General features: G+C 51.9%; 2 protein-coding genes across 20 annotated transcripts; one reads left to right on the forward strand and one right to left on the reverse strand.

Annotated features, from left to right (window-relative positions):
- The first annotated feature begins 41,527 nt into the window (after positions 1 to 41,527).
- Positions 41,528 to 137,337, forward strand: MYO18A (myosin XVIIIA). 19 transcript variants are annotated; one of them, XM_071210457.1, is made up of 44 exons: positions 82,423 to 82,814; positions 85,195 to 85,854; positions 87,603 to 87,680; positions 89,186 to 89,221; positions 91,265 to 91,352; positions 91,563 to 91,669; positions 91,780 to 91,956; positions 92,305 to 92,518; positions 92,764 to 92,906; positions 93,545 to 93,645; positions 94,437 to 94,500; positions 94,714 to 94,858; positions 96,978 to 97,154; positions 97,356 to 97,446; positions 97,712 to 97,904; positions 98,701 to 98,787; positions 100,834 to 100,975; positions 101,132 to 101,291; positions 102,040 to 102,226; positions 102,452 to 102,695; positions 105,121 to 105,230; positions 109,577 to 109,642; positions 112,680 to 112,808; positions 113,474 to 113,617; positions 114,011 to 114,100; positions 114,236 to 114,355; positions 114,567 to 114,678; positions 115,126 to 115,253; positions 115,553 to 115,707; positions 117,459 to 117,582; positions 117,665 to 117,865; positions 118,422 to 118,532; positions 119,063 to 119,167; positions 119,493 to 119,639; positions 119,947 to 120,060; positions 121,338 to 121,454; positions 121,656 to 121,739; positions 122,186 to 122,323; positions 124,279 to 124,464; positions 124,819 to 124,958; positions 125,692 to 125,736; positions 128,775 to 128,897; positions 130,129 to 131,417; positions 136,002 to 137,337. In XM_071210457.1, the coding sequence occupies exons 2-43, from the start codon at positions 85,309 to 85,311 to the stop codon at positions 131,411 to 131,413; spliced, it is 6,954 nt and encodes a 2,317-aa protein (XP_071066558.1). In that variant the 5' UTR covers positions 82,423 to 82,814; positions 85,195 to 85,308; the 3' UTR covers positions 131,414 to 131,417; positions 136,002 to 137,337. The 19 variants fall into 19 exon arrangements, with proteins under 19 accessions (XP_071066559.1, XP_071066561.1, XP_071066560.1 ...); XM_071210458.1 differs by lacking the exons at positions 82,423 to 82,814; positions 85,195 to 85,854; positions 87,603 to 87,680; positions 130,129 to 131,417 and adding exons at positions 41,528 to 41,646; positions 50,913 to 51,992; positions 96,378 to 96,389; XM_071210460.1 differs by lacking the exons at positions 82,423 to 82,814; positions 85,195 to 85,854; positions 87,603 to 87,680; positions 125,692 to 125,736; positions 130,129 to 131,417 and adding exons at positions 41,528 to 41,646; positions 50,913 to 51,992; positions 96,378 to 96,389.
- A 13,876-nt stretch (positions 137,338 to 151,213) lies between these two features.
- Positions 151,214 to 162,814, reverse strand: PIPOX (pipecolic acid and sarcosine oxidase). The gene is made up of 8 exons (XM_004454339.4): positions 162,555 to 162,814; positions 161,203 to 161,351; positions 154,439 to 154,652; positions 153,993 to 154,175; positions 153,342 to 153,494; positions 152,817 to 152,975; positions 152,189 to 152,264; positions 151,214 to 151,890 (listed from the first exon to the last, which is right to left on the reverse strand). Exons 1-8 carry the CDS (start codon positions 162,666 to 162,668, stop codon positions 151,760 to 151,762), a joined length of 1,179 nt encoding a protein of 392 aa, XP_004454396.1. The 5' UTR covers positions 162,669 to 162,814; the 3' UTR covers positions 151,214 to 151,759.
- Positions 162,815 to 203,524: the final 40,710 nt, after the last annotated feature.

The raw sequence follows: 203,524 nt of genomic DNA on the forward strand, positions 1-203,524 counted from the left end.
GCTGATAAGTATGCAAGTGGACAAAGAACACACAGCAAATAGACACAGAGAGCAGACAACGGGGGAGGGGGGATCAGGGGGGAAAAGAGGAGAAAAATGAAAATAAATAACTTGTAAAAACATAATAAGTCTATAATAGAATACCAGCAAGTCTACTTTTTTCCCTCCCTCTCCCCCTCCCCCATCCTCCCTGCTGTTTGGTTGTCCGTGCCCATTTACTGTGTTATCCTCTATGTCTGTTTCTTTTTATATTCTCTTCTCCTTTTCTCCTCTAGGATTCACCAGGATTTGATCCCATGTGGAGAGAGGTTCCCTGTCACTTGCACCACCTCAGTTCCTGGTTTCTGTTGCGCCTCACCTTGACTCTCCCCTTTGTCTCTCTTTTGTTGTGTCATCATCTTGCTGGGCAGGACTGGCTCGTCACACAGGCCTGGCTCACTGCACAGGCATGCCTCTACCAGGAGGCCCCAGGGATCGAACCCAGGTCCTCCCATATGGTAGATGTAAGCCCAATCACTTGAGCCACATATGCTTCTCCCAGTAAGTCTACTTTAGTCCATAGTTCATTCCCCAATCTTGAGGATTCTAGAATGGTGATCCCCACTCCACCTCTAATTGAGAGGGGGCTTCAATCCCATGGGGCAGATGGACAGGACTCTTGTTTGTAGTTATAGACTCTTTCAGTACCTTGAGATGGTCATTGTCCATCATCATCTCCTTGTTAGTTGTCCTGGGTGAGTCCAATGAGCTAGAGAGTAGGTGTTGCAACTCCATTGAGATTAAGGGTCCAACTGGCACATGGATAGCCCAAAGATTTAAGTCTCTTGGACATACACCTATCAACTCTAGTACTAATTATAGGTTCAAATAGAAGGGTCAGAAGAGCCATGTTTAGGGAAACCATAACCGAGTCCCACTCTGTCATGCAGGGGAGCATAAATTCCAAAGAAGGACCCACTGGCAAGGCATCAAACCCCCAAGGTATCCACCCTGACCACAGTGTCTGGATGTTTCCAGAACCTTTACTAGCCCCACTATTTGATGCAGTATTTACTTTGATAGTCAATGAAAGTCTGCTGAGACATGCAGAAGCGTAACCTCTGGAATGACCTCCCAACTCACTTTGAAGTCTCTTAGCCATATAAACTCATTTGTCTTTACCTTTTCCCACCTTTGGTCAAGGCCCCCCTCCCCCAGTTGCATAGCTAATTGGTGCTTGGTAGTAATTCCTCAGTGCCAGGGAGGCTCATTCCTAGGAGTCATGACCCATGCTAGGGGGAAGGTAATGCATTTATATGTTGAGTTTGGCTTAGAGAGAGGTCACATTTGAGCAACAAGGAGGCAACTCTTAGGCACCTTATAATTCTAAGCTAAGTTTCAATTTCAAGGTAACAGTTCATAAGTACAGTAATCAATCTCAAGGACCCATCAATAGACCATCCTCCTTCACTAGTCATTGCTACTGTACTAAGGGGATTCTTGCTGTTCCATCAGAGAATGTGGCAGAGCTCCCTGGGATGGGAATTCAATATTCTTTCTGTTATTGTGTGAATCTCCACCCACTATGACAATGCCCAATGAAAATTGAACACATTTATATGCCTTATATGTATGCCCCGGTGACCCTCCTTCCACGTATCTCCCATCACTGACACCCTGCACAAATGATCCTCCCCTGTCATAGTTGTAACACTTCTGTGATCCAAAACTTCTTTAAAAATGAGGGCAAGAAAAGAGCCAAATACAATTATTAAGAAAATAAAATAATAATGATAGTTTTACAAATAAGAAATGAAAAATTAAAAAAAATAAAAAGTAAAAAATATTTGGGGTAGTAAAAATAATGGAAAATATTAAAATTTTTTTTACATTATGTCTTCCATAACTGTGAGATCTGTTGTCTTGTATGTATAGTGACATTTTCTTCCATTTATTCCCCCAGTGTCTGACTTTTTTTCATTTTGTCTTCGAAGATGTTTTAGGATACAGAAAAGTCATGTACAGAATATAGGGGATTCCCATATACCAAACATCTCCCCCCTCCCGTCCCCCTTTCCCCTATTAATAATATTTTACATGTGGGTGGTACATTTGTTACAGCTGATGAACAAGTATTGAAACATAGCTACCAACCATGGTCAATGGTTTACATTATGGTTTACATTTTGGACCATACACTTTAATAAATTTTGATGAAATTTAGCATAGCCTCTATCCATCATTGCAAGATCACATAGAACACTTCCATTTCCCCCCAAATGCCCCATATTCCATCTATTCCATTCTTCCCTTCCCCTCCTTCAGGACCTATGGCCACCACCAGGCTTCACTCCTTGAAGAACAAGATTCATAGTTACTTGCAACAACACTGAGAGCTTGACATACTGCTCGGTCCTCCCTTATTAGTCACTGCCTATGCTCTCAAGAGACTCCTGTCCCTCTATTTGAGACATAGCAGGACTCCCCAGGATGGGAGTCCAACACCTTCCTTCTCATTATCTAGGTCTCCACCCACTGATACAACCCATTATGACAAGATGAACACTCACATACTCCGTAGAAGCTTGCCCCAGGTGTGCCCTGTCCTGCATGCCCCCACATTCAACATCCTAAACCAGTAACCCTCCCCTGCCGTGTTGCCAAAAGAACATTCCCAACATTGGAGTTTTAACCACATACCGGCCAATCCCAGTGTTCACCTGCTCCCTCCCCCAACCCTCCCCCCAGCTCCATGGACAGTCCAACCCACCCTCCCCACGCTACCCCCCTGACAAACCAGCACTGCCCAACCCAAAAGTATCACTGCACCACTGTCTTGCCCCGCCACTGCACAACTATACACTTCTACCTTATCATAGATTTTACCCATATGGACATTGGTTCACAACCTTCTTCTCACTTTCTAACTCTTGTAAACCTATCTTCTAGACTCTAGCTCTGTGAGTATGCTCACTTTGCTTAATTCGTATCAATGAGGTCATGTAATATTTGTCCTTCAGTTCCTGGCTTGCTTTGCTCAACATAAGGTCTTTAAGATTCATCCATGTTATCCCATGTGTTAATACTGCATTCCTTCTTACAGTTAAGGAATGTTCCATTGTATGTATATACCACAATTTGTTATCCATTCATCTGTTGACGGACATTTGGGTTGATTCCAACTTTTGGCAATAGTGAATAATGCCGCTATGAACATTGGTGTGCATATGTCTGTTAGTGTCCTTGCTTTCAATTCTGGGTATATACCCAGCGGTGGAACTGCTAGATCATATGGCAGTTCTATACTTAGCTTTCTGAGGAACCGCCAAACTGTCCTCCACAATGGCTACACCATTCTACATTCCCACCAGCAGTGAGTGAGGGTTCCCATTCCTCCACATCCTCTCCAACACTTGTAGTCCTCTGTTTTTTCAATAGCCGCCAGTCTAATGGTGGCTAATGATATCTCATTGTAGTTTTGATTTGCCTTTCCCTAATAGCTAGTGATGTTGAGCATATTTTCATGTGTTTTTTAGCCATTTGTATTTCTTCTTTGGAGACATGTCTATTCATATCACTTGCCCACTTTTAAAATAGGTTGTGGAAAGCGGATTTGGCCCAATGGTTAGGGCGTCAGCCTACCACAGGAGAGGTCCAAGGTTCAAACCCTGGGCCTCCTGACCCATGTGATGAACTGGCCCACACACAGTGCTGATGCGCACAAGGAGTGCCCTGCCATGCAGGGGTGTCCCCCACGTAGGGGAGCCCCACCTGCAAGAAGTGTGTCCTGCAAGGAGAGTCGCCCAGCGCAAAAAAAGTGTAGCATGCCCAGGAATGGCACCGCATACACAGAGAGCTGACAGCAGCAAGATGATGCAACAAAAAGAGACACGGATTCTGGGTGTTGCTGACAAGAATACAAAGTGGACACAGAAGAACACACAGGGAATGGACACAGAGAACAGACAATTGGGGCGGAGAAGGGGAGAGAAATAAGTTTTAAAAAGAAATCTTAAAAAAAATAATAAATAAAATAAAATGGGTTGTTTCTCTTTTTATTTTCGTTTATATATGCTGGATGTTAGGCTCCTATCAGATATATGGTTACCAAATAATTTCTCCCATTGAGTAGGCTGTCTTTTCACTTTCTTGACAAACTCCTTTGAGGTGCAAAAGTTTTTAATTTTGAGGAGTTCCCATTTATCTATTTTTTTCTTTCATTGCTCATGCTTTGGGTGTAAAGTTCATGAAACCATTTCTTAATACAAGATCCTGTAGATACTTCCCTACATTATCTTCCAAGATCTTTATGGTCTTGGCTCATATTTAGATCTTTGATCCATCTTGAGTTAATTTTTGTATAAGGTGTGAGACAGTGTTCCTCTCTCATTCTTTTGGATATGGATATCCTGTTCTCCAAGCACCATTTGTTGAAGAGGCCATTCTCCCCCAGTTGAATGGGTCTGGTCGCCTTGTCAAATATCAGTTGACTACATATGCAAGGATCTATATCAGAACTCTCAATTCAGTCCAATTGGTAAGTATGTCTATTCTTGTGCCAATACCATGCAGTTCTGACCACTGTAGCTTTGTAGTATGTTTTAAAGTCAGGTAGTGTGATTCCTGTTATTTTCTTTCTTTTTTTTTTTAAGATTTATTTTATTATTTATTTATCTCCTTCCCCACCTGTTGTCTACTCTCTGTGTCCATTCGCTGTGTGTTCTGTGTCCACTTGCATTCTTGGCAGCACCAGGAATCTGTGTCTCTTTTTGTTGTATCATCTTGCTGTGTCAGCTTTCTATATGTGTGGTGCCACTCCTGGGTGGGCTGCGCTTTTCTTGTGTGGGGTGACTCAATGCAGGACGCACTCCTTGCGCATAGGACTCCCCTACATGGGAGACATCTTTGCGTGGCATGGCTCTCTTTGTGAGCATCAGCATTGAGCATGGGCCAGCTCATCACACGGGTCAGGAGGCCCTGGGTTTGAACCCTGGACCTCCCATATGGTAGATGGACACTCTATCAGTTGAGCCAAATCTGCTTCTCTCAAATTGTTCTTTAATCTGTAATTTTTGGGGAGCAAATTTCCTCATTCATTGCTTCTGTCCTCTCTCTATCATGACATTTGTTTCTTTGTGTATTTGGTTCTTTTAGGGGGCAGGGCTGGTCATTCTTTAAGTTTTGGGGGGATTCCTCTGGGGAGACTATATGTGTTTACATGTGCAAGAACTCTTATGAGGTCCACCACTTCTGTTTTTGCTAATTTCGTGGCCTGGGGTTCTCAAACATCAAGGCTAGCGTGTACTCAGATCCCACCTCTGAAACTGGCAGAATCTTGGGGTTTTCATTTTTCTACCCACAGACACCAAGCAAATAACTCTCTCTTGCTGTGCTGCTTGGCCCAATGGCACAGTTTTTCTAGAACTTGCCTTATTCACCAAACAGCCCTTCTGGATCTTGGCTTTCAGCAAGAAACCTGGTTCCAGGTCATGGACCCAAGGCCACATCATCCATCCCCAGAGAGGTAGAATGTTCCTGATTCAGAACTCTATGGGACTCTGGGCTTCAGCCGAGTGTGTTCCGTGACTGCTGATGAGGGACTCATTGGGAGTTTTTAGAGTGAACTTTTAATTGATACCTAATATACTTCTAGGAAAGTGCACAAAGTCATCAGTGAACAGTCTGATGGATTTTTAAAATAAAGTGCACACACTTGTATAATTGCCACACAAATCAATATATAGACCTTTTGCCCTCAGCCCTTCCAGAAGCTTCCTCATGCCCCTGCAGCCTTTTCTCCCCTCTGAAAGAGCACAGTTATTCCGACTTCTAATGGCATAGATCAGTTTTGACCATTTTGTACTTTATATAAATGGAATCCTACAGTATGCACTCTTCAATGTCTGGCTTCTTTTTCTCATCAATATGCTTGTGAGATTCACCCATATCTTCGCATGTAGTTGTAGTTCATTTGTTTTCATTGCTGCAGGGTCCTATTCTATGAAAATACCACAGTTTTAAAATCCATTCCAGTAATAATTGACACTTGGGTAGGTTCTTTTGGGGGCTATAATAAATAGTATTTCTACGAACCTTCTTTTTTACGTTTTTGGTACTTTGGTTAACACATATATGCCTTTCTGTTGGGTATATACCTAGGAGTGGAATTGTTAGGTCATATATATGCTCAGTTTTAGCAAGTACTGTCAAACCATTTTCCAGAGTTGTTGTACCAATTTACACCCCCACTAGTGGTGTGGAACAGTTTTAGTGTCAGTGGGCCACCTAGTAAAGGATTCAAAACCAGAGCAACTCTTGTCCCTCAACTACACAGGATTGAGAATTATTGTTCTTTTTCAAGGTGAAGAAATCAGACCCATGCCAGAACCTTTTGTATATGTCTTTTATACTTCATGCTATAAGTATATATTAAAATCACTACCATTTTTTAGCTCCTTACCAAGTACCAGGCACCATTCTCAGAGGCAGTCTTGTCCAAGAGGTAGAGGCAATAGTAGCCATGAGGTAGGTACTCTCATTATTCACATTTTTCAGGCGAGGCAGCTGCTGCTCAGAAAGACGAACAAACTGTCCCAGGGCCGCAGCACCTGAGGCAGCAGAGCTGGGCTTCAGGACAGGTCCAGGCTGACACCAAAGCCTGGCTTTTCACGCCACACTGCAAATATGCCCCTGTGTCGTTCCAGAGGGTGCGCTTGGCCTCTTTCAAAAGACTCTTCTGCACTGTTTTTACAAAATACAAATACAAATATACTAGATAGCAGCTATGTGCAGCAGGGGAAACATAGAGAGATTGAGAGGTGATGAGTTTTGTTTGTTTTTTGTTTATTATTATTATTATATAATTGGAATAATGAAATTGTTCTAAGAATGATTAAAGTGATAAATGCACAAATATGTGATTGTACCAAATATCACTGATTGTACACTTTGGATGGATTTATGGTTTATTAATATGTATCAATAAAAAAACTCTTTTAGAGATGTTTTAAAGACCTAAAATATCAAGCTATTTACTGTCATACATGGCTACCTGGACCAGATGAAATTTGTCCAACTTTAGCCTTGAAATTACTAATGCCTTTGTGTCAGTGGATGAAACCAAGTGAGCAGTCACTGGCACCTCAGTAACATTGGCTGAATAAATTCTAGGAACATTCACCTTTGTGCTGTTGATCAGGGACCTTGCTGGCTGCAGCTCCCAGCCTCTGACCACCAGGGGGCACAATTCATCCCCAGGGCACCCTGATTTCCGAAAATGAGTTCCCGGGGAAAAGGGGTACCAGGGAAGGGAGAGGCTCTGCCAGAAAATTCTGCGTTTAGAAAGAAGATTTGGGTTTTTCAGAGTGTGATCGAGGGCCACCAAATCCTGATCACCTAGGGTACATGGTTAAAATGCAGACTCTCAGCATTTGCCCCAGACTGAGAGAAACAGACTTTTTGGGAGTAGGCCCTGAAAACTGTATGTCATACAAGGTCTCCATATGATTATTTTTTTCCATTCACAGGGCTCTGAATTCAGATGACCTGGATTCAAATATTGACTTTTCCACATGTTAACTGTGTGACCTTGAGCAAGTCAACTAACCTGAGATTCAAATTCATCGTAATTGGGGAATGTTGAAGCATACCCAACTCAGAGCTGTTGTGAGGAATAAATGAGCCAATTCATGTAGAGAGCTTGGGATGGCGCCTGGCATGTAACAAATGCTGTGTCTTAGCATTTATAAATCTTAGATATTGTTGTTATAATAACCATCTCAGGAAGGTGTGTGGTGAGGGGACAAGAGAGTGATAGATGGGAACTGGAAGAAATTTGGGATATAAGATTCCAGTCTAGACTTTGCTACTCACCAGCAGTATGACCTTGAGCAAGTCATTTAATTAACTTCCCCAGGCCTCAGTTTCTACACTTACATAATAAGGGAGTGGGACTAAATTGACTGCGAGATCCGTAAAGTTTTATGGAAACTTTACAGAATTTGAGGATCCTCCTGAGTGTGCTCTCTCTCACACACCCATCTTCCTTCGTCTCTACTCCTAGAGCCCCTTGTGGTTCTGCCACATTGAATTAGCTTGCTAACTCTCTTCCCTGCTGTTTGTAAAGGGGGCAGGGCCCTCATCATCCCAAGACTTCAAAGTCTGCCACATGGTTCCTATGCGCTAAATATCATTTATATGGAAGAAATGAGATATGTACAGTGCGACACAAATGTGAGGAATGAGGATAATTTTTATTTCTAGTTGGTCTTCAAGAAAATGGCTATTGGGGTGGGAAAGAGGGTTAGGCCAGGAATGCCTTAAAGGGGCCTGGGGACCTAAGAAGACCACCCTGGAGTAGTCAGTGGACAGAGAGCTGGGTGCAGGGAATGGGTAAAAGGAAGAAGAGGCTGCAGTTGGAGAGCCTACAGTACAGTGTGGGTCACCCACCAGACTCCTCCGGCAATGGACCTTCTCTTTGTTGCTGATTTGTTTTTTTGAGAGAAGCAGGAATGGAGTCATCGCCTAGCCTAGGAACCTGAGCATGGATATTCAACAAATATTTATCTGAGAATCATGGCCTGGGAGAGCTGAAAGGAAACATGAGGTTTGAGTCAATCCTCTCATTTTTATGACAAAGAAGAAAACCATGAGCCAGAAAGACAAGTCCCTTACTCAGGATGACATACCTGGCAATGGAGAGAAGAGCCTGGCCCTGCCAGCTCCCAGCCAGGATCCTCCCTCCTCTGACACTTTTGGATGCACAGGGAATGCACACAGGTGGGGGATTTCCTGGATATGTGGACATGTCTTTAGGGTCTTTCAGTATGTCCAGCTCTGTGTGACTGGCTGCCTCCTGCATGACTCAACTTGGATGTCCCAGACATTTTAGATGCAGTTAGCCAAAGCTGAGCTTATCACCTTCTCCCCGAATCTTCTCCCTCCCCCATGTGTTTCCTGTCTCAGCAAATGATGCCACCATTTACTATTCCACTTCCCAGATTAGAAATCTGGGTAGCACCCTCGACTTCTGCTTCTCCCTCATCCTCCATGTTCCTTACCAGCGCTTGCCAAGCTTACCTCCTACTCTGCCTCCACTTCATCCCCATTCCCACTACTGCGGCTTCAGCTCAGGACTCATCATCTCCAGGTACTTCATCAGACTCTGCAGTGGACTCCTCGTCAGCCTCTGCAGTCTATGCTCAGTCTTCAGTCCCCACCAGACCGAAGCATCTCCTGAAGGCTGTTTGTAAAACATGAATCTCCTCAAATATTTATTGAGGTCCTGTGCTTGGTGCTGAATGAATGATGATGAACTAACAGACATGTCCAAGAGTCGATCAGAGGAAGGGAGATGTGGACAAGTAAATGGGTAATTATAATACAGCATAGTAAGTGCTATGATGGGCAAGTACAGGTGAGATATGAGCATGGGAAAAGACAGCTACCTGAACTGGGTGCATTGACTGAATAAACCTGTGTAAATGAAAACTCCTAATCCTGTGAGATTTCAATATCTTCTTATCCCTCTGTGTCTTTGTAGGCTGTGTGTGCACCGTGTATTGTGAGTATGTGTGTCTGTTAGGAATAGATTCAAAATAACTGTGGTTTAAACAAGATTGTGTTAGTCCAGCCGAAGGGGTGCTGGTGCAAAATACCAGAAATCCGCTGGCTTTTGTAAAGAGTATTTATTTGGGGTAGAAGCTTACAGTTACCAGTCCAGAAAGCGTGAGTTACATTCCTCACCAAAGTCTGTTGCCACATGTTGGAGCGAGATGCTTGCCCAACATCTGCAAGTGTTCAGGCTTCCTGGGTCCCTCTCTTCCCAGGACTTGTTTCTGTTTGGGCTCAGCTGCTCTGCTTTCTCCACAAGGCCAGCTGTAGACTTTAAGAACAGCTCGTCTGTCTTCCCGGGGCCTCTGCCGTGTCTCATTGAGCCTTCTCTGCTTCTCTGTGTGCTTACTTCCCAGGCTCCAGCATTAAAACTCCAACTCTCTTCTCTGTCGTGTCTTTTCTCTGTGAGTCCCCACCAACCAAGATGGCGGTGATGCAACGGTCTTCTGATGTGGCCTAATCAAAGCCTTAATCATTATTTAATCAAGTAAAAGTGAAACCTCTGAAGCCCATATAATCTCATATACTCAGAGGGGCAGACCAGTTTACAAACATAATCCAATAATTATTTTTGGAATTCATAAATATCAAAGGGAGAAGTTTATTTTTCTCTGATTTAAGTCTAGCCCTAAATGAAGTAGGGCTGGTGTGGTATTTTAAAAACAAAGTTGCAAATTCCTTGACTCTCTTCCCATCAAGAGGTCAGGGTCTCTCTCCTGGAATCCAGGAGGTAGGGGGTAGGGCTTGAGCAATAGAATAGGTGGAATTGGTGTCAGGTGACTTCTTTTTTTAAAAAGATTTTTCTCTCTCTCTCTCCCCTGCCCTGACCTCCCCACGCCAGCTGTCTGCTCTCTGTCCATTCGCTGTGTGTTCTGTGTCCACTTGTATTCTTGTCAGCAGCACCGGGAATCTGTGTCGTGTTTTGTTGTGTCATCTTGCTGCATCAGCTCTCCGTGTGTGTGGCGCCATTCCTGGGCAAGCTGTGCTTTTTTCACACTGGGCAGCTCTCCTGACGGGGCACACTCCTTGTGCATGGGGCTCTCCTGTGTGGCACAGCACTCCTTGCGCGCATCAGCACTGCACTGGGCCAACTCCACATGGGTCAGGAGGCCCTGGGTTTGAACCTTGGACCTCCCATGTGGTAGGCAGACACCCTATCCATTGGGCCAAGTCTGCTTCCCTCAGGTGACTTCTGAGGCTAGGTCACGAAGGGCCATGCCATGTCTGTCTTGGTCACTGGAACGCTTGTCCTTGCAGCCCTGAGCTGCCATGGGAAATCGCACAGTCCCTAGGCTGTCATGCTGGAGAAGCCACATGTGGTTGCTCCAGTTGACAGCCCCAGCTGAGCCCTTCAGCTGTCCCTGTCAGGGTGCCAGACGTGTGAGTGAAGCCGACTCAGACTCCCCCAGCCAACCCACCCACCAGCTGAGTATCATCAAATGATCTCAGTCAATATCACAAGGAACAAAACTTGGCCTGCCTGGAGGTTGCACATACCACTTCCACGTCTGTCCCACTGACCGTGTCACATGGCCGCACCTAGCTGAAAAGAAGGCTGGGAAATGAGGCCTTAATTCTGGGTGGCCATTGCCCAGCTGAAATAAAAAGGTCTCATTACTATAGAAGAAAGAGAAGTTTCTGCCACATTGTGTGCATGTGATTGCAGGTGTCTGCCCTTAGAACCTGCAGCTCCTGGGCCTGGGCCTGAGCCCCAGCCTCCCAGAACCAGACCACTGACTCCTTCTCTACCTGGCAGCTACTCCCTGGGACCCACACTCACTCCTGGGTGGGTGAGAGGACCCTGGGTTAGGGTAGCGAATTCCCAGCATCCTCCAGAGAAGAAGGGGGTCAGGCAGGAGGCAGGCCCAGTCTGGAACCCTCGGTAATACTTCCGAGCCTGGCCTGGGGGGCCCATCACCTGGGCCAACCTGGCTGAAACACCCACAGGCCGGTCTCTTGGTCCTTGGGAGGAGCCTTTCTCCTAGCCAACTTCCTGCTTCTGCGTGGCAAAACCAGTTCCTGCCAACGTTCCCATCGCATCCTCGCCTGGGGAAGTGCCTGTGTGACTTGCTCATTCAACGCTGCTGAAGGGACAGCCTGAGTGATACCAGAGGGCAGTCAATCAGTGAGTCTTTGTGGTGCATCTGTACAATGTTGCTCAGTGGTTGTGGGACAATCTTTGAGGAGTCAGAAAATTGGGTGAGGATCAGCCTCTACCACCTATGGGTTGTGAGTTCTTGGGAAAGGTGTTTTTGCTCTCTGAGAATCAGTTTCCTCATGTAGAAAATGGGGATAATAAGAACTGCCTTGTAGGATTTTTTTGAGAATTAAATGAAATAATATAGGTAAAGCACCTACCATAATGCCTGGCCCATAACAAGCATTCAATGCATATTAGCTATTATTATTTTTACTAAGTCTTGCAGAACTAAAAGCATCTCTGCCCTTAAAGAAATGAGTTAGGATGATAAACTTTTATATGGTTGTTGATGTAATTGTACTGAGATCTTGCCCATTTTTCTTCTTATTGGTATTTCTTTTTTTTTTTTTTTGGAGAATTCACATTTATTGACTAACAGATGTGATACAATCTGGAATTCCTGGATCCCCCCAAATTTCACTTTTTGGAACATCTGACCCGTTAGTTTTTAGCATCAAGAGGCTTTGTAACAGCCTGATGTTGATCTGACAATGGATTGGCAACCTTCCCCCACTGGCACTTTAATCTGCCTGTTAACGAGTCCTTTGTTTCTGCATTCTCCCAGGGAATGGCCTACTGCCCTCCTTTCTGTACAATCTGGGCAAACCGACTGGTGATGGCAAGGGCAGTGGCAATGAAGCGGTCCGCACAGCGAGGGAGACAATTTTCAGTGTGAGAGTCTAGGCGATTTCCTGGCTTCTCCACACGCTTGTCCCGACATAGCTCCATGAAGCGATGCACCTGGGCAGTGTGAACGGCGCCTCCTGCTGTTCGGCAGCCACTAGGTGCTGCAATTCTGCTTGGTCCGCCTCCCCGAGCTCCGCCACTGTCCACGTACCGCTCGGCCCCCTTATTGGTATTTCAACATCCCATTCCCACCACTGCCCCCCATTTCAAGCAGCTGGTTTGTCTTGTGCTCATTGCATCAGGGGATGGATGCACCAGAAGTCGTTTTCTGGCCCAACTCTCCAAAAAAACCTAGGTTTCAGGGGATTGGAAAGGACTCTGAGCATAGATTGAATATTCGAGGAAAATAATCATGCACAAGAGGAGTAGATTTGAGGGGAGCAGGGTTCCCCCCAGAATCTAGAGATGCTTCCTGCTGGCTTAGGGGAGGAAAAGACAGAGGAAAAGTGATGACTGTGTCCTGAATCCCAGCAAGAGGGACCCTTTGATGTACCTGGGGCCAGAGCCTAGGGGAGCAGAATGGTCATGGCTGCCTGGTGAAGCTGGCAGGTGGACACTTGACCCCAGGAGTCCTGTGCACTCAACTCTGGCAGTAAAGAAAACCACCAGGCCAGAAGCAAAGGGCATCTCAACAGTAACCCATGTGTGGCCAATAACTGGATGGACGATGGATGGCCCAGCGATACCAACCAGAGCAGATGACAGAGGACTGAGTGCTGCACTGCTGCCTTGGGACACTGTGACAAAATCCTGGTGCAGAGGGAGGGGGAACCTAAAACTGACTGGGATTAAAGGTAAGTATCGGAAGTGGACTTGGCCCAATGAATAGGGCATCCGCCTACCACATGGGAGGTCCACGGTTCAAACCCCGGGCCTCCTTGACCCGTGTGGAGCTGGCCCATGCGCAGTGCTGATGTGTGCAAGGAATGTCGTGCCACGCAGGGGTGTCCCCGCGTAGGGGAGCCCCACAAGCAAGGAGTGTGCCCCATAAGGAGAGCCTCCCAGGGCAAAAAAAGTGCAGCTTGTCCAGGAGTGGTGCCGCACACACAGAGAGCTAACAAAGCAAGATGATGCAACAAAAAGAGACACAGGTGTCCTTGCCACTGACAACAGCAGAAGTGGATAAAAAGAAGAACACGCAGCAAATGGACACAGAGAACAGACAACTGGGGTGGGGGGTGGGGGGTTGGGGTTGGGGGATGGGCGGGGGAGAAGGGGAAATAAATAAATAAAATAAATCTTTAAAAAAAAAAAAAGTATCTAGGGAAGCAGACTTGGCCCAGTGGATAGGGCGTCCATCTACCACATGGGAGGTCCATGGTTCAAACCCCGGGCCTCCTTGACCTGTGTGCAGCTGGCCCATGCACAGTGCTGATGCGCGCAAGGAATGCCATGCCACGCAGGAGTGTCCCCTGTGTAGGGGGGCCCCACGCACAAGGAGTGCACCCTTTAAGGAGAGCCGCCCAGCACGAAAGAAAGTGCAGCCTGCTCAAGAATGGTGCCACATACATGGAGAGCTGACACAACAAGATGACACAACAAAAAGAAACACAGATTCCCAGTGCTGCTGATAAGGATAGAAGCGGTCACAGAAGAACACACCGTGAATGGACACAGAGAGCAGACAACTGGGGCGGGGGGAAGGGGAGAGAAATAAATAAATAAAATAATAAAAGAAATCTTAAAGAAAGAAAGTGTCTATTTTCTATACCCCGTAGTTGAAGATGGAGTCATTCTGGCTAGGCTTGTGTCAAAGTGTTACTATTTTATAGTTTATGGTGTGAAGCTATGGAGGTGGAGTCACCCAGACCTGAATTTGAATTCCACCTGTGTGACCCAAGCTGTCACTCAGCCTCTGAGACCCTCGGTTTCCTCTGTTACAAAGTAAGGGTCCTCAAACCAACCTCACAGAACTGGTGGAAGGATTTGAATGAAGCAAGGAATGTAAAGCTCCTGCATGTCTGGCGCTGGGAAGCCCTCCACTATGTGCTGGGTCTTTCACATGAACAAGGACCTGAGAGGTAGAGTGATCTGTCCAACGTCACACAGTGAGCGACAGAGCCCTGGGCGCTGATTGCAGGCTCGGACACTGAGAGTGTTCAGGAAGCTGGAGAAGCTGGGAAAGGCTTTCTAGAGAAGCGGGCCCTCTCCTGGGGAGGGTCTCTAACCTTCATCCCAAGCTTCCCTGGGACCCTCCCTCAAGCCAGGAGAAAAGGGCTGCGCCAGAAGGAACTCCTGCTCTGGGGACAGAATGATTCATTCCTGCCAGAATAAGCCGAGCTCCCCTGGGACAGGTGTTTTCCAAGCCAGGCCTCACCTGTGCCTCCACGTGGGGGACACACAGAAACCTCGGGGAGTCCATGTTTGTGGATGAAGGCCATAACCACGACTGGATCTGGAGGCGGCAGGAGGCGCTGGAGGTGGGGGGATGCTCGGCCCGTTGCCCTGAGCGGGCAGGATTCTGAACGCGAGGGAGATGCCCTCTGTGTCTCCCAGCTTTTGCCCCCAACCTTTCTGCGTGTTCTTCCTGCAGGACCCCAAGGCCTGGAGCAAGCAGCAGATTAATTTTGTCCTCTGGCTCTCAGGGACACCGCCTTCCTCTCAGGTCAGAGAATGGTGGGCCTGGCTCTGGGGACCTCCACACTCCAGAGCCACAGTTGGAAGGGTTTCGTAAGGACTGAAGGAGCAGGCCTTGTCTACGGGACTGGTTTAATGGGCATTTATTTTCTGGGATCCAAGAGCTGTATGGGTCTTTTTCCCATGCCCTACCATCTCTGAACCACAGCCCTCTCTCCTTTGGGAGATGTCACAGTGTAAAGAGCACACAGGCTTTGGAGGCAGCAGACCTAGACTGAAGTCCTGGCTTTGCCACTAAGTTTTCCCATCTGTAAAATGGGGATAATCATGTCTACCTCCAGGAACTGTGGGGAGGACTTCAGGAAGAACAGGTGTGACAGTCCTGACATGGAGCAGTTGGTTGCTAACCCTCCCTTCCTGGAGAGGAAGGTGGGTTCAGAAAGATTTTCTCCTGGTTCAAGGGACTCCTAAGTGCCCAGCCCACCATATGCCACAAGGAATTGAGGAGAAACAGGGGAGAAAATTTACTGCCTCCTGAACTCAGAAACTTCAGAGCAGGGCTGGCGAAAGTAGATGTTCAAAAGCTGGCTCACAAAAAGAAAAGTACACATGTACACACACACATATATTCATGCATAAGTTTATTGTAAATTTTATAAAGTTATAAATAATAAAATGTACAATCTCCTTATTGTGAATTCCACATAACCCATTGATTCCCACAAAATGCTTTTGTTGGGTTTTATCAGGTCACATTGTGTTTTGTTCATTATGGAATTTTTTTGCATTAAAAAAAATACAGCATTAAAATATTGTTTATCTCGATTACTTTCGTGCCCGAGGTGAATGCCTCACTCCTGTCACCTTAGTTGCTACCTGGCCTGGGAGACAGGTGTGGACTGATTGGAGAGTCAGGGTGAGTTTTGGCTCCTTTGCTCCTGAGTTTTTTGTGTTTTTTTTGCCTTTAAGCCCACTCCCCTCCCGGGCCTCAGTTTCCCCATCTTTTGAATGGAGGTAGGGTGTGGGGCGGGAGGAGCGTCAGGACCCTTCAGTTGGTGTCACTCTTGGGCCCTGTGCGCCAGGGCTTTGGGAGGGCAGGCACACGCTAGGATCCTGAGCTGGGAGTCTTCCTCCTGGGCCTCCGCTGTCTTGCAGGCTTCTGGTATCTGTGCGGCTCCAAGGAAGTTCCAGAGAACGCCTGCCCCGCAGGCCGCCTCCCCACTTCCAGGAGATGCGAGTTTGAGTTCGGAGGTGGGACAGGACCCACCAGAGGGGAGCGGAGGCAGAGAGGCGGGGGAGGGGCTGCTGAACGCGGATGCGCGGGGTCCCTGCGGTGACCTTGGGGCGCTGGCAGGTCGTTTCCTTCGCGCGCTTCCTCCTGACCTACAGCCGCTGAGAGCAGCTTGTTCACCCCCTTTTGGTGTTTTCCTTTTCGAAGCCTAGAATCAAAAGGTCAACTCTTTTATTCTCTGCCTGTAATCAGGGAAACACATTACTAAGCCCAAACCAGTGGTTCTCAACTGGGGGCAGTTTTGTTCCTTAGGGGACTTTTAGCAGCGGGGACAATTTATTTTTTAAATATTTATTTATTTATTTCCCCTTTCCTTTCCTTACAGGGCACACTCCTTGCGTATGGGGTTTCCCTACACAGGGACACCCCTGCGTGGCAGGACACTCCTTGCACACATCAGCACTGCGCATGGGCCAGCTGCACACGGGTCAAGGAGGCCCGGGGTTGGAACCGTGGACCTCCCATGTGGTAGGCGGACGCCCTAACCACTGGGCCAAGTCCGCTTCCCGGGACTTCTTTTATTGCCTTGACTGCCGGGAGGGAGGGCAGCTACTAGCATTGAGTGGGGAGAGCCCAAAGATACCAGCAAACACCCTACAGTGCACAGGACAGCCCCCTACCACGAAAAACAATCATGTCCAAACTGTCGATGGAGTTGGGGTTGAAGCTGCACTCAAGGAACTCTGGCCTACGCAGACAGGGCTCTGCCCTAGTTTCAAAGTTCTCCTGGGAAGCTATGTTCTAGTCCATTGCCTGAAAGTCCTGGCACCCAGAAACATCTAACTTCATTCGTTCGTGTGGCTATTTTAGAATTTTCTTTCCCCTCTATTCCAAGAGGAGATGAAAAGTGAGTTCCTCAATCCCCAACTCTCTTCTTAGGCTAAGTGGCATTTCCTTCTCACTTTCCTCTGGCGTGTCGATTTCTTTCTCCTCCATTCTTTTCCTAGGAGGACTCATATCAAGAGGAGGAAGGACTCAGTTCTGGTTTCTCAGATTTGAGAAGGAGCCTGAGCCGCTGCTCTGGGGAGAGTCAAAGCCCACTGGGGGCCAAGGGTCAACAAGGATGGGGAGCCCACATAATAATATTTGAACAAATCCTCTTGCCACTGACTCCTGGCTGTCTTTGCCTGGCTAGAAAAGAAGAAAATTCTGAGGCCTCCATCTCCAAGGTGCCTCCGGCAGGCATAGAATGCCAGGTCTATCGCAGCACCTACTGCCTGGGGGAAGTGGGAATAGTCAGGCTGGGGGTGTCCAGGAGCCGAGTGAGGAGAAGGGTACTGGGGAGGGAGAGGAGCTGTCAATAGCAAGAATAATGGCTTTCATCTGCAATTTCATATTAAAATTTCTACTTTACAGTTGAGTAAACAGTCCCAGAGACTGGTAAAGTAAAGTAATTGGCCCCATAGGCACACACACATAGCAAGTGGCAGGGTCTGGATTTGAACCCAGGTCTGTCTAATCTCAAAGGGCAGAGAAAGAAAAGGCAAAGAGGGAGAATGAAGGAGTTGCCTAAAAGGAGACATAGGTGAGTGTATTAGTCAGCCAAAGGGGTGTTGATGCAAAATACTAGAAATTGGTTGGTTTTATAAAGGGTATTTATTTGGGGTGGGAACTTACAGATACCAGGCCATAAAGCACAAGTTACTTCCCTCACCGAAGTCTATTTTCACGTGTTGGAGCAAGATGGCTGCTGGCAGCTGTGAGGGTTCAGGCTTCCTGGATTCCTCCCTTCCAGGGTCTTGCTTCTCTCTGGGTTCAGGGTTCCTCTCTTCCCAGGGTTTGCTTTTTCCTTGGTTTAAGGTTCCTCTCTTCCTGGGGCTTGCTTCCTTTTCCTCTGTGAGCTTACTTCCCGGGGCTCCAGCTTAAGGCTTCAGCATCAAACTCCAACATCAAAAACCCTCAACCCTGTCCTTCACCATGTCTTGTATCATGCCATGCCTTGGTGGGTGGGGACTCAGTACCCTAATGACTGGTCCAGTCAAAGCCCCAATCTTAACTTAATCACGCCCAGGTACAGAGCAGATTACAAACATTATCCAGTATCTATTTTTGGAATTCATAACCATATCAAACTGCTCTAGTGAGGAATGAAGGGAGTTTGGGATTGCTTTCTTTCCAGCTGATGGCTCACTCAGAAACTATCAGTCGGCCAGGAATTTCTCTGTGGCCTCTCTAACACAGGTGACTTTCTTTCTTACCTGCTGCCTCTGTTTTCCTAAACTCACCTGGCGTCTCCTCTAGCTGATGGTAAAGAGGCACCAGCAGTGGTGGACATTTAAACCCTGGGCTCTAAAATAAAACCTTACAGAACTTCCTGCAGAACCTCCGGTTAAGGCTGCTCTGTCCTGGGGCCAGTTGGCCAGTGATGCATGTATCTGAACAGCTCCTCTGGCTCTGCCTAGTGTGGGCTGCTTTGCCGGACACAATAGCAAGAGAAGGCCTGACAACAAGGAATTATGCCAGCCAGAAGGTGCCAGCGAGGTGGTTCAGGCAAGCAGTGAGGATGAGGAATCCATGGATGGAGGCATTCGGGGTTGGCTGGAATAATTGAAGGCTTCCTAGGGGAAGTGGTCTAAAGCCCTGGTAGGATGGGGATCAAAGAGAGTGGAGAGAGGGCTCTTAGAAAGGGCAATAATCCAGAAGTCTTGGAGACTCTGGGAACCCCAAGGATTGAAAGGGTGATTTTAGACCTATGTGCACTGCCATGCATGCATCATTCATTCATCCAATAAGCATATACCAAGCACCTGCATCATGTTAAGCCTAGGCATAGTGACAGATATGATACAGCTCCTACCATCAAATAACTCACAAGCTAGTGATGAAGATAAATTTTATGTAAATAAATGCACAATGCACTAAACAGGCTATCACCTCAGGGGCAGTCAGTCCTTTCTGGGATGGGTCAGGAAAAGTTCTTAGAGAAGGTGCTGCTTGAGCTGAGTGTGGGAAGATAAGTAAGGTAAGTAGGAATTAGCTGCGAGGACACTGTGTTTGGGCCTGACAGGTAGAGGGAACAGTGTGAGGAACTGCTCAGAAGCTTGAAGCTACCTGGACGGGTGTGGGGCTCCCAGGAATTCTGAAGGCTGGAGGATAAGGGGACAGACGGGCTGGAGATGCAGTCAGAGGCCAGATCAGAAAAGGTCTTTCTTACGTGCAATCTTTTTTTTTTTTTTTTTGAAAGAAAACTTTAAGTATTTTATTTTTAATTTTTTAATTCATTTTGTAAAAATATTACATTCAAAAAATATGAGGTCCCATTCAACCCCACCACTCCCACCCCACCACTCCCCGCCCAGCAACACTCTCTCCCATCATCATGACATATCCATTGCATTTGGTAAGTATATCTCTGGGCATCGCTGCACCTCATGGTCAATGGTCCACATCATAGCCCATACTCTCCCACGTTCCATCCAGTGGACCCTGGGAGGATCTACAATGTCCGGTAATTGTCCCTGAAGCACCACCCAGGACAACTCCAAGTCCCGAAAACACCTCCACATCTCATCTCTTCCTCCCGTTCCCTGCACCCATCAGCCACCATGGCCACTTTTCCCACACCAATGCCACATTTTCTCTGTGGACCTTGGATAGGTTGTGTCCATTGCACCTCTTTGTCAAGAGTTGGCTTAGATTCTGACAGAGTAGTATCTTAGATACTGGATGCAATCCTCCTGCTTTCAGTTGTAGGCACTCTAGGCTCCATGGTGTGGTGGTTGACATTCTTCAACTCCATGTTAGCTGAGTGCGGTAAGTCCAATAAATCAGAGTGTAGGAGTTGAAGTCTGTTGAGGCTCAGGGCCTGGCTATCATATTGTCAGTCCAGAGATTCAAATCCCCTAGATATATCTTAAACCCCAGCACCAACTACAATTCCAGTAAAGTAGCATGAAAGCCTTGTGAAAAGAGATCCCATCTGTGTCCAGCTCCATCACGCAGAAACACCAGCTCCAAAGAAGGGCCAACTGACATGGCAGTGAACCCCATCTGCCTTGACCATGGAACCTGTGGGTCTCTTTAGCCCTCAAAAGAACCAATACCTGGGGTTGTATCTACTTTATCTGTCTCTGAGACTCTGCTCAGGTGTGCATAAGGGCAATCCTTCTGACATCCTCCAGACTCTTTTTTAGAGACTCATAGCCATATAAACTCATTTGTCCTTTCCATTTCCCCCTTAATTTAGGTCAAACAGCATTTTTAACTCCTGTTATTATATGTAGACAGGGATATTCTGCTGGTCCACGTTGAACCTTTAATTCAAGGTCATTTTCTAGTTGCATCATCAGTTGGTACTTGGTAGTGATCCCTCGATGCCAGGGAGGCTCATCCCCGGGTGTCATGTCCCATGCTGGGGGGAAGGCATTGCATTTACATGCTGAGTTTGGCTTCGAGACTGGCCACATTTAAGTAACATGAAGGCTGTCAGGAGGAAACTCCCAGGCACAGTGCTGCCCTAGGCCTTGTTCTTATTTCAGGCATATAGGCTCACAAGCATAGTCATTAGTATCAGGGGCTCACTGTTGGACCCTCATTCCTTCCTGTCCTTACCGTTGCACCTGGGGGACTGCCGCTGCTCCCCTAGGGACCACAACAGAGCACCCCCGGCCAGGAACCCAGTACCCCCCCAGCTGTTGTTTTTAATTGTTGCCACTATGAGTATATCCAAACATTACCATGCACCCTGGACATATGCCCTGTATAACTCCCTGTCAACCATTTATCACCTGTCAATAACATCCTATACCAGTATTCCTCCGCTGCCATTGTTGAACCACTCTATGATCCAAAACTTCCTGAAAAGTGAAGCCCAATATAATGTCAGGATCCCTTACTAGTAAAATGGAATATAGCGATGGGTTTAAAGGTTAGATATAGAACACGTATTGATTTGGAAAAATTCTACATCCTATCTTTTTCTTTTCTTTTTTCCTAATTATTGAGCTTCCCTTCACAAGAGCCCTAGATCACAATAATTCATATACACAATATACAGTACTCCCACACATCCACCATAAAACCTTTTCCCTTCCACAGTGATATTCTTATAACTTATTCATATCATATTTACTTAAACTGATGTACAGACTCTGAGACAATAGCTTTCTTTTTTTTTTTTTTTTTTTTTTTTTAAAGATTTATTTATTTCTTTAATCCTACCCCCTCCCCTGCTTGTCTGTTCTTGGTATCTATTTGCTGCGTCTTGTTTCTTTGTCCGCTTCTGTTGTCGTCAGCGGCACGGGAAGTGTGGGCGGCGCCATTCCTGGGCAGGCTGCTCTTTCTTTTCACGCTGGGCAGCTCTCCTCACAGGCGCACTCCTTGTGCGTGGGGCTCCCCTACGCGGGGGACACCCCTGCGTGGCAGGGCACTCCTTGCGCGCATCAGCGCTGCGCATGGCCAGCTCCACACGGGTCAAGGAGGCCCGGGGTTTGAACCGCGGACCTCCCATATGGTAGACGGACACCCTAACCACTGGGCCAAAGTCCGTTTCCCACAATAGCTTTCAAACAAGGTGACATCTGTGCTTACATTGTGGTCCAGACTTTAGGATATACAGTTTTCTAAATTTTTAGTTGTCCTAAGTTTTACATTATGGTTTACATTATTAGTCTGTCGTCCCCTATATGTTTTTGGTGTAATATTACATGTTTTATATCAATCCTTGTGTACTCTCATGAAACTCCTCTCTTACCCCCACATTTACCTTGGTTCCATCCATTCAACATCCATTTTCCCCTCCCCTTGGGGCCCACAGTGACAGCCAATCTCCATTTCCTGAGGATCCACGTCCAGAGATACTTGCAACAGTGTTCAGGGCCTGACTTGTTCAACTGCCCTAATGCCCTGGGAGCTACTCTTTCTCTCGAGAGATACAGTTCCCTCTATTTGATGGCATTAGTCCTCCCCAGGATGTGGGTCCACCCCCACTCTCACTACTTGGGTCTCTACCCAATGGTACAACGCACTCTGGCAAAATGAGCATTCAGACATTCCCCAGGAGTCCGTCCCGCATCAGACCATCCCCTTCGAGCATCCTAAACAGGTAACCCTCCTAATTATATTTTGATATGATTTTCTCAGCATTTTACTCTCAACCAACACCTGACACTCACCTATGTTCATATGCTACCCCTCCCTCCCCCCAATTTTTGGGCAATATTACCCATCCGCCCATCCCCAGCCCCCCTCAAACGCGCAAAGCCCCACCCAAAGGCAACCCCTTGCCCCCATTTTATCTCTTCTTGTGCTCATACTTACCGCCAGCTCATCATAGATTCCACCCCTACAGACGTCGGCTCACATCCTTCCTCCACCCCCCGATTTCCTGTAAGCCTATCTTCCAGTCTCTAGCTCTCTGAGGCAGCTTGCTTATTTCATATCATTGAGGTCATGTATCTTACGTGCAATCTTGAGGAATTGGGTGTTATCCTGAGGGCAATGGGAAGCCATTGGAGGGGCTGAAGCAGGGAGATGAAATGATCAGATATGCATTTTATGAATGCAGCCACTGATTGAAGATAGACCAGAATGACAAACTGGAAGCAAAGGGACTGACTAGGAGACCAGTGTAATAGCCTTGGTGAGAGAAGATAAAGGTCAGGACTACAGCTGGGCCAAGGGTCGGTAAGAAGACAAGGGATGCGAGAGATATTAAGGAGGTAACGCTGAAGGAATCAATCACCAAGTAGATGTGGGGAGGAGCAAAAGGGAGAAATTGTGGATCGTTACAGGATTTTGGTGTGGATGATGGTACCCTTCACTAAGACAAGGAGAGCAGTAGGTTTGGGGAAGAAATAAATAATACTAACACGTACTAAGTACTTACTATGTGCCAGGCACTTTTCTAAGTCCTTTACGTATATTAAATCAGATAACCCGTACAACTCTATGAAGTAAATACCATTATTATCTCTGTTATACAGATGAGGAAATGGAAACAGAGAAAGAGTAAGCAACTTGCCCAAGGCCACATGGTGCTGGGCATTGGAGCTCAGTGCATGCTCAGAATCCCTATGCTACTCCTTCCCCAGGAAATACTTTGGACATATTGAATTTGAGATACTCATGGCCATCCCAAAAGATTGCGTCCTCCAGGAGCAGCAAGAGGTCGGAGAGGATGTCTGAACTGGAAGGAGTGGTCCAGGAGCCTTTGGCACGTAGATGGGCGTGGAAGCCTGGGGAAGGACACACTCGTTCAGAGAGAGAAGGGGGCAAAGAGGAGAGGGCCAAGCATCATGCTCTTAGGAGCACTGAGTTTACAATGTGGAGAGAAGACCAGTACTTTGACTAAAACAGAGCCGCCAAGGAGATCAAAATGAAGAGAACATGGCTTCCTGGAAGTCAAGGAGGCAGGGAGAGGGGTCCCAGTGGCAACTCCAGAGTTTCTGTTTTAGAGGGGTTTAGGAAGGCAGTCAGGTTGGTGGTGAAGGCCTGAATTTACGCAGCAAGGCTGCTAATGCTTCTATATTTAGATTATATGTTTATTTGGGAGGCTGAAGGAAGGGTGCTGATAGAGATGATGGGTGTAAATGCTCCCCCACAAAACAACCACCACCACTATGCCTTGGAAATGATTCCAGTAATTCCTGGGATCAGAAGCTACAGAAATGCAAAGTAAGATGAGACTTTTACAATATGAAGTCTTAAAGTGCATCCACTGGGCAAGGCAGAGGGCTATGAGACCTGTCTCTTCCAAACCTTGGCATGGTACTAAAAGTCACATGTTACCCTAGAACCTGTCGGAAAAACTCTCTAAGTCAGGCATTCTTAACAAGGGGTCCATGAGCTTGAATTGAAATTTAAAATAATTATTCTTGTGGGGACATATTGGTGCAGGTGTGATATATTTATTAAACAATACACAGTATAGTGTGGATTTAGTAAGGGGTCCGTGCTTTTTACCTGTCTGGCAAAGGGGTCTGTGGAACAAAAAATGTTAACAACCCCTGCTCTTAGTCATGAATTGTCTGCTGTGGCATCTTGGGAAAGCTATGCCTGGTTATGTAAGCCTGAAGGGAATGCTCAGGGCATTAGAAGGCCTGAAAGCCTGTTTTGTTAGGAACTGCAGGGGAAGCCTACTTGCATGTGTGCAGGCTATCGTGATTGACTCTGAGTTGCATCGGGGCTCCTTCTGAGAGTTGCTGCTTCCATCCTTTCTCCCTCTGTATCCTTTCCACGGCCAGCTTGTTCTTCCCATCCTTGTCAGGCAGTGAGTGGCATGCCTGGGTGTCAGGCACAGATGGGACTGAAGCTCTTGCTGTGGGCCAGAAATAGCTTTGCAAATATCTGGTTGCTGGGGCTTTATGTTTTCTCCTCCCCCCTCCTCCTCAAGGCCTCAATTCCTTCCTCAAGGCTTGTTATGTGTGTGCCCACAGATGAGCCACTGGTGGTTCCTGGGCCAGCTCGTGACCCAAGTGCCAAATCCGTCCACTGTGACGGGCAAGGTATGACTCACCATGCTCCTGGCCTCCTGCATCCTGCTGGTCACCTTGCGGGGAGAAGCTGCCTATGGGGACGAGCAGTCCAAGTTCACCCGCAATCCCCTGCAGCCTGGCTGCACCAATGTCTGCTGTGGCCACTTCTCACCTGTCTCCACTTCCACTCCTGGATCTTCCCAGATTGTGTTGGTGACCCACTGCCCATCTTCTGTGTCATCTGTGTCCTGGACCAGATCAGGAGGAGAGAGTGGAAATGGAGGGGTCCTTGCTGGAGAATTTGCAAATGCTGGTGGCTCGGGGAGCTCTGCAGGGACTGCGACTGGGACTCTGGGGTCCTCTTACTTCCTAGATGGACAACTCCTGGTGGGAGAGGGGATTCTCCCCAAGTGCCTTGGGGTCACACAGCCCAGGCCTTGGGCCTGCAGTCACAGAGGGTCTTGGCCGTTTGTGCGGCCGCACGGTGCTGCGAGCCTTTATGGAGCTGGCCTTGCTGGTGGACAGTGTTGCCTGTTTGGGTTTGATGTTCCACACTTATTTCACTGCCACGCCTATTCCCTGTCCCACGAGGACTGATGCTTAGTGTCCTGGGTCATGAAGATGACCTTGAGCTTCAGGCTCGGGGAGGGGGTGGGCTGCTTCCCCTTGAGGCTAGCGGAGCTGCATCACCTGGGCTGGGTCTTCACCTGCCGGGCACGCTTTGTGGCCTGTGCCAGCTGCTTCCACTTCTGGAGATGACCTGCTGGTCCTTCCCGCTCCACTCTGAGGAGGAGAGGCCTGGGCTCCAGGGGGCCCCCTGCTTGATCCCTGAGAGTGGGGACAGTGGCGTAGGAGTGGGACTCCCTTCCTCCTGAAGGCACCACCTCACCCAGAAGGAGCACAGCGAAGTGATTAAGAGTGAGGACTCTGCAAGCAGCCTGCCTGGGTTCATGTCCCCGCTGTCACGTACCAGCTGTGCAGCCTTGACAAGCTGACTAACACCTGGGTTCCTGTGCCTGTAAGATGGGAAGATAACGGTCCTACCTCCTAGGACTGCCGCGACGATTACTGGGTCAATGCATGTAAAGTGCTTATCGATAGCAGCCGGTAACAAGCAGCTAAGCTTACCTAGTCTCGCTTGTCCCCTTCGCTGCCCGACCCATTCAGAATCCTGGGCTCAGGGCACCTTCTCTCACTGGCTCCCATGGCTGTTAGTAGTCACGTCCCCACGTGAATCTTCCTTCCCAGTCTCTCTTAGGCTCCCTCCTGCGGGGCCCCGCCTCTCCCAGGTTCGGGAAGGCGCTCTCACTTGCCTGGACTGCTGTTGCGAACCTGCCCAACGCCTCTCTGCCTGCGCCGGCCCCTCCCTCCGTTCCAATCTGCCGTTGCCTCCCTTCACCTGATGCTCCTCCACCTGGCATCTAGCACCTTCCATGAGCCAGCCGAGACCTCCCTTTCCAGCCTGAGCACCCACACTTTGCATAGAAATCTTCCATTCCAGCCACAGTGGGAGCTGTGCTCCAGACCTTCGTGGACTTCCTCAACCTCCCATTATTTTTAGAAAATTAATTTTAAAAACTTATTTATTTTTTCAGAAGGTACCAGGGATTGAATTCAGGACCTTGTACATGGGAGGCAGGCATTCAATCACTGAGCTACATCTGCTCTCCTATTTGTTTTTATTGTGATAACATATATACCTACAACATAAAATTTGCTATTTTAACCATTTTAAGTGTTTGATTCAGTGGCATTAATTACAATGTTGTGCTATCATTGACATCATCCTTTACCCAAAACATTTTCTTTCTTTTTTTTTTTTTTAAAGATTTATTTATTTATTTAATTCCCCCCCTCCCCCGGTTGTCTGTTCTCTGTGTCTATTTGCTGCGTCTTGTTTCTTTGTCCGCTTCTGTTGTTGTCAGCCACACACGGGAAGTGTGGGCGGCGCCATTCCTGGGCAGGCTGCACTTTCTTTCGCACTGGGCGGCTCTCCTCACGGGCACACTCCTTGCACGTGGGGCTCCCCTACGCGGGGGACACCCCTGTATGGCAGGGCACTCCTTGCGCGCATCAGCACTGCGCATGGGCCAGCTGCACACGGGTCAAGGAGGCCTGGGGTTTGAACCGCGGACCTCCTATGTGGTAGACGGACGCCCTAACCACTGGGCCAAATCCGTTTCCCTATCTAATTTTTCTTTTGTTGCCCTTGCTTTGGGTGTGAGGTTTAAGAGACCCGCACCTACTAGAAGGTCTTGTAAATGTTTTCCTATATTATCTTCTGGGAGTTTTACAGTTCTGGCTTTTATTTTTAGGTCTTTGATCCATTTTGAGTTGATTTTTGTATAGGGAGTGAGAGAGGAGCTCCTCTTTCATTCTTTTAATTATGGATATCCAGTTCTTCCAGCACCATTTGTTGAAGAAATTGTTCTGTCCCATAAAAGTGGACTTGGTAGGCTTATCAAAATTCAATTGGGAAGCGGACTTGGCCCAGTACTCTGGGCCTAGAAGAAGTAGAAGACCTCAGCAAACCAATCACAAGCAAAGAGATTGAAACAGTCATCAAACAACTTGCCAAAATGAGTTGAGGACTTTCACCAAAGGCTTCACAGGTGAATTCTAACAAGCATTCAAAGAAGATTTAATACCAATCTTACTCAAACTCTTCCAAAAATTTGAACAGGAAGGAATGCTACCACACTTATTACATGAAGCCAGTATCACCCTAATACCAAAGTAAAATAAAAATATTATGAAAAAGAGATTAATGAATTCTCTAAAGATATGAATATGACTGCAAAGATCCTCTTTGCATTCTCTAATGAATATGAATGCAAAGATCCTCAATAAAATACTCCCTAATTGAATCCAACAACACATTAATATAAATATTCATCATGATCAAGTGGGTTTTATCCCAGGCATGCAAAGTGGGTTTTATCCCAGGCATCATAATACACCACATTATGAAATCAAAGAAGAAAAATCACATGATCGTCTCAATTGATGCAGAAATGACATTTGACAAAATCCAGCATCATTTCTTAAAATACTCTAAAAGATAGGAATCAAAGGAAAATTTCTCAGCATGATAAAGGGCATATTTGAAAAACCCACGGCTAACATTTTACTCAATGGTCAAAGACTGAAAGCTTTCCTGTTGCGACTAGAAACAATACAAGGATGCCCACTGTCACCACTGTAATTCAATATAATGCAAATTCTAGCTAGAGCAATCAAGCAAGAAAAAGAAATAATAGGTGTCCAAGTTGGAAAAGTAGAAGTAAAACTTCTGCTGTTCCCAGATGATATGACCCTATGCCTAGAATTCCCCCCAAAAATCTACAATAAAACTACTGGAGCTAATAAATGAATTCAGCCAGAGTGGCAGGATACGAGATTATTATTATTTTTTTTTTTTTAAGATTGATTTTTATTTATTTAATTCCCCTCCCCTCTCCCGGTTGTCTGTTTTCTGTGTCTTTTTGCTGCGTCTTGTTTCTTTGTCCACTTCTGTTGTCGTCAGCGGCAGGGGAAGTGTGGGCGGCGCCATTCCTGGGCAGGCTGCACTTTCCTTCGTGCTGGGTGGCTCTCCTTATGGGGCACACTCCTTGCGTGTGGGGCTCCCCTACGCGGGGGACACCCCTGCATGGCACGGCACTCCTTGCACACATCAGCACTGCGCATGGGCCAGCTCCACACGGGTCAAGGAGGCCCGGGGTTTGAACCGCGGACCTCCCATGTGGTAGACGGACGCCCTAACCACTGGGCCAAAGTCCGTTTCCCAGGATACGAGATTAATATGCAAAAATCAGTAGTGTTTCTATACACTATTAAGTGCAATCTGAGGAGGAAATCAGGGGAAAAAATTCCATTTACAATAGCGACTGAAAGAATAAAATATTTAGAAATAAACTTAACTGAGGACATAAAGCTCTTGTATTCAGAAAACTGTAATGCATTGCTAAAAGATATCAAAGAAGATCTAAATAGATGGAAGGACATTCTCAGTGTTCATGGATGGAAAGACTAAATATCGTTACGATGTCAATTCTATCCAAACTGATATACAGATTCAATGCTATCCCTGATAAAAATTCCAACAGCCTTTTTAAAGAAATGGAAAATGCAATTATCAATTTTATTTGGAAGGGTAAAGGGCCCTGAATAGCCAGGAACATCTTAAAAAGGAAGATCAAAATTAGAGTACTCTCACTTCTGAACTTTAATAAATCTTTTCACTTAGCTACAGTGGTAAAAACAGCATGTTACTGGCATAAATATAGACATATAGACCAATGGAACCGAACTGATGGTTCAGAAACAGACCCTCCCATCTATGATCAAGTGATTTTTGACAAGGCTGTCAAACCCACCCAGCTGAGGCAGAACAGTCTATTCACCAAATGGTGCTGGGAGAACTAGATATGCATATCCAAGAAGACCCCTATCTCACACCTTACACAAAAATTAACTCAAAATGATCAAAGACCTAAATATAAAAGCAAGAACTGTAAAGCTAATAGAAGAAAATGTAGGGAAACATCTTCAAGACCTGGAGGTGAATTCTTAAACCTTATACCGAAATATTAGCAATGATAGAAAGCATGGATAAATGGGACCTCCTCAAACTAAAACACTTTCGTGATTCAAAGGACTTTGCCAAGAAGGTAAAAAGGCAGCCCACTCAACGGGAGCAAATATTTGGAAGCCACATATCTGCTGCTATTGTAAATGGAATTTTTTTTCTTGATTTCCTCTTTGGATTGCTCATTACTAGTGTGTAGAAACACTATTGATTTTTCTTCTTGATCATAGTGATGTATTGAAGTCTCCAACTATTATTGTAAAGCCATCTATTCTCCCTTCAGGTTTGCCAGTGTTTGCCTCATGTAATTTGGTTCATCCTGGTTAGGTGCATTTTTTTTTTCAAAGATATATTTTATTTATTTATTTCTCCCCACCCCCTCATCATTTGCACTTGCTGTGTCTGTTCATTGTGTGCTCGTTTTCCATTTTTTTAGGAGGCACTGTGAACCCAACCCAGGACCTCTCATGTGGGAGGGACACACCTAATCACTTGAGCCACCTCCACGCCCTGCTTTGTTGTGCCTCTTATTATGTTTTCCTCCTTGTGTCTCTTGTCTTTTTAAAAATTTATTTTATTTATTTCCCCTCCCCCACATTTGTTTGCACTTGCTGTCTGCTCTCTGTGTCCGTTCACTGTGTGTTCATCTTCTCATTAGGAGGCACTGGGAACCAAACCTGGGACCTCCCATGTGGGAGAGAGGCACTTAATTGCTTGAGTCACCTCAGCAATCTGCTTTGTTGTGTTTATCATTGTCTTTCCTCTTTGTGTCTCTTGTTGCATTATCTTGTTGCATCAGCTTATTGTGCCAGCCTGTCGCATCAGCTTGCTGTCTCGCTCATCTTTGGCTCGTCAGGAACCAAACCTGGGACCTCCCATGTGGTAGACGGAAGCTCAATTGCTTGAGGCACATATGCTTCCTAGGTGCATATACGTGTATGATTTTTTTTCCTCCTGGTGAATATGGTCAGTTGAATTTTGATAAGCCTACCAAGTCCACCTTTATGGAACAGAATAATATCTTCAAAAAACGGTGCTGGAAGAACTGGATATCTATAACTAACTACACATATTTATACATTATGATTTCAAACCATTCACTTATTACATTTTATACATATGCCTTTTAGATCTTTTTTTTTTAAGATTTATTTTATTTTTTTAATTTCCCCATTCCTCCATTGTCTGCTCTCTGTGTCCATTAGCTGTGTGTTCTGTGCCTGCTTGTATTCTCTCATTAGATGGCTCTGGGAACCAATCCCACAACCTTCTGGAGTGGGAGACAGGAAATTATTCTCTTGCCCCACCTCAGCTCCCCTGTTCTGCTACGTCTTCTTATTTTCCCTCCTCTGTGTCTCTTGTTGCGTCATCTTGCTACGCCAGTTCTCCGTGTTGGCCGGCACTCCTGCACAGGGTGGCTTTCCCATGCTGGGTGGCCTTCCTGTGCAGGACAGCACTCTTGTACGGGGCTGCATTCCTGCATGGGCCAGCACTCTGCATGGGCCAGCTTGCCACGTGGGTCAGTTTGCCTTCACCAGAAGGCACTGGGCATCAGACCCTGGACCTCCTATATGGTAGACGGGAGCCCAATTGGTTGAGCCACATCTGTTTCCCATGCCTTTTAGATCTTGTAGCAGTAATAATGGAATTACAAGCCAAAGATACAATAGTACTGGCATTTATATTTACCCCTGCTTTTAGCCTTAACTTAGACCTTTATTTCTTCGTGTGGCTTTGATCTATTGTCTAGTGTGCTTTCCTTTCAACATGCAGAACACACTTTAGCACCTCTTACATGGCCAGTCTAGAGATGACAAACTTCTCCAGCTTTTATTTATCTGGGATGATCTTAATCTCTCCCTTATTTTGAAAGGAAGTTTTGGCAGATACAGAATTCTGAGTTTTAAGATTTTTGCTTTCAGTGCTTTAAATATGTCATCCCACTGCCTTCTTGCTGCCATGGCTGCTTATGAGAAATCAGCACTTAATCTTATTGAGGCTCCTTTGTATATGACTAGTTGCTTCTCTCTTGTGGCTTTCAGATTTCTGTATTTTATAATCAACAGTTTGATTATAATATGCCATGACGTAAATCCATTTGGGTTTATCATGTTTGGATTTCATTGAGCAACTTGCATGTGAATATTCATGTCTTTCACTAAATTTTGGAAGTTATCAATTGTTATTTCTTTGAGCATTCTCTCTGTCCCACTCTCTCTTCTGGAACTCTTACGGTTTGTATATTGGTATGCTCAATGGTGTCCCTCAGGTCTCTCAGGCACTGTTCATTTTTCTTCATTCTTTCTTCCTTCTTCACCTCAGACTGGATAATTTCAATTTTCTTTCTTTTTTTTTTTTAAGATTTATTTCATTTATTTCTCTCCCCTTCCCTCCCATTGTCTTCTCTCTATGTCCATTTGCTGTGTGTTCTGCATCTGCTTGCATTATCTGGCAGCACTGGAAAACTATGTCTCTTTTTTGTTGTGCCATCTTGCTGTGTCAGCTCTCCATGCGCAGCATTGCTGTGCTTTTTTCATGCGGGGTGGCTCTTCTTGCGGGGCGTACTCCTTGCACATGGGGCATCCCTATGCGGGGGCGCCCCTGCATGGCATGGCACTCCTTGCATGCGGCAGCATTGTGCGTGGGCCAGCTTACCACACAGGTCAGGAGGCCCTGGGGATTGAACTCCAGACCCTCCATATGGTAGATGGATGCTCTATCAGTTTAGCCACATCCCCTTCCTCAATTTTCTTATCTTTGGGTTCAATGGTTCTTTCTTCTGCCAGGCCCAATCTGCTGTTGAACCCCTCTAGGAAACTGTAAATTTCTCTTACTGTGGTCTTCAGTTTTGTTTGATTCCTTTTCATAATTTCCATCTCTATTGATATTTTCTATGTGTTCGTCTATCATTTTCCTGGTTTCTTTTAGTTCTTTGTCCATGTTTTCCTTTACTTCTTTGAGTATATTAGCTTTTGGGCCATTAAAATATATATGTATTTGTCCAGTATGTCCCAGCTCTGGTCCTACTCATTGATGTTTCTAATGCTTTATTTGTACCTTTGGGTCATCACTTTCTGTCTCTCTCTCTCTTTTTTTAAACATTTATTTCTTTATTTCTCCCCACCACCACCACCGCCACCCGTTGTATTGTGCTCACTCTCTACTCTCTGAGTCCATTTGCTGTGTGTTCTTCTGTGTCTGCTTGTTTTCTCTTTAGGCAGCACCAGGAACCAATCCCAAGACCTTCTGGAATGGGAGAGAGGTATTCAATCCCTTGTGCCACCTCAGCTCCCTGGTTTGCTGCATCTCTTCTTTGTGTTTCTTTCTGTTGTGTCATCTTGCTACACTGGTTCTCTGTGCAGGCCAGCACTCCTGCACAGGCCAGCATTCCACATGGGTCAGCTTTCTGCTGAGGCCAGCTTGCCTTCACCAGGAGACCCTGGGAATTGAACCCTGGATCTCCTCTATGGTAGACAGGAGCCCAATCACTTGAGCCACATCTGCTTCCCTTCTGTCTCTTTTTATGTTTTGTAATATTTTGTTGAAATCTTGTAATTCTGATAAGTTCATGTGTTACCATTAGAATTTAGACTCTGAGGCATCTGCTCCTTAAGTTTGTATCTTGCTAGTGTTATGACAAGCTTTCCTTCAATGCTAGGAGAAAAGGAGGAGGAGGAAGAGAAGGAAAGGGAGGAAAAGGGGAGGAGGAGGAGAGGGGAGGAAGAGGAGGTTGAAGAAGAAAGAAAACACCTTCTGCAGTCTTTAGATTGACCTGTGCCAGTGCCCCCCCTTAAAGTCTTATCCATACAATGAGTTTATAGAATAGCCCCAGGCCAAAGAGTAGGGGCCTCCCTGACCCTTTCTGTGTATGCATTTTGTCGTGGGCATGTGCATGTGGCTCTGGTCATCCCTGTTTACACGGATATGAATGTCCTTCTTCCTTAGGAAGCAGTTTCCTCATGATCCCAGACACTGCACTGAATATCCTATAGTCAGTAATCCCTTTTCCCAGGCAGCACGACCTGACTGCTCTCCCATAGCATTCTGTAAGAGTGCTCAGTGAGCTACCTTTTACACACGGGGCTAGTTCTGGGTTGGCAAGTTGCTCAGGCTACCACCAGACAGATTGGACAAGACGTATATGTTTCCAGTGTATAAACAAAGTTTACTCTGCTCCCTCCAGAACTGGGAAAAGTGATCTGCGCACTGGGACTGTGGGCCTGCTCTGTGCTGAGCCAGTAAGGGGTGTGGGAGGGGCCAGACAGGGCACCAAGAGATCCTACCTCTTTTAAGTAGCCGTTTTCTTGATTCGTTGCTTGTCCAGTCATGGAAGTCCTTTAACTCTTTTCCGGTGCTTTGAGAAAGATGTTTCTGCCAGTTCTTGTTGGTTATTCAAAGCTTCTGTGGGGAGACACCCTAAAGTGTCTCACTCAACCATCTTGATTGGGGTGGGGTTCTAAGATCAACCTCAAGCCTTTTTACTCCAGAAACACTGCCCCAGATGACTCCACAGCCCTGCCGGTAGAATTATTCAGGACTTTGTAACCTGTTTGTACATAATGTCCATAGCTTGTATGATTGGCTCATGATCTGTCAGGGCTGTGGATTCCCTGTGAGTCAAACAGAGGTCGCAAAATTCTTGGAAGCATAGAAGGAGCCCCACAGCTTTGAATAGATCAGTGCAGGAGTGAAGCTACAGGTTCAGCCATATATTCCTGATGTCTTGAAGTGTCATTTCATGACGATCAGCTACTATGTACCTCCTGGTGAAAGAAAACATTATTCTTAGTATAAATATCAAATTGGAATCTGGCCAAGCCTCTAGAGCCACCTACCAATTTATAGGAAACACAGAGGACTGAGGATCATGTTATACTACATCATAGAGATGCAATCAGCAAAATCAAGACTCTGTAGAAAAATCTATAGGATCAATCACTTAGTTTCTTCAACAAATAAACTACAGGGGAAAAGGGAAAGAGATGGAAGAAAACCTGTAAGTTAAAAGACACTTAAATGGGGAAGCAGATTTGGCACTTAAATGGGGAAGTGGTTAGGGCATCTGTCTACCACATGGGAGGTCCACGGTTCAAACCCCTGGGCCTCCTTGACCCATGTGGAGCTGGCTCATGTGCAGTGCTGATGCGTGCAAGGAGTGCCCTGCCACTCAGGGGTGTCCCCTGGATAGGGGAGCCCCATGCGCAAGGAGTGCGCCCCTGTAAGGAGAGCCACCTAGTGCGGCAGAAAGTGCAGCCTGCCTAAGAATGGCGCCACCCACACGGACAGCTGACACAACAAGATGATGCAACAAAAAGAACCAGATTCCCGTGCGGCTGACAACAACAGAAGTGGACAAAGAAGACAACGCAGCAAAGAGACACAGAGAACAGACAACGGGGGGGGGGGAGGGGGAGGGAAGATAAATAAATAAATAAATCTTTTTTTAAAAAAAGACACTTAAATGGTTATGTCAACTACCTGCAACTGTGGGTCTTGATTAAAATAAGCAGTTTTTTTAAAAAGACATTTATGGAAATAGCTGGAAATTTAAGCACTGAATATTTGATATTAGAAGAATTTTGTTAAAAAATAATAGGAGTGATTAACAGTATTGTGGTCTTGTTTTTAAAATAGTGCTTATGCTTTATAACTATACACTGAAATAATTTTCAGATGAAATGATATGATGTCTGGGATTTCCTTCAAAATTATACTGGGGTCAACTGTAGAAGGGAAGATAGTTGAAAAAGACTCCATGAACTGATAATTATTGAAACTGGATGATGGGTAGGTGGGGTTTATTACGTTATCTGTCTACTTTTACGTATGTTTTGGACTTTCCCTTAATAAAAACTTTTTGTGTGTGTTTTTTCAGAAACATGCTCCTTCATTTGGGACTGATCTTCAGCAGGTACTCTCTTCTAAGAGTTTAGCTTTAAGTTTCCTAGAGGATGTACTCCATCCACGGGCCAAGCTTCTATGCAAAATAGCTAAGGATCTTGAGGTAATAAATGTATTTTGAGTAGCAATATTCAAAGGTGTGCTTTTATCATCACAACACCTATCAGGCAATTGTGCAATTTTGTGGGCTTTTTAAAAAGCAGGCTTGCTTATTTGAGATCCTTTTTGGAGGGTATAGAGTGGTAGCTTACCCTGTGCCAGATATTTTACCTATTCTGCATTTGCCATTCCTTCTAAACATCACAGTAACTTTAGGATGTGCCCGTTTTACAACTGAGGAAATGGAGGTTCAGAGAGTAAATAAGGGCTAAGGTCTATTAACCACTTAAAACGTTTCAAGCACTGGGTGAACTGCTTTAAATAAAAGTGCTTATTTTAGTCCCTCAACCTCTTATGAGGTAGGCACTATTACTAGCCCCATTTTACAGATGAGGAAACTGAGGCTCGGAGGGGTTAAGGAATTTGCTAGCAGATGCTAGAGCCAAGCACCTTCTCAGTCTGTGTGGCCTCAAAACCCATTCCCTCTCTATGCCACCAAGGACCTAGAGCAGCAGGGTGGGTCAGATCAAGCCCTCAGGGCTCTGCTGTTTCTTAGCCACATGGCCTTGGGCAAATTACTTTCCTTTCCTAAACCTGGTTTATAATATGTAAAATGGGGCGATTGTGGGTATTAAATGAGATAAGGGAAGTCAAAGGATTAGTTAGCACTGGACCTGACCCATAGTAAGGGCTCTCAGTTGATATTAATGGATTTTTAAAATAATTATTATTTTTTTAATTTTTAAAGAAGCTTTAGATTACATAAATGTTCCTCCCCCTTCCACACTTTCCCACGTTAACAGCATCCTTCATTAGTGTGGTACATTTTTTACAATTGGTGAACCCATATTAAAGCATTGTTACTAACCATGGACTGCAGTTTACATTATAGTTTACACTTTGTTCTGCATAATTTTATAAGTTATGACAAAACATATAATGGCCTGTATCCATCACTACAATGTCATACAGGACAAATCAAATGTCCTGAAAATGTCCCCATATTATACCTCATCTTCCCTCTCCCATCCCTCATTACCTCTGGTGGCCACTGCCTTTACATCAATGATAGGAGTTCTTCCATTGCTAGAATAATAATAAGTCTATAGTAGAATATGTCTACTTTAGTCCATTGTTCATTCCCCAATCTTGGGGGTTTTAGGATGGTGATGCCCACTCTGCTTCTAATTGAGAGGGGGCTTAGATCCCATGGGGCAGATGGATGGAGCTATCTTGCTTGCAGTTGTAGACACTCTCTGTTCCTTGGGGTGGGTGTTGTCCATCATAATCTCCTTGTTAGTTGTCTTGGGTGAGTCCAATGAACTGGAAAGTAGATTTTGCAACTCTGCTGAAATTCAGGGCTTAGCTGGCAAATGGACAGCCAAAGATTTAAGTCTCTGAGGCATATATTTATCAAGTATAGTGCTAATTATGGGCTCAAATAAAAATGAAAGAAGATTCATGTGTAGAGAACCTATAAATGAGTCTAACCCTGTTATACTGGAGAGCACAAATTCCAAAGTAAGGCCCACTGACAGGGTGCTGAATTCCTAAGGTGTCTGCCCTGCTTATAGTTTCTGGATATCTCTAGAGCCCTCAGGAGCCCCACTATTTGAGGCACTGTTTACTGTGGCAGTCAATGAGATACTGCTGAGACTTGAATAAGTGTAACCTCTGGAACTATCTCCCAACTCACTTTGAAATTTCTTAGCCATAAAAACCATTTGTATTTACCATTTCCCCCTTTTGCTCAAGGTCATTTTCCAGATACATTGCTAGTTGATGCTTCGTAATAATCCCTTGGTACCAGGAAGCTTATCTCCAGGAGTCATGTCCCATGCTGGGGGGATTGTAGGGCGTTTATATGCCGAGTTTGGCTTAGAGAGAGGCCACATTTGAGCAACAAGGAGGCTTTAAGGAGGTAACTCTTAGGCAGTATATAATACTAGGGTATGTTTTAATTTCACATGAAAAGGTGAAATCATCAATGTCAAGGGCCTGGCATAATGGTCTGACTTCTTTCACTAGACATTGTCCTTACACAAGAGGGATTCTTGCTGTCCTATTAGAGAATGTAGCAGAACTCCCTAGGATGGGAATTCAATATTTCAGTTAATGTGTGGATCTCCATGCACCAAGACAATGTCCATGAACACGAACATATTCATATGCCTTAGAGGCATGCCACAGGTGAACCCCTTTCCATGCATCCCCACGTCACTGACACCCTGCACCAGTGAACCTCTCCTGCCACTGCTGTGACCCTTCTGTGATCCAAAACCTCTCTAGAAATGAAGCCAACAAGATAACTGAATAGAATTAATAAGAAAATGGAATAATAAATTTTAAAATAACCAATAAAATACTAAAAGATTTAAAACAATTTGAAATATTATTTAGACATTGTGCCTTTCATCACTGTAAGATCTGCTTTCTTGTATGTACAATGACATTTTCTTCCACATATTCCCCCAGTGTCTTTTTTTTTTTTTCCATTTTATCTTCAAAGAAGCTTTAGGATACAGAAAAGTCACATAGAGAATACAGGTGATTTCCATATACCCTATGTCCTCCCCCTTTTCCCTTATTAATAACATTTAACATGCAGATGGTACATTTGTTACAATTGATGTACAAATATTGAAGCATTGCTACTAACCATGCTCAATGGTTTACATTAAGGTTTACATTTTGGATTACACACTTTTATAGGTTTTGACAAAATTTGAAGTGGCCTGTATTCATTACTGCAAGATCATGCTGAATAATACTAATGCCCTGAAAATGCCTTATGTGCTATCTATTCTGTTCTTCCTTCTCCCTCCCCTTGAAACCTATGGTAACCACTAAGTTTCAATTCTTGAAGACTAAGACCCATCGTTACTTGCAATAATATTGAGGCCTTGACACCTTGGTCTGTTTTCTTTTTTTAGGCACTGCCTATGTTCTCAAGGGATTCTTGTCCCTCTAAATTGAGAACATAACAGGACTCCCCAGGATGCGAGTTTAATATTTTCTTGTTTATTGTGTGGGTCTCGGCCCACTGATATAACACACTATGACAAGTTGAACACTTGCATACTCCATAGAGGCATGCCCCAGGTGCACCCTATCCCATATACCACACCCCCACACTCGACACCCTACACCAGTAACCCTCCCCTGCCATATTTGCCAAAAGAACACTTCCAATATTATAGGTTTAACCACAGACCTGCAAATGAACTTTTATTGTTACTTTACTTCCTTCTGAGGAAGCCTCTTCATTAAAGCCAGATTGCCTTAGGTTCTTAGGAATCTTCAGGAAAAACTGGCTTTTCTGTGGCCATCTGGACTTTTTGATGAGGAAACTTCTCTAGCATTTTTCAGTGCAAGGGTTGCTTTCTAAGGGGACTAAGTATGGGGAAGTAGTGCTTTTTCACTTTTACTTTTACTTAGGTCCAAAGCAAGGATTAATCTGGCCTTCGGGGGAGGAAAAACAAACAAACTAAAACAGAGTGTATTAGTCAGCAAAGGGGTGCTGATGCAAAATACAAGAATTCTGTTGGCTTTTATAAAGGGTATTTATTTGGGGTAGAAGCTTACAGTCACAAGGCCCTAAAGAGTCCAACTCAAGGTACCATAAGAGGTACTTTTTCAACCAAAATCATGGGTCATGTGTGAAGCAAGATGGCGGGTGATGTTTGCAAGTGTTCAAACTTCCTTCTTCCTCTTAAGGCTCCATGGTCCCAGCTTCTTCCAATCTCAGCTGTAGGCTGGTATAAGGCTTGTCTCTCTCCCTGGGGCTCATTTCTTTTGGGCTCATCTACTCAGTTCTCCTCATAAGATCAGCTGTAGACTCATCTTTCTTCCTGGGGCCTCTAATGAGCTGTCTCTCTTCCTCTGTGTTCTTCTTCTCTATGCATCTACTTCCATGTGAGAGTTTGCTTTATCAACCCAAGGGGAGGTGGGACTCAATACTGAGTCACACTCTAATGATGTGGTTGGATCAGAGCCTTAATCGTAACATAATTTAATCACTCAGCTGAATCTAGTACAATCAAAGGGTTATCATGCCCGAGGATTTCTTCTTGGAATTCATAAATAATATCAAACTGCTACACCAAGTGATCATGAACAAGAACCCTTGAGGATATTGCCTTTGTGTTTCAATCTTGCCTAGTCTTTGAAAAGGGTTCCTGACTCAAGCAAAGGGAACTTTTAGGGACATCGTGTGTTGCCCCAGAAAGGCCCTAGGTGTAGATACAAATAAGTCAAATGATTGTTAATATGCCTATTCATTTCACTGCCATGATATAGGGGAAAGAGCATGGGCTTTGGAGCCTTGGGGATCTCAGTTGGAAGCTTGACTCTGCCAATTGCAAGCTGTGTGCAAGTCACAAACCTGACTTTGCTTTAGTTTCTGCAGCCATGAATTTGAGAAGATAATGTTTACTACATGCTGAGCATTGTTCTTTTTATATAACTAATTTAATTTTCAAACCACTCTTTAAGGAGGCACTGTAATTATCCTCATTTTTCAGATAAAGAAACTGAGGCACAGAGCAGTTTTGTAAATCACCCATGCTAACACAGCTAGGATCTGACAGAGCTGGGATTTGAACTCAGGCAGCCTGGCCCCAGAGTTCGTGCATTCAACCTCTATTGGTAGTGATAATATCTCCCTCATAGGTTTGTTGTGAGGAAGAGGGACAGTGTCTAGCATGTAGTAGGTGCTCAGGAAGCGGGGTGATGGTCATTGTCGGACCTCATCTTCATGGTCTGCTCAAATTTCATGTCCTTGGAGCCACTTTCCTTCAACCCTCCAGCCAAACAAACCCTCCACCACAGTGCAGCATACCATCCACAGCCCCAGCTCACCCCTGCCTCTGTGCAAGTTCCACATTTGATTTCACTCTGTGTCCCCTGGAATAAATGTTTGTTGAATTAGGTTTGGGTTTCATGTTATCCCTTTATCCAAATGTGCATGTTCTGGGAGAGAGGATGTAGCTCAGTGGTTTGAGTACCTGCTTCCCATATATGAGGTCCCAGGTTCAATCCCTGGCACCTCTTTGAAAAATAAAAATAAAAAATGTGCATGTTCTGAAACTGCTCTACTCCTCAAGTCCTTACTCAGCGATTTGCTCCTGAGCCTCTTGGCTCCAGCCTTCCCCGGTCCGTCAGGTTGGGCCAGCCCTGCACGGAGAAGTTCCCTGCTGAGCTGTGTGTGGAGGCAGCCATACTTACCTGCTACGCCCTTTCTCCTGAAACACCCCATGTAGTTTTTTCCACGTCTGGGGATACCGTATTCCTGCACGAACACTGTCTAGAGAATAAGCACCCTCCTCTCTCTCCAAAGTCAAGACATAGTGCCTATCTCGGGAACCTGGTCCATAGATGCCCCTTGGCCTCTCCCAGGAAATCTGAAAAAAAAACTCCCTTCTTAGTGTATAGACCAGATTACTTGACATTGCAGTGACAATGACGCTTGATAATCACAAGCCACGACAAACCCAGGGGCAGATATCATTCCGGGGAACTTCTGAAGGGCATTAATCTTGGCCTTCTTGGGCTTCTTCAGGGAGTGAGTGTCACTGTGGGCATGCCGCTGTGCCCTGGTCCACCCTGTGGGCAGCTCCATCTGAGACCAAGCCACTGGGAGCTGCCTGTGCCCACGCTGGGGCGTGCATCCTGGCAGGGCCACTTTGGACATGGCAGACCGTCCCTGCTCTGGACTGCATCATCCTGCATGTCCAGCAGCACTGTGTCCGCCTCTGCTGAGACCCCCTGGGAAGACACGGTCAGGACTCAGCAGCTTCCTTGGGACTGCACTACCCTGGGCAGCATGTTCTTGGACACGGCCAGAAGAGTCCAGTGCCGCCTTGGACAGAGCCTGTTCTATGCATCCAGCACCTTTCTGACAAGGCCGGAGGGTCCCGGTGCCCACGGTGGCCAGACCCTCCAGGGCAGAGCCCTCTTGGACACTCCGGCAGCGTCCAGGGCCCAGCGCAGACAGACCCTCCATCAGGGCCTCTTGGGCACGGCCAGAGGGGCGTCCGTGCCCACTGGGGACGGAGGGGTCCGAGGGCAGCGCGCGGCGCCCGCCGGGCCTGCGCCTGGAGGCGCGCCCAGGCGCTGCCAGGAAGGCCGGGCGTTTATCCCCGGAGCCGCCAGCAGGGAGCTCCCTTTCGGCTCGGCTCGCGCGGCCGCGGGGGGCGGCGCTGGGCTGCGCCGCGCTGCGCTCCAGCCCCGACCGGGCCGGGGTTGCTGGATGCCGCGTCTCCGCTCCTGCTGCCTGCCCGGCGGGCTCCAGCGGCGGGTGAGTGCGGGGCGGCGCGGGCGGCCGCTGGGTAGCGGGCCGGGCCCGGGGGCGCTGCGGGGCGGGCTCCCACCCGGCGGGCGGCGGGCGGCGGGCGGCGGGGCCGGGCGGGCTCCTCCTCCTCCCCTCTCCCCTGGAAGCAGCGGCCCGGACTCCCGGCTCCCGTCCCCGGCGGCGCCTCGGAGCTCGGCGTCCGGGGGCAGGGGCCGGCGGGAAGGGGCGGGGAGGGGGAGCACTGGCCCCTTTTGCCAGCTCGGGGGGCGCGGAGAACAGGAAAGGGTGGCCTTCGGATTGCGGGGATTTGGGGCTTGGAGGAGCCCAGGTGGCCCTGGGCTGCGGGACCGGCTCTGCAGTGCCGGGGAGTAGGGGGCTGATTGGGGCCAGGCCCCGGCCCCCCTGACAGACCGACCGACAGAGGCACCGAGGCAAGCGGCGGGGAAGGCGAGCACCTCCACAGAGCCCTTTCTCCTTCCCAGCGGCCTTCACCCTTTCACTGCCAAGCGGGCTCCTCTCAAAGGAGCAGCTGCTAGACAGCTGGCAAAACAATGGAGACCCCGCTTCCCCCGACCCCTCCCCTTGGGGCAGAAGATACGGGGGGGGGGGCTCAGTGATCGTCAGGCTTGGGGGAATTAGGGAGTGCAGGCTGCCCCCTAGGACTGGCTGCTCACCTCACCTTTCCCCCCAGAGGGTTGGGATGAGTGTGGGAAGGTGTCGGGCCTGCCCGGGGCCTCCGGGAGAGCCGGCCCTGGGGCCCCGCCCTGCTAACCTGTCATGCCAGTTGGTTCACCAATGGGAAGGGGGCGGTGGTGGGGTTGGTTGGTTGGGGGGGGGGAGTGCTGCTTGGTACCAAGGCTGGTGAGGAGGGGGTCATGTTCCCGGCTGAGAGCAGGCCTGCTGGGACACACCACACATTGGGGCTTTGTTGTGGGGCGTGGGGGTGCTGCCCTCTTGCCAGGCGCCTGTGTCCTGCTGATTAGTTGGAAAGGCTGCCGTCAGAAGGAGCGGGCGGACCGGGGAGAGGGCAGCCAGTGTGTGTTTAAGCAGGTACTCATTTTGCCTGGTCCCTTGGCCACAGGGGCTCGTATTTGTGGGGAAGGGCTGGGAGGGTGCCTCCTGGGAAGGGCTTTCCTGGCTGAGACCTTCCTGCCCTCAGCTGGCCCCCCCTATTAGAGATTTGGGTCCCTTCTCCCTTTCACCTTGCCAGTGACTCAGGCTGTCTTGCTTCGGTTGGTTTGGCCCCTTGGAGTCCCTGGCAAGGTTGTGGTGAGCAGGCCTTGGGAACACCCCTGGGAGAGTGAAACTGCGGGCAGTGTGTGTGCAGTGGGAGGAGAGAAGGCTGGGTGATAGAGAGCAAGATCACCTAGCAGGACATTGAATCTAGAGGGTCAAGCCGCCTCTTCACGTGCCTGCCAGGCCTGGAGTCCTCTCCTTGAGGAGGTTGGGGTCCCGTTGTCATGGCAACGGGCCTGGCCTTGCCTATGCCGCCCCCCTCCCCCCACCATCCTTTTCAGTCCAGGGGCCACTTTCTATTTGGGGATATTGAAAGTTGCTCTCCTGAGGTCTCTGGCTTCCTGACAGACCTCACTGGCTCCTCGTCAAATGCCCTGCCACCTCCGCAGCTTCCCCTCTGTCCTTTTGTGATGACGGCTTTCCAGGAAATATGCTCCTGGTTACTGGGCACGACTGGTTATATATAGCCTTGGGTGGAGATGTACTTGTCCATTTGGGGCTGGGGGCTTTGGGGTTGGGGCCTCAATTCCAGGAAGACAGTGGCTTTGGGGAGAGATGTGTTGGGATCTTAGGAGAATGAGAAAGTTCATAGGCTGCAGGAAGGGACAGGGCTGGGAGGGGCCACAAGCTGGTGGTCACTTCCCTCGGGAGTTTTGAACTTTCAACAGTGGATGACCTGGTGCCTGGCAGCTGAGTGTCTGGTTTGTTTACTCTCTCCTCCTGGCTAGGTGCCGGGGTGTGTGCCCGAGGGCTCCCTCCCGCCCCGGGCTCTCCTCAGAAGCCCTCACTCACGTGGACTGGGCCCCTCCTGACTCCTGCCTGCTCCTGCAGCCTCGCTCCTGGGCAGCCTGCGCAGCCGGCCTGTTGCCTGGCGCGCCCTTCAGTGGCCCTGTGGGAAGCTGCTGACCGAGGAGCACGCGTGTCTCCAGAAGTTGGGCCTCATAACTCCGGGGTCTCCCAGAGGCAGGTGGCTGAAGGTAGACGGGGTGGGGCAGAAGTCTGGAGCTTGTATGAAAGGGAGAATCCGCCCTGCTTGGGGTGGAGCAGGGAGTTGGAACTGGGGAAGCCTGATCCGGACTTGGGGTATCGTGCATCTCCGGGGCTGCAGAGCTGTTCTTGGTCCTTTGAGCCAGAGGTCTGTCCCCAGCCAGACCCCCTGCCCTGGAGTGGATGCCAAGGATGGGCACCAGAGCGTCAGTGTGAGCTGGGTCCTGTTGGCAGCCTGGGCCCCAGGTGGAGCGGGCACCTCCCCATTGTGGTGGGTAAAGCTGAGCGGCTCTGGCTTGATACGGGTTAAAGCTGAGCAGGCCTGGCTCACTGAGTGCTGATTGCCAGGTTCCCCCGGGCTTGGAATGGGGGACTTGGAAGTCTTACATTCTGCATCGCGCCAGGTCCATTGGGTGCTTTAGGACCTGACTATCACCATTTTCTGAATTAAAGGGTGGCATGGTGCCCTGGAGGGAGCTGGCTTGGAACAGTGGGGAACAGGCTGGAAGTCTCCATTGCTCCCCCTAATTCACTTCCCTGCCCTTTGTCTTGAGGTAGGAATTATGTCGCTAGTAAATTATCCACATTCCCTTGACATTTCAAACAGTTTGGAGTCAGGTAGCGGTTTTAGTTGTTGGACTGCAGATTTTACAGGGCCCTTTCTCTCTGCCAGGTACTTTATCATCACTTGAAAGGAATTATTTTTCTTTTTCTCTGGTATTCAGAGATGTTGGGTGATGGGCTCAAGGTCACACAGCCGAGTCGGAGGCAGAGTGGGATTAGAACCTGCAGTTTGTGGTTGAACAGCAAAGGCGAAGGCTTGAGGCCAAGTCTGCGCTCCCCAAAGGTCCCGGGAGATTTTACAGTTGCAATAGCTGAGGCCTAGAGAGGGACGAGACTTGCTCAAGGTCACACAGAAGGTGGTGGAGGGCAGCGAGTGTTGGCTGAGTTTAGCGCCCAGCCGGCGGCCGCAGGAGCCGCTTGGGGCCGACACGGTGCACCGGGGGAGCAGCGGCCTGGCCTGGGAGGCTGGCACCTTTCCCGCTCGCGTTCTCCCGGGGCCAGCGGGACTACCGCGTTCCAGCGGAGACGGTGTCGCAGCGGGAGGCGCCGCGGGGCTACGGCCGCGCCGGGCCCGGCTGCCTGGAAATGGCGAGGGCCTCCCGGTTCCCGGCGCCGCGGCCGACAGGAAGGGTGCAGTCGGAGAGGGCACACCTGGAGCCGGATAAGCTCCGTGTGACCTGGCGGTGAGTCACGGGGCGCTGCGGAGCTCAGCAGAACCGGGCGGGAGGAGGCTCGGCGGCGGCCGCAGGCCCCTCGCCCCGCGCGCTCCCCGGGGCGCGCCCGCGGGCAGGTGACGTGTGAGCCCCGCTCGCGCCTCTGCCAGCCCCTCTGTGCGGCCTGAGCGGAGAGGAAGGCCCAGGGGGGTGGTGAGCGGCGCCCGGGTAGGTCCGGGGCCAAGGGAGAGGGGCCGGCTCCCTTGGGAAAGTATTTCCTTTGTATTTATTTATGAATGTGGTCTGGGGGGTGGGGTGAGGGCTAAGTGCACCCACAGCAGTCTAGTCTGGATGCTCTTGTCCTGGAATTCTAACATTATAGTTTCCATTTCCTGGGGTTTTTAAGTTGCCAGCTTCAGGAGCGTGACCCATTTAAATGCGCCCCCACTTAAAGCCACAAGACACCAGTGAAATCTATTTTAACCAACTCCCCCAAGTCACTGAAACTTTTTCAAGGCATGAGATGGCAAGCCTAAATAGATTGCTTATTTCTTTGTCAAGCCTTTCTTTTGATCACAAATGTAACATGTACTGGAAAAAAGTTTCATCTGTAGGAAGTGTATAAAGTAGAAAATTAGAGTGTAATTCCTCTTCCCTTCTACACCCCAGAGGTAGCAACTGATATGTAATTTGTTTTTACAGGCTATTTTTTAAAAGTCTGTTTTATGTACACATATGTGTATGTATGTAATGATATACTAATATTTTGTTATATATAACATATAAAATATAATTTAATATAAATATTTTAATATTTTCTTGTAGGAAATAAAGTGCAGGCAAAAGTTGATATAAGTTGCACATAATCCCATTATCCACAACCCTTAGGCTTAAATAAACACACACATGCACACCTCTGCTGGATGAATATTCTCATTGTGAACAATTAAAACAGTGGGCATAAAACACATCTGCTTTGACCCCTCTAAAATCCCAATCCCCTTCTCAGAGCAGACATTTTCTATGCACATGTGAATATTGTACATAATATGCACGTATATATATACACACACATATATAGTTAATTGCTTTAAAATTTTAGCAAAAATTACATACTATCCTGCCAGTTGCTTTTTTCACTTAATTATATAGTATAGAATCTTTCCAGGTCAGTATACACAAATCTACCCCATTCTTTTTAACAACTGCTCAGTTGTGGCATAATTTACCTATTCCCCTAGTGATGGACACTGATATTTATAGACTTTTGCTGTTACAAACAATGCTGTAAAGATTAGCCTTGTTCATTATATGAGTACATCTATAGGTGTCCTGTTAAGTAGAAATGTCCAGTCAAAAAATATGTACATTTAAATATTTTCATGGATGCCACCAACTTGCCCTCCTAAAAGATTACACCAATTTATATCCCACCAACATGTATGAGACTCTTGATAATTTTGGATGTTACCAATCTCAACAGTTGCCACTAAGCTGCTAAGTAAAAAACAGTATGCCTCTGTTTTTTTTTCACATTTCTGTGAATATTACTGAGGCTGAATACTTGTTTGTGTTTGTTGGCCATTTCCATTTCTGCATCTATGAATGGCCTGTCCATCTCCTTGGCCGTGGCTGTATGGGGCTCTGGACCCAGGCCAGTGTGATCCAGCTTGGCCTGTGCTCGCTGTGTGGCCTTCACTTCTCTCAGTTTTTAGTTTCTAGATGCAAAGACCCTTTCCTGCATTAAGATTTTATTTCTTACCTTATTTTAGTCATACTTGTGCTAAGAATCGTTTGCATCCTTTATTATCCTTTCCCCTATCCCATTTAGATGGCACAGAATGTATCTGTCTTGCTGCTATTATGTACCATTCTTGAGGGCCTACTATGGGGCACGCCTGATAGGAGGGCTTATATACCTATTTCATTCCCATACCTTAAGAGGTGAGTACTATTATTATCTTCATTTTACAAATGGGAAAACAGGCACAGAGGTGGTAAGCAACTTGCCTAAGATTGAACAGCTCTTAACTGGATTTGTTCTTGGGTTTGTTACCTGTCATTCGAAGCCTGAGCTCTTACACTAGGTTATCTCTATATCCCTCGCATTTAGTAGGTGCTCGATATAAATCCTCTCCAACATTCTATCACAAAATTTCAAACATTCAGAAAATTTTATGAATTTTACAGTGAACACTCCTCATTCCTAGATTCTACAATTAACATTTACTATCCTTGGTATCACAGATTTATCTCTTGTTACATCTATCAGTCCCTCTTAAATTTTTGAACATCACAAAGTAAATTGCAGACATCAGTATACTTTCCCCCAAATTCTTCAGCATGCATATCATTAGCTAGAATTCAATATTTGTTTACAGTTCCTTTTTTCTTTTGAGTTAATATTATATGCAATGAAATGTACAACTCTTCAGGACCTTATTGGATGACTGTTAACAAATGCTTATACCCATGCATCCCAAACCCGTATTAAGATACAGAATACAGCACCACCTCAGAAAGTTCCCTCATGCTCTTTCTCAGGCAATCCCCACTCCCACCCTCTAGAGGCAACCACTGTTCGGATTTTTATTCTACCATAGATTAGCTTTGCCTATACTAGAACTTCATATAAAAGCAATCATACAGAGAAGGAGGTCAGAGAAACTGCCAGGTTGCCTTCCCTGGAAAGAAGGGCGAGGGTAAGAGAGGAAGGGAAGGTAGAAACTGCAGCCTGGAACGGGGGTGGGGGCCATGGTATTGGAACCGCTAGAGACTTTGGACCTCAGGACAGGAGATGCTGGAAAGTCCAGTGTCTACAAGGAGGTGACAGAGCCCCGGTCTCTGGCAAATTGGGAGCTAAGGAGCATAGGACAGAAGCAGCTGCAGCTGCATTGCAAAAGCTGGCCCTGGAGAGGCAGGCAGGGAAGTGCCTCCAGACATGTGGCGCAGCAGGGAGCTGAGGCCACAGCCAGACCTGGCGACGGTGGTGATGGTAGTGAGGAAGGAGGTATATTTGAAGCTGTGCAGATAACAGCATCAGGACAGGGGTGGTGTGGGGAAGGCTGACACAGACTCAATCTCTGAGTTGAGATACGAGTGGGGTGTGGGGAGCATTTGGCAGAGGGTTAATAACTAACCTGTGTCCACAAGTGACTTAGAAATTTGGAATTTTAGAGCTGGAAGAGGCCTGGATCATTTAGTCCAACCTTGAACAAAGTGACAGGCCCAAGGTCCCCCAGTGATTTGTTGGCAGATCCGGGCTTAGATGCCAGAGTTCCTAAAATTCCTGGCCAGCACTGTCCCCTGTGAATTTCTGTTGTTCATGCCTGCTACAGTGACAACGAGGGCCAGCCTGCTGCTGAGACAGCGATTTAAATGAAATTACTTCTTAGGGTCCTTCCCAGCCCAAAGATTCTAGAATTCTGGGGGCTGTTTTCCGTTGATACTGCTCAGTAAACCAGCCTCCAGCACAGAGCCAGGCTTGGGTAAGGATTGCAGAGTGAGGACTGGAGACCAAAAAGGACGTCTTGGTGGGGCAGCAGGTGGGTTCTCTGTGGTTGGGCTGAGGCTGAGATACTCTTGTTTGTCCCCTCTAAGCCCCCAATTTCTTCCTTTCTCCCATGGGTACACCTGGGACCATCGTCTAAATCAGGACTGTGAGATGGCACAGAGAGTGTGGGTGAAGGTCAAGGTGGGCAGGCAGTGACCAGCTGAGGATCTTGGGGATAACCTGCCAAGGGAAGGGGACCTGGAAGGTTTATAGTCTGGGATAAATGTGGTACAGCTGCTTGCCCTATAATAGGGGAATGACTAAGTCCCCTGTCCTGGGATATGGTAGGCCTGTGCCATATCCCACCCACAGTGAGAAGCTACTTGGCCCAAAGGAGAGGTCTGAGAAGAGAATGAGGGCTGGCAGGTACTCCCAGCCCAAATCAGTCCAGACTCAGCTGGCTGAGGCTGACCCCGGCCTTCCACCTCTTGGGGCCTAGATTTCCTGTCCCCCAGCTCCCAGGTACTGTATGTGGAACGTTTAGAACCAAAAAGTTCAGAGGGAACCTTGTTTTACCTGGTAGAAACTGAGGTCAGAGAGGGAAAGGGGCTCAGCTAGCGACTCCGTAGGCCTCCCACCTCTTTGGATGTATGTGCACTGTCCAGTATGTGGCTATTGAGTACTTGAAATGTGGTTAGTCTGAATTGAGACGTGTTCTGAGCATAAAATACGTCCTGGATTTCAAAGACTTAATATGGAAAAGAGAATGTAAGGCATCTCAATATTTTTAATACCAATTTCATGTTGAAAAAGACATTATTTTGAATATATTGCTTTTTATAAAATATGTTATTGAAGTTAATTCCACCTTCCTTTTTACCTTTTTGTAGTGTGGCTACTAGAAAATTTAAAATGACATATGTGACTTGAATTCTATTCCTTGTGGACAGAGCAACTCTAGAAAGAAGTACCGGTGTCCCAGGAACCATGTGGGCCAGAGTGGTGGGCAGGGGGAAGCATGTAGCCAGCGCACCAGGACCCTTAGGCGTTCCTGGCCTGGATGCCTTCCTGGGCATTAGACCTGGGTTGGGGATCCCTCTTGGTGGAATGGGGAGTCTAGAGGGCCCTGCTTGGTGGCCCAGGTGGAGTGCACAGACGGGAAGGGTCCCTCTAGGGCCTGGCAAGGTCCTTGCTAGAAAGGATAAGCTTGGAGATCCTGTGTCTGGAATTCAGGGAGACCTTCACGGAGAGATAAAAAACCTGAATGTAATTTCTAATTAGGTGACATGGCCTGCTTCTGCTTCTTGTTCCCTGATGGTTAGAACAAGAAAGGCCCTCTTACCTCCACCCCCACCAGGCTGTGCACAGGGGTAGAGGTAAGCTGGCCCTCGTAGACAGGCTCACGTGCCCTGGAGCTGGGGTTCTCGCTCTGGCTGCCACAACTTTCTTCCTGAGCTATATTTAGGTGTTGGTCTGGGGAAAAGGATGTATGTTTTTCAGGATCCTGTTTTTGCAACAGATCCTATCCCCCCACCCCCACCCACAGCTGTCTGTCCTCTGTTCAGTTTGGAATTTCCCTTTCCTTCTTCCCTCTTGGCCCCACCCCTGCCTTTACTTTGGGCTTCCATGCCCTAGAAAGAATCACAATATTTGTGACTGAATCCCATCATTGATACTTATTAGCTGTGTGACAACACCTACATTTTTTCTCATTTTCTAATTTTAAAGTTGGAGATGATGCTTACAGGGATGTTGTGAGGTTCAAACAAGTTAATAGAGTACCTGGCCATTAAATAAGTGTGGATTTCTTTGACATTTTCTGTGAGGTGGTGGCTAAGGGTGCTGTTCTAGGGACGATAGGCTTAGAAATGAGCCCAGTAGCGTCTATGTCCATTGCCTTAACGGACAGTGGCTGTGGGAGGTGATGATACACAGAGTCCCTCACCTTTTCCCTTTGTGTTTGAATCTCAAGTCAGGTCCCAGGTTGGTGTAGCATATCCTCTTGCCAGGAGGTCAGGTCTCCCAGATGCCACCACCAGGCACACCTAAACCTTGGTCCATAAGTGTTTAAAGGAAAGGAGAGGCTTTGGAGTTGGTTTATCTAAGCCTCAAGTTTTCTTGTTTGTACAATGGGGGTAATAATAGTACATACCTAGAGAAATGCTAAAAGGATTCGATTAACTGAGGCTGTTGTGTAAAGAAGTAGAGCGCCTGGCACATAGCTTGCATGCACTGAGGGATAGCTGTGCTTAGTTTTTGGTCGGGTCTCAGCTGGAAACAAGAGGAAGAGGCTCTGCTTGAATAACTCTTCTCCTTCTCTGTGTGTTTCTGGTTTGCAGCAGCAAGGTGGGGTAGAAAAGTCCTGTGCTAAGCACCTATAATCTTCTGGGGGTGCCACCCCTAAAAACAGCACCCCCACCATGTTTAACCTAATGAAGAAAGATAAGGACAAAGATGGTGGGCGGAAGGAGAAGAAGGAGAAGAAGGAGAAGAAGGAGCGGATGTCCGCGGCAGAGCTGCGGAGCCTGGAGGAGATGAGCCTGCGTCGCGGCTTCTTCAACCTGAACCGTTCCTACAAGCGTGACTCCAGGACACGCCTGGAAATCTCCAACCCCATCCCCATCAAGGTGGCCAGCGGCTCTGACCTGCATCTGACTGACATTGACTCCGACAGCAACCGGGGCAGCGTCATCCTGGACTCGGGCCACCTAAGCACAGCCAGCTCCAGCGACGACCTCAAGGGTGAGGAAGGCAGCTTCCGTGGCTCTGTGCTGCAGAGGGCAGCCAAGTTTGGCTCCCTGGCCAAGCAGAACTCACAGATGATTGTCAAGCGCTTCTCCTTCTCCCAGCGTAGCCGGGATGAAAGCGCCTCAGAAACCTCCACCCCCTCAGAGCACTCGGCTGCCCCGTCCCCGCAGGTGGAGGTGAGGACTCTAGAGGGCCAGCTGATGCAGCATTCTGGCCCTGGTGTCCCTCGAGCAGGGCCCCGGTCCCGAGTCCCCGAGCTGGTGACCAAAAGGTTCCCGGCAGACCTGCGCCTGCCCCCTGTGGTGCCACCGCCTCCCCCTGCCCTCCGGGAGCTGGAGCTGCAGCGCCGGCCCACTGGAGACTTCGGCTTCTCCCTGCGGCGCACGACCATGCTGGATCGGGGCCCCGAGGGCCAGGCCTATCGGCGAGTGGTTCACTTTGCTGAGCCCGGGGCAGGCACCAAGGACCTGGCCCTGGGGTTGGTGCCAGGCGACCGGCTGGTGGAAATTAATGGGCACAATGTGGAGAGCAAGTCCCGGGATGAGATCGTGGAGATGATCCGCCAGTCTGGGGACAGCGTGCGGCTCAAGGTGCAACCCATCCCAGAGCTCAGCGAGCTGAGCCGGAGCTGGCTGCGGAGCGGCGAGGGACCCCGCAGGGAGCCAGCCGATGTGAGTGTTTACCCGGGCTGCCGGGGGGAACAGGGGTTGGGAATGCTGGCATCTCCTGCTGTTCTACTTAGGTGGGTGACTGGGGTACCCAAGAGCTGCAGTCAGAGCCTCACATGTGTGTGAGCGGGGAGCCAGGCCACTGCCCCGGCTCCAGGCAACTTACTGGCCTGGAGGGAAGAGTGACTTCAGGGGAGGGTGCCCGCATGCCCAGGGAAGGGAGTCACACCTTTGCCTCTCTACCATTCTCGGAGCTGAGGACAGGTCCCCAGAGGCTCTTTGGGGTAGAGCTCTCAGACAGAGGTGCCGTTTAGCCAGGCCTCGTGGCTTGGTGCCTCCTCTCCGGTGGTCCATGTCTCTTGGATTGACTTGATTGAATTCAGTGTGGGGCTTTTCTCCAGGGTGATGGGTGGTTGGGAATTGCTGTAAAAGTGTTGGACTTCATGATACGAGGGTAGGTTAGGGATTTGGGAACCATATTTCCTGAGCCCCAAATTGGGGCATGTGGGCTAACAATGTGCTACTTCCAGATATGAGAGATAGTCTGGACACTAGAATATAGGAGTTCCATGTTATTTAGATATTATGGGTAAAAAAGAAATCCAAAGTATTTTAGATCAGGCTGTCATGGAACACCAGGGATGGACAACTGCTCTGGCTATAGCTCCTAGGGAGACGATGTCAGGCCAGAGTCGCCTCTTGCCCTGCGTGAGCAAGGAGTTGCTTATCAAGTGAGGCTGCAGAGATGAGCAAGGAGCAGATCATGGAGGGCCTTGTAAATTGTGGGAGGAGTTTAGATTTTATCCCAGTGATTTGGAAAGCCATTGTAGGATTTGACATAGGGGAATGAATGAGTCTGATTTACACTTTATAAAGATTACTTGGGTTCCAAGAGTCTTTTTATTCCTCCTGGAAGAAGCAAAAGCATGGCCCTAGAAAAGTGACAGGGATGAAACCTACAAAGATAGTGTGTCCTAACTGTCCCTGAGACTCCTGGGACAAAAAGCAGTGGAAGAGGATGACATAGGATCAGAAGAGATTTAAACTAGATATATGAGCATATCTCTAGGGGGGATCTGAGGTCTCTAACCCTAGGGGTCTTTTGATAGGCAGCTACATTTCCTTTTGGAATGTCTTGCCTGGAGACAGCACATGAAGGACAAGGTGACCTCTGGCCGTCCTTCCCTCCCCGTCATGGGTTCTAGTACTGCCCAGATCTGGCTCCTAAAGCCTTACCAGTGCACATACAGCCTGGCCAGGATCTTTTGGCACTGACTGGTCGGAAGTGTCAAAGTCAGAGATGGGAGGAAATGCTAAGGAAGCAGGCAGAATCCTGGTGCCAACTTTCTACTGATGCTCGGGATGGCTGCCTGGGTGGGGCTGGAAGTGGCAGGGTCAGGAGCTGACAGGAGGCCCTGGAGTTGGGTTCCAGGCCTTCCTTTACACTGAGGCTACTTGCCTTCAGGCACTTTTGCTAGTCAGGGAGAGGCTAGGAGTGGGAGGGAGCCTGTTGTGAAAGCCAGGGAAGGACCTGGACTCATTCATTCCAGAAGCACACATTGAGTACCTGCTGTATATCAGTCAACAGGTTACACTGAACTCAGGCAACTATGAGGGGGAGATGTTTTTCTCAGAACCAAAGACAGCAACTTGTTGCCGTGTTTATTTTCTCTCAGGTGAGCACTGCTTTTAACAGATGGAATTTTCTGTCTCTTAAAGAATCCCCCAGGGGATTGTTGCCAGCTCCCTGCTGAACCATAGCATGGGCCTCTGTGGGGCCCAGGGCTTGGCATCCCAGATGCTGTTTAGTTTTCTATCTATAGCACAGGGATCATTCTGGTATCTCACGTTTCCCAGACACTCTCCCTTTCCTACTAGCTGCTGCTACCCTTCCCTGGGGAAGTGGATGGTTCAGTTTGGGAGCCCCTGGTGGATTCCAAGTTACAGCTGATATCCCTGATGTGCTGGCTCACTTCAGCCACCATGGGACAAGCCCCGCTGGTGCCCAGAGGACTTTGGGATCTAGCAGGGTACACAGTGGGAAATCCCACCCCTGTGATTCACATAGAGCCATTTAATATGACGATGAGCAACAGGACTAGGAGGAACCCTGTATCTTTTCCCACATGGTAGATGGTGGGGACTCGGGCCATGCACTGAGAGGAGGAGGGCAAGCCCAGCATTTCTAGCTTCCTGGGGGAGACCTTGGGCGCTGATGCAGAAGTGCTGCAGCCTCTTTTGTGGCCCTCATCCACTATCTCCTCCTCCTCTTCCTTGCACTCCTACTCCTGCTCCTTCTCTTGGCAGCAGTTCTAATCCCAGTTCCACACCAAGAAGAGTCTTCCCGCCCCTTCCATGCGCCTGGGCGGAGTACCCCGATGAGTCCAGCCCCATAGGGACAGCTCTTGGCGGCCACCCTGCCCGTCAGGCCATCATCCTCCAACTGTGTCCACACGTTGCCTGTCCCCATGGAGCTCTGAGCTGGCTGGCCATCTGTTCTCCTCCTGCACACAGATGGGGGCCAGGCCCCGTGGGTCCACTCTGTGGCCTGCTCAGAAGGCTCCAGGGACAGACAGCCCCCTTGGGTTTCCCTCTCACTTGGTGTGTGTCCAGAATGTTTGGCTCACACCTTCTTCACGGGTTCCTGTAGCTGCTAGACAGGGTTCCACTGGGAGTAGGGGCAGGCCACGGTAGTAGGATAGACCTAGGGCTTAACAGAAATCCCTCAGCCTGCTTGAGAGAAGCAGCTTGTACTTCTGTCATCTCTTCTGCCACCCACCTATCCACTCAACAAACATTTGCTGAGCACGTGCTGTGTCCTAAATCTGGGTTCCAGAGTATGTGACACATAATCCCAGCTCCAAGTACCTTGCACTCTAGTGGGGGGGGTGGCCAGACAAGACACTGACAGGGGCCAGGAGAGGAGGCTAGGGAAGCCCACAAGAGGGGCTTCAGGTACAGTCTTGGGGGTGGGTCAGTAGACGCCGAGCGAAGGGGTGGCCGGAGCAAGGAAAAGCCTGTGTTGGAAAAATGCCAAGGCTTAGAGGCTGGAGATAGAATGACACATTTGGGGAATAAGGCTGAGGACGTGTGTGTGGAGTGAGCCGTGAGAGAAGCAGCAGGAGAGATAAGCAGGGGCAGGCCCTTGTGAGCCAGGCTGGGGAATGTGAACTTTAACCTAAGGGCAATGGAGCAGTTTAATGAGGGAGTAATAGAAACAGGTTTTAGAAACTCTCCCTGGCTGCCTCTGGAGAATGCTTTGGAGTGGAGCCAGGGCAGCGCAGAGAGAGTAGTGAGGGGCTGTTGTCATCGTCCTAGTGGGAGGACGGAGGCCTGCCTTGAGTGGGAGCAGTGGGCACAGAGAGAAATATCAGACAGGAGTGCAGAGGTAGGCGTGGAGTCTTGGTGACTAACTGGGTGGCAGGTGAGGGAGAGGAGGGGTCAAGTCTGTCCAGGGTAAGGGAGCTGTTGGTAAAGAGGAGGATCTTAAAACCTCAGTTGGATCAGAATTTCTTTCTCTGGTTCCTGGAGTGTGGATGGGAAAGTCAGGGCCCACTGAGGAAGGGGTAGAGGTCGGCTGGGACTAGGCCTGGGGGAAAAGAGGGCTGGCCTCTCCCATCTGCATCCTCAGTGGGGCCATCCTGGGGGACAAGTGGATTGTTTGGGGACATAGCCCAACTGCCAGAAGGGCATGGCTCTGCTGAGTTCAGAACAGTCCCCCTGGCCAAACCCTGTCCAAGGCGGTTATCCCCTGCCTCTAAGAGCCAGAGGGGCTGGCGGGCATGGGAGCCCTACCCAGAGAGCACTGCGTCCCTCAGCTCTGGAGAACAGCTGGGATGGGAGAGGAGGGGGTTAAAGGAAGACTACTGCTCCCTCTACTTTCTGACCTCTCTGGAGCTGTCAGGCTGTACAGGTACACAGGCGGAACAGGAAGGAGGAAGTGCCAGTATTGCCTAGACGGAAGGGGTGGCGATTAGGAGGGACCTCCTGAAGAGGGTGACCTTGGTCTCCTCTAGAAAGTGGACATTCTTCTAATCTCCCAAACTTCGAAAAGGTTAAACAGAAAAGGATGCATACCCAACTAACTCCACGTATGTCTAAGAAGAATAGGCTTGAGGACTACAGGGAGACTTGCTTTTTATTCTTCTCCTATACTTTGTGGGTCTTTTTTAAGACAAGCTTGTTTATGTATTAGGTGGGATCACTTATGTGAAACTTTGGCAGGTAGTAAATGCTGAGGAAGGACAGTCCTGCTGCCACTCTCTAAAGCCTTCCAGAGAAGGTAATGTTGCCATCTCCTTAATTAATCCATCCCAGTGCTCTCCCACCCTGCTAGTGGTAAAGTTTTCTTTCCAGTGGAGACTCCTGATGCTTTTGTCCAAATTTTTTTTGTAGCTCTATCTTTAAAGACTTCCAACCAGAGGGAGAGGGGACCCTGGGTGCTCCCCAGCCTCTCCCAGCTTCTTAGAGCCCAGCTCTCAGGTCGGCAGGTGCAGTCAGCAGGGACCCTGCAGTTAGGGTTGCCGGCATCTGGGGAAGGGCAGGGGAGACCCCTTTCCTGTCATGGAAGCCCTGGAAACTGTATGAGCGGAAGTGGTGTGAGTCTCGTCAGCCTGCACCCAGGGCCTAGGTGCTGTCAGGAGCAGGGGTGGGGTGGGGGTGTGGGGGTTACAGAGTTCTTAGGGGAGACTCACTTGGACTGTTTCCAGGTCTGCCGGGCTGGTTTTGAGCACTGGGCTTTCCTCAAGGTTCTGGCGGTTGCACAGCAGCTGGCTGCTGCCCGGGCCCAGTGTTCTAGAAAGCTCTGTTCCTCATTTTACTCCAAATGATCCTTGGAGATTTTTTTTTAAAACAGGAAATTCTAACTTCATTTTGTACCAGAGCTCCAGGCACCCCTGGAATCAGCAAGTCTCACCACATGAAAGCCCCAACTTGGGGGCCCAGAGGGAAGCCAAAACTAAGTCCTTTTGGTAACGAGGGTTAAAGTAGCGGGACCAGTGGGTAGGTCCCAAGGACATGAGAACTGGTGGGTGGAAGGTCTCTGGGAGTATTTTGGGGGTTACCTATCCTGGATTAATGGGGTGCCTGGGAACAGCAGGATAGAGTGGTAGACAGGCCGTCCTTATTCTGCAAGGTCTCCCCTCTGTGCCCTCAGAGACACCTTCGTCCCTGTGAGATGCTAAACAAACCACAGCTGCAGAGTGCCTTGGCCACCGAGCCTGTGGGCGGTGGGCACAGTGCCCAGGCAACATTGAACTGGAGGTGGGTGTGTGCCATGGTCACTGGTGGTCACTAGCCTGGAGCCCTGGTGTGGGGGCAGAGCTTTGGGGTCACCTGCCTTGGCTGCTGTCTCTGGGTAGAACTCCACTGGCCTGCCCTGACATCCACACTACCCTGCCTTCTGCTCTCTTCTGATCTCCCTTACTTACATGGAAATGGTTCTGGAAAATACCAGATATGCAAACACCCTGACTGGGGGTGGGTGGGGAGTGGGGTGAAGGGGGATGTGTGGCGGGTGGGAACACAAGTATTTAAAAAATGCTGCAAATCTCTGTAGCATTTCCCAGAAACCACAAGCACGTGCTCTGCCTGCCAGCAGGGCCCCCGCTGTCCCACGGCACTAAGCTGCTGAGTCTCCTCCTGGTGGAGAGCAGCATCTGGCGGGGGACACCAGGGACCCAGCTGGGCCGGGGGCCCCCTGCTGCCTGGGCAGGCCTCCGCTGTCAGTTCTGGGCAGCGGACACGGAAGTGCCCTGGGCATCCGGCAGCACCATGGGCGCCCACTCGGCCAGGCAGGCGCCATGAAGGAGGGGAGTTTTCATGTCTCCCCACCCCTGCTGTGCAGTTTGGGGGGGCCCCAGCCATCCCTAGCGTCCTGCGTGATGTTTGGCAGCAACTTCTGTTCTGTTGACTACAGGGGATGGTGTCAGCAAGGCAAATTTTTTCAGTTGTTGGCTCTCGTTTGGTTGGGAAACTGTTTCCTTAGACTCAGGTCGCACTCTGGCTCCCTTTAGCTCCTACCACATGTGCCTCAGAACCAGGGTGTGGTGTTTGCCCTGGCTTGGCCCGGCCACACCGTGCAGGCGCTGGGCCAAGGGAGAATGTGGGGTGTTTGCCCAGTGTTCTGTGTGGTGCCCAGCACAGTGCCTGGCACCTAATGCTCCCTAAGTTGTGTTAATTGATCAATTAAGATCCAGCTGGAGGGGGGTGGGGGGTATATGGGGACCTCGTGTTTTTTTAATGTAACATTAAAAAAATAAAGACAAAAAAAAAAAAGATCCAACTGGAAAGAAATGCCTTGGGGGAAGGGTCTAAGAAATCACAGCGAGGACAAGGATGATGGCTAGCAATTGCCATATGTCAGGCGCTGCTGTAGGTGCTTGTTGACGTATACTTACTCATTTAACTTTCACCACACCCTACAAAATAGTTATTGTAATGACCTGGATTGCACAGATGAGGAAACTAGATTACAGAGAGGCTGAGGATAGTAGCTTGCCCAAGGTTTCACAGCTACAAGGGCTTGTTAGGATTTGAACTCAAGCCATCCACTCCTTGCTCTTAACTGGTATACTGAACAGGGTTTTTACAAATCCACTGCCTAACCCGGGCCTGGGCCCTCTGATATTTGCTGCCCCTGGTCATTAGGAGCCCCCTCACATCTTCTTTGTCCCTCCGGAGGGGAAGAGGGACTGTCCTCTGGGGGTGCTGCAGAAGGGAGTATCTTGCTCTCAGCCTCTCCTGGGATTAGCCCAGAGGAGGTGAGCCCAAGTGGCAGCAGGCAGGGCTGAATCCTGTGGGATCTGGGAGAGGTACCGGGAAAGGGGGGAGTGAGAAGCCGTGAGAGGAGGAAGAGAGGCTTGGCAGCGTCTGGGTTAATCCCACGGGTGGAGGAGGTGTGGACTGTTGCCCTTAAACGTGCATGTCCCCCGCTAGGCCCCCAGGGTAGGGGGCAGGGCCATTGCCCTTTTCATCTCTTTGGCCCTTACTGGTGCACTCTCACTGATCTCCACAGCACTTGGAGTAGCAGGATCTCTGGGGTGTCACCTTCGACCTGGAGCAGGCTTCCCTGCCATCTAGTTTCCTGTTTGTGTGTGAGAGATTGGGGGGCATGGCCTAGCAGGGTGTCTAGCAGGTGGTGGGAGTGCCTTCTTGTTGGTCTCCATATCCTGTCCCTGCTGTTCCTTTGTCTATAATGCTTTTCCCTGCCCTCCCTCATCCACTCATATACTTTAGCCTCAGTTTGAATATCGCTTCCCGAGGGAAGTCTTCCTTGGTTCCCCCTGGACCACTCAGGCCCCACTCTGGCAGCACCCCATCTTCCCCCTTCGTAGCTTTCATCAACATTGTAATTAAGGGAAGCAGACGTGGCTCAACGGATAGAGCGTCCACCTACCATATGGGAAGTCCAGGGTTCAAACCCAGGGCCTCCTGACCCGTGTGGTGAGCTGGCCCACACGCAGTGCTGATGCGCGCAAGGAGTGCCTGCCATGCAGGGGTGTCCCCCGCGTAGGGGAGCCCCATGCACAAGGAGTGCGCCCTGTAAGGAGAGCTGCCCCTCGCGAAAAAAAAAAGATTGTAATTAATTAGTTATCTTCTTATTTCTCCAGTGCTGGAGCACTTCATGAGAGCACTGGACTTTGGGGAATGACTGGAACTGGCTTCCCGTTCTCTCTGTCCAGTTTTCATTGTTTAGCTGTTTTGGTTCCTAGAACTCTCACTCCCGACTGGCCTTGGTGATTTGCCTATAGTGTGTTGCCCCGTCCTCCCCCCACCCACTGACTGTTTCTTGTGTCCCTGGGGGCTTGGCGCCTCTGCAGGAGTAGAGGAGTGACATGCCTGGTAGGCATCCTGAGGCAGGAGCAGGGGAAGGGGCTGGAGGAGGGGGGTCCTGGGGCAGCCCGCTCCCTGCCCTGCCCTGGAGCCCCGGTGACGGGCGCTCAGCTTTGGGGAGAAGCAGACTCAGGGTTACATGGGGGCCACACAGTGTCCCGCCCTGGGGACCCTGGAGGAATATACGAGTCTTAGTGGCTGCAGGTCTCCGAGGAGGTAGAACGTTGACCGTCAGGGCTCAGAGCTTCCTCTTCCCCTCTGCTGCTTTACCCAGGCAGCCTGCATGCCCGAATGTTGGCAGGCTGGGAATTTTCACAAGGATTTTTCCCAGTCAGAGCAACAGATTCCAGCTGGAGACTGGGGACAGCTCCTGCATGGGCAGGGGCTACTAGACAGGGCTAGGGCAGCCCCAGCCACTCTGCTCTTGGGGTCCAGGCTCAGTTTGGATCCCCCCAAAGACTTGACTGTCTCCCCCATGGGCCGGGTCGGGGAACCTGTGTGTCTGGAGCTGTAGGGCTCAGCAGAGGCGGCGGGAGGCCTCAAAGCCCAGAGACTCCACCTCTGTGAGGAGAGAGGAAGCCGGCCATGTCCCACAAGGCTGCACTTCCTCTGGCCAGTACATGAGTCAGGAAGGGGAGCGTCTTGGATTCCATCTTCAGGTGGGGCCGTGCCTGCCAGACCCAGGTTCTCTGGCCTGGCCTCGGCAGGAGGTGACACTGCAGAATTTGTCACCCATATCTGTCCACTCTGTGGGCCCCAGTGCCTCTAGGGCCTGCTTTCCTCTCTTAATGACCTTTCCGGCCTCTGTGCCTCTTGCCCCCTGATCTCACTTCTGCTGGCTCCTCCCTCCCCTTCCCATTTCTGCAAGGAGCTGACTCACTTCCTCCCTCCCCTCCTAGCGTCTTTCACTGCCATGCCCTGTGACAAGCAGGGTACAAGCAAGGGAGATTTCCCAGAAGGCACTTCCTGGGTTCTCTTCTCTGGCAGCAGGATGTGTGGCTGCCCTGGCTCTGGGGCAGAAGAGGGCTGAGTGAGGGGTAGGGAGGCGGATGGCTTTGGGGGGCCGTAGGGAAGGCCAGGCATGAGTGCCCCAGAGCCTCAGCATGGTCAGGGGGTTTGTTGGCAGGCCTTGATGAACACCTGCTCCATGACACACTCTGGGCTTGGTTCTGTGGAGGAGAAAGGCTGACAGTGCCATCCCTATGGTCAGGGGGCCTGTGCTTTCTCTAGAAGCACAGACATCTGCCAAAGGGTAGCTCTTAGCCCAGGGTGGCATGGGCTGGAGGCCAAGCAGTGACAGCACTGTCAGGCAGCATGAGACCATCATAACTTCCTGTGGCACCCGGTTTCATCCCTAGCTCCATCAGGGGGAAAGTATCCAGAGATTACTAGAATCTTCAGGGAATGGCAAAGGGAAGGGTCTGATATGATCTTGTGCTAGGGCTGCTGGGTCCCTGTATCCTTGCCCTCCCCCCACCCCCACCCCAGCTCTCTCATTTGTGGACTGGTTTGGTTGTGGGGCTGACTGTGGAAGCACTGGCTTCAGAGCAGTCAAAGGATTCTCCCATGGTGGGCTGGCATCTTCTACCTAGCCCTCCTTGGAAATGCCCAGGCTGGGAGACTGTGTGCTTGGCACCTCCAGCACTAGGGGACCCAGCCTTTGCTGGGCCTGGCGTAGCCTTGCATCCCTCCTCAGCAGGCGGCCTGGGTTACCTAAAGGACACAGGCGGAGGCCCAGTCCCCAGTCACTTGGCTGTGTGTCAAGATCAATAGAAGCAAGAGGGAAACTGGGCCTGCCGCCTGAAGAGCCTGGGGGGACTGCTGTGGTCTGTCTTCCTGGAATCAAGTGACCAGCAAACATCCCTAGTCCCCTTAGCCCTTGGCTTTGCCTGGCAGAGCCCCTATTCCACAGGCAGCCTGGGAGTCTGGCTGCAGGATTTCTGGACAATGACAGGAGGTTCTTGTTTAAGCATGGTGGGGGACGGGCAGGAATGAGGCTCGGGGAAGGTAATGGGTGCCAGCTTGACCACCCTACCCAAAATGCCCTCACCTTCCCTCATGGGAGGCGAGATACCCTGGGCAGACAGTGGTGTGCATTCCTTTCTCAGGGCTGCCTCCACCCAAAATTACCTGGCCCTGATCTTGGGAGTAGAACTGGGCTCTGGAGCAGGACACCCAGCTTGGGAATGGCCTCAATGTCACACACACACACACAGCAGAAGTTAGACTGGTAGTCCTCTTTCCTTTTCCCTAAGACCTTTCCACAGCACTTCTGCCGTCAGCTCCCAATGCTTCTAAGCAGCCTGTACATTCTCTATCCAGAGGAGAGCTGACCGCAAACCATGGGGATATGGCATCTGGGGAAGAAGGCAGAGATTTCCTTCTTCTATCAGGGCCTTGGGTCCTCTTCCCCTCCCGCTTCCCCCAACGTCTTTTTTTCTTTTTTTTTAAGATTTATTTTTTATTCATTTTTCTTCCTCCCTGTCCCACCCCCCAGTTGTCTGCTCTCTGTGTCCATTCACTGTGTGTTCTTCTGTGACCGCTTCTATCCTTATCAGCAGCACCAGGAATCTGTGTTTCTTTTTGTTGCATCATCTCCTTGCTGCGTCAGCTCTCCGTGTGTGCAGTGCCACTCCTGGGCAGGCTGTGCTTTATTCGCGCTGGGTGGGTCTCCTTATGGGGCACATTCCTTGCACGTAGGGCTCCCCTACGTGGGGACATCCCTGCGTGGCAGGGCACTCCCTGCGCGCATCAGCACTGCGCATGGGCCAGCTCCACACGGGTGAAGGAGGCCCTGGGTTTGAACCGCGGACCTCCCATGTGGTAGGCGGACGCCCTATCGGTTGGGCCAAATCTGCTTCCCTCCCCCAACCTCTTAATCTTCCTTGGACCACTGTTTTGAAGTCTCTATCTGTGCCTCTGAAAGAGGGACTATGTTATAAAGAGTCCCCTATCCTCTCACCCCCCATTCTCCTCAAACTCCAAAACCTACAGCTCTCTTATTGCCATAGAAACAGATACTTGGCCGATATGGAGTTGGATGGAAGGGCTGGCTTTGGCTGTAGGAATTGCTTTCAGCTCATTCTGTGAAGAGAAAGAGGAGCACAGGGCAGCCTAGGAAGAAAAACCTGCAAGCCAGGAGTTCTGCATGGTCCTGCAGTGTATAAACATTGTTATATATTAGTTAAGGCACGGACTCTGGAGCCAGACTGCTTGGGATCGAATTCAGGCTCTGCTACCTACTAACTCTAATCCTTCGGTAAATTATTTAATTTCTGTGTCTCATATTTCTCATCTATCAAATGAGAATAATAATAATCTGTTTGGGAGCAGATGTGACTTAAGCCGTTGAATGCCTGCTTCCCACATGGAAGGTCCCGGGTTCAGTTCCTGATGCCTCCTAAAAACAAACAAGCACAACAAATGAAAAAATCATCTCAGGGGAGCCAGTGTGGCTCAGTGGTTCAGTGCTGGCTTCCTACGTACCAGATCCTAGGTTCAATCCCCAGTGCCCAGTACCTCAAAAAAAAAAAAAAAGTCCTTTCCTTGTATGGTGGTTTTGAGAATTAATCAATACATGTGAATTGTTTGTAATAGTGCCTGGCACATATTAAGTGCTCAAAAGTGAGTGTTGTCGTCATCATCAGTATATCCTGACATGTTAGGATGTGCTCTGCCCCAGGATGTATTGGTGCCTGGTAGCTTTGTGGACCATCTGCCCCTAGGGATGCCATAGACCCTGCTTAATGACTCAGCTCTGCTCATGGATTGGGGGGGGGACTTTACTGTGCCCCCACACTGGTGCTTTTGTCCAAGGTGCGTTTCAGGTGAACATAAGGCCCAGTGAGGTCACCAAGCTGATGCAGAGCCGCATGCCCTCAGAGTTTCTAAACTGCACTAAACTGCAGCTTTTTAAATTGTGCTGCTTTTCTACAACTTTCTCCAGTCCCATTCTTGGCTGATGCCAGTACATTTGGAGTGCCAGGGCTCTTTCTACTTATTCGTTTTCCAGTTGAACCAACCCACTTTTTGGGGTCTTTCTACAACTTATTTAGTTTCTTCATGCCTGTCCTGCCCATGAGAGCACATTTGGATTAGGGCTAAAAAGGAATTGAAGGCAAAACTGAGGCACGGAGCAGAGAGACAGCCCCAACCTGCCAATTCCCTGGTCTGTCCTCTGCTCCTTCGAGTACACACATGAGCTTGTCCCGACTTTCTAACTACTACAGCAAACCCCCTCAAGTTGAGTGCTGGTGATAGGATGTGATAGTGATGAGACTCATGCTCTTGTTCTTCCGTGGACCCCAGGCTAGTGGAGCTTGCTTGAGCCTCTCCAGCATATCGCACTTCTCTCCACCACGCCCTCTTCTTCCTCATTTAGTTCATCAGCTAATGCAGTGAGTAGCCCAGTTATGGTCCTTGCTACTCCTTGGAAAAACCCCTGGCCTGTGTCTAGGCTGGGACTTCATTGACCTTATTTGCCCTTAGAAGTTCAGGATTCTTCTGGGACTTCTCTCTCTGGCAGCCCTAGGATCAGAGGAGTCCAGCAGTGGGTGATGTGGGGAAGCCCTCCAGGGCCTCAAGCCACTACATTCCAGATGTCTTACCCAAGCATGGCCCAGGGATGCAGAAACAAGGAACAATTGTGTGGCACTAAGGGGCTTTCTCCCAGGCCTGGGACGCCTTGAGCGGGGGGCGGAGCAGCATGCTTCAATTCAGCCTTGCCTTTTCAGCCCCTTGGCATCTGGCCTCTGCTTCCAAACTGGATGTTAAACGGTTCTGGCTACAGTACTACCCCCCCCCCCCCCACCTTTCTGAAGCCTAGAGGCCAAGGGCTGTGTCTCAAGCTCGAGGGGCCAGGGGTCTAAGTAGACTCTGGAGTGAGGTGTGTGTCTCTGTGTGTAACTGCAGGTAGTCAGGGTCATCACTTGAAGGAGACTTAGGCAAGGGTAACCAGGACAAGCTGAAAGGGGAATCTCTAGACCAGACCTGTATTCCAATAGAACATTCTGCAGAGATGGAAATATTTTGTAATCTGTGCTATTGAATTGGGTAGCCACTAGCCACATTTGGCTATTGAGCACTTGAAATGTGTCTAGTATGACAGAGAAACTGAATTTTAAATTTTATTTTACTTTAATTAAACCAGAAGTACCCCCATGGTTTCCACTACAATTTAATTTCAATTTAAATAGCCACATGTGGCTAGTGCCCACCATAGTGGACATTGCAGCTCTAGGCAGCTCCCAGAAAGAATTAGTGGGGTACTCTTGAGGGCTTGTCTTTGTTTTCTCTTTCTCTCAAAGATTTGTCCTCTCTGGCAATTTCTACACTTCACCAGCTCTGGAATCCTGATGCCCCAGGGTAGCAGGTTCCTGGATGTGTGCCACCACATCTGGGGAAGTGCTTCCCCACCTCACCAAGCATGTCTTCTGCCCAGCTTTGTAATGCACAGGTGCTTACATGTCCTAGTGGATTTGGCCAGGGCTATTAATGCAGAAGTGGTGGGATGGTAGGAACGGTAGAAGCTTTTGCTTCTTCCTTCCTGCCTCTATTGAGACTGGGTTTGTGCTTTATTTTTACTTCAAAAGGGTTCTAGAAGCAGGCTCAATAGGAGCCTCCAGACGTATGGGTTTGTGTTTTATGTGTTTTATTTTTATTTCAAAGAGTTCTAGAAACAGACTCAATAGGGGCTTCCAGGGGTGAACATGCAGATCCTCAGATATTTACTGAATGTTCAGTGTTTGAAAGAACCCAAGGCTTATCTAAAGGAGCCCCCCTGCCTTTGACAATAAGCACCGCCTGCCTCCAATTCTCACACCTAGGAACTTCTTTCTGGTAATTTTATTTAAGTCTGTGTGACCAAGCCTTAAACTGATTTTCCTTTTTTCTGTGGAAAGAGAGAAGAGTTGTCGTTTATATGAAAAAGAGAAGAACAATGCTTGATTATGCTTATTCTCTCACGTCTCCTGGGGGAAGGGGATATGGTGTATGTGGGGCATTAGGAGACTCAGAAGTGATCCAAGTCTTGGTGAGATTTGGAGCAGGGTTGTAAAAGATTTGGGAAAACCATCCTCAAGTTTGGCCCTTGGCTTTGAGCCATGTGGCAGCCTGGTTAAGCAGAGGCAGCGTGGAAATCCCCGGGTGCCATGAGGAAATCCCCAGCAGGTGAGATTCCTCAGGGAGCCGCCATTCTGCTGGGCCAGCTAGTCAGGTGGTCTCTGCAAGCAGCCAAGGCCACACTCTTCAGAGACAGACTTTTGGTCTTGGGAGAGAGGGCAAGCTCTTTTGTCCCTGCTTGGGCTCTGTGCCCACGAGATGGTGTGGTGGCACCACGGTCTGAGCAAATCCCGAGTATGGGAAGGCAGGGCCTGGGGGCCTGGGCCCTAAGCCTCTGGGACAGGCAGCTATGACTGGCCACCCCGGACTGGCCAGGGGCCGGCCACACACTCTTCCGGATTGCTTGTGCAGGGCCGCTCCCCACCACACAGGCTCAGGGGCCTCCCTTAAGAGCCATTTATTCATCCATTCATTTATTTTATGCAGTCAGCATTTACTGAGTGTCTGCTGTGTGTAGGGACTGTTTTAGGCTTTGGGGGATAGAGCGGGGATCAAAACAAAGTCGACATCGAGCTCATCCCGGTCTCCTTTTGCCGTTATCTTCCCGGGGTAAGCAAAGAAGCCATCTTGCCGCTGCAGCCCCCACTGGCTTCGAGCTCCCTCGGGACGCCTCCTGGGGGCGGGGCCCAGAGGCCGGCCCCGCTGAGGTGAAATCCCGCGGTCTCGGCGACGCCGGTGGCTCGGTGAGAGGGGGGCGGCCGCCCTCTGCTGGGCTCTCACGGCGTGGCAGGTCGAGTCATTCCGGGCCTCTCGGCGCATGTGCCGGGCCTGGCTCCGCCCCTGCGCCGGCCGGCGGGCGGGGCCCGGGAGCGCGGGCGCGGCGTGGGCCTGCCTCTGCCCCCACCTCTTCTGGCCCCGCCCCCGGCTCCCGCGGCGTGGGGTGTCTGGGCCCCGGCCGGAAGAACGTGCTGCTGTGGCTGCTCCAGGTTTGCTCTTAGCCTTGTCTCCCCACCCCGTTCCCCTCTCTGAGGTCATCCCTAGGCTCCTTCGAGGGGCTCTGTTCTCTTCTACTTGGGGTTACACTTGTCATGGACAGCCAGTAAAATTTCACAAATAAGTTTGTTACATCAAAGGGTGCCAATCACTTTTTTAAGTAGCCGGTCACTGCCAACTGTCCAGTTATTTCACGAAAGAGAAGATATTTTATTACACACACACCCAATAGGAGTAAAAGCGAATCAGGAAGACCCTCTCGCGCTGGCATTTTCTCTGAGGACAGATAACACTGCTGGGGTCCCAGGCCTGGTGCTGAGGAGCCTTTGAAGTGGCCGTCCTTCCGGGAGACCGCACCTGTCGCAGGTGACGGTGATCCCGCCTACCCCCAAAAGTCAAAATGTTCCAGGCCCTCTCCAGCCCCCAAGTCCCCTCAATAAAGAGTACAATGACATTTTATACATTGTAAACCAGTATTACAAGCACTGTGCAATTAATATGTATTTATGGAGACAGTGTTTATAGACTTTTTTTTTCTTTTTGGAGTTTTGATTTAAAGGGGAACTGGGGAAATAAATCGGGTCAGATGTTATGTAGAACCTTGGTCTCATTCTTTTCCAAATTATCATTTTCTCTCCAAATGACATCTCTATGTTGGATGGTGGCTTTACTTTACACTGTCCTCTCAGGCTCCCACGCTGGAAACCTTGGAGTTTCTCATTCCTTCCCCCGCAACTCCTCCTACCCTCTTTGTGCCCATTTCCCATCTTTACACAACAGTCACCAAGTCCAGCTGATTCTTACTCTTGCATCACCTTCCTCCTCCCCATCCACTGCCAGAATCCTAAGGCAGAACCTCGTTATCTTTCACCTGGGCTGTCACCTCAGCTTTCTAGTGGTCTTTAAGCTTCCAGCCTCCTTCCCTTCCCCTACATCAGGGATTCTTAACACCCAGGGGGTCTGTGCAAAGGTTTCCGGGGTCCATGAGCTTGAATTGGAAAAAATCAACTGATCTTTATTTTCTCTGATCTCTAACTGAAATCTAGCATTTCCTTCACTTATGAATGCATGCAATAAATAAATTACATTAGTATTTACTTCACCTGACTGGCAAAGGGGTCCATGGAACAAAAAAGGTTAAGAACCCCAGCCTATGTCTTTCTGCTCGATCAACATTTCTAATGCACAGGTTTCATCATGCCTCCTTCACTCTCCAGAATCCTGCAGTGACTCCCATTGTTTTCCACACAGGTGGTGGAGTAAACGAAGCCTGGCTCTGGAGTCAGAAACACCTGCGTCCAAATCAGGTCCCTACCCATCACTGTCTTTGTGATAGTGGGCAAGTTATTTAACCTCTCTAAGCCTCAGTTTCCCAGGCTTTTTTTTTACGTTTACCTCACAGGGTTTTGTGAGGAGAGCAAGGAGCACTATGTGTGACTTTGGCAAGTGCTCAATATGTGCCTTCTTCCTTCTCAGACTGCTCACCTTGCACTTGTCACAGGTACAGCTCTTGATTGAAAGTGACAGAAAGCCCAGCTCAACTGGCTTAAAATAAAAGAATGCATTGGGTAAATATCAGAAAAGGGGAGTGGATATGGCTCAAGCAATTGCGTGCCCACCTCCCACATGGGAGGTCCTGGGTTTGGTTCCCAGTGTCTCCTAGAGAAGATGAGCAGACAGACAAGGGAGCCATTGGGGGGCGGGGGAGGGGGGAAAATATCAGAAAAGTCCAGATATAGAACTGGCTATAAGCTCAGCTTTATCTGGAAGGGTAAACAGTGTGTCAAGGACACAGTCTTTTTTGGCTCTCAGCTCATCTTCCATGCTGGCTTTGTCCTCAGACAAGTAGTGGTAAAGTGGCACAGCCTCAGATTCAAGACTCGGGGGATAAGAAGTGTGCCTCCATAATCCCAGTAAAAGTTTCATTATACCTCCGTGATGTTAATTAGGTCATGTGCTTTCAAGAACCAACCGTTACAGACAGAAGACTTGAAATTCTTACTGGCCAGGCCTAAGTTGCATGCTGAGAAAATTGGAGTGCTCTAAGCTGAGAATGGAGGACAGGGTAATGGGCAGCAGAAGGAACCCAGGCCCACTGCGGCACACAGAGCCTCCTTGATCTGGGCCTTGCCTACCCTGCCAGCTTTGTCTCTCTCTGTTTTCCTATGTGTGTCCTACACTTCATCCAAGCTTACAGCCCACGCTCGTGTCTCATGCCTTCCCATCTCTTGGCCTTTCCCTATATTGCTGCTTTGCCCTGAAATTCCCTTCCTACCTCATTTCCACATTACAAAATTCCTCCTCTCCTTCGATGCCTAGCTTCACGCTGTCTTGCCTAACTCCCCAACTGGAAAAGACCCCACCTCTGAACTTCCATAGAATGTCACTGATGCCCCTCCCCATGTCGGAGCTTTGGGCACATTCTAACTTGGATTATAAATACTTGGAACATTTCTTATCTCCTCTGCTGGTCTGTAGCTTTTTTGAGGGCAGAAACTATGTCCCCTTCATCTTGTTTCCTTCAGTCACTGAAATGTGCGTTCAGCACCAGTCTCTGAGCCTGGCCCAGTGCTAGGTAGGTCCTGGGGATACAACCAAAAAGATGCAACCCCTGCCTCAAGCTCAGTCTAGTTGTCAGACACTGAGGAAAAAGCAGGCATGTGCGTCCCCGGTGTAACACCTCAGTGCTAGCTGAGTGAGCAAACCATTTCTTTCACCCCTCACAGCGTCCTGTGCCTCAGAGAACTGGATTCAGATCTGGCCTGGCCCCAGCTCTCCTTAGCCACTCTACCTGGCCGAGTGCCGGAAACAGAGCCAAGGACTGTTAGCTCACTCCTTGCCACCAGCGTGGGAGAACAGGGTAGTTGAAGTTGTTACCCTGTGTATCTCCTTCCTCCCCATTCTCTTCCATGCAGCCTGTTGTACATTCGCCTTCAGGTCAGTCAGGGAAATCCAGTGGATATTTATTGAACGCCTATGTGCGCCTGGTGCTGGGGGCTGGGCTGGATATAAAGAAAGTAGGAAATGGTCCCTGCTCTTCAGGGAGAAAAGCCTTAAATATAGGACATAAATCGATTACCATTTAAAACATTAGTTTATGCTGTGTGGTTGTGGCATATGCGCATAGAACTTAAATAAATTCAACTCTGTGGTTGTGTAAGAAACTGTATACTGCAGTGTAAAATTGTAAAAGTTGTATTTTATTTTTATTATGTGCCGTACATAACTGTATACATTACACTTTTGTATAGCTATATTGTGTATAGTAGTATACACCAGACATGTATACCGTACTTTGTGGGCAATTTAAGGGATTTTCAGGAGTAATTTTGACTATACTTTTTTTTTCACGCTGAGTCACCCATGTAGTAAGTGTCTCTACTGTATATAATAGAGGACCATATTCAGTATAATCAAAACCACCATGTGTATGTGGTGATTTATAAGGAGAGACAGTGAGTGCTGTGGAGTTTAATGATAATTTAATAACTTAATGCTAATAATTTGTTCACTACCTATGACTTTCCAGGCATAATGGTCAGTGCTTTACATGCATTATCTCTTCTAGTTCTCACAACAGCCCCACGAGGTGTGTATTATATTATTTTAAGTGGAAATTCCAAGAAGTTGAGTAACTTTCCCTTAGGTCAGCCAGCAAGAGGCAGAGCTGGGATTTAGACCCGAATGTACCTGGCTTCTGAGTCCACGCTCTTTGCAGTACTTCACCATGCGGGCCTTGGGTTTTACGGAAGACTTCATGGAGGAGGTGGGCCTTCAGGATAGGATAGGCCTTCAAAGATGGGGAGGGGCGGGCAGGAAGGGGAGGATGGTGGCGAGGCCTGTGTGAGTAAAGGCTCTGGTGGCAAGGAGTTGTGGCAGGGAGCGGTGGGGTGAGACTGGGTGGGCTGGGGAGAGGGAGCCTCGAAAAGGGAAGGGCCTGGGGTGTCTGGCTGTGGCTCCCAGAACTGTGGGTTACACTGAGTGATGACCCGAGAAACACCAGCCTTTGAGCAGCTGAGGGGTGGGTCCTGGTTGCCTGTGAAGACGATCGGGGTTGCGACCTCAGCTCTTCCCCGCTGAATGAAGGGGCCTGCCTTTTGCATGAGGGGAAGTGAAACTGCTTTGAGACGATCGCGTCAGTAGCACCGGCCATTTCAGAGACAGCCCTGACAGGAATCAGTCTTGCAAATAGAAGACAGGAGTGGGGGAGGATATGTGTTCACTAGTGAGTCAGGCAGGACCATGCAGATAAAGTGATGCCTCAGTCACCCAGAAATCACTTCCTGGAGCACTGCTGAGTGGCAGGTGAGCCAAAAAGGCCCTGGAGCTGCCAAACTGGAGGACACAAAGCCTGTGTGAAAACCCAGGCTCTTCATTCCCGGGAGAACCTGCAGGTTCTGCTGATATCCCACTTGTTCTGCCTTGGACACCCTTCTATCAGGATTGGTTATCTGGCTTTCTAGCCTTTGGCAGAAACAGCAAATTAGAAGGAAGTGAGACTGCTGGAGATAGAAACACTGACAGGCGGAATGACAGCTGATGGGGGACAAAAGAACGAAAAAGCAGATACACAGAAACAAAGAGCATCTGGCCTTCCTCATATAGCCATAGCCAGGCTTCATTTTGGCCGCAGTGCCTAGGAAGAGGCTGGTGGACTTTGAGGGAGGCTTGGACATTGGTGGGCCAGAAGGCAGGCTGTCTAGTAAATGAACCGAGGCAATGGGGAAGGCTCATTGCACAAAGGGAAGGAGAGAAGAGAGACGGGCAGTGGCTTTAGGGAACTCCTTAAAACAGCCACCCCCCAGTCCACCTATATTGTGTGTTTATTCCCCCTTGTTACAAAAATATATATTTACTGTAAAACTGTAAAAGCTTATAAGCTTATAAGAAGGGGAAATAAAAAGACCCATAATCCTTCCATCCAGCTATAACTACTGTTAACTTTTTCCCACACGTCCTTCTTATTAAGGCAGCTATTTTGAGGGTGCTTGAGCTTTGAAAGTGAAGTCAGGAGAGAGGATTCATTTGATGGGAACATCCTGGAGGAGACAGTGAGAGTAGAAATTAGAAGCAGGTGGAGGAGTGGGCACAGAAGCTCCCTCAGAGCTGGGGGCAGAGGAGGAGAGCAAAGATCTAGAGGCATTATTTTGGAAGAAGAAAAATGTTGAGGGTACTTTTGTCTGAAGACCTTCATTTTCTCAGTAGGAGCCAAGGCAGAGCCATCCACTAGCGTGGGCTGGGAAGTCAGGACCAAGGTGTCCAGTCCAGAGTCATTGCAGTGGGGCCGACATGCCCTTCAATCCAAGGATAGCACGGAAGTACATCTGGTCAAAGAGGGAACTCTCAGAGTCTGAGATCTTTGAGGGGAGTTCAGAGTGTTTTCCTTAAAGACGTAGAGGGTGTATAAATGCTTGTTATTTTATGGTTGCAAATATTAATAGAATTTATTATTTTTTAGATTTATTTTTTATTTATTTCTCTCCCCTTCCCCCCGCACCCCCAGCTGTCTGCTCTCTGTGTCCATTCGCTGTGTGTTCTTCTGTGACTGCTTCTATCCTTATCAGCAGCACCGGGAATCTGTGTTTTCTTTTTTGTTGCGTCATCTTGTTGTGTCAGCTGTCCGTGTGTGTGGTGCCACTCCTGGGCAGGCTGCACATTCTTTACGCTGGGCAGCTCTCCTTACGGGGCGCACTCCTTGCGCGTGGGGCTCCCCTACACGGGGGACACCCCTGCATGGCACGGCACTCCTTGCGCGCATCAGCACTGCACATGGGCCAGCTACACACGAGTCAAGGAGGCCCGGGGTTTGAACCGCAGACCTCCCATGTGGTAGGCGGACGCCCTATCCATTGGGCCAAGTCCGCTTCCCTTAATAGAATTTAGAAAACTAATTTTAGAAAATATTTTGCCCCTTAAAGGTGATAGGCTTCAGTTACCTGCAAATTTTACTTAGGATGCCACTTTTTCTTTAATGATCATTAGATAGATAATAGTCAAAACTCATTGAAAATGTATGTGCTGACTCCGTTCTTGGAGCTTGCATGCTCTAACTAATGTAGCCCTTACAGTGGTCCTATGTGGTAGGTACTATTATTTTCCCCATTCTACACTGAAGAGCTAAGATTGAACCAGGCAGTCTGACTCTGGAGTTCGCATTCTTAATCACTATTATTCTTCACTCCTGTGAATAATTCCTTTAAAGCAGTGGTCCTCAAACTTCAGTGTGCAACACAGTCACATGGTGGGCTTATTAAAACACAGATGCCAGATTCTCCCCCTCACCTCCATATTCAGAGTTTCTGATTTGGAAGGTCAGAGATGGGGCTGCAGAATTTGCATTTCAAGTAAGTTCCCAGACGACTCTGATACTGTTGGCCTGGGGACCAATCTTAGAGAACCAAAGCCCTTATATATATATGTTCTGTTCCAATCTCATATTAACTCTCTAAAAGATCCAGTACAGGCATATTTTGCAGAGGAGGGAAATTTAAATCACCTGCCCATGGTCACAATGAAGTCATTCATTCACTCATTCGTTTAACAAATGGGCACCTCTGTGCTAAGCCTTAGGCTGGCTTTATAATAAGCCCTGCTGTTCTCAGCCTTAGCTATACATAAGAATCACCTGGGGAACTTGAAAAAACCCCAATGTCCAGGACTTCCTCCCAGACCAATTAAATCAGAAATTATGGGGTGGGGTGGGGGTGTGTGGGGGAGGGCATTTCAAGCATCAGTATTTTTAAATCCCAGGTGCTTTCACCGTGTAGGCAAGGTTGGTACCACTGTGCTAGGAAGGCACTGGGGATGCAAAGACCGGTGACTCGACACATGCCCTGGAAGAGCCAGACAGTCTCCCAGGGAAGACACACCACTCCCTAGAAAGCGTGGGCGCAAGTGTTGTGTCCTCAGAGCCTGTGTGTGTGTGTGCCTACAAAATGTGTGGCAGGTAGGAGGCAAGGCTGTGTTGTGTCACATAGAAAGTTAATACTATTTGTAGGACCCACTGGGCTCTCAGGACTGGCCAGAGGCCGTGGGCCTGGGCTGCTCTGCTCCAGGGCTTCCTCACACCACCCTCACCCACCCTTCTCTTTCTTTTTTTTTTTTCTTTCCTAGAGAGGAAAAAGGAGGCAATGATTGTTTCCTTTCTCTGCAGAGCTGCCAGTTTCTGAGACTTACAGGCCCTGTCTTTGGGCCCCTTCCTGTCCTGCTCCTTCAGCCTCTCCCATGGTCCTTAGCCCTGGCCTGGGCATCTCTGGTGTGAACTGGAGCCAGGACAGGGTTTCTCTCCATGAGGAGCGCCGGCTTTTCACCAGCAGCCGTCGCTCACCGTCCAGACACCCACCATTTCCTGTGGCTGCAGCGCCAAGACCCACCCCCCACACCCTCCTCGCCCCACCCTCCTCAGTGCCAGCGCAGTCACCCGCCCTGTGTGGGGGGCGACATGTGGGTGGAGAGAGCAGTTGACTCCATGCATGTCTCTCAGGCGTTTATTGCAGTGAGACAGCGACAGTGAGCCTCACACTGCTGGTGGGGGTCTCCGCTCCCGCCGGCCTCTCCAGAATGTCTGGGCACAGTGTGCCGTGGGCCCTGCCTGTCGTATTGGATGTGCCATTAGTGGTTGTCTTGGCCGGTGCTGCAGTAATTAGGTAGCCGAGGGAGCCTGTGGTTTGTGTGTTCTCAAGAACACTGTGCTATGATTCGTGATCAAGGGCTCTGGGGTGTGTGTGCGTGTGCATGTGCTTGCCTTGATCCTGGCCTTGGGGGCTGGGGGCTGCAGCTCTCAAATTCCTCTGCTATTTTTAGGGACCATATCAGCTCAGCTGTCCGGCAGCCCGGTTGTGTGTCAGTTAGGGAAGTCCCACCCTCCCTGTCCTTGCCCCTAATTCTCCAGCCTCCAGCACAGCCTGCCCCCCACCGCGAGGCTCTCACTCTAGGAGCCTCCTCCTTCCCCTTGCCTTCCACGCTCAGGCTGTAGCACCCGCCCTCCGGCATACCTGGTACCCGCAGTCCTCCAGACCCGCTCTCCAGCTCTCTCCACTGCTCCACGGCTCGGGCCAGGGCCTCGGCTCCCGCCGGGAGGGGCTGGGGAGAGGGAGGGGCGCTGGGGCGGGGCTGCAGCCAGCGCTATTTTGAGCAGCTAACGGAGCAGCAGCAGAGAGGAGACTCCTTGCTCCGGGCTGCTCCAGGCCGGGCCATGCGGGTGAGTGCCCCTCTGACCCCCCACCCCGGAAACGTCCAGGGCTCCTCAAGCTGTTTCCTGATTTAGGAAAGGAGGGGCCCTTTTGTTATTTCCCCAGATGCAGCTGACAGTGGGTGGGGAGGGAGGGGAGCGCTGCCTTGGGGCTTCTCCCAGAGCCTCTTGGTGGGAAGGGAATTACCAGTGCCAGCAGCCTCAGAGCCCTCAGGGCCGGGAGCTTTGGAGGGGGCACTGTCTTCTAAGGCCCCCGGCGGTGGCACTCCTTCCCCACGGACCATCAGTGCTTTGGTGCACCCTTTTCCTCCAGAGCCAGGGAACCCCAGCCCTTCCTGGGCTTTGGAAGTCTTGTCCCCAGCTTCATGCTGTGGTGTAGCCCTCTGCCCCCTCTTCCTCCAGGGAAGGCAGGAGACAGGGGCGTCCTTGGAGTTATCAGGGACCCCCCCTCTTCTTACTCCATTTCTGTGCACAGGGCACTTGGGAGGACACAGATGGCATCTTGGGGATGCCCTGACTGTCTGTAGCTCGCTCTTTCTCCCTTTTTTTTTAAACCAGAGATTACTCCGAGGAGTAAGTGCCTTTAAAAAGCAAGTGAGGAGAGACATAGCTGCCTCCTTCACTCCCAGCCCTGTCCTCTCAACCCCTCCACCCCTCCCAGCCACCAAGGATGAGGTTTTCAGTCGTGTCAGCAGTTGGCAGAGTGTGTGGGCTGGCCTGGTGCGGAGGCATATCAAGAGCCTGAGCTGTGCCCAAGAGCGTTTGGATGTCTCTGTGCCCAGGGACTGCCCTGCCCCAGTCCCAAAACTGGCACCCGTGCTGAGGTGTGTGTGGGCAGGGGTGGTGAGTCCAGAGAGAGCTCCTCACCCCGAGAGGTGGGTGCTTCCTATGCAGCTTACCCCCACCCCACCCCATGCTGGGCCCCCAGGCCACCAGCACCAGGTGGCAGTCGTGGGGCCATGCAGATGGCAGAGTGCCCTGCAGAGGGGCAGTGAGTGACCCCGGAAAGGGGGGCCTCCAGCAGGCCGAGCCGTTGGAGGCGGAAACCCAGGCCCTTCTGCAACTGCAGTGGCAGCAGGAAGCCATTCCAGTGCACCTGCTTCCTACTGGCTGGCTGGCCGTGCCGGCGGGTGCTCGGCTGCTTTCTCTTCCGCCTGGGGTGGGGGAGAGCTCTCGCTGGAGGCTGGACCAGGGGCCAGGGTGTTCCTGCCAAGCCCCTCTTTCCGCCTCCTGTGGCTCTCAACGCAGCCTTCAGGCCACTCCCTGCAGAGCTCCTCTTCGCCTCAAGCAGCTTGCTCAGGTCACCGGTGGAGGGGCAGGTCATCTGTGGAAACTCCTGCTTTCTTCTCACTCTGTTGTCCTGGCAGCTGATGCCCCCGGGAGGACAGCAGCGCAGGTGAAAACCAGGAAGGTGGGGGCCGGCCTTGCCTCGTCCCTGAACTGAGCCTTTGAGGTTCTTATCAGAGGACAGAGGAGGGCGTGAGTCCCAGGTCTGCCACTTGCTGCTGTAAGCCCTTGGGCACGTTCCTGGGCCTTCTGAGCCTCCTTCTGCTCATGTGTAAAGTAGCAATCATAATATTTTCTATTTCAGAGGGATGTTGTGAGGTAACGCACGTGAAGGGTTTAGCTCAGGGCCTTGCACATGGTGGGTGCTCAATAAGGGTCACCATTAGGACCATTATTACCCTTATTCCTTCCTGGCTCCCTTGTCACCCCCATCCTCAGATGAGCTGGCCATAGGTTGGGACTGGCACGGAGAGGGGCTCCAGGGAGCCTCGGAATGGAAAGGAGAAAGAGAAGCAGAGGATGCCAGGCCTCCCTCTTCTCAGGGTGAGAAGCCCGAAGGCTGTGTGATGTTGGCCCAGGTGGGGAGGCAGGCAAGTTACCTGGGTCCCAGGTGACGTGGCCTTGTCTTCCTCTGGGCGTCTGGCCTCAGGGTTACCTGCCACTCTCGGGGGCCTGCAGCATGTGCTGATGTTTGGCATGGACACTTGGGCCTCTGCTAACTTGCTCAGGCCGGACGTTCATGCCTGAGGGGCTGCCTGGTGGGTGGAACTCTTCTCCTGGGGGCCTTTGTGCCCCCAAACCTCCTGTGGAGAGTTCCGAAGATGGTAAGTCAAGGGAGGATGGTCCCTCCTGGCGCTGCAGAGGTGAAACCCACCAGGCCAGGCCACCGGAGCTGGGGAGCCTTTGGGGGCTGTGGAGAGAAGGTCCTTCATTATGTTTTGTGGATTTCTCCTCTTTGAAAGCAAATACTTTCAGCTATTATCTCCTTTGCTTTTTCCTTTTTTCTTAACTATTTAGCCATCTTTGCAATAAAAATAAGCAGTAACAGAAAAGAAAATAAATATCAAGTGTTCCCCATTGTGTCTAATTCACACTGTTAATATTATTATGATCACTGTTGGCATACTATTTTGGTTCTAGTTTTGGGGATTGATGATGTTTTATATGGATTTTTCCATCTGGGTACACTGTCTACATACTCGTCAGTTTATTTTGCCTTGTTCTGGAGTACCATAGTTTTCCCTAACTCTAGGCATTTGGGTTGATTCCAGTTTGGGGTCATTATATAGAGTGCATCTAGAAAAATGTTTTGCTTTTTTTTTTTCTTTTTCTTTCTTACTGTGTCAGCTCGTTGGGATACATTCCCAAAGATGAGATACTAGGTCGGAAGATGATGTATTTTGTGGCTATTGTTACATTTAGTCCCACAAAAAACTACCAAACAAACTCAAAAGTGTACCTGGCCCCCTACTCCCACCCCATGGCATTGACCACACTATTTATTGTTGCTAACTTTAGAGATTATACTTCCTTTATTTTTTCCACATTTCTGGGAATTAGGATGGGGGACAATTATTCTCTGTAGTTTATAACAGGGAAGAGACCAGGTGGGAATAAGAGGTGTGCAGAGAACCCCAGTCCCAGCACTGTCATTCAGCAAACATTTATTAAGTGCCTACAGTATGATGGGCAAAGCAGAATCCTGCCCGTGAGGAAATCCCAGCCCAGGGAATGATTCACTCAGCTCCCCAGGTTCCATCCTGATCTGAATCCCAGCTCTGCCACTCACTCACTCTGTGTCCTTAGCTAATTATTTACCCACTCTATTTCCTCATCTAGAAAGTGGGTTTTTGTGAGGATTAAATGAGGAGACAAATATGAAGTGCTTACTGCTGTGGCTGGCTCATTTTCAGTGAGTGTGGCTTTCCTTTCCCTTCCCTGCCCTAAAGAGAAGACCTTAGAAGTGTCACAGGGAGGGGAGGGTAGAGCCCCAGAAAGAGGCAGGGTCACATTTGGTAACTACAGCTGAGGGCCTTGTCTCCCTGTGCAAGTCCAGAACCTGCTTTTTGGGCAAGTTGACAGCTAGTGAGTGCCACATTACCACTTCCTGCCTGTCTTGGCTTGACCCAGACCTCCTGAACCTTGACACTGCTGCAGTATAATAGCCAGATTTGGCTACTTAAGATGACTCAGCTTCCCTGGTGCCTGCCTAACATTCCAGAAGAGGCCTGCACCTGGGCCTCTAAGGGAGCCTGCTGGGTGAGAGTCAGACAGACTTGGGTTCACAACCCAGTTCCACTGTGTACTAGTTTTGTGGCTTAATCTCTGAGTCTTTTTCCTCCTCTGTGAAATGGGAGTAAAAAGTCTTATTTCATAAGGTTGTTGTGAGACCAACCTTAGAAAATATACATTAATACGGCACTCAGGGCCCAGCTTGTTGTAGGTGTTCCCTATGCTGGGATTACTGTTGTTGGTGGGAAATGGCTGATGTCTCTAGAGAGGGAGCGGGTCAGGGAAGAGGCAGTGACGGCCTTCTCCACAGAGCTGCTAGTTCTCAGCTCTGTGGATGGCTACAGCAGACGGCCGCCGTCTTTGGGGCCTGGGCTCCTTGCCTGTTCTATGTAAGGCAAAGGTAAGTTGCTCTTGATCCTAAGCAAATCCTACTTAATATCTAGTGATAAGAAAGAAAAGAAAAATATCCAGCAATTCTGCACCAAAGCCACTGAGAGAATTTTCTCTGGGGTGCACCCCCTGATTTTGCTCGGTGTGATGTATGTGCTGCCTCTCTGGGGTGGCTGATGCGAGGCCTGTGCTGAGGGGACAGTGGCCTGGTGTCCCCCCAGCCCGGGGCAGATGGGGCCTCCCTGGGCAAGTAGGAAAACTTGATCAGGAGATCAAAGAACAAATGCCGGGAAGCAGATGTGGCTCAACTAACAGAGCGTCCGCTTACCATATGGAGGGTCCAGCGTTCGATCCTCGGGACCTCATGACCCGTGTGGTGAGCTGGCCCATGCGCAGTGCTGCCGTGCGCAAGGAGTGCCGTGCCACGCAGGGGTGCCCCCCCGTAGGGGGGCACCATGTGCAAGGAGTACGCCCCGCAAGGAGAGCCGCCCCACGTGAAAAAAAAAAAGCACAGCCCGCCCAGGAGTGGCACTGCACAAACGGAGAACTGACACAGCAAGATGACACAACAAAAAAGAAACGCAGTTTCCCAGTGCAGCCTGATAATACAAGCCGATGCAGAAGAACACTCAGCCAGTGGACACAGAGAGCAGACAACGGGAGGGGGAAGGGGAGAGAAATAAATAAAATAAATATTTTTTTAAAAAAAGAACAAATGCCTTAATTAAACAAAGAAACTTCAAGTCGAGAGCATATTAACCGAATCACAAAACAGAAAATAAGTCAAAACAAATGTTAAAAATTTAAATGGCTATCGAAAAGTTTCTCTAATTTTTAACTGTCAGTTCATTATTAGCAGCTAAGACTTTGAACCAGTTCTTAAACTCCACTGAATTTAACTGAATCTTTGGGTGAAGCCTCTCCTGGGGCTGAGACAGGTCCTGACGGCTGATTTTTAGGAAGGCCCATGTCTGGCTCTGGTTTCTAACTCGGGGATAAGGCAGCTTTCTGGTTCTCTGGGCCTCTGGCCCCTAGAATTCTAGGTGGATGGCAAAGCTGCTGATCTACTGAATTAAGGGCTTGAGTGTCTCCCACATACTACTCCTAGGGCGCTAGACCTGGAAAGGACTATAGCCATCATCTAGACTAGTCCAGCCCCTAATTCTCCAGAGAGGCCCAGAGAGGTGAAGTGGCTTCACCAAGGGCACACAGCTTCCACGGGTAGGAAGGTCTGCATTCTGTATCCCGCCTTGCTTCACTTTCCTCTAATAGTTTCTTCCTTCCCCCTTCTCTGACCTCCTGAGCTTTATAATCCTTCCCACCCCACTGCAACCCTCCTTTGCCTCTGTCGCCCACAGTGTTTGTCCCGGCAGGTCCTGGCCTTTAGGAAGACTCCGAGCCCCTGAGAGACCCTGTCCCCCAGTTTCTCCTCTGACCCAGGGTGCAGGCGACCTTCGACGCCATGGCTTTTTCATCAAGGTTCGCCTTCTGGGAGCAAAAGGAAAGTTGGATTTCAAAATCTTTCTGCTTTCCCTCTGAGCTTGGCATGGTGTGTCTGCAGGCAGGAGCCTGGCTGTGGGAGAGGGAGCTTTGGAAGCTGGAGGTGGACTGGGCCTGCGTGTGTCTTTGGGGGAGCAGGGAGAGTGATGAGGGGGGAATGCTGGGCTGCGCTGAGTCCTGCTCCTCCCCTGGCTCCACCTCTGGTAAGCTGAGCTGCCTCCTGTCCCACTGGTGCCCCTCCACCCCCTTCCCACCCCCTGCTGCTGGGGAGGGCCTGCTGGGGAAGGCTTTGGCTCTGAGGCCTGTGGCCCTCTCTCCCGGAGTCTGGGGGCCGTGGTGGGTAGCAGGAGCTGAGAGAGGGGAGTCAGCCAGCTGGCCACGTGGGTCCAGGAGGGGATTCAGACTGCGGGCCGGGCGTGACTTTGTGCCTGTGCACGGTCCCTGGCTGGGCAATGACCTACCACAGACAAAGCCCTGGGGTGCGGGCAAGGGGGGCGGGGAGGGTGAGTCAGCCTGAAGCTAAATCCAGAGCTGAGCTCAGAGCTGGGCCCAGTGTCCCAGACACTGCACGGGGCAGCCAGTGTTTCCCCAGTACCTCACGCTTGGGTCTGTATCTTGGGGTCCGAAGCTGGAGCCACAGGAGGGAGGACAGATTTGGAGCTGTTGAAGGACACGGAGTGGACCTGGAATCTCGTAGCCATCCCTGACCCCATGCTAACAGCACTGCGTGCAGTAATGAGTGTGTCTGTGTGGTTTGAGAACACTTGCTGTCCCGCTAACCCGTGTGTCTGGGGAGTTGATGCACGTTGTGATCCCTGGGGGTGTGGGTGGGGTGGGGTGAGTGGTGGGCATTGGTGGGGGGCAGCAGATACAGACCTAGACTCGGCCACTTCCTTATCCCTCTCCAGCAGCCCCTCCCTTCCCTTCTCTGCTCCAATCCCAGTTTCTTAAGTAGTAGGGTCCACTCTGATTAGGAATTGCCATTTTCCTTCTTTCCATGGTGGCGTGAACTAACTTTGAAGCTTGAGCTCTTTGAAAATAGCTCTCTAGACAAGATGCAGCTTTAAAACTGCAGCGACTGGCATGCTGAGCAGTGCCCCAGGTGCTGCTAATTAGCTATAGACCCTGGTTAAAACGGGGTCCCCCCTAAGTGGATAATTAAAATGGTTCTGGATGAATTTCCGAGGATCTTTTCCACTAGGAATCATGGACTTCTGCCCGCACCATGCCAGGAAAAAGAGGCATGCAGAGGAAAGGGTGGGGTTGGTGATAGGCCTAGCTTTCTCCTGTACAGTCCAAGGTGGCTGGGGAAAGAAGAGACATTAAATCTGCTAGGACCACTGAGCTTTTGGAAGGAGAGACACTGGTGATGGGGGAAGGGGAGAAGCGTCTCCCAAACTTGAGGCCTGGCCCTTCTGGGCATGGTCTGAGCCAGTTTCTGGTCTGAAGGAACCTTCAGAGTTTCCACATCATCTGTCCTTTTTCTGGGTAAATTATGGCATCTCCACCCCCCTCTTTTCCCCTCCCCTGACTCTGCTCCTCCACCCAACTCCCAGCCCCAACACCAAACCCCTGGCCAGAGCAGCCAGAGCTATGGGCATCTTCTCCTCCACAGCCACCCCTAAGCTTGGGATTTCCTCCCTCAGCTGCATGGTTGGCAGCTTTGTGGGTCTGAGGTTGGGAAAGTATCTGACCTCCTGACTCCCTCCCTCTGCCCCACTTCCTGCCTCAGCTGCCTGGCTTGGGAGGCACTCGGGCTCTTTGCTGGGGGAAAGCATACAGGACCTAGAAGCCGGCTGGGGCCAGCCTGCTAGGGGCCACTCATTCACCCTACACAGTTCTGCTGGCCCAGCAGGCACCCTGCCCTGGGGTTACTCCCTCTTCCTCAGTTACCAGGTCAGAGGGCTTTTGTTCAAACCACTCCTTTTCTGATCTGGGAATGACTCTTGTGGTTTAGCATGAGTTGAATGAGCAGATTCTTTCCACCGTGTAACCACGGCCATGATGTCACTTTTGTGGGTGGACCTCTTCAGGCAGCCCAAGGGGGCAAAGGGTACTTGGCCTCTGTCCCTACAGAGACTCTCCATTCTTGAAGCTGTTACTAGAAAGTTTTGTCCCCAGGGTAGACTGTCTCTTGCCCATGTCCCCTAACCCCAATATTCCTGAGATCCCTGGCACGCTTCAGGGGAAAGAGGCTGCTTGAATGTTTTCTTTCTGTACTTTCAGAGCTGGAACTCGCAGCCCTGATCTGCCAGTGATTTCTTTGTCTGCTTCCTCAGGTTAAAGAGGAAGACAAAGCCCTGCCAAAGCCTGGTCCTCCTGGCAAGGAGGAAGGGGCTGTAAGTGTTCTCCGAGACCCTGTGCGTGCGTGTGTGTGAGTGGCTGGGTGGGTTGGACTCGCCCCGGTACCTGCCAGCCCTAGACTAGCCTGGCGGCAGCTCCACAAAGCAGGGCTACATGGCGCTCCTTCCTGTGTGGTGTGGCCATGCGGAGTGCCAGTAAAGGGGCACGAAAGGGGGAAGGAGATGGGAAAGCCATGGTGCTTTGGGGGCCTTCTCCTAACTCCCCTCAGACCCCGTTAGTGCTTACCTTCAGTTGTGGTTTTCTGAACACTCGGGACTAGGAGAGGTGGGGTGGGCACACTCTAAGGTCAGGGAGCACAGAGCGAGAGCTCAGCTGTTGAGACTCTTCAGCCTGCTCCGTTCGGCACAAGACAAGGGCATGAAGGCATTTCACTGCAGCTGCTGCCGTCTCTTCCCAAGACTTCATCAGCTGCTTGGCGCTGGTGACCTGGAGGGAGGCTCCAGCTGCCCGCTGCTGCCAGCCCTCACCCCCACATCGCTCTGCCATGGGATCGAGACCCTGGATAAAGGTGGACTCTTTTAAGGCAAGAGAGAGGAGGCAGTTCCTGAACAGCCAGACTTGGAGCTGTGCAGTTAGGAGAGGGCTGCTGTTGGCCCAGGAGAAAGGGGTGCCCAGGGCTCTGGGGCAGAGCTGGGCCACAAAGCAGACCAAGGCCATTGCCCCAGATGGTGCCTGTCCTGACTCTCCCTGCTTCCTAGGACAGAGATATGATTAGCCAGGCACTGTAGCTGCCACCTGGTCTGTAAACAATCCTGCAAGTCCAGCCAGTGATTACAAAGGATGTACTTGAGATGCGTCAATGAGAGGCCTTGGAGTATCCCAGATTTCTTTTTTGTGGAAATCACATGTAAAGTACTTAGGAGAGTGCCTGGCACATAGTAAGCATTGTATAAGCGTGAGCAATGACTATCCTCATCCCTGGTGTCTTCATTGTCATCGTCATCGTCCTCTTGAGTCAGGGAGAACAGGATGCAATGAGAAAGGAGGAAAGCCAGGAGGGAGGGGAAGGGCGTGGACTAGCAGCCAGGCCTCCGGCCAGCTCCGCAGGGCCCTGGCACACCACTGAGCACTCTTGGCTCAAGAGGACGAGGAAGAGGCACCTTCAAGCCCTCCCCCCTCCCCACCCCTGCAGCAGAGCCACCCTGCGGCTGAGGCCTAGACTAAGGCCGCTTGGCCCGGCTCTGCCCAGGAGGTGGGGCCACCTCTCCGTGTGGCAGCCAGAGGCAGCAGCTCCCAGGTCTACCCACTCTCTGAATCCCAGCAGGATTGGGCAGCCAGACCCTCCAAGAGCCCAGTGCCCAGGTCCACTCTAGAACCAAGGTCATTGTTTTGGGGGATGAGGACTTGAACCCAGCTTAGGAGCCCCCAGGTTGACGCTGCTCCCCCAGGCAATATGTCCGGTTTTGTAGAAAACTCTGCTCTGCCGTTGGCCAGCAGCTTGGGGCTTCAGATAGTACCACCAGTGTGGTGGGCAGGGTGGGCGTGCCCGGCAGAGTGTGCCAGGGTACTCCAGTAGGCTCCTGAGTGCCCAGAGGCTGGGACGAAGGGGCAGAGAGGAGCAGTGGTGTGGCCACTTGAGTGCCTAACCCTCTATGAGCCACAGAGTCTCCTCTCCCTCCCACCACACCGCACATGCTCTGGGAACTAGACGATCTCGTGAGAGGTTTGCAGTAGGAAAACTGCAGAGATCGAGGTAGAAGCTTCCTGGGCGAGCACTGGATCTCTGGGGTCTTTGAGAGTGTGTGAAGGGTAGACAGTGGCTGCAGGCCAGAGGAGCTGGGAGGGAGGAGGCTTGGCGTGTCTTAGGAGCAGGAAGAGCCCTGCCTGTTGTTTCCATCAGGATGGGCACCTCCAGGTGTGACTGCCCGGAGAACTGATGGTGGAAGGACCAGGAACCACAAAGCAGGAAGCTGCAGAGTTTGGCATAGGATTGGTTGTTGGAAGGGGTTAGGAGTCAGCCCTTTGCGCCACCTCTGCTGTGTTTGGGCTGTGAGGGAGCAGGCTCGCCTGGATTGGGGCTTGGTTGCTGCTCTGGCAGAGAGCCAGTAATGCTAGGGCACGTCACGGGTCACTGGGTACTCTGCTGGTGTCTCACAGCTCCATGCTAAGCCTGTGGGTAGACAGCAGGTGACAGCAAGACCTGCTTGTGGGGTGTGGGGTGGGAAGATGCAGTTGTCTGGAAACTGGGGAGAGGGTTTCTTGGGACGGCCTCTTGCAGCTCCGAGGTGTTTGCATGGATGAATGGAGGGTCCGTTCCAGGGCTAGCATGAGGTCGCACTCTTTTACTTCCTTTGCATGGGGTGGACAGGATGAAGGGGCTGATGCTAACATCTACCTGTATTTGTGTGACTGTAGCAAGAGGCCAGCTCAAAGGAGGGCAGTGGCTCATCCAGGAGCCCTCAGCCTCCCACCAGCCCGGTACACTCAGAGACTTCCCAGAGAGCCAAGAGCCCCGCGCCCCTCCTCGCCATGAATGGCCTGGGAGCTGCCTCTGCCGAGGCCCCAAGCGAGGAGGCCCAGGGCCTGTCCCGGAAGCGGGTGGCCAATGCCGTGCGGAAGGTGGTGAGCAAGGTGCTACCTGGAGAGGAGCCTGGCAGTGCCAGGGAGCCTCCGGGCAGAGGGGCCAAGTCCCCTGAGCACCCTCCTCGAGGCAAGAGGGGAGAAAAGGCAGCTCCCGGTCCCAAGCCACCACCTCCTCCTCCTCCACCGCCTCCTGCTCCTCCTAAGCCTGAAGCAAAGAAGGAGGCAGCCAAGGATGAGCTCTCCGTGGGCCTGCGCAGCCTCATGTCCCGGGGCAGGGGCAAGGACCACAAGCCCCGCAGCAAGAAGTCTCCCGGGAAGGGGGAGAAACCCTCTGGCCAGGAGCCAGGCTCTGAGGGGAAACTGGGATCCCCAGCCAGGCCTGAGAGCCCAGCCCCTCCAGAAGAGCCGACCCACCCAGGCTCCTCTGACCTGAAGGCGAACCTCCCTGGAGAGCAGCAGACCCGGTCACCAGACCCTGGCGCACAGCAGGAGGTACCTGAGTGTGGCACTAACCGGCCATGCACCTTGCCACCCTGGCTTGAGGGCCGCTTCCCCAAGCCTCCTCAATGACCCCGCATGACCCACAGGCTGGGCCCGCGGCCCAGGGCAGGGCAGCAGGGCCTGCATGGCTTTCCCTAACTGCAGGCCAGTGCCCGCGGGGACCTGGGGCTGCCCAGCTAACCGGCATGCTACTGGCCTTCGGCACTCTTGCTCTGGGAGTCGGGGGCTGGTCTCCAGCCACACGATGCCGGCTTGAGACCACAGATCTCAGGCTGAGGATCAGAATCTTAGCAGATGAGCGCTGGGCTGGGAAGAGCGTGTTTGCTGAAACCAGCCCCAGCTGCTCACCCCCTCCGACTCCGCAGCAGGGTCCCATCTCGGAGCCTCGGTCTGTTGAGCTGGGACAGTGCAGGTCCACAATCCCCTCTCTGAAGCTGGCGAGGCCAGAAGTATTTTAGAAATTCTTACTTTTTGGACTTTAGAATGTCAAACAGTATATGTAATGAGCAGCATCCCTTAACCAAACACATTAATATTTCCCCAGCACAGTCTATAAATATTCATGCTGCAGGGGATGGAGTATAAACAGGGTGTGCCACCGAAGCAGTTAAGAAAGACTTATTGTCAAGGGTAGCTTTGCAGATTTAAAAATTATGGATAAGGGATAATACCTGCTTTGAAAGCTGCTGTGAAGATGAAAAGTGATACAGCTTCAAGCATGAGCTTGACACGAGCAGGTAGATGGTACTGGGGAAGGGATGATGCTCCCACAGTCCTTATTTCTGCCCCCACTGCCCCCACTGCCTTCTTCAGGCCTGGCCTGCACTTCCTCCCAGGCAGCAGGACTCTCAAGGTGCCAGGGTGGCAGATGGTCTTGGTGGGCCCCCTTTGAATTGGGGGCTCCCCTGTCTGCCCACCACGTGCTCTCCAGTGAGGCAGGAGGCTGAGGCAGAGGCGTGGGCCAAGGACTCTGTCCAGCCCCTTCCCCTTGGAAGGTGACACCTGCTCTGCAAGTATGGGTTCCATTTTGTGGACCCCGTTGAGGCCTCCTGGGGGGTATGGGGCTGTCAAGTTTTGCGGGTGCTTCTCTGTGCTCTTGACATGCTCTTCTGGAAGGAGAAAGGTCAGGAGGATGCTGGGAGCGCAGCCTGAGGGCCTGTCCTACCTTCCCAGCCCTTGAGGCCCGCCCCCGACTCCCACCTCCTGTGATTCCCCGCGTCTTAGGACCTCCTTTGCGGCTGGTTCTTCCTGGGCCTAGTGACACTAGAGAGGAGCCAGTCTGAGGCTTGCCCCGCCCCTCCAGGCCCACTCTGCGAATCCAGGCAGTGGCCATTCCTGGCACACAGGGAGGAATTAGCAGGGGCATGAGGTGACCTTCAGGCCTCAGGAGAACCTGTAAGTAGCCAGGGAGCACCCTGGGCCTGCTCGTGGGCCTGCTGCCACCTCAGCCATCTGTGCCACCTGGGGCTGGGCAGGGCAAGGGTCAGAAGGGCAGTTGGGGGACAGTGCCTTCCTGGCTCTGGGCCACCTGCTCAGGACAGCTAGGATGCCAGAAGAAATAATGGGACTCCCAGGCACCTGTTCCCTATTCTTATCTGAGTTTCCAGGCTCAAATCAGTACCTGGTTTGGACCCTACTCGCCCTCCCCATTGGGTCCCAGTGGCTTCAGGGGCTGGGGGCTTGGCATGCTGTGCCCCCACCATTCCCCAGGCCAGGACTAATAGTGGTTTAACCTTCAGGCAGGAGCTGCCCCTGAGGCCTGGCTGACCCCCGCAGAGGAGGCCCACCAGCGGCTTGAGAGGATCTTCACCGCTCCCGTAATGCCCCTCTCGCGCGTGTGGCTCCCCGGCCCCTGGCCCACCTCCTTGCTGAGGCTGGAGGCCACTGCGTGGTCTGTGGGTGGGAGCGCCTGATTGGCAGGGTGGCCCCATGGGTGGCCTGTGGGCCCTTGAGCTGGCTTCCCACTGAGGAACCTAGAGGGCAGGGAAGACCCCAGCACCGTGCGGCCGTTCCTGCAGAGAGCCCGGGCCCTGCCCTGTGCCCTGCCCTCGCCCACACTCCTGTCTGGGTGCCAGAGCTTGGTGACAGGAAGGCAGGGAGCTGACATTCTCCCCAGGGTCCTGGCCCCCCCGCCCCCACCTTTTGAAATTGTGACCACATATATATAGCAAAAAAATCCCATTTTAACTTTTCTTAGGTGTGTACTTACGTGGTAGTAATTATATTCGCCATGTCATGCTACCATCGCCACCATCTGTTACCAAATTTGTCATGGTCCCAAATAGAAACTGTACCCATTCAGCAAGAACTTCCCATTCTCCCCCTTCCCCCAGCCCCTGGAAACCTCTAAACTGCTTTCTGTCTCTTCAAATTTGCTTATTCTAGATATTTCACATAAGTGGAGTCATCTTGGCCCATTTTTGATGTTCTGGTTTTCCAGATCCAGATGGAGCCTTTTAAGTCCTTGCCCATTTCTGACAGGCAAGGTCCAAGGCCTGGCTGACTCCCCTTCGTCTCCCAAAAAGCCATCAAGGGGCTTTAAATAGCCAGGCAGGGACAGAGAAGTCAAGGCTGCCCACAGGGTCTGCCCGTAGCTCCTTGGCCCTTGGGCAGGTGGCATGTGGTTCACAGCTGGGCGCCGCTGAGGCGACACTTCTGCTTGCCCCGAGGCCAGTGTGTCTGCCCGGGAGCGGGAGTGGTGCAGGGTGCTGTGAGGTTTGAAGAGGTCCTAGACCAGGGGCTGCTGGTGGTCTTGCTCTGTGAAGGTACAGGGGTGAGGGCTCCACAGAGCAGCCGTCGGTGTGGGGAGTGGCGCCCTTGAGTGTGTTTTGGAGGCGAGGGGCAGCTTCTGGGCTGGTATCTGATGGGAAAAGCCCTGGAGGTAGGGCAGGAGGCTCCCAGGGGGCCGGCGTCCTGGGTGCAGTGAAGCTGGCCTGGCAGGCACATGGAAGAAGGAGCCTAATTCAGACAGTCCTGGACAGCCAGCCTAGGAGAGACTGTGGCCAAAGGCAGGGTGGCACACTCTTGCCCAGGTTACAGGGAAGGACTTTTGGGAGCATCTCCCCTGGGAAATCAGATAGTAACCCCACAAGCTGGGCCTCTTCCTGGTCTGGCCTCTCCTTGGCTGGGCACAACTCACCTGCCCAGGCCAGCGCCCCGGTCATGGTCATGGCGCTAAGCTCCTCCCACCTCCACTGCGCACCTTGGTGGCCGGGGTGTGCCCGCCCACCTGGCCCAGGGTACTTGCTGAAGGGGGCATGCCCATGGTCTGCTTGTCTTCACCCCTCTTCTCCTCTCTCTCTTCCTTGCTTGCTGCCGGCAGCTGGACCCTGAGGCTGCCTCTCCTGCCCACGGCCAGGTAGGGAGCTCCTGTCCCCCTCAGGAGCCCTCCGCTTCCTCTGGTGACCCACTGCCCCTGGCCTGTACCTGGGCTGGCGTCTGTGCTCGGGCCTCGTGCTGGAGTGTAAGGCCTCTTTCTCCTTCAGGCTCCCACCCCGTGTTTGGGAGGGTTCCTGGGGCTGGCAGTATCAGGAGTTGGAGATGGAGCCGCTCTGTGCCAGGCCCTCGGGGCACGGCTAGAAAGTGTCCCTGCTCAGTTTGGGCCTCTGTGGTGCATGGTCCTTCCCAGCCACTGGAGCTCAAGAGCCTGAGTTTTGGGTTCCAGGTGTTTCAACACAGCTCACTGTGGGTTGGAAAACCTGAAAAAGCTATATCCATGCCCCTCCCCAAGCCCAAACCTGAGGATGATGCGTTCTCTGTCTCCACCTGCTGGCCAATGTGGGAGCCCATCAGATTAGCTCTAAAGTTGTGGCTGGAATCCCGTCACCCTTAGATGTCACTTTATCACTCCCCAGACACCTTGCCGGTGGAATGTGCCCATTCAAGACTAAGATGTCACCTGTCTCACATGAAATGGGGAAAAAATCCAACAATATTGTAATGAGTTTTTTATATAGCTACATTTTTTCAAACATAAAGAACGAGCCTTTGTAAATATCCTCGCTTAATACATTAAAATGTCGACCACCCTATAGTGATCCTCCTGTTTGTAGGGCAATTCCACTGGTCTGTGAAACCCAGAGCTCCAGAAACCACTGCCACCGCCCAGTCCTCTCACTCCATAGCTGGGAAGAGGACAGTCCAGCCAGGGAGAGGGATTTATCCAGCACTGGAGGCAACCTGGAGTAGAACTCAGATTTCAGCTCCGAGAAATGTGACAAAGGCCATGCTTCTTGTTGCATTTCCTTACCCTTTCCCTAGCGCTCACCCAGGGGAGAGCGTCACGGTGCAGGGCCGCTCGGCTCCAGGTCTTCCAAGGAGGGATACCTAGGGTGGGTGACGAGGGGACTAATTGCTCCTCACAGTTGTGGCCCTGAGGGCTTCTCCGTTGCACTGAGCGCCCCCCTCCTAGAGACCGCTGAATGGCCCTGCTGCCGTTTTGCCCTCACGTGACTGAAGGAGCCTGACTGGGCACCGGAGCTGGGCCCCATCCTGTTTCCCCACTCACCTGGGCACCACCTCTGCCCAGCTCAGGTCTCCCCCTTAGGGGGCGCCAGGTTTGGCAGCCCCCACCCTGGCAGTGCCTGCAAATGCATCTTTGTGACTGGCGGCCACCCGCTCCTGCGCCCACCCGTGTGGCCTGCCGGTCCCTCCCTGTGTGTGGCAGAGCGGTGCTGCTACCCCCCCCCCCACCTCAGGCCTCTCGGGCCTGCGTGGCTTTGGTGTGTCCACGTAAGCCTGGCATTGCCACCTTGTGAAGAGGGAACTTTGCTGCATGGAGGAGGACTGAGCAGAGGGTCTGGTGGGTGCACCTGAGCACCGTCTCCCTGCTCAGGGAGCCCACCCTCTCGGGAAGGCCAAGGCTGAGGCGCGGACTTGGGCACTGCAAGCTCGTCAGTCGTCACCACTCTCCTGGGGTCTTGAGGCAATGTCCTTTCCCAGCGTGGTAAAGGAAGCTCCATCGTTCAGATAAAGAGAGAAGCTGGGCAGGAAGGGTCACAGCTGAGGCCCTGCGTTAGGCGTTTGGGCTCAGAATAGGTTCTCGGGAGGAGGGGCAAGGGCTGCTGGGGGAGAACTTGCGCCTTGCTCTCCCGGGCCTGCTCACTCTGGGGCACAGGCTCCTTGGGTTCCTGTCCCTTCCGGGGCCGGAGGGGCCTCCAGCTGGTACAGCCCCTCCCCTCTGTGACCTTGAGCTCTGCTCTTCAGGACCAGCACCCCCTCCTGGCTTCCCCAGCCCTTTCCCTGACACCTCCGGTGTCCGCGTGTCTCGTGCTGCCTGCCCCCTGCCCCCAGGGCCCGCCTGAAGCTCCGCCCCTGGCGTGTCTCCTCTCACACGCTGTCCTCGGTGCCCCTGACCCCCAGAGCAAGGCCTGACTATGTGTTCCCTACCTCCCTCTGACAGGCCAAGACGGAAGAGCAGATCGCAGCTGAGGAGGCGTGGTACGAGACGGAGAAGGTGTGGCTGGTCCACAAGGACGGCTTCTCACTGGGTGAGTTTCCAGGCGGCCGAGGACGTGAGGCCCGGGCCTCCCTGGCTCCAGGGCCGCCTCCTACCGCGTCTCGGCCGTGCCGGGCAGCGGGCCTGCTCAGGGTCTGGTGCAGGCCGGGTGGCGAGTGAAGAGGTTGGCGCCCCAGGGGGGAGGAAGGTGGGACCGTGGAGGGCGTTCCAGGCTGCATCTGACTGTGTCCCTGCCCTGCAGCTAGTCAGCTGAAATCCAAGGAGGTCAGCTTGCCCGAGGGGAAGGTCCGTGTGAGGCTAGACCACGACGGAGCCACCCTGGATGTGGATGAGGATGACGTCGAGAAGGTGTGCAGCTGGAGGGCACCGGGCGGCGGGCTGGGCAGGGCAGGCCTGGGCGCCGCCAGTGGAGACAGGTTCTGCTTCCCGAGTGTCCACCTGCCCGTCCTGTCCCACAGGCTAATGCCCCATCCTGTGACCGCCTGGAAGATCTGGTCTCGCTGGTGTACCTCAATGAGTCCAGCGTCCTGCACACACTGCGCCAGCGCTACGGCGCCAGCCTGCTGCACACGTATGCTGGCCGCAGCCTGCTGGTCCTCAGCCCCCGTGGGGCCCCAGCTGTGTACTCCGAGAAGGTGTGGCACCCTTAGCCTACCTTGAAGCCTCAGGGACCCCACCCACCCACTCCCCACCCTCCCCTTCCCTGCCCCCCTGCCCCTCCACCATCTGCCTTGGCACCCCAGTGAGCATCTGTCTGTTCTCCCAGTTGACCTTGGGCAGAGGAGGCATTTCAAGGGGTGGGGGTCGGAAGGCGCTCCCCCAAACCTCTGATGGAGCCCAGGACTTTGCTGGTATCTCGGCCTCAGAATCACTGGGCTCACAGGGAGAGAAAAGCCCAGGAAGACATGGCCCTCAGGAGAGAGGGGTGTTTGGGCAGGAGCAGCTAAGAACCTACGCCTCCCCTCCACCCTGGCCCACCCAAGGTGATGCACATGTTCAAGGGGTGCCGGCGAGAGGACATGGCACCCCACATCTATGCCGTGGCCCAGACTGCGTACAGGGCCATGCTGATGAGCCGCCAGGACCAGTCCATCGTCCTCCTGGGCAGCAGCGGCAGTGGCAAGACCACCAGCTGCCAGCACCTGGTGCAGTACCTGGCCACCATCGCCGGCACCAGTGGGAACAAGGCGTTTTCTGGTGAGGCAGGGATGAGCGGAAAAGCAGGGTGGGTGGGAAAGAGGGCCCTGTAGGTGTCATCTCTGTTTCTCCTCGGCCTCTCATCCTCTCAAAACTCTTCTATCTCTGGAAGTTCTGGTCTGAATAACCCCAAGCTTTCATGCCCTGGGGGGACTGGCCCGTGCTGGGCCTCCCATTGTGCCTGGGCCTCTGGACAAGCAAGCTGCCCCTGGCTTTCCTGATGTCCCTTGACCTGTCTTCTGCAGTGGAGAAGTGGCAGGCTCTGTACACCCTTCTGGAAGCCTTTGGGAACAGCCCCACCATCATGAATGGCAATGCAACCCGCTTCTCCCAGATCCTCTCCCTGGACTTTGACCAAGCTGGCCAGGTGGCCTCGGCCTCCGTTCAGGTGAGGGGACTGCCCAGCCTCAGGGTCTCAGGATTTAGGCAGCCTGGTTTCCTGCTCTGGAAATCAGGTTCTCTCCTGTGCCTTACTTTCTTGAGATTCGGCCCCAACAAAATGGACCCTGGTGTGGCCTGCTCTGCCCACTCCTCTGTCCTGAGCCTTCACCATTCTGTCCTCCACACTTCCTGTCCAGCTGCCTTCACCCTCCTAATCCTGAGATTGTCCCTATCCTACTGCTGGGGTCAGCCCTATGCGCACTTCGTAAGGTCCGTGGTCAGGCCGATTTCATCCAAAGGAGGATTGGCTTGTCAGTGAAGAAAGGCACAGCCAAGGCTGATTCCCCCCACACTAGATCAAGTGGCTCACAACAAAGCATCCATCTCCCCCAGAAGGCTGGTGCCTCTGGCCTGGGCAGGGCTGTGGGGCCCCCTCCAGGGGCTGCACCTGTCTGCTCCCACCTGGCTCTGGTTTGTCCCCCGTTTGACCCTAGGGCCGTCTGGCCTCTAGCTGAGCACCTTGGGAATAAGATGCGGCCCCCTGCTCCCAGGGCCTGGAGGCTCATGGGCCTGATTCCTTCTGGGCTGGGCCGGGGGGAGCTTGACTTGGTACCTTCCTTACCCACACCTCCTGCTATGCCGCAGACGATGCTTCTGGAGAAGCTACGTGTGGCTCGCCACCCGGCCAACGAAGCCACATTCAACGTCTTCTACTACCTGCTGGCCTGTGGGGATAGCACCCTCAGGTGAGAGGGGCAGAGGGTACAGGGAGGGTGCCCTGGACTCCTGCTCACTGACGGGGCTTCTGGACCTTACCAGCGGGCTACATCCCAAACTGTTTATTTATTTTGGGTCTGCTGTGCACCAGGCTCTGAGTTGGGCCCTGGGGGTGGCGAGATGAGTGAGTCATGAGCCCTGCCCTCCAGGAGCCCCCTGGCCCCGGCACAGGAGCCTTACTCTGTGTCTGGGGGGTGGGGCACAACTGACCTGTAGTGGTCCTAGGGCCTCGCTAGGCTTTCCATTACCATGAATCCAGGGCTGGAAAGGGAAACACACCAAGACTCCAGCGGTCAGGGGCTTGTCCACAGTCAGGGAGCCAGTCTGGGGCTGAGCTGGTACTTGTGCCCATGCTGGGTGGTGCCAAAGCCCAAGCCTTTTCCAGGGTCCTCCAACTTAGCCCCGGCCCCCAGGCGGGTTGCCCCTGCTCTGCTCTTGCCTTTAGACCTGCAGAACGCCTCTCGGCAGAAGGATCGGGTGGGGCAAGGAGCCCCAGGGCTTTGTCCTCCTGCGCTTCTGCCCTAGGCAGGATCCCTGCTCCCTGGCTGGACCCCTCACCAAGACCTCTCTGGCGACCTGTGCGAGGGCAGGCTGGGGCACTGGTGAGGCGTTCAGGCCAATTAGGAAAGGCTGCTGGCCCAACAGTAGGGGCTTGACGGACAGACAGAATTCAGGGTATAGAGGCTGAGTCTGCCTGTCGCAGCCCTGGGAGGGAGACATGGGCCCAGGCATAGCGCTGATGCCATGTTCGCCCCTCTAGGACAGAGCTCCACTTGAACCACTTGGCAGAGAACAATGTGTTCGGGATTGTGCCGTTGGCCAAGGTGAGGTGCTCGTGGGGACTGGGCCTTAGAAATGTGGGGTAGAAGCCTCTGTTGGCCTCTGTGCCCCATGGGAGTGGTGGGACCCCAGCTGTAGGCGCTGGCTCTGCTCGGAGCCATCCCTCCCTGAGGGTCCGGCAGTGCTGAGCGGGACTGCGTGATTTGCGGGAGGGACGGCCCTTCCACCCCCAACGCCAGCGCCTCCCGTCTCTGCAGCCCGAGGAGAAGCAGAAAGCAGCGCAGCAGTTCAGTAAGCTGCAGGCGGCCATGAGGGTGCTGGGCATCTCCGCGGATGAGCAGAAGGTCTGCTGGTTCATCCTGGCGGCCATCTATCACCTGGGGGCTGCCGGCGCCACCAAAGGTACCCTGCAGGGGGGCCCGGCAGCCTGGCTTGCCTCCCGGGAGACCCCGGAGGGGCCCTGCCCACACCCAGGTGGTTCTTGCCCAGCCCAGATTCTTCTGTGATCAGACACCCCTCGTTTGCTTGGGCCTCTTCCCAGCCCCCCACGTCAGTGCAGGAGGCTCCGGTCACCTGGAGAGAAGCATCGCTGCCAGTGGTGGCCTGAGCCCCAGCCTCAGATGGCAGTGCCTGGGCTGAGGGGCTCTGAGGACAAGGGGAAAGAGAAGGGAGCTAACTCAGAGCAGACCCCGCTGGAATAACTCTCCTTCTTGTTCCCTTCCTGACAGAGGCCCTCGAGGAGCAAGCGGGTAACGGACCTTGGCCCCTCCCTGGGGCGTGGGGGCCACCTTGCCCTGTCTCGGTGCTTTTTCTGGGTTCTCTCTGGGAGACGGGCTTGTCCTATGGTAGTGGAGGGGAGCTGGCCTGGGAAGAAGCCCCGGGTCGGGGGTGGAGAGTAATTGTGGGGCCTCTGGGAGTCCCAGGAATCGTGGCTTCTCCTGTCTGTTTCCTGGTTCGCATCCGGATCCCAGAACCCCTCAAGATGCCCTCCACGAGGCGTAGGTGGGGTGGGGTGGCCTTGCTTCCTGGGGCTTCCCCAGCCTGGTTTCCCCAGGTGGTCTTCCCTTCGCTCCACTGGTTCGGTGGCAGATGTCTCTTCCTGTTGCATGTCAGGGTGGAGGCCACTAGGGGGCAGCAGGCACCCGTGGAATGAATAGGCTGCGGCTTCGCGCTGGCGCTTGGGGGCTGTGAATGGCTGGGGCTGGCCTGGCTTAGAAGAGTCTATTGCCTTCTTCCGAGATTACATTGGAAGGCAGGGGCTTCACTCTTCACCTCTTTCTCCAGTTTAAGAGAGGGAATGCTGCCCCGAGCAGCCACCCTGGGCTTGGGCTCCCTTCTGGGATGCGAAGGGCCCCGGGCTGCCCCGCAGGGATGAGGCGTGGGAGAACAGTCTGCGTCTTAGGCGCCGTGTGATCCCCAGAGGGGCCATCTCTGCCAAAGAGAAATCGGGCTCGGGTTAAAAACGTTGTCCCCAGCCTGCGTGGGCAGCCGGCGGGCCCGGGGCTGTCGCAGAAGAAGCTCTTTGACTCAGGAGGTGACGCGCGTAGGCTTCCTGGAACCCCACTCAGCTGACCGCGGGGGGGCGCTCTGGGTGTGTCAGCACGCGGACCTTGTTGGGCCCTACTGTTGCCTCCTCGGAGCTTCCAGTCTTTTCCAGGGGTGTGTGTCGGCTGGCGCGGCTGTCTGGTAGAAAGTCTGTGCCTGAGAGAGAGAGAGAGAGGTTACGTCCACAGGCATGAGACTGTGAGTGTGCGTTTGGTGTTTCGAGGCTGAATGTGGTTGTGTGTTCTCGCCTGCGCTCATCCTCACCAATCCCCGCCCCCCACGGTCCCTTCCCGTGGGCCTGGCGGGCTGAGTTGAAGACTATTTGCTAACACACTGTTTTCCTTTGCATGCTGCATGCTGGTCCTTTGCCTTACAGAAGCTGCTGAAGGTAAAACCTTGTTTCTTGTTAGCTTTCCCTAATTGCCGTGGGGAGACACATGCCGGCCGAGGCGTGGGCGTCTGTGTGGGCTGCTGCTTTTCCCCCGCTGCTCTTTGGCTTCCCCACTGTCGGGCTCTGAGTGGGTGTTTGTGGGCCCCCTGGCAGCCGCCAGGGGGTGAGAGGGAAGGCTCTAAGGCATCCATGGAGGGGGAGGTACTAGTGCTCGCTCGTGACGCTTCCCCACCTTCGGTGGTTTGGTCGGTCGTAGGCGGCTTGGCGCTTCTCGTTCCTTGGGCACCCCTGGGGCCAGGCCCTCCGGAAGGGATCTTTGCCACTGGCCGGGCGCCCTCTGGTGGCAGCAGTGTGGAGGTACCGCCTCTGCAGGCCCTGCTCATTCTCTCCTTTCCTAAGGGTTGCAGGAAGCGCTGGCAGCTTCCCATCCTGCCTGAAACCCACTGGTGTCACTGGGCTGGGTTTTCCCTCCAGAAGACACCTGTGCCCAGTCATCTGGGTGTGAGGGAGCCAAAGGGCACAGTGGTTATCACCCGGCCCAAGGAGGCAGACCCAAGATGCCAGCTCCTTTTTTCCACCCTACAGCTGGGCGCAAGCAGTTTGCCCGCCATGAGTGGGCCCAGAAGGCTGCGTACCTGCTGGGCTGCAGCCTGGAGGAGCTGTCCTCGGCCATCTTCAAGCACCACTACAAGGGGGGCACCCTGCAGCGCTCCAACTCCTTCCGCCAGGGCCCCGAGGAGAGCAGTCTGGGAGATGGCACAGGTAGCCCCTGCCCCTTGGGCTGGGGGCCTGGATCCGGGGCCTGACCCAGGCTTGTTGCCAGCTCTGGGGTGGGAAGACTGGTGAGGCGCATGGACGCTTCGTCAGCGGGCAGGCCCAGCCCTGAGCCCCAAGCCGACTTGGCCCTGGGAAGGCAGGAGGTCCCAGGGAGCAGGGCATAGAGCTGAATCCTCTTACCCCCAGGCCCCAAACTGAGCGCCCTGGAGTGCTTAGAGGGTATGGCTTCTGGCCTCTACGGTGAGCTCTTCACCCTTCTCATCTCTCTGGTGAACAGGTGAGTGCCAGGTGGGCGCTGGGCCCTCCTGCTTCCTGCTTTGGCAAAGGTGGAGTTAATGCCTTTGTGCCTGCGTGACGGCTGCGGCAGAGCCTTCTTCCGCCAGCAGAGGGCGCACCATCCCTGTGTGCCGCGAGCGAGGACAGGCCTATCCTCCCGCTCCGGCCCTGCGCCCTGGGCAGGGATGGGGACTTGGCGGGGTGCAGACCAGGGCAGCTGCTCGGGGGTCCTGCCCTGCCTGGCGCTGACCCATTCTCCCGCGCAGGGCTCTGCAGTCCAGCCAGCACTCCCTCTGCTCCATGATGGTGGTGGACACCCCCGGCTTCCAGAACCCGGAGCTGGGCGGGGCGGCACGGGGAGCCTCCTTCGAGGAGCTGGGCCACAACTACGTTCAGGACCGGCTGCAGGGGCTCTTCCACGAGCGCACCTTTGTGCAGGAGTTGGAGAGATACAAGGAGGTAGCACTTGACCTTGGCCCTGCCTGGGGTAACCGCCCCCGGCCTCACCTTCTGGCCTTGGCCCCCAGGGAGGGCATCTTGAATGAGGGAGGGCGCTGCCTTCGGCGCTGGCTACTCCCTTCATTTCTGTGTTTCTGTCCCCGTTTGCTCTCTGGAGTAGGACACTTTTCCTGCCCCCTTGTCCCTGACCCTTTGACCTTGGCTTCATTGGTATTTATGGTGCATTTGCTCTTGGAGGAGCAGCAGGCAGCCCTCCTTGGCCTCTAGGCCTCCGAATTGCCACAGCAGGGTCCACCCCCACGTGGCCTAGCCTTCCTGTCCCCCTCTCCCCTCATCTGTTAAGGTGGTTGATTAGTTAGGATCCCCTCATAAAAGGGGGTCTCCCGTGGGGCAAGATCTGCAAATCCTACTTCACGTGGAGGTGAGTTGAGCAAACTGGGGAGGATGTTTATCTTGAACAAGAGAAGATTCAGGAGGAAAATGACAGTTTTTTCAAGTGTTTCAAGGATGAGTAAAACTGGGAATCAGCTTATTCTGCGATGCTTAATCAACTGATGTGAACAATAGGAAAACGTGACTTTGGCTCAGTCTAAGAGGAGTTTGTGAGAATTGTAGCTATCCAAAAATACAACGAGGTGCCCTGGGAGGTGGTGAGCAAGCTGTCGGTTGGCGATGCTGGAGGGGAGGCTGGACGTGCTGACCCCAGGGTCAAGGGGCTGCACCCCCACACACACACACACACACACACACACACACACGGCTTCTGTGCTAACGACTGCTCTCCCTGTCTTCCTAGGAGAACATTGAGCTGGCATTTGATGACTTGGAGCCGGCCGCAGGTGACGCTGTGGCCGCTGTGGACCAAGCCTCCCATCAGTCGCTGGTAGGAATTCCAGCAGGGGTCCAGACTGGTCTTTTCTCATTCCCCCTCCTCTCCCTCCAGTGGAGCCCTTCATGTGTGACCTGCTGCCAGGGGCTGCTGGGAGCTGAGCGAGGGCCCAGCAGTCATGCCCAGGTTGCAAGCCCTTTACAGCCCAGAGCCCCCGCCCCTCGGCCCAGTCTGGCCAGGAAGGTGGCGCTTTCTTCTGCCCTGGTGCCATGGGAGCCACAGCCCAGCGGCGTGCGAGCAGGTGGGAGGGTATACGCTGCCCCTCTTGCCACCCGAGGTGCAGCCCCTGTTCTGTGAGTGTGTCCGCCACAGACACCAGCGTCTCCTCCTAGGTGGGGAGGGCCTGGCTGGACTCAGAGGACACAGTTGTCCCATCCCATAGACCCCCTGGAGAGGACTGAGGCAGCCAAGCTGCGCGGCCCGGGAGGTAGTGTTCCCCATGCGCTGTCCCCCAGGGAAACAGCGCCAAGCTATAAAGCTCCCGCTGAGGGCTGTCACGGGGGTGAGCCCTCGCCCCTCAACTTTGGGGGTGGGCTTTGTCACCCTTGGCACTAGCGTCTTGGGCATCTTGGTGCCTGGAAGCCTGACAGGCCTGATGAGCACTTGGCATTTGCTGACCGTCTTCAATTAGGGAAACTGCATAAAGTGCTTCATTGGCATTTTTGCTAGACTGCTGGTCTCCCCGCTCGGCTTTGATTCCTGCCTCCCTCTCACTCTTCCCTGCAGGAAGACCCTGCTTGGCTTGCACGAGGGGTGGAGCCCTGGGGAGAGCAAGGATCCCTCTGGGGACAAGTGCTTAAAGTGCCCAAGTACCGGGTCTCCCCAGGGAAGTTGGATTTTCTTTTTCCTGACACCTGGACTCCCGTGGCGGCCTCCCTCGAGAGCCCGTGCCAGTCCCAGGAGATGGGGGGAGGCAGTACATGTGGCTTTGAGCAGCAGGGTGTTGGTCAGTGTGTTTGGATGGCGCACGGCCAGTGTGTCCCTCCCTCAGTCTCCCCTATCTGATGGGCCTGGGCATCGGGGCAGCTGCAGCTCTGGGGAAGGGGTTCCCTAAATGCCCAGGGCCACTCACTGGCCGATGACTTCATTGCTTATTCCTGCCACTTAGGGCAGCTGCTGTGGTACCTTAATTGCCCATTGTGCTTCCTTCTGGTAACCACATCTCTCCCGTGGGCAGCTGTGGGGAGGAGAGGCGGGCAGCTGGGGCCAAAGAGGCGAGTTAGCTCTTTTCACTTCTCCTGCCCTCCAGTCCCTAAAGGTTAGACTCGAATGCAGTGTGGGGAAAGGGCAGTTGCGCTTGCCCCAGGAGGACTTGGGAATTCCATAAAAAAGGCACCTCTGGGCCAGCTGCACCACAACCCTGGTTTGTTTGGCCTGTATAGTGCATTTGAAATCAGAAGTCAAGCTTTCCATCTTCTTTTAAAAAACTGGAGGATTGTTCAACACTAGCCAGCATTCTCCCAGGACAGGAATGAGCTGAGCTGAGCAGCAGTTCCTGTAGATGGGGACGCTTGCGCTTTAGCGTTCCCCAGTCTCGCCTCCTCTGGCTGCCATGTCCATGAAATCATCTGCCTGACGCTTTTGATCTGAGCTCTCTCTGGGTCCCCTCACGAGGGACCAGTGCTGACCCACGGCCAGTGCTGAGAGCTTCCTCTGGGCTTCATTGCATTTAATCTGCCCAGGAGGCGATGCCTAAGGAGGAAGGGCACGATGGAGCTCACCCAAGCCCGGTGACCTCCAGCGGGACGGATGTGGAGGAGAGCCTCCGGGTGTGGGCTTGGGGTAATATGGAGCCAGCAGTCTTTGGCAGCTTTGGACCCAGTACTTGCTGTGAGCTCCTCTCTGATTTCGTTCTAGCCCCCTCTTTGTCCAGGCTGCCCACCTCCCCACCAAGGGTCAGCAGTGAGTTGCAGTGTGCAGTGTGTGCATGCATGCGTGTGTGTGTGTGTGTAGTGTGTTTAGTGTGCGGCTGGGGCCAGGGACCTGGGTCCTTTCCCAAGCTCCATGCATCAAGGCAGGATTTCTTCCCATCTCCTGTAGGTCCGCTCTCTGGCCCGCACAGATGAGGCAAGGGGCCTGCTGTGGCTATTGGAAGAGGAGGCGCTGGTGCCAGGGGCCACTGAAGACACCCTTCTGGAGCGCCTTTTCTCCTACTATGGTCCCCAGGAAGGTGACAAGAAAGGTAGGTGGCATCCCCAGAGGGGAGCTCCTCTGCTTGCTCTCCAGAGCATCCACCTGTGGGCCCAGGCAAGAGGCTGGCCCTGCTCAGGGGCTCGCCGAGTGCCTGCATGTTGTGTCTGTGCCCCAACTGTCTGCACCCTGCTTCTTGCTCCTGCAGGCCAAAGTCCCCTCCTGCGCAGCAGCAAACCACGCCATTTCCTCCTGGGCCACAGTCACGGCACCAACTGGGTGGAGTACAATGTGGCTGGCTGGCTGAGCTACACCAAGCAGAACCCAGCCACCCAGAACGCCCCCCGGCTCCTGCAGGACTCCCAGAAGTGAGAGCACCCCCCACTCTGCACGTGTCCTATGCCCAGGGCCATGTCTCTGGGCTCCCTTCCCCTGAGTGTGTCTCACAGGCCTCTGTTTTGTGAGTGGCAGCCGCCGAGGCTGCCAGCCTTGAGAGTATGGGGATGTCCTCCTGGGGTCGAGGAGGGGGTAGATACATTCGGAGGGGCCTACAGCCTTATATTTGGATGACACACCCACACTCCTCAGAGAAGGCAGGGGTAGCCCTGGGAACCCCTCTGCCCTAAGACCCCTGTCATTCCCTCCTTTATTCAGCTGATCACACCTGAGCATCTGCTCTGTGACAAGGACTCTTTTAGGTGCTTGGCAGATAGCAGTGAACAGAACAAAACTCCTTGTCCTTGTGGACTTTACATTCTAGTTGGGGCGGGGGGTGGTCAGATGACGAGCAGACATGTAATACGGAAATGTTAGAAGATGCCTAAGTCTAATCTCCCCCGCTGCATTGGGAACCCCTTTCCCCACACTGCCCTCCCTGGTGATGGAGCAGGGCAGGTCGCCATCCTCTGTCCAGTCCCTTGGACCCCTTGCCCTCTGCGCATGCCCCAGTTTGCTCTTCTTGCTGTTTGAAGAGTCCCAGCTCCCCCGTGGGGTGCCGGCCACTCCGGCCACAGCGCTGTGGGGGTGTTTGGCACCCTGGGAGCCGGGAGGAGGGGCGGCCTCTGCCACTCGGCTAATGTGACTGCCTTCCTGCCCCCGCCCTCCCACCTCTGGCAGAAAGATCATCAGCCACCTGTTCCTGGGCCGGGCGGGCGGCCCCACAGTGCTGTCGGGCTCCATTGCAGGCCTGGAGGGTGGCTCGCAGCTGGCGCTGCGCCGGGCCACCAGCATGCGGAAGACCTTCACCACGGGCATGGCGGCGGTCAAGAAGAAGTCCCTGTGCATCCAGATTAAGCTGCAGGTGGTGAGTGTGCCAGCCCAGGCCCTGACACCCTTCCTCAGCCTGGCAGGCAGGCCTGGGCATTCTGGGCACACCAGGTCATCTGGTGCCAACTCCGAACTGGCCACCCTGGCCCGGTGGGGGTCATCTAGGCTGAGCCCGTCACGGGCAGGAGTGCGGCCCCTGCCATCCTGTGCAGAGTGGGGAGCAGTGCGTCAGAGCCTGAGAGCTGCCCCTTCCCCTTGGCAGGATGCCCTCATCGACGCCATCAAGAAGTCGAAGCTGCATTTCGTGCACTGCTTCCTGCCCGTGGCTGAGGGCTGGGCCGCCGAGCCCAGGGCCGCCTCCTCCCGCCGAGTCAGCAGCAGCAGTGAGCTGGACCTGCCCGCGGGAGACCACTGCGAGGCGGGGCTCCTGCAGCTCGACGTGGCCCTGCTCCGGGCGCAGCTCCGTGGCTCCCGCCTGCTCGATGCCATGCGAATGTACCGCCAAGGTGAGGCCTCCTTCCCTCTCGATCCCTGGCTCCTTTCCGGTGCTGGCCCTATCCTTCCCCACCGGCCAGGTGGGGCCCGTGGCGCTGGAGGGGCGCCCCTGCCTCAGGACTGGCCCTCGGTCCCTCTCCTCACGCTCTCCCTGCTCTGCGGCCTCCCCTGAGGGGTCTCTTCTCACTCCCAGCCCACGGCCTGATCCGTTTCTATTTCTTTCCACCCCACTGGCTCCCATCTTCCTCTTCTCCCTTCCATGTTCAAGTTCTCTTCATCCCCCTCCCCTCTGTGCCCCACCCGTCCTGTGGCTTGTCCCCACAGCCCCTCCCTCCCCATGTCCTTCATTCAGGGAGGTTAGCTCTGCCCCCAGCAGTAGACCAAGTGCCCTCACGGAGCTGGCTGCCCAGGGGTGGCAAATGCTCCGAGGAGCAGGCAGGCGGCTGGGCCAACCCCCCAGTGAGAAATGAGGTGCTAAATCTTTCTGAAGTACTTAACATTTCCAATAAAGGTCAGACAGACCACCCTTTAATGGATCCATCTAGAGGAGGGGCAGAGAGCATGACGATAATAGTAGTTACCGTCTTTAGGGCTTTACAGTATACCAGGCACGCTTCTAACTCATTTAATCCTCACACCACCTCCTGAGGTAGGTACCGTTATCATCCCCAGATGAGGAGATGAGGCTCAGAGAGGTTAAGCAGCTTGCCCAAGGTCACACATCTCATGAGGGGCACAATGGGATCCAATCCCGGCCAGCTGCCTCCAGAGTCTGTGCCTCTCAAGTAGGGTGTTGTGTGCCTGAGAAGTTCTAAGTTTCCCAGTTTCTGCTCCTTTTTCCCTGATTAGAAGAGCAGGCAGGGTCCCCTCAAGGCATCCCGATGGGGACCGCCACTCTTCCTTAGCAGCCAAAGCCAGGAAACGGGCTCCCTGCCCTGCTCTAAATAAATCATCGATCTGTCCCCACGTCTTGATATGGAGTTGGTGTTTATTATTTCAAAACCAGATTGTTACCACGCTGAACCAAAATCAATGTGCTTTACTCAAACAAGCAGATCGATGAGGCCAGCAGCAGCGGTCCCCTCCCCTCCCCCGGCCCCCAGCCACCATCGATAGCGCTGATGATTAATTAAGATGCCAGGCGTCCGGACCTGCTATCCCAGCCCATCAATTTAATTGCAATTCAGATACAATCAATAGCTCACTTTGTCTTGGCCCCTCAGTGGCCCCCGCCTCCTGTTTCAATTATCAGGCACATGCATCAGCCTCCTCTCCCCGCTGGAGGATTTCCCAGAGCAGCTAGCCTGGTGTAGCGGAGCAAGCTCCCACTGGCGGTCAGGAGCCCGGGTCCGAGCCCAGCTCTGCCTCCAGCTGCAGTCTCGGTGACCTTGAGCAAGCCAGTTGCTCCGCCTCAGTCTTCGTGCCTGGAAGATGAGCTGGATCTGGTCCAAGGCCCCTTTTCGGTTTGCAGTTCTGTGATTCTGCAGGAAAGGAGCTCTTGGTCCTCCACCAATGGGCTCTGGTGTTCTTGGGGTGACTGCCACCGCCTGCTGGCCACCACGCTGACCTTGCTTCAAGCTGGAAGCCATCTCACCCTATCCCTGACTTCCTGACAGGCCCGTAGCACCCAGCCCAGACAGTAGGGGGTCTCTGCTAGAGGTAACGCTCTTTAGGGACAGAGAATCTATGAGACTATTTGTTCATTTGGCCTAGGGTTCAAGGTCAGGATGGGAACAGGGAAGGAATCCTCTCTGATATCCTGCTTCAGTAGACTGAGGAAAGGAAGGGAATGTTCTATTGAACGCCCAAGGGAGCCAGGCTGTGCTTCATGCATGTTTTCTTATTTAAAACCTAGGACTGCCATGAGAGGTAAGAGATAGTGCCCCCATTTTACAGGTGAAGAAACTGAGGCCTAGAAAGGTTGAATGACTTGCCCAAGGTCACATGATCCTAAGAGGCCAGGCCAGGATTCAAACCCCAGGCCCAAGAACTCTTCCTCTCAACTGCTGTCCAGTGCCCCATTTTCCCCTTAAGTCCTCAAAACATCAGTCTCTCTGGGTTATCAGTCATAGCCTTTGAGGCCTCGAAGGGATCTGAGTTCTTTTTCCCCATAAGATTCCTTCCAGGTGGTCAACCACCCTCTGCTCACATGCCTCACCAACAAGCAACTTGCTTCCTTCTAAAGAAACCCATTCCTGCCCCTCGAGGCAGCCCTGCCTGTCCTCTCAGCCCTCTCTCCTTTGTCCCCGCCTCCTTCCTCTCAGCTCCCTTTCTTGGGCCTGCCTCAGCAGCAGGCTCCCCGCCCTCACCAGTTTTTTCCCTTCAGGTGAGTCTCCCTGCCCCCTCCCCACCTGCTGCCTGTGTGCCAGCAGCTACCCGGTGCTTCCGGGGGAGACGAGGCATTGACTGACCTGGCTCTGGACCGGCTCTCTCTAGGTTACCCCGACCACATGGTGTTCTCTGAATTCCGCCGCCGCTTCGATGTCCTGGCGCCACACCTGACCAAGAAACATGGACGCAACTACATCGTGGTGGACGAGAGGCGGGTAGGGCCGGCCCCGAGTCCCACCAGACCCCGAGCCTTCTGCTCAGACCCCTCCAAGCAGCTGCCTTTCCTTCCCTAGAGAGGGCAGGTCTGCCCCTTGCTCACTTGGGGTCGGCCGACCAGAGCATGGACAGACAGCACGGCCGCCGGGCTGTGGCCGTGGCAGGGTGTGGACTGTAGGAGAGAAGAGCCACCCTCTTTGAAGGCCCAAGCTGGGGGTGTCTGCTCTCGGCAAGCCAGACAATCTTCCAAGAGCAAGCCGGGCCAGGGCCACCCAGGTGACAGATTAGAACTAGTGGCTGGGTGCCCCACTGATGGCACCTGGGGCCCTCAGCCTTGCCCTCCAAGTCAGGTACTGGTCTCGGGGCAGAGTAGGCTTCTGTCCTAGGAGGAACATTGTTCTGGCAAGACCTCCATGGTGGCAGGGTAAGCGAGAGGCTCAAGAGCTGCTTGTCCTCCCAAGTTGGTGACTTGTTGACTCTGGAAGGAGGTGCATACTCCAGGCTCTCACCTTGACCTCCAGAGGCAGCTCCTCAGGGAGAAAAAGGCTTTTTAAGCAGAGGGACCCTCCTCCACTGTGCTGTGGCCTCAGGCACCCAGCCTGACTCTGAAGGCCCCTCAGGCCTCGAAGGAAGGGGACTCTGCAGTACTGGGTGGGAAGCCCCACAGCAAGTACCCAGCCTTTCTCTGTGTGCCACACTCCCCTGCCCCCTGAGTCACAGAGCCACCTTCATGGGGTCTCGGTGACCTTCTCTCCATCCTCAGTGTCCTGGGTGACCTTGATGTACATGCAGATGGCCCACCCCACACCCCCTCCTCACTGTCACCTCTAGTCCTGCCTCCCTCTCGTGGCTATACCTGGTACCTTAGCATCCCTGGAAAAGATCTGCCTCCAAAATCTTAAATTCCAGCATGGCTTTCCCGGACCACAGCCTCCTACCCATGTGTCTCTCTTGTCTCTTCCTCTCAGTACACCGACTATCTAACCCCACTGAGCTCTTTCATTTCTGGACCCCATTCTATTCTCTCTAGTCTCTAACTACCTTCTATATATATATATACACACACACACACACACACACACATATAGATATATTTTAAATACTTAGATTACATAAACGTTACATAAAAATATAGACAATTTCCATAATCCCTGCTCCCTGCCCCTCCCACATTCTCCCACATTAACAACATCCCTCAGTAGTGTGGTACATTTGTTACAAATAATGAACACGTTTGGAGCATTGCCACTAAGTGTGGATAGTTTACATTGTAGTTTACGCTCTCTCCCCCACAATTTTGCAAGTTATGACAAGATATATAATGGCCTGTATCTGTCATTGCAGTGTCGTTCAGGACAATTCCCAAGTCCTGAAAATGCCCCCATATTACACCTATTTTTCCCTCTCCCTCCCCTCAGAAACTCCAATAGCCCCTGCCTCCACATCAATGGTAAAATTCTTCTGTCACTAGAATCACAATAAGTCTATAGTAGAATAACAGTAAGTCTACTCTAGCCCATCATTCATTCCCCAATCCTGAAGGTTCTGGGATGGTGATGCCCACTCTGCCTCTAATTGAGAGGGACCTTAGATCCCATGGGGTAGATGGATGGGACTATCTTGCTTGCAGTTGCAGACTCTCCCTGTTTCTTGGGATGGTCATTGTCCATCATCTTCTCCTTGTTAGTTGTCCTAGGTGAGTCCAATGAACTGGAGAATAGGTGGTGCAGCTCTGTTGAAATTCAGGGTCCAACTGGCACATGAACAACCCAAAGATTTAAGTCTCTCGAACATAAGCCTATCAACTCTAGTACTAAGTATAGGTTCACCTAGAAGGGGCAGAAGAGCCATATATAGAGAAACCACAACTGAGTCTAACTGTCACAATAGGGAGCATAAATTCCAAAATAGGGCCCACTGGCAGCGTGCCAAACTCCTGAGCTGTCTGCCCTGCCTATAGTGTCTGGATGTCTCCAGAGCCCTCAGGAACCCTGCTATTTGAGGCAATATTTACTTTGGCAGTCAATGAGATCCTGCTGAGACGTGCATAAGTGTAACCTCTGGAATGACCTCCCAACTCACTTTGAAGTCTCTTAGCCATATAAGCTCATTTGTCTTTACCCTTTCTTCCTTTTGGTCGAGGTCTTTTTCCAATCTTCAACTACCTTCAGACTCTACTTCCTTTCCAACTCGGCCTTGACACCGTGATCTAGCCCTCTAGTCACTTGGTCCTCATCACCCTCAGCTCTCCGAAGCCCTCCCCCCTCCCCCAGCACCTGCCCTGCCAAATTCCCACCCCGAAGGACCAGACTTTGGGCACCTGCACTTCTTGTTTGGGGCTTCTAAGCCTTGTGGGAAAAATTACACAATTCTGTCAACTTGAATTCCTGCAGATTCATGATCTCCAGCCTCACCTGGGCCTGCGGGGTGGCCCAGCAAGTCTTCCACATGTCCCATCCGTTTCCGGCCCCTATTCCAACCTTGTTACCTGCTCTTCCATCTTCCCTCTTTCTCTTCAAACTTCCCCAGCCTTGCTTTCCTAGGTCATCTTTGCCCCAAACTCCAGTCCAACTGAGGCTGCAACTTTCTTTACCTTCTGCAAGCTTCTGTTCATTTACCTTCTTCCTTTCCTCTCTCCTGCTCCTGTCATGGTGGAAAAGGCGTCCTTCCCCCTCTTGTCCAATTTCTTCCTTCTGTACCTGGGCCTCCATCCCCTCTGGCCTCCCCAGAGACCTGCTCCATCAGTTTTCATCTTTCATCTCTCCTGTGTCTTCACCTCTCCTTCTCTATCGGTTCTTTTTATCTCAGGGGATAAACATTCAACTTTCCTCTCTGAAAGAAGCCTTCTGTCAACCTGCTCTCATGCTGCACTGTTGTTCTCTCTCTCCTGCCCTCAGCAATACTTACTGTCCTCCTGCGCCCCCGCCCCAGCACCACCCATTCCTCTACCCAGAGCTGCCTGTTTCCTGTTCCCTGACGTGCTGGGACTGGGCTTTTCATCTCCCCATGCCCTCTGCGTTGCCAGAGCCAAAGGGCACTTTTCTGTCCTGTGACTTGGATTCTTGGCAACATGCAACTCTGTTGACAACTCTGTTCTTTTTGAAACATTCTCGGCTCAGCTTTTTGCTGCCACTCTTGGTTTCCTCTTGTCTCTGTTCTTTCCCTTTCAGTCCCTCCGAGCTTTTCTTCTTCTACCTGCCCCATAAGTCAAGATCTCTTTCTTCCCTAAGACCCTGTCCATGGCTGTATGTGTTTGCTAGTCTACAGTCTCCTCCTGACAGCCTCACTCACACCCATCTTTTCAACTACCGCATATATATTGATGACTCCCAAATCAACACCTTTAGCCAAGGCCCCGGCCTCTCTCCTGAGCTCCAGACATGCATTTCTATCTCACCGCCTTTGGACTTGTCTACCTGGATGCCTTAACACCTCAAACTCAGCATGTTCAAGCCAAACTAATTATATTTCCTCTCAAAGCTACTCATTCTCTTGTGTGCCCTACTTGGGAAAATGGCACTATTATTTAGTTACCTAAGTCAGAAATTCTGATCCATCTCTAGATTCCTTCCTCTTATGTCCCCCCCCCTCCCCGCCCCTATGTCTAGCAAGGCTCTTTCTCCTTAATCTCTCCTGCCTTTCCCTCTCCCCACTTTGCAGGCTCTAGCCTCCTCTCCTAAGGATCCCTGCCCTAGCTGCTTAAGGAGGGTCTCCATCCATCTTTCATCTGGTTGCCAGTGGGGTCTCTGTAAAATGCAAATCTGACTGCACCCCTCCCTGAGAGAACTCTGCAGGGGCTCCCCAAGGCACAGGGCTCCACGGGCTTTGGGTACTGCCCACCTCTTTAAATGCACCTTTAGCTGCTCTCCACTCCCTCCGCCTTCACCCCAGTTACAGTGAACTACTTGTCATTTCCTCAGTGCATCCTGTTGTCTTATGCTCCCACGCCTTGGCTCACACCAGCCTCTCTGCCTGGAATGCCCTCTCCCCTACTTTGTGTGTTGAATTCTTACTTGAATCTGCAAACTCATACAAGCAGCATCTTCTCTAGGGCATCTTCCATGGCCCTTTGTCTGACTCAGATCCCTCCTCCTCTGTGTATTTCACTAATTTGTCTGGCTCCCCAGCAAGAGAGTTTGTCCCTCAAGGACACGGACTCTGGCAGTCATCTTTATGTCCCCAGAGTCCACCACAGGGCCTAACACTGGAAGCCCACCAGAAGTGTTTGTTGAAAAAATAACTGACTATCTCACTGAATGGAGAGGGAATGAGTGACCAGGTGAAGCCCTGAGTGGAGATGGGGCGTCCCTGCGTGAGCCCTTCTGACACAGGCCTCTCTCTGCAGGCGGTAGAGGAGCTGCTGGAGTCCTTGGACCTGGAGAAGAGCAGTTGCTGCATGGGCGTGAGCCGGGTGAGTTCCCCTGCAGGAGTGCAGCCAGACTTCCTAAGCCTCCTGGAGCCCCTCTGAGCCTTGTCCCCAGCCTTACCGCCCCCCCCCCACCAGCCACTCAGAGGCTACCCCTCCTCACAAACTGTCCTCTTCAGGGCTGGGGGTCAGGAAAGTAGATGTTCCAGCTACAGCAAACTTGACTTTCCCTCCCTGTGAATAGCTGGCTTGTTTAGCTCCGTGAACATGTCTGTGATGTCAGCAGGGAGTGGCTTGGAAGGTGGCAGGTGAACCTGACCTGAGCCCTAGTATGGGGGGTGGGGGAGACAGCAGGTCTGGGCTCCAGGGGAGGAGGGCTGGAAGAGGCAGGAAGGCAATAGGCAGTGGTTCGGAGGACAGAGCCCGCTCGGGTGAGTCGTCTAGCACTGCCAGGGTCCCAGAGGAGCAAGCAGGACATGGCGAGGCTGTGCCCCCACCACCTGCCCACAGGCCGAATTCCTCACCGGAATGGAACGTGGTTCATAAAAGGCAGGCACGCCCACCCCTCGGTGCCAGTCTGCTGCGCCAGAGGTCAGCTGAGCGTTCCTCCTCAGGGCAGGAAGCCCTGCACACCCCTCTCCCCGAGACCGGGAGGCTTGGACAGGCAGCACCCACGTATGTGCTCCAAGGGCTGCGGCGGGAGGAAGAGCAGCTGGGGCCAGGGAGAGGGTTCTGTACTGTCCATCTGTCAGCAGAGAGAGAACCCTGGGTCACAGGGCCTCGTGGGGAGGTGAGAGGGAGGGGAGTGCTTGCAGGAAATGCGTGTCATGCTGTCCCCTCTGCGCCTCTCTCTCCTGCGTGCTGTCAAGCCACATTCTTGGTTTCTCCTGCCCCCTCCCTCGCTGTGGACCCCTTTCGCTCCCTCTCTGCATCTTTGTCTCTGCTGCCCTGGCTTCCCCCTTTCTGTTGGCTGTGGCAGATCCTGCTGGTCTCTGTCCTTGGTTTCTGGTTCTGTGTTTTTCTGTTTCTCTCCTAGCTCTCCATGTCTTTTGTGGTCCTACCCTCTTTCCGTGCTGTTTTCCTCTTGATTCTTGGCTTTGCCTCCCTCTCTGTCTGGCTTCACCTCCTTTCTCTCCCACCCCCAGTTTTTCCTAAGCTCCGGTGCTGCCAGCTGGGTTCCCTCCCTGGGGCCACCTGCAGTCAAGCATTGGCCTCAGCCCCCTGGTGTCTCCTTGGTTGTCTCCCACCTGGTCTCTTCCCCCAGGCTTCTTCCCCTCTGCAGGCTGAGCTGCTGCTGGTTGAGGTTTGGGGTGCCCTGGCACCTCTTGCAAGCCAATTCTGGGCTTCTCAGGCACATGTTAGGCAGCAGAGGCCCTGTAGAGACTGATCCTCTTCCCAGCTGCCATCTCAGACCCTCTGACGCCTGAGGCATCCCAAGTACCTGACAGCCAGGCAGCCCCAGGGCCCCCTCATGCCCAAGGGCAGAGCTAGGGGCAGTCAGGCGAGTTGGCTCACGTCTAGTTCAGAAGAGAAAGTGCAGGTCTTCTAGGCTGTGGTTACCGCTGGCCAGTGAGCTAGGAGTCCCCGTGTGCATGTCACATTGTTTCAGAGAAGGGGGTCTTATCTGATCCCACAGCCCTCTGAGAGCTTGTAAAGTTTGGTATAAATGGCTATTTTGGGGAGGTGGTGGCTGGGAGCTTTCACCTGATACTCCAAAGAACTCCAAAGAAAGGTACAGCTGTGCAAGAGAGGATCACGGCTCTTTGCCCCAGTCTCTGGGTCACCCTTTCTCTTCCCTGGTTTCTGGGCCATTCTCATTTCCGCCCCCCACTTCCGCCCAGTCGGGTAGCTGTGTGAGCTGACCAAGCATGTTTGCCCACCTCCAGGGAGCTTTGGATGCCCCTGGTGGAATTCCAGGCTCACATGGTGTGGGAAATAAAGGCTCAGGCAGGGCCCGGGTCCCTCCAGGGGTCCCAGGCACTGGTTCTGGCGGGGGTTTGGAGGACTGAGCTGGGACTTGGTTTTCAAGGAGTTGCCCGAGGCAAAGCTTTCTCAGCAGAAAGTCTCCACCCTCTCCCCTCTTATTCCCTGAAGGAGGCCTTGGGGTAGGGCAGGCATTGGCCCAGAGCACGTTTCTATAATCTGCTGTCTCCCTTGGAGTTCAGCTTCTCTTTGCCCCACAAAAAGGACTGACCTGTGTTCTGTGCTAGGTAGAGGGGGCAGATCCCTGGATATCTCTTCGCCCTCTCTCATGGATACAGGAGTCTTTTTTGACCTGTTCATTTCCCCTCCTCTTCCTCCTTCCTTAGTAGGGAAAACTTTACCTGGGCCCAGCTCAGGACACCAGAGAGTCAGAGGGAAGGAAGGGTGTGGGGACGCCCGGCTGTTGCCTCACACATCTGCCCTCCAGCCCCCGAACCTGTAGGACAGGTCCCTTGACTGAGCCAACCCCCGTCCACCCCCCACCCCCACCCCGCTGGCGTCACCGTGAGAAGATGAAACCCGGGGGTGTGTGTCGAGGTGGGGTGTCAGCACCTGAGAGAAATGAGACTGAGTGGGGAGGGTTGGGAGCCGGGAAGCATTTCCCCCTCCCCCTCCCTCCCGTTCCTCCTTTCTCCCCCCACCCCTTCCTCTGCACCTTTCTCCTCCCAGAGGCAAAACACCCCCCACCCGCTTCCCCTGGCCTGGGGGGCATCGGGAAGAAGCCTTCAGGGATGGTGCTGAAGGGCTTTCTCCCACTTTACGACCAGTGCCTTCCCTTTCCTTCCCCGCCCCAGATCTTCACTTGGCTCCCTCCCCTTCATCGCTCTTTGAAACTAGATTTCCCACCTTACTCCTCCCTTCCCAAAACCTGCTCAGCTTCTAGCCTGGCCCCTTTCCCTCAGCCTTCCCAGGGCCTCTTCTCCCCTCCTCTCGTGGACTGTTGAATTTCCAGGTTCTCCCCCAGTCCAGGGCCGCACTCCGTGGCCTGCCGGTTTCCTTGCCAGCCGCCCCCTGATCCCCGCTAGCTCCGGCCCCCCTCCCCCTCCTCTGGGCTGACCAGGGCCAGACTCCTGCCCTCACCTGGCCTGCTCTTCCGCAGGTGTTCTTCAGGGCGGGCACGTTGGCGCGTCTGGAGGAACAGCGAGACGAACAAACCAGCAGGCACCTAACCCTGTTCCAGGCGGCCTGCAGGGGCTACCTCGCCCGCCAGCACTTCAAGAAGAGAAAGGTGTTGCTTGGGGGGCACCCACCTCCCACTCCCCAACCTAGAGGAGCATAGCTGAGGTCTTGGTTGGGGCTGTGGGTTCTCACTGGCTAGGGAGGAAGAGACAGGGTCCTCCCAGGGGCAGCATGCCCTGGACCCTCGGGGCCAGTGAGTGTGCTGCCCGTCCCAGGGGTGGGGCCATGGGGGGCAAGGGGGGCTGGGGGAAGCAGGGCCCAGGCAAAGGTGGGCTCTGGATCATCAGCTGCTCCATGAAGATTAAGGAGCTGTGTCAGCGACTCCTTTTCTTATTAGCAAGTCCATAAAACAGCCAGCACTGCCGCCTCTTGTGTTTCAGCAAGATTAGGTTTTATAGCACATCTAGGCCAGGGTGCTGGAAATAATCAGGCAGCAAATAAAGCAGATGAAATTATTCCTAATGGCTGCAGAGCAGGTAGTGCCCAGTGCAGTGCTCACAGGGCCAGGCTCTCTGCCGCCCACTCTCTGAGGGATGGAGGCAAGCCAGGGGGCAAGGGGTGGCCTTTGACTTGGAGTCAGGTGGCCAGCGGAGCAGCCCCAGTGGCGGTGCTGGTGGCAGGGAGGCTCCTCGCTGGGCTTGGCCAGGGGCAGCTGCCCCAAGCCCAGGGGGGCTGACCCTGCTGTGCGTCCCACCCCACCTCTCCCGCCTGCAGATCCAGGACCTGGCCATTCGCTGTGTGCAGAAGAACATCAAGAAGAACAAAGGGGTGAAGGACTGGGCTTGGTGGAAGCTCTTTACCACTGTGAGGCCCCTTATCGAGGTGCAGCTGTCAGAGGAGCAGATCCGGAACAAAGACGTATGTGGCAGCCTGGGAAGGGGCGAGGAACCCGGAGGGAAGAGGCTGTGGTTCATCCATGTGCACAGCAGCCTTGCTGGCTTGCCTTGGGCTCCTAAGTGCTCCCTCATTTGGTCCAGAGGGTGGGTCTCCTTGAACTGTGCCCCTGGAACAGAAGGCTTCCCTCTGGCATGCTGGCTGAGCCCCTGGGAAGCCTCTGGGAATACCATCTAGGGAGAGGAGCCCTTGGGGAGTAGTGGGCACCCCTGTGGGGGCGTGGCTCCCTCCTTGGGTCCTGGCCTGAGCCTCACCTGCTTTGTTCACCCCATGGGTGCAGATCTAGGGCCCACCGCTGTGGAGACAGGTATGCCCTAAACACTTGCAGTTCACTTTGTCCTGTTTGCTTTGCCCTAGGAGGAGATCCAGCAGCTGCGGAGCAAACTTGAGAAGGTGGAAAAGGAACGGAATGAGCTGCGGCTCAACAGTGACCGGCTGGAGACCCGGGTGAGTGACTCCTGGCCCTAGACAGCCTGGCCCACCTCTGCAGGGTGGCCCGAGCCACTGAGGTCCCCCCACTGGAGTTTCTGGCTGAGTGTAACAGGCACTTCAGCCTCTGGTGCCTCCCTCCCCCCACCCCAGATCTCAGAGCTGACATCGGAGCTGACAGATGAACGTAACACAGGAGAGTCCGCCTCCCAGCTGCTGGATGCAGAGACAGCAGAGAGGCTCCGAGCCCAGAAGGAGATGAAGGAGCTGCAGGTGAGGGCAGGCCTGGGGTGAGGGTGGCCGGGTTTGGGGGCTCCCACACCCTAGTGCCCGCCTGCCTCCCCAGGAAGACAGTTGGCCTCTTGACCACCTAGCCCAGCCCCTTGCGTGCCCGCAGTAAGCACGTGGCCCCAGTCTGGGTGGTGCTGAGTGAGGGGGGACGGCACGCGGCTGCTCCACTGCTGACTCGCACCCTCTTCTGCAGACGCAGTACGATGCACTGAAGAAGCAAATGGAGGTGATGGAGATGGAGGTGATGGAGGCCCGGCTCATCCGGGCAGCAGAGCTCAACGGGGAAGTGGACGATGATGACACAGGTGGGTCTGAGCTGGGGAGCGCACAGGGACCCGAGTGCAAGGCTTCATGTCCAGGGCTCAGGTCCGCCCCTGGGTAACCGACCCTTCTCCAGGCCTCTCCCCTGCGTCGGGCTAGAATAAAGCTGACGAGAAAGTAGGGGTGCCTGTTAATGCCGGGGAGTGTCATGGAGGGCTGTGACAATGATGATGGTGACAGTGTCTGAAGGCCAAGGTCTTGGCCATCCCCAAGGAGCGGGCAGCATGTGTGGCCATGTCACACCCTCTGGTCTCCTCCCGGCTAGTGGCCCCTTCTGCCTTGGGAGGAAGCCATCTCTCCAGTGACCTTCCTGAGTCCCTCTGGCCAAGAAGGGGCATTCCCACTCCCTGCTGCCCCGTGCTTCTTCCCCTCTGCCCCTTCTTGGGGCCTCTCAGTCCCTCGGTCCTCCCCTGGCTGCTCCAATGCCACAGGTGGCGAGTGGCGCCTGAAGTATGAGCGGGCTGTGCGGGAAGTGGACTTCACCAAGAAGCGGCTCCAGCAGGAGTTTGAGGACAAGCTGGAGGTGGAGCAGCAGAACAAGAGGCAGCTGGAGAGGCGGGTGAGTCTGGTGGGAGGAGGGCCTGGGAGGGGTCAGTGTGAGGTGAGCTCAGAATGGCGGGAGGCAAGGGGGGGGGCCTTTGGAGGAACAGGGAAGGGCTGGCAGGTTAGCTTCCCTCAGCAGGGGACAACCAGGGACAAACTCTTCTTAGAGCTTCTTTCAGTCCCCCGGTGACCCTGATTTCATCCCTCCTCCCTGGGTCTGTCCCCTCGCTCCCGCGCTTCCCCCTCCTCACCTCCACCGACACTTGCGGCCACACAGTGGCTGCTGACTGACCCTGTGCCCACCCCGGCTCCTAGCTCGGGGACCTGCAGGCCGACAGTGATGAGACCCAGCGGGCTCTACAACAGCTCAAAAAGAAGTGCCAGCGGCTGACGGCTGAGCTGCAGGATACCAAGCTGCACCTGGAGGGCCAGCAGGTCCGCAACCACGAGCTGGAGAAGAAGCAGAGGAGGTGGGTGGGCCCCTGCCCTGGGCTCAGAGGACTCAGCGCCTGCCAGAACCGCCATAGACAGGGCTCCCTACCTCCCCCTCCTGGGAGGAAAGAGACAGGCCCGAATCTGGCCAGGGCCCTACCTGCCCGCCCCTCATCCTGGAGTGTGAATGGGCTGGGATCTGACGCTGAGGCAGCCAGTGAAGGCCTGCTCAGGCCTCTGCTCTCAGCCGTGCTCCCCGCCCGCTGTGCCTGCCACCCCTGTCCTAGGAGGATGCACATCAGCCAGGCCCCGTGCAGGGCCCCACAGCAGCGTCCTTGCCCCTTGCCCCCCCCCCACCTCCCATCTCTCACTTGCCTCAGCTACACAAACACACTCTCCTGACTAATGTTGTTAAACTACCGTGCCACTTCCATCTCATTATGGTAATGACACAAGGGGGGGGCGGCCCTCACAGGAGAAAAATCCAATCTAAATTAATTTCCCTGGCTGGGGATGGGAATGGGACGCCTTTATTAGCAACACGGAGGAACCCACACATCCTGGGAACAGCAGGGTGCCCCAGGGAGTAGGAGCAGAGCCCATTTCCCCTCTGCAGGAGAAGGGGTTCTCAGCAGAAGCACACCCACAATCTGGGAAGGGGGGGTGGCAGGGCGCGGTCCTTCCAGTGACCCCGGGCCCCCCGCGTCCTCCTGGCCTCACTGCCGGCTGCCCAGCTGGACTGCTGCTTTGAGGAGCGAGGGGGTAGGAAGGTCCCAGCCGTCCCTCGCTCACCCTCACCCAGCACCGTGACTCTCCGCTCCCCTTGTACTGATCTTTACCCTCATCCCACCCCTTTGCCCAAAGGCTGGCACCTTAGCGGGACACCCCCTCCCGAGCACCATGATGACAGTGCCAGCTCTGCCTAGTTGCTGTGTTGCCACACTTCCCGCTGGGAGCTTATTAAGTTTCGGCTACCCGGAGTTTTCTTACTTTTTTTTCCCATGTTGGGGTAGGGGGGACGGGTGGAGGGCAGGAGGCAGGAGAATTTGTTCAATTTTCCACAGGAATCTGATTAGCTATTCAGGGAAGGCGCTAAGAGGAATTTCAGCAGTTTGCTCCTTATTTAGAGTCATTGGGCAGGAAACGGCAGGCTGGGACGGGGGGAGTGAAGGAGGAGGCCCCGACCGTGTGCCTGTTGAAGCATGCCGCCAGCTGGGCACGGTGGGCATGCTGGCTTTGGCGCGTTGTGGTGTGTCTTGGTGGTGACACGGGTGCTGCTGGGGCAGGTGGGCCTGGCCAAAGGCTGGTGCCAGAGGGGGTGGCAGAGCCTGCAACACTGCTTGGAGTTGCCAAATTGAGCTGTGAAAAGTGGGATGGACCAGGCAGGGGCATCTGTTTCCAACCATTTGGATACCCTCTCTGCCCTCCCCCGATCCCTTGAAATGGAAAAGGTAGAGAGATCTACCCCCTGAGGAAAGTCCACCCACCTCTTCCCAGAAGGCAGCCTGTGGGTCCCTCTGAGGCCCACGTGGTGAAAGGGGTCCTTGGGCCCCTTGATGAAACACCCCCCATCCTAATCCTGATTGTGCAGCAGGGCCCCCGGGGCCTGGCCTGTAACCCCTGAATGTCACCTCCCGCCTCCCCACTGGCCCCAAGTTGGAGCCGCGTGAGTTCCCTCCTCTGCTTGCGTCCGGTCCCCTCTGTGGTGCCACTTCCTGGCCGTTGCTGGCTGCTGGAGAGCCTGCGTTCTTCTCTCCAGCTGAGCGGCCCTGACTATGCACCCTCACAGGTTTGATAGTGAGCTGTCGCAGGCGCACGAGGAGGCCCAGCGGGAGAAGCTGCAGCGGGAGAAGCTGCAGCGAGAGAAGGACATGCTCCTGGCCGAGGCCTTCAGCCTGAAGCAGCAGCTGGAGGTGGGTGGGGCTGCCCACCGTCCTCGCCCCGCCCCCCCACAGACTGGGCCCCAGGCCAGCCGCAGCTTCGCTTTTCTTCCAGGAAAAAGACATGGACATCGCAGGGTTCACCCAGAAGGTTGTCTCCCTGGAAGCAGAACTCCAGGACATTTCTTCCCAAGAGTCCAAGGATGAAGCTTCTCTGGCTAAGGTCAAGAAACAGCTCCGGGACCTGGAAGCCAAGGTCAAGGATCAGGAAGAGGAGCTGGATGAGCAGGCGGGGACCATCCAGATGCTGGAGCAGGTGCTGGAGGGCTTGGCAAACGAGGGACAAGGAGCACCAGGAGACAACACCATCCCCACAGCTAGCCCAGGGTGTGGGCTGGTGGAGGGCAGGATCCCACTGGCACTGAGTCGTTCATTCATTTATTCACCTACTGGGGAAAAAAAACCAAAACCAGTGGCTGAGCTCCTGCTCTTTGCCGGACACCATGTGAAGACAGTTAAGCTTTCATGGAACTTTCACAGTAACAAACCATGATCAGTCTCTGGTAGTGAGGGGCTGAGGATGCACATCAGCCTCCTCCCCGTCTCAGTTCAGGCAGCCAGAGCCTGGAAGCCAAGCAGAAAAGCTGCTGGATTGCTCCCCTGCACCAGCCGCCTGTCCCTGGGCCTGGGCCAGACATTAGTAAGGGTTTTGGGGCTTCTCTACCACAGGAGCAAGGTAGGAGCCAGGGCACTGGCTGGTGGAGACATTCTCTGCTCCTGAGCCTGGGGAGAGCTGCCCGTCAGGGTACATGGGCAGGGGGCAGGCAGCTGCTGGGAGAGGAGCCCAGGCCTCATTCCCTGACCACGTCCAGGCCAAGCTGCGTCTAGAGATGGAGATGGAGCGGATGAGACAGACCCATTCCAAGGAGGTGGAGAGTCGGGACGAGGAGGTGGAAGAGGCCCGGCAGTCATGTCAGAAGAAGGTAAGGCATCCGGGCTCTCACCTGCCCACTTGATACACCTAGTCCCCCATCGCTGTTTTCAAGCAAGGGCTCTTCTATTTCCCTGCCTTAGCCATACACCCCGGGAATCTCCCCTTGGGATCTTGACATTGGCTAGGATATGCTCTTTCAGAGTCTATAGAGAAGGTTGGGTTTCCTTAGGCCCTCAAGGAGCCCCCTGCTTTCTGTGCCAAGCAGCAGCCTGCCTCACACCCTCCTGAGCTGCCCTGGTGCTATCTGTGCTCAGCCAGCCTGGCCAAACGGGGCCTGCTGCCCTCTGGAACAAAACCTCCGACTCTGGCTTGGGTGGCCACTGTGCACGGTCCACCATCCCTACTCCAGGCCACTTTCAAACCCCCAGGAACTTCAGATTCAGTTTCTGAGCCTGCTGGGCTCATCCATGCTCAGCCCTGCCCCACTGTCTTCCCTGGGGTAGGAGACCAGAAGGGAAGGGGACTCCCTGGCACTGATACTAGAGGGACTGCTGGGTTTCTGTCTCCACGGTACTCCAGTTAAAACAAATGGAAGTGCAACTAGAGGAAGAGTATGAGGACAAGCAGAAGGTGTTGCGAGAGAAGCGAGAGCTGGAGAGCAAGCTCACTGCGCTCAGCGACCAGGTGAGTGACCAGAGATACTGTTGCTGCCTGCCGCCTGGCCAGCAGCTGGCCCCATCTGACCTCAGGGATGGCGTCTAAGGGACAGGAAGCTGGAAACTGCAGGCTGGGCTCCAAGGGGCCCTTGTCATCCCTGCACAATGGGGGTCATCACCATCCGCTGGCACCTCCAGCCTATTCACACTGGCCACTACCAAGGTCCTGGCATTTCCTCTGTCATTGCTCATTAGGGGCAACAACACATAGGGAGAGTGAGGGCAAGGGTGAGAGTGGGCTTGGGGGAGACAGGAGGAGGCTCCAAGAGCCCCAACTTCCAATGCCCACCAAGGTGAACCAGCGGGACTTTGAGTCGGAGAAGCGGCTCCGGAAAGACCTGAAGCGCACCAAGGCCCTGCTGGCCGATGCCCAGATCATGCTGGACCACCTGAAGAACAACGCGCCCAGCAAGAGGGAGCTGGCCCAGCTGAAGAACCAGGTATCTCCAGAGGAAGGGTGCCCCTGGCTTCAGGGGTGGCGGAGCTTGTATTTTCCTTCTCTCTCTACCCACCTCCAGTAATTCTTGAGACCCTGGAAAGGCAGGTGACAGGAAAGGGGGGGGGGGAAGCCATTTGTAGCAGGCAGACCCCCCGCCAAGCCGTGGGGTGGACAGGACCTGCTCCCCCAGTCCCACCTTGGGGCCTGATGTGAACAGAGGGGGAGAGGGGGGGCACCCCTGCACAGCCCTCCTGCACCCAGGGAATGGCTGACATCTCTCCCTGGGTTTGGGGTGGCTCTGTGTCCAGCTGGAGGAGTCGGAGTTCACCTGTGCAGCAGCCGTGAAAGCACGCAAAGCAATGGAGGTGGAGATTGAAGACCTGCACCTGCAGATTGACGACATTGCCAAGGCCAAGGCAGCGGTGAGGGCCCGGGGCGTTCAGGACAAGCACAAGCCCAAGCAGGACCCTTCCCCAGCCAGGCTCCTTCACACAGGGGCTTTCTGCAGGGAGAGCAGGTCCCCTTCCTGCACCACCCCTACCCCCACCCAGAGCAGAGGGCCTAGGAGAGGGGTCCGTTGGGAAGAGGGAACCGTCAAGGGCCTCTCTGTGTTTAAGCACCTGCCTGCGGGAGCTTGGCCACAGGCCCCCAGCACCATCAATAAAGGCAGCGAATGCAGCTGAGGGATGTAAACAGGTGCCTGGAGATGAGCAGAAACACCGATAAGAGGAGGGGATGGCTCCGCTTCCCTCCCTTCTCCTGCCCAGCCCACTGACAAGCCCAAGCGGCAACTAATTAGAGCTCTTATTTAATGCCTCCCTTTTAATTCCCCACCTCTCCCATGGCCCATCCACTGGCAGAGTCATTACTGGGATGCGGCCACTGGTACCTCTTTGGGCCAAGGAATGGGGCAGGGGAGGAGGCTGGGGTGGGTTGTGGGCCGTCATCTGGCTGCTGAGGGATGCCAGTCTCATGGGCTTGATTTATCCCCGTGACATTTGTGCTCCTCAGCAGTTTTCAGGTGAGTAATTCAAATTCCTTAATTGTGTTAAAAAAGGCTGTTATAAAATTACCATTTTATTTAAATCTGAGTTAATAAATTTCTTGGCGAAGGCTTCCCCAGCTCCCCACAGCCCGGTAACAAGATGGATGGGGCAGAGAAGGAGCCAGCACAGTCATTTTGGTTTGGAATTACAGGCTAATAGATTCATTCATTTCCTGAAGCTGCTGTTGGCTGTCTCTTCCCTTCCCCCCAGCAGTGGACTGGCTGTAGGAGCTGGATGGCCAGGAGGAAATGAGAATCCAAGCCAGGGGAGCTTCAAAGATTTGAGGAGTCCTTCCCCTGGACCTGAGGGGGCAGAGTGCATGCAGGTTAGGGCCTCGGCTGGTAGTGCCAGGATGACGGGCCATTTGTGCAGACCTTTCATGCCTTCTCATTAGCGTCAAAAGAGCTGCCAGAAAGCAGCAGCAGTTTCATCCAGAAGCCCCAGGTCTGCCTGTACTGCAACGCCAGCCCTTTCCCTCCCTCATCTTCCTAGCCCAAAGGATGGGCAGCTCTGTGAGCATCCTGGTCCTGGACCTCCTCCAGGGCCTGGGCCGGCTCCATCCCCGCAGTGTCAGCCCTATTGCAGACTTGCCATCTGGGGCCATAAGGCACGCCAGGCCTGATGCCCTCTGATCCGTCTTTGCCTCCACCCAGCTGGAGGAACAGCTGAGCCGCCTTCAGCGTGAGAAGAATGAGATCCAGAACCGGCTGGAAGAGGACCAGGAGGACATGAACGAGCTGATGAAGAAGCACAAGGCAGCCGTGGCTCAGGTACCCCCGGCCAGGAGGGCCACGCCCCACCCTGCAGGGACACCATCCTTCTGGGCCTTCGCACAGGTGTCCGGCATAGCCACTTCCTTTGGGAAGTTGCGGGGAGGTGCCTGTGTGCCCTGGCACTCGGCGTCCAGGTCCAGTGGGTTGGGTTTTGTGTTTTGGGGGATCCTGCTCCAGACACACTCGCTGCTTTCCTAGGCCTCCCGCGACCTGGCTCAGATGAATGATCTCCAAGGTCAGCTAGAAGAAGCCAACAAGGAGAAGCAAGAGCTGCAGGAGAAGGTGGGTCCTGGGGTCTTCCTTGGTAGAGAGAGGATGCTGGGTCACCGTGTGTGCAGAGGCATTCACTGGGGATGAACCCCCAAGCTCCAAAGATAGAAAGCATTTCTCTCTGCCATCAGCAATCCTTAGAGCCACATAAACCAGTGGAAAGAGCTAGGCTTGGAGCCATATCACCATTGCAGGCATTCTGGCTTCAGCTGCCTCATTTCACATTTCTATTCCCTCTTTGGTCCTTAGCTTTCTCCTTTCTCTCCAAAGGGTAAGATCTGTGCCAAGCAGGGCCAGGTGGGGGAGGCTTCTGGCCTGGGGCCCCATCCTTCCACCCTCCCCTGTGTGTCCCTCCCTGCCTCAGCCTTCTGGTCCCAATGGTGCTATCGCCTGCCCCAGATTCCCCTGCCCCCTCCCTTTCTGGGCTCAGTTCCTTCTCCCCGCCTCTCTTTCCCCAGCTGCAAGCCCTCCAGAGCCAGGTGGAGTTCCTAGAACAGTCCATGGTGGACAAGTCCCTGGTGAGCAGGCAGGAAGCTAAGATCCGGGAGCTGGAGACACGCCTGGAGTTCGAAAGGACCCAAGTGAAGCGGCTGGAGGTGGGTCCACAATTCCCCGGGTTGCAGGCGGCAGGGCAGAGGTGCCCCAGCAGCCGGAGCCACGCATGCTTGCAGGGCTGGGCAGGCCTGGGCCGCTGCTCAGGGGCCTCCCGACCAGGCAGGGAGCAGGCTCCGAGGAGCCAAGTGGTAGTTCCACCCCTGCCAAGCTGCCAGGCCAGCTGACGGGGCGGGCGCCTTCCCTCCGCCCTGCCTGCCTGCTCTCCGGGCACCGTAGAGCCTGCCTGCTTTACATTCTGTCTCCGTGCTTGCTTTCTGCCAGGGGACCAGAGCGGCTTAGCTTTTCGTCTTCATATTTTCCTCCACCACCGGCTTCCCCCACCGCCCCCCTCACTGGGCTTTCTGGCAGGGTCATAAATATGCAGCGGATGGCGCCACTCCTGTAAGGGTTGAAGTCTGTTCTCTCATCTCACTGCTCTCTTTCCCACCACTTTCCTCTTCAGTCCCTTCTTTCCTCACTTCTTCCCCACCCTGCAGGTCTCTGCTTTTTCTTATTCTCTCTCCATTTTTCTCTATTATAGCCTGATTCTTTCTGCTGCCTTTGTATTTTTTCCTCCCCTCAATCCCATCTCCTCCCATTTCTTCCTTTCCCCCAATCCCATTCCTTCTCGCCCTTTATTTTTCATTCTCTTTCCTTCAGCCCTTCTCCTTGTTTGTTCACCTCTTTTCTTCTCTGTTTATCTCTCCTTCCTCTTGGCTGTAATCCCCACACTCTAAATTCGGTCCTTTTGCTTCTAGTCTCCCAAAGCCAGAATGTTCTCTCCCCTCCCTCTCAGGTAGGAAAAGAGGACAGCAGGATTACCTCTCCAGGCTTGCACTGCTCTTGCCTTATTTTTAAGTTCTCCTCCTCGATTGCTGAGGAGCCCCCCTGCCACCTCCTATCAGCCCCTCAGTATGAGGAGCAGGCACGAGGGCAGGAGTGATGAGACGATGCGCATTAACAACCGTGGCGTGGGAAGAGGATGTGGCGGTACCTTCCCAAGATGGAGTCACAGCCTTCAGGACAACCAGAGAGAGTTAGGGGAGGTTGGGTGGTAGTTTTGGTTTATTAACCACTCACTGTTCCCCAGGTACTGTAACAGACACGGTACAGTCATTACTTCATTTTCTGCCCACCCCAACCCCACTCATACAAGAAGTGGAGACCCTGGAGAGCTCATGCTGGCCTAAGGGCGCTAGGCTGTCGGGCTGGTGGATGCAGGACAGCCCCTGCTAGACCTGCCTCCTTCCCCCAGCTCTAGCCCTCAGTTTCCCTTTTGCTCAGAAAGGTGATAGTGTGGTTTAGAATGAGAACATGAAACGTAAATGGCCCACAGAGATGGTGAAGCCTGGGCCTTTATCTTAGAGGCAGAGAGGCGCCTTCTGCTCACTTCCTGCCCTTCTCTGCAGGCATCTCATGTTCAGGGCCCTCCCAGCCAGCAGGGAGAATGTGTTCAGGTTTCTGGAGTGAGACTCCTTAGGCTTAGTGGGATGACACTGCTTGGAATCTGATGACTGCCGGTCCTCCTCGTCCGGGAGCTCTCTCTAAAGCCATTCTCCTGGGCACAGGATCTGGCGTTAGAGCTTCTGGGTTCAGAGGCGCTGAAGGGAGCACTGCTGGCTGCCACGCAGGTCCCTAACGTGGTGTCGGTACTGGCAGGCCCAGGCGCCACCCGGAACACGCACCCAGGCTTGGTAGTGACAGCGAGGAGCACACCTTCTCATCTTCCAGAGCCATCACGTGCACAACCTTATTCAGTCCTCCGAGGACCCCGGGGAGGGAGGTATTAGCTCTCCATCTTACAGAAAAGCCCAGGAAAGCTCCAAGGGCTGTGGCCATTTGCCCATGCATCCAGCAACTGGTGGAGCCAGAGCTTGAACCCCAGCCTCCCGGCTCCAGAACTCTGCCTTGGCTTATGGCCTCTTGCTGGGTATTTCTTCCCCGCCTACCTGTCTAGAGCCTGGCCAGCCGGCTCAAGGAAAACATGGAGAAACTGACGGAGGAGCGAGACCAGCGCATTGCAGCCGAGAACCGAGAGAAGGAGCAAAACAAGAGGCTGCAGCGGCAGCTCCGGGACACCAAGGAGGAGATGGGCGAGCTCGCCAGGAAGGAGGCCGAGGCGAGCCGCAAGAAGCATGAACTGGTAACAGCCCGCCCTGATCTCCCCGCCCCTCCGCCCTGCTGTGGGGCCCCAGCTGGCAGCTCTCTGAGTAGCTGCTGCGTGCAGACTTCACCCGCTGGGCTGGTGGGTATAGGTAGCAACGCATTGGAGGGAGGAGCGGAGTGTGTCAAGAGGACAGTCCAGAAAGCCTGAGGGCAGGGCAGAGAGCCCAGGGTAGACCAGGGCCTCCGCCCGGTGAGGCTAGACCCCAAGAGCCCGGAACACCCGAACATAAAAGACCCTGGTACCGTGTGTCAGGCTGTTTCTGGGGCAGCTAGAGGAGAGACTAGCCTTCCTGCCCCCTGGCCTGCTCATGCTGTCCTCCCCTTCCCCAAGGAGATGGATCTGGAAAGTCTGGAGGCTGCTAACCAGAGTCTGCAAGCCGACCTGAAGCTGGCCTTCAAGCGCATCGGGGACCTGCAGGCCGCCATCGAGGACGAGATGGAGAGCGATGAGAACGAGGACCTCATCAACAGGTAAGGGGCTGGGCCTCGGCGGCAGCTGCAGGCAAAACAGGTAGAACAGCTGCAGCCCGGGTTTCCCTGTCCCCCAGCCCCCAGCCTACCCTCCTCCTTGCTGCCAGACCTCAGGATGGGCCCCATTCTGCAGCAGCCGAGGGGGGACAGGTGCTGCCTGGTGAGACTCCATCCCCGCCCTCCTCCCCATCCCTGCCCTCTCCAGGCCTGCTGAGGACCTGGCTCTCCAGCCCTTAGCCTGTTCAGCATGAGTTAGTCCCCCATTTAGCTGCGTTCTGATGGCGCCTGCCCCACTCTGGGGAGAGCAGAGATTTAAGGGCCATGGTGCCTTGTTACCATGCCAGAGATTTTCTCTCATAAAACTCACCCAGAGAACAGTTTGGAGGAGAGAGAGAGAGATTTGTAGTCCCAGGCTGAAGAGGAAATCACTTGGCCAGCAGACCCGCAGCTCAGGAATGGGGCCAGGCCCTGGAGAAGCCCCAGACCTGTCTCCCTCCCACATCAGGGCCAGGACGGGATCCAGGGGGCCCAGGGAGCCTACTCCTTGGGGTGCAGGGCAAGGTGCCCGGGCCGTGCACCCAGGACAGCACAGCCGCTCGTCCCCCTGCTCATGTCCCGGCCAGCCAGAACAGTTTCCTCCTGCTCCAGCTCAGGGGTCCACCTTGGCTTGCCCCTCAGTTTTTCTGTCTTCTTCCTCCAGCCCCCTCGCCCACCATTTTCTTTCTGTTTCCAGTTTGCAGGACATGGTGACAAAGTATCAGAAAAGAAAGAATAAACTGTGAGGACTGGAGCGCAGGGCTCTCTACCTCTCCCCGCGTGGTGTCTAACCACCCCCTAACATGGGCCGTCCCCCGGGGCCCGCTGCATGCGCATGTGGACACACAGCCTCGGCACCCTCCTGCCTGGCCAGCCTCTAACGCTAACACGCTGACTCTGTTCCGAGGGCAGGCGATGAGGCGGGGCAGCACACGGGGCGGGGGCTCCATCGGAAGGGAAAGCTCTGCCTCCTTCTGTGGGACCCAAGGCCTGAGCTTCCTGAGTCCCGGCCCCTCCTCCCTGGCCCATTTCCCTGAGGAGGAAGTCTGTTGGGGGCTGGATTTGCCCACATCCTCTGGAGCCTGAGCTGCCTGAGAGAGGCAGGCACGTTTTGTTTTTATAGGTCCACCACCTTGGCAGGCAAGGGTAGAAGGCGAGGGGCATCTAGCAGTCACTTGTTTGGAGAAAGCATTCAGGCAGCTAATCGCGGGCTGCTCTGCTGTGGAGGAGGGAGGGAACACGGCCAGATGTGTTTACCTTACTCCCCGCGGGTGCGGCGGGCAGGGGAGGCCCCCAGCATCTCGCGTGGGTGCCGTCTGTCAGGTGGCAGGAAGCCCAGGAAACCCGCCCCTCGCCTCTTTCCCTCCTTCCTGGGTGGGAGCTGGACACTGGATGGGATGCAGATGCACAGACCCTCAGGCGGGTCTGGTGATCCTCAGTCAAGTTCTTCAGCAGGGTGTTTGTTGTTTTTTCCTTTTTTCTTTCTTTTTTTCCCAGTGTGCCACTGGGTTTCCTCCCCCACTCTCTCTTGCCCGGCAGGCCTCCTCTCCTGGCCAGGATGGGCTGGCGGCAGTGCAAAGGACTCTGCGAGAGCTAATGATAAATGTAATAGTGTGTAACAGTGATAGAGGGCCGCTGGAGCCCAGTTGTCACACACAATTAATATCCCCCGCCGTTCTGTCTCCGTTTGTTTGTTCCCCCGCGATTCGGCTCCCAGTTAACTAATAGCACATGAGCCTGGACATAAATTGTATTTGACACGAGGTTTAATTCCGACCATTTAAAATTTCAACTGCCCCCTGAGCCAGCCTGCCCCTGGAGTTTGTTTACGGGCCTGATTATTTAAGAAAAAAGAACCCAAACATCCTCTAGATGCTTGAAACTAAAGGGAAGGCGAGGGCAGGCAGGCTAGCTCCTCAGCTCACTGGCTGCCCTGAATATAAGAAGGCGAATTCATATTCCAGGCCCGTGACCGTCTGTCCTCCATGTGGCCCAGCCCTGCCATCCTTGGGAGGGAGGAGCATTGAGGGCTGATAAAATGTGCATTTAAGATCATATTCTAAACCGTTGCAGACACACGTGCACGGGCGCACACACACTCATGCAGGCGCGTGGCACGTGTGGCTCCAGCCAGGTCCCCGCTGATGGCAGAGAGGTGGAGTGGCTCCTTCCTCAGCAGCCCCGGGCCCCAGCTCCAAGTTATCGAGCGAGCATGCTAAGGCGGGCAGAAAAATAACGTTTCGATTTACTTAGAGATACAGTTGTTATTGCCATAACCTTAATGAAAGCAGTAAACAGCACGGTATTAAGGGAGATTTATACAGAAACGCTTTTAACATGTAGACATAGATTTTGCGATGCATACAGCACCTCCTTTCTAAAGGCAATCAATACGGTTATGAACGACGGTGATAAATTACAGGCTCTGAAGCTAGAGAGGGAGGATTTTTGCACGGGTGTATAAATCAGGTGGTATTGGCGTTCCGTGGAGCCCGGGCACCACAGTAAATCTGCCGGGCTCGGACGGGCACGGGGCTTGCGTTAGCGGTTTCAGGGCAGTCTCCTAAACTCCTGTTTACCCGGGGCATCAGACAGCCTTGTCTTTGTTATAATTCTGTATATGACAGAAACCCATAAAATATGCCTCTTTATTCCCCTCCCCACGAGTCGGGCTCTTGCAGTCCCCAGAGCAGAGCCTGGTGGTTGCCTCTGTGTGTGTGTGTGTGTGTGTGTGAGCGTGCGGGCGCACACACACGTGCCTGCATGGCTATTTATTCAAGAACATAATTCAGGAATGGAGCTGCTCCTGTTGACACAGATGAAAGGAAATGTATATCAAGGAGAAATCCTAGCCTATCTGTAGCAGGGGAACGTCGTGAGCAGACATTTTGCTAAATTCTAGAAGCATTCCCACTCAGAAGCTGCTTCGTGAGAGAGCACTAAGCTCCAGCCTCCGAATTTGACTCCTCAGGACTTTGTTGCAAGTGGAGACAGCTAAGGCCAGCTTGGCCACAAGAAACACTGTGGAGCAAGGGCTGTGGCTGCCCGAAGAAGGGTGGGCAGGGACCTTAGAGAGGCAGAGCCCTTGTTTTGTGTCTTCTGGGCCCAGCTGGTGATCTCTGGGGTGATCTGAATCCTGAAGCTGCCTCCAATCCCTCTAGAGGCTGATGCCCCCTCTCCTTACCTTCCCTGTTTTCTTAAGGGCCAGGGAAACCCAGCGTAGGTTGGGGAGATGGCCTAGTGCCCAGGTTGGTCAGCTAAGGAGACCTCCAGGCTCGAGCTGACTTAAGTCACTCGATGACACCCTTCTCTCCTCCTTTCCCATGGCCAGGAGCCCAGCTCTGACAATCAGCAGCATGGAAAAGGGCAGCAGCTATAGCCAGGTTTTGTGGGATTGGGTAGACAAGAGACAGCCTCAGGGCCCGGCTGCTGAAGGGCCTCTTTTTAACCACCCCTAGAGCTCTAAGCGATGAATGGATGGTCTCCTGGTATTCCCTTTGGACTGGGCATCTGAAGAGCCGCCTGCCTCATGTAACTGGCCCGGGAGGTGCCTCAGGGCTCCCCAGGCCTGTCTAGGTGGCTGTCACGTGGTGGCCAGCCGAGTGGGCACAGGGTCCTGTGAATGGTTTTCTCCATCTAACCCCTCTTTTCTGCTCCCTGACTGACTCCCTGTGCGCATGCCTCCCCGAGCCCCCCTACCCCCACGGCGGCCCTCCCTCCTGGGCAGCAGGTGACCACCTCTTCCCCTCCCTGCTGCCTTTCTCCTCCTCATCTCTACAGCGAGGGGGACTCAGATCTGGACTCGGAGCTGGAGGACAGGGTTGACGGCGTCAAGTCGTGGTTGTCAAAAAACAAGGGACCTTCCAAGGCAGCTTCTGATGATGGCAGCTTGAAGAGTTCCAGGTGAGCGTGTGGCCTTGAGATGGGGGCAAGCTCCCTCGTGCCACCAGGGGTGGGTGAGCAGTGAGGCAGGCCTGGCACCCTCTGCGTCCCCTCCCCACATGTGCTCCTTGCGTGTGGGATACGCACCGGAGACTCGGTTGCTTCTTAGGGTCTGCACTCTCTTATTTTTCCCAAGCCGGGTTTTGGTATACATCTAGCTTCATTCCTACTTGTTCATTCAACAGATGTATATTGAACAACCCGATAGTTTGGGCCCTGGGGATCAAGCCTGAGATGAGGCAGAGGGGCCTCTGGACCCCACATGCCTGGCCAGCCCTGGATCTCTGAGTCTTAATAGGAATAGCAGCAGAATAGGCACGGCTCCCCGATTCCCCTGTCACACCTACAGACACATCTCTTTGTCTTCCCATTTTCTCCTGCCTCTAATCTTTTCATCACCCACCCCGCATGCTTCGTGCCAACATCCATCCACTAGGGGAACTTGTGCCCTTCTTTTCTAGCCCAGTCACAGTCTTGTGATTACAGAAAGACAGCTTCCTCTGGCGTCCAGGCTCCCCTGCCCTCCCTCACCTACCCTGCCAGCGTGGCAGCAGGCAGGAAGAGGCCCCCTGCTCCCGCCCATCCTGCCCATTTCCCTGTCACCCCTCTCCTCCACACCTCAGAGTGGACCCCCATCCTCCAGGGCACCCCTTTCCCACCCCCTCCCAAAGAGAGCAGGTCGATTGGGTAGGAAAAGTAAGTTCCCACCTGTTCCCCAACTGCCCTGAGGTCCATTCCCCAAGCCCAGCCTCTCACCAAAAGGACCCAGAGGTCCCCTCTAATTGGTTTAATTTTTCAACCAAAAACATTTTGTTATTGCAGGTAATGCTGCCTTCCCCTCCCCACTGCCGTTCACACGGTGGCAAGAGGCTCCAGGTAGTTGACAATGAAATAAATTGAACTAAACGTTTTAGAGGGGGAAAAGTGATGAAATAGAACAATAGTCTAATTTACATGACATTCTCCATGAAGCTATTTTCACTGACGCAAATTATTTTGCTTCATTTCCTCCGATGCTCTCACTACCACTTTGCCAGGGCTGCTGCCGTTTTCTCCTCCTTTGCCCTCCCTCCTCCTGTGTCTTTATTCTCTAGGTTTAACGCTTGTTCCTCTCTCTCTCTCTTTCTCCCCCCTCCTTGCATCCCCTAATCCCCTGCGGTTCTCTCCTGCCGGCCTCACATCCGCCCCTCAGAACCGCCCTCACCGCCCTCTCGAAGGAGGGGAAGGAGGGCCGGGGGCTGGAGGAGAGGCCGGCCTCTGTGCTGAGCTCCCTGAGCTACCGGAAGCGGCTCACCCTAAAGGACTCCATCGGGGGTGCGGGGGACCAGGAGTCGCTCTTCACCACCCTGAGCGAGCGGGCAGCCTCTCCCGAGAGGCCCCCGCGCAAGGCCCGCGCCGGCCCCGGGGAGGAGCCGGGCCGGGGCGGGGAGTCGGAGGAGGCGGACGAAGGCGGCGCCGTCTCCTCGGCGCTCGGGAGCCGGGCCGGCCGCGGGCTGCAGAAGCGCTGGGGCTCGGGCTGGGACCGGGCCTCGGCCGTGTCCGCGCCGGTCAGCCGGGCCTCCTCGGCCACGCGCCGCGGCTCCGGGGAGGACGGGGCCCGCTCCGCCCTGAGCTTCTCGCTCTCGGGCTCGCCCAGCTCCCGCCGCAGCACCTCGCGCCTCGACAGCCTGTCGACGCCCCTCAGCCCTTCCCTGGGCCGGGCCTCGGGCCTGGGCCGCGCCAGCCCTGAGTCCCGCCTGTCCCTGGGCCGGAGCTGCCTGGACGAGTGGGACGACGGAGCCAGCGTGGCCTGGAGCGAGGCGCCCTCGCAGTACAGCCACCCGTCGCTGGCGCGCAGCCTGTCCGTGCCGCCGCGGCCACGCAGCGGGGCCTCGGCCGCGGAGGGGCCTCTCGGCCCCGGCGCCCACCCCGCCAGCCGACACTCCTGCCTGGACCCTGACCTGGAGGCCGCCATCAGCGAGGTCTTGAGCTACAAACCCGTCCCCTTCCAGCGGAGCAGCCTGGAGCCCGACTCTGACGAGGACGACCGCAAGAGCATCCAAAGCGCGCGCAGCGCCCGGCTGGGTCCCCCGGAGCGCGCGGCCGCCATCCGCCGCTCGGCCTCGGCGGCTGACGTCTCTCGGTCCCGCGGCGGCCGGAAGAGCCGGAGCAGGAGGAGGAGCAGCAGCGGCAGCAGCTCCAGCTCCAGCTCAGAGGATTCCTCGGAGCACAAGCGGCGCAAGAAGGGGCGCTCTCGAAAGAGCAAGAAGAAGTCTAAATCGAGAAGAAAGAGAACGGAGACCGAGTCGGAATCCTCCTCGTCATCCAGCGGCTCCACCGTGTCGGGCCACAGTCGCTCCAGCGTGAAGAAGGGCCCAGCTGCGGAAAGTGAGGAGCCTGGGCAGGAGCGCCGGAGGTCACGCAAGGAGGAGAAGAAGCGCAAGAAAGAGGTGGACAGCCTCATGATGCGGTACCTGTACCGGCCCGAGAGCGACTAGCGCAGTAGGTGGCACCAGGCGTGGAGTGCAGCATGGCGTGTGCCACCCCGTGTGAACTAACGAGCCCTCCTCCCCACCCTCCACGACCGCAGGCCCTGCCTGGCCTGCCTCTCAGGCAGGGATGGCTTCGGGGAGTCTCCTGGCTCCCTTGGAGAACCAGGGTCAGCTAAGCTAGTTGTCATTCTGAGCTTTGAGCCAATCAGCTGAACTTGCTGGTGGTGATAATCCCGGCTCCCACTTACCAAGTCCTTACCTTGTGGCATGTACTGTCCTTGATACTTGCCACACGTTGTTCATTGAATCCTCACAATAACTCATAACAAAGGTCTGATTAGCTCTGTTTTCTAGAAGAGGAAGTGGAGGCTCAGAGAGGTTAAGTCACTTGCCAAGGTCACACAGCTGTGTGTTCATCTCCAACCATCTTGCTCTTAAACTGCTCCTCCATGCAGCCCAAAGCAGAGCACATGAGCGACATGTTCACTCTTTGTGCCAGGCAGCACCCATCCTCGGAGCTTTTGTCCATGACTCGACAGGTTGGGCGCCCAAAGGGGTCTAGCTGACACCCCAGGTGTGGGTTGGTGCATCAGTGGCCACGAGCTGTTATGGGGCCTTTTGCTTAGCCCTCTCCTGCCCCTGCAAACCACCTCCATCCGTGGCATGAATCTCAAGCCTGGGAGTACAAGGCTCAGGGGGCTGCAGCCCCCACAGCGCCACGCCTGACAGCAGCCCCAGGAGATGCCTGGCTCGCGCTCGGCCCTCCCACCTGACGCCCACACACGGGCACCGCCTGGTTTCTGCTCTTCTTAGGAAGTTTTAATGAATAGAAATTAGCAGCTGCTGAGTGACAGCCCCCGCCTGGCTCTGCCGCCTCCCCCGGTCCTCCCTGTGGGGGGGGAGATCTAGCAGTTGGGCGCTTTGTGCCCATACCCCACCAGGAAGAAGGTAAAGCCTGACACGTTGGAATCCCATTGTCGCCAGTGCTCCCGCTGGGCGCTGACATTCTGGATCACCCTGGTGAGGTGAAGCTGTTTTCAGCACGGTACCCACCCAGGGCAAGCTTGTTGCTTCCCAGGGGGTGTGACCCCAGAGTGCAGCCCACTGGGGCTCAGGCGTTTGTTTCCCAGATGCATGAACTAACACACACCTGTCGCATGCTTGTGGGCCTTTCCGTGTAGAGACAGCTGAGAAGTTGCTGGGTTAGACCAAAAGGAGCCAGTTATGTTTTAAAGAATGGAGCAAAAGAAAGTACAACTCTTTGGGGTTGATGATGGGATGGGGTTGGAGAAGCGGGATGGGAGGGGGTAGAACTGGAACCCTGACCAGGCTCATGGCCCACCCGAGTTCCTTGGGCCCTGAGCTGCTCTAAGACCAAGCCCTTGGGCTCAGCTCTTCTCTGTCACACCTCTGGGTGGCCGATGGTTGCAGGGTGCTTTGGGAAGGGCAGGCAGCATCTCAGTTGCACTAGGGAGACACTGTCAGCACCATATAAAGACAGGAGTCATAATTATATTTTGTCTACCATCTCAGCCTTCCTGGGCAGCCCTGCTAAGTGCCCCCCATGGGCGGGGGAACAGAAAGGCAGTTGGTGGATAGTGGAGGGAGTTTTGGGAAGCAGAGAGGGCCAGGCCCATCTGAGCACTGCATCCCCAACCAAAGAGGGAGACACTGGCCTAGCCAGGCCATCCCACACTGATAAACCTCAGACCCGAATGCCCTCGGCCCACAGTCACCCTTGACCCTGCGACTGGCAAGAACAGAGTTACAGACAGCCTGTGTCTTCCACCACACCAGCACAGTGCCCTTTGTCCTCCAGGAAAACGTGAGTGGTCCTGAAACCCAATCCACCACCACCTCCCAGGCCTGGATTCACTGTTGGGAGAGTGGGCACCAAGCCAGATCCCAGCCAGCAAATACGGAGCCAGAGAGAAAAGGGCCTGGGGAGGGAGGGCCCAGCTGGCCCTCAGCGTGAGCCGGCTTTGGGTGGGGGCACGGGGCAGAGTGGTCACTTAGCTTCCCATCTGGCGACGGGGACGAGAACGCAGCAGCCAGAGCAAGGGCGAGGGGAGGGGGGCTGCCACCCGGGGCTCTCCCAGCGGGAATTAGTTTATGTACCAAATTGTTTGTGACAGCGCTGAGCCGGAGATACTGGCTTGCGGGGAGGAAAGCTTTTTAAACAATTTGGTTAAAATGTTCAAATTGCCAGCCCTGCCTCTTACCCAGGGGAGGGTGGGCGGCTGCCTGCTCTTGGCTCTCTGGCAGCTGGGGGCATGGGAAGCCGCCGGGGAGGCAAGTGAAAGACCATTCAAGGCAGAAGCACAGGGCATCTCGTGGCTCCACGAGCAGGGGTAGAGAAGCAGAGAGCATGCCACCTCCCCAGCCACCTTGCTGCTGTTCCCAGAGTCTTGATAGAATAGTATTGAAACCTGGCTGTCATTACCCAGTGTCTGCCTGGCAGGCACAGGAGCGTGGGGGTGGGGGTGCAGCCCCTACTTGGAGAAGAAGCGAGAGAATGTAAAGACACACATGTAAAGACACACGGGCCTTGGCGCAGCAGGTTCGCCCGGGGTCAGCCCGGCCCCTGGCTCCCCGTAGCTCTCCAGCAGCCGCTTCATTTGCATCTGGAGCCCAGCCCTGGCATCTGCCTGGACCCCCTCTGTCTACAAAATAGCCCCACTGTCTTTCCACGGAGCCAGCCTTTCCTTTACCTAACGGCAGGCCTTTAGCTGTGAGTGCCCAGAAAGTCTATCTAAAAAATGAAAACAAGACCAGTTTCCCACTTATTTAGAATTCAAACAAGCCCAAAGCTAAAATAATCCCAATTTTTTTTCTTTGTTGCACAGTCATCATTGAGCTTTATAATTTTGTCCCTGAGACACTCCAGCGTCCTTCAGTGCCTTTAGCCCATAGAAGTAAGATTCATTTATGTTCAGTCTAGTTTGTATTAAACGTGTTTCGTGCTATTCTGACTCCTTTAAAAATGGTAATTCATTCATGAGAAATACGATAACTATTAACTAGACGGCCCCACTCCTGAACCATTTTGCATAATTGAACATGTATTCTATCAGGCTCTTCCTTTCCCCCAGAGAGAGAGGCCTGTCTTTACAAATCCCCTGGGCCCTCTCCCGGGTCAGCTGGAGAATTCACGTGTGGTCCTGCTTTCTCCTCGGATCACCCAATCTGGAGGCAAAGTGGAGGAGCAGTCCAAAAAAAAGGCTTTGAGGTCTGAGTGTCCCAGGTTCAAATTTACTCCCTGGCTGTGTGACCTGGGCCTAGAGACTCCATCTCCCTGACCAGCTTCCTCATCGCTCACCGGGTTATGGTGAAGAACAAGCAGAGTGCAGGGGGCGGGGGTCCCAGGGTGGGAGCCCAGGGACTGTATCCTGTCTTCTGGTCTCGCTCACTGACCCAGGTGGAAGGAAGGTGGCTCTTCCTTAGGGAACCCGTTTCCTCTCCTTTTGACTTGGGGTTAGAAGAACTGTTGAGAGGGCCGGTAGCCAAAGGACGCTCCTCAGATTATTTAGTCAGATTCGTAAATTCTAGGCAGTGGGCACAAGCGGAAGCTCTCTAGGATGTGGGTGCAGGGCTGTGTTCCTGGGGGCACAGGGTCGGGCTGCAGCCCCAGGACCCGCCCGAGGGCAGAGCACTGGAGGATGGGACCACGTGGGGCTGAATTTTCTCCATTATGTTGAAATAATGTGCACTTGAACTGGCAGCGGCAGCGGAGGCAGGGCGCAGGGGGATGTACCAAGGCCTCAGGAAAGGAAGGAAAGAGAAGGTGAATGAGTGGGAAGATAAAGGCCGGCCCCGTCCAGGGGACAGTGCTGCTCATCCTGGTGGGAGGATACCTGGAGGCTTCCAGAGGGGCCTGGAAGCTGGGTAACTGTCCCAGCAAAAGCGCTTTTCCCGTTGGGTGGCCGTGCCACCCTGAAGCAGAGGTCGGGCCAGCTCCTACCGCCTGAGTCTCCATTCCTTGAGAGGGGCAGAAATTCTCGCAGGCCTCAGGAAACCTCAGTCGGGAGAAACGGTTGAGATCATGGAGTGTGCGGGAGTGTGAGTTAGGGAAGTTCCCTCCTGCTCAGCAGGAAATCTTTTTAGGGATGACTTTCAAAGGAGAGGCCCTGCCTTAGACAAGTCTTAATCTCGCTATCCCCAGACCTCCCTTCTCCAAGTCAGTGTGGCCCGTGGGCCTCCAGCATCAGAATCTTTGGGGCAGGAGTTGAAAATGCAAAATTCCTGGGTTCTACCCCAGAGCTAACAAATCAGAATTTCTAAGGGAAAGGGCCCAGGAATCTGCATTCCCCCTTCCCCAGGCAATTCTTAGGCACAGGGAAGTTGAGACACCACCGTCCTGCAGCAGCCCTTTCCTAGGAATTTAAAAGGCTTCCAGAGTCAAAATGCTGTGCTTTTTTTCTCTTACTACTTTGACTATCTTCGGGGTCAGCCAAGGAAGGTTTTCACTGGGCAGTTTTCGGCTTTGGGGGCGTGCCGTGAGAGGGCTCTGTGGGTCCCTCCAGCGCCAAAGGGCTCTGGTGCTGAGCTGGGGCAGGGGTCGCCTTCCTGCCTGACCGGCCTCCTCTCCCTGCAGCCCCAGCGGCTACTGGAAGGCCCTCGTCCCTGACCAGTCGGACGACGAGCACGACCCTCCCGACAGCACCTCCAGATCCCGATACTCCCACAACTACCTGAGTGACAGCGACACGGAGGCCAAGCTGACAGACACCAACGCGTAGCCCAGGGGAGCGGCCCGCAGCCCCTCCCACCACGGCCTGCTGCCGCCTCGGCGCCCGCCTGCTGACCTGCACGGGACATCCCCGGCCCTCTTCTGTCCGGGGAGACTTTCCAGGCTGTGGGTGCCTGACATCTCCACGTGGATGAGGTGGGGGAAAGAGGAGCTTCTGAAAAGAGAACTTGATCCTCCTCCCCGCCTCCAAACTGCCACTTTCTTGGCCTCTGCGCCGGGCCGGCGTGTGCAGTGGCAGGTGGCTTGGCGCTGCTCGGAGCCAGCAAGCCGACCCCCTGCTCAGGGACAGTGGACAGCTTGCCTCCTGGGACAGTCTAGGTTGCTGGGTCCATGGGGAGGAGTCGGGGGAGGGAGCAGCAATTCCTTCCCCCTGGTTTGGGGTGAGGGCTTTCTCTTCTCAGTGCCTGCTGTCTTTTTACTTTTTAATTTAAATACCCAACCTCTCCCTCACAGCTGGGGCCCTCCCTGGAACGACTAGGGGAAATCTCACTTCCATCTTTACTCCTCAGAGAGCAGCCCTTGCTCTGTGCAGCTGCAGGTATTGGTGAGCAGCGCGAGGTCCAGGTTCTTAAGAGTCAGCACGAGGAGGGCTCTCAGGTGCTTCTGGGTTGGGGATGAGCACGCCTGCACATTCGGGGGTGCCTGGGTACCACCTGGAACTTCCAGCCCCCGCCCCGCTCATCTTCACCTCATCCGCGTGTTAAGTGCAATGACCTCTCGAAGGTAAACCCATTCCACTTTTGCCAGTTCGGGGCTTAGCCAAGCACTGCCGCCCTCCCTTCTGCCCCAGCTGCCTGGGCCATAAGCTCAACTGGAGAGGGAAGGCTTTAGGCTGAGGGCTTGTGATCAGAAAACTGAAGATGGAAAAGTTTTAGTCGGTGCTGATGCGTATTAGACAGAAGCCCTCTCCCTGTGTCCTGAGTCTGTGTCATTTTCCTTCTTCCCCTCTCCTTCCCCCCTACATTTATATCCCAGCGCGACAACAAGTGGTCTGAATGTCCCAGTCCCACCCCAAAAGGCTGTCCTGCCAACACCACCAGATATGGGGGTCTCAGGGCAGTGCCTGGTGCCGTTTCCAACTGCTGCCCCCCTCTCTGCTGCAATCGGTTTGTACTCATTGGGCTGTGCTCTCTCTTCCCTGTTTACCTGATGTATGGAAATAAATGTCGTTTTCCTCCTAGCTATGTCAGCTTTCCTACCTGTTCCTTCAGGCTAAGGTACGGTCAGTGTGGAATGGGGGGAAGCAGAGGCAGGACCTGGGGGACTTGCCTGCTTCCTGACCAGCTTCCAGGTCAGCCAGTGGCACCCAGAGAGCCTGGACTAGGAAGGCAGGTCACCTGGGGATAATGAAGGCGAGGTGGTGGGATGAGGGGACTGGTCAAGGGCTACACAAGCCCCACCTTTTATTTCTTATATTTGTTTACTCATATATATTAGGAGATACCAGGGATTGAGCCTAGGACCTCGTACATGGGAAGCAGGTGCTCGGTCACTGAGCTATTCCGCTCCCTGTCCCACCTTTTATTTTAGGGGCCTCCTCCCTTCCTCATCCAGTCCTGGCCTCCACACAGGACTTCACCCAGCCCGGACGTGGGAATGCCGAGGTCTGATTACTAAAGCTCACCAATTACAGAGACTCTGCCTTCTCTGTCTGTCATTTTTCAAGGAATTCTAGCCCTTTTCACTAGATGGTTTTTTAAAAGTTTAAATGTATTCATTCCGAACGTGACTCCTTGATCAAAACTTTACAGAACCGTCTCTGGCCCCAACCCCCTTGGACACAGGGCCCCTCGAATAGGCTGGGAGTGCCTTCCCCAGCTTCTCTGCCCTCCTCAGCTCTGCCTTCGTGCCCCAGGCTGCGCTTTGTCCCCTTGCTGACAGCTAAGAGCAAGCTCATGCAGACGGGAAACGAGCAACTCTCCTCCTCTACCTTCCATAATGTGGCCAGCTGTAATCTCTGCACCCAGAGCAGGTTTTCTTTGCAGCTGGCAGATCAGGTTCCCCTGGTTGGGGCAGGCAGGTGGGAAAGGGTATCAGACAGCTCCAGTGTCAGGGTCACACAGAAAGAGCCAAGAAGGGGGAGAAGGGAGAGAAATCACCCACAAAACACATGAGAGAAATGTGAAGTCAGTCTAGCTTGAACCAGGGAGGCTGCCCTCTCACTGACCCACAGAGTTGAACAGAGAAGATAGTAAAAGTGAAGTGCCTTTATTTTTTTAAACTGCTGGCTCCTCTTGTTTGGTTCTGTCACCTACAGCTTTTACTCCTGCTTTCAAATAGCTTGATACATTTCCTGTTTCTCCCAGGAATAGTGCCATCAACTCCCTGCCACCTGCTCCTGAGTCCCCAATTCCGGTCACCCGCACTGACCCTGGCTCTGATGAACTAGAAGGTGCAATGTCAACGTCCGGTAGCCTGGTCTGAGGCAAAGGGCTTCGGTCAAGTCAGCCAGCTTATATTATTCATGTATTCACTCATTCATCCATCAAGTAATCTTTCATGACTGCCTGCTGTGGGCCAGGCACTGTTGTAGGTGCTGGGGGTGGGTAAGGGCCCTCCCTTCACAAAGCAGATCTTCTCGCAGAGGAGCTAGACACACACAATATGCGCCTACAGACATGTGCAAGCACTTTGGGTGGATAGAAGGAATCAATCCTAGTAGATGTCCTCCAGGGGCTCATGGGCTAGAGCTAAGGCAGACCCATATGGAAGCAAATATATAAGGTATAACAGATAAAGAAGTTGCTTTGGGCATATTTTGGAGGAAGACAGTCTCATTTTGGGGAGCAAAGAAGGCTTCTAAAAGAAGCTGGTATTTTGGGCTTCATGAAAAGATAGAGCTTTCACAAGTAGCTATTGCTGAAACAGGCAAGCTGGGAAGAAAAAAGAGTTTAAGCAAAGGCCCTGAGGCAGGGAAAGGCAGGTGCTGCTAGGGAGCTCCATAGGCTGTCTGCAGAAGTTTGAAGTCATTGCCTCACATCGCAAAGGCCTCTCCAACTGCAGCAAGGCCCCATGGCCCGGTCCCAGGCTGGGAAGGAGAGGATAGAAAGGAGAAGAGTCTCTGGGCACCACCTCCCCAGGGGAGTCCAGGAGCCTACAGGCCCATCAAAGCCCATCTTCATTTTCATTTTGGGAGTGTCTTCAGAGCTCTGTAAGCTCCTGCTCTTACCTGTGTACTCGTGGTAACTCTGGTCACTAAAATGTATGTGATTCCCAAGAAACAGGATGCAAATCTGTTCCTGTGCCAGGCTCAGAACTGCCCCGCTAGATCCTCCTCTCTAATCTAAGAGAGATTAGGAAGTGGATTGCTCTGACTTCTGCATAAGACACCTGGGTGGGGACCAAAGCCCTGTGGGCCTCCCTTGGTGCCCAGAGACTACGACAGCAGGCAGTGAACCCCAAACTGCCTCCCTTTGTCCTTGTGTCCCCTTGGCAGATTATCCAGGTTGCCCCCCCCCATGCCTGGTGGCACAGACACTTAGCGATTTGCTCCTTAATTGTCCCCCAGCTAGGCTGTGCAGATGCCGCTCTTTAATCTCTCCTGATAAATGAATCGCGCCGCTCCTTTAATCATATGTTCATATCCAAGCCAATTTGAATCAATTTGGCAGGGAGTGTGTTGCAAGAGATGCCATGACTGCTGCTTCTTCCCCCAGAGCCCTGGAGCCACAGCCATCCTTGCCCTCAGCCAAGAGCCCAGGAGGCCCAACCAGGGCAAGGGTCCCTTCCCTGAACGGTGGGGACTTCTCAAGGTCATTCATTGCCTGTCCCCCAAGAAGGCCCTTGTGGAACTGGAGGGAGGTGGAGTCCCAAAGGTCTTAGAAGTGGGAGGGAGGGGCTGAGTCCGTGCCTTCCTTGGTCACTTTAATTGAGTCACGTTTTTATCCCTGGGAGAGAGTGCTTCCTTAAATCTGACCCTAATCCTTTCTGTTCGCCTTTAATTTCCTCTGAGGGGTTTCCAGGGAAGCTGGACCACTTCATCCCGGTTTAGATAGCAGCACACTCCAGACCAGCCTATGATAACTTGTCCTTGCCTGCTGCTGCTATTGGCTGCCGCCCCAACTCCGTTCATCTCTCCCTAGGAAGCATGCTTTCTCAATCCCCCAGCCTGATGGGCTGTCCCGGACATGCTTGGTAATGTACCAAGTTCTGCCGCACTGGGGCAGCTGCATTTCCACCTCCAGCGTGGGCTACCCCAGGTCCATGTGCTGTAGTGAAAACAAAACCTGAATGAACAGATCAGGGAAACGGACTTGGCCCAGTGGTTAGGGCGTCTGCCTGCCACATGGGAGGTCCGCAGTTCAAACCCCGGGCCTCCTTGACCCGTGTGGAGCTGGCCCATGCGCAGTGCTGATGGCGCAAGGAGTGCCCTGCCACACAGGTGTGTCCCCCGCGTAGGGGAGCCCCATGCGCAAGGAGTGCGCCCTGTAAGGAGAGCCGCCCAGCATGAAAGAAAGTGCAGCCTGCCCAGGAATGGCGCCGCCCACACTTCCCGTGCCGCTGACCACAACAGAAGCGGACAAAGAAACAAGACCCAGCAAATAGACACAGAGAACAGACAACCGGGGGGGGGGGGGATTAAATAAATAAATAAATCTTAAAAAAAAAAGAATGAACAGATCAAACCTGCCAAACTGAGCATTGCTTCTGCCCCTAGCAGTGCGGCCTCCGACAGGGAACTTAACCTCCCAGGCCTCAGTTTCCCCATCTGGAAAACAAGGTGCTGTTGATGGCAAGGATGTGTCCTCTGAGAGTGGTCTGTCTAGAATTGGTTTCTGTCCAGCCATCCCAAGCCTCCTCTCCCTCTGTCATTTCCTCTCTGGGTTCCCACACCTGCTCTGCGGGGTCCAGGCTGGCACCTGGCCAGTCACAGGGAAACAGGGATGTTATCTGAGTCACGTTTCATTTGCAGGTCTGGCTGACATTGGAGCCCTGGACCCTGGACACTCCCAGAAAGCCATGCCCCTTGAAAGGGCAATGTTAGTAAAAGCCTTTGAGGGGCTGGCGGTGATGAGCCCCCATCGGCATTGCCCTTTTAATGATCCCAGTGCAGTGAGGGCGGGTCTCCTCTCTCAGCACCCCGAAGATACTGTTTCCTGCCCTTTTTAGGACTCTTGGAAGCCCAAGGGAAGGACTGGCGGGAGCCAAGGTGAGTCTGAGTCTCAGTCTGAGGCAATGACCGGGCCTGTGACCCCTCCCAGCCTCCTATCAGCAGGAACCAGTGAGATGCTGTGGGATGATAATGGGTATGATAAAAATAAGTTTTCATTTACTGAGCACTCACTAGGGCCCCAGCACCTAGGCATTTGCCTAGCCTTCCTCACAAATCTGTGTTGTCCCCATGAGGAAACAGAGACCCAGGGAGGTGGCATCGCCTGGCCAAGCAGAGTTCACAGCTAGTCCTGGCCAGGCGTCTCTGAGCTCTTCTGGCCTCCTCCGGGGATGAAGGGAGAGGCAGGCAAGCAAAGAATGACCGCCGTGTTCCTCCTCTCAGTTCCTCCTGTGCTCTGGGGATTCACTGGGCCCGGCCCCAGGAAGGAAACACTTCTTGGCAATTCACGGGGGAGAATACCTCCCTCACATCCATGTTGCTCCTTAACAATTTTCAGAGCATCCCTTGCCTTGTTGCCTTTGTGCTTCATGGACTGTGCCTGCAATATAAATAACAGTTTCATGTGGCCCAGAATGCGTGGTTTAAGCTACATTCACTTCAGTCTAATTTCACTACTGTACCACAGAACAATCCAGGCCATTCTCTGCGATTTGATATGGAAGGAGACGTTTCCAGAGCAATAGCCACTTTGCAGGTAACAAGAATGCTAGATTTGTTTAAGGGGGGTAGGGGGGCAATTTTCTGGAGAAATTGAGTCTTCTGTACTGTAAGCCCCAATAACAGCCATATACATAAGGGAGATTCCAAAAAGGATGTGTGCTTTGCAATTGAAGTCAGTGACATAAATCTCCCAGCAGAATACTTATATGTGCAGACAGAATTTGCTTTAGATATCAGAAGTGAGCTATGACAGTTTTACCAAAAAAACTCAAAAAGGATATTATGTTTTGACACCACCTAGGCAAATTATATTTGAGGTGGCTTAAGAGTCAAAGAGTTTCCACATTTTAATAAATTTTTATATGTTTTGTGCCACATCTATGATCTGACTAGATTAAGAAAAGCAGCAAATGGATTTGGGGAAGAGAAGACGCTAGGGAATTTGAAACTGGAGAATAAAAGAAAAGAATAAAAAAAAGAGAGAACCTGCTATGGGGGAGATGCAGCCAATAGCTTCAGAAACATTAAGTCTTTGAACAGCAGGTCAATGACTGGTTACTAGACAAACATAAAATTGTATGGGATGAAATAGGCTCTCTTGACTCTGGTTTTTTTAACTGACATAAAATTCACATGACATTCACCATTTTAACCATCTTTAAGTGTATGGTCAAACAAAAAAAAAAAAAACTGTAACTAAATAAAGTGTGCAATTCACTGATTTCCAGTACATTTCCAATGTCATGCAACCATCACCACTATCTAATTCAGACCATTTTCATCACCCCTAAAAAGAAACCTCATACCCATTAAGCAGTCACTCCCCATCTCCCCTCCCCTCACACCCTGGCAACCACTAATTTGCTTTCTGCTCTAGGGATTTGCCTTTTCTGGACATTTCATATAAATGGAATCACGTAATATTTGGCTTTTTTTCTTTCACTTAGGATGTTTTCAAAGTTCATCCATTGTATAGCATATACGAGCACTTTACTTTTTTTAATGGTTGAGTAATATCCCATTGTATGGATATACCATGTATCATTTATGAACAAATCAGTTGATGGACATTTGTGTTTCTTCTGTTTTTTTTGTGTGTGTATGTATTTTTCTTTGTTTGTTTGCTGTTATGAATAATGCTACCATGAACATAGGTGTACACATTTTTGTTTGATCATTTGTTTTCAATTCACTTAGGTATATACTTAGGATTGGAATTACTGGGTTGCATGGTAGTACTATTTTACTTTTTGAGGAACCACCAAACTCTTCCACAGTGGCTATATCATTTTACGTCCCCACCAGCAGTGTATGAGGGTTCCAATTTCTCCACGTCCTCACCACCATTTGCCATTTTCTGTGTTTTTGTTTTTGTTGTGTTTTAGGCCCTCCATGGCTCATAACTAACCTTGGGACTTGGTGTTGGTTGCAGCTTGGCATTCTTGTTTGACGTCATTGCTTGTCTGGCCCCCCGGGAGCCACAGTCTTCTCAAGAGCAATGGAAAGGGAGTCCAACGGTGAATGGCACTTCCCTGGAGGGTTCTGCACCGGAAGCCCAAGTCTCATGGCCTGCTTTTGTAGGTACAGAGCTGATCCGGGGGTGGCTCTTCCTGGTGGCCCACACCCTCGGCCCCTGGGCAGGATTTAATGGCAAAGAGTCCTCTGCAACTAGAGACTAATGAAATAAGCCCAGAGAACCAACTAGAAAGTAGAACAGTCTTATATCTCTCTTTGTAGGTTTTTATTTTTTTAAAGATTTATTTATCCCTCTGGCCCATTGTCTGCTTTCCATGTCCATTTGCTGTGCGTTCTTCTATGACTGCTTGTCTTCTCCCTTTTTTAAAAATTAAATTTTTTCCCCTTTCCCTCCTCTCGCCCTGCTGTTTTTGCTGTCTGTGTTGTCTTCTCTTCTCATTTTCTCTTCTCTGATTCACTGGCATTCGATCCTGGAGACCTTTGATGGGGAGAGAGGTTCTCTGTCAATTGCACCACCTCAGTTCTGGGTTTCTGTTGCACTTCACCTTGACTCTCCCCTTGTCTTTCTTTTGACACGTCATCATTTTGCCACATGACTCACTTGCGCAGGCATTCGGCTCAACACGTGGGCACTTGTGCGGGCACTGGCTCACCATGCGGGCACTCACGCAGGCACTGGCTTGCCAGCAGGCACACTTTCTCTTTTTCTTTTTCACCAGGAGGCCCCAGGGATCGAACCCAGGTCCTCCCATATGGTAGGTGGAAGCTCATCACTTGAGCCACCTCTGCTTCCCCACTTGTCTTCTCTTTAGAGAGCACCAGGAACCAATCTGGGACCTTCTGGAGTGGGAGAGAGGTGCTCAATCTCTTGCTCCACCTCAGCTCCCTGGTCTGCTGTATCTCTCAACATCTCTCCTGTGTCTCTTTTTGTTGCATCCTCTTGCTGGGCCAGCACTCCTGAGCAGGCAAGCACCCCTGTGGACAGCACTCCACATGGGCCAGCTCGCCACACAGGCCAGCTTGCCCTCACCAGGAGGTCCCAGGAATTGAATCCTGGGCCTCCTATGTGATAGACGCAAGCCCAATCACTTGAGCCACATCCGCTTCCCTGTTAATAGATACACAAGATAAAAAGACATGTAAAAAACATGGATAAATAGATAAATATTAGAAGAGACCTCTGAAAACTGTAAGTAGTTTTATTTAGGGATGTAGTGTTATAGCTGATATATCTGTGCTTTTAATGTAAGGTTTTCATATAATTTCTTGTTAAGTCGTGACAGATGTGTGTCTGTGCCAAACACCAAAGAAGGCTCCAAATTGTCCTATCAGTGTGACTGTAAGAGTAGCTTCTTCCCCAGCTATATTCATATATAGAAATAGTAGCTGTGGGGGTGTGGGGGGGATAAACCATGTGGCAGAGCTGCTTAGGAACTGCTCAGGGAAAGCCGTTCTCACAGCAGCAGGCGTCTCGTCTCTTGGCATGGCTGATGGTAGAAGCTGGACGAGGAACAGATTGGAGGGGGGACTTGAACAGGGTATTTAAGGGAGCGGAGCCGGGTTGGGAAGAGAAGGGCATCTCAAGGGGGCTCTCCCACGCAGCCTGAATCCCTGCAGGAAGCGCTTTGGGGTAAGGAGGCTTGTGTTGGTGAAGGGGCTGGTGGAGTGGGGTGAGGAGAAGCCAACTGTAGAGAAGGTCACTTAGGACACTTGTGTCATGGTTACACTATTTTTTTTTTTAAAGATCTGTAAGGGTGGACCTGGCTCAATGGACAGACTTTATGCCTGGCTGCTTCTACCTGGTTGCATGTGAGAAAAAAGCAGTCTTGTGTTTCCGACAGTCAAGTGACCTGTGAGTCCCTGTGAGGAAACGAGGTGTGCTGTTGGGAGGGGAAGCCCGGGGTTCAGGCATCCCAGGGGGTCTGGAAGGAGTAGGTGCTCCAGGGCGTGGGCGTGAGCTTCAGCTCCTTCCCCGCCCCCACTCCTTGCTCCCCAGTAGAAATCAGCTACAAATCTCAGCTTGTTGGGAACAGATGGCCTTGGCTGACGAATAAGCCACCGCAGGCTGCTCCACCTGTTCTCGGGCTGCAATAAGCAGCTCGAGACAAACATCGGCTCTGAAATAACTCATGGCAGCGGGCGATGCGCAGGCACACATTCCAAATATCTCTTAAATAGACCCCCCCAACCTCTCCCCCCTTCCCAGCCCCTAGAGGCCGTCGGGGAAGGTAATGGAGCGGAAAAGACAGATAGAGCCCCAAACCGAGCAGGCGCCCGCCGGAGCTCGTGGGCCGCAGCGGGGCTGGGGAGAAGGCAAGGCTGAGTTCTGTGGCTGGGTGGCTGGGTGGGGGGCATTCACCTTGGCAGAGCCGGAAGTTCTTTCTCAGGAGCATGTAGAGAACATGGGACTGGTTGGTCCGTTGTTGGGGCCAAGGGTGAAGAGAGCCAACCAGTTGGGGAGAGTAGAGAACTGAGAATCTGGGGTGCATTTGAATTCGTTCATTAGAAGAGTGATATGCAAATAGGATCAAGCTACCAGCGAATCTTAGCAGCGCCAACAGCTCTGCCAGCAGCTGCCCGGGCCTTCCCTGCCTGACTCAGTCGGTGGGTGCCTGGGTGCCTGTCATTCTGTGGTGTTTGCTCAGCCTCTCCTTACCTTCCTGATGAAGTCGGCAGGGCTAATGTTCCCTGGCAGAGGCAGCTGAGCCCGTCGAGGGGAGTGACAGTGCAGGGAAGCAGTGGTGACGGGCCGCGGGGGGGAACCCGGCTGAGTTGGGGGTCCAGCTCACTGTGGAGTCAGCCAGGAGGGGACAGGGGTTGAGAAAGCAGAGCGAAGCTGTTTGCTTGTGTTGGGTGCCTTGGAGGAGGGTCTCTCCTCTCCTCCTTAAAGCCAGATGTGCTCACAGAGGTACGGGGCCCCCGCTGTTCTGAGTGCCCCTCTCCGTGCTTCTCACCCCTGGCTGCATATTAGAAACACTCAGCAAGCTGTGTTTATTATTATACAAAAGTAGGAAGAATAATATAATGAACCTCTACACCCATGCATAGGCTTCAAAGATCAGCACAGAGCAAATCCCGTTTCATCCATGCCCCAGATATTATAGTACTTCATCAGCAAATACTTTAGTATCTAGCTCTCAAAGAAAAGAAAATTTCTCTTAAAAAAAAAAGTCACAATATTTTCATTACACCTAAAATAATTATCAATAACCACTTAATATGAAATGTCTGGTCAATGTTTTAAATTTCCCTGACTTTTTAAAAAGTTGGTTTGTTCAAATCAGGATCCAGACAAGATTGAGGTGCATTTTTAAAAAATGCTCTGCCCAGGACCTTATCCCTCAAGGATTCTGATTTAATCAGTCTCGCGTGGGGCCCAAACGTCATAGTTTTTAAAGCTCTCTGGGTGGTTTTTCTTTTTTATTAAAAAATTTTTTTCTTTTGTTTTGGTTTTTGGTTTTTCTTTCATTTTTCTTTCCCCTGGGTGGTTTTATTATTTTTAAGAAATCAATTTTATTGATACATATTGATAAAGCATAAAAGTGTACAGTCAACGGTATTCCATACAGTCACCTAGTTGTGCATTCCTCACTTCAGTCATTTTTAGCGCATTTTCATTAGTCCAGTAATAATAATGATACTAAAATACAAAAGCCAATCAAACAAACAAAACTCATCACCCCTCAATCTCTCCATGCTTCCCCTGCCATACATAGCTGCTATTCCGTTACCTTCTCTCTAGTTAGTTTGTATGTATATCTTGTAAAAAATTTGTATGTATATTTCGTGAAAAAAAAAAAGTCTTACATATGCAATATCACCCATATTTGTATTTTACATGAGGTTTCACTATGTTACACAGTCCCATGTTACTTTTTTTCTTTTGTTTTCATTTTGTTTTTCTTTCGCCTGGGTGGTTTTAATGTGCAGTCAGGGTTGAGAATTGCTCTTTCACCCGCCAGCTTCCTGCCAGCTCCTCCACATCCAGTAGTCACAGAGCTGTTGGCTCTAATTGCCCGCTTGGACAAGGGCTTCCCGTCTTCTCCACACTCTTCTTTCAAGGTGGGCTCTGACGCGCTACATACACAAGCATTCCTCTTCCCTGCAAAGTCGCCGGCCGCGTGGACTTGTTCCCGGCTCCTCCTCCGCCAATAACTCTGGTGCTTGCCTTGCAAGCGTAGCAGATTTTTTTGTGTGTGTAAGTGTGTGAAAATAGCAAAATTCCTGCCTCAGGAAAAAGTGAGAACTTCCCTGGGGGCTGTACTCATTTGGCTGCTCGAGTGGCTCAGAGCTGCGCTGGAGCTGAGCGAGGGGCCTGCTGGGGGCTTGGCAGCAGATGTGAGGGAAACGGGGGATCGAGTGGGACTTGAACCAAGCGCGTTTCGGGGAATCTGACAAGCCTTTCTTTCCTTAAAATGGTGGGCCCAGGAGCACTTTAGAGAATCACGCATGCGTCTCTTGCTCCACGCCTCTGCTCACAGCCCTCGGCCTGCCTCTTGCGTGCTTCCCACGACGCCTGCCCGTTTCCCCTTCTCCTACCCCTCCACCCCACCTGCATTGTGGACTCCTTTCTCCCTCCTGTGTTCCCCACTCCATGCCTCACTGAATGTTGGTGAAACAAAATCTAGTCTAACATAATGAGCAATCAACTACCCTGAGGCTTGGGGCAGGCTGGGCAGGGGCTGGGGCTGGGGAAGGCGGAGGCAGCTGAATCATTAATAAAGCTTAATAAAGATGCAGATGAGCAGGGCTGACTAGGAACCCCAGAGATGGGCTTATTCATTATTCAAAGTTATGTAAATGCCACTGAGTCCCGTGCATTATAATCCTGCCCCCGTCCCTGCTGCTTCTAGGGGCCTAGCAGGAGCCGGCCTTGCCCCCCCACCTTCCCTCCCCCCACACACACAGGTGTGTGCACTGGCCCTGCCTTGGGCCTTTGCCCAGATGCCAATTTCAGACCCTACCTCCAGGGTAACAAAAACCCTACATCCTCTCCCTAGCAGCAACCTTCCAGAGGTTTGGTGGGGAGGCCCTGGCATCAGACAAGCCTATACAGGCCCAAATAGATGTGCTCCTCATTTTTAAGATTGCCGAGAAAGAATCCTGGAAGAGAGTCCTGTATGTGTTTCAGTAGCTCTTGATGGGGTGGATTTCCCAAGATCTAACCTGAATCCCTCTTGCTGCCCTGGAAGCCCACCATTGAAATAGAATAGCCAATAACCAAACTCCCTTTAATCACTCTTCTGAGAAGTCAAAGGCAATCATCAAGTCGCTCTCCAGCCTGTCGTCCAGATGACCTCATCCTCGCTCCCTCCTTTTGCCTTTCTAGACAGCTGAACCTCCTTTCTAGTTGTCCTCACCATCCTTAAGCTCTTAAACCCGGTTTTGGGGCCACCAGATTCCAGTGGGGACTCAGCTGGTACGATTGCTCCTCTTTTCCTCCCCATTATGCCTGATTTGTACCCCACCGTTACCTAGGTCTTAGGACTCTCTCTAAACCCGTCTTTCCCTCCCCCCTCTCCCCCCAATCTTTCAGTTTGTCGAGGCTGAGATGAATTGGGTCAGAGTGGTGATGGCATCGATTGCCTCTGCCTTCCCCTCTCTTCTGGCCTGACTCTCCTCCCTCCTCACTCCCCATCTATTTTTAGCCCGCCTCCCTCTTCCTCAGTCTGGTTGGCAACCGAGCCGGCCTCTTTCTCTCCACCGCCCTTATCTCTCCCCTGCAGCCTGTGCAGACCCCAGCCGCCCTTGCAGAGGTCTCTTCCTGCCTGCCTGGCTCTCTGATTTTCTTCCATCTTGAAGATGTAGAAGCACCTGGCCCGGCTCAGGCAGGAGGGAAGCAGGAGGGAGACGCTGGTGGGCCTCCTCTGGCGAATCCTCCAACTAAACTGAAATCCTCCAGTTGTCCTTTGACCCCTCTCACAGGGGCTTTTACTTTCCTCTTTGCCCTTAGACTTTCTCCCCCCGCATCACATCTTCCCTGCTGTTACCACCCCACCCAGACCCCCCACCAACTAAAAGCTGCTCGGTTCCTCCCACTTAGGCATTTGGGTCCATTGCCTTTGGCTTTGGGGTGGCAGCGTCCCTGGAGGTCCTCGCCCGCCCCTTTGGCCAGCACATTGTCAGTCTCCTCTTCTCCGAGTCCCTGGTTTCTCTCCATCCCTCCCTGCTATCCACAACCCCTGCCTCTGCAAATCCCCCTGCCCCTCCTTGTCCTGTTCCCAGAACACACCGGGCTCGTTTTTAATGGGCCTTAGCCAGCTTAGGCAGAACTTGTCAGACATCCCCCACTCGTCCTTTCTCAGCCTCCTTTAGACGTTGGTCCCCTCCTTTAGCTGTCACCAACAAGCTGAATAAGGCTGGATATTTTGGAAGGGGAGCTGCAGCTGGCTGGAGGAGGAGGGTGGCACTGAGAGGAGAAGAGAGGAAGGAAAGTTTCCCAGCATCCTTCCTCCTTAACTTTGTCAGCTTGGGAACTGGTGGGATCTTACATTGCTTCCTTTCTGTATCTCAGTTTTTCTCCCCACCCCCTCAATAATAAAACAATACCCTTTATAGTATTCTTTCACATACATTCAGCTATGAGCTCACTCTCTTTCCTAATTCAAGGCTGCTCGAATGGCCCCAGGCCCATGGCTCTACCCTGACCAGCCTATCTAAGTTTGCAGCCGCTCCCCAGCATGCCCTCCCCTTCTCACTCTGCTGGGGTTTTTTCCCTCAAGCACTTATCACCTTCTAACATTGGATATCTATTACTCATATGTGTTGCTCATATGTCTTCTCACTGGACTGTAAGCTTCATAAGAGCAGGGATTTTTATGTTTTGTTCACTGATTTATTCACAAAGCCAGCACAGTGCCTGGCACTTAGTAGAGGCTCAATAGATACTCGTACATTGAATGAATGGTCTTTTTTGATCCTCACATGCCCCTGTTGATCGGTGTTATTATTCCCTTTTCACGGATATGATTATTCCCATTTTACCGAGGCTGAGGCTCTGAGAACCATCTGAGATCTCTCAACAAAGCAGACTTGACAGGTGGTTGACGGGATTGGCTGGATTTTGGTAACTCACTTGGGGAAATCAGTGCTAACCCATGAGCTCAGAGCCTTTCAGAACTCAGGCAGTTGAAGAGTAATTTCTTCTGTGTTAGATTTCCCTTGGGAATAGTTTTACTCATTCCCATTTCCCACTCTTTTCCCTCCGTGACTCCTCCTCACATTTTCCACCCCACCTAGTCCCAGCTTTTCTCTCCCCAGAGCATTTTAACTCCTGCTCTCTGAGGTTGAGCTGCCCCAGTCTGGAGCTTCTGCCTGGGCGTCATCTGAGCACATCCAGCGTGTTGCTCAAGTCCCTGTCGACACCCCCCAGCCCTCCACCCACCCCGGGGCAGTTATGAGCCTGTTCCCTTCCAAAGCAATTAGCGCGAGGAGGCCAGCCGACTCAGTGCTAATGCTGTTTCATTAAGTGGGAGCAATCCTAATGATAATAAAATGGCACATTTAACATTCAAACATTGAACAGGGTTTCTAAGCGAGTGTGTCTCTCTCTTTCTTTCTGGAATATCAGCTCCATCTTCATAAGGACCTGACAACATACACCTTAATGAGAGACTGGGGAGCTGAGCATCTTTGTAAAAGCAGAAAGAGGATGAAGACGAGACGAAGAATCCAGAGAAAAGGGGTGCAGTGCACTGAGGGGCTAAAGACTCCAAGAATTCGTGGGTAATGAAGTCTGTGGTATTTTTTTAGACAATTAGCACCCAAAAGAAACGAGGTCATATGGAAAAGAAAGCTCGCCGCGGACTTTCATGCAATGCAGTTATTTATTCATTTGTTTGTTCAACAAACATTTATTGTACACCTCAAATGAGCCAGATTTTATGGGAGTATGTGATAGAGGTTCTAGTTTTAGGAAAAGGGACTCCAAGGGCAGTAATGATTTAGTAGAAATGATCTTTTTAAGCCATCATGGACAGGTTTAGCCAAACCCATCCCAAGTTCATCGATTGTCACGGGGAGAGATTGATTGATTGATTGATTGATTTAGATTGGGGAGAGAATTTTAATAACTACCTTGGTCTCCCAAGCCAGTCCTTATGCTCCTCCCTGCTGAGACATCCTTCTCAAAGGTCCTTGCTACTCTTTGATTGTAGAATGTCTGATTGACCTTCTGGGACAAGAAAATACTGGGATTGGGGAGCCAGCTGGGAAAAGAGGGTGGATCCAATCATCAGGTATTTGGGGGGACGCGAGAGGGAGGAGAAAAGGCTGTCGTGGCCACCTGACGTCTTCACCAGCAATGGGCCTTATTCCCGGTCCTGGGCCCGGCAGGGAGGCTGCTGGCTGGGGCTCAGAGGTGGGCTTTGCCCAGGCCTGGGAAGCGGCTGATTCGAAAAGGTGTCAAGTCATAGGACGGTGTTAATTTCATGCTTAATTCATAAAGGATCTTCCCTATGACAGGAGACAGCTTGAATCCATGCCCTAGGAAAAGGAGAGTAGGTCGTCAAGCATCTTCAGAGCCAGAGGCTTGCCCATCTTACCCAGACAGGAGGGCCCCGACTTACCAGATAGGGCTAACTCTCCTCTCAGTCTCATCCCACAGCCAGAAGTTGCTTCCCACCATGAATACCCCTTCTTCTCTGACTATCCGGCCCCCTACACACTCAGCGTCTAGGCTCCAGAACTTTTCTGGCCAGCTAAGAGCGTGTGAAATATCATTTTGCCTGATGCTGAGGTAGATCAGCTTTACGACACCCCATCTTCCCTTCCTCGGGCTCACCAGAGAATCCAGCCCCAATGACAATGTTGTCGTACTTCGGGTGGCAGTCAAGAATGAAGTGCTCATCGGGGGTGTTCTAGAAAGAAACAATCATGCCCGTGTACTCTGAGGATAGAGGAAGGAGGAAGAACTGCAGGCTCTGGCGTGGGAGGATCGGGCAGGGTTTCTTTCCAGAAAGGACAGGAACATGGCACAAGGAATGCTTTCTGCTGGTGCCTCCTTTGGGTCTGCCTGTCTTTCTCATCTCTTGCCATCCAGAGCTATGAACACAGTAGGTGCTCAGTTAATGCTTGCAAGAAAACTTTAGCCAAGGTGCTCCAGGCTCTGGTGACATCTGTCTCTTCTCACTGTCCCTAAGGCCTGCTCAACTGGAACATCTTGCCAAAAATTCTTTTAGAGCTCTTCTGGGAAATGTAGTGAAGGACTGCCAGGCATAAGCCTAGTTTCCTAATGAAAAAGAATATGAATGGTCCCTAGCGGGCCCCTCTCTGGTAGAGGTGACCAGACCCACAGATATGAGCTCGTTTGTTTAAGGGCACACACTACGCGAGGGGGCAAGGTCGTCTGTCTTCCTTCCCCCCTGCTCTCCAGGGCTGAGAGGGCCCAGCGGGCCGCCCGCACCGCTCACCGTGTACATGCAGCGCTCCGTGATGGCAGGCATGGGCTCTAGGTCAGGTAAGTGATCTCTGACAAGGCGACACAGGATCTGGACGTCTTGGCTCTCTGAGAATGCCGAGGGGCAGTCCCGCTCCTCGGGGTCTGCATTGTTGCCGTGGTGATAGCACACCTGGCTCCCAATCAGAACAGAGTGAGCAGCGAGGGCCGGCCTTCCACGCAAACCCACCCGGCCGAGGGGGTGGGCTTGCACACAGTGTCCCCCATCCATCGGTCCCGCCTTCCCCAATTCTGGTGAACAGTCTGTCGCCCCCTGAGGTTGCCGAGCTGTCCACAGCCCTGCCCCCGCCAACCCTGGGTTGGCCACGGTTTTTAGGACTCGGGACAGCAGAGGGTTTTGCACTGCAAATAGGGAAGAGTGAAGTGGGCTTCTACTGCTGCCCACCCCACCGGAGGGAGTCTGTTGAGGGGAAAGTTAGAGCAACTGCCCCAAGTCGGCGTGGGCACCTCTCAGCGTTCTCTCGGCCTTTCCGCTCACCTTCATCAGCCCTGGATACTCTGCTGAAGGCAGCCCATAGACGTGGTGGGGAGCCTGGCTCAAGTCCAGGCCCAGGAAGCATGGGAAGGCCTGGGACACGCCGTAGCACCCTGGAACCTTCTCACGCCAGTAACACACGTTGATCCGCAGGGTCTTAGAGCAGAGAGAGGACGTGAGAGACGAAGGGGGAAAGCCGGGGGACTCTATGAACAACCAGGGCAGTTTCTTCTGGAGTACTGAAACCCTTCAATACAAACCTGGACATCCAATTCCCATGCCATTATATGTGATTTACATGGTACATATTCAATGACATAATGCACAAAAGTCTCCTAAATTCTGTTTCTTCTTCTCTAACTGTACCCCAGCACTACTTCTCTTTCTCCAGGAGTTAGCAATAGCTCATATTTATTGAATGCTTGCTCTATGCCAGGCAGTCTCCTAAGGGCTTTATTTATATCATATAATTTATTTCTCAAATAGCCCTATAAGTTAGCTATTCCCCCCATCTTACCTACAATAAAGCTGAGGCTCAGAAAAGTGAACTGACTTGCCCAAGGTTGTCCACTAGTAAGTGGCAGATCCAGGATTCAAACATAAGATCACCTGACTCCAAAGCCTCTTCTCTCAAGGCTTCCGGTGTCCCCTTACCTGGAGAGGTAACTGGATTCCCAGGGGACGGAGGAGCCTGTTGGTCCAAGGACCTGTTGTGATGATCAAGCTCTTGGCTTGGTAACTTCTGGAGGTGGTTTTCACCACAACTGGGAGCCCTGGTTTTATCTCTGTCACCTTCTCTCCATCACGTACCATTCCTCCTAGCTGTCGAATTATGTCCTGAAAGGGCAGGAAGAGCAAAAGGCAAATTATCTGTGTATGTGGTTCACCCTGGGGGACCAAGAGCCCTCATCTTAGGGAAGAAAAGAGAGTGCAGCATCTGTGAACAAGGCCGAGCCAGATTTATAAAACTGCCCTGCCCTAAAGGTCAAGGCTAAGGTAGTCGGGCCAGGCTGCCATGGGGACAGAGATTTGGGACAGTCATTCGAGACCGAGGATGCCCAGAGCGGGAGCTGCATTGCGCTGATGCTGTCTGGCCTCACCTGCAGGGCTCGGAGGGCCTTGTCTGCATAGAGCACTCCTCCAGACTTGTCCAAAAGGCCCACTTCTCCCCTGGCCAGACGAATATTTGGGAAGCGCTGCTTCAGCTCCTCAGATGGAAGATACTGGTGTTCCACCCTGTGCCTAGACAGAGTGCTCTGGATTGTCTGAAATTCTGGGTTCTCCTTCATTGCCAGTAGCAGTAGCCCAGTCTGCCTGTGGAAGAAAAAGACCCTGGGTGAGGGTATATGTCAGAGCCCCAGGCCATTCATTCTCATTCGTTAGCCGGGGTCCCTGGTTCTCAGCTATGTGAGAACTCGGCAACCCGTGTTCATCTAGGTAAAGTCATCTAGGTTCTGTCATCAAGTCCTCGTATTATGAAGCTTGTTTCTAGTCCACTGTCAAGCCCGCCCCTGGCTCTAACAGTTTGCTTGTCCCTCCATCCTCATCCTTGTCAGCAGGTCCTGAGAGCAGATATCCTATCTAGGGTTTCTTTTCTCTTCCACACCTTGAAAGTGGTAGCCGTTCAACCAATTTGATAAAATCCATCTCCTTCTTCTGTCCCCGGACCCCATTCAATATTTTCATCTATTTCGTATTCTCTTTCCTCTCCCCCCTCCCCCTTGCTGTTTCTTTTCCATCTCCCTTTTCCTGTCATGTTCTGTTTTGTCCCTTCCTGTGGGTCGGTCTCTGTCTCTCGGTTCCTTCTAAGGCTCTGGTTCTCGTCCTGGCATTACCTCTCTGTGTGACCTTGATCTGGGAACTCACCTCTCCGGGCACCAGCTCCCTCTTCTGTAGCACAGGCCTGGTGGCCTAGCAGTGTTCCCCGCAGGACTGGTACAGCCTTCTGTCCAGGGACGTGGAGCGTAGTGGGAGCCATTTGGGGGGAGTTAGCACAGTGTGCTGGGGGGTGTCACTCGTATTTGGTGGACAGGGGCCAGGGAGGCAAAAACGCGCATAGCTCAAGAAGGTCCCACCCAAAATGCCAGTAGCCACCCGTGCAGAAACACGGGAGATGGCCTCCACGGGTCCAGCAGTCCATTCAGGTTCTGTGATCTTGTTCTTCCCGAATCCTCCCTGTTTGTGCTCCTTACTCCTCTTAGTCTGTGAAGCTGTTTCTCTTGAATGCTCCTGTCTCTCTCTTACAAGAAACCAGAGCTCTTTTTTTTGGGGGGGGGAGGGGTGTTATCTCAACAATGAAGGCTCACCTTGGCCCTTGGGGTCATTCCCGTGGTCCCTCTGGGTCTCAGCAGCTGCAGACACCAGTGTCAGCCCGCTCCATCCCCAGGTACTGCGTATAAAGCTCGTAATAGCCCGTAATGGAGTCTCACGGCTATTACATGCTCGCAAATCCCACATTATCTGGTTGGGGGGATTAAAGAGAAGCTCGGGAGGGGGTAGGGACACAGCAGGCCCTGGGGCTGGTGTCAGTACACAGAGTCGCGCAGCGTGCCCAATCCATTTGCCATGGCCCCCGCCTACCCAGCGTTCATCACCAGCGAGAGAGAGCAACGCCAGCCTTCTGCCTCTTCAAAGCTCGTCAGAGGAAAGACGCTGTAGAAATCCCCACAGGTCAGCAGGCAGTCTTTTCTCTGTGGTCCCCAAAAGCACTTCAAATCGGTTCTCAGATAATGAAAACTTGCTAGTAAACTTTGTGGTTGATAGGATAATTAAGAAGTCACCAAGGTGTATGTTCTTGAGCCCTTTTTACCTGATGGGGCCATGGGCGAGTAGCGTTCTGGGAAAGAGCTGGCTTGACCCCCACCCGGCTCTGCCTGGCCTGAAAATTCCTAAGCAGCATGTTCTAACCCTGCCTGCAATATACCAGCTTCGGTCCCTCAGATACGCTGATATTTTGTTTTTCCTTTCTTCTTTCATTCCTTCCTTACTATTTTCCTTGAAATAAGAACTCCTCATACAGGGGTGTACTGCATGGGGAAAATGAGCTCATGCCGAGACAGTGTGCGAATCTGTGGAATTATGAAATGCTGAGTGATGTTCTAATTCCCAAACGGTCCTGTGGTGGATGAAGCGGGGGCGCCGCGTCCCGAGGAGCAATCAGCGAGCTGATTCTGCCAGGGAATGTAATTGTGCCGATTGTAATCATTTTGCTCCAGCTCTCTGCCCCTGTGGCATTTATTTCTTAGCCCAGATATTGATCTAACAGTGGGAAGTTTTCCAATCTGAATTTGTGACGCTGGACCCTCCCCTAGTCCGAAGATGCGTTTGGGAAATTCTCATTTTCCGTGGATCACAGCTGAGCTATTTGGCCTGAGGGAAACCGTGCACTACTGGAGAAATGCCTCGGATTGGAGAGAGATTTTTGACCATTATGAGCAAATCGGAAATAAATGTAAAACACTGCCTGGAAATGCAAAGGCCTGTCATTATGGGAGATAGGTGAGAGGCTCCTGTGGGAAATGCTTAGAGAATTGGAAATCAGTCAATCAAGACCGGGATTGGAGAACAGGCCTTTTCCCCCCAGTATGAAGATAGATGACTTCCATGGGCAGATTGAAAATCATTTAAGTGCTTATTTTCTTAATGGCTTTTCCTAGATCCCAATAAACAGACTGCTCATTCTGCATCAATTTTTCACCCCTGTGCTCCGGGCCTCCCTCTCCTCTTTTTCTGCCCAGACCTGGGCTACCAGGATAAGGAGGCCTTGAAGGACAAGGGCATCCCTGGGAAAGAAGGGAGGTCAGAAAATGACCGGCCAAGGCTGGCCTAGAAAGGAGGCGCTGGGAGCCAGGGCTGGAGAGAGGGCAGCTCCCGCTCCTGGACGCCCGCTGAGGCCAGAGCATTTGGTGTGAGCTAAGCTTCCCTCCCAACTCCAGCTGGCTCCAGCCCGAGGAAGAGGGCATTGATGATTCCTCCGGGGCCTTTTGGACTCCTCTGTGGTTCAGCTTAAGCCTCTGTCAAGCCGTAGGAAGTTGGTGATCAGGGATTTCTACCAATCATTCTGACAGGACAGGGTAAAGGATGGAAAAGGGAGAAATTGTTGGGGAGAGGGGGGCATAAAGGGAGAAGAGCCAGCTCTCCCTGCGTCTGCCAGCACTCCCATCCCAGGCCCCAGCTTTCCCCTCTGAGGGCTCTAAGTGCCAGGCCAAGCCAGCTCCAGGGTCCTCTTGGGGAAGGACTGGAATGGGGACTCGTAATGTAATGGCTGCTGCCTTCGTTGGTTTCGGAGGCGCTCTCGGCGTTTCATCTTCCGCTCAGCGGGCCGAGGTAGAATTGGTTAACAAAGACTGCTCCAGGGAGGGGATGTGGCTGACAAGCCAGACACTCCGCAGACACCGGAAGCGGCAGCTGTGGAGGGGGCCACCAGGTTCTGCCAGCAGCTGTACTGCCTACGGCTGTGATCTTGTCTGAGATTGTCAGCGAAGCAGGGGCAGCCCGGGTCAGGAGCTAGATAGTAGAACTCAAAGGGAAAGGCGGGGCAGGCAAGAGATGGGCCCCAGGACTGGGATTTGCTGTTGGTTGCAGCAGTCTGGCTGTACGCATCACAAAAGATTCAGACCTTGTGATCCGACACATGTCATTGTGGGCTCCCAACATAACATGCAAATATTCTGAGCTCACCCATGTTCAGCACGCCACTGTCACAGGAAGCGGCAGAACAGCATCGAAAGAACTGAACAATCACCTTAACTATCAACTTCTAAAGGTTTTCTTCTTTTTTTTTTTCCTTTTTTTAAAATCATCATCATCAAATAGCATTAAGTATGCTCCTATCTATCATTTTGGTATTGTGCTGGCTCTTCTAGAAGAACCTGAGGAGAAGTAAGAACCACAAAGATGATGAATCACTTAGAAAATCAGAATTAGAAGCAATAGCTAAAGGAATTAGAATAGCTTTTAGCCCCAAAATAGAGCCGTATTCAAGAATCATTCTGAGAATGGGAAGTATCTGTTCTGTATTACAAAAGAACCAAATAAATTAGTGTGCTGGGTAACTAGGTTAGCCAAAAGAAAGGACTTGTTAATAATAGAAGAAGAAGAATACCTAATGCTCTATGTTACTTCAAAGGGTTTTCAAAGCACATTCATAGTATTCTTCATTTTGTGTATGTGGGATTGAGGCTGTGAGGTATTGCAATGGTCTTTTAAGAGGGACTGTGATGTTTCCCTGTCCTTAAATGTACATTAGTAGTCTTTTGGCCTGAGATGAGTTAGGGATGGACTTGTTTGGAGACAGGAGGATGGACAAGGTAAATAGTTTCTTCTAGACCAGGGGTCAGCTAATTCCCACTGGAGGGCCAAATTGGGCCTGTCACCTGTTTTTGTATGGCCCTCAAGCCAAGATGGTTTTCATATTTTTTAAGGTTGATTAAAAACCAAAAGAAGAATAATATTTTGTGACACATGAAAATTTTATGAAATTTGAATTCCGGTGTCCATAAATAAAGTTTTATTGGAACACAGCCATACACTTTTGTTTGCGTATTATCTGTGGCTACTTTCATGCCACAGTAGCAGAGTTGACTAATTGGCAGAATTGAGTAGTTGCAACAGAGACCATATGGCCCGCAAAGCCTGAAATACATACTCCTGTGGTCATTTACAGGAAGCTTACCAACCCCTGTTCTAAACCAAGAGTATAGCGATTGTCTGATTCACACTAATGGGTTAAAGCCCTGGCTGTACAGTAGCACCCCTCCCATCAGGTTGTGGGGAGAATTAAATGAGCTAATATGTGTCGAGTACTAAGAATGCCACTAGTTCCTTATTGTAAGCACTAAATACGTGTTCTCTAGTATTACCATTTGCCCTTTGTATACTTGTCCTCACAGCAGCCCCATGAAATAGGTTTCATTACCCCTATTTTACAGATGAGAAAACAGAGTCTCACAGAGGTTAAACGACTTGCTCCAGACCACACAGCTAGGAAATGTGTCAGAGCTGAGATTTGCAGCCAGGTCCGACTGGCTCCAAAGCCCTTCCAGATTCCTGCCCTCCTGACAAAGAGGAGGATCATGAGAGTATGAGGCTGTCCTGGACAACAGTCTTTCCCTGTCTCCTGCAGCCGTTCCCCTGGATGCCCCAGAGACTGCCTCCCATCTGACTCCGCCTGCCCCTCTTCCTCCATCTCTCAAAGGAGGCAGGATGCGGCTGACCCAGAGTGGATGGAAGGAGCTGCCATTTATTGAAAGGTGTTCGGGAAGCAGACTTGGCCCAACGGAGAGTGTCTGCCTACTATATGGGAGGTCCAAGGTTCAAGCCCCGGGCCTCCTGACCGGTGTGGAGCTGGCCCATGCGCAGTGCTGATGCACGCAAGGCGTGCCCTGCCACTCAGGGGTGTCCCCTGCATAGGGGAGCCCCACGCGCAAGGAATGCGCCCCATAAGGAGAGCCGCCCAGCGCAAAAGAAAGTGCAGCCTGCCCAGGAATGGCCCCGCACACACGGAGAGCTGACACAGCAAGATGATGCAACAAAAAAACGAGACACAGATTCTGGGTGCTGCTGACAAGAATACAAGCGGACACAGAAGAACACACAGTGAATGGACACAGAGAGCAGAAAACTGGGGTGGGGAAGGGGAGAGAAATAAATTTTAAAAAATAAATCTAAAAAAAAAAAGGTGCTAGGCACTGTGACAAGTATTTAACAAAAGTCTCATTTAATCCTCACAGAGCCTTCTAAGGAAAAGTGAGGCACAGAGGTGAAGAAACTTTTTTCAAGGTCATACAGCTGGTATGAGGTAGAGCACATAATCAAATCACCTTTCCTCTGAAACATCCCAGGCATTCTCCTAACATCTTAGTTGCCTCGTTCTCTGCTGGGAAGAAGTTTGCCCTCCAAGGCCGCAGGCACTTCATTCAATACAAGATACTCAGCAGAATGCACAGAGGACTGACAAGAGAGGGGTCCCTTGGCCAGGCCACCCCTCAGCAAGACGTGCTCTTTTATTTGGGTGCTGGGTGCATTAGCTGCCTGCGGTTGGAATCAATCTGTAATTAGCTGCCCTGGCTGTATTTGCATAATGGATTTCACTTTGTTCTTAAGTTAATGGTGTTTTTGCAACAGAACAGTAACCTCTTGGCGCCCGGCCATTAAAATAACTGCCACCCTGTAGGGCAGAGGCGAAGTTTTGTAGGGAGTTCAGTTAAAAGCCACAGAGCTGGGAGTACGGGTGGTTAAGGTCCTCTCTGCAGCAGGGGCTGTCTGCCTTCTTCCGCAGGAGTGCTGAAAGGTCAGCGTGTGCTGGGGCGTCTTGAAGGTTAGAGAGCCATGGGAGCACCAGGGAAGGAGCAGCAGGCTCACTCCTGGCAAGCAATCCAGTCTGAGGGGCATTCCCATTTCATTCCTGTGGGAGGAGGGATTCAGAGAGAATGAAATGGATGTACAGGGTCAACACTGGGGGTGAGGACCAGTGAAACGTTACAATGATACTTGTAGGAATGTAAAGAGTTCACAAAGTAGCTTCCACCTCTATTTTAATTCCTGCCCTAAAAGAATCTCACATGGACACCAACTCCAGACGATTCCAAGCAGGATGCCTGCACAGTGTCATTCCAGTAGTTTTCCCAGTTCAACCTCTGCTAGCCTTGGACACAAAATCTGAACTGAGTCCTGGAACTCACAGCCTGGCAGGAGCCAGTGGACCTTTGGGAGACCTTGACTACAGGGAGCAGAGTGTTTCTGGGTGTCTGGCTCTTCCCTAGGCTGTGCCCCTCCCACCCACTGACTCAAGTGCTCATGGCACTGCCTCCCAAGGGGTGGGGCCTCTGGGCTCAAGGAATTCCTCCCCGAGACCCACAGGAACCTGTGCAGCTGGTGTCCAGCTTCAAGTTCCAGCTGGGCCCACGCAGGGTAGCACTCCTCCATCATCTGGGTGTAAAAATCTTGGGGGTATGCCCTTCGGATAATCCGGCTTTGTCCATGGGAGCTGCCTCGGGAATGCGGTAGAAAGAACTGGGAGTGGAGGACAAGAGAGACAAGTGAGGATGTTGCCTTGTACTGCACCCCACAGCCCCTTAAGAGGAGCCATCTCATCGCATGCCGTCAACCAGCAACCGCTTGTTCTTCAAATACTTGCATACGGTCTTTTCAAAATTCTCCCTTTAGGGCCAATTTACTGATTTGGTTCTAAGAACCGAAGAAGTTAGAAGTTCTTCAGTAGCACGAAGGCTTCCTTTTTGCTAACATCCTTCACATCAGTAAGTTACTTTCGTCAGCTACCCTTCGGTCATCCTGCTGCAATCTCACTCCACTTGGACTAAAACAGATCCAGAACTAGAAAGAACCTGTGAGTTTATCCTAGTCTAGCCCTCTCATTTCATAGACAAAGAGACTGATGTTGATTTTATCTCTCCGTGGCTTCGGATCATCCAGGACAAGGGAATCACCTTGGGAATCAGCAAAAGATGGGGAGTTTTCTGCAAGATTTGACCACAAACCCCAAGGGTTTTGAAAAAAACTGATAGAAAAATGGAAAAGGTTTTCTAACCACTGCAGCTCATTACCAAGAAGAGTAAAGCAAAACCAGCCTGGAGGGCTGCAGGCAGACTGGAAGGAGAGAGCCCGCAGTAGTAGAAAGCTTTGGACGGTGGGCTGGGTGACCTTCCTCCAAAGGACCCTGCAGATACCCAGGGCCAACTCGCACGTGCAGTGGCCGCTGTGGACTACCGTGCAGGAGGTCACCTCGTTAATGAAAAACAAGACTTCGGTCTCACCCCCTGTGTTCAAACAAGGAGGCCACATTTATCTGTAGTGAGCAGAAAAAACACAAGACTCTGCTGGATTCTGGGGTGAGAGGCCAGGCATATGATCCAGGCAAAATGATCTTTACTAAAGGTTTCCCAGAGCTGAACGGGTTATTTTTCTGGCCTGGGTCAACCAGTTCGAAACAGAAGAGACTGGATGGCAAGAAGGACAAAACAGAACCTGGGACACTTCAAGGTCAAGGGCGCGAGAGTCAGTAGAAGGAAGAAATGTACCTAGAAACCTGAGGGAGGGTGAAACTTCCTTTGAATTGACATGAAGCACAAATTGAGTGGAATTCTTGGTCTCGCAGGCCCTTTGGCCTAGCTGCATAGCCTGCTGGGCTCTGGAAACTCCTCCCTAAGGGAGGAGAGGGCAGTCGTTGAGGTCGAGAGGACAAAGGGGGCACCCTACCTGCTCCAGCAGAAGAACCCTCTTCTCGTGTTTGGCCAGGTGGTATGCGGTGAAGCAGCCCTGGATACCTGCCCCGATCACAATGGCATCAAAGAGCTCTTTCTGGGAAGCCATGGTGCTCGCTTAGTCAGTGCTACAGCCACAGAGTTCACAAAGCAGAAAGAGGAGGAGGAAGGCAAAGTCCAGCCTGGCCAGAGTTCCCACAGTTCCCTGGGACTGTGCCTTCTCCCCACTCCTTCCTCCCCCAAAGCCTGGCACGGAGCTCAGCCTCCACCTCCCCAGAGAGTAGAGCTGGGTCGTCTGATTTGTGAGGTTTAGCCCAGCTCAGCTGCCAGCCTCACCCTTGCATCCCTCTAGCTTTCTATTCTTGGCTCAATTATTGTCATGCAAATGGGCTCCTTCCTATGCCACCTTCCTGTCTCATTATGATCTTTGTCTCTGGACTTCGGCCCTAGAATATCAATGCCTCCTAGATGAAGCTGGGCACCGGGAATGCTACCTCCCCCTGCTGGCTTCTTTCTCTTCAGCCTGATTTCTTTTGGAGCTTCTAGAGGGTCAAGCTAAGCACTTGGCACAATGCCCAGTGTAAGGCCCACCTGCCGGCGGGTGGTGAGGTCAGGGAGGTAGATGTAAGAGCAGGTGGGAAGGCGGTTTTGTGATTACAAAACAATTCTCAGTGTGTTTCGCTTCCATTTTTAAAAAGAAGAAATGGTCCTTTAAAAATTAAAAAAGAAAATGAGAGGCGCCTTCTCCTCCAACCCCAAGAGGGGGCCAGCCTCGTGCATGGAGGACCCTTTTGTTGGGTGCTCCCTCCGTGCCAGGCAATGTGCTAAAAAGTGCTCCTACACTCAGCCAAGACAGATCCAGGTTTTGTAGGGCCTTCTTCTTATGCAATTTGGAATGTTTTCCAGAAAAAGAAAAGTTATGAATTCAAAATTAGGTGTCAGGACGTGGAAGAGATGGTGTCACTAAGGCCCCGGCAATGGAAGTTTCATTAGCCTCACGGTAAATCTGCTGCCACACGCGTTATCTTGTTTAATCCTCACAGCCCTAGGCGTAAATGCTTTTATCCTCACTTTTGGCAGATTAAAGATAGCCTCGATTTCTTTGACATTCTTCCTGGCACGGGCTCTGTGACTGCCTTGACCCATAGAATACGGCAGAAGAAACGCTGTGCCAGTTTCTGGCCCAGACCTGAAGAATCTGGCAGCCTCCACTTCTTGTTTGGGACACTCACTCTTGGAGCTCTGAGTTGACAATTTGGAAGTCCAAATACCCTGTTGGAGAGACCACAGAGATAGGCTCTGAGACATCATGGAGCAGGACAGGGACGCTGCTGGAGCTGACAAAGGGCCAGACATGAGAGTGAAGCCATCTTCGACCTTCCAGCCCAGCCACCGGCCAAATACCACTGAGTGGCCCGATCAATCACAAAGAGCAGAAGAATCACCCAGCTGAGCCCCGCCTGAATTCCCATCTGCAAAATCATGGTATAGAATAAATTGGTCATTGTCTTTAGCCACTAAGTTTTGGGGTGGCCTCTTACACAGCAATAACTGAAGCACCCCTTTCCAGCCCAAGACACTAAGACTTACAGAGGTTATAACTTGCCCAAAGCCACACGCCTGGTAAACAAAGGAATGGAGATGTGGACCTAGGTTTGTCTGATCCAGAATCCATCTTCTTTTTTTTTTAAAGATTTATTTTTTTAATTTATTTCTCCCCTTCCCCCCGTTGTCTATTCTCTGTGTCCATTCGCTGTGTGTTCTTCTGTGTCCGCTTATATTCTTGTCAGTGGCACCAGGAATCTATCTCGTTTTGTTGCATCATCTTGCTGTATCAGCTCTCCGTGCGTGCGGCACCATTCCTGGGCAGCCTGCGCTTTCTTCTCACAGGGCAGCTCTCTTTACGGGGCGCACTCCTTGTGGATGGTCCTCCCCTATGTGGGGGACACCCCTATGTGGCAGGGCACTCCTTGCGTGCATCAGCACTGCGCATGGGCCAGCTCATCACACGGTCAGGAGGCCCGGGGTTTGAACCGCGGACTCCCGCATGGTAGGCAGACGCCCTATCCGATGGGCCAAATCTGCTTCCCCAGAATCCATCTTCTTAACCACCATGCTCTGCTGAGAATTAGCCAGCAGTTGTTCTGAGGAGTCTGATTTCAATACTTTTTCTTTTTCTCTCATGGCCATACTTTGAGTGGGAGAAATGATGAACCGGGAAATCCATGTGGCTGCAGGCACCTGCTCAGCCTCGGCACAGGCCACCCACTGCCCAGCAATGTCCCTCGTTCTGCAAAGAATGCCCCAGAGTGGCCTTGGCAGCCAGCTGTTCTCTCAGCGAGCCCTTCCTTTCCTATGAAAACAGGGCCTAGAGAGGGGATACTATCTGACTGGCTTTCTTTTTTTCTTCTGAAAAAATTAAAATCACTCTGGAGTCCAGAAGTCATCTCAGCTCCACCCCACCCCACCCCACGAGACAGTCCAGCATCTGCCTGGCAACCGTCGGACAGCTCCCCTAGAGTGAAAAATGGCAGATATAACTGAGAAAAATGTAAGATTTTAAGTATGGAAAGGCTTGATATAAATATATAAGGTCAGCCCTCGGATTCCTCTTGATAAGATGTCAGAGGAGATGTACAGTTTACACCCAAGAAAAAACAGACAATAAATCCTCACATGGAAGAGTGCCCAGGCTCAGTAGCAGTGAAAGAAATGAGCATTAAGTAACGTCAAGATACTATTATGTGCCTACTAAATGAGTAAAAATAAATAAAAATGATAAAAATCTTATGTTGTCATTACTGTGGGATGGGGATGGAATGCTGTGGCAATTCAGATTGTCTTGGCCTTCTAAGAATGCTCTTGCAAGGTACAGCAAGAACGGTAAAATGGTTCATACTTTTTGACCTAGAAATTCTACTGGAGAACTATACCCCAAGGAAATACCCAAGATGGGGAAAAGGCATTTGCAAGAAGACATCTGTATCTGTGCTTTTATTAAAAAAATAACAATAAAAAATAAAAAACACCGCAAAGGGGAATAGCTGAATCTGGCATGTTGACACAATGGAATACTATGTAGCTATTCAAAATGACAAGCAGGGAAACAGACTTTGGCCCAGTGGTTAGTTAATGTGTCTGTCTACCACATGGGAGGTCCGCGGTTCAAGCCCCGGGCCTCCTTGACCCGTGTGGAGCTGGCCCATGTGCAGTGCTGATGCGCGCAAGGAGTGCCGTGCTACACAGGGGTGTCCCCCGCGTAGGGGAGCCCCACGCGCAAGGAGTGCACCCATAAGGAGAGCCTCCCAGCGCGAAGGAGGGAGCAGCCTGCTGAGGAATGGCGCCGCCCACACTTCCCGTGCCGCTGACGACGACAGAAGCGGACAAAGAAACAAGACGCAGCAAAAAGACACAGAAAACAGACAACCACCGGGGGAGGGGAATTAAATAAATAAATAAATAAATCTTAAAAAAAAAAAAAAAAAGACAAGCAGAGGATTCTGCTACATGGAAATAAATATATTAAATAATACTGAGAAAAAGAGGCAGAGTACAAATAGGCAGATATCAATCACAACCACACGTGTGTGTTTAAAAGATCTAAAGATCATTTGGCAAGGTAATTGAGCCTAATGCTCTTTTTGTTTCCGTATTCTATAAAAAAATCGCTTCCATTAATAAATTGTAAAAGGAGAAAGAGAGAAACCCTAGGGAAATGGATGCTTCAAATCTCCCTGGTCACTGGATCCAGGGCCTAGGGAAGTTCTTTCTATGCTCTAATCTCAGTTCTTCCTGCTGCCCCAATATTTCTTATTGTTCAATCCTCCAGGGAAACTGCAAAGCATCTCCGATGCTCCTCTCCTCTGTTTAATATAATATCCCTTTAGAGAAAAAAAAGACAATTCCATTTCCCTGTCCCTACTTCACAAGCCTGCCCTGGATTCCTGGACTCAAGCATTCTGCTCCTTGTTAGAATTTCAAAAGCAGACCCCGGCCAAGGCCCAACCTTGACATGAAAAGCAGGTGGCCTTCTGAAGATTTCCCTTCTCTCAGGGTTGCCCGTCCTTGTGGATGCCCTGACGGGGAGCAAAGGGAAGCGATTCCCTCAAATTCCACTTTAACCCCCATTCTGGATAGGAAGACTATTAAAGAGAGAGCCAGCAGCCTTACACCTTGCTGCTTGTGCGTGTCAGCAATTGCGGCTCTTGTCCTCGGGCAGAGACAACGGGGATGTGAGGCTGTGCTGCTCTTCTGATGGCTTGATTGACACTTTGCCGACGGGGGTGGGAGAGCCGAGCCAGGGAAGCAGCAAGCTGTGCAGCTCAGAAATAATGAGAGGACCCGAATGGGAAGAGAGCGTGGAATAAATAAGAGAGGGCCAGGAGTTGAATGGGGAGAGAGCAGCTTCTGTTCTCTTCTCCCTGCACCGTTTTGCAAAGATGCTGGAGCCTGGGGCAAGGACACAGGCAGGCGGGCAGACCGGGAAGCCACCTCCCTGGATCCATCCCGCCAGCTGCTGGCGGGTATTTGGGACCCTGAGTTTGCCAAGGATGCCAGCAGAAGCAGCATGTGCGCGTGGTCTCCATACACACGGCGGACCCTCTTGGAGTCTCAGGTCCACTCCCCCTCCTCTGGCCCCACTCCTCTCGTGCCAGGTCATCCGTCCAGCCTCTCTCATCGGGATTGTTGCATTAACCTCATAAGGACTTTCCTTGTCCCTCTTGATCTAGCCTCCACATTCTTGCCACAGTCATCTCTCTGAACGGCGACTCCAAACAGGTCACTCTCCTGGCGGAAACTTCTTTAATAGCTGTCCGTTTCCTAGAAGTATAAAACCTAAACTCCTTAGCTTGGCACATAAGGCAGTGCATGTTCTGGCCCCTGCCTGGTCCTGCAGCTTCATCGTCCCTTCTCCCTGTGCTCTTTATGCTCTGACAACACAGACTGAAAGAAGGCCCAGTGCTCACCATGCGATGCCAAATTCCCCAACACCTGCAAGCAGACTTAGATGGGCTCTCTCCTCTCCTACCTTCACATCCTGCATCCAACTCAGTGATAAGAGTTAGCATATTGCATTGTAACTGTTTGCTTGTCTGCCTTCCTGTAAGCACCTTAAGGGGAGGGAAGGTCTTTTTTTTTTTTTTAAGATTTATTTTTATTTATTTAATTCCCCTCCCCTCCCCCGTTGTCTGTTTTCTGTGTCTTTTTGCTGCGTCTTGTTTCTTTGTCCGCTATTGTTGTTGTCAGCGGCACGGGAAGTGTGGGCTGCGCCATTCCTCGGCAGGCTGCTCCCTCCTTCGCGCTGGGCGGCTCTCCTTATGGGTGCACTCCTTGTGCGTGGGGCTCCCCTAAGCGGGGGACACCCCTGTGTGGCACAGCACTCCTTGCGCGCATCAGCACTGCACATGGGCCAGCTCCACAGGGGTCAAGGAGGCCCGGGGTTTGAACCACGGACCTCCCATGTGGTAGACGGACGCCCTAACCACTGGGCCAAAGTCCGTTTCCCGGGAAGGTCTTCTTATTGTTGTTTTACATTCACATGGAATGGCAATTAAAAGGCACAAAAGGGTACACTGTGAACAGGAAGTCTCCTTCCCTAGCAGTCAGTTCTCTCATCAGATGCAGCACTCTTCCTATTTTCTTTTGTATCCTTCCACGGATGTTCTATGGGTGTACAAATAATTTCTATGTAATATCTCAAAAGTAGCATACTATAGGGAAGCGGATGTGGCTCAACAGATAGAGGGTCCGCCTACCATATAGGAGGTCCAAGAGTTCGATACCCAGGGCCTCCTGGCTCGTGTGGTAAGCCGGCCCATGCACAGTGCTGCTGCTTGCAAGGAATGCCGGCCCCCACGGGGATGCTCCCAAGTAAGGGTGCGCCCGCACGAGGAGTGGCCTCTGCACGAAGAGAGCCACCCCACGTGAAACCACAGCCCGCCCAGGAGTGGTGCCACACTCACAGAGAGCTGATGCAGCAAGATGACACAACAAAAAGAGACAGATGTCCAGTGCTACCTGATGAGGATACAAGCGGACACAGGACACACAGTGGCGAATGGACACAGAAAGCAGACAACGGGGGAAGAGAGAAAGAAAGAAATCTTAAAAAAAAAAAAAAGTAGCATACTATATTGCTTAATTGGTACAGAGTTTCTGCTTGGGGGTGATGGAAAATTTTAGCAATGGACAGAGGTGATGGTAGCATAACACTGTGAGAGTAACACCACTGAATTGTATATTTGAAAGTGATTCAAATGGAAAATTTATGTTGGATGGATATATGTTACCATAATAATTTTATTTTAAAATGCACAGAAAAGTAGCAAATTACACAGCATCTTGCTGATTTCATTTACTCTGTCTTGGCAATCCTTATCAGACATATGGAGCAGGCATATTCTTTCTGATGGCCGCGTAGAAGTCCATGGTATGGGGGAGGCATCTGGAACAAAGCAGATGCCCGTACACGCTTGCTTAATGGGTGGTGGGTTTCTCAGCCATCATAGGCACCCTCAACTCACGCGGCTCTCGAATCATCTGGTATTGGGTGCTCAGGGAGAGTGAGATGACTGTTCTGGGAGGGCCCAGCAAGGGCTGTCAGAGGCTGCCTGTGCCCTCTGTGAGTTTCCAGGGACGGTGTCCACCTGCAGGCCAGGAGGTGACAGAGATGGAATGCTGAGAGACCCTGGCGTATATCCTGTCTTATCGTGTCTCTGGTTTTGCATTTCTTTTTTTTTTTATTCCAATGTTACAAATCACTCCACTAACAAGATAATAACAACAGTAACAATAAATCTTCAGTTAGCGGTTATACTCCCCCCTTATACTTCCTCCTTCCTCAGTCTTGAGGGATTTGGGACAATGTTCATTCTGACTGGTTCAGGCTGAGAAGGGGGCGTTGCTATTATGGGGCAGAGGAAGGGGCTTGTTCTGCTAGCAGCTGAAAATGCTCCTTGCTTTTGGGATGGGCTAGTCCATCCCCATTGGTTTGTTAGCTGTCCAGGGCAGGTGCATTTCTTAAATGGCGGATATTAGGGTCAAAGCTGTTCCCTCAAGTCATGAGTGTAATTGCTAAATCGTCTCCAGGGGAGTGAGAAAAACAAGGAAAATCCTGGGAATTGGGACTGAAACCTCTGAGAAAACATCAAAGCAATTTAGCCTGAGGGAAAAATACACCTGTGAAAGGGTACTCTCAGACCTCACTGGGGTCAGGACAAGTGAAAATGCATTAAAAATGAGGCAGCAGGTATTTTCATTTGCCTTATGGAAAAATTCCCCTGAAGTTGAACACTGGAATCTTCTTTATCTTATCTTTCTGGGTCTTTCTGTCCAAACCCTACACAAATTCATGTGCATATCTGCACACTCATCTGACTGTGGCGTGCTAAAACATACCCCGGTGTTCATCAAGCAGCTATCTTTACCAGGATGCACATCCATGTGGGTATATTTCCACCATTAGGCTTCATGGAGGGGTCTCCCATTGAAGCGCAGCAGACATTGGGGAAAATGATAAACCAAAGAGGGCTGAGAACTGGTGTGCTAGTTCTGCTCCCATGGAGGTGGAACGGAGACTAAATATGTTTCCTCAGTCAGGAGTCTTTCCTCGCTTTGCTAGAGAGATGGTCTCCCACCTTTTTTTCCATGCTTACTAGCCTAGATTAGGATACTCCAGGGTGGGGAGTTGGAGGGAGAAGTGGGAATGGGAGCAGGAAGTATAAAGTAGCTTTCACCTGGGTTGGGCTGTCTTGACAGGTCACAAATTGGGAAACAAAATTCAGTAGCATGCAGGAAAATTAACTCCAGGGATTCAGCTCTCTGGTAATCTCTACTTTTCAAGTAGATATGGTCATGAAGCAGACTTGGCCCAGTGGTTAGGGCGTCTGTCTACCAGATGGGAGGCCCGCGGTTCAAACCTCGGGCCTCCTTGACCCGTGTGGAGCTGGCCCATGCGCAGTGCTGATGCAGGGGTGCCCCCGTGTAGGGGAGCCCCACATGCAAGGAGTGCTCCCTTAAGGAGAGCCGCACAGCGCGAAAGAAAGTGCAGCCTGCCCAGGAATGGTGCCGCACACACGGAGAGCTGACACAACAAGATGATGCAACAAAAAGAAACAGATTCCCATGCTGCTGACAACAACAGAAGTGGACAAATAAGAACAAGCAGCAAATAGACACAGAGAACAGACAATGGGGAGGGAGGGAGGGGAGAGAAATAAATAAAAATAATCTTAAAAAAAAAAAAGTAGATATGGTCTTCTCTCACCTAACTCTGCAGCCTGACCTACGGAGGCTGCTGCTCCTTAGAGAATGTAGAGGGATGTGGGGGCTCAGATCCTCCCCACACTGGGAAAGGAAGGGAGGTAGGAGAAGCAGAATTATGAATAGCAACTTCTAAGTCATCTTCAAGCCCTACCTTGGGCTAGTTTCCTCCAGGCTGACCCCAAAGACAGTGTGACCCATCTCCTGCTCCATAATGCCTGCAGGGTTCTCTCTCTCACTTTCTGTTCTATTCCTCAGTTCTTTTTTTTTCTGTTTTTGCCTTGATTCCCCATCCTTCCTGCTGGGGCTGGGGCAGGAACGCTCAGCTTTACTCCGTCCTCTCTCACTTGGCTGCATGTTTGGTTGCCCCTTATTGTCTTCTTGAATCAGTAGATTGGTGTTTTTCATCAGATCTAAAAAACTCTCAGCCATTATTTCTTCAAATATTTGCCTTGGCCTATCCATTCTTTCCTCTCTTTCTGGGAATGTAACTTTACATATATTAGACCTTCACCCTCTAGCCATCTTTTTTTTTTTTTAAGATTTATTTTATTTATTTCTCCCCACTCCCCTTGTTGTTTTTCACTTGCTGTGTCTGTTCGCCTTCCTTGTTTTTTTAGAAGGCACTGGGAGCCAAACCCAGGACCTCTGATGTGGGAAGGAGGTGTCTAATTGCTGGAACCACATCTGCTCCCTGCCTTTTCTCTGTGGATGTCTCTCATTATGTTTTTCCTCCCCACATCTCTTGTTGCGTCAGCTATTTGTGCTTGCCCATCAAGTCAGCTTGCTGTCCTCTTTAGGAGGCACTGGGAACCTCTGCTCCCTGCTTTGTTGTGTCTCTCATTGTGTTTTTTCTTCTAGTGTCTCTAGTTGTGTCAGCTTATTGTGCCTGCCCATCACACCAGCTCACTGTCTTCTTTAGGAGGCACCAGGATCTGAAACAGCACCAGAATTCAAACCAGCAACTTCCCATCTGTTTCCCTAGCCTTTGTATCTTTTATCTTCGCTATTCCCCTTTTTTCCTCACCATCCTGCATTGTGGTTAATTTCTAATCATTACCTTCCACTTCACTAATTCTCTGTTCTGTTGCATCTAAGCAGATTTTAAATTAATTAATTGATTTTTTTTCTTTTACTTTTTATTTTATTTTATTTTTTTTATTTTTTTTTTTTTTAAAGATTTATTTATTTATTTAATTTCCCCCCCTCCCCTGGTTGACTGTTCTTGGTGTCTATTTGTTGCGTCTTGTTTCTTTGTCTGCTTTTGTTTCTTTGTCCGCTTCTGTTGTCGTCAGCGGCACAGGAAGTGTGGGCGGCGCCATTCCTGGGCAGGCTGCACTTTCTTTTCACGCTGGGCAGCTTTCCTCACGGGCGCACTCCTTGCACGTGGGGGCTCCCCCACGCGGGGGACACCCTTGCGTGGCACGGCACTCCTTGCGCGCATCAGCACTGCGCATGGCCAGCTCCACACGGGTCAAGGAGGCCCGGGGTTTGAACCGCGGACCTCCCATATGGTAGACGGACGCCCTAACCGCTGGGCCAAAGTCCGTTTCCCAACTTTTTATTTTAAAATAATTTTCAGGACAATTGCAAAAATAACAAAAACCCCATACAGAGAAATCCAATATATCCCCATCCCCAACCCACCAATTTGCCACCTTTGCTATATCATTCTATCTACCCATCTATCTATCTTTTTCTAAACACTTGAGAGTAGGTTGCATGCATCATACTCCTTGAACACATAATATTTCACATTATATTTCCTACAACAAGTATGTTAACTTACATAATCACGTTACATGCAGTTTTCAAGTTCAAGAAATTTAGCATTAATATAGAGCCTACATTCTATTTTCCAATTTTTCCTTATGTCCCCATAATGTCATTTTGAGCCTTTTCTCCTTCTTTCTTAGATTTCATCCATTAATAAGGTATTGCAGGGCGGCAGACTTGGCTCAGTGGTTAGGGCATCTGTCTACCACATGGGAGGTCCACGGTTCAAACCCCGGGCCTCCTTGACCCGTGTGGAGCTGGCCCATGCACAGTGCTGATGCACGCAAGGAGTGCCGTGCCACGCAGGGGTGTCCCCCGCATAGGGGAGCCCCACGCGCAAGGAGTGTGCCCCGTAAGGAGAGCCGCCCAGCACGAAAGAAAGTGCAGCCTGCCTAAGAATGGCACCGCCCACACAGAGAGCTGACACAACAAGATGACGCAACAAAAAGAAACACAGATTCCTGTGCCACTGACAACAGAAGAGAACAAAGAAGAAGACACAGCAAATACACACAGAGAACAGACAACCGGGGTGGGAGGTTGAGAGGAGAGAGATAAATAAATCTTTAAAAAAAAAAGGTATTGCATTTGATTGTCATTATCTCTTTAGTTTCACTCTTTTTTTTAAGATTTTATTTATTTATTTCTCTCCCTTCCCACCCCACCCCCACCCCCATTGTCTGTTCTCTGTGTCCATTCACTGTGTGTTCTGTGTCGCTTGTGTTCTCATTAGGTGACTCCAGGAGCCAATCATGGGAACTTCCTGAGTGGGAGAGAGGCGATCATTCTCTCACACCACCTCAGCTCCCTGATCTGCTGCATCTTTTTTTGTCTCTCCTCTGTGTCTCTCTTTGTTGCATCATCTTGCTGTGCCAGCTCTCCATGCAGGCCAGCACTCTGCATGGGCCAGCTCACCACATGGGCCAGCTTGCCTTCACCAGGAGGCCCTGGGCATTGAACCCTGGACCTCCTATATGGTAGAAGGTAGCCCAATTGCTTGAGCCACAGCCACTTCCCACTCTCTTTTTTTAAATTTTGGAAACATACACAGCACAAGTCCTCCCAACCCAAACCCTCCTAAGTATACCATTCTGGGGGATTAATCACCTTCACCATCATCCATTGCTATAAATTTTCCTCCACCCCAAACAGGAACCCTATACTCATTCTTCATTAACTCCATTGAACTTGAATCCCACCCCTGGTAACCTGTACTCTACTTTCTGTTTCTATGATTTAAAAAATTATCTGATATTTTCTTTGTGGTTAAATTTAACATCCTAAATCTATAACAACTTCATTTGCTTTGATATCAATTTAATAACTTCAATAGTATACATATGCCATGTGCCTACACCCCTCTGTTCCCCCACCTTTATGCCGTGCTCATCACACAAATTACATATTTATATATCATGAGTCCAAAAACACTCATTTATCATTACATTTTTAATTTATAAATTTATTTTATTTATTCCTCCCTTATTGTTTTGTGCTCACTGCCTGCTCTTTGTGTTCATTCACTGTGTGCTCTCTGTGTCTCCTTGTTTTCTCTTCTTGTCTGGGAACTGATCCTGGGACCTCTGATGTGGGAGAGAAGCATTCAATCACTTGAGCCACCTCAGCTCCCTGGTTTGTTGTATCTCTCATTGTCTCTCCTCTTTGCCTCTTTTGTTGCACCAACTAGCCATTCAGGCCAGCTAGCTGCGCAGGCCAGCTTGCCTTCACCAGGAGGCCCCAGGAAATGAACCTGGGACCTCCCATATGGTAGACGGGAACCCAATCACTTGAACCACATCTGCTTCCCTATCATTACATTTTATGCATTTGCCTTTTAGATCTTGTAGGAAGAAAAAGTGGAGTATTATAAAAAATACAATAGTATTGGTATTTATATTTAACCATGTCATTATCTTTTCCAGAGATCTTTATTTTTTCATGTGGCTTCAGTCATTTCCTTTCAACCTGCAGAACTTCCTTTAGCATCTCTTGTGGGACTGGTCTAGTGATGATGGAGTTCCACCGCTTTAGTTTATCTGGGAATGTCTTCATTCCATCCTCATTTTTTAAGACACTTTTGGCAGATACAGAATTTTCAGTTAGCAATTTTGGTTTCACCACTTTAAATATGTCATCCTATTGCCTTCTTTCCTCCAGAGTTTCTGATGAGAAATTGGCACTTAATCTTATTGAGACTCACTTGTATGTGACATGCTGCTTCTCTCTTGCAGTTTTCAGAATTCTCTCTTTGTCTTTGGCATTTAACAGATTGATTATAACATGGTGTGATGTGATTCTGTTTCGGTTTATCCTGTTTGGAATTTGCTGAGCATCTTGGATGTGTATATTCATACCTTTTGTTAAATTTAGGAAGTTTTCAGCCATTATTTCTTTGAATATTCTGTGTCCCTTCTACCTTTCTTCTCCTTCTGGGACTCCCACAACATGTATATTGGTATGCTTGACAGTCTCCCACAGGTTCCTCAGGATCTGTTCACTTTCCCTTCATTCTTTGCTCTTTCTGCTTCTTAGGTAGGAAGATTTCAATGATCTTATCTTCTAGTTCACTGATTCTTTCTTCTGCCAGTTCTAATCTGCTTATCCCCTCCAGAGAATTTTTTATTTCTGCTATTCTGGTCTTCAGGTGGTTTTTTCCCCATAACTTCCATCACTCTCTTGATATTCTCTTTGTATGCATCTATCATTTTCCTGATTCCCTTTAGTTCTTTGTTAATGTTTTCCTTTAGCTCTTTGAGCATATATAAGATCTTTTTTTTCCTGTCTTTGTCTGAAATGTTCCAGGTCTGATTCACCTCACTGATAACTTCTAATGCTTTAATCTTCTTTGCCTGAGCCATCACTTCCTGTTTCTTTGTATGTTTTGTAATATTTTGTTGAAACCTGGACATTTTGATATTTTGGTTTATCACTGAATTTAGATTCTGAGACATCTGTTCCTTAAACTTGTATCCAGCTAGTGTTATAACAGATCTTTCCTTGAATGTCAGGAGCAAACAAATAAATAAATAAATAAATGGCAAAGAAAACACATTTCACAGTCTTTGCAGATTGACCTGTGCCAGTGCTCTCCTTCAAGTCTTATCCACAAGATGAGTTTGGGGAATAGCTCCAGGCCAAAGTGTAGGGGCTTCCCTGATCCTTTCTCTGCATGCCTCTTGTCTTGGGTATGTGCATGAGGCCCTAGGAAATCCTCCATTTACACAGATATAAATGTCCCTTCTTCCCTAGGAAACAGTTTCCTCATGGTTCTGGGTAGTGTATTGTGTGTTCTACAGCCAGCAATTCCTTGCCCCATGCCACCTCTTGATTGCTCTCCCACAATATTCTATAGAAGAGCTCAATGAGCCACCAAGCTCTGGAACAGCAAGTCTCTCAGCCCACTACCAGGCAGATTGGGACAGACATCCATGCTCCCAGTATCTGCATGAGGGTTATTCTGCTCCCTTTGGAACCGGGACTAGGACCAAGGATCTGCACTGGGAGTGAGGACTGGCTCCCTGCCAAGCTGGTGAGGGGATGGAATAAGGACCAGGCAGGGCACTACAAGATCCAAAAGCCCTTAAGTGGTCTTATTCTTGATTCAGTGCTCACCTTGTTACTGCCATCCTCTAATCATTTTCTGGAGCTTTGAAAAAGATATTCTGCCAGTTCTTACTGTTTGTTCAAAGCTTCTGTGGGGAGACAGAGCCTTGAAGTGTCTCACTCTGCCATCTTGACCAAAGTCACCATGCATAATTTCTTATTCCCTGAAGATATTTTCAAATGGAGTTATTTTTTTTTGTTTGATCACAATAAGCATGGTTGTTTTATACTCTGTGTCTGATAATTCCAACATGTGAAGTCTTCACTGTTTTTTTTCATTTGTCTCTTGTTTCTACTGGTTCTCACTCATAGAGCCTTACTTTCTGGTGGACTTGGCTCTCTGTAACCATGTCCTGGTAATTGCTCTTGTACAAACTATATATAGGAATAATTTGAATATGAAGACACCTTCCTCTAGAGAAGATTGTGTTTATTTCTGCCAGGTATCAGAGGCACTATCAGTCCAGAGCTATCTGAACTGATATCCCAGCCTGAAGTCCCCTGGATGACCCAGGCAATGTAAACCTGGAATGGCTTACTTCAGTTCCCCTGCTTACACTGATGGTGTAGCCTGCTGGGGTCTCAGCCTGTTGAGGAGAGGATCTTCTATTAGACTCACCACCAAATGCAGGCACTGGGCTTGGATTTCTATGCTCTTCACTCTAGCAGACCATCACAATGAAAGTTCAGGTTTGCCAGGATTGGCAGATGTTCTTTAAGGGATAAGTAGTTTTCTATGCTCTGGTTCCGCTTCAATGCCGACCTGTTCATTCCTTATTATTTTTATCAGCTCTATGGCACTTTTAAGATGTTTGTAACATTTTATCTAGCATTTTTTATTGTTTTTAGTGGGATAGTTGTTCCAAATAACCTAGCCTGCCATTGACAGGCTTCCAACCATAGTCCATCGCTTTACTGATACTCAATAAACTTCGGCTCTCCAGTATATCCTCCATATATCCCCACCTCGGTTTCCCTTTCCCCTTCCTTCCCAGATACAAAGAGTGAAAAAGACAACGGCAATTGTCAATAGCAATGAATGCCTTTCTCAGCAAGAGTGGGAATCTCAATAATCATAGCTACCATGAGAGCTAGATTTAGGGGTGGACCAGCCAGGCCTTGGCTGAGACCCGAAAGCATCATCATGAATCGGAATAAGATGGAAGAAAAATTTACTGATTAGATCCCCCTTTCAGGGGAATCACTGATTTGCTTAAGGGGAGGAATATTTTGATAAGTTGCAGGTGTGGGGATGTGATGCCCCGAGGTTGTCTGCCATCAGATGAGGCAGGCTCTGAGGGCTGCCCAGCCTCATTTGGAGCAGGCGGCCAGAGCAGAACAGTGGGAAATATGGCCCTCTCTCTTCACCCTTCCTTTGTGCAGTACCTAACCTCTTTAAACAAAGTGTCGAACAAATATATTTTTTAAACTCTGTTTTCTCTCTATAAGGATACCAAGAAACCGGCAACAGCAGTTGTCTCTGGAGAGTGAAACTGGGTGGAATCTTGTTACATATAGAAAAAAGGTCTGGAAGAAAATGCTGTACAGATAATTGCTGTACACGACAGTCCTGATGGGGCCCACCAATGGGCTCTTGGCATCCTTAGCATCCAGCCTCCATCTAAGCTCCCGACCACAGTCAGGGTTTTAGCTGGGTGGAGGGAAATTCACAGAAAGGCCAGAGAGCAGGTGAAGGGTCACCTGCGGCACCTGGAAATTTAGGGACTATAAAGAGGGGGGTAGCTGGCCCCAGGCTGGTTCTGTAGAGGGGACCCACGCTGATTTTCCCAGTGGCACAGTGAGTATTAGCCAACAGCTCCCAGCTTCCAGCCTCGTCCTTGGCAGCCCCTCTGCCAGGTGGAATCTTGGCTTTATTCTCTCTCCCTCTCTCTTGCTCCCTCCCTCACTCTCTCTCCACCTTTCATACTTGCCCACCTTTATTTTCTTGAGGTTTAGAGTGGCAGCAGAAGGAAAGATTTGTAAAAGGGATTGGGACAATTCCAGCTGTCTTTGGAACAGACTATAAGAGCTCCTGGCTTAGAGAAGGACTTATTCTTTTTCTTAAAGGAGAGGTGCAAGTTGATGTTCTGGAATGGGCTTGGGAAGGTCTGCTTGGAACACATTCAAAAAGCTCTCCAGAAACCACAGGAGTCTGGGAAGCCTCAGTCTTCATCGTGGCTTCCTAATAACCCCTCACATCACAAACACACTCCTCACAGGCTTCAGGGCAGTCACTTCATACGCATCTCATTGGTCTCCACAGCAACCCTGTGAGGTGGGCGTGGCAGGCATCTCTTTATCCCCATTTTGCAGTTGAGGAAAATGTTAGCTAGTAGGTGACAGAGCCAGCTCTATAACCAAGCTAGATTTGCATGCCCAGAGCCTTTTTCCACGTCCAGAGATAGGCCCAAAGTACTCATGCCACAGCATCCCAGGGCCTGGGCACAGATCTTTTGTGGAGAATGGGCAAAAATGTGTTTCATTCTGTGTCGCAAATAACTGCATCCCCCACCTCTACTCCTGCAAATAAAAAGAAGGAGCATAACACCCAAATGGGAGGAAATTCTAAAGCAGGCCCTAGGGACCTTTGGAGAAGCTGTTTGATTTATTCCAGTCCCTACTGGAATTCTGTGCCGCATTTATAAGCGTCAGCGCCGGAAATGAAGTTCCCACTGCCCTGGCAGCTGCTGGTTTCTGCTGTTGCTCACCAAGGGCTCAGATAAAGCATTTCCCCCTCCTCTTGATTTATAGAGAGCTGAAAAGAAAAGAAAAATAAAAGTCCCCTGGAGCACTGATGGCAGGGAGGGGGCAACTTCTCAAGAAGAGAGTGAGAGTATCTAGAAAAGGCTGAAATTGGTGGAAAGTAGAAAGGAGAGTGCATCTGTCTGTGTGTATCTGTCAGTATGGAAGGAAAAGACCCGGCTTTTAAGGCCACATGGAAAATAAATACCTTCTGCTTATGCAGAGAAAGGAAAAGTAATGGAATCTGCATTTCATTTCAGGGGCTTCTGTCACAAGAAAAGGGGAAGGAGAAGGGGTCAGTGAAGTTGTCTTGGTAACCTCTAGGCCTCTATTCTGCCTGAGCACAATGTGCTATCTTCTGGGATCTGGGGCAGGGAAAAAGGCTGGCAGACATCTAGAGCCAAGAGGTCCTGGCAGGAAAGTGCAAAGAAATGACTGATGAAAGGATCTGAGAGGACCACATAGATACAAGACACATTATTACCTGGACCTGTGACTGACTTGGCTGGAAGACGCTTGTGGTACCTCTAGATACCGAAGTCCTCAGTTCTGCAATAATGTCTTTCCTTGCAGCCCTCCTAGATCCGGGACACTCTCCGGTCTTTGAGAAATGCCGGGTGGGACCAGCTCATTCAGTCCTGGCCAAGACCCTGCCTGGTATAGCAGTTAACCAGAGGCCATGGTTCCCCTCCCAGCTCTCTAGAAAGAGATGGCCAAAGAGCCCCCTCCCCAAAAAAATTTAAAAATTTTTGGGTTTTTTTGTGTGTGCGACTTTATTTTAAAACATACCAAAATGCTTCCAAATGGCCATTGTTCCCTTCCCAGTCACCACTTGCAAGGTTGTATAGTTAACCCCGCAGTGCTGGCAGTGTGGCCCAAATCATGCTGGAGAGCCTGTGTGAAATACCTTCAGGGCCCGTTTATAATCCAGGCAATAAACTGTCCCGTTACTTTACAGGAATTTCCTTCCTTTCCCTTAACTTGATTTATCAGACCTGTTTCCCAGTAACTTTTGGTCCTTCGCAAATATCAAATCCTCTGCCAAGCTGCTTTCTCAGAGTGGTTTTGGAATGGCCCTCTGAGGACAGCTTTGTTCAGTGATGGAACAGGGGTGTAGTTATTAGCAAAAGAGAGATGGACAGAGACAAAAGAGAGAAGAATCGTTGTGTTAATGTGACGGGAATCTGAGTGGGTTTTTTTCTTGTTTTCGCTTTCCTCGTGTGACCAGAAATGTTTCTCTTTAAAAAATGTGAGGATGAAAGAAATCAAACCTACCCTCAAAAAGTGAGGATTTGACATCACTGACACAGTTCAAAAGAATGTGCTACGGGGTGGGCCGGCGTGCAAAGGGAAAGACGCCAAATATTTTTTACCAGGAGCGAAGCCCAGTAGCTGGGACGGGCAGGCGGCTGCCACCCTGGTCTGAAGCAGCTCTGGGAGAGGCTGCCTCCCCCAGGGCTCCTGCCTCCCGCCCCCAGCAGTGCCACGCTCGTGGCCGTCAGCCCTGGAACGTTCCACAGCACCGCCTGGGTCTCCGGACCTGGCCTGCTCCCCGGGCAGCGGGAACGACGTATGGCGAGCCGGGGCTCTGCTGGCCAGGACGCTGCTGAGGTGGCTTTTTAATCCTCCAGCCGTGCAGTCCTAGTGATTGCTTTTATTAGGAAATGTAATGAAAAAGACTATATGAAGCCCCTGCCAGAGGAAAAAAAAAAGCTAATAAGATTTTGCACCAAGTGTGGCGAGAAAAGAAAGGGGGGAGGGGGGAAGCACATTAGGAGTCAGATAATGAGATAAATGAAAGACCGCAGGGAAGATCATTTTTGCAGACTTGCTGGATGGTTGTAAAATTTTTAATTTGCTGAATTCTCTTTTCTTCGCTGTCTCTGCCTCTCCCCATCTCTGTCTTTCCCTGTCTTTCTGAGGCCCTGAATCTTGTCTTTCTCTCTGGGCCTCTTCCCTTCCTCCTCGGTTTCTTTCTGTTTCCGCTCTCGCTTTTCCAATGTGCGTGGGAGTGCGTGTGTGTCTCCTTTCACCGCGGCCAAACCCTGCCTCTCAGGGCTGGGCGGGAGGCTGGGACGCGGGGCAGCAAGGACCCCCCAGTCAGAGGAGGCCAGAGGACAATGAGCCGCCCCCTCCCCCTCGCAGAGGCTAGGGTTTGGCTGAAGGGAGGAACAAGGGAAAGAGATCAAGGAAAGGAGGAGAGGAAGAAATGGGACTGTGAAGGGAGGACAGGAGATCAAAGACCAGGGAAGTCAGGAGGAAGAGAAAGCCCCCGCTGCTCCCGCAAATCGATTCTCCGCAACGTCCGCCTTCCCGTCTGCGCTGGGTGCTGCCAAGCGGAATGCCACCTCCGGAGGTGCCAGGCCTGAGCAGAAGGGCTCTGGGCCCGGGCAAGCCATCGGCCGGGCTGCCGGGCGCACCTGCAGGGGGAGGGCCCGCTTCCGGAGCACCACCCTTCAAGACGGTCCTCTCCAAATCCTCCTTTTGTTTCTTGCTTTGGCAGCTCCTCCCGCCTATTCCACACTCGGGAAGGCTGAGGTGCTTCCTCGCTCCCGCGCATAAGTCCTAGTTGACAGCTGCAGCTGGAGGGATCGAGGGTGGACGCAATGAATAGTTTCCCCAGGCTTGGGGGTCCGTGAAGTGCCGAAGAAAAGAATGGCTCAGGATGGGGACACATGGTCAGTCAACAGGAAAACCACCTGGGTGCTCCATCCCTTCGTCCTTCCCTAGCCGGGCCTCTCTGCGCTCTTCGCCTCCCAGGGAAGTCATTTCCACCCGAGCTCCGCTGCCTGCAAAAGCATGCTGCCGGTTACCTAGGGGATGGGCGTTTCCTCTACCACGGCTGCAGAAGACGAAACAGCCGGGAGAATCAGCGCGGTCCCTGGGAGTGAGAGGTTCTTTTAGAAATCAGGAAATGAGCTGGTGAAATCTGTCCTGTCCACAGAGCCCTGGGGGCCCACAGAGAGGTCTCCAGAAAATAAGGGGAGACTGGGGCCTCAGGCTAGGCCAGGCAGAGGGGCAAGAGGGCTGGGAAAGGAGCGGAATTGGGACAGGGATGGGTCAGGCCCAAGAGGGAGGATGGGACAGATTCAAGGTCATTTGGGGCAGGGGGATGGTGCCACTTGATGGTGGAGTAGAATCGATGGCGAAGCTGGAATAAATGCTGATAACACAGGGGCTTCCTGTGTTCCAGGCACTGTGCTGAAAACCTAAGACTCCTCCCTACTTTACTCCTCACCCCAGCCCTAAGAGATTGGTAAGATGCGTAACATCTCCATTTTATACATAAGGAAACTGAGGTGCAGTGAGCGGTTAAGTAGGGGAGCCAGGTGGCCTGCCTCTGGAGGCTGGGCTCTTCCCCGCCTCGCTCAACCCCCTTTCCAGAACAGGAGAAGGGTTGGAGGCTAGTAGAGTAGAGAGGGAGAACAGCGCTATGGTCAAGAAAATGAACCTCAAGGCCAGACTAGTGGGACACTTCCTAGCAGTGTGACCCGGATAGGGTCCTTCACACTTAGTGTCACCGCACGGTGAGACGTGAGAACAAAAATCATCGTGTGGGCTGGAAGCGCTTGCACGGTGCCTGGCCCTGAGCTCAGGCAAGGGCAGCTGTAACACGCTAATGTGAAGGGAGCATCTTTGGTGCTTGGCAGCCAGCAAGCCTCAGCCTCCCACCTCTGGTCTCCCATCAGAGACACAGAGATGGGCCCTCCCGGGGACTGACTCCATCAGTCCACAGAGTCCTGCAATCGGGCACTACAGACCCCCCTCCACAGCCCAGCCCCTGTCCAGAGGCACCCTGCCCCTACCGGGTGGCAGAGACCCCAGGGTGCTCAGATTGTGTGAGCACCTCCCCAGCCCCGGGGCTCCCTGCATTGTTCCACGGAGTGTACACCGCTGTCCTCCCTCCCCGCCTCCTCTCCCCCGCCCCCAGCCCTTGCTTTTCTCTTGATGGAGAAGGCACAAATTAGGCAGAAAGGAAAATGTTGACAGTTCCCAGCCCTCCCTTGCTGGGGATAAAGAGAAATACGTTAACGGTTGAAGCTTTAGGCGGATCAAACACGGTTTGCGAGATGCTTCAAATGTATTATTCATCTCACCAATGAGATGCATTTTGGGCTTTCTCTCTTCGCCCCATCAAGAGGAAACCTCAGCTACTGTGGAGACGCCGACTCCGGAGAGGAGGGGGCACTTTCGATGTTAAATCAACAAGTCCGCCTCATGTCCCTCCCGTTCCTCCTGAAACTTTCCAAATGAGATGGGAGCCAAAGCGTGTAAAGGCTGTGGGTGAGACCACAAGAATGGGGCAGCGACAAGCACTCGGGATCAAAGAGAAAACTGACTGTGACCCCGAGAGGAGGCCAGGGCTGGAGATGTTGACTCAGGAAGGTCCTCCAGGCGCCACGTGAACTTGATGAGTGTAAGCATAGGCTGGAAGAGCTCTGAGGAGCCACCTCCGCCATGCCTTAGGTCCCGGCTGTCAGGCCCTGCCTTGCCCAGCCCTTCCCAACTGCACAAGCCACAGACGTGGGGGGGACTCACCCCATAATTGGATGCCCGAGGGAAGGATCTGGATTCAGCCTCCTGACTGCTCTGCTATTTGCCCTCCTGCACTGGAATGTGCATTATTCATTGCTTCTCCTCCTTTTCCCTTTGGCCACTGAGTCCCCTCTAAGCTCCTGCCAACATCCCAGGGTTCTGAGACACCAGGCAGGCTTCCCGAACTGCACACTGCCCCCTTCTTAAATTTCACCCCAGAAGAAACCACCCCAGCCTCCCATGGTTTTGCTCCACTCATAAGCCTTAACACTTGTATCTTTCAAATCTCAAGTGGGGGAAGGGGCAGGCACTGCTGGGTGGAACAAGAGACTGGAATAGTCCAGAGGGAAGGAAATTTGACATGACAGATCAAAAGGCCCTTTGATTCAGTAGTTCCATTTCTTAGAAACTGCCCCAAGGAAATACTGGGCGAGTGTGCAAGGGCATACAAAATGTCCATGCCATCTTTGTTTATAATAGCAAAAACTTGCGAACATCCTAAAACCATAATAATAAGGGATTGGTTAAATGGTAGAATACTTACGAGGCAGCCAATTAAAATCAGATTCTAGAATAATATCAGAGGGGAGCTAATATATTTTATTCTAAAAACATTTCAGGGACCCGAATGTGGCTCAAGCAATTGGGCTCCCATCTATCCTATGGAAGAGCCAGGGTTCAGATTCCAGAGCTGGCCCACACAGGAGTGCTGGCCCACATGGCAAGCTGACCCAAGCAGACAACTGGCACAGCAAGCTGATGCAACAAAAAGAGACACAGAGGAGAGACAATAAGAGGTGCAACAGACCAGGGAGCTGAGGTGGCATAAGAGATTGGGCACCTCTCTCCCACTCTGGAAGGTCCCAGGATGGGTTCCTAGTGCCACCTAAAGAGAAGACAACCAAACACAGAAAAACACACAGCGAATGGACATAGAGAGCAGACAATAGGGGGAGAAGAAAGGGGGGGGGCTAGACAAATAAATAAATCTTTAAAAAATTTCAAATAATAAAGGTAGAGTTTAAGTCCACCCTTAATCCTAATCCAATTCCATTCCCCTCCTCCAAGGTATCATTGTCATCAGTTTAGCATGTATTCTCTCAGGCCTTTATTTTTTTTTCCCCTCCGGCCTTTATTTTTGAAGAATAATATTTAATGTAAAAAATTTAAAAAGTCAAGTTATGCAAAATTGTAGCCACAGATGTGTATGTCTATGCAGAGAGAAAAACCTGGCTGATTATATACCAAAATGTTAGCAGCATTCAGCTCTAAATAGTGGGATTGAATATGACTTTTATTTTCTTCTGCAGGAATTATTGCATTTTCTACATGAACAAAATAAGGAACAATACATGCTAAAATATAGTGTTAAATAAAATAAAATGCCTGCCTGCATTGGACATCTCCCTTTCAGAGAAGGGCTTGTCCAGAAGACCAAGATAATTGACCTGCCGGGATTTTCTGAGAAAATGGAACGCACCCTACAGGGTTGCTTTTAAGCCACACCTGGTGCTAAAACTAATTTTTGTCCAGTAGAGAAAGCTTATCAGAATGGACAAGCATGCCATACTGTCAATGTATATCTGCTCCCCCTTTTTAAGAACCCCCCCCTTTGGAAAATGAAAACTTAAAGTCAGGCAATCAGAACATTTCCTGTCTTGCTTCTACATTAGCCCTATATAAACTGCTTCTTTCCACCCTCTCGCTGGAGCTTCCTTCTGTTTTTTGAATGGAATGCTGCCCAATTCATGAACTGCTCAATAAAGCTGTGAAATCCTAAACTGCATGAAAAGATTTTCTTTTATCAGTAGTAACATATATGGAATTAATATCATGGGTCCCTCTTAGAAGGAGTGAGAGAGACTGTTCATCATATCCTTTTATACCTTTTGAGTTTTGCACTTTGGGCACATATTACCTATTCAAAACATGAATAAAAATTTCAAAAATTTAATATGGCCATAAATAAAAATGAGGGGGCTGGCAGGGAAGACCTCCAAAAGATGGCAAGCCCTGATATTCTGGGAATCTGCAAAATTCCTCAAGCTGTCGTTATGGTTTCTGAATCTGCTCCGGACTCCCTCCAGTAGTGCTGGTCTCTTTCTGTCTCACCAGGCAATGAATTAGGGCCTATAACCCAGAAGAAATGAAGTAAGGTCTAAAATGAACCAGGCTGCCTGCCAGAGATAACTTTATAACAATTTACAACATAGCAGCAGTAATGGCTCTGGGTTGAGCCCATTTTCATGCTTTTTCAAAGTACTTTTCATCTCACTTAGGTCCTCCCAATTTTCCTTGAGGCTACCTGCTAGCGTCAGTTTCCTGGGGAAGAAAGGACTGGGGCCCAGGGCCTCCTGCACAGGGCCGTTGTTTGAAGTCTGCCTGCAGGATCCACGTTCCCAAGGCTGGGTGTTGGGTCCCAGGCCCGAGAACTCTCTCTCCTTCCCAGGATCCATCTCACCCATCAGCACCCGGCTGCCGTGGCCGGTCTCTGAGCCTCAGGTGCCTCACTTATAAAATGGAGCGCATCAGCCGTGCCCCTTAGGCCGGTTGTGAGACGGGGGTGACTGCGGCAAAGGCTCTGTCTGGTCAGAACAGAGGGTCCCCCAGGCTGGAGAAGCTTCTGGGGCCCCTGTCGAGCCAGGCATTCACCTGGGGAAGGGACCAGATGGGGGATGGCAGGGCTCTCCAAGGCCTGGGGTAGCCAGCCGCTATTTACCAGTCTACACAGGAATTTCCAATCACTCGCACTGTGAGGATTAAGTGAGCTGTGGCTTGTGTATGAGGACACAGGCGTTCCAGCCAGCCTGGGAAGGGCTCCATACAGTTATCCCTCTCTCCCCTGGCAAGCGTCCTCCTCTGACTCAGGTATTCTACCCCTCCAGCCACAGGTATGCTCTGCGCCTCCCCACGCCACTCTTACCCAGAGGGCCCGAGGTGCTGATTTCACAGGCATGCTTCAATACAGTCTCACCTGACCAAGTTCTTTGAGGGCAAGAATTGTGTCCAAATCATTTTTTTTTTTAAAGATTTGTTTTTTCAATTTATTTCTCTCCCTATTTGCTGCGTCCTCTTTGTCCACTTCTGTTGTTGTCAGCAACACAGGAATCTGTGTTTCTTTTTTGTTGCATCATCTTGCTGCATCAGCTCTCCATGTGTGCGGTGCCATTCCTGAGCAGGCTGCACTTTCTTTCGCGCTGGGCGGCTTTCCTTACAGGGTGCACTCCTTGCACGTGGAGCTCCCCTATGCGGGGGACACCCCTGCGTGGCAGGGCACTCCTTGCGCGCATCAGCACTGCGCATGCGCCAGCTCCACACGGGTTTGAACCGCGGACCTCCCATGTGGTAGGTGGACGCCCTAACCACTGGACCAAGTCCACTTCCCTCAAATCATTTTTATATGTCACACAGTAGGTCTGCAGAAACTATTTCTTAAATGATAAGTGAATGTTTCTAGTCGTGATCTTTGTGTGTTCTAACTAGGCCACCTCTGACTTTTAGCGCTGAGGCTGCCGGAATAGCTAAGCTCCCTGTCCACACCCACCCACACCCCAGCCCAGAGAAGGAGGGGGTAGAGAGATTCCGAAGCAGCATGGTGTGGTGAAAAGTGGATTGTGCTGTGGTTCTGCCCACCAGTAACTTCCTTTTTTTTTTAAGATTTATTCTCTCCCCTTCTCCTCTCCCCCCCATTTGTCTGCTCTCTGTGTCCATTCGCTGTGTGTTCTTCTGCCTCCGCTTGCATTATTCGGCAGCACTGGGAAACTGCGTCTCTTTTTTTGTTGTTACTGTGTCATCTTTCTGCACATGCAGTGCCGCTCCTGGGCAGGCTATGCTTTTTTCACTCGGGGTGGCTCTTCTTATGGGCACACTCCTTGCGCATGGGACACCCCTACTCAGGGGACACACCTGCTTGGCAGGGCACTCCTTGCACGCCACAGCACTGTGTGTGGGCCAGCTCCATACGGGTCAGGAGGCCCTGGGGATCGAACCCAGGACCCTCCATATGGTAGACGGATGCTCTGTCAGTTGAGCCACGTCCGCTTCCCAGTCACCAGTAACTTAACCTCTCTAGATCCAGTTTCTCTTCCCTCCATGGTCATTAGACCAAATCAGGGGCTGAAAGTTCAAATGCCTACAGAGGCCAGAAAAGTAATGCAGAGAGGGCTGTAACCAGTTAGGGAGCAGGCATGACCCTTGAATGGCACCGTCCTTCAGTGCTCGTCCATCATTGCAAAACCCAGGATCCAGTGTGGCAGGATATTTCTGATTTCTCAAGAGAAGCCCAGCAATCTGGATTTTTATGTGAAGTCTCCTAAATAGGTCAAACTCAAATCCACAGGCCATTTCCAGCCTGGAGGCCACCAGACTGTGATCTGAGCACCAGCAGAACACTCAGCACCTTTCTGGGTCTTAAATTCTGTGAGTTCAAGAAAGTGGCCTGAAGACATACAATTTTGGGGTAACCTTTGAAGGGCAAGACTCAAAGTTTCAGTTTTTTTCTGGCATCTGGGCTTCTGGCAACTGCCACTCTGACCCCCAAATTGTAGCAATATGTAAGTGGGTGTCCCCTGTCTGCTCCCCCCCTACTCGGGGTGGGTGAGAGGAAACAATAAAGTGGGCCTGGTGCAATCCCTCCCATCTGCACCCTCATAGAACCCCCCCTCAGAGACCTAGGCCTACAAACGAAGATCCCCCCACCCACCTTAACGCTGTCGGGTGCACAGGGGTGCCCACCGGTGATATCATCTCACCTAATAAATTCCTGTCAGAGAAGCTGTCAGGACCTGGGAAATAAATAATGATATTTAACATTTTGTAATAATAACAATTAACCAGTAAATAATGTCCTTTAAACTGCAAACGCTGGAGTAAATTAATTTTTCTAATGAGCTGTCAGGCACGGAGGAAGAAAAGTACGGGTTTTCTTTGGTGCCACGCGGCTGCGGTGTGAGCAGCCGGGGAGGCTCACCTCGGGCCTCGGGAGCTCATTACGCGACGCGCGCGGCGCGGGTTTCCCGGGGACTGGGCCCGGCCCCGGCTGCTCCCACGTGGGCGCTCGGCCGCCGCGGCCCGCCGCGCCGCCCCGCCCGAGCCCGCACCCCGCCCCGCGCCCCGCCCGGGGCCCGCTGCAAAGGAGCAGCGCCGCGAGCATTTCAATTAGAGAACCCCCTACCTTTCCTTCCCCTTGCCTGGGCTGCTCTCAGCCTCCCGGGGGGCTGCAGGCAGGAGCTGGGCACCCGGGAGCCGGAGAGGCCCGGAACGCATCCCTAGTCCTTGCTGCGTGACCTTGGAGAGCTTCCCTGCCCTCTCTGGGCCGGGATGTCGTAAATGGAAAGGTGAAGCTAATCAAACCAGAAGTGATTACTTCTGAGCTCCCGAGAAGCCTGTGACCATAAAAAGACACCTAAGAGTGAAGCAGCTCTTTATGTACTGATTTGGAGTAATCTCCAAGATATACTGTCAGGTGACAAAAGCAAGGCGCAGAAAAGTGTGCAGGGAGGGCTGCATCTTGTGTATTAAAAATAGGACTAAAGAAAGAGGATATGTGTACATATTTGCTTGTATATGTCTAAACAGGAACCGATGCATTGCTTGCCTCTGGGTAGGGGAACCGGCAGACGGGGATGGGAGGCAGATTTTTCAGTGAACCTTTTGTACCCTTTATTTTTTGGACCATATGCAGGTATTACCCATTCAAAAGATCATAGTTAAATTAGACAAAGCCACACACAGCAGGGGTCATCTCATCTTGATGAAGTGGAAGCCACAGGAACCCAGCTAAACTGAGGTCCTCCTTGAAACCCATCCAGAGGTAGCACGCCACCTCTCCAATCACCTATCCTAGAGACAAACTAAGGAATCTGGAAGTCCTTCTGGTATCTAATCCCATTCCCTCCTGCTGTAATTTGAATTTCTCTCTTCATGTTCTGGCCTTGGTGGGTGAAAGGGCTGATAGTTCTCTGTAGATCGGGCTGGGTGGGGTGGGAGGGCAGCCACAGCATGGGTGAGGGGAGAGAGCATGGGCAATTCCAGCCCTCTGGAGTCAGGCTTCCATCACTTACTAGCTGTGCAGCATTGAACCGCCCTCTGTCATTAGGCATCAGTCTCTTGGGGCCCCTGCCTCCCTCAGGGAGGACATAAGGTACTGAGTCTGATGAACCGTCATCCACCCCATCTGGAGAGCCAGCCCAAGCTCCCTGCTCCCCAGGGCTGGCAGACCATCCCCTCACACTCCGGGGCCACCTTGTCCCCTCCCCTTCTATGCCTTCCCAGTCACAAAGCCCACCCCTACCCCATCCCCCCACGTCCTACCCCAGCAGATGGGTATGTGGCTTCCCTATGGCCCGAGGCTGCATTCTTTGCCCATTTAGCACCTAATTGTCTCACTCTAAATCCAGAACTTGCTTCAGGCTGAGAGAGTACTTGCCTGAAAACCGCCTAGGCCCACCCTGGGTTCAGTGAGAGCAGTTGGGGGATTGCTGTGGGGCTGGGAGTGAAAGAAGGGGGCAAACGGGAGGGCTCCCAGCCTCCATCTCCATCTGACCAACTCCCTCTTTATCTGTTTTCCTCATAAGGTGTCTCCTGATTAGACGTTTCTAAGTTAAAACCTATTTGACAACCCCTGACCTTCGGAACTGGGCACTAAGAAAAGCATGGGGTCCCAGAAGGAGCAGGGGCAAGTGTGGGGTGAAGGAACCCCAGAAGGAGCAGGGGCAAGTGTGGGGCGAAGGAACCCAGTGCATTCAGAGCACCTCCCCCATGCCAGGCTCTGTCCTAGGCACTTTACTCGCACCATTCCTTATTTTTTTTTTTAAAGATTTATTTGTTTATTTCTCTCACCCACCCCCACCCCCACCCCCACCCCCCACCCCCACCCCCACCCCCACCCCGGTTGTCTGTTCTCTGTCTATTTGCTGCGCCTTCTTTGTCCGCTTCTGTTGTCACGGGTTGGGGAATCTGTGTTTTTGTTGCGTCATCTTGTTGTGTCAGCTCTCCCTGCGTGGGCGCCATTCCTGGGCAGGCTGCACTTTCTTTTCACGCTGGGTGGCTCTCCTTACGGGGCGCACTCCTTGAGCGTGGGGCTCCCTTACGCGGGGGACACCCTTGCGTGGCACGGCACTCCTTGCGCGCATCAGCACTGCGCATGGCCAGCTCCACACGGGTCAAGGAGGCCCGGGGTTTGAACCGCGGACCTCCCAAGTGGTAGACGGACGCCCTAACCACTGGGCCAAGTCGGCCGCCCACACCATTCCTTTTTAATCCTCACATCCTGTCGCTTGGACAATATTATCCCTGTTGCATAGACAGGACAAAGGAAGTTCCAGAAGTTTAGGACTTGCCCCAGGAAATGCAACTAATAAGTGTTTGGGCTGGAATCTGACCCACATCTGCTGACTCCCAAAACGCGGCTGCCTGTCCCACCCCCACATCTCACCGCCCAGAAGTACTAACAGGGTGAAGGCAGGTACAGAGCTGGGGCATGGGAAGATGACCAGCTCAGCCTCCTCACCCTCTTCTCCCCTAATGCCCCTCAAATCAGTACCTGGAGCACCAAGTGAAAGAAACTTCAGGGAACAACTCCTGATGGTGAGAATCCCTGAGAGGCTCCCCTTCCCCGGCAGCCTGGAGGAGATGCTTGTACTTCCTTTATGCAGACAGTATCTCTTTAGGGGGTGGGGGTGGGGGCGAGAGGGATGGCAGGGGTCTCTGATGCCATCCCTAGGAGACGGTGTAGGAAGTGTGGTGGCAAAGGTTTAGACTGGGATCTGACAGACCGCTTTCGAGGCTCCACCACTTATAAGCTGTGTGACTAAGGACAAATTACTTAACATCTCTGAGGTTTAGTGTCCTTCCCTGTCAAATGTGGATAATCGCTATGTATTTCTTTGAGCTTTGTGAGGGTTAAGGAGATGAGATGCATAAAGTACTTAGCATAGTGCCTGAGCATAAAGGAAGCACCCAATAAATAATGAGTCCATCTCTCCTGGTGACGGGCGCGCCGTCCTGCTAGACAAACTCAATCTCCAAGACCAGGAAGGGCTTGTCCCGGCGCCTGAGGGCGGCAGCCTGCCTATGTAGCTCCCTGACTTGGGAGGCAGCCCAGGAAGGCCTCCAGGTTTGGCTTTTACGGAGGACAGCGGGAAATTGGAGCTGAAGGCAGCAAAACCAGGATCCCAGCAGCAGGCCTGAGTCAGCGCCTTCTGGGCTGGGGGTTCGAGAACCTCCCTCAAAGCCACGCAGACTCCTGCACTCCATGCTGCTGTCCCCTTGGCCTGGCCCTCAGAGGACTGAGCGCCTGTGTGCATGGAGCACCAGCTGGGAAAAGATGGGTGCTCCCTGTGAGCAGCGGAAGCCGGGTCTCAGCCATGCGGAAATTAAAACCAGCTTGCCCAGTGCTGAGTTACCATGTCGCCTGAAATCAGATTGATTTCTTGGGCTTGTTGTGACGGCAGTGTTGCAATTGATTCGTCTGGATGGCGGGGAGTGGATCTATTCGGAGGTGTCTGTCATTGATCTGAATAAGCTGCTAAAAGAGCCCAAATATCTGGCGAGGGTGAGGTCGCCACCAGCCCCGGCTCGATATTAATTGTAATAATGAACAGGCATGAGGAGGGTTGGTTCATTGCCTGCCCTGCAGGGCTGGCCTCTGTAAGGCTTGGTGTTTAATATTCACGGAGGGTCAACAACACGCAGAAAGCTGGTGGACACTCCTGAACTGAGGGAAGCCAGCATGGGAGGTGCTTTTCTGCTCCCATGGCGCTGCTGAAACAGGAGAGGTTTAGGTTAGATCTCAAGTAGAACTTTCTAATGGCTCGAAGCGGATGGACAGAGAGTACGTTATTCATTACTAGCCAGGATAAGCTGCTTCTCCTCTCTGGGCCCATTTCCTCATCTGTGAACTGGGGGTTATGACTCCTACCCCCTACCTCTGAGGAGCTCCTGCTACTGCTGTTCCTGGCCCAAACCAAACAAATCAATAGGGAAAACAAAAAACTGGACAGCTTTTCTGGCAATTCCGGGAGAAGCAGAAGTTTCCTGCCTACTTTGGTGACGAAGCACCAGCCCTTCTCAGCCTTGGCACAGAGTGAACGCTCAATCAGTGGAGCTTTCCTTATAAGGATTATTGATCAGTGAATAAGTATTGGGTGTGGAAACGGACTTTGGCCCAGTGGTTAGGGCGTCCGTCTACCACATGGGAGGTCCGCGGTTCAAACCCCGGGCCTCCTTGACCCGTGTGGAGCTGGCCATGCGCAGTGCTGATGCGCGCAACGAGTGCCCTGCTACACAGGGGTGTCCCCCGCGTAGGGGAGCCCCACGCGCAAGGAGTGCGCCCGTGAGGAAAGCCGCCCAGCGTGAAAAGAAAGAGCAGCCTGCCCAGGAATGGCGCCGCCCACACTTCCCGTGCCGCTGATGACAACAGAAGCGGACAAAGAAACAAGACGCAGCAAATAGACACCAAGAACAGACAACCAGGGGAGGGGGGAAGTTAAATAAATAAATAAATCTTTAAAAAATAATAATAATAAGTATTGGGTGCCTGCTACAAGCCTGGTCCTAAGGAAGAGCTCGGACAAGTCTGGATCCTCTGCCTTTGGGAGATGAAATCCAGGATTACTGTGGGAGCCAGGGCCTCCCACCCTGGCGGCTTGCAGGAAGAACGGAGAGCCTTGTCTCTAGGAGACAGCTTGGAAGAGTTGCTCCTGGAGGCAGGCAGATGGGCACGAGGACATCACGGTGTGGCTGCAGGTCTGTGGCAGTGTCACCCAGCAGAAGTCTCCTAGAAATGAGGCAACGAGAGCCCTTCCGGAAGAATTTTCCAGAAAGAAGAGGATCCTGTCCTCAAAAGATCTTGCAGAAACTTGGGGTTCATTCAGTCTGTAGTTGGAGGGCATGAGTGTGAGAACCAAAGAATAACCAGCTGACTCCCACTGCCCCTGAAGGAGCTGAAACTGCAGCAAGAAACCCGAAGGTCAGACCAACATAAGGGCTTTCTGGCTGAGGTTTGGAAAGCCGTGAAGAAGACCATAGATGGGGAGACCCCCATGTCGGTCTGGGAGCCTGGTCTGCTGCTTTCCTGACCACAGTCCTTCCTGTCCTTGCAGAGCTCTTCTTCCTCCCACAGCTCGGCGCTCCGGCCTCTGTTGGAGACCCCCATGGCCAGCCTCAAGAGAAACATCAGAAGGAAGTTAATAGCGAAACGCTTTGGCGAATCTAATTGATTTTTTTTTTTTCCCGATTGGTTCCCTAAAATAGGCAACACTGTTCCTGCTGCTTTTCTGGACTGGAGATTATGTCATAAATAAAGAGATTTGCTCCCTATTTCCATGTGCTTATCTTTAATAAGTTAAGAACTCACCGAGCTTTAGGAGGACTTGAAATAAGCAAGAGCGCCGGTGGTGGCTCTGGCTTTGTAGGTAGCAGTGACAGCTTAATTTCAGCAGAGGGGGAGGCAGATGGCTGAGGCGGGAGGAGGGGGGGGAGAATTTGCATTCTTTGGGCTTCCTGGGAGGGCTACAAGAGATGGAGAGGGGTGCAAGAGAGCTGGGGAAGGAAATTCACAGTAGCAGAAGAGTTAGAATGGGTGGAAAGGGCCCAGGGAGTAGGAGATTACGATCGTGGGTTCTAGGGCCAGGTAGCCTGGGTTCAAATCCCAGCACCTTCATTGCTCGCCAGCTTTGTGAGGCCTTGGGCAAGTTACTTAGACTCTGTTTCCACATTTAAAAAATACAGCCTAATAACAATATCTACCTCATGGGTTGTTGAGCAGATCAACAGGTAAAGTACTTGGAACAGAGCCTGGCATGGACTTCATGCTGAATATTTGTGTGATTATTAAGACACCATCCAGGGAGTGGATGTGGCTCAAGCGTTGAGCACCTGCCTCCCACATGGGAGGTCCCAGATTTGATCTCCAGTGCCTCCTAAAAACAAAGAACAAAGAAACAAACAAATAACTCAGGGGAGCCAATTTGGCTCAGTGGTTGAGCACTGGCATCCCACATATAAGGTCCTGGTTTTAGTCCCCAGCCCTGACACCTCAAAAAAAAAAAACAAAAAAACCAACACTATCCAACTCAGTGTCCCTTAACAGTTGCTGAGTCCCTGTTGTGTTTCAGACCCTGCCTAGGCTGCACGGATGAGTGAGACGTGGTCCTACCTTCAAGGCTTACCCAGAGCACATGACTAGGCTAAGAGCTGAGGGGATAGGGAAATGACTAAAACAAGCACTTATTGAGCATCTACCATGTGCCAAGCCCTCCTACAAGTTACTTCACAGTGCTTTTCTGAAAGGCAAGTGGAACCATTTTCCTTTACAGGAAAAGAAGCAGGGGCTCAGAAACTTGGCTGGCAATGAAGCCTCTTGACAAGCAGACATCTTCCCAGCAGGCCTTGCTCCTGCAAACCTCTCCAGGCACACTGCGCCTGTGCACATGCCCTCCCTCCTCCACGCACAGCAACGTCCCCCACTTCATGGCGGATGGAGGACGGGCCCCACAGCACTAGGACAATCTGTGGAACCTATGAATCAGAGAACAGGACCCTCCACATCCCCACTCCTTCCCTGATGACAAAATCAGGGCTCAAAGGTGAGCCAACAGGACAGAGACAAGAGCCATGCTCCTGCCTCCCCTTCCCCAGGGTTCCTTGGGGCCCAGCCAGTGTCCCAGGATGCCACTCACCACGTCCCATCAATCTCTGTAGTCTGTCTGACTAGGATTATATGAAGTTTGCCCTTTCACGGGCAATTTCAGCGTAGCTCAGTGTCAGTATGGAAGCTTCCCAATGAGGGACAAGCCTAAGAAGCTGCTTTGCTCCTTGCTGTGGACAGGCTGAGAAGGGGAGTCCTCCTCCCTCCCTCAAGTCATGGGTGGCCTTCCCCTTTCCCAATGGGAGACGCTTCCATCGCAGACCTTCATTTTTCATTCTCCTTCTCACCTCCAGGCCATTGTCTGGACCCCTGGATTCTGTTGCTTTAAGGACTGGTGACCTCACAATCAGTTGCCATAGAGACCATTGTGATGTCACAAGCAGAGGACAAGTAGTTCAAGGAGAAGTGGGGGGTGGGAATGCATGGTTAGAATTGAGGGATAGTTGGGATTTCTGTCCTATTTTCATGCCCAGAAGAGGAAGTGGCCATAGGTGTATCTGGCGCTGAATTCTGTCATGAGGGAGACCTGACCAAGTTTCCCTGTGTTCCCTGGGACTGAGATACCTCTGAGACCCAAAGAAAGGGCCAATGAACAGGAACATCAGAAACGCTCTCCACCACTTTGGGGTTGAGAAAGTGGGCTACTTTTGTGGCAGGAAGGAATGAGATTAGATACCAGAAGGACCCATGTGCCTGGAAGATCTCCCTGGAGGGGAGGATGTCACCTTGCCTTAGAGAACTTGAACCATGGGAGACTTTGGCCTCTACAACTTCCAGAGCACGGTTTAAGCACATTGTAGAGACAGCACAGGACATGCTACATTACAGTGTATTGAGACTCTGTCTCCCCTCCCTGGTCTGGGATCTCCTTGGAGGCTCACAAGTTTCTCAATAAATGCATCCTCATTCAGCAAGTGAATGAGTGAGAGTGTACGGAATGAAATAGGTAGGTGGTTGGGTGAAGGACAGATGAATGGGCAGATGAGTGGATGGACAAACAAAATGGGCAGATGGGAGATCATCCCCAAGCTTTGGAGCTCTACATCTGCCTACCTCTCTAGCTATGTCCCATGCCACACTTCTTGTTCTCTACAATCGAGCCACACTAGCCATCTTTTAGTCCTCCCTAGCATGAGACTTTGCACATGCTATTCCTTTGGAGCACTTCCCTTCCCTCTTCAAAAACTCATGTTCATCCTTTGGCTTTCTACTCAATCACCACCTCCTCAGGGAAGCCGTCCTTGACCAGGTCAAACCCTCACTGTAGGTCTCCACGGTCCTGTGACCTCTCCTGCTGAGCACCTGCTGTATTGCAAAGATTGCATTGAGTCAGATGGTTCTGTGTAATGTCCCCTACACTAGACTCTGAGCTCCGTGCAGGCAGGGGCAGTGTCTGTTTTCACTCACCTTTGTACCCCAGCACTTAGCACAGTGGGCATTTAATATTTGTTGGAGGAATAAATAAGTAACCAAACCTGCCCTGCCTGCCCTGCCTATTCCAAACAGCCCACCCTCCATGGATTGCAGGAGGGGAAAGCCTTTAGCACAGGCTTCCTGGGGATGAACTTGGAGCAGAGGCCAGAGATCCAGGGAACATGAGATCCCCCGCACACCTGAAAAGGCCCACTGGCATCCATGCCTTTCTGCCCTGCCTTGGCAGTGTATTTTGGTTTTTCAAAGCATTTAGCCACCTGGAGCCTCCATTTCCTCATCTGTACAATGAAGACAATCTCAGAGGGTTGCTAAGAGGATGGAAGGAAATCCCCCAGCTCAATGTCCAGTAGTAGTAAATACTAAATGGTGCTGTTACTGTTATATTCAGAGTTCAGGGACAGCCCACATGACTCAGGCTGATTTCCTAAAAAACGGGGGAATATACTGAATTTTTGGTAATCTGCTTTAAATGCATGTGGTAATCTTTTTAAAGAGGAAATACTTTAATCCTTCTGTAAAACGTGAATCAGCCATGAGTCTGTCCTTTATATAATCTCAAAGCTTCATGACTGAGTTTGCTCAAAGGGGAAAACAAAATCATATTTTCACATTATTCAAAGCAACACCCCAATCTTGTCTCATGCACAAAAATAAGTGTGTGTGTGTGGGAGGGGTATTTTGTCCCCAGCCATGGCTCGACCAGGGACAGGAGTTATGAGGACTACTTGGCGGGGTATTCGTTTATGATTCCCATCCTGTCTTAGTCTCCAGAGGGTGTAGCTGGCCCTGGGATCTGTGAGGTTGAGAGCCCTCCCTGACAGAAGAGAACCGGGCTTTGGTCAGTGGCTTCTCCTTCCTACCTCTCCTTCCCATAAATGCTCTCAAATCTATTGATCATCCCCACCCCCAGTTCACTGTCGCCCCCTGTGACCCACCTGTCAGGGGCAGCCCACAGGGTGCACCCAGGGCCTCCTCCCCTTCCTCTGAAGCTCACCCCATGCGGGGACCCACTTCCTCATTGCATGGCCATCCTCCTGGTACCAGGTCCCTGGCCCCACAGCCATACCATAAACCCAGTACTTCCAGACAGATATATTTTATGTAAGTTCAGGGGATTTTATTCTTAAAACCTTCTATATTTCTCTGGGATTGTCACCTGCCTTTGTTCCCTCCCTCTCCTGGTTATTATCTTTGGACGCCTTCCAAGCCAAGCGGCCTTGATTGCTTGGGGAAACAAAGCCTCCCAGCATTCTCCTACGGATGTCCCTGGGTCTGGTGAAGGCAACCCTGGGAGACCCTTTCTTCTTCCTTCAGCATAACTCTGCAGGTTATGCTGCCACACTGCCCCAGGTAGCTTTGACTTTTAGGAGCTGGCTCCACTAAGAAACTCTCCAAGTATCAGGGAATATCGAGGGGGTAGCAGAAGTGGGGGCGTCATGCCCCCCCATGTTGGGTAGGGAGGGCCATGCTCAGGCTGAGCCCCAGGGTACAGAGGGGAGAGAGAAGGCCAGCTGTTCTCTTCTACACTGTGCCAACCTAGCCTAACACCAAATTAATGGCATTCAAATGAGATGCAAAGCATTATGCAAATCTAGAGGAAAAGGCCACTCTCAGCCAGGCCTTTGTGCTGTAGGAAGGCCAGTACCTTGGACCCTTCTCTGAGGGACCCTACAGGCTCCCTTCAACGTCACCCCTTGTACCTTCAGCACCAGCTGGTGTGAAGAATCTGATGGGACTGTGCAGCCCTCTCGAGGTGCTCTTAGCATGTGCCTATTCTAGCCCCACCTCTCAGGCACTCAGGGCCTCTTCCTTTCTGGAATGATACAAAGGCAGCCCCAGAAGGTGGCCTAACCTCCCTCTGGATTCCAAGATTCCAGTTCTCCACTCATCAGCAGGTATGCAAAGTAGCTGTGGGATTTTTTGCATCTATTTAACTGTCCATTAAAATGGCCCCACGTCCATCACCTCTGCGCAGTCCCAGGCTTCCAAATTGCCAGCCCCTGCTGCCTGTAAGCACCATGTGGTTCCTGCGCCTGGTAATTGCTGTGGTGTTTGTTGAGCTGTATTTGCATTTGATTGTCATTTAACTTTTCATCTTTCTCCTTCAATCAAAGGGGGGATTGGGCTTCTGCAATTGATTATTCGTTTATATTTTCAGCCCCTTGGTGGATTTTCAAAAAGCTTCCTTTATTAGCACCACAAACTTGAGCCCTGGAACTTCTCCTGCCACGTGGAGGGGGAGGCTTCCTCCCACCCATCTCAGGGCTCCCTGTGTGAAAACTATCTAGCCAACATGGTGAATTTTTAGGCCCATCGCTAGTCTCCCTGTTCCAGCACCTGCCATATTTCTGCCCAGCCGGTGGCATTAAACATTTACGAAGCTGTGGAGGATCAAAGGCCTCGGCTGGAGGTGGGGGCGGGGGGGTAGGCTGGAGGCCTGGGATGGGAAGCAGTCCACAACAAACGACTTTCCACGCCTGTCTCCAACCACCCTGAGCTCTTGCTGCAGTTGATCTGGTATTTCACCTGGAGTGGGAGCAAATGCCCAGGAGCCTGGACTCCTCATTTATCCGGGCAGGGCCCTCCTGCTGCCCTAAAATTCAAAGGATTGACTTTGGGTAATCCAGGAAGCTTGCTGGAGCCTTGGCATCCCTGGCTGTCCCAGATGCTGCGAGGTCTGGGAAGCCCTCTGAGGAGTGGGTTTCAGTGAGCAGGCTGCTCTCTGTCCCTGGAGCCTCTGGAGTAAGGTGACAGTCCCTGTGCCTGCTTCCCTGAAACCCCAAAACCTGCTTGGCTCCACAGAAGACTGGTTTGAAACCTTAGAGGAGAGTAATTTTCTCCTCCTCTCACTCAGAAAGCAAACGTCATTCCAGCAGATATCAAAATAAGACACTAGTGGGCCTGTGATTCCACAAATTGATGGCTGTTTGGAAGTGGGGAAGTAAGGCTGGCTTCTCCAGAGATGTGGGATGGATGTCTGGCACTGTCTGGGAAGGGGCTGTCAGGTACCAGAGATTGGAGAGGCTGCTGTGAGCCCCTTCTTCCTTCTCTCAGGCTTTCAGTCTAAACCCAGCCTTCGTAGCTCAGACCCTCCCCGCCTCCTGAGTCAGCATGGACCCTTCATCTCCTACCACCTGCCATGGTTCTTGTAAACCCACTTCATCAAGTCCGGATTTCCCATTTTGCTGCCAATATCTTTGAGATTGGGTGACCCCTTCAGGGGAGCCACCAAGGATGTCCTGTGGCTTAGATAACCACAAAGCCTCCCCCAGCCTGGCCCCAGGCTATTTCAACCCTTCTTCTCACATCCCTGCAGGAACTCTGTTCTGACAGAACCAGTCTCCTCACAGAACCTCACAGTCTCCTCACAGAACCAGTCCTAGACTATCTTGCATGTTACCACCCCTTGGCACTTGCATAAACCATTGTCTCCCACTTTGGATGTCCTCCCTTTCTCTCCATTGACTGAGACCTAAAACATATTCAAGACTCAGCTTCAGGGAAGCAGATGTGGCTCGAGCAATTGGACTCCCATCTACTATACAGGAGGTCCAGGGTTCGATGCCCAGGGTCTCCTGGTAAAGGCAAGCTGGTCCATGTGGTGAGCCAGCCCACGCAGAGTGCTGCCCCATGCAGGAGTGCTGCCCTGCTCAGGAGTGCTGGCCCATGCAGAGAGCCGGTGCAGCAAGATGACAACAAAAATAGACCCATAGGAGAGACAATAAGAGACACAGCAGATCAAGGGGCTGAGGTGGCGCAAGAGAATGATCGCCTCTCTCCCAGACAATGGGGAGGGGGAGGGAGAGGGGAGGGATAAATAAATAAATCTTTTTTAAAAAATTGGGCTTCAGCACACCTGTCTGCTGTATGAACCCTTCCCTTAGAAGAAACAATTGCCCCCTTTCCATTACCTCACAGAACTTATTTGTGCCAAATGAGCAGCCAATGCCCCAGGCTGTACAGACTGTTTCTCCAATGTATTTTGTATAAGTCAGCCAGAGGGGTGCTGATGCAAAACACCAGAAATCGGTTTTTATACAGGCTATTTATTTGGGGTAGGAGCTTACAGATACCAGGCCATAAAGCGTAAGTTACTTCCCTCAACAAAGTCTATTTTCACGTGTCGGGGCAAGATGGCTGCCGACGTCTGCGAGGGTTCAGGCTTCCTGGGTTTCCTCCCTTTCAGGGTCTTGCTTCTCTCTCCTCCATTCTCTTATTTCCTGGGGCTCCAGCTTAAGGCTTCAGCATCAAAGGCCAACATCAAAACTCCAACATCAAAAAAAACCCCTCCAAATCTGTCCTTTGCCATGCCTTTTATCTGTGAGTCCCCACCCACCCCCTTTGGTGGGTGGGGACTCAACACCTTACTGGCACAAGAGGTTTACATAACTACTTAATCAAGTAAACCTATGAATCCAGTATAATCTAATATGCCCAAAGGATAAGATCAGTTTACAAACATAATTCAATATTTCTTTTTGGAATTCATCAATAGTATCAAACTGCTACATATTTCCCCCAAATATTTATAAAGTATCTACTGTGTGCTGAGCGCTGGATTAGGTGAAGGATAGGTGAGACAGACATGAACCCTGACTTCAAAGCCGGTAACCTAATAGAGAAGACAGGCAATTAAGCAATTACGTAGGCAAGGAAACCCAGAGCTTTGGGGGCAAAGAGCCGGGTGGGGAACACAGTATAGACAAGTGAACCTACTGAGGGGAGCCGGACAGATCCAAATGCTGTCACTTTCAAATGTGTACTGACTTTCTTTTTAAGATTTATTAATTTATTTCTCTCCCCCCACCACCCCTGTTGTCTGTTCTCTGTGTCTATTTGCTGTATCTTTCTTCTTTGTCCGCTTCTGTAGTTGTCAGCAGCGCAGGAATCTGTGTTTCTTTTGGTTGCATCATCCTGTTATGTCAGCTCTCCGTGTGCGCAGCGCCATTCTTAGGCAGGCTGCAGGTTCTTTCTCGCTGGCCGGCTTTCCTTATGGGGCGCACTCACAGCGGACACCCCTGAGTGGCACGGCACTCCTTGCATGCATCAGCACTGTGCATAGGCCAGCTCCGCAGGGGCCAAGGAGGCCCGGGGTTTGAACCCATATGGTAGACAGATGCCCTAACCACTGGGCCAAGTCCAACTCCATGAGTACTGACTTTTGTACTCTATAAGCCTTCAAGACCTGTCTACACAGCTGAATGTCCTCTAGAGCATTTCACCTCTTCAATTTATGGATGATGCTGAGGTCTGGGCAGAATGGGCCCTTTGAGGGTCTGGGATGGAACTAGGTAAAAGTGCTTGACAGAAACTCCATTGCTTCCCAGTTTGGCCCAGGCTCTGCCTAAACTTAACTGGGAACATATCCCATTTTGACCATCTTCAGGAGAGAGGGACAGCTCAGGAGCATTACTACTTTCAAAATGCGTGCAAACCCATCCTCTGAGCTCAGGGCAGAGTGCTGCATTCTGGGACTTGTAGTCTCAATTGAACCCACTCCCGAAAACATAGGTCAGTTCCAGCAGCAGGGTGGGTGATGTGGCAAGTTCCTAAGTGGTTCCTCTCACCCTCATGCCTGTGAGTAGTGCCCAGCCCACCAGCCCATCAGCCTATGAGCCAGCTGTGAGGAGAGTCATACAATCCTGCCATAGCCTCTCAATCCCCGTGAATCATCCTGGCACAGAAGGTTCACCCCTGGGTCATGACTCACCCTCCTCTGCCCAAGCTCCTCAGTCCTCAGGGCCCAGGAGTGAGGAAAGAGCTCAAGAATATCTCCAAGAGGAAAGAAGGGCTCTCAAGACATTTGCCAGTGTTTTCTCCCACCTTCCCTCAGAAACTTGCCATAGAACCTTCCACCTCCGTTCTGTTTCTCTTCCCCTCCTCTGTTGGCAACTCTCTTTCTCACTCTCCTCTGCACCTTCTTTCCTGGATCCCTCTCTTCACCTCTGATCCTTTCATCTCCTCTGCCTTCCTGCCGTCCTTCTGCTACTGACCTCTTTTTTTCTCAGCTTCTTGAAACAACTGTCCAGAAATCCTCTCCCAGCATCTCCTTCAGCTAATTCCACACGCCACCTGCCTGCTGCTTGGGATTCTTTAGAGAAGGATCTGGAGAGAATCCAGTGAGTGGAGCTGGAAAGCTGTGGGAGTTGTAAGGATCACAGGACCCTCGGAGGAGAGTGAGGTGGCAGAGGTCTTGCCACCTGCTTTCAGGATGGAGACAGGGAGGATATTGGACAATGACTGGGCTCTGGAAGCTTCGGGGGAGGAGTGAAGTTCATGTGAAAAGAACTAAACACAAAGCTGTCCTCTCCCCAGAGACCATGGGGAGCATAGTCCTCATCTTCCTCTACAGGGAATAATAATATCAGGCACAGGGCCATGTCCTTTCAGGTGGGCTCACCCCTGGAGCTAGAAAAGTCATCAGCTCAGGAATGGCAAGGTGTGACTGCCCCCTTCCTGCTCTGTGCCTCACTGGTGTGCCTTAGCTGAAGCAGAACCCTGGAAGCTTATTTTTCCTTGCCTTTGAATGGTACAGCCTCCCTGGCTTCCCCCAGGGCCTCCTAAAAGTCTCTAAGCTAGCCCTGGAGAACTCCTTCCCTATCTATGCCTGTCTAATTTTCTCCCAGTTTCAAGAATGTGAGCATGGACCGGCATCAAATGTCTGTGTAAACTGGCTGGCACTGTGGGTTCTCTGCCCTGCTAAGGCGCCAAGGCAGGGACCTGGAGATCCAGGGCTGCATGGGGATCTAGGCTACTACCTTCAGCAGCCCACAGCTTGGCCCAGGTTGTCCTCTGCCAAGTGAAGACTGTCTCCCCAGGACATGAGTACCACTGGCTTTTAACTATAATATCAGGATAATTAAGCTTTTCTGTGAGCACACTTTGCTGCTGATGCAGCTGCCTGGAGCCCTGGCATTTATTGAGCGCAAAGTAATAATTTATTGTCCTTTGTACGCTGAAAA

Source organism: Dasypus novemcinctus, chromosome 21, assembly GCF_030445035.2.
Source record: "Dasypus novemcinctus isolate mDasNov1 chromosome 21, mDasNov1.1.hap2, whole genome shotgun sequence".
NCBI lineage: Eukaryota > Metazoa > Chordata > Mammalia > Cingulata > Dasypodidae > Dasypus > Dasypus novemcinctus.

Excerpts from the sequence above, each read along its gene's own strand:
- PIPOX (XM_004454339.4), bottom strand. The coding sequence starts at position 162,668 with ATGGCTTCCCAGAAAGAGCTCTTTGATGCCATTGTGATCGGGGCAGGT. Across the intron at positions 154,653-161,202 it reads GCTGGACACCAGCTGCACAG|GCAGACTGGGCTACTGCTAC; the intron begins GTTCCTGTGGGT and ends TTTCTTCCACAG. Across the intron at positions 151,891-152,188 it reads CATTGGGGCTGGATTCTCTG|GGCATGGATTCAAGCTGTCT; the intron begins GTGAGCCCGAGG and ends TCCTTTTCCTAG.
- MYO18A (XM_071210456.1), top strand. The coding sequence starts at position 50,994 with ATGTTTAACCTAATGAAGAAAGATAAGGACAAAGATGGTGGGCGGAAG. Across the intron at positions 91,353-91,562 it reads CAAGGACGGCTTCTCACTGG|CTAGTCAGCTGAAATCCAAG; the intron begins GTGAGTTTCCAG and ends CCTGCCCTGCAG. Across the intron at positions 120,061-121,337 it reads TTGCCAAGGCCAAGGCAGCG|CTGGAGGAACAGCTGAGCCG; the intron begins GTGAGGGCCCGG and ends GCCTCCACCCAG.